Raw genomic sequence first — 288,358 nt, 5'->3', positions numbered from 1 at the left:
ATCTGGCATGGTTCAGAGGGAAACAAAGGGCAGAAAATAAGTTATTTTTTACCGTTAGAAAAAAATTATCTTCCTTCCTACCTATTTTTTTAATCTTTTTTTCTTTTCTCTTTTTTATCACCAATACATAGCCCTTATAAATTTTTCTACTTACTACCACTTTGAAGTAATAGTCTTGGAAATATTTTTCAACGTGATATCAATAATGCAAATGTTCTCTAATTCAAAAAGTCTTCCATAACTTTTTTCTTAAACAAAATAGCCAATAGAGCTTGAGTCACTTCTTTGTTATTTCCCCTTGTTCCAAAACTTAAATAACAAAACAAAGTAAAACATACCTTCCTAATAGAATATTCAACCCTTTGTAAATTCCAATGATGTTCCTATTGGTGGGCCCTTGCTGAGAATTTTGTTGCTAGAGTTGGAAAAGAACTCCCCAATATTTTGTTATGATTCTTACAGACGTGTCATTTTTTCAGCTCCTATATCCTATATTTTTACCACTGTCAGCAGGTTAATAATAGGCATCTGGTTTCTTCCTTGCTTCCCTATTTTCTGAAAAGCTTGAAACCAACAGACTACACATGTGAAAATTTAACAAAAGTTAGGGTTGTAGTCTATAGTCATGAAACACACAAAGAATAACTGGCCAACATACATACCAAACGTCTAATCTTGGCCTTCTTATCACACACTTTTTGACTGAGATAGCCTTGACAACAGAGCTTACACCTTAATGCATTTTTTAGTAGAAAAAACAGATACAACATACTGTTGTGTCTTAATGATTAAAAAGAACCACCAAAACACAGCCCAAGTACTTTATATATGGAAACCAGAAAAGGCAGCTAAAACTCCTGAAAGTAGTTGTGTGTGGGAATAAGGCTGGAGTGAAGAATAATGGGGCTAAGGAATAATACTGTATTTAGTCCTATAAGCCCTTCAGTTGATTTTTAAATCATGTGCATTTTACAAAGAGTTTTTTTAGGGGCTCCTGGGTGGCTCAGTTGTTAAGCCTCTGCCTTCGGCTCAGGTCATGATCCCAGGGTTCTGGAATCAAGCCCCGTGTTGGGCTGCCTGCTCCGCGGGAAGCCTGCTTCTCCCTCTCCCACTCTCCTGTTTGTTCTCCCACTCCCCCTGTTTGTGTTCCCTCTCTCGCTGTCTCTCTCTCTGTCAAATAAATAAATAAATCTTTAAAAAAATTCTTAATCTCAGGAAATAAACTGAGGGTTGCTGGAGCGGTGGGGGGTAGGAGGGATGTGGGAGCTGGGTGATAGACATTGGGGAGGGTATGTGCGATGGTGAGCGCTGTGAATTGTGTAAGACTGTTGAATCACAAACCTGTACCTCTGAAACAAATAATACATTATATGTTAAAAAAAAGAAGAAGAAGAAGATAGCAGGAAGGGAAAAATGAAGGGGGGAAAATCGGAGGGGGAGACGAACCATGAGAGACTACAGACTCTGAAAAACAAACTGAGGGTTCTAGAGAGGAAGGGGGGGCATGGGTTAGCCTGGTGATGGGTATTAAAGAGGGCATGTACTGAATGGAGCACTGGGTGTTATATGCAAACAATGAATCATGGAACACTACATCAAAAACTAATGATGTAATGTATGGTGATTAACATAACAGAATAAAATTTAAAAAATAAAAAAAGTTTTTTTAAATAATAAAATTGTTTTTTTATCTATGGAAATAATTTGTCCACCAGTTGAGGAACATAGGAATTTTATGTATTAGAATAAAATACAGCAATTAAATGAGTGAACACAGGGGCACCTGGGTGCTCAGTCAGTTAAGTATCTGACTGTTGATTTTGCCTCAGGTCATGATCTCAGGGACTTGAGATTGAGCCCTGCATCAGGCTCAACACACCAAGTTTGCTTGTCTATCTCCCTCTGCTCTTCCCCTCCAAGGGTGCACTCTATCTCTCTCTCTCAGTATCTCTCTCTCTCTCATATAAATTAATTAATTAATTAATAATAAATACATAAATAAATAATAAAATCTTTAAAAATAAATAAAATAAAATGAGTGAACACACACACAAATAAATGAGTGAACCATTGCAAAATATTTGGCTTTTGCCCTGTGTGTGTGTGTGTAACTGCCCTGGATTGTGCTATTCACAAAAACATCCTAGTTAATAGCTCTTCCCAATTTATTAAAAAGAATATACCACCTCATAAACTTTTAAAATATACAAAATATAACACTTTTATGGATATACACATGTTTAAAAAGCAAGAAAATATATGGAAATGATATAGACCAACTTTAGAATACTTGAAAATTGAAAAAACTGGAAAAGGCAAGAAGAGAAAGGAGTGAGGGAAAGGAAAGTCATAAGAGATGGACACTGGGTCTGTCTATACTGATTTACTTTATAATATCTGTCAAGGCTAGGTGGTAAATGTTAAATCTAGGTGGTGGGTGTTATTATTTTCTATACTTTTCAGTTGTTTGGAAATATTTCACTTAAAAAAAAATAAATTATGCTTCTTCACTGTTGAAAGTGTCCTCAGTTTAGAGGGGGGCGGAGCAAGATGGCAGAGGAGTAGGAGACCTGGATTTCGTCTGGTCTCAGGAATTCAGCTGAATAGGGATCAAACCATTCCGAACACCTACGAACTCAACAGGAGATCGAAGAGGAGAATAGCAACAACCCTCTGAACAGAGAAGCGACCACTTCCTGGAAGGTAGGACGTTTGGAGAAGTGAATCTGAGGCGATATTCGGGAGGATAGACGGCGGGGGAGGGGGCCTCCGTTGGCCGCTTCTGGCAAGTGATAGAGCCGCGGAGCACAAAATCAGAACTTTTAGAAGTCGGCTCTGCTGAGGGATGTCGCTCCAGTGGCTAAGCAGGGGGGTGGAACCCTTCATGGGACAGTGTGGTCTCAGGACCCTCGGGCTCACAGAAAGACCAGGGGTGCCTGAATGCGGCAGAGCTCCCAGCGATTGAAGCGGGGAAGCCGGCTGCAGAGACAGAGCCGAGGCGCAGGCTTTCAGCTCGGGGTTGCCATAAACTGTGATCCGCGGCCCAGTCAGGCCACTGCTCCTCCAGCAGGGACCCAACAAGCGGCAGAGCTGGGGAGACTCCCCTTCCTCCCCCAAGAGGAGCGGTGCAGGAGCGTACCACAGGGATCTGCTGGGTTTGGAGGCTGCACACGGGGTCAGGTGCAGAGATAGAAATGCTCGGTCACAGGCCAGATGAGCACGGGGTGTGGCTGGAGACCAGGGAGACAGGAGTGACTGCTTTTCTCTGGGGGCACACTGAGGAGCGGGGCCCCGAGTTCTCAGCTCCTCTGGGGGGGAGATTGGGAGGTCACCATTTTCACCCTGGTCATCCAAAGCTGTACCGAGAGCTTGCAGGGAAAAAAAGCTCCTGAGAGCAAACCCGAGCAGACTGTTTAGCCCCGACCGACAAGGGCGGGGCAATTCCGCCTCCGCAAAGACATTTGGGAACCACGGCAACAGGCCTCTCCCCCAGAAGATCAGCATGAACAGCCAGCAAGCCAAGACCAAGTTTACCGATCAAGGAGAATGGGAGAACTCCAGCGCTAGGGGAATACTGCACATAGAATTCATGGCTTTTTTAACATGATGCATTAGTTTTTCAAAGTTAATTTTTTTAACTGTTTTTTTTTTTTAATTTTTCTTTTTCCCTTTTTCAACCAACATCTTATCAATCCCTTTTTTAAAAAAACATTTTTTATTTTTCATTTTTAGAGTCATATTTTAACCCTTCATAGTATATTTGGCATATATATATAAGTTGTTCTCTCTTTAAAATTTTGAGATACAGTTTCTTCAAACAGATTAAAATATACCCTAAATCATTAGTGTATGGTTTTGTTCTAGCCTCCTGCCTGATCACATTCTCTCCCTTTATCTTATTTTCTTTTTTTTTTAAATCTTCTTTCTTTTTTCAAACAACTTCTTATCTTATCAATTCCTTTTATAAAATCTTTTATAATTTTCATCTTTACAATCATCTTCCATTCCTTCATTGTATCAACCCTTATTTTGTACATATATAAGTCTTTCTTCCTTTAAAATTTTAGGAGGCACTTTCTTCTAACAGACCAAAATACGCCCAAAATCTAGCGTGTGGCACTGATTTATGCACTAGTCTGATCATATTTGATCATATTCTGGTTTTTTTGTTTTGTTCTGTTTTTGTTTTTATCTTTTTCTTTTTCTTTTTTTTTTTTTTCCTCTTTCTTTTTTCTTTCTTTCCCTTTCTTTTCCCCTGGTTTCAGGTCTTTTCTGATATGTATAGAGTATATTTCCTGGGGAGGTTGTTAACCTGTTAGTATTTTGTTCTCTCATTCATCTATTCTCCTCTGGACAAAATGACAAGACGAAAAAAAATCACCACAGCAAAAAGAACAAGTGGTAGTACCGTCTGCCAGGGACCTACTCAATACTGACATTAGTACAATGTCGGACCTACAGTTCAGAATCATGACTTTAAAGATACTAGCTGGGCTTCAAAAAAGCATGGAAGTTATTAAAGAAACCCTTTCCGGAGAAATAAAAGAACTAAAATCTAACCAAGTTGAAATCAAAAAGGCTATTAATGAGGTGCAATCAAAAATGGGGGCACTAAATGCTAGGATAAATGAGGCAGAAGAGAGAATCAGCAATATAGAAGACCAAATGATGGAAAATAAAGAGGCTGAGAACAAGAGAGATAAAAAACTACAGGATCACGAGGGCGGAATTCAAGAGATAAGCGATACGATAAGATGAAACAATATTAGAATAATTGGGATGCCAGAAGAAGAAGAAAGAGAGAGAGGGGCAGAAGGTATATTGGAGCAAATAATAGCAGAGAACTTCCCTAATGTGGGGAATGAAACAGGCATCAAAATCCAGGAGGCACAGAGAACCCCTCTCAAAATCAATAAAAATAGGTCGACACCCCGACATCTAATAGTAAAACTTACGAGTCTCAGAGACAAAGAGAAAATCCTGAAAGCAGCTTGGGAGAAGAGATATGTAACCTGCAATGGTAGAAACATTAGACTGGCCACAGACCTATCCACAGAGACCTGGCAGGCCAGAAAGGACTGGCATGATATCTTCAGAGCACTAAATGAGAAAAATGCGCAGCCAAGAATACTATATCCAGCTAGGCTGTCATTGAAAATAGAAGGAGAGATAAAAAGCTTCCAGGACAAACAAAAACTAAAGGAATTTGCAAACACGAAACCAGCCCTAGAAGAAATATTGAAAGGGGTCCTCTAGGCAAAGAGACAGCCAAAAAGCAGCATAGATCAGAAAGGAACACAGACAATATACAGTAACAGTCACCTTACAGGCAATACAATGCCACAAAATTCATACCTTTCAATAGTTACCCTGAATGTAAATGGGCTAAATGCCCCAATCAAAACACACAGGCTATCAGATTGGATTAAAAAACAAGACCCATCAATATGATGTCTACAAGAGACTCATTTTAGACCCAAAGACACCCCCAGATTGAAAGTGAGGGAGTAGAAGCCAGGGAAATTCTATGAAACATTTAAAGAAGAATTAATACCTATTCTCCTGAAACTGTTCCAAAAAATAGAAATGGAAGGAAAACTTCCAAACTCATTTTATGAGGCCACCATTACCTTGATCCCAAAACCAGACAAAGACCCCATCAAAAAGGAGAATTACAGACCAATATCCTTGAGGAACATGGATGCAAAAATACTCACCAAAATACTAGCCAATAGGATCCAACAGTACATTAAAAGGATTATTCACCGTGACCAAGTGGGATTTATCCCTGGGCTGCAAGGTTGGTTCAACATCTGCAAATCAATCAACGTGATACAATACATTAACAAAAGAAAGAACAAGAACCATATGATCTTCTCAATAGATGCAGAAAAAGCATTTGACAAAGTACAGCATCCTTTTTTGATCAAAACTCTTCAGAGTGTAGGGATAAAGGGTACATACCTCAATATCATAAAAGCCATCTATGAAAAACCCACAGCGAATATCATTCTCAATGGGAAAAAGCTGAGAGCTTTTCCCCTAAGGTCAGGAACGCGGCAGGGATGTCCACTATCACCACTGCTATTCAACATAATATTAGAAGTCCTAGCCACAGCAATCAGACAACAAAAAGAAATCAAAGGCATTCAAATCGGCAAGGAGGAAGTCAAACTCTCACTCTTTGCAGATGATATGATACTGTATGTGGAAAACCCAAAAGACTCCACCCCAAAACTGCTAGAACTCATACAGGAATTCAGTAAAGTAGCAGGATATAAAATCAATGCACAGAAATCAGTGGCATTCCTATACACCAACAACAAGACAGAAGAGAGACAAATCAAGGAGTCAATCCCATTTACAATTGCACCCAAAACAATAAGATACCTAGGAATAAATGTAACCAAAGAGGCAAAGGATCTGTACTCAGAAAACTATAAAATACTCATGAAAGAAATTGAAGAAGAAGACACAAAGAAATGGGAAAAACGTTCCATGCTCATGGATTGGGAGAACCAACATTGTGAAGATGTCAATGTTACCTAGAGCCATCTACATATTCAGTGCAATCCCCATCAAAATACCATCCACTTTTTTCAAAGAAATGGAACAAATAATCCTAAAATTTGTATGGAACCAGAAGAGACCCTGAATAGCCAGAGGAATATTGAAAAAGAAAAGCAAAGCTGGTGGCACCACAATTCCGGACTTCCAGCTCTATTACAAAGCTGTCATCATCAAGACAGTATGGTACTGGCACAAAAACAGACACATAGATCAATGGAACAGAATAGAGAGCCCAAAAATGGACCCTCAACTCTATGGTCAACTAATCTTTGACAAAGCAGGAAACAATGTCCAATGGAAAAAAGACCGTCTCTTCAACAAATGGTGTTGGAGAAATTGGACAGCCACATGCAGAAGAATGAAACTGGACCATTTCCTTACACCACACACAAAAATAGACTCCAAATGGTTGAAAGACCTAAACGTGAGACAGGAGTCCATCAAAATCCTAAAGAAGAACACAGGTAGCAACCTCTTCGACCTCAGCCACAGCAACTTCTTCCTAGAAACATTGCCAAAGGCAAGGGAAGCAAGGGCAAAAATGAACTATTGGGATTTCATCAAGATAAAAAGCTTTTGCACAGCAAAAGAAACAGTCCACAAAACCAAAAGACAACCGACAGAATGGGAGAAAATATTTGCAAATGACATATCAGATAAAGGGCTAGTATCCAAAATCTATAAAGAACTTATCAAACTCAACACCCAAAGAACAAATGATCCAATCAAGAAATCGGCAGAAGACATGAACAGACATTTTTCCAAAGAAGACATCCAAATGGCCAAGAGACACATGAAAAAGTGCTCAACATCGCTTGGCATCAGGGAAATCCAAATCAAAACCTCAATGAGATACCACCGCACATCATTCAGAATGGCTAAAATTAACAAGTCAGGAAACAACAGATGTTGGCGGGGATGCGGAGAAAGGGGAACTCTCCTACACTGTTGGTGGGAATGCAAGCTGGTGCCAGCCACTCTGGAAAACAGTATGGAGGTTCCTCAAACAGTTGAAAATAGAGCTACCATAGGATCCAGCAATTGCACTACTGGGTATTTACCACAAAGACACAAATGTAGGGATCCAAAGGGGTACATGCACCCCAGTGTTTATAGCAGCAATGTCCACAATAGCCAAACTGTGGAAAGAGCCAAGATGTCCATCAACAGATGAATTGATAAAGAAGAAGTGGTATATATACACAATGGAATATTATGCAGCCATCAAAAGGAATGAAATCTTGCCATTTGCAATAACATGGATGAAACTGGAGGGTGTTATGCTGAGTGAAATAAGTCAGTCAGAGAAAGACATGTATCATATGACCTCACTGATATGAGGAATTCTTAATCTCAGGAAACAAACTGAGGGTTGCTGGAGTGGTGGGGGGTGGGACGCATGGGGTGGCTGGGTGATAGACATTGGGGAGGGTATGTGCTATGGTGAGTGCTGTGAATTGTGTAAGACTGTCGAATCACAGATCCGTACTTCTGAAACAAATAATGCAATATATGTTAAGAAAAAAAAAAGAAGATAGCAGGAGGGGAAGAATGAAGGGGAGTAAGTCGGAGGGGGAGATGAACCAGGAGAGACGATGGACTCTGAAAAACAAACTGAGGGTTCTAGAGGGGAGGGGGTGGGGGCATGGGTTAGCCTGGTGGTGGGTATTAAAGAGGGCACATTCTGCATGGAGCACTGGGTGTTATGCAGAAACAATGAATCATGGAACACTACATCAAAAACTAATGATGGAATGTATGGTGATTAACATAACAATAAAAAAATTAAGAACAAAAAAAAAGTGTCCTCATTTTATATAAGATTTTCCAACTAAATACACATTATTCTCTGCTGTTCCTTTTAGGGAGCTGAGTAGAAATTCTATCTCCAGAAGAGCAGTTATTATTATTAAATCCAATGTGCAAGGGCACATATACAATAACAAGCCTTATTAATGACCTACCCATAAACCAACAAAAACAGTGACTCATTAAAAAAAAAATAACCTCAGGCATATCAGCCTTACTCAAGCCCTTGAACTTTTTTATTTTGCTCCTTTTCCCATAACTTCAGAGAACGAAATAAAGGTTAAACACCAAGTATATCAATATTTAAATTTCTAAAAACACTTAAACTTGCCTTCAAAAAGTTATTTTAAAACAAAGGTTGATTTGATTGAGTAAAAATTTGTAGTACTCACTGCAAATGCATCACTGCTGGAAAGCACTAGGACTAGGTGCTGTCCACGCCTAAGTGCACAAAAAGAGAATCATAATGATAAAGTTGAAATTAGGCCGGTAATTAAGGCATTTTCAAATCAAAATGGCATCCAATTTTCATTTTTCTCTAATCTTATTCACGATTTTTCCAGTAGCTCATTCTCAGAAAACTGTAGGCTACTTAACTGATTGAAGCTATGAATAATTGGTGGTGGGACACAGAGTACTTGCATTGACATAGTTAAAAGGAAGAGGACTTTTTTCCACTTGTGTAGATTACATAAATTTCTTCAACTTGTAAAAAACCTACTAATAAAAAGCTAAGCATTGCCCATAAATCCAAAGTTCATCTAAGTTTTCAGCTCTATTTCTATTAACAGGGGAAGTTAATTGTCAAATAAAAGAATATCAATTTCAGGACCAGCTGTTTGGATTCATGTTAATAATGTTCAACACACTGTACATGATATGCTCAAGTATTCCACTCATAAAATAGTCAGAGATGGCAATGTACCAGCATCTGTGCAACTCAGTCAATTTACTGCCATTCACACAAGAGATGTGTGCATTTCAACCAAAATCTGCATTAAGTACATACTTGCCCAATGTCATATTTACAAGGTCAGAAATTAAACTTGCCTCATCAAAAATCTTAAGGAATGAACAACTTGGAAGTATTTCTTAAGAATTCAGATTAGTCAATTAATCTTCGACAAAGCAGGAAAGAATGTCCAATGGAAAAAAGACAGGCTCTTCAACAAATGGTGTTGGGAAAATTGGACAGCCACATGCAGAAGAATGAAACTGGACCGTTTCCTTACACTACACACAAAAATAGACTCAAAATGGTTGAAAGACCTAAATGTGAGACAGGAGGCAGAGAGTTTTTATTAAGAAAGGATGCTGTACTTTGTCAAATGCTTTTTCTGCATCTATCCTAGTTCTTTCTCCTATTAATGTGGTGTATCCTACTGATTGATTTTCAGACATTGAACCACCCTTGCAGCCCAGGAATAAATCCCACTTGGTTGTGGTGAATAATCCTTTTAATGTACTGTTCGATCCTATTAGCTAGTATCTTCATGAGAATTTTTGGATCCATCTTCATCAGGGATATTGGTCTGTCATTCTCCTTTTTGGTGGGGTCTTTGGTTTTGGGATTAAGTAATGCTGGCCTCATAGAAAGAGTTTGGAAGTTTTCCTTCCATTTCTATTTTTTGAAACAGCTTCAGAAGAATAGGTATTAATTCTTCTTTAAATGTTTGGTAGAATTCCCCTGGAAAGCCACCTGGTCCTGGATTCTTGTTTGCTGGGAGATTTTTGATTACTGATTCAATTTCTTTGCTGGTTATGGGTCTGTTCAGATTTTCTATTTCTTCCTGTTTCAGTTTTGGTAGTTTATATGCTTCAAAGAATGTTATCCATTTCTTCCAGATTGCCTAATTTGTTGGCATATAGTTGCTCATAATATTCTCTTATAATTCTTTGCATTTCTTTGGTGTTGGTTGTGATCTCTCCTCTTTCATTCATTATTTTATTTATTTGGGTCCTTTCTCTTTTCTTTTTGATAAGTCTGGCTAGGGGTTTATCAATGTTGTTAGTTCTTTCAGAGAACCACCTCCTCGTTTCCTTGATCTGTTCTACTGTTCATTTGATTTCTATGATTTCTGCTCTAATCTTTATTATTTCTCTTCTCCTGCTGGATTTAGGCTTTATTTGCTGTTCTTTTTACAGCTCCTTTAGGTAAGGTTAGGTTGTGTATTTGAGACTTTTCCTGTTTCTTGAGAAAGTCCTGTTTTGCTATGTACTTCCCTCTTAGGACCACCTTTGCTGCATCCCAAATTTTTTTTTAATTTTATTTCTTTAAATTTAATTATTAACATCCTTAGTTCATTTGTAATCATGAGCAAAAAATGTCACTTTATTTAACACTGTTTGACCTCAAATTTTAAATTTCTTACAGTTATATATACTACTTACATATTTTGTTTTCTATATATTATGACCTTTTAACATCTTAAAAAAACATTTCTGTTTGGAGAGAGATTGCCCCTCCCTGGTCTAGCCAATTCTTAGATATAGTAAAGGGCCCACCTGGGAGCATGTCCTTTGTATGTACACTAACCAATCCAAAGCCATTCCTCCTCTATCTGGCTATACAACTCAGGAGGAAATATTCCTCTGCCTTAATCATCCCAGAGTCAGGTACCAGGCAACGAGGGAACTCTCTTAGAGCTTAGAGCTCACCAAAAGTATTCAGACTAACCAATCCTAAACTGTTTTCCTTGTCCTGCCTTGCCTTTCTCTCAGAAATCCCAAAAAGGCAGTGGCCTAGGTTCTCCCCTATCTCTTGTCCCTTCTGCCTCCTGACCCATGCTAGTGTTTTCCCATGTGGTCCTTTGTGGCATGTCATGCCTCCTGTTTCTAGGACCTATGCATATAATAAACTTTGTTTTCCCGAGCTTCTTCTGTGTCTCCTCTTGTGGCCACACCTGACTGACCATCACATAAAAGAACACAGAGAATGATTTTGTTTTACTTGTTTTCCTGTTTTCTACATTCAGTATTACTGATGATTGTCCATCTATTCTCCCCTGCTACCTTTTCATAATAGAAACCATTAGGTTTACCTGACCTGTGACTTGCCTGACTAGAGAGAACATTTCCTAGCTTCCCCTGCAGCTAAATATGGCCCTGTAGTTAGGTTTTGGCCAAACTTATCATATAGATGAAAAATGGCAAAACTAGGAATAAAACCTAGAAAATATATAGAAGTGTGTTTCAATTAAATATAGAAATTCACTTTCTAATAATGGTAGTCTTTAGAAGTTACTGCACTTCCAACACTAGATCTGCTTTTCTTTTTTTTTAAGATTTTATTTATTTATTTATTTGTTTATTTGAGAGAGAGAAAGAGAGTGTGTGAACAGGGGAAGGAGCAGAGGAGGAGGGAGAAAGAATCTCAAGCAGACTCTGTGCTAAGCACAGAGCCTGATGCAGGGCCCAATCCCAGGATCCTGAGACCACGACCTGAGCCAAAACCAAGAGTCAGATGTTTAATGACTGAGCCACCCTGGTGCCCCTAGATCTGTTTTTCAAAGGTTGGATAATGTCCTCTACCAACAAAAGGGAAGGAGGGATTTCTGAACGGAATAAAAGTTTTGAATAGATGGGCCTTAAAGTTTTTTCCAGCCTAACACTCTGCAATTCTACATCAGGTAGGAAAAGGAAAGTTGGGAGGAGGAGGAGGAAATGGGAAGCAGGATAGGATGAGGCAAAGAAGAGGAAGGAATAAAGAAAAGACTGTTTTAATTTATAACCAAGAAATAGATTACTGGGAAATATATCTGAGTATCTAGAAGAAAAAAAAGACAACTGCTCTACAATACCATACCAAGTTTCACATGTTCTTCCCTTTCTAAAAAAGCAAAAAATAACCACATCTTTCAAACAAATATGTTTGAAAATCTAGAGGGAAATCTCCAAATTCAGAGTATTGATATAAAATTATATCTCATGGTTTTGAGATTAATTTGACTAGAATTAAAAATGCCTTTCATTCATCATTTATGGTAGCAGTTTTAGACTGCTTGATTGATTCATGTTACAATCACAGAGTAACTTACTATCCTAATTTATAACATGATGTCTGTTGACTTTTGCCATACTTATATTTTTATCTCTCCTAGATTCTGTCAGTTTACAAACATCTTAGTTAACGGTTCCCTCCAATTTATTAATAAGTTTAATTAAAGTAAATAACTTCTCTGTCTCTACTGCCTATTGTCTCTACTGCCTAACACAATACCATTGTTATAAGTGGGCCTCAGAAATACTTTTATTCAATTATCATTTATTGAGGCCCTACTCTATACCTGCCAATGCTCTGGGCACTGCAAATGATACAGGCCTGTGGTTAAGAGTGCAGGCTTCTAGGTTGAATGAGTCTGGGTTTGAATCCTTGCTCTGCCACTTAGTATACCTCAGTTTCTTATACTGCAGTTTCCTCACCTATTAAATGGGCAAAATAACAATGCTTTCTTCCCAGGTTAAAATCAAATGAGATAATATATACAATGTGATTATCATTGCCTGGCATATGATAAATCCTTAATAAATGTTATTTATAAGTCAATCACATAGTATCTATAAAATAATGTCAATAATACAACCATTCATATTATAATCTATGTACTATAATTCATTGGATAAAAGTTCCATGAAGGAAGGACTTTTGGCTATTTTTTTTTTCATTACTGTATCTCCACTGCCTAAAAGAGTGCCTGGAACATAGTAAGCACTCAAAAAAAAGTGTTTTAAATAATTGAATTAGTAATAAACATATATTTAAAATGATTTAATTTTCTTTATTAAAGACATTAATTTCAAGAATTAGAAACTACCTGGAAAAATGCTCTATTAAGATTAAATAAAGGGCTGCCTGTGTGGCTCAGTCAGTTGAGCATCCAACTCTTGGTTTCAGCTCAGGTCTTGATCTCAGGGTTGTGAGATAAAGCCCTGTGTTGGGGTCCATGCTCAGTGGGGAATTGGCTTGATGTCCTCTCCCTTTCCTTCTCCCTCTGCCCCCCCACACACTCTCTCTTTCTAAAATAAATATATAAATCTAAAAAAATTAAATAAAACATGACTTCTAACATATCAAGATAATCTAATTCCTTCCAGGATGCTCTTTTAGGAAGATAATGACTGTTATACAGGCAATAACTACTTGAATTAAAAATCAACAACACAAGAAACAAAGGTGTTGCTGAGGATGTGGAGAAAAAGGAAGCCTCTTGTGCGGTTGGTGGGAATGCAAACTGGTGCTGTCATTGTGGAAAACAGTATAGAAGTTCCTCCAATAGTTCAAAATAGAACTACCCCACATGATCCAGCAATTGCACTACTGGGTATTTACCCAAAGAATACAAAAACACTAATTCAAAGGGATACAGAGCTCCTATATTTATAACAGCATTATTTACAATAGCCAAATTATAGAAGCAGCCCAAGTGCCCACTGATTGATGAATGAATAAAGAAGAAGTGGTATGTACACACACACACACACACACACACACACACACACACACACACACACACAGGAATATTATTCAGCCCTAAAAAAGAATGAAATCTTGTCATTTGCAACAATATGGTTGGAGCTAGACAGGATAATGCTAAGTGAAATAAGTCAGTCACATAAAGACAAATACCCTATGATTTCACTGATAGGTGGAATCTAAAGATTTTATTTATTTATTTATTTATTTAAGAAAGAGGAGGGAGAAAGTGTGAGCAGGGGGAGGGGCAGAGGGACAGGGAGAGACAGAACCTCAAGTAGATTTTGAGCTGAGTGCAAGCCTGATGCAGGACTCGATCTCACGACCCTGAGATTGTGATCTGAACTGAAATCAAGAGTTGGACGCTCAACCGACTGATCCACCAGCACCCCTTATATGTGGAATTTAAGAAACAAAACAAATGAGCAAAGGGAAAAAAGAGAGAGAGTGACAAATCAAGAAACAGACTCTTAATTATACAGAAAAAACTGATGGTCACTAAAGAGGAAGTGGGTGGAGGGATGGGTTAAATAGGTCGGAATTAAGGAGTGTACTTGCTGTGATGAGCACTGGGTGTTGTATGGAAGTGTTGAATCACTGTATGTACACTTAAAACTAATATAACACTGTATGTTAACTAATTAAAATACTTTTTAAAAACTACTTACAAACTAATGATATGTTGGCTAAGTGAACATAATAATTAAAAATTTTTTTGAAATCAATAAAAATACATAATAAAAAAACGCAGTAAAATGCCTACTTCTCTATATAATCTAAATATAATCTTTAAATTGGCAATAAATGTGGTGAGTTAATTAAACATTCTTGTTAGATATTCAAAAAAGTCTTAATACTTACAAACTTGAAAAACCCAAAATGATGAACTCTTGATTTTCTTATTAATCTCAGGGCAACACAAGATAAATGCTTTTAACAGAAGAAATTAAAATAATAATTCCAATCTTATATCCCAATAACAAATTTTAGTAGTTCTTGGTATATGGCAAAATGGCTTATGCACATTTGTTTTTCCATTCAGTATTCCAGAAAATCTGCCAAACACCAGGGTTGCAGATGGAAAAGAAGAAAGAAAATATAAAGAACTTAAATAACCCACCAGGATTTACATTTAAGAATAATGTAATGACTGTACTGCAGATGTGGAGATATAATGGACACCAGTCACTTCTCTCTATCACATTTTCCTTCTCCCTTTTTTTTCAAAAGCCTTTTAGCCTTTGAAGAACTGCTCCTTACCCTTCTGACTGTGATTTAGGCAGGGTTGCCAATTACAGTATCACAGCCTCTTTACATACTGAAGTGGGAAGAAGAACTGTTTGCTTTATAGTGGCTAACTTAAGATTACTGCAAATTTTCAACTGCCTGAGTCATCTCCCTCACCACCACCTCATAAAAGAAGCCCCTCTCTACAGGAGGAAAGAATTAAGACAGATACACAGAGATATGGAAGAGATGTAGAGATGAATGGAGTGGGGGGGGAGTCAGACATGGGGATGTGAGAAGAGAAAAGAGGAAGAGAAAAATGCCAGTTGCCATCACTCTAATCTTTGGATTGAGGCAAACTGAGGCGGGCCAGCTAGTCCTCATCTTTTTAAGTTCCTGAACCAACAATTCTCTTTCTGCTCACATTTCCTTGAGTTTTACTTCTTCCATTTACAAATAAAAGAATTTTGATGAATACAGGAGACTTTCAATTTTACTTAGTTACAAAACATATAGAGATACAGTGTAAGTTTTTAAGTCACAATATTTCGAGTCTCGTGAATATTCAAGATTTTCAGCTTTGGGAACTATTTTATTCTTTCACATTTTTAATGTTTTATCCATTTATAGGATTAAAACTGGAAAACATTTGGGTTTTACTCATTGAAATTATTCTCTTTGAGATGTGAATGCCCACACTATAAAAGTGAAGAACTGATTCATTTTGAAGAAATTATACTAGCAATTCCAGTTAATATATTATTAAGTTATTAACAAAGGGAGTATAGCACAGGGATTAAAGAGCATGGACTCTGAAGCCAGACTGCCTGGATTCAAATTTAGACTCTTCCACATTTGAGGTGTAAGACCTTGGTCAAGTTATCCAAAAGAGGTATGTTTCCTCACCTGTAAAATGGATTATGGTGTGGTTAAAGGATTTGAAATGTGAAAAGTGCTTAGAATGACATCTGACACAACGTAAGCATTACATTAGTGTTAGTCATTATTGTTGCTCTTGCTATCTAAAACAATACAGTGCTTTAAAATGCTTCATTGAAAAAAAAATGCCTCATTAGGTTGGCTCATTTTATCATCTCACAGTTTGCTTCAGTGAAAGAAATGAGGATCAGAACTGCTTGATAGATGCACAAAAGTTTAGGTGTACACATCAAAACTGATGAAGCATTTTAGCAATGTTAGTAGTATCAATTCCAAGAATAGTGTGGTAGTTCCCTCTGCCACTTACCCTTTTTCCTCTAAGGGTAGAAGTAGGAATGCGGTAGAAATCAAATTACCTGACTGGGACTTGAGACTGAAAGAATCTAATACTGATTGCTTCTGCCTATTTTCTACAACAATATGATAATTTTTTTTTAATGCTGTACTGTGATTCTAGAGATTGCATTCTCAAAAATGCAGAGGACCATGCATGCACTATAACCATGAGAAGCATTCTGAGTCTTGCAAATTGTAAAAACATACTGTGAGCTCAAAAAAAATCTGCTGGCCATTTTCAGCCACTGGGATGCCTGGCTATACATCCAAAGGTGAAGAGTGACTTTATCTGGGTAGTAATATTACAGATAACTTTTATTTATGAATGTATCTTTTATTTTATCCTAAGTATTTTACAATGTATAGAATGTTTTATCATCAAAGGGGAAGTGATCTTTTTTTAATTAACATATAATGTATTATTTATTCCAGGGGTACAGGTCTGTGATTAGTCAGTCTTACACAATTCACAGTACTCACCATAGCACATACCCTCCCCAATGTCCATCACCCAGCCACCCCATCCCTCCCACCCACCACCACTCCAGCAACCCTCAGTTTGTTTCCTGAGATTAAGAGTCTCTGGTTTGTCTCCCTCTCTGGTTTCATCTTGTTTCATTTTTTCCTCCCTTCCCCTATGATTCTCTGTCTTGTTTCTCAATTTCCTCATATCAGTGAGATCATATGATACTCGTCTTTCTCTGATTGACTTAAAATATGTGATCTTTTTTGAAAATTATAGGTTCATGACTCAGCTACATCGAACTGAATTTGCTAATTTGTTGCATCTAAGAAATCATGAAATAAGCCTTGGAAGAAGAGCACAGCATAAATAAGCACTTTAAGGAAAAACTTTACCGAAAGATAAAGGAATCTGTGGATGAGGTTAATTTGAGGAGGTGAAGAACATCCTTAGATGACTGGCTATCATATAGAAAAGTCCAGTGTAGCATTTTCAACAGGCAGAATGTGAAGTAATTCAAATAGACTGAATGTGGTAAGTTCTTTTTCAGCATGGTAAAATTGTATTTAACTATCCAAAATGACTAAATAAAGAACTATTTTTAAGACTACAGCCATGCAATGCATCTCTAAACCATACTCTTTGACTGAGCATCTTTACAGATATCAATATTGTTTGTCCAGCAAAATTAGGGCCAGAAGAATCCATATACCCTTGTACAGACTTTGTGTAGAAATGAGTGATGCCCTGGACACAACTGAATTGATTGCTTTAAATTTTACAATTTTAAAGCTTAAAACAAAAGCTTTGGAGCTCAGAATTCATCTCATTAGGAAATTATCTTCTAAACTTTGTTTGCTTGTTGATTTAAAGTCCATAAAGCATGGGGGAAGTATAGAACTTATTTAGTGAAGTTGAATTAATAATCTAATAATAATAATATCCTAAAAGACACTGGGTATCATGACTACCTAGAAGCTCTCTACAGTGTTCAGATCTTTGAGACTAGTTTCATGAAATCACCAGCCTTGATGAACTTAAATCAGGAAGTGGGTCAGCCTTAGGAAATACCATAATCTCTGTCACCTGTGTGATTTTACATTTCAGAGGAATTGCATAGTTTCTTTAATGCTTCTAACTTTGTACAATGCCTACAGTAATAAATATGGATGAGACTCATCCATATTTTACAAACCAAACAGAATGTTTGAGAGTTTAATGATTTTTAAAAACTATGTGGAAAGGTACCCTAAAGGAGCAAGCACTTTAGTATGCATTAAAAGAGAATTTACCAGCAGAGTTCCACCTCGAGGTACTTTTCCCTCTTGCTTTACAAAAATAAAACAAAACAACGTTTCAAGGCAGTGCACCTAGCAGTCCCATGGACCTGTCTCTTGCTTCAACAGTGTTTAAACCAAACAGACCCAAGGATGCCCCTTCTTTCAGCCTCAGACCATTCTCCAACTTCTTTTCCAGTAGCAACCTTTGGAACCATCTTCTCAGCCATCCTCTGCCTCTGGTAATAGGCCAACACCATATTTTGAGCATAGCTCCTTATTGCCAATCAACCATGAGCTCCTACATTCATAAGAATTATTCCACCAGTGTGGAGGCTGCCCTCAACTGCTTGATCAACATACATCTTCAAGCCTCCTGCACCAACTTCTCTCTAGGCTTCTATTTTGACCATGACAATGTGGCTCTGGAGGGTGTGGGTGGCTTCTCAGAGATATAACAGATATAACATTTAATATTCATGAGGTCATGAGAATGTTACACTGAATTTTTTTTTTTTAAAGATGTTATTTATTTACTTGAGAGAGAGCGCATGAGAGTAGGGGGAGGGTCAGAGGGAGAAGCAGACTCCCCGCAGAGCAGGGAGCCCAGTGTAGGACTCGATCCTGGGACTCCAGGATCATGACCTGAGCTGAAGGCAGTCGCTTAACCAACTGAGCCACCCAGGCGCCCTACACTGAATTTTCTAAAGATAGTTTGCCATAGTATTAAATATAGAACTTTTGTTTTTAAAGGTTCTAGATTTCCCTTTAGAATGTGGCTTCTTACAAATGTTTACTTTCTTGACTCTTTCTGGATTAAATTTCTCAATACGATGATTGTTTTTTATTTGCAGTTGTTGAATCATATTTGTTTGTTTTCTGCAAAACATTTTATTGTTTCCATTTGGTCCCCAGCCTGGGAGAAGGCCTCAGAGTGGTTAAAAAGCTACCTTGTGGCTGCAGGGAGAGGCTCAGGCAGAAGCCCTGACAAGAGGGGGATGTCAGAGAGGCCCCTCAAGGGCCACTGGGCTCTGGAGGCTTCTAGCCTGCTTGAGGGTGAGCTTTTCCAGGAGATACTGGCCCGGCCCAGCCTGGAGACCCAGCCAGCCCTGGGAGGTCAGTCAGGTGGTCGCCATCTTGATGAGTTTCACCTCCTCATCTAGGAAGTAGTTCTCCAGGAAGTCACAGAGATGCAGGTCTGGAATGTTGGGCATGCAGATACAAAATGGCCTGGTTCAGGGTCTTCTCTAGATCATGGCAGCTTCAATGGCATCCAGGGTTTTACCTCACTTATCTTGGGACAGTTTCTGCATATCTTAGAAGAGGGCACAGCTGCTGAGCTGGTTTTGCATCAAGAGACATTGGTGCCCTTGAGCTTCTCAGCCAAGTCCAGCCAAATCTCTGAGAAGCCACCCACACCCTCCAGAGCCACATTGTCATGGTCAAAATAGAAGCCTAGAGAGAAATTGGTGCAGGAGGCTTGAAGATGTATGTTGATCAAGCAGTTGAGGGCAGCCTCCACACTGGTGGAATAATCCTTATGAATGTGGGAGCTCATGGTTGATTGGCAATAAGGAGCTATGCTCAAAATATGGTGTTGGCCTATTACCAGAGGCAGAGGATGGCTGAGAAGATGGTTCCAAAGGTTGCTACTGGAAAAGAAGTTGGAGAATGGTCTGAGGCTGAAAGAAGGGGCATCCTTGGGTCTGTTTGGTTTAAACACTGTTGAAGCAAGAGACAGGTCCATGGGACTGCTAGGTGCACTGCCTTGAAACGTTGTTTTGTTTTATTTTTGTAAAGCAAGAGGGAAAAGTACCTCGAGGTGGAACTCTGCTGGTAAATTCTCTTTTAAATCTGTTGTCCATACAAAATATTTTATTCCAAGTTCATATATATATATATATCCTGTTCCCATTGTTTCCCAGAGTGATTTCACTGAAACATTAATACCACTGAATATTTATAAATAGTAAGTATTAAATGTGGGAGACAGCTTAGAGTAATAATTGAGTTCAAATTATGCCTACTCCACTTATGTGAACTTGGACAAGTTTTTTTTTCCTCTTTTTTTAAAGATTTATTTATTTATTTGAGAGAGCAAGAATGAGAGAGAGTACATGAGAGGGGGGAGGGTCAGAGGGAGAAGCAGGCTCCCCGCTGAGCAGGGAGCCCGATGCGGGACTCGATCCCGGGACTCCAGGATCATGACCTGAGCTGAAGGCAGTCGCTTAACCAACTGAGCCACACAGGCGCCCTTGGACAAGTTTCTTAACTGCTGTATGCCTCAGTTTCCTAATCTATGAAATAAAGATAAAAATGGTATCTGGATCATAGGCCTAATGCATGAAGTGTTTAGAATAGTATCTGGCACATAGTAAATACTCAATAAGTGGCACTTGCCATTGTTACTGATACAGCTGTTATGAAAAAGTTCAATGGACAAATATGTTTGCGATATTTGGGGTTAATAGTATAAAACATATTTTTCTTTTGAAGGATTTTGGAGTTACTAATATGCTAATATTCATAGTGACTCTCTAAGGGACAAATAGAGTTTGCAATGCTTTCTATTTTTTTTTTTAAGATTTTATTTATTTATTTGAGAGAGAGAGCATGAGGGGGGGAGGGTCAGAGGGAGAAGCAGACTCCCTGCTGAGCAGGGAGCCCGATGTGGGCCTCGATCCCGGGACTCCGGGATCATGACCTGAGCTGAAGGCAGTCGCTTAACCAACTGAGCCACCCAGGCGCCCTAGAGTTTGCATTGCTTTCTAAACATCTCTCATTGGAATCTTTTTTTCTCCTCCCTCAACATATTTTTCAAAACTAATATCAATGAACAGATCTGAAGGATATAAGTAAATGAAAAGAGGATTTCAAAAAGAATTTTTTAAAAAAGATAATACAAGCAAATCTATCTACTACAATCACTTTAGTAAGAAATTGTTAAAATTCTAGTTCTAAAATCAGACTTGCTCAGTCATTAAGCATCTGCCTTAGGCTCAGGTCATGATCCCAGGGTCCTGGGATGGAGCCCCACATTGGGCTCCCTGCTCAGGTAGTAGCCTGCTTCTCCCTCTACCACTCCCCCTGCTTATGTTCCCTCTCTCACTGTCTCTCTCCCTCTCTCTGTCAAATAAATAAATAAAATCTTAAAAATAAATAAAATAAAATAGGACCTGGCTTTGAGTACCAGCTCCATTACTTATGTATTATGTGATCTTAGGCAAGATAATGAACTTCTCTAAGCCTCTGTTTCCTCATTTGTAAAATGATGATAGTAACCATATCTATTTCACAGGATTGCTGTGAGGATTAAATGGAAACAATATTTGTAAAGTACTTGCCAGAATGCTGTCAAACTGGGGACAAATATTCTGCTTGGAGCATCCTGTTTACTGAGGTGTCTCCATTCACCTACCCCATCCAACTGAGTCTATGACCCTCTGATGCTGAGAATGACTTGAGAACCAGGAGAATTCAGATATCTCCAAGTATTTCTGGTTAAGGATACATTATTGCTAGTATAAGATCTTTTTGAATGGTAACATTAATCCCAACCATAAAAGAACTATGGCATAACAAATTATTCAGCATTATGACTGAGCCCTGCTGGGACTATGTCTCTACTAGGACTTAGGAGAGCCAAAGGAAGCTGTTCAGAGAGATCTTATATTTTCTCCTGGTTTTTGTGTTCTTGCTTCTGCTAGATTTCTGTATTTGTTATTATTATAAATTGGAAAATTAATGTAATTAATTATATTGTGGTTTGGGTGGGATGGAAGACAGGAGTTCTTTCTATCTTAGCTAAACACTATGGCAAAACTGTGACAACATAAGCATACAATGAATATGAACTGTTAACAACTATCATTCCCATTCAGGGTTGGATCCAAGGTTTGTGGGGCAGAAGCTCATACAATTTGGGAGGACTCTGTCTGAAAAAAGGAAATATAAAATTAGACATAGGACCTTAGAAGGAACCCATGCAAGGGGCCCTGAAGCATAAGCTTTATTAGCTTTATAGTAAATCCACTCAGAGGACAGAAAATATATATTCCTGCCTTCAAGGAGTTTTAAATATAATAAGGGAAATAAGACAGGACCTAAGAGTTTAGACAGCAGTGTAAATTATAAGACAAAATTCAATATAGTGATACATAAAGGTCACAAAGCAGTACATAATACATTTCTAAATGAAAGTAGAGTTAATACATATTACAGGAGTTCAAAAGACAGAGTGATCACCATGAACTGGATTATACTAGAAGGCTTCACAGAGGAGGTTATATTTTAGTCAGGTTGAAAGGGGAGAATTAGGGTAGGCAGAAAGAAAGGAAAATTCTATGTGTTCAAAGCTTCAAACCATTTAAGTTAAAATGACAGATCTGCTTCATTGAGGCAGAGGTTTCTGGAAGACAGCAACTGAATATGGTTTGAGAGCAGCCAATTAGAGACTTTGAATAGCAGTCTAACAATTTGGGCCTTAAACTTGCAAGCAAAATGGAGCTACTAATCTTGAAAATAAAAAGTGGTGTTTTAGGACCACCAGCCACGTCATTGTGTGGGATAAGCAGGATCAGCGAGACACTTGCAGCAGGAACACTATCTGAAAGCATATTATAATAGTTTAGATGGTCCTTGAGAAGTAATGTTGAGGATGGAAATGAAGGGACATATTCAAGGGACATCCCCAAAGAAGAATCAATGGGATTTGATAACTACTGGGCCAGGGAGGTTGAAAAGGTCAATGATGACACTGGGAACTCAAGGGTGATAACTTAGAGAATAACTTAACAGAAACTGGAAAGTCAGAAATAAAAGTGATTTTGTATGACAAGTTGTTCAGATTTAGATATGAAAATCTGGGGTAGAGAAAAAACATATTGAGGTTTTCACGTCTATAACAAAGTTGTAAATACGGTTTCAAGAGAGATTTAAGAGAAAGAATTTTTACCATCAAATTCTAGTAGCTTAAGAAATGGGGGAGGAGGAGCAAGATGGCAGAGGAGGAGGAGACCTAAATTTCATCTGGTCCCAGGAATTCAGCTAGATAGGGATCACACCACTCTGAACATCCATGAACTCAACAGGAGATGGAAGAAAAGAATAGCAGCAACTCTCTGAACAGAAAAACACCACTTTCTGGAAGGTAGGATGTGCAGAGAAGTGAATCCGAGGGGATATTAGGGAAGATAGATGGGGGGGAGGGGGCCTCCGTCAGCCGCTACCAGCAAGTGATAGAGCAGCGAAGTACAAAATCAGAACTTTTAGAAGTTGGCTCCGCTGAGGGACGTCCCTCAAGTGGCTAAGCGGGGGGTGGAACCCTTGCAGGACAGTGTGATCTCAGGACCCTCAGGGTCACAGAATGACCGGGGGTGCTTGAGTGTGGCAGAGCTCCCAGGTATCGGAGCAGGGAAGCCGGCTGCAGAGACGGAGCCGAGGAGCAAGCTCTCAGCTCGGGGTCGCCATAAACCGTGATCCATGGTACAGTCGGGCCACTGCTCCTCCAGCAGGGACCTAACAAGCGGCAGATCTGGGGAAACTCCCTTTCCTCCCCTGGGAGGAGCGGCAAGGGAGCTCACCACAAGAATCTGCTGGGTTTGGAGACTCCAGATGGGGTGGTGTGCCAGAGATAGAAATGCTCTTCACAGGCCAGGTGAGCACGGAGTGCGGCCAGAGCCCAGGGAGACAGGAGTGATTGACTGCTTTTCTCTGGGGGCTCACTGAGGAGTGGGGCCCTGAGTTCTCCGCTCCTCCAGGCAGAGATTGGGAGGCTGCCATTTTCACTCTTGTCCTCCAAAGCTGTAGGGAAAGCTTGCAGGGAACAAAAGCTCCCAAGAGCAAACCCGAGCAGATTACTTAGCATGGCCCCTGGCAACGGCGGGGCAATTCTGCCTCCAGCAAATACATTTGAGAATCTCTGCAACAGACCCCTCCCCCAGAAGATCAGCAAGAAGAGCCAGCCAAGACCAAGTTTACCGATCAATGAGAACGGCAGAACTCCAGCACTAGGGGAATACAGCACATAGAATTCATGGCTTTTATCCCCCTGATTCTTTAGTCTTCCAAAGTTAATGTTTTTAATTTTCTTTTCTTTTCTTTTTCTATTTTTTTAATTTTTCTTTTTCCCTTTTTCAGCTAACATCTTCTTAGTCCCTTTTTTAAAAATCTTTTTTATTTTTCATTTTTAGAGTCATATTCTATCCCTTCATAGTAGTTAACCTTATTTTTGGTATACATACAAGTTGTTCTCTATTTAAAATTTTGGGATACAGTTTCTTCTCACCGACCAAAATATGCCCTAAATCGCTAGGGTATGGCTTTGTTCTAGTCTCCTGCCTGAACACATTCTCTCCCTTTTTTTTTTAATTTCTCTTCTTTCTTTCTTGAACCAACTTCTTATTAATTCCTTTTAAAAAATCTTTTATAATTTTCATCTTTACAGTCATATTCCTTCTGTTCATCATATTTACCCTTATTTTTGTACATATATAAGTTTTTCTTTCCTTAAAATTTTGGGAGGCAGTTTCTTCTAACAGACCAAAATACACCCCAAATCTAGTGTGTAGCACTGATCTATTCACCAGCCTGATCATATTTGATCATTTTTTTTATCTTTTTCTTTTGTTTTTCTTTTTTCTTTCCTTCCCTTTCTTTTCCCCCGGTTTCAGATCTCTTCTGATTTGTTTAGTGTATATTTTTCTGGGGTTGTTGTTACCCTGTTAGCATTTTGTTCTCTCATTCATTTATTATCCTCTGGACAAAATGACAAGATGGAAAAACTCACCTCAAAAAAAAGAACAAGAGGCAGTACTGCCTGCCAGGGACCTAATCAATATGGACATTAGTAAGATGTTGGAACTAGAGTTCAGAATGATGATTTTAAAGATACTAGCTGGGCTTGAAAAAAGCATGGAAAATATTAGAAGAATGCTTTCTGGAGAAATAAAAGAACAAAAATCTAACCAAGTCGAAATCAAAAAGGCTATTAATGAGGTGCAATCAAAAATGGAGGCTCTAATTGCTAGGATAAATATGGCAGAAGAGAGAATTAGTGATATAGAAGGCCAAGTGATAGAGAATAAAGAAGTGAGAAAAAGAGAGATAAACAACTGCTGGGTCACAAGAGCAGAATTTGACAGATAAGTGATACCATAAAACAAAACAATATTAGAATAATTGGGATCCCAGAAGAAGAAGAAAGAGAGGAGGGTAGAAGGTATATTGGAGCAAATAATAGCAGAGAACTTCCCTAATTTGGGAAGGAAACAGGCATCAAAATCCAGGAGGCACAGAGAAACCCCCTCAAAATCAATAAAAATAGGTCAACACTCTGACATCTAATAGTAAAATTTACGAGTCTCAGAGACAAACAGAAAATCCTGAAAGCAGCTTGGGAGAAGAGATATGTAACCTACAATGGTAGAAACATTAGATTGGCCACAGACCTATCCACAGAGACCTGGCAGGCCAGAAAGGACTGGCATGATATATTCAGAGCACTAAATGGGAAAAACACGCAGTCAAGAATACTATATCCAGCTAGGCTGTCATTGAAAATAGGAGAGATAAAAAGCTTCCAGGACAAACAAAAACTAAAGGAACTTGCAAACACGAAACGAGCCCTACAAGAAATATTGGAAGGGGTCGTCTAAGCAAAGAGAGAGCCTAAAAGTAACATACACCAGAAAGGAACAGAGACAATATACAGTAACAGTCACCTTACAGGCAATACAATGCCACTAAATTCATATCTTTCAATAGTTACCCTGAATATAAATGGGCTAAATGCCCCATTCAAAAGACACAGGGTATCAGATTGGATAAAAAAAAAAAAAAAAAAACAAGACCAATTGATATGCTGTCTACAAGATACTCGTTTTAGACCCAAAGTCACCCCCACATTGAAAGTGAGGGGGTGAAAAACAATTTACCATGTTAATGGACACCAAAAGAAAGCTGGGGTGGCAATCCTTATATCAGACAAGTTAGATTGTAAACCAAAGACTATAATAAGAGATGAGGAAGGACACTATATCCTACTTAAAGGGTCTATCCAACAAGAAGATCTAACAACTGTAAATATCTATAGCCCTAACATGGGAGAAGCCAATTATATAAGCCAATTAATAACAAGATCAAAGAAACAGATCGACAACAATACAATAATAGTAGGGGACTTTAACACCCCCTCACTGAAATGGACAGATCATCTAAGCAAAAGATCAACAAGGAAATAAAGGCTTTAAATGACAAACTGGACCAAACAGACTTCATTCAGAACATTCCATCACCCAGCAACAGAATACACATTCTTCTCTAGTGCCCATGGAACATTCTCCAGAAGAGATCACATCCTAGGTCACAAATCAGGTCTCAATAGGTGCCAAAAGATTGGGATCATTCCCTCCATATTTTTGGACCACAATGCTTTGAAACTAGAACTCAATCACAAGAGGAAAGTCAGAAAGAACTCAAATACATGGAGGCTAAAGAGCATCCTACTAAATAATGAATGGGTTAACCAGGAAATTAAAGAAGAATTAAAAAAAATTCATGGAAACAAATGAAAATGAAAACACAACAGTTCAAAATCTTTGGGATGAGCAAAGGCAGTCCTATGAGGAAAGTATATAGCAATACAAGCCTTTCTCAAGAAACAAGAAAGGTCTCAAATACACAACTAACCCTACACCTAAAGGAGCTGGAGAAAGAACAGCAAATAAAGCCTAAACCCAGCAGGAGAAGAGAAATCATAAAGATCAGAGAAGAAATCAATGAAATAGAAACCAAAAGCACAGTAGAACAGATCAATGAAACTAGGAGTTGGTTCTTTGAAAGAATTAATAAGATTGATAAACCCCTGGCCAGACTTATCAAAAAGAAAAGAGAAATGATCCAAATAAATAAAATCATGAATGAAAGGAGATCACAACCAACACCAAAGAAATACAAACAATTATAAGAACATATTATGAGCAACTCTATGCCAGCAAATTAGATAACCTGGAAGAAATGGATGCATTCCTAGAGATGTATAAACGACCAAAACTAAAACAGGAAGAAATAGAAAACCTGAACAGACTTATAACACAAAGGAAATTGAAGCAGTCATCAAAAATCTCCTAACAAGAGCCCAGGGCCAGATGACTTCCCAGGGGAATTCTACCAAACATTTAAAGAAGAATTAATACCTATTCTTCTGAAACTGTTCCAAAAAATAGAAATGGAAGGAAAACTTCCAAACTCATTTTATGAGGCCACCATTACCTTGATCCCAAAATCAGAGAAAGACTCCATCAAAAAGGAGAATTACAGACCAATATCCCTGATGAACATGGATGCAAAAATTCTGACCAAAATACTAGCCAATAGGAACCAAAGGTACATTAAAAGGATTATTCACCACGACCAAGTGAGATTTATTCCTGGGCTGCAAGGTTGGTTCAACATCTGCAAATCAATCAATGTGATACACTATATTAATAAAAGAAAGAACAAGAACCATATGATCCTCTCAATAGATGCAGAAAAAGCATTTGACAAAGTACAGCATCCTTTCTTGATTAAAACTCTTCATAGTGTAGTGAAATCAATATCATAAAATCTATCTGTGAAAAACCCACAGTGAATATCATTCTCAACGGGGAAAGACTGAGAGCTTTCCCCCTAAGCTCAGGAACACAGCAGGGATGTCCACTATCACCACTGCTATTCAACATAGTACTAGAAGTCTTAGCCAGAACAATCAGACAACAAAAAGAAATAAAATGCATCCGAATTGACAAAGAAGTCAAACTCTCACTCTTTGCAGATGATATGATACTTTATGTGGAAAATCCAAAAGACTCCACCCCAAACCGCTAGAACTCCTACAGGAATTCAGTAAAGTGGCAAGATATAAAATCAATGCACAGAAATCAGTGACATTCCTATACACCAACAACAAGACAGAAGAAAGAGAAATTAAGGATTTGATCCCATTTACAATTGCACCCAAAACCATAAGATACCTAGGAATAAATCTAACCAAAGAGGCAAAGAATCTGGACTCCGAAAGCTATAAAATACTCATGAAAGAAATTGAGGAAGACAGAAAGAAATGGAAAAACGTTCCATGCTCATGGATTGAAAGAACAAATATTGTGAAGATGTCAATGCTACCTAGAGCAATCTACACATTCAATGCAATCCCCATCAAAATACCATCCACTTTTTTCAAAGAAATGGAACAAATAATCCTAAAATTTGTATGGAATCAGAAAAGACTCCGAATAGCCAGAGGAATGTTGAAAAAGAAAAGCAACCCTGTGGCATCACAATTCCTGACTTCAAGCTCTATTAAAAAGCTGTAATCATCAAGACAGAATGGTACTGGCACAAAAACAGACACATAGATCAATGGAACAGAATCAAGAGCCCAAAAATGGACCCTCAACTCTATGGTCAACTAATCTTCGACAAAGCAGGAAAGAATGTCCAATGGAAAAAAGACAGTCTCTTCAACAAATGGTGTTGGGAAAATTGGACAGCCACATGCAGAAGAATGAAACTGGACCTTTTCCTTACACCACACACAAAAATAGACTCCAAATGGTTGAAAGACCTAAATGTGAGACAGGAGTCCATCAAAATCCTAAAGGAGAACACAGGCAGCAACCTCTTCGACCTCAGCCGCAGCAACTTCTTCCTAGAAACATTGCCAAAGGCAAGGGAAGCAAGGGCAAAAATGAACTATTGGGACTTCATCAAGATAAAAAGCTTTCGCACAGCAAAAGAAACAGTCAACAAGAGCAAAAGACAACCGACAGAATGGGAGAAGATATTTGCAAATGACATAACAGATAAAGGGCTAGTATCCAAAATCTATAAAGAACTTATCAAACTCAACACCCAAAAACAAATGATCCAATCAAGAAATGGCAGAAGACATGAACAGAGATTTTTCCAAAGAAGACATCCAAATGGCCAACAGACTCATGAAAAAGTGCTCAACATTGCTCAGTATCAGGGAAATCCAAATCAAAACCTCAATGAGATACCACCTCACACCAGTCAGAATGGCTAAAATTAACAAGTTAGGAAACGATAGATGTTGGCGAGGATGTGGAAAAAGGGGAACCCTCCTACACTGTTGGTGGGAATGCAAGCTGGTACAGCCACTCTGGAAAACAGTATGGAGGTTCCTCAAAAAGTTGAAAATAGAGCTACCCTATGACCCAGCAATTACACTACTGGATATTTACCCCAAATATACAAATGTAGTGATCTGAAAGGGTACGTGCACCCCAATGTTTATAGCAGCAATGTCCACAATAGCCAAACTATGGAAAGAGTCAAGCTGTCCATCAACAGATGAATGGATAAAGAAGTGATATATATATACAATGGGATATTATGCAGCCATCAAAAGGAATGAGATCTTGCTATTTGCAACAACGTGGATGGAACTGGAGGGTATTATCCTGAGCAAAATAAGTCAGTCAGAGAAAGACACATATCATATGATCTCACTGATATGAGGAATTCTTAATCTCAAGAAACAAACTGAGGGTTGCTGGAGTGGTGGGGTTTGGGAGGGATGGGGTCACTGGGTGGTAGACATTGGGGAGGGTATGTTCTATGGTGAGCGCTGTGAATTGTGTAAGACTATTGAATCACAGACCTGTACCTCTGAAACAAATAATACATTATATGTTTAAAAAAAAAGAAAGAAGAAGAAGATAGTAGGAAGGGAAAAATGAAGGGGGGTAAATCGGAGGGGGCAACGAACCATGAGAGACTATGGACTCTGAGAAACAAACTGAGGGTTCTAGAGTAGAGGGGTATGGGGGGATGGGTTAGCCTGGTGATGGGTATTAAAGAGGGCACATTTTGAATGGAGCACTGGGTGTTATACGCAAACAATGAATCATGGAACACTACATCAAAAACTAATGATGTAATATATGGTGATTAACATAACATAATAAAATAAAATTTTTAAAAAATGGATTTTTCTTTAGCAGATCTACAGCATATATTGGAAGGTACTGGATTTGGAGTCAAGAGGCTCTATATGTAGACACAGGTATGTTTAAAGTAGCTATAGACTACTGGACCCTTCACAGACAGAGTTCCAATATACTATGATTCCATGACAAAGTCACCTTATTTTTTCTAAACTATTCAATTAAATCTATAAATTACAACAACATAAAATATATGGGTGAAAAATCTTTCTCAAAATATATAGCTAAATTTTTTAGAAGTATCACAATACTACTGTGAATTAAAAAGGGGGTACAGCTTTAATTTATAGTTCCTAGAACCTAGAGAATACTGTCAATTTAAATTCAATGATGCATGCTTGGCAAATACCACTCAACACCTGAAATAAAATAATTATCTATATTTATTACTTGGACTAACATGTTCACAAGCTTTGCTATTTATTATTGTTTCATAGATAATTTTAAGTGCCTATGAGATATAGACTGTTCAGTCCAAAATCTTAATTCCAAGTCACATAATTTTTGACCCCAGCTTAACCATGTCAGCGAATTTTCAGATACTCAGGTTAAATAGCATGAGGTATTTAGAAACTCTGAGATGAGTAATAAATATTGTAAGAGAGCATTGCCATATATAATAATATGTGACCTCTATTTCTCTCAGCTTTGGTACTCAAAATAGAAAATTTTTCACATTCAAATTCCCAGAATCCATCAAGAGACTGATCTGCTTACCTTGGTGGTGATGGCGGATCATCAAAGAAAGCATTCACTTCTGTCAGTAAGCCTTGACTCTTAAGTTTAAACTCGAGAGTCATGGGCCTGTGAAACATTAGTAAGTTGTTCCATGTAGTAACCCTATATTCCAACCGTCAAAAAGAGACAGAAGAGCAAATACGATGATATAAGTAAAGAAAGCAATGTATTTCTTGCTCCCCAGTCTTGATCAAATTAAACTTAAATAACATTTTTTTTACTAATATCCTCAAGGCAATCAACATCCCATTATATTTTAAAGAATTCTATTAATTGCAGTAAAACGTTTTGTATGGTATTCACTCATAGTAAAATTTGCACCAAAAATACTTTGAGGAATTGCTTTTTGTGACTTAATACACAGGTACATTTATTTATGTAGTATTTACAATGTTTAACAATGTGAATTTGCTTTTATTCATTCCACAAATAATTTTTGAGGACAAATTATGTGTGCAGTTTCTCACTAGGTTGTACAGAGAAAATTCAAAGAAATTGAAGATATAATCCCTGCCCTAAAAGAATATCTAATCTTTATAATCAGAAAGGAAGACAAAATGTATATCTACAAAATAAATAATAAATTCAAGGAAACATAGATTTAGAACCAGACTGGATTGCACAGAATAGTAACAGAAACATGGAGATAAATGTGAAGTTATAGTAGTCAGAAAATGCCCCCTGGAACTTGAGCTTCACAAGAAAGGAAAATACACATGCTGAATATAACTATCTTGGATAGCTTATTTGGAGTGTTTATTTAGCCTACCTAAATTTCAAGTTTTTCAAAAGCTGAAGATACCGACATCAGTTGGTCAGCATTTACTGTTCGCATTCCATGCTAGGTGCTGACTCCTATGTGTTCCTCCCCACCAATCTATTTGAACATTGTTCTTACCTAGGTATACATTAAATGTTTATTAAGTGTTAATCAGTTAATGAAACAAACATTTTTTGTGCAGCCACCATCTGCTTTTTCTGTGCTACATGTTAAAACTACAAAAACAAGACATTTCCCTGGCCCTCGGGTGACTCACAATCTAGTGGAAAAGAGAACTATAAACAATATCTGAGAAAACTGTGAAAAGTGCTTTAATAGAAGCTTGGGAACACAGAGCGGGAGCCCCTAGTTCTGATGGTGGGAACTGGAAGAGTGGGAAGTATCTCAAAGATTTGACAGAAGTCACAGTTAAAGATGTGTAGGAACAGAAGAGGAAAGGAAACCAGTGTATTATAAATGGGGAAAAAATAGCATGAACAAAAGCACAGAGCATGTTGAAAACTGGTAATGCTGGTAGAAAGGGGTGCAGATCCCAGGAGCTAACATCAGAGTTTATGCTGAAGCCACGTGGAACCACTAGAGGGTTTTAAGCAGAGAATTTACTGACAAGGTTTACGTTTTAGAAGAATCACTTTGGAGGATGTATAGAAGAACAAGAACTTGCAAATTTCAGTAAAACTATCACCTTTAGTAAAAAATCAAAATGTCAAATTATCTTAATTTTATAGGAAATTTTAGTTGTTTTGTTATATAGTTTAAAAATATCAAATGCCAACAAAAAACTTATAGAACAAAATAAAATTAATATGCATGGACAGAAAGCACATATTTTTTATTCTAGTATTCAAATGTTCTCTGGTATGAAACTTCTTAAATGAGGTATTTATTTTATTAAACATACTTAGTATATAAAGAAAAGCTTAAATGTAAAAACAAAACAAAAACCTCACAACACCATACATAACAGTTTTGGGGTATCCTAATGTTCAATTGCTGATGCAATTATGATGTCAATCCCATTCTGAAATACCTGATGTTTTACTAAATTCTCAACTGCTTAAAGAAACTTTCTATTAAACTTATGAATTTCCCATTTGATGCCAGCACTACATAGAACAGAATTTGGCCTGATGAAGCTTTAGTTTTAGTTTTAGTTTCTTTTTTTTTTTTTAAAGATTTTATTTATTTATTTGAGAGAGAGAATGAGAGAGAGAGCATATGAGAGGGGAGAGGGTCAGAGGGAGAAGCAGACTCCCTGCCGAGCAGGGAGTCCAATGCGGGACTCAATCCTTGGACTCCAGGATCCTGACCTGAGCCGAAGGCAGTCGCTTAACCAACTGAGCCACCCAGGCGCCCTAGTTTTAGTTTCTTAAATCAAACTTCCACAAAGGAATAACACATCACCTATAGTAACAGGGACATGTTATTTGGCCAAGAATGTTATGATTCCTGAAAGGCAACACTGAATTTTTCTAAACTAGAGTAAGTAAACTTCTAAAAGTCAATAAAAGAGCAGATAACACTCTTAACAGACATGTGTTATTTAGCTATATAACCTTTTACTGATTTCCTTTTTTCATTTTTTTAAATTTAAGTAAAATTGACATATAATATTATATTAGTTTCAGATGTACAACAGAATCATTCAATCATTGTATTCATGTGAAGTGATCATCACAATCAGGCTGGTTACCATCCTTCACCATACAAAGAAAAAAAATTCTTTTTTCTATCTTTGTGATGAGAACTCTTAAGAGTTGGCAACTTTCACATATGCGGTGCAATATTATTGACTATAATAACCATGCTGCATATTACATCCCCATGATGACTCATTTATTTTACATCTGGAAGTGTGTACCTCTTGATCCCATTTACCCATTTCTCCCATCCCCAATTCCTTTCCCCTCTCACAACCACTAATCTGTTCTCTGTATCTATAAGGTTTGCTTTCTTTATTCATTTGTTTTGGGTTTTTTTTACATTCCACATATAAGTAAAATCATACATTATTTGCCTTTCTCTGTCTGACTTATTTCCCTTAGCATAATGCCCTCAAGTTCCACTCACGTTGTTGCAGTTGGAATAATTTCATTCTTTTTTATGGATCAGTAGTATTGCATTGTATATATACACCACAGTTTCTATATCCATTCATCCACCCAGGGACATTTAGGTTGCTTACGTATCTTGGCTATTGAAAAGAAGGCTGCAATAAACATAGGGGAGCACATATCTTTGAATTGTTTTTTTTTTTCATTTTCTTCAAATATCCAAAAGTGGAATTGCTGGATTATATGGTAGTTCTATTTTTAATTTTTTGGGGGGAACCGCATAGTTTTGCATAATGGCTATACCAATTTACATTCCCACCAACAGTACACAAGGGCTCCCTTTTCTCCACATCCTCATCAACACTTGTTATTTCTTGCCTTTTTGATACTAGCCATTCTAACATATGTGAGGTAATATCTCATTGTGGTTTTGATCTCCATTTCCCTGGTTATTTGTGAAGTTAAGCATTTTTTCATGTGTCTTTATATCTTCTTTAGGAAAATGTCTACTTAGTCCCTCTGCTCAAGTTTTAATTGGACTATCTGACTTTTTGCTATTGAGTTGTAGGAGTTCTTCATATATTTTGGATATTAATCTCCATTAATCATAATCAAATATATGATTTGCAAATGTTTTCTCCCATTTAGTAGACTGTCTGTCCATTTTGTTGGTTTCCTTGGCTGTGCAGAACCTTTTTAGTTTGATGTAATCCCACTTAAGTATTTTGCTTTTGTTGCCTTTCTTTCAGAGTCAGAGCCAAATTAAATTTAGTGCTCCTGGTTTCATTGATCTGTTCTATTGTTTTTTTAGTTTTTATTTCACTTATTTCTGCTCTAATCTTTATTATTTCCTTCCTTCTACTGGCTTTGGGCTTTGTTTGTTCTTCTTTTTCTAGTTCCTTAGGTGTAAGATTAGGTTGTTTCTTGAAGATTTTTCTTGCTTCTTGAGGTAGGCCTTTATTACTATCATCTCTTTTAGAACAGCTTTTGCTGCATCCCAAAGATCTGAACCATTGTGTTTTCATTTTCATTTGGCTCCATGTATTTTTTTATTTCTTCTTTGACTTCTTGCCTGACCCATTCATTTTTTAGTAGCATGTCATTTAACCTCCATGTATTTGTGGGTTTTTTCCAGAGTTTTTCTTGTGATTGATTTCTAGTTTCATACCATTGTAATCAGAAAAGACACATGATATGATTTCAATCTTTTTCAATTTGTTGAGACTCATTTTGTGACCTAACATGTGACCTATTCTGGAGAATGTCCCATGTGTACCTAAAAAGAATGTGTATTCTGCTGCTTTAAGAAGAAGTGTTCTGACCATATCCATTAAGTCTATCTGATCCCATATGTAGTTTAAAGCCACTATTTCTTTGTTGATTTTCTGTTTGGATGATCTATCCATTGGTATAAGTGGGGTGTCCCCTACTATCATTGCATTTTTATTGATTTCTTCCTTTATTTCTAAAACTAGTTGCTTTATGTTAGGTACATAATATTTACAATTATATTTTCTTGTTGATTTGTTCCCTTTATGATTATATAGTGCCCTTCTTTGTCTCTTGATACAGTTTTTGTTTTACAGTCTATTTTGTCCAATATAAGTATTGCTATCCCAGCTTTCTTCCTTCTTCCATTTGCATGATAAATGTTTTTCCATCCTTTCACTTCCTATCTGCATGGGTCTTTACTTACTAAATGAGTCCCTTGTAGGCAGCATATAGATGGGTCTTGCTTTTCTATCCATTCAGTCACCCTAAGTCTTTTAATTAGAGCATTTAGTCAATTTATATTCAAAATAATTAATGATAGGTATATGCTTATTGCCATCTTGTTGCTTATCTTATGGTTGTTTTTGTAGCTCTTTTCTGTTCCTTTCCTCTCTTCCCTTGTGATTTGATGGCTTTCTTTAGTGGTATGCTTGGATTCTTTTCTATTTTTTGCATATCTTTTATAGGTTTTTGATTTGTTATTACCATGAGATTTATATATAACATCTGGTGCATATAGCAGTCTGTATTAAGTTGATGGTCACTTTTAACATTTGAACGCACACTCTAAAGGCACTAAATTTTTACACTCTCCTCCCCACCCACCTCACCCCCATTTTATGTAAATGATGTGATATTTACTTCCTTGTATTCTGTGATAAAACAGTGCCCATCAGCTCTTTTGTTCCTGGAGAAGTCTCCTAAAGATCTGCCCCTCCAGAGCACATTCTGAGATTAGTAAATAAATCTGCTTCCCATAAACTCCAGGCACTTTTCAAACTGCTGCTTCTATGCTGTATCTTGGTGGAGTTGTTTGTTATGCTGTCTCTTTAAGGGCAGGGACTCAGTGTCCTGTTTCCCTCCAGCTCTCCCAGAGCTGAGCCTGCTGACTTTTGAAGTACCCAGAGTTAAGTCCCACAGATTGTAAAAACTGAAGCTCCACTGGTTTTCGAAGGCAAATGTTATAAGGACTTGTCTTCCCAGTGCATGTCCCCCGTATCATGTGTAGGGTCTGTTCCTCTCTCTTCTCTGTTCCTCTCATTTGTGGTTAGTCTTGCCAGGAATTTGGTACCTGACTGGGTCTCTGACCCTCCAACCTTCTTCCATGTGGCCTCCTCCCTACGATTAACTGTGTAGAATCTGTTTTGTCAGTCTCCAGGTTGTTTTTTGAGTTGGTTGCACTGATGTGGCTGTTATCTAGGTATACCTGTGAGATGAGGTGAGCTTAGGATCTTCCTACTCCAACGATCAGGCTCCCAGTGTTAAATCCTCATGTTGGATTGATCCCTTTATCATTATGCAATGCCTTTCTTTGCCGTTTATTATATAGTCTTTGTTTAAAGTCTATTTTGTCTAAGTATATCTACACCAGTTTTCTTTTCATTTCCAATTTCACAGAATATCTTTTTCCATCCCTGCACTTTCAGTCTTGTATGTCCTCAGATCTGAAGTGAGTGTCTTATAGGCAGCCTATAGATGGGTCTTGTTTTTTTTTTTAATCCATTCAGTGACTCTGTATTTTAATTGGAGAATTTAGTCCATTTACATTTAAAGTAACTTTTAATAACTATGAAATTTTTTCCATTTTGTTAATTGCTCTGTGGCTGTTTTTGTAGTTGTCTCTGTTCTTTTTTTTTTTTTTAATCTCTCTTCCCTTGTAGTTTGATGACTTTCATTAGTGTTATGTTTAGATTTTTTTCCCATTATCTTTTGTGTATGTACTACAGGTTTTTGCATTGTGATTGCCATGAGGGTCACATTCACATATTACAGTCTATTTTAAGTTGATAACAACTTAAGTTTAACTATTCTAAAACCCTATATTTCCATCAACACTTTGTGTTATATGTATTTTAAATTTTTATTCTTTTAAGTGTAAATGTTTTATGTTTTTGATGTCACATTTTACATCTTTTTACTTTGTGTATCTCTTAACTAGTTATTATTTGTAGTTAATTTTACTACTTTTGCCTTTTAACCTTCATACTAACTTTATGAGTAATTAATCTACTACCTTTACTGTATATTTACCTTTCCAGTAAGATTTTTACTTCCCCCAACATTCTTCTTACTAATTAATCCATTTTCTTTTCAGCTTAAAGAAGTGCCTTTAACATTTCATGTCAAGCCAAGTTTGTAGCAATGAATTCCTTAGCTTTTGCTTGTCTGGAAAAATTCTTTATCTTTCCTTCATTTCTGAATGATAATCTTGCCAGGTACAGAATTTTTGGTTGGAATTTTTTTTCTCTTCAACACTTTGAATATATCATGCCACTCCCTTTTGGCTTGAAGAGTTTTTGCTAAAAAATCTCATGGGGGAGCTTTTGAATGTAACAAGTTGTTTTTTTTCTTGCTGCTTTTCAGAGTCTCTCTCTAATTTTTCACATTTTAGATATAAAGTGTCTTGGTATAGATCTGTTTGGGTCCATCTTATTTAGAACCCTCTGTGATTCCTGAACCTGGATGTCTGTTTCCTTCTCCAGATTAGGGAAGTTTCAGCCATTATTTCTTCAAATAAGTTTTCTGTCCCTTTCTCTCTCTCTCTTCGTATTCTCAGATCCCATAATGCAAATGTTATTCTGCTTGATGTTTTCCTATCAGTCTTTTAAGTTATCTTCACTTTTTAAAATTCTTTTTTTCTTATTGCCTCTCTTTTTGGATGAGTTCCACTACCTGTCTTCTAGATTGCTGATCTGTTCTTTTCCTTCATGCAGTCTGCTATTGAACCACTCTAGTGTATTTTTCACTTCAGTTATTGATTTTTCAGCTCTGTGACTTCTGTTTGGAACTTTCTTATATTTTCTGTCTCTTTGCTGAAGTTCTCACTGTGTTCACCTATTCTTCTCCTGAGTTCAGTGAACATCTTTTGACCATAATTTTGAACTCTGTATTGGGTAGATTACTTATCTCTATTCCATTAAAGTCTTTCTGAAGTTTTATCTTTTTCTTTCATTTGGAACATATTCCTCTGTTTCTTCATTTTACTTGACTATATGTATTTCTATGTATTAGGTATAACAGCTACCTCTCCCAGTCTTGAAGGAGTGGTTTTTCATAGGAGATGAACTTATTCATTCAACCTTGCCCTAGTCTTTGGTTGTCTCTCCAACTTTTGTGATTACCCAAGTAGCCTAATTTATTCTTGATAAATCCCAATTGTTGAGGGTGTGCCAAGATATGTCAGTGTTCCAAAGGGTGGCATCTCAGCACCTACTTTCAGACTGATTGGAAGCCAGATCTTCAAGCAACAGCTTTTAAGGTATGCAGATACATACCTTATGTATCTCATTTTTAAATAGATTGCAATTTTAAATCTTGCTGGCCTCTAGACTAGGAGATCTGGAGGTGTCCCCTGGCCAATTGTTGCAAAAATCTGGGCTTCAGACAAGTGTATAAGCTCCTTTCTAGGAGGCACCTGTGAGCTGTAGGGAGGGCAAAGGAGAATACAAAGATGATGTGTCCCTGTCTACATTCCCTGAAAGCTTCTCTATACCCTCTAGATATATGGCAAACCTAAAGCTTTTATCTCAGACTGAAGGTCTAGACCAATAGACCTTTGTCACAGGAAGACTGGGGGTGTGTTTCACTCTGCTGTCTGTGTACTGCCCTGGGGGGTGGTAACCTGCTGAGAACTGTCTTTTTGATTGCCCAGGCGCAAGTCCTCCTGACCATCAGGGTCAGATGACCAAGGGGCATCCCCTGTGTGGACTGCATGCAACCACAGGCTTTAGTAAGGCAGTGGGAGAGTGCTGAGGCTGGGGCACACCCTCTGGCTTCAGCTAGGCAGTGAAAGAGCACTGGGAGTGGTGGGGCACACCTGTTAGCTTTAGCAAGGCAATAGTAGAGTGCTTTGACTGTGTGCATCTGCTAACCTTAGCAAGGCAGCAGGAGGGTGCTGTGACTGTGACCACCTGTGTTAGCAAAGGAGCCAGAGAGAGCAAAAATGGCACCAACTAGTGCCTCCATCATTGGAGAATCCCAGCTGTCCCCTGCCTCTCTGGTAGATGCTTTAATATTAGCAAATGAATCTCCCTCACATATAGTCTATGTACTTTTCAAACTGCTTCTTTCATCCTGGGTCCTGGGACAAGTAAATCCACATGTGAGCCTTTTAAAAAAGAGTATCTCAGTTCCCTACAGCTTTCTGGGTCCCTTGGACATTAGCCTCATTGGTTTTCAAAGCCAGACATTTTAGGAGCTTGTCTCTCCAGGGCAGGTCCCAAGGGTTGGGGTGCCTGATGTGAGGCACACACCACTCACTTCTCAGAAAGGAGCTCTGGACTTGTGAGATCCCTCCCAATGGTGGGTCACAGCACTAGCAGTGGGGATTTTGGCAAGACCACATCTCTGCCTCTCCTAACTGTCTCAGAGAAGTCCCTTTATCTTTGGTTGTGGAAGAGCTGTTGAGCTAGTTTCAGGTCTTTTTCAGGGGGAATTGTCCCATATGTAGTTGTAGATTTGGCATGTCTCTGAAAGGAGGTGAATTCAGGTTCTTCCTGTGCTGCCATTTTGTTGATAGTTTTCTTTTTTAAAAGTTTTTATAGGAAAACCACCAATGATTTTCAAGTGATAATAATTGGGAACCAAGCTGCATTAAAGTTAGGGCTGAACTATATCAAATTTTATTTCTAGATTTTCTACTTGCATCTACAAGGGCAAAGAGTTACAGTTATGCAATTATGTTGAGTTGAGAGAGTCAATGTAAATACACAGTCTGGGTAACTAGGCTAAAAACTCCTAGCTATATCATTTCTTCAATTATAGAGCATATAATTTATGTCCAGCTTTTTTCAAATATGTATTCCTATTCTATACCTTGCCTATGTATACACTACCCTTTGAAAAAAACCAATAATTTATGTAAGGTTCTACAGCCATTTTTTATCCTTCTGATAAATACATTTGAAATTATATTTTTTCACATCTAATATTAGTACTGAGTTACAATTACTTTTTTAAGATTTTAATTATAGGTGAGCAAATTATAAAATCAAACTGTCACTCTTGCTTTAGAAAGATCAGCTTATTTTACACAGTGTATGAAGTGTCAGCAAAATAAAATTATTAGCTTTGTCTAATGAGATCTAACCATGGCTAATAATTTATTTGTATTAAAATCACTGGGATTACTATCTTGAATTCAGGAAAATAAGCATATATGTGCTATTGATACAAAGTTGCTTTATAGAATAAAATGGTGAGGCAGTTATAATCTGAATTTATTCATTTGCAATTATAAATACATAAATACATATATATGTGTGTGTGTATTCTAGGTAATCTTGTATTACCTAGATATATGTATTATCATACATATATCAAATTAAAGTAGGATTTAACAAGTACCATTTTTATTCCCATTAAAATCTAAAACAATATTTAATTTTAAGTTTTAATTAAGCCTTATCTGTAAGCAATACATAGAACAAAATAGGGAAATAGGCTTAAAATTATATAAGGGTCTCCTACATACATTTCTATCAACTAAAATAGTGATGAATTAGATACAAATAATATTATACGAGTAATATAGAATATGAATTCAGGGGAAAAAAAGTTACAAGACCCACATTGAACTATACATATTATAATACCATAAAGGTTGTCCCACTGTAGAACAAGGTGATCTCTGAAATTACAAGGCAGTGAATTCAGAACTATAAAAAGGAAATATTACTTCATAACCTTTAGTTAACCTATAGCTACAGTTCCATAGGAGGTCATAAAATCAAATTCTGTGGTTGGATTTAAAAGCTGGATAATTTTATAGCCACTCATAATATCAAGGTTCAAGCTCATTGCCTTCAGGGGCTAGAATAGAATTCTTTGATCATTCATATCAGTAGACTACTAGGTACGAATGTGTGTGGTACTATATTTTGTGTTAAAAGTTAAATACTGAAATAACTTCTTGGGAGTCAAATGACACTGTTTACTACATTAGTCTCCTTTCTAGCATATGTTAGAGTGGTGAAGAATGGAAGCCACAGGAAGCTGTCTTCAGAAGTCAGCTTCTATTCTATTATCATTCTATTATGATGAGGTCTTCCCATCAGTTTACAAATCCACATGCACAGTTAGCTCATGTTTGATAAAACACAGGCATCAGATGGATGCTAGTATCCTTATTTCTAGGTTATTTCATCTTGAGTGATCTTCTGTTTCTTTCCAGTTTTTCATGAAGTGATCCCTGATCTCTTCAGATTAAAGTGATACTCCAAACCTACCCTCTCTATCCAGCTTGTATGTCCAAAACATGGCATCTATATTTCTAATATTTATCCATTTCTGCCTTATTCAAAATGTATGCATAAATGAAAAATGGCTTACCTCTTGATTAGCTCTCTTGTAGAATGTAAAAATCTTATAAACCGTTGCTATGCCTAAGTCATCCCTCGTGTGTTTCTAAGCACCTAGTCCAGTGTCTTCAATGTGCCAATTGCTCAGTAAGCATCTGTGGCACCAAAGAATAATTAAGTGAATGAGGTTTGATGTTTATGTGGGTGTGTGCCTCCTTGGACAATCATGCATATGAAGAATTATTTTGTGGCATACCTGTTACCAATATCTTTATATAATTCTTACCTCTCCTCTTCCAGCTGGCGATTATTTTCTTTTTTGGTTACTTTTGAAAATCCCAATACTTTAAAATAATAAAAAGAAAACTAACCAATACAAAAAATTAAAAAATTCTTAAACCCAGTATTCATATGAAAAGAAATACTGTAGTAAAAATATATAAATGAAAGAATGCTGAGACTGCATTATTTTAAACACAGTCTTGTGGTTGTTTCTGGGTAGAATTGAATGAAGCACCAAAAATATCATTTTGTTAACCTACTTCTTCCATCTAGTGGCAATAAGCAGTAAGAAACCAATGTCCCAGAAAAACACCATGATCAAATGGTTCTAAATGCCATTTCAGGAACTACTGAGAGTACAACATCCAAGGTTTAAGTTATAAGTATATTTTAAAAAGTGTATAAGTATATAAAAAGTGTATTAAAATATTATAAAAATAATTCTAGCAAATTGGTAGAGTTCAGCTAGGGTAACTGTCAAAGTCACTTAAATTCATATGCGTATTTGCACATTTTAACAAGGACTTTTTTTTTTAAAGATTTTTATTTATTTATTTGACAGAGAGACAGACAGAGACAGAGAGAGAGGGAACACAAGCAGGGGGAGTAGGAGGAGAAGCAGGCTTCCCACCAAGCAGGGAGCCCAATGCGGGGCTCTATTCCAGGACCCTGAGATCATGACCTGAGCTGAAGGCAGACTCTTAACAACTGAGCATATATAAATGTATATATCACCTTGTACTAAATTGGGATGAATTTGTTTGAGTATATAGTTATATTCCTGGACCAAATTTTGGATAACTATTTAGAATTCATTATTCCTCAACTATAGGCACAGGGCTCCTGTGCTGTTATAAGCCTCAAGAAATATAATTGAGAGCCACTGAAATTGACCTATCCCATTGGAATTACCAGTCAAAATACTTTTGCAATAATAGTCAGTGAAATACTTTATGACCTGAGGCATAGGGTCAAGTGCAGGGTGGGGAAAGTGACAAAGTTTAAAGGAGGCACAATCAGCTATTCTGCATTGTTAGAGCTCCTTCAAGGCATTAATGGAAAATAATATGTAATGCACAGCAAATTTGTACATTCTGTGCACTCTCAAAGGCCACCAGCTTATCCCTAATACATGAGGTCTAACTGCCCTTCTAAGACTCCGTTTGCCTCACTGCAAATGTAATTAATGTTTTAGAAGTTAAATGTGGGTTATACAGAAATGGCAAAAATGTTCTCCAACACAGCAAGCTTTTCCCTTTCCCCTATTTAACTGAGCCACGTAACATGTTCACAGTTTAGAATGGTAATGTAAACTAAGAGTTTATTGGGGTGCCTGGCTGGCTCTGTAGGTGGAGTGTACAACTCTTGATCTTGGGGTTGTGGGTTTAGTCCCACTTTGGGTGTGGAGATTACTTAAAAATAAAATCTTAAAAATAAATAAATTAAGAGTTTGTCAACATTTAAAAATATATTAAGACTACATATGGGAAATGTAAGTATTAGTGAATATCATAATTATTTCAAATTCAATTATGTTTTATTAAAAGACTTTTTGTTTGTTTCCTAATTTTCAAGAACAAAGAAACCCTGCCTTACCACCCTCAACCCCAAAAGCAAATATGAGTATAGTAGGATTGGCTGCAATGCAAAAAAGCCCTAAGATCAGAGAATGGAAAAAAGCCATTCCAAAGAACCCAATCAATTTTTCTGTCCCTGTGTAATCTGAGTTGGAGTAAGGCTACAATATGGTAAAAAAAATTTTGTAAAAATGTATTCAGAGAACAGAGACATATTTTCATACCTGGACAGAATACATTCAATACTAAATGCCTATTCAAGATTTGAAACTCTATTCTTTATAATTAAGGAGGAAGAAAGGACTATTATAATTTGCACACAAATGTATCCACTCACTCTTGTTTTTCTGAAGCCAACTTGTAATTGTTAATTGATCATCTTTAACATGCAAAATATTTCTGAGGGACTCCCAAGATTACAAAAAAAATACAAGATAACCTTAAAATATTTTTGGCTTCTAAGTGAAAGGTTTTTTTTGCATGTCACATACTTGCTTCTTTCTGAATCTACACATCATTTTAAATAAACTCAGAAGATAGAGATGTGCCCCAGTTTTGACTCAGTCTGTTGGACTTTAATGTAGAATTTTCTCTGATTTACCTATGCCAATCTGTACGTCCCACGAAACATGAGATTTGATGCTGAACATTCTTTAACAGTTCTAAATTGTTCTGTTAACTATTCACTAGCAAAAGGGCCTCTCGCATGCAGCTTTCTTTCTCATCTTTTGAAGTGAAATTCTTTTAGATGTTTCTACAAGTGCTCCTGAAAAAGTTTACCCCAATTCAACAATGATTTAAATGTAATCCTTCCTCAATAAAAACTTATTTGTCTGAAACTTGAATAATTAGAAATATTTACCAGTATAACCAATATCTCATTTCTCTATAATATCTAATAGAAATTTTACTGCACCATTTTTATTTTAAGCACACGGTGAAAAAGAAAAAAAATACTCAAGCAAAATTCTTCATAAGACAGGAAGAACTATGACCTTTCCTAACAAATAGTAACTTCCCTGCAGGATTGAAAAATGATAAAAATGAGTCAAATACTTCTTTGGTAAAGAGCAGCATGCAGGACCTCCATAGCATGCTGCAATAAGAGTTAGGATCAGGATTGCCTTCACTTTTAAAAACTAAAACATAAAGGGGTGCTTAAGCATCCAACTCTTGATTTCAGCTCAGGTCATGATCTCAGGGTTGTAAGACTGAGCCCTCGGTTGGGTTCCACACTGGGAGTGGATCCTGCTTAAGATTCTCTCTCTCCCTTTTCCTTTGTCCCTACCTCCGCTCTCTCTCTCTCTCTCTTAAACTTAAAACAAAAATGCATTTTGGATATTGTTTTTATCTTAATATAACTTATCAAGCTTACGGCATTAGATTTCATATTTACTAGAAAGTTTATGACCAGCAATATTTACTGTCCTTGGTTGTATTTATTTACTGATAATGGTGACAGATCAATGTGGCAAATATATGGTCAGAACAAGGTGGCAAGACCAATATAACATAGACTAACTCTGATAGGGACACTTACAGTCATTACAAGCAATGCTTACTTTTTTTAAAAGTTGTTTGTTCTTTTAAAATATCACAATAGTATTATTAATGGAGAGAAACTGTTTATAGACTCATTGCATAAGTGTAGAGGAAAGATTTTTAGCAACTCTTAATTAGTAATCAGCCTTTAGCCTTTAATATGACATTTGTTACATCTTCTAGTTTAGAACAACTAGAATTGGGAATAGATCTTCTTTAACTAAATTATTTTCATTTATTCAAAATTATTTCTAGGACTTACTGGATACAAAACATTCAGCTTATACTGTAGTGAGGAAAAGGCAAATTAGGCACAAGTCATGTCCCCAAGAAACTCTACTGTTTAGCTGGGGAGATAACCGAATAGGTAAGGCAAATGCAAAAATAATAAAGCACAATAAGAAAAGCATGCAGAGAAAAGTTTTATGAAATTTTTTAAAAGCTATTTTACTAAACACAACATTGAAAGTTGGGATAAGATATATGTATGTTCTAAGGGAAAGATCTGCATTCATTCACTTATTCATTCTTTCTTTCATTCATGTGTGAGCCAATTACTCTACCAGGACACAGATTTAGATTTGTCCACTCTGTGAGAGGAATTTGTAATTTCCTTCCCCACTAACCAGAATATAGCCATGCAATGTGGTATAGTTTTGAAATTCTTCACTCTTGCATTGTAGGGCCTAGAAGTTCCCAGAAATCTGAAATTCAACCAACACCTCCAATTATATGTGTGTGTATGTGTGTGTATGCATGCATATGTGTGTGTGAGTGTGTGTGTGTGTGTGTGTGTGGAAAAGAGATAAGAATAGGTTCAGAAGCATCTAAATGGTCAACTTGTAGGAGGAGGGAGGGTTTGGAATATTTTCTGAATGAAAACTACAGACAGAGGTTTAGGGAGTTAGAGGATTTTGTATGGAGGTAGAGATCCATTTCCTACTCCTATACAGAGCCCTTGGGACAGAACCTTTGCCTGGGTGGGATGGAAATTCAAAGAGGCTGACCACAAAGAAAATAAAAGACTTCTATGACCAAGCTTGAATAGCAAGCAGCAGAGTTATGAGTTCAAGGAAGCATATTGGTTTGTACTATCATAATATTAATAGTAACCAATGTAGATAGAAGAACATAAAACCCGGGCGCTTGAGTGGCTCAGTCGTTAAGTGTCTGCCTTCAGCTCAGGTCATGATCCCAGGGTCCTGGCATTGAGCCCTGAGTCGGGCTCCCTGCTCCGCAGGAAGCCTGCTTCTCCCTCTCCCACTCCCCCTGCTCGTATTCCCTCTCTCGCTGTGTGTCTCTCTGTCAAATAAATAAATAAAATCTTTAAAAAAAAAAAAAGAACATAGGACGCTTCCATAAATATTCTGCAGTAAGTAAAACTCTTAGAGTTCTTAAAACATCCTAGAAAGGGTGAAAAGACCCTTGAACCATGATTAGTACTGAGTTTCCTGCTAGATGCAAGCACAGTCTGGGAATAGATTATCTGTTCTAGGTAAATTTTAAAAACTATAATATTTCTTTACCCACGTTATAAAAGCAAAATTCATATCTGCTACGTATTCAATTATTCAATAAATATGTGTCCAGTTCATACTGTGTGTCAAGAATGGTTCTGGGGAAAATCTCACTTGGAGCTTGTAGTCTAGTGAGGGGAATATACATACAATAAACAAATAAGTATTTAATATGCCAGGTGGTAATAAGTGCTATTAATAATAATAAATCAGAGTATATAAAATAAAGAATGAATAAGAAGGAAATTGCTATTTATATGACATAATCAGAGAAAGCCAATGTGATAAGTAACATTTAACTAGAGATTTAAAGTCAACTGAGAAAATTAGTCCCAGTGCTATCTGGGGAATATGTGTTCTAGACAGAGTTAACAAGAGCAAAGACCTTGCAGCAGGACTCTCCTAGGTATATCTGGGGAGCAATGGAGTTGATGAAGTAGGAATGGAGAGTATGAGAGGAAAACTAGTTACACACGAGATCTGAGAGATAAATGATTGAGGCCAATGATTGAGATGACAGGCCATCGGCATTGTTGAGCAGAGGTGTGGCATGATCTAACGTTATAAAAATAGTCTCTGAACTTCTTTTTTTTTAACATCCATCACGTCCCATAGTTATGATTTTCTCTTTTTTTATTTTATTATGTTATGTTAATCACCATACATCATTTAGTTTTTGATGTAGTGTTCCATGATTCATTGTTTGCCTATAACACCCAGTGCTCCATTCAGTACATGCCCTCTTTAATTCCCAAAACCTCAATGAGGTTTAGGTATTAAACCTCACACCAGTCAGAATGGCTAAAATTAACAAGTCAGGAAATGACAGATATCGGCGGGGATGCAGAGAAAGGGGAACCCTCCTACACTGTTGGTGGGAATGCAAGCTGGTGCAACCATTCTGGAAAACAGTATGGAGTTCTTCAAAAAGTTGAAAATAGAGCTGCCCTACTACCCAGCAATTGCACTACTGGGTATTTACCACAAAGATACAAATGTAGTGATCCGAAGGGGTACATGCACCCCAATGTTTATAGCAGCAATGTCCACAATAGCCAAACTGTGGAAAGAGCCAAGATGTCCATCGACAGATGAATGGATAAAGAAGAAGTGGTATATATATAGGTATATACATGTACAATGGAATATTATGCAGCCATCAAAAAGGAATGAAATCTTGCCATTTGCAATGATGTGGATGGAACTGGAGTCTCTGAACTTCTGCTTCTACCTATGAAAAGGTAATTGCTATGAGACTTGTATATGGGACTTGCTATAGGACCAGCCATAAACAACTAGAAAAACTGGATAAAATATATGGAGCCACTATTGTCAGTTATTAGACAACATGCAGCACAAGAAAGGGAAAAAAGTGAGCCCATAACTACTCTTGCTTTTGGCCTGGAAGCAATTTCCAGAACTAAAAACACAGAGAGCTTTAAATAGTCTCAAAAGGATCAATCTGGCAGAGTAATGGGATATCATTTCTGATAGTAGGTTATAAAAGACTGCAACTTCTGTCTTGGGTGCACACACTTGCTCTCCTACACTCTTAGATTGCTTGTTCTGGGGGGAAGTCAGCTGCCATGTCAGGAAGCACCCTGTGGAGAGGTCCAGAGTATATAGAACTGAGTGTCAACAGCCAGTTGAATGAGCTTGAAAGCAGATCCTTCTCCAGTCAAGCCTTCTGATGAAACTGCAGACCCAGTCAGTAGCTTGACCATAATCTCATGAGAGACCTTGAGAACCACCCAGTTAAGCCATTTCCAAATTCCTAACCCACAGGAATTGTGAGATAATAAATACTGTCTTAAGATGCTAATTTTGGGAGTCATTTTATATGCATCAATAGGTAACTATTACAATACCTGGAATGAAAATTTAACCTGATAGGATTGATAGCAGATTTGACACTGCAAATGATAGGTTTGGTGAATGTGAAAACACAATGATAGTAACTCTCCAAAAATAAAACATAGAGCAAAAAGACGGGGAGGTGGGCAGAGGGGGAATGAATAGACTCTCAATGAGCCATGTGACTAAATCAAGCAGTCTTGATTGAGAAGAGGAAGGCACAGGAAAAGTATTTTAAAAATTAATGGCTAAAAGCTTTCCACATTTTATTAAAACTATAAACTCAGAGATCCAAGAAGTTCAATAAAACCCCAATTAAGATAAATACCAAGAAATCCACACCATGGCAAATCGTAAACAAATTCCAAAAACCCAATGATAGAAGGAAAAATCACAAAATTGAGTGAATGAATTAAAAAAGACACATTACAAACAAAATTAAAAAGATAAAAAGATAGCACACTTTATCAGAAACAACATAAACAAGAAGGCAATGGAATTACATTTTTATCATACTGAAAGAAAAAGCCAACATAGAATTCCATGCCCAGTGAGACTATCTTTCAAAAATTAAAATAAAGACGTTTTAGATAATAAAATTCTGAGTGAATTCCTCACAGCAGACCTATACTCTAGTAAATGCTAAAGGAAGTTCTTTAGGCAAAAGAAAACGATGCCAGATGAAAAAGAAACTTGGATTTCAAAGGAATGAAAAGCACTAGAAATAATAAATATGTAGGCGGACGTACAAAAAAAAACCTTACTTTTCCCATTTTTAAATTTTTATAAAATATAATTGACTAATTCAAGCAAAAATAAAAATATTGTATTGTGGATAGAAGAGTAAAAGAAAGTATTCTAGCAGTAGATTGTATTGTGAATTCAGAGTAGACATTTTAAAACATCTACTCTTTGAATGACATATTTTAAGAAAATTAAAAGGCAAGGCAAGCCATAGACTTGGAGAAAATATTTGCAATCTGTAAATTTGTCTAGGGACTTATATTCAGAATACATTTTTTTAAAACAGCTCAATTATAAAAAGACAGAAATGGGCAAAATATTTGGACAGACACTTGACAAAAGATAATATATGAATGGCCAAGAGGCACATGAAAAGATACTCAAAATTACTGGTCAGTCAAGAAATACAAACTAAAACAATTTTGAGAAACCAGCACACCCACACTTGAAGGTCTAAAATTTAATGATTGACAATATCAAGGTTGGTGGGAATGTAGAATAAGAATCCTCATGCATGTTGGTACTATAAAATGGTAAAACCACTTTGCAAATATTATCATCTTTTTAGAAGCTAAATGTACTGTTATCATATAATCCAGGTCTCTTAGACATTTACTGAAGAGAAAGAAAAACTTATGTTTGCAAAAATACTTGTATCTAAATGTTTGTAGCAGCATTACACAAAATAGCCAGAAATTGGAAGCAACCTGAATGTCCATCAACAGGTGAAGTCAATCAATAAATTGTAGTCTATCCATATGATGGAATAGCACTGAGCAATAAAAGAAACAAACTACTGATACATGCAACAACATGGAAAAAATTCCAAAAACATCATGCCAGTGACATCCCAGATACAAAGAACTGGGATCACAGTGTACAATTATAAATATATAAAATGTCTAGGAAAGGAAAAACTGGGGACAAAAAAATAGATTAGCTGTTGCTTGGGTTTGAGGATGGGAGTAGGGATTGACTATACACAGGCATGGGGATATTTTCCTGTGACCAAACTGTACATTTAAATGAGTACATTTTAGGGGTGCCTGGGTGGCTCAGTCTATCAAGCATCTGCCTTCAGCTCAGGTAATGATCCCAGGGCCCTGGGATTGAGTCCTACATCATTGGGGCTCCCTACAGTTTTTCCTGTCCTTAAATTAATAAATAAATAAAATAAAATCTTTTAAAAAAAAGAAAAAGAATGATCGAGTCAAATCTCCTTATAAATAAAATCATGACAAATCTGGCAAAATATGTGCTAGCAAGAGATTCCCAACCTATGGAATGCTTTTAGCAGGATGTATTTGGTTGGCTTGAGACTGCTTATGATAAACAAATAAACAAACAAACCTAGACTTGGATTTATGGGGTATGGATCCTTGGAAAATATCATAGAAGAAGTGTAATAATTTGAATATAAAATGAAGATTGTTATTGACTGAAATATAGCCCCCTTTGGTGTTAAGTCCTATAGCTGAAAACATGGGTCATATGGCCTTTGCTCTTTTTATAGGGGATTTTGACTAAGTCCACCCTTCACCTAACTTTAATTGGCCATGCTGAGCAACTCTGGAATTGGCTGAATACTCCTCAGTGGTAACCATTAAGCAATACAAGATTCTAGGAGGGCAACAATAGATCACACTTCTAATTAAGGACATGGTTGAGGAAGCAGTTGCGATTCCCATTAATTCCCTTTTTAGCAGTCCTAGCTACCATATAAAACAGAAAGTTCCAAGGGATGCTTGGCTGGCTCAGTTGGTAGAGCATGTGACTCTTGATCTTGGGATCATGAGTTTAAGCCCCAGGTTGGGCCTAGAGCTTACTTAAAAAACAACAATAACAACAACAACAACAACAAAAAACACACAAAGAAAACATAGAAGTTTCCAGAACATTCCTAAAGATAAACAATAGACTGTCAAAGATCAAACAAAGTAGTCGAATACTGTTAGCCACTATCTCAAAGTCATTAAAAATAAATCTTATTTCAAGTGGGGTCCTGAGAAGAAACAAGTATTAAAGGATTTACAGAGGATGATGGCACAGGGAACACCACTGAGACCTCATGATCCTATTGGTTATGTAAGACTATCCACCGCCAGGATATTTGTAGTTGTGAAGACTTTGGAAGAAATCAAATAGTGCTACTCCACAAAGACCTCTTGGATTTGGATTTAAAAACTAACTGTGGCAGTTGCTCATTAAAGTCCATTTGAAAGATATTTGCTAGCTTGTTACTGGGTATTTAGTCGGTAGCCGCAGACCACAGAAGGGCATTAGATAATTCTGAGGCCAAATAATAATCATGTCTTGGATGATGTCAATGACCCAGAGTAAATGCTAATATGGTAGAGTGCCCTAAGGTGGGAAGTTCAGGGGGAGTGCCCTGAATACATAAGCAACATGCTCATCCATCCAATGAGAGAGCCCTCCAAGAATTTCCCTTCCCCACATTACTCTGACAAAGCAGCTGACTGGTTCAGTGATAGGAGTTCCTGGCTGGAAGGCCGTGTTACTGTTTGGAAATTGCCAACTATGTGCCTTACTGATAGAAAAAAAAAAAAAAACTTGAGAGAAGGAACAGGCAAGTCTGAAAATTTGGCAGAGTTGAGAACTGCTAATTTAGCAGTATGAGAAGATTTAGTCTCCTGGTCTCAGAGGAGCATTTGGATATTTACAGACTCTGGGTTGTAGTCAACAGCAAATGGGTCCTAGATCACTAGACAATAGAGAATACCCTTATGTGGCACTCAATTAAGTAAATCTCTGTGAGAATTAAGGAGAATTAAAGGGGTCATGTGGATGTTCACAAAACAAAACAGTTTTGTTCCAAAACAGTTCCTAAACTACCTATCTAATGGGTAGGCATGTTCAGATACAGTAGCAACCTGTGTCTTCCCTAGCAGGACATCTATAAAAACTTGTACTATAAAATCTGGAACAAGCCAAATGGGATCCAGAATTTACTGAACAATGGACTCTAGGGACCAACTTTATAATGGGGAATGTAGCATATGAGAAATCACTTCTTTGGGAAGAAATAGAATAATCCTGCAATATTAACCGATCTGTGGTATGACAAACATTTTTAACCACACTTCTACATCTGTATGGTGTAACAAAGGATTTGTAACTTTATTTATATAATTAAATAAAAAGCAAGATATATGTAAACAATGATTTGCCAACATGAGAAAATATTCTGGGAAGCTGAATTAAATATCCCAAAAGAAGTAATACTTATGAAAACTGATTAGTTAGAGAAGGCAGTGAAATTGGCCTTAGAAGAAATATACACTGAAGTTAAATGCTTCCATCTACACATTTAAAAAGGTTCAAATAATTGTGGATAAAAGGAGGAAAAAATAGTAACTGAGTTGGTAAGAGAAATTAAAAGGTCTATGGAGCTGTATGGTCATCATTAAGGTATTTTGTAGAGAGAATTCTCTACACAGCAGCTGCTGGCCTGTGATGTGCTTCTCTCTGATTACCAAGGGAACATTTTCTGGGAAAGAAAAAAAGATAGGTGTCCCCATCTAATCTTCTTGTAAACATGCTGATAACTGACTTCCTTAGGCTAAAGATATTTGTTAGCAGAAGTGTTCTTAACTGTGGAATTCTCTTAGCAAGACTGTTCCTAGAATCTGTGGATTTATAAGGCATGGCTGCTGGGAAAATATCACATAAACCCTTTACCAATCTAAATACAAAATGGATGTTTCATAACTTAAACAACCCCTCTCTTATTATGTGAGGTCATTCATAAACCTTATTTAATTTCCTCATCTATTACTGGCCAGAGAAGGTGTCCAATGCAGAAAGGAAGGGCCAAAGTAGCCACAAAGGATAGACTAGATTTTTCTCTGATTTGCCTGAGTGTTTTGACTGTTTATATCCTTGAACATATTAGTAAATCTGGGTAAGACTGCTTATTTATGTAAGTCTACTTTGACAGTGCAGTCTTTTCTATTAGATATAAATGGTAACATTTATATCTAAGTTGGAAGAAGAGAACATAATTATTTACACATATTTGCTTATATTAAAAAATGGAAGCATAAACTATAAATTTTGTTAATGGTAATCTATAGAGAAAGGGGGGTTATGGGGTAGAGGGAACTAGAATAGAAGCCGAACTTTGGGTATATCTTAATTTGTACACTTGAATTTGGAAACTCACAAATATTTTAAATTATTTTAAAAATTCCCCAAAAGTGAAAGGGGAATGAAACCAATGAACCTAACTGTGTATTGAGTTCAGTGGCATAATACAATGACAGAAACTACTTTCAACCGACTTTCAACACAGAAATTTGCTATCTTTCCTTGGTGGGATAAACTCTAAGGTCAAAAGCAATAGCAAAAATAAAAATAATACACTCTTTAAACTCTTTTTGGTAATCATATTGTTGCTGACAGTATTATTTTATTCAGAGTCTATGGTGCATATTGTGGGAAAAAGCAAATGAGAAATTGTTGAAATCACTGAAAACTTATTTGGTTTAGAAGGGAAACAAATATTAAGTAGGAAGTATCGAAACAAAGTCATGATGTATTTGCTCTTTAAAAGGCCTAGAGGGAGTGGGCGCCTGGGTGGCTCAGTCAGTTGAGCATCTGCCTTCAGCTCAGGTCATGATCCCAGGATCCTGGGATTGAGCCCCGCATCAGGCTCCCTGCTGGCGGGAAGCCTGCTTCTCCCTCTCCCTGCTGCTCCCCCTGCTTGTACTGTCTCTCTCCATCAAATAAGTAAACGCTTTAAGAAAAAAAAAAAAAGGCCTAGGGGACCCTGGTGGCTCAGTCAGTTAAGCGTCTGCCCTCGGCTCAGTCATGATCCCAGGGTCCTGGGATCGAGCCCTGCATCGGGCTCCCTGCTCCGCGGGAAGCCGGCTTCTCCCTCTCCCACTCCCCCTGCTTGTGTTCCCTCTCTCGTGCTCGCTCTCTCTGTCAAATAAATAAATTTAAAAATCTTTTAAAAAAATAAATGAATAAAAAATTTTAAAAAGACCTAGAGGGATGCTTGGGTGGCTCAGTCAGGTAAGCATCTGCCTTCAGCTCAGATCATTATCCCAGGGTCCTGGGACTGAGCCCCAAGTTGGGCTCCCTGCTCAGTGGGGAGTCTGCTTGAGATTCCCTCTCCCTCTGCCCCTCCCCACTGTTGGTGCTCTCTCTCTCTCTCAAATAAATAAATAGCCTAGAAAAAGGGCACCTGGGTGGTTCAGTTATCTAAGCCTCTGCCTTTGGCTCTGGTCATGATCCTGGAGTCCTGGGATCAAGCCCCACATTGGGCTTCCCTGCTGAGCCATCCTGTGCTCCTCCTTTTCCCTCTGACACCCCCAGAACACTCCCCCATGCTCTCTCTCTCTCTCTTTCAAATAAATAAATAAAATATTTTTAAAATAAAATAAAATAAAAGGCCTAGAAAAAAAAAACACGCTACCATTAGCAATGGGCACTCCTAATGTCCAAATAAGTGGTCTGTAAAAATCATTTGCCACTAAGAGAAACCAAGACTTATTGGAGAAATAGCTAGCTCTATGTCTATAGCAGGCAATGTGCAAGATGAACCTAGAGCATCTTGCCATACCAGAAAGCAAATAAGCTATTAAAGACTACTAATTAAAGTCATGTTAAAAGATTTAGAAGCCAACATAAAGAGATTCCCATTGGCCAAAGATGGAAAACACTGACCATTAACGAGAAATCTGCAATGGATAGATATACTAAACTATTCTTAAATCCATGAGTTCAGAGAGATTTTTAAAAATTCCATTATAATTAACATACAGTATTATATTAGTTTCAGGTGTACAATACCGTGTTTCAACAATTCTATGCATTATTCAGTGCTCCTCATGATAAGCATACTCTTAATCCCTTTCACCTAATTCACCCCCGCCACCACCTCCCATCTGGTAACCATGTTTGTTCTCTATAGTTAAGAGTCTGTTTTTCAGTTTGTCTCTTTTTTTCTTTGCTCATTTGCTTTGTTTCTTAAATTTCACATATAAAAAAATTTCCACATGAGTGAAATCATATCGTATTTATCTTTCTCCAACTGACTTATTTCACTTAGCATAGTACTCTCTAGATCCATTCATGGTGTTCAAAATGGCAAGACTTCATTCTTTTTCATGGGCTGAGTAATATATATATATACATCATATATATATATCTCACATCTTCTTTATCCATTCATCTATGATGGACACTTGGGCTGCGTCCATAAATTGGCTATTATAAATAATGCTACAATAAACATAGGGATGAATATATCTTTTTGAATTAGTGTTTTAATATTCTTTGGGTAAATACCCAATAGTGGAATTACTGGATCATAATGATAATTCTATTTTTAATTTTTTGAGGCAGTTTCCATTCCCACCAGCAGTGCACAGGGTTCATTTTGCTCCACGTCCTCAACAACACTTGTTTTTTTTAGTCATTCTGACAGATGTAAGGTGATATATCTCATTGTTGTTTTGATTTGCATTTTCCTGATGATGAGTAATGCTGATCATCTTTTCAGGTATCTTTTAGCCATCTGTATGTCTTCTTTGGAGAAATGTCTGTTCATATCATCTGCTCATTTTTAACTGGATTATTTGGGTTTCTTGGTGTTGAGTTCTTTACATATTTTGGAGACTATCAGATATGTCATTTGCAAATATCTCATTCCACGGGTTATCTTTTAGTTTTCTTATTTCCTCTACTATGCAGAAGCTTTTTTATTTTAATATAGTCCCAAATGCTTATTTTTGCTTTTGTTTCCCTTGTCTCAGTGGGCATATCTACAAAAAATGTTATGGCCAATGTCAGAGAAATTACTGCCCATGCTCTCTTCTGAGATTTTTATGGTTGCAGGTCTCATGTTTAGGTCCTTGATCCATTTTGAATTTATTTTTGTGTGTGGTGTAAGAAAGTGGATCCAGTTTCATTCTTTGGCAAGTAGCTGTCCAGTTTTCCCAACACTATTTGTTGAAGAGACTTTTACCCATTGCATATTCTTGCCTCCTTGGTTGTAGATTCATTGACTATATAAGTGGGGATTTATTTCTGGGCTCTCTTCTGCTCTATCGATCTCTGTGTCTGTTTTATTCTGCCAGAACTATACTGTTTTGATTCTTGTAGCTTTGTAGTATGGTTTAAAATCTAGGATTACGGGACTAGGAAAGATGGCAGAGGAGTAGGGGACACTATTTCTTTTTTCTTTAATATTTAATTTATTTATTTGACAGAGAGAGACACAGTGAGAGAGGGAAGACAAGCAGGGGGAGTGGGAGAGGGAGAAGCAGGCCTCCCGCCGAGCAGGGAGCCTGATGCGGGGCTCAATCCCAGGACCCTGGGATCATGACCTGAGCCGAAGGCAGACGCTTAACGACTGAGCCACCCAGGTGCCCCAGGGACCCTATTTCAACTGGTCCCCAGAATTGAGCTGGATATCTACCAGACCACTCTGAGCACACACGAAACCAGCCTGAGATGTAAGAAGATTTGGATCTCTACAAACAGAATATCGCAGGTGGTTGGTTTTGAGGTATGAAGTGGGGAGCCATGATTCTGTGGGCAGATATCAGAGGATAAAGGGCAGCAGGAGGGTGCCTGGCCATGGGGATCCTACACCGCTGGTAAGTGACAGCCTCGTGCACTGGGGATGGGGCACAGACTCGCAGACTGGTAGCTGTGGGGAAAGGACTTTAGGGCAGCCCCTGGGGGGAAACCTGGAGCAGCAGGGTTGCGCATGCGATCTGGAGGCGGCTGGCAGTTTTAGAAGCACAAAGGGCAAAGACATGCTAGGACCTGGAGGCAGGACTGGGAGCGCTGCGGAGGGGCACACAACCCAGGATGCTGCAGTTTATAGCAGCATGGACAGAAACGGAGACAGTGTGGCCTGGAGAGCTCACTGAAAAACAGACTGCGTCTCTCTGCTCTGAGGCAGAGGGTTGGAAACGGTCTCTTCTGCTCTGACTCGTGGAAAAGATGCACAGAAAGCTGTCAGGGAAAGCCGCCAGAGAACAAAAGGCCCCAAAACTGATTCCCACTGAGCTTATCCCCTGCCATAGCGGGGAGGGCAACTTCACGCAAACAGGGTTGCCTGAGTAACAGCGCGGCAGGCCCCTCCCCCAGAAGACAGGCTGGGAAAACAAGAGGCCAGCAACCATAAGGTCCCAAGAAAACAGGTGCATCTTGCTTGGGTTCTGGTCAATAATCTGGACTCTATACATTCCCTCAAACACTCATCAACAGAATGACTAGGAGGAGGAGCCTCCAAAATAGAAAAGACTCAGAGATTATGACTTATGCTGCAGATTTACAAATGAATGCAGATATAACCAAGATGTAGGAGATGGAATTCAGGCTAGCAATTGTGAAGACAATGGCTAGAATGCAGAAATCAATTAATGGCAACATAGAGTCTCTAAGGGCAGAAATGAAAACTGAATTGGCAGAACTTAAAAATGCTATCAATGAGATCCAATCCACTCTAGATAATCTAACAACTAGGGTAAGTGAGGCAGAAGAACGAATAAGTGACCTGGAAGACAATATAATAGATAGAAAGGGAAAAGAGGAGGCCAGGGAAAAACAATTCAGAATCCATGAAAATAGAATCAGAGAAATAAGTGACACCATGAAGCATTCCAATGTCAGAATAATTGGAATCCCGGAGGGAGTGGAGAGAGAGAGAGGACTAGAAGATGTATTTGAGCAAATCGTAGCTGAGAACTTCCCTAATTTGGGGAATGAAACAAGCATTCATGAGGCAGAGAGGACCCCTCCCAAGATCAAGGAAAACAGGCCAACACCCCGGCATGTAATAGTAAAACTTGCAAATCTTAGAACCAAGGAAACCATCTTAAGGGCAGTTAGGGGGAAGAGATTCCTTATGTACAGAGGGAGGAACATCAGAATAACAACAGACCTATCCACAGAGACCTGGCAAGCCAGAAAGCCCTGACAAGACATATCCAGGGTACGAAATGAAAAGAACATGCAGCCAAGAATACTTTATCTGGCAAGGCTTTCATTTAGAATGTATGGAGAGATGCAAAGCTTCCATGACTGGCAGAACCTGAAAGAATATGTGACCACTAAGCCGGCCCTGCAAGAAATACTAAGGGGGGTTCTATAAAAGGAGGAAGACCTCAAGAGTGATATACAACAGAAATTTACAGGGACAATCTATAAAAACAACGTCTTCACAGGCAACATGATGACAAGTAATTCATATCTTTCAATAATCACTCTCAACGTGAATGGCCTAAATGCTCCCATAAAATGGCATAGGGTTGCAGATTGGATAAAAAGACAGGACCCATCCATATGCTGTCCACAAGAGACTCATTTTGAACCTAAAGATACATCCAGACTGAAAGTGAAGGGATGGAGATCCATTTTCAATGCCAGCGGACCTCAAAAGAAAGCTGGGGTAGCAATTCTTATATCAGACAAATTAGATTTTAAACTAAAGTCTGTAATTAGAGACACAGAAGGACACTATATCATTCTTAAAGGGTCTATCCAACAAGAAGATCTAACAATTGTAAATATCTATGCCCCTAACATGGGAGCAGCCATCTACATAAGCCAACTGTTAATCAAAATAAAGAGTCATATTGATAACAATATGTTAATTGTAGGAGACCTCAATGCTCCACTCTCAGCAATGGACAGATCATCTAAGCAGAATATCAACAAGGAAACAAGAGCTTTGAATGATACACTGGATCAGATGGACCTCATAGATATTTACAGAACATTCCACCCTAAAACAACAGAATACTCATTCTTCTCGAGTGCACATGGAACGTTCTCCAGAATAGACCACATACTGGGTCACAAATCAAGTCTCAACCGATACCGAAAGATTGAGATTATTCCCTGTATATTCTCAGACCACAATGCTTTAAAACTGGAACTCAATCACAAGAAAAAATTTGGAAGAAATTCAAACACTTGGAAGTTGAAGACCACTCTGCTCAAGAATGTTTGGGTCAACCAGGAAATCAAAGAAGAACTTAAACAATTCATGGAAACCAATGAGAATGAAAACACATTGGTCCAAAACCTATGGGATACTGCAAAGGCGGTCCTAAGGGGGAAATACATAGCCAACCAAGCCTCACTCAAAAAAATAGAAAAATCCCGAATTCACCAACTAACTCTACCCCTTAAAGAACTAGAGAAAAAGCAACAAACGATGCCTAAGCCATGCATTAGAAGAGAAATAATTAAAATTAAAGCAGAGATCAATGAATTAGAAACCAGAACGCAGTAGATCAGATCAACAAAACTAGAAGTTGGTTTTTTAAAAGAATTAATAAGATCAGTAAACCACTGGCCAGACTTATCCAAAAGAAAAAAGAAAGGACCCAAATTAATAAAATTATGACTGAAAGGGGAGAGATCATGACTAATACCAAGGAAATAGAAACAATTATTAGAAATTATTATCAACAACTATATGCCAATAAACTGAGCAATCTGGATGAAATGGAGGCCTTCCTGGAAACCTATAAGCTGCCAAGACTGAAACAGGAAGAAATTGACAACCTGAATAGGCCAATAACCAGTAACGAGATTGAAGCAGTGATCAAAAACCTCCCAAAAAACAAGAGTCCAGGGCCTGATGGATTCCCTGGGGAATTCTACCAAACATTCAAAGAAGAAATAATACCTATTCTACTGAAGCTGTTTCAAAAAATAGAAACAGAAGGAAAACCTCCAAACTCATTCTATGAGGCCAACAGTACCTTAATCCCCCAACCAGGCAAAGACCCCATCAAAAAGGAGAATTTCAGACCAATATCCCTGATGAATATGGATTCCAAAATCCTCAACAAAATCCTAGCTAATAGGATCCAACAATACATTAAAAGGATCATCCCCCGGGATGTAAGGATGGTTCAGCATTAGCAAATCAATCAGTGTGATAGAACACATTAATAAGTGGAGGGAGAAGAACCATATGGTCCTCTCAATTGATGCAGAAAAATTATTTGACAAAATACAACATCCTTTCCTGATTAAAACTCTTCAGAGTATAGGGATAGAGGGAACATTCCTCAAGTTCATAAAATCCATGTATGAAAAACCCACAGCGAATATCACCCTCAATGGGGAAAAGATGAGAGCCTTTCCCTTAGGATCAGGAACATGTCAAGGATGCCTACTCTCACCACTATTGTTCAACATAGTACTAGAAGTCCTAGCAACAACAATCAGACAACAAAAAGAAATAAAAGGTATTCAAATTGGCAAAGAAGAAGTCAAATTCTCTTTTTGCAGACGACATGATACTTTATGTGGAAAACCCAAAAGACTCCACACCCAAATTACTAGAACTCATACAGCAATTCAGTAATGTGGCAGGATACAAAATCAATGCACCAAAATCAGTTGCTTTCTTATACACTAACAATGCAACTGTAGAAAGAGAAATTAGAGAAACGATTCCATTTACAATAGCACCAAAAACCATAAGATACCTTGGAATAAATCTAACAAAAGAGGTAAAGGATCTATACTCTAGGAACTACAGAACACTCATGAAAGAAATTGAAGAAGACACAAAAAGATGGAAAAATATTCCATGCTTATGGATTGGAAGAATAAACATCATTAAAATGTCTATGCTACCCAGAGCAATCTATACCTTCAATGCCATCCTGATCAAAATCTCAATGACATTTTTCAAAGTGCTGGAACAAACAATCCTAAAATTTGTATGGAATCAGAAAAGACCCCGAATCACCAAGGAAATATTGAAAAAGAAAAACAAAGCTGGGGGCATCACGTTGCCTGATTTCAAGCTATAGTACAAAGCAGTGATCACCAAGACAGCATGATACTGGCGCAAAATCAGACATATAGACCAATGGAACAGAATAGAGAAACCCAGATATGGACCCTCAACTCTATGGTCAAATAATCTTTGACAAAGTAGGAAAAAACATGCAATGGAAAAAAGACAGTCTCTTCAATAAATGGTGCTGGGAAAATTGGACAGCCACATGCAGAAGAATGAAACTCGACCATTCTCTAACACCATTCACAAAGATAAACTCAAAGTGGATGAAAGACCTCAATGTGAGAGAGGAATCCATCAAAATCCTAGAGGAGAACATAGGCAATAACCTCTTTGACATCGGCAACAGCAACTTCTTTCAAGATACATCTCCAAAAGCTAGTGAAACAAAAGCAAAAATGAACTTTTGGGACTTCATCAAGATAAAAATCTTCTGTACAGCAAAGGAAACAGTCAACAAAACAAAGAGGCAACCCACAGAATGGGAGAAGATATTTGCAAATGACACTACAGACAAAGGGCTGGTATCCAAGATCTATAAAGAACTTCTCAAACTCAACACCCAAAAAATAAATAATCAAGTCAAAAAGTGGGCAGAAGATATGAAAAGACACTTCTCTGAAGAAGACATACAAATGGCTAACAGACACATGAAAAAATGTTCATCATCATTAGCCATCAGGGAAATTCAAATCAAAACCACATTGAGATACCACCTTACACCAGTTAGAATGGCAAAAATGGACAGGGCAAGAAACAACAAATGTTGGAGAGGTTGTGGAGAAAGGGGAACCCTCTTACCTGTTGGTGGGAATGCAAGTTGGTATAGCCACTTTGGAAAACAGTGTGGAGGTGCCTCAAAAATTTAAAAATAGAGCTACCCCCTATGACCCAGCAATTGCACTCCTGGGTATTTACCCCAAAGACACAGATGCAGTGAAAAGAAGGGCCATATGCACCTCAATGTTCATAGCAGCAATGTCCGCAATAGCCAAACTGTGGAAAGAGCCGAGATGCCCTTCAACAGATGAATGGATAAAGAAGATGTGGTCCATATATACAATGGAATACTACTCAGCCATCAGAAAGGATGAATACCCAACTTTTACATCAACATGGATGGGACTGGAGGAGATTATGCTAAGTGAAATAAGTCAAGCAGAGAAAGTCAATTATCATATGGTTTCACTTATTTGTGGAACATAAGGAATAGCATGGAGGACATTAGGAGAAGGAAAGGAAAAATGAGGGGGGGGGAATTGGAGGGAGAGATGAACCATGAGAGACTATGGACTCTGAGAAACAAACAGGGTTCTAGAGGGGAGGGGGTGGGGGGATGGGTTAGCCTGGTGATGGGTATTAAGGAGGGCACGTACTGCATGGAGCACTGGGTCTTATACGAAAACAATGGATCGTGGATCACCACATCAAAAACTAATGATGTACTGTGTATGGTGACTAACATAACATAATAAAATTTTAAAAACTATATAAAAAGTAAAATAAAATCTAGCATTGTGATACCTTAAACTTCGTTTTTCTTAAGATTGCTTTGGCTAATCTTCTATGGTTACACTCAAATTTAAGGATTATTCTAGTTTTCTGCAAAATGTTGTTGGTACTTTGATAAGAATTTCATTAAATCTGTAGATTGCTTTGGGTGGTATGGATATTTTAACATTTGTTCTCCCCATCCATGAACATGGAATATCTTTCCATTTGTTTGTGCTATCTTCAATTTTTTCCATGAATGTTTTAATTTACAGAGCACAGGTCTTTCACCTCCTTGGTTAACTTTATTCCTAGGTATTTTATTATTTTTGGTACAATTGTAAATGGCTCTGTTTTCTTAATTTCTCTTTCTGCTACTTCATTATTCATTATTAGTATATAGAAATGCAACAGATGTATGCTATGGTTTTGATCTTTTTAAAATTTGTTGAAACTTGTTTTTGACCTGATATATGATCTCTCCTGGAGAATGTTCCATGTATACTTGAAAAGAATGTGTATTCTGTTGTTTTGGATCAAGTGTTCTGACTATATCTTTTAGATCCATCTAGCTTGAGTTGAGTCAGACCAGGTATTTTCCAGGACTGCAGTAGCACCAAACTGCAGGGCACCCTCCCTGTGTTGTCCTCTCAGAAGCTTTCATGGGTTGGCGGGGCCTGCAGTCAAACCACATGTCTGCCTCCAACCCACTGCTGAAGCTACAGTCAGACTGGTATGTGTGGTTATCTTCACCTTTTCCTGGGGCAGGAGTTGCTTTGGGGTGGTGCTGGCCCCTGCTGGGGCTGCTTGCACACTGCCAGGCTCGTGGCACCACTTTGGCATGTTGAAGGGTGTGTCTGCAGGAGAACGAGGGGTTGGGGCACAGGTCTGCATAGGTCTGCTGTGGAAGGGGACCTGCGGGTACCTGGGAAAACTCGTGCTGAGGCTGGTTGGTTTGGAGGGAGCAGATCTGAAGAAACATGTAGAACAGGATGTGCTGCTAGCAAGCTAGGTAGAGGGTGTTTTCAGCGCACCGATTCCTGCAGGTGTTCATGTGGGGTCTGGGGTCAGGGGAGGGAAATGGCACACGCCATCTCCTTTGCTCTTGGAGAAGTCTCCCAAAGTTCCCTGCCCCTCTAACATATATTATGAGATTATTAAATAAAACTTCCCATTATATCCCAGGTATTTTTGAAACTTTTTTTTTTTTTTTTTGGTGTATCTCAGCAGGGTTGTTTGTTGTATTGTCTCCTTTAAGGGTGGGGACTCAGCTTCTCCCTCTCCCTTTGCCTCCCCACCATCCTTACTGGAGCTCTCTCTCTCTCAAATAAATAAAATCTTTTTAATAAAAAGAAAAAAAAAAAAGGATGGGGACTCTTTCCTATTGCCCTCCAGCTTTCCCAGAGTGGAGCCTGCTGATTTTTAAAGTTCCAAGTGTTAAGCCCCATTGATTGCAAAAACTCATGCAGCCAGGCCTCTCCCTGGAAGTCTAAGAGATAATTTCAAAAATCTCATTAGTCATCTTTGGAGATTGCTATAGAACCAATTATTCATAAAACTGCTAAATAAAAGAATCAAGCATTTATCCTGTAAAAACAGTGTTTCTTGGTATCCAAATAGTTGAATTGGGATTATTTTATTTTTTTTAAGATTTTATTTATTTATTTGAGAGAGAGAGAATGGGTGAGACAGAGAGAGAGCATGAGGAGGGGAGAGCCAGTGGGAGAAGCAGACTCCCTGCTGGGCAGGGACCCCGATGCGGGACTAGATCCTGGGACTCCAGGATCATGACCTGAGCCCAAGGCAGTCGCTTAACCAACTCAGGTGCCCCAAGGATCATTTTTTTAATAGAAATATTCAAGCTAAGAAATATGTAATAATGACAAAATTGGATTATCAACATTTTACAAGCCCTAATGAATTTATGAATTCAGGCAATGGTCATCAATGGCTCCTAATATCACAAAATGGAGACAACCAGTCATTATGCATCTCCTGACAGAAGAATACAAACCATCTATGAGATACTCCTACCAAATATTGAACCTGAATGTAATCAAGCTTCTAGATATAATTCACAGAAAATGGAGGAGGTAGATGAGAGCACGGGAACACAATTATCAAAATCCAGACTGAAGAATTTTATTTTTTTAAGATTTTATTTATTTAGGGGCACCTGGGTGGCTCAGTTATTAAGTGTCTGCCTTCAGCTTAGGTTATGGTCCCAGGGTCCTGGGATCGAGCCCCACATCGGGCTTTCTGCTGGCGGGAAGCCTGCTTCTCTCTCTCCCACTCCCCCTGCTTATGTTCCCTCTCTTGCTATATCTCTGTCAAATAAATAAATAAATAAATCTTTAAAAAAAGATTTTATTTGAGAGAGAGAGTGAGAGAGAGAGAGAGCACAAGCGGGAGGGAGAAGCAGGCTCCCCACTGAGCAGGGAGCCCAATGTGGGGCTCAATCCCAGGACCCTGGGATCATGACCTGAGCTGAAGGCAGATGCTTAACCAATTGAGCCACCCAGGTGCCCCAAGGCTGCAGAATTTTCTAAAATATGAGGAAAATATTTAGAATAGTGGCAAAAATCAGAGTATTTTCTCTTGCACTGGACTTTGTGGTTTGTCATTTTGAGACCTGTAACACCCACAGTCATTTCATCTGCAAAGAGAAGCTGTCTTTAGATGAAGATGACCTAGAAGACGACAGAGCAAGAAAACCCCAATATAAATGGAGCTAGAAACCTGATGACACAGTGTGATTATCAATTTCTACATCAAACTGCAAACAGTCTGTCATACCTCCTTTTACTGTTTAAGCTGGTTTGAGCTAAACTTACTTTTACTTGTAAACCAAAGTTTCTTAATTTATAGATTAGAAAGAGAGCTATATACTATGAAAATGAACCACTTCCAATGAATACATTTACAATTTGAGGCTCCATATATGCAAGTTCTATCCATCCATCCATCCATCCATCCATCCATCCATAATCTGTTTTCTTTCAAGTTATAAATAAAATCAAATTGAAGAGTATAGTAGCAGGCTGTCTTTCTTTCCTTAGTTTTTAAGCTGCACTGGAGGCATGTTTAAGCGTAAGGTTCCCCTCCAAATCTTCTCCAGTCATTAATCATTGAAAATATTTTGGATATTGACTAGTTACCCAAAAGATAATACTGTGAAAAACCAAAGTGCAAAGTGTTTAAAACTGGTTTCTGTAAACACTCTAAATTGATGGATCTTGAACATTTGTGACTGGGTCCAAAATAAGAACAAAACTCTTGAAACAAATGTATACACAGAATAAATGTGAGGCAGTCTGATATTTTCAATTCTATTTAATTATTTGTGTGTTACAACTCACTAAATAGATTCCACAATCCACTCCCTAACAGGTTTGCAAACTGCAGTTTGAAAAGTCATTGATATAAATTACTTCATTATTTTTGAAAGAAGATGGTCCTCTCAAAAAGGAGAAAAAGATATATTGCCACTATTGCAAACAGTAAAATATTAAGGACAGGAAAACAGACATTCATTATCTTTAGGTTTTCTACACAAGTAGTCTACAAGATTATTTAGAATAAATTATTGCTAAATTACTTCAGTTTCTGATATGTACAGATAAAAGGCTATTATAGTTATTGCAGGTTACTCAAGGGTGTGATTTGGTTGCCAAAGTTTTCAGATCTTCTGAAGCTTGTCTTTTGATCTTTGACAAAAACCAAGGTAGTAAAAGCATTTAGTATAGATGCAGTCTCGTTTTCCTGCCTCTCTAATGTTCTGCTACACTATGATTCATTCCTTAATCATGACAAATCCTAAGAGATCTGCATTCACTTAGCCACTAGTCCACCACCGAAATAACACCTGTTGCAATGACAAATTTTCAGGTGTGACACTGCTGCAATAAATAATACCCTAGAGGGGCCTGTGGAAAAAATGTGTTTATCTTGGCAAGTAGCTTTTAATAAGAAGTGGCTTGAACATTCATCTTCTCTGTGAGTGTACCACATAAGGTGAGATTTGTACAGACACCCCTCACTTTTCATAGATTAATAATTTCTGGTTTCCTATATTCCTCACACATGTGTAATCTTACCTCTAGCGATAACTCTTTTTACTATTCCTTAGATGAAAAATGATAGTTGGTGATAAATGCTTCTGATGTCAATTTATAAATTTGCTCTACAAGAGCAAAATTAGGGTAAGAAATGATCAGATAGCACCAGGAATGATGATTTAACAAAAAAATATGCTGCCCATATAAATCTTCAATTAGAAGATTCATTGTGCAAAAATACTCATCTTAAGATGCATATGCTACCTCTTGCACTTAAGTCCAAAAATCCATTAAGTATAAATTAACCTAATGAAGTCATTGAGTCAATACCTAGTAAAATCAGCACTTAATGGAGTAAAATTTTTTACTGTGACGAGGAATAAAGGACAAGTTGGGGGTGGGTAAAGAGGACTGGGAAAGACAGAAACTTGGGACAGACCGAAGGAAGTGAGAGGTCCCTCATGTTTAGAGGCCAGAAGCAGCAGCAGAAGTGGCTATGGAAATTCTGAAAGAAATTCTATTTAGAAATCAATGCCTATTGGCTATGTACTATACAAATAATATTTTAGTGTAGGCACGGCTGAAACTAGAATAAATTAGTAAGACATGGTTCCTTTCTTTTTTTGTCTACCATCTATGACATGTAGGACACGGAAGGTCGCTTATATGCCAGGAAAAAAAATCTTTGTTGCAAGCTGCTGAAGTCTGAGTTATAATCTGGGGAAAAATAAGAACTCTTTGATTTCCTAAATATGGGCCCATTTTCCCAGTCAAAACTAACCATCCCTGTGTCTCCCGTCTACGTTCCAATGAAAATAAGAAGGTAAAAGACAAAGATGAAGAGCTAACAGGAGAAAAAGGGTCATGTATGGATGTATTTCCATCTCTCCTTCCCTCATTAAAACCAGTATCATTGGGATTTCCAGAGACTCTATCCCGTAGCCTTTTATCTGTACATATCAGAAACTGAAGTAATTTAGCAATAATTTATTCTAAATAATCTTGTAGACTACTTGTGTAGTGAATGTCTGCTTTCCTGTCTTTAATATTTTACTGTTTGCAATAGTGGCAATATATCTTTTTCTCCTTTTTGAGAAGACCATCTTCTTTCAAAAATAAATCATTGGTTCAGGGTGAATACTATATCCTGTGGAAGAGCAGCCCAGCCTTACGGAAAGCTGAGCTTGCACTTAGTTAACACTTTAATAAGCTATTTCTTCTTTTCATTCTTTTAAGTTGGCTGCTCTCGGGTAATGCAGTATATGGTAGCTTCTACAGGAATGTACCTATTTTCATTTCTCCTCTGTCATAAAATGGATCACTTGTTCTTGGGTGATAAGATACAGGATCTAATGTCAGGAAATCAGGCATCCTGTAAACTTTTTGGATGGTGGTTCTGGAAGATGTGTTAGGCATGGAAAGCAGATCCAAATTTAGAGTAGATGCTGATCACAGCATGGATGAATTATTTTTTCTCAAATAGGAGTTCGATATAATCAACTTGCTATCAAGTAGCTGGCAAGTCTCCTCAAGAAATGGTATCATGTTAAGGTCTTGGTATTGGCCTCGATTGCTGCGATTTGGGGCATTAAAGAGTAAGTCACTAGTTCAACATGGTAAGAAGGAATACATGCTATTGGGCCCATATGTAGCCCCTATCCCTGTCAACATGGTCCTTCTGCTCATGAATGCATTATGTAAACTCTAGAATGTCTGAGGACAGAAGCTGGCTAATATCCACTGGATGAATCACTGTGTCCACCTGGTTGTTCAGGGCTTCCTCCACAGTGTCTCTGCTCTGATAGAAATTAACATGAAACATAAAGATCCTCATGCCTTGTGCCCCTTACTGTAAATCCATCCACATACCTCTTTCCCAAACTTCCTTGCCTCCCAACTTCAAATCTTATCCTGATCAATTAGCCAAACCATTTGCCAGGGGTCCTTAAATATGTGTACTTAAGGACATTTCTCCACAGGTAAATGGCAAAGTAGATTGCTCACATGACTGCTCACTAGAAGGCTTTCCCTTCATCACTGTCATCTGGGGCCTTTCCTGAATGGATCTATCGTATGGGAACAGTTCACTTTAAGCTAGTACCAACATTTCAAGGTAACCCATTAGACTTGTCTTTTTCCCTCTGTTATTTACTTGTGGAAATCTTCCCATGAAGCCATGCGTGTAAGTGGAGGGAAAGTCATCCATGCAATAGAAGTAGGTGACATAGGGTTCTGGGACATCTATTCATGCAACTTACTTTGTGCCCTCTGGACCTTGTCAGACTGGATCCTGAAAGTAGTACTTCCATCATATGATGGACTGTTGTTGTGCCCTCTTGGCCTTATGACTTGGTAGATTTGATAATACCTATTTCATGATAGAAAGCTCTGGTCATAGTCACTTGTATGTTCAATGGTCAGGTACTCATCCTTTACTAGAAGCCAGGGACATGGCAGGAACTGCTTTTCAAATATTCTTAGCTAAGAAGGCATGGCCTTGCTCCAGAAACCTAAAGAGTCTATACTATATCTCTCCTATTGGGGCTTTCCAGAGACTCTATCCCGTATCTTTATTCACCACAGAAACCTTTAGCATAATCAGATCTACTGGGTGACAGGGCCAATTGCACCATGGCCAAAACTGCTACGATATCCTCTCTTGCTCCTAGGAATGACCACAGGGTGAGGGGTGGACCTATTGGACTTACTATGAGATATTCTTAGCCAAGATTCCTTTGATCACCTGGTCCCCATGTGTCCCATTCTAATAGAGGGCCATAATGGCAATTCAGGTCTCTTACTATCAATGTCAACTCAGTCACTAAATTTACGGTATTCAGCAATCCCAAGCATCTGAGTAGTCACCTTTCTTCAGACTAGAGTTATTCTGGTTAAATGTCCACGTATCTCCCTGGGGAAAAATTAGGAGAATATTTATCATATATTCTTGGGGTAACATTTCTGGTTATTTTATTAAGGGGACCCAGCTTCTCTTTCAGTCAATAGGCTCTGGGTTTTAAAACTGGAGTAAGGGCGCCTGGGTGGCTCAGTCGGTTAAGCAACTGCCTTCGGCTCAGGTCATGATCCTGGAGTCCCGGGATTGAGTCCCACATCCGGCTCCCTGCTCAGCAGGGAGTCTGCTTCTCCCTCTGACCCTCTTCCCTCTCATGCTCTCTGGCTCTCATTCTCTCTCTCTCAAATAAATAAATAAAATCTTTAAAAAAATAAAAATAAAAAAAATAAAACTGGAGTAAATCTGCAAAAAGGGTGACAAACCAAAATGATCTATTCCAAGAGCTGAAAATAGCCTATGCTCACCAGCTCTCAATTTTTTTTTTTTCTGGCTTATAAGTCAAGGTGGCTAGCTACCCATATCACTCTTAGGTACACCTTGGACTATTAGCTAAAGTCATGGATATCTGATGTTAATGCACTCTTGACTGCCACGCCAGTCTTGCTGCTCATTACAGTAATTACACTCACATGGCTTCTGTTAATTAGCGTCTCCATAGGAATCTGATATTCTGGAAATTTATCAAACCCATCAACACTAGACATTCCAGTTCTATGGCAGCACTGCCTACTCAGTCCTGGGCCACAGAGGCTACCTATAGTTACCCAGATCGTAACTGAGTTTCTCAAGAATGATAGTGCTCCCCTCTACCAGTCTCCTCTATTCTATTCTCCTTGAGGTAAACACAGTCAGATGGTGGGTTCTCTGGTCTCATATAACATTATACATTTATAGTCTAACATCATAACATTATTATCTCTCCAAACCTTTGACCTTTCCTCGATACTCCACCAAGGCAGTTTTAGCATTTCTGCTTCACATACTATAAGCCACCATTTTATCCAATTTCAAGAATTAGCTCAGCAGCGTATTAGGTTCCAGGTGTCCTCGTGAAGATGTTAAGCCCCAAGTGCAACATCCCATGTCAATAAGCTTTTTCCCTTTCCAGCCACAGATGCTGACTTCTCTAGATACACATGTGCTCCCCTTGTTCCAGGTCCTGTATCCTTTCAGTGTGTACACAATACTTCTCACAGCATGTTCTTATTATTTCCACCACCCCTTGGGAAGTGCTGTAATCTGACCCTCATTTTAAGTCTGGTGAGGAGATGGTATATTATCTATGAGGCACCTGCTTCATGTTAGGTTTTTGGGGGAAGTGTCAAGGCAAGCTGAGGATGACTGCCTCCAACTAGGGTAAGGGAGCTGCTTCTGCCAGCCCAGTGAGTTAAAGAAAATCTGGGGTTCAAGATATGCCAGAATAGGCTCATCTACACAAATGTCCCAACCCCAGGTCTCAGGGTCCCACTCTTTTCATAAGGGACCCCTCATTTCAAAATAGGAGACCTGTCAAGGTTTAGTATTTAGTAGCATAGCCATCCTTACCATTAAACCCTGAGTTTGAATTTCCATATTGTTTGTGCTCCAGCTGCTGTAAATAGGGTTTTTCAAATACTGAGGTGCATTTTTCTGATGCTCACTGTATACCTTGAGTTTGTAGTTACCTATTTTTTTCTCAAATCTCCTAAAGACTTTAACAAAAAGCAGTCAACTCCATCTTCAACAGACTTCAGAATTAAAAGAAAAAAAAGGTTGTATCAGACATTCCACCAGTGCAATTGTTGTCTAGGTGGAAACAGAGATTCCTGGTGCTTCCTATTCGACCATCCTCCCAGAATCCTCTCCAAATTCCCAAATTGTCATTTTTTATCAGTGGAGAAATACCAAATAAAATTATTTCAATGTCAGAATTATTCAAGAAAAGAAGACTTCAATTTCATAGTCCTTGTTATTACCACTCTCTCCGTGTCAAGTGTTACCTATCACTTATACTGATGTTTGACCTACATCTGCTCCTCAAGCCAAACTACCACTGGAGAAAGTCTTAGTAATTGTGATGTTATACCAGGTTCATCACCAGAGGGGTCCCTATCACTAACTGCCCCAAGAGTGATACAATACCTGACTCCCATTCTGACAGGCTACTTTCTAGAGCTACTTCAGGTAACAGTTGACTTAGCCTGGGTTCCCCACAAAACAGATCTGGGACAAGAGCCTGCATGTAGGTTGATTTTTGTAAAGTAATTACAAACAGGAGTAGGGAAGTAAGAAGAGCAAAACAGGAAATGAGAAAACGGCAATATGAAATGTGTTATTAGTTGGCTATTGCAGCTGTTATCAGTTGGCAGCTGAAGCACGATTCCTTTAGTGACCTTCTGAGGAACTGTGTGGAAGGGACCTCAGAATTGCTAACCTGAAGAACGAGAGAGGAGCATTTAACCACTGCCTCCCATCCTCCTTGTTCAAGAGTTGCCCCATGGGTTATTAGCTCCTTCACACATCCAGGGTAGTCTATGGTGAGAATGGGTAAGGGGGTTCCTGCATGTGTTCCACACAGCTAAGGCAGCAGCAAAGCTCTGGTGCAGGAAGCAAGGGGTACACAGTGCAGCTAAGGCAAGGTGCTGTGAGTTCACAGAGTACAACTGGTTGCTGTAGTAAAAATATTAGGCTTAAAGGATGAGAAGAGCTTTCCAATACACAGTAGGATAAGTGCTCTAATAAAGCAATGTTAAAATACTATGGAACCTTAAGTGGGAAGGAGAAGATGATCCTTGGGCTTTGAAGCACGACTGGAAGAGTTGAGGGCTTCCCATCATTGCTTCCCCATTTGTATCCTTTTTCTTTTTAAATATCGAATTAATTATATTCATTATCTTCTTCCCCCAAAGCCTAATGTTTTAAAAAGGAGGAAAAGGAGGAGAAAAACTTATATTTTCTGTGGCAATTTTTTTTATGTGAAGAAAAAGTAGTTGCTGGCTAAAAATACAAAGTATATAATAGCCGTCCCCACCACCTTATCTTCAGGGGATATGTGCCAGACCCCCAGTGAATGCCTAAAACCATGATTAGTACCCAACCCTATATATACTATGCTTTTTTACTCTACATACATGCCTACAATAAAGTTTAATTTATAAATTAGGAACAGTGAGAGATCAATAACAATAAAACCAGCACGAATTTCTTCTTCCCTTCTTCACAATTTCACAGATAGATTTGTTCTTACTATAGATCTCAGCAACCTCGGCACATAATTTTTTTTCTTTCCCTATTTAGTTGAGACTTTTCAATTCTTCACTTCAAGGAAGTACTTTCCAGCTTTTCTTTGGCACCTCTGAATTGCCAGTATCATCATCCTTGAGTTTTGGGACCTTTATTAAGTAAAATAAGGGTTATTTTAACACAAGCATACTGTGACAGCAGATCTGATGACCCAGATGGCTAAGTGACTAACGGGCGGGTAGCACATATACAACATGGATGCACTGCACGAAGAGATGATTCATGTCCCAGGCAGGACAGTGCAAGATTTCATCAGGATACTCAAAACGGCATGCAATTTAAAAATTACGAATTTTTTCTTCCTGGAATTTTCCATTTAATATTTTTGGACCACAGTTGACTACAGATAACTGAAACCAATGAAAGCAAAACTGCAGATAGGGGTCGGGGGGACTACTGCATTTACCCCTGGACTGTGACTTACACTTTACTGGAGCTGTGAAGAAGCATGAGAAAATACTTGAATAAATGCATGTACTGTGTAATCTATTTAGGGGGTGAGAAGAGAGAATCTGCACGATACTATAGTGAACAATTCAGAACACAGCAAGGAAATGCATTTATACATATATTAAACAAAGGAATGATTATTCTTTCATGGTCCTGAAGTTGAAAAGCAAATTTGAAACAGTGATTACAAACCCCATTCTCAAATACTTTCTATAGGGTGCACTGTTTGTATGTTACTAATGGACAAATTTTCCAAAATTCTGTGGTTGAATTGCATGCTCCTTTCAAAAGAAAATGGTTATATAAGGTGCTTTTGCTTGCTTGGTATTGGAAGAAGGAAAATATTTCTTACCTAGATGAGAAAAAGTTAGGAGATGTTCTAAAGACACCTAAACAGATAAAAAGAGGATCCCTACTGGGTTTTAAAAAGTTCACAAATCACAGCATTCAAATTCAATATTTTTATGGTTATATCTAAAATATTTGTGCTTTACTTTTCCCCATATTATAAACACTTATGCTTTATATCTGAACCTGTGATTCAGAATGACTGATTCACTTTTCAAATCAGGACACACTAAATATATATCTCTTTTTTTTTTGGATTGTTTTATACGCATTTTTAAAATTGCTTCAGGTATTTTATAAGTAAGTCACCATAGACTATTTTAAATATGGCTTTCCTATCCAAAACTGACATATTGTTGCCATATTAGTCAATTTTTAAATTATTTCCTGTATTTATCTAGGATGCCTAACACTGCCACCATTATATGTAGTTATGAAGACACTTATGGCCTTTTGTAAAAGTCTATTTATCTTACACCAGCTCTCTTTTCAGATAGAAAACATACTTAATAAATGAAAAAAATAGTTAATAAGCCACATTTAGCTAGCACCAGTGACTGTTCTATGGAACAATATAGAGTAGAAGTTAACTCCATTTAATTTACAGCTATTTTATAACAATATTTTATTAAGGTATAATTTACATATAGTAAAATCACAAATCTTAAATATACAGCTTGGGGAATGCTGATAAATGTATGCAGTAACTGTCAGCCAGATCAAGATACAAAACATTTCAACTACCCCCCCCAAATTCCCTCATGTCCCTTTTCCAACTAATTTTAATCCCCTGCTCTCACCCAGAGCAATCACTGTTCTGAGATGCATCACTACAGCCTAGTTTGGCCTATAATTGGCCTTCATATAGACGGTTATGCAGAATGTTGTACCTGGTTTATTTTGCTCAATGTGATGCTTTTGAGATTTATGTAGGTTATGGCACGTACCAGTAGTCCATTCGTTTTCATGTTACTCCACTATCTGACTATATTGCAGTTTGTCTATCCATTCTCCTGTGGATAGAAACTTGATTGTTTATAGTTTTGTGTTATGAATAAAGCTGCCATAAACATTCATTTCTCTTGAGTAGATACCTAAGAATGAAACTGCTGAAACACAGAGTAGGTATGTATTTAGCTTTAGAAATTTCCAGTTTTCCAAAGTGGTTGTACCATATATTACATTCCTATCCATAGTGTATAAAAGTTCTAGGTACTCTACATTCCCATTATTGCTTGATATTGTCAGTCTTTTTCAGTTTTAACCATTTAACCAGTGTGTATATTTTGTAATTTTAGTCATTTAGTGGTATCTTGTGGTTTTAATTTGCATTTCCTTGATGATAAGTGATGTTGACTTTCTACATACTTATTGGCCTTTTGTATATTTTTTTTTCTGTGAAGTGTCCTTAACTGGCTTCCCCTTTTATTACTGGTTTATAGGAGTTCTTCATATATTCTGGGTAAGAGGTTCTTTGTCACATACGGATATTTTGAATATTTTATTCCAATATGTGGCTTGCTTCTTCACTTTTTTAATGGAAGCTTTTGATGAACAGAAAGTTTTGATTTTGGTGAAGTCTAATGTCTCTTTCTCTCTTTCCCCAAAAAAGCCTTCTGGGATTTTTAACTGGGATTGTGTTGAATCAATTTGGAAAAGGAAACTAGGCAGCTTATTTTCTCCTATATAAAGAAATCTATAGGTAGGCAGTCCAGATATGATACATTACTCTATTGCACTGTTCAGAACCCAGGCTCCTTTGTCTTACTGCTCAGCTGACCCTGGATTGTCTCCTCATTGGTACAATATAGCTAGTGTGTTACCTCAGGTTTCAATTATGCAATTCAGGAAAAAGGAAGGGGGAGGGCAAAGGACAAAAGATAAAATGTGTATGGCAACTGAATCTTTCAAAAACATCTTTTCTTGAAGTTCCACCTAACACTGTATACTTACATCTCATTAAACTGAACTGTTTTATCATGTCATTTCAATCTGTAGAGGAATCTGGAAAAATGTTTTTGAGCAGTGACCCTAAAAATTCAAGTTCTGTTAGTAAAAAATAAGAGGATAAAGTATATCATTGGGTAGACAACTAGGTGGTCTGTACAAGTAATAAAAGTTCTTTGAAAAAAAAAAAAGTTCTGCAAGACTGCTCTTCTCTGAGTTAAGAATGCTAGTGAAGGACCAGGTTTGGTGGAGAAGTTCATAGATGATCTACTAGACGGCTTTAAACTCTGAACTATATCACATCACAAAACTTGAAAAATCCTAGACCAGGAGTGTTTGATGTTTACAAAATAAAGTGAAGATATTTTGGCATTTGGTTTAACAGCATTAAGAAAATGTCATTTGTTTGTAAATGAAAGCAGAAGCTGTTGCCCAACTTCAAGACTACTTCATTCCATTTCCTTCTACAGACTAAAAATAGTCACAAGACAGGAAAAACAGCTGGTTAAATACATATGTATCTTAATGATGCCTTAACAGATGTGGATCTCCTGCTCAACTGAAATAGGTCATTGTTTTCAACCCACTTCAAGAATGCATAGAAGATTCTGAGTAAAGAATTACTGTACATTACATGGAACTTAAAAAAATGCACAAATAAGATGTTCCAGTCTCAGGCTGGCTGAGGTTTAGGGAAGTGGGAGGAGAAATAATGGTGTTGGTTGACAGAGTCAGGGATATCTGGGGTGATGGTAATGCAAGGCAGATAGAACTGATTGATGTGACAGCTCCTAGACTGAATGACTCTGAGAAACATTTGAACTTCCTAAAGTCATCTACAAACTTTCCATTTTCTTGTTAACTCATATACAACTTGCCACAAAGATACTATATTTTCACTGACCTCTATGAAAGTAGTTGTTCTTGAAGTGTGCTGGTGATATCATGATTAAAAGAGATTATACATATTATTGATTTACCTTAAAAGATACAGAGAAGAAATGACTGATATGATCATCTACTATACTCGTAGACATCAGGTTTCTCTATTAACCACAGCTCTGATTCTGGTTGTTTCCATTCTTCTCCAAGCAGTGTATTAAAACTGAAAGGCTTGAAGTATTCCAGACGATGACTAAACACAAAGGAAAAGAAGGTGAGAATGGAAATGAATTACGCATTTAGTAATTAAGTAAATTACTATTTACTTTGTCACATTTGTGATAGAACATTCTATTTTAAAAATACCAAAGGTAAGATGTATTCTACGTATACAACTTTCTCACTCTTGCTATCAAACATTCAGCTCTGAAATTCACTGACATCTCAAAACACTCTCCTCTTAATTCTAGAAAAGCTCCCTCACAGCTGAGGGAAGAAATAAAAATCAACCCTCAAAACCTGACTCATCCTATCTAGCCTTAAACAAATATTATACTCTTAGAGATGTTTTTACATTCAAATTTTGATATATTTTATATGCCATATAGATAATCATTTTAAAGTTTCAGCTCTGTAACTTAGAGGATAGACTACTTTGCCAAAGCAAGAGAGGTGAATGTAAAAGAGATTTGATCCTACTTCTTTTCTAAGAAAACCATTTAAGTATTGTGGCTTAATGAGGAGACAATGACTTAACTAACATGTTACAGTGGATCTCAGCTGTGCAGGAAATCGTTCCGCCCTGACTCTACCTTGACCAATGGTATACTCATACTTTTATCTAGGGTCAGTCTCCAGTAACTTGTAAATGAGGAGCCTGAATACAGGAAGGCATTAGCTGGTGAAGAGCCAGAGAAAAAAGCCATCTTGATATGAGGGCCCTGAGTGAGTTCCGTCTGGATTCCTGTCCCATTCTGCCTCGCACTGAGCAGGCTGAACCAGGCTGAACCTGGTTTAGAGTCACACTGTGAATCCAGAGTTAAGAAGTTTAGGAAACTTCCAGTTATGAAATGACTAAGTCACAGGGATAAAAAGTACAGCCTAGGGAATATAGTCAGTGGTATTGTAATAGCATTCATTATACGGAGACTGATGGTAGCTACAGTTGTGAACATAGGATAACATACAGATTTATTGAATCATTACGTTGTATACCTGAAACCAATGTTAACATTGTGTAGCAACTATACTTCAATTTTTAAAAAATTAAAATAACAAAAGAGGTTAGGGAAACAACAGAGACGGATAAGAGGTAGCAAGAAGAGAAAGGCAACAGGGAAGGGTAAGAAAAAGAGTCAGGACTGGGGACAAAAGCAAAGGGAAATGTGTGTCAGGCAGAATAAAGGAATAGGCTAGAAAAGATAAGGCAAAGTGCGTGAAGTAAGGGCACGACAGGAAGGAAAAAGCTAACAGGGAGAAGGACAGGGTAGCACTTCCTAAGAGGAAAAAGGCAGGAAAGTCAGTCTACCATGGTTCAAAGTCCATCAGGATATCTCTTTAGGCTCTTCTAAACATGAAATCTCAGACTGGGCCACACCAAGTACACCCAGAGAGATCCAGAGCAGGAATCTCAGCTTGCCCCAGGACACCATCTGCTTCTACTGTGTTTATAGCAGTCCATGGAGCACTTATAAGGCTGGCCAGGAGCTATATTCTCCTCAAGTGACAGCTTCGGGTGCAAAGAGCTAAGACTCAAACTGAAAAAGTGTAGGAGATACCTTAGCTTACATGCCTGCTGCCCCACAGGAGCCATCTCTTGTAATAATAACTTCATTATTATAGTTTCCAGCATCCCCATGGGAAACAAGACTGCTAAAGGGAAATCCCAAAGCCATGTGGCCCCTATCAGGTATTCAGAGTTTATTCATAATTCCTCTCAGATCAGAATCAGTTTACCAATTAAGGCTCATTATTATGACAGGCAAAGTTGCTTAGAAATATAGTTGACATTTTTATCCGTATGAGCTTACTAGGGGAAGAGAGCTAGAGAGTTAACTGAAGATCACATTCTCAAACTGCAAGAAAGGATTTATTAACCCTTTACCCACACCAGGAAACACAGATGTCTCTGGCCATTTAGCTCTGAAAGGGATCATAAATGAATCTGTAACCATACTTTGATACTTGCTGTTGCAATACTCACTAAGCAAGATTTTTCTCATAGCACTATGGAAATATAAGTGCTCTACTGACAGCAGTGAGAGAGACTATGTCTGTCCAAAGTCAGTCTGTCAAGTATTTACTGAGGACAATCAGGGAACACATGGCTCTGCTAGGCATCTGTACACATACGTCTTCTTGGAGTGAAAAATGTTACTACTGTTCTACCCAAAATTAGTTTCCAAAAAACTCAGAGTTGGAACCTATCTTCATTTATTTTCTACTTACAAATCAGGTTTTTGTCCTTGTTGCAGTTCATGTTGAGGTACCGGGTAGAGAGCTTCGTAGTTTCTTTTATCTTTTGATCCATGAATTGCAAATGAATTGAATTTTGTCACACTTGGTGGAAAATAACTCCAAGGAAGATAAGCTCTGCCTTCCCATTTTGTCACTCCTCTAGACACTTTGTATGACAGAGCAAGTTCTTGCTACAGAAACAACATGTGAAACACAAAAGGTAAATTCAGATTTATACTTTAAACATTTTATATAAGATATATATATCTTTTACATATGACATATATATCTTTAAGATTACATTTAAGGATTTTGTCTAATATTTTTATTTACTTACTTGCCATACATTTCTTCTTCCAGAGAGTAAGAGCACCAAATGTTGTCCATGACTGTCAAAATTAAAACTCGTCATGAGTGTTTGAAAGAACAAATGTTATTTTCTTTACTTTCCTTCATATCTGCAATATGTGCTTATAACTAAATTTCCAAATAATTAAAAGATGCAATATGAACTGGGGCGCCTGGGTGGCTCAGTTGTTGGCATCTGCCTTTGGCTAAGGTCATGATCCCAGGGTCCTGGGATGGAGCCCTGCATCTGGCTCCCTGCTCAGCGGGAAGCCTGCTTCTCCCTCTCCCATTCCCTCTGCTTGTGTTCCTGCTCTTGCTGGTCTCTCTCTCTGTCAAACAAATAAATAAAATCTTTAAAAAAAAAGATGCAATATGAATATTGGATAATTATAGGGAGAACCAGTGTGTTCAGTTACTCAGAAATACCAATCTTTGAGTTTATCATTTTTCAGACAACTGCAGTCAAATGCATAAAGCTACACATGTCCGGACTGCTTTTTATATTCTGTAAATAAGAAATTATATAAAATACTTCAACTGGTTAGATGGTGCAAAGTATGAAAAAGGGGTGGAGGATACCATAGTATCTGGTGCTCATAATTAAACCCATTTCAGAAACTAAAGTACCCTAAGGGAAGCTGGCACCAATTTCTAAGTCCAAATCTAACAACTTTACTAAAGGTTATTTCGGTAAAAAACTATCTTGAAGCTCATTAGGAAGACAGAAAGTAAAAACATAGATTGTCTAATACAAGTCAACAGGCTGAAGATTTTAATTTGGATCTATTCTCTCCCACAACTGTCCTCGACCGGCCTGCCTCTTGTATTTTCCTGCTTTCTACCATTAGTTTCAGACACTGATGACATATTTTCAAAGAAACAAAACATATCCTCAGATGGAATTCTATTAAGAAAGCATAATTGGGATTAGCCAGGTCAGTAAGAATCAAAGGATTTCAAGTAGTTACATGAAGCAAATTTACTGTCATTGGAAAAGACTAAACATTTCTCCTCAGATGGTCTGTTGTGAGCTTTTCAGGGAGGATTTCCCTGCAGTAAACTATTCTAACAGAAGACAGGTATTATTTTTCATTAAAAGTTCTCTGCTTATTTTTATTATTATTATGCAACTTTAAGAATATCCTAAGAGGGATAAAAGTCCTTGCAAATTAAAACAACAATATTCCCAGAGGTTAATTAACTGTCACAGAAGTTGACTGCCTGAAGCAAAACCATGATTCTTGATTATTAACTGTCCCGTAATATATGAAACCAAACTACTCTATGGATTTTTTAACTTATTAATAATTTAACTTAAAAACCTATTTTTTAAATTATTAATTTTATACATAATGGTTATCATATAATTTTAATAAGAGAATCTAATTATCCTATTCATCTATTACTAAGTCATCACCTTGTGAAAATAAATTGATATCATCTAATAAAATTAAAACTAAGGATAAAACTAGAATTCTAGCATATCCAAGTTCTTAACTGCTTTCTAGACAAGTTATAAATCTATTTGCCTTAGCTTTCTCACCTTTATGATGAAAATAATCACAAAAGAGTTGAAGTTTTCTTACCTCACATGACAGTTAAATCATATTTTTCAATAAAAGATTCTGGCATGTTAGTTAAAAGGTAACACACAAAGATACATGATTATTCTCAAAAAATATAACTGTGAACAGCTATGTTTTCTACCTTAGAATTAGCAAGAAATCAAACTAAGGAAAATGAAAATGGTATCTAAAATCTCACTTAAATCAACTGTTTGGGATGCTGCCCACCCTAAAAGGGACAGAGGCTACTGGGTATTAGATACTGAGAGGTATTTAAAGGTCAATTAAAATGAATAATGGCAATACAAAGAAATATTTCATTACTAAATATTTTACTAATTTAAAATGTTATATAGATGACAGGCATAAATTTACTTTTTCACATATATAGGAAAAAACTGCCAACAAGGTAAAGAGGGTTCCCAAAGGACTGGTTAAATTTGAACAAAAGAGTCCAAGGTTAATATTTTTAATAAGTCTAAAAAAAACTATGTGTGATTTAATTTTTATCCCTGGCACTGAACACGAAGTGACATAGTATATACTCAATAAATGAATGATGAATAAAGGAGAGAATACATAAATATATAATTACATAATACATAAAATTCAAGTTTAATATAGTTGTTTAAAAAATTCTCTAAAAGAAACTAGTTCAATTCATTGTATCTATATCTCCCTTTATTTCTGAATAGCTAATACATAATGATGCAAATTTCAGAATAAAGAGTGAGAGACAGTTTCTGTTATTTATAATGATTTTTCATTTTACAAAAAAACTTTCCATTTATTAGAAACCCAGCCACATTAGTGAATTGAAAATAATATCAACGTAATATTTTCAAACATTTATAAAATATGTTATATGTTTACTCGAAAATAAAGAATTATATATAATTCAGATTAGCATTCCTCCTTTTGGTTGAGCTTTTACCATGGACCATATAATTTATAACTAGAAATTAACTTATTCAAATTATGTAGTAATTAGAAAAATTTTATACTTACGGACAAAGTTCAACTTCTAAATACTGTTCAGTTATGTCATTCAAGAAAAATGTTTCCACAACTTTTGAAAACAGAGATAAGACATACCGAGAAATTTAATTTTACTTCAGTAATAAATAATTTGTTTATTTTTTAGAATATAAAATGAATTAACTCATTATTTTTAACTATAATTCTATCCCCATAGGAAAAGGGGAAAAGCAAATAAATACACATTGCCTGGAAGAAATACACAGAAAATAAATCATCAATTTTTTCCCATATCAGATTGTCCTAAGTTAAAAATACTAATAAAGCCTAGTGTTGGGTGAGGTTCTAAAAAAAATGAATGTTATTACGCAGACTTTGAGCCAGTTACCTTCTTCTAGGAATTTATCTTAAGGAAATAATCAGACAACTGGGAAAAGTAAGTATAGTGCTGTTCATCAAAGTATTGCTCAAAAATAGGGAATGATCTACATGGTTATCTCCTATGATATAAATAAAACTCCTATTATATAGGAGAGCTGTTAAATAAATTACGGAATTTATATATTCCACGCAATAGAATGTAATGCCAGTCATTACAATCAAATATAAAGTTACATATTTTTTGATATTGGAAGACAGCCATGATATTTCATAAGCAGGCTGCAGAAAAATAACCAAATATACATGGAATAAGAATGTGCATGTGTGCCTGTGTGTCTAGATGTCTGCAAAGTATGCATACACACACAAAAAATGACTTGTTATCTCTGATAGAGGGAATACAGGTAGGTGATTTTTCTGCTCTTTACAAATTCCTGGAGTTTTCTGAGCATGTCATCCTTTAAAAATTATTTAATTATGAAAGTAATATATATTTCTTATAAATGATTAAAACAATATAAACACATATGAAGTAAAAAGTCAAAGTCCTTTTCTTCACACTTTGCTCTAAAACCTGTCAGACTTTTTCTGTCCTTCTACAGCCTATTTTACGTGCATGGATTTTAAAAAATAAATATGGAATCATACTTGCCTACAACTATCCTTTTTCACAAAAAACTTTCCAGCATATAAAATCCTAATGCTTTTAAATTACTACATAGTACTCTTCTATAGAATGTTATAATTCATTCACATAATCCTTTATGATAGACATTTAGATCGTTTCCAGTTTTCCATGTGTTATTTTTATAATGAAATATCTAAGATACAGAGTTCCATCAACAGTTCAGAGTCTTGTCCCTTTCTAAATGAATTAGAATGCTTCCATGATGCTTAATTTTATGTGTCAACTTTAATCACAGTACCCAGGTATCTAGTCAAACATTATTCTAGATGTTTCTGTGAAGGTATTTTTTTGGATGAGATTTAACATTCAAATCAGTAGACTTTTAGTAAAGCAGACTACGCTCCATAATGTGGCTGAGTCTTACCCAATCAATCAGTCTCATCCAATCGTCTAAGCAGAAAAAGACAGACCTCCCCTGACCATGAAGGAATTCTGCCAGTAGACCAGCAGACTCAAACTGCAACATCAGCTCTTCCTTAGGTTTCCAGTCTACTGTTCTACCCTGCAGATTTTGTACTTGCCAGCCTCCAAAACTGCATAAGCCAATTCCTTAAAATAAATCTTTCTCTACACACACACACACACACACACACACACACACACACACACACTTTCTCTCTTTGTCTTTCCCTCTCTCTCTCTCTCCCTCTCAGTCCTGTTTCTCTGGAGAACTCTAATACATCTTCTAATTACTATTTTGCATATCATCTTAAAATCATTTTTGCATCTTCTCTATATTAAATACTGTATCAAATTCTGGGAGTACCTTAATTAGTTTACAATCTAATCAGACATGAAAGTGGATACTCTTCTTTTTTAAGATTTTATTTATTTATTTGAGAGAGAGAGAGAGAGCTAGGAAGAGAGAGCAGGAGTGGGGGGTGGGGGTGGGGAGAGGGAGAAGCCAGAGCAGGGAGCCGGATGCAGGACTCAATCCCAGGACCCTGGGATCATGACCTGAGCTGAAAGCAGATGTTTAACCTACTGAGCCACCCAGAGGCCCCGCAAGTTGATACTCTTTTAATAAAATTACCACAAGGGAAGGAGACACAGGTTGCTGCTACACACAAAAAAAGAAAACACTTAGCTCCAAAAAGTGGTTTAGGGAAGGATTCCTGGAGAGAGTGTTATCTAAGCTCCACCTTGAAAGATGAGTTGGAATTGGGGGAAGAATGATGGAAATCGGGCATCCCAGGGTGAGAGAGAAGTATAATCAAATGTACATGATTAGGACATATCATCCCTTAAAGAACTACAAGCAGTTCAGTCTTCCTAGGTAAACATTTCAATGCACAAAGAAGTAATGCTGCAAAGAGAATAAGGGGCTAGATCATGGAAAATCTTATATAGAGATCATAACAAGAAGGGTGAAACTATCCTGAGAGGACAGGAAGCCTGAGAATGTTTGTAAGGACCTGAATTATGAGTTTGAATTTTCATTTTCGATAGATCACTCTGGCTTCTAAGTGAAGGATAGACCTAAGAGTAAAAAGACTATTAAGGACCCTTTGACTAGCCCAGGTAAAAGATCATAAAGGCCTAACCTATGGTAGGGATGGTGTGAATGAAGAGGAGGTACTAAATTAGAGAAACATCGGGCGCCTGGGTGGCTCAGATGGTTAAGCGTCTACCTTCAGCTCAGGTCATGATCCCAGGGTCCTGGGATCAAGTCCCACATCGGGTTCCCTGCTCCTCGGGAGCCTGCTTCTCCATCTGCCTCTCTCTCTCTCTCTCTCTCTGTCTCTCATGAAAAAATAAATAAAATCTTAAAAAAATAAATAAATTAGAGAAACATTTAGGAGGTGAAGCTGATAGGACTCATAAATCTAAATATGGAGAATGAGAGAAAGGGACATCTTGGAAAGATCTCATATTTCTATATTTAGTGAATTGATGTATTATAGTGATTGGGCACATGGGGAAAGAAGCAGATTTATGAGAGAAGTGGATGAGTTGAGTTTAGGCTTCTTCAGTTTGGTGTCTATAGTACCTCTAGTAGATAAGTCACATTAATGTCTATACCAGTAAGTAGCTGGTATGTAAAAGTTCTGTATCAGTAAAAGATAACATATGTTTTACATATGATAAATTAACACTGAAAAATGCATGCTATACAGATGTTAGTATGGACTACAGGAATCATCAAAGGTTTCTTTAAAGAAATGAAACCTATATTAGACCTTGAACTAAGTACATTAGAGGCGGAGGGGTGGAGGTGGGAAATAGAATGAGAAAAGGTACATGGGTTAGAATATGCATGGATAGTAAGACCACTAGCCTTTCAGAAGTCAAGAGTTTTTGGCTGACATATGATTCCACTTACATATTGAATCTAGAAAACAAAACAAATTAGTAAACAAAAGGTGGAAACAGACCCATAAATACAGAGAACAAACTGATTGTTGCCAGGGGCTGGGGGTGGGTGCAGAGGGTAGGGAGATGGGCAACATGGATAAAGGAGAGTGGGAAATACAGTCTTCCAGTCATGGAATGAATAAGTCACAGGGATAAAAGTCACAGCATAGGGAATATAGTCAATGCTACTGTAACAGTGCTGTATGGAGACTGATGGTAGCTATACTTGCAATGTGCATAGCATAATGTACAAACTTGTCAAATCACTATTTTGTGAACCTGAAACTAATGTAACATTGCTATATTAAAAAAGAGCTTTTGATTGAATAGAAGAGCCCAATTTATGAGTACTCCAAAAGCTTATAAGAGGGTTTGAACTTTATTTCAGGGATCGTTACGGTTTGTGATCTGAGGAATGGAATCATAAAGAGTATTGCAGAAAGATAAGTTTGGTAGCTTAATTACAATATATTAGAAGGGGATCATACAGCAAACCTGGCACAGTGTAATTTTATGGCATGTCCTTTAGCCTTCATTTGACATTTGAGATTAATTGCCAGTATAAAATGAAAACTACATTTCATATTAAAGTTGATAGTATTTCTATAATAAGTGAAACATCCCCAAACTTCCACAAAGAAGGTTTATAAGGTTAAAGCAGCAATTTGAAGATACTTAAAGACAAAACAGAAATGGTGAACTCTTTTTAAAATAGGTATCAGAAGTAAAGGAAAGAAATACGGCTGCAATTTAAAAATCTGGATTTGTACTTGTCATTTTTCACTGTTCTAGTTATATAGCTGAAGTCACATAGGTGATGGTGAAAAAGAATAAGAGACTGGTAGAGAATGGAAGAAACTCACATGTCAGTGGCTCAGAAGAGCACTCACTTCCATACAGCAAGATAAAATAATAATTCAAGGAGAGGTTATTATAAAGAGATTTATATTTGCAATAAAATACAGTACTTCCACTTACCTTCATAATCCCAGAGTTCATTGTAAGGTTTTCCTGGTTCTCCGAGTGGGGCTGGAGGATCATTGAAAAATGGAGCACTAACTTCCATCATCACCCCTCCATCACCTGGATTCAGCCTGACAAACACTGGCTCATGCTTCACTGGAAAACCATCCCACGTGTGTTCAATTTTAAAATCCATCTGAAGATTCTAAAGGAAAAAAAATTAAAACAAACTCTTTAACAATAAACAAATGTTTCCTTTAGTTGGAAATGAAATGAAAATTCCAATGTCAAAAAGCAGACAGGAAGGCAGCAGAGTGACAAGAACACAGTTCTGAGAGTCAAAAGGCCGTTTGTATTATGGCAAACCATGGACAGTTCTATCGTAAAATAGGTAATTGGATCCTAAAAGTTTTAGAACTAGAAAAGTTTAAGAACTAAGTCTAGATCCAGCTCAAGTCACCTTGTAAAGAGTATATCAAAATCATTTTTAAAAACTATAATTAAGTCCACAGAAGAAACTGTTCATATATACTTATGAACTTATATACTTAACAACTATAAACACTATGAGTTTCTGTGCCATTCTTTGTCTTTTATTCTAAAGTGTGCAGGTGTCTGAATTATTGGATCCCTTAGGAATCAAGATCTTTATAAAATTCAGTCTGATAAAAAAAATAACTATAAATCAGCAGAAGCACTGCTGCTAACACTTGTTTCTTTGACTAAAACCCTTTCTTTGTAGGGTGGGAGTTGCAGGGAGGGGAGTATTCCAACCATTTCAAGGTTAATAGAGTTTAATATTGTCTTCCTTGGTCTCAGGGTATAGATTTTCTTAGCTGCTTCAATTGTTGAAATTTCACTTGTTAAATGACCACATGTTTGGTTAATCCCCTCTCTCCAACTGAAAAATGGGAACAGATTTTATCATTCAAACTTTGAAATAGACTAAATACATTTGCTACAAGCAGTCTTTGCATTTTAGATTTTTTCTCTAAGGATTAAATGGACATAAATAGCATTATATTAATAAAATTACATTTTCTATTAAACACTATGTATCAGGCATTTTACAAACATTATCTCATTTAATTTCACAACAAACTTGCAAAGGAACTATTTTTATCCTCATTACAAATGAAGAAATCGATTTGTCCAAGGTCACACGGCTGGCAAATCATGAAACTGAATCAATGTAAGCCATGTTTTCCCAGATGAAGATATTTCAGGAATCTGCAAGGAGATGCAAAATTTATTTTAAGAGTGGTAGATTCCCCAAATCATATTAGGTCCTTATATCTTGTTCTTGATTAGTAATGATGCTATTTCCAGACTTCAATTTCCCTTATCTGAAGTCTTTGAATACATGTCCTTGCTTCATATGTTATTTTTACCACAAATAATAAAGTTAAGTTTTGGATAAATTTATTTCAATTAATAGGTATTGAGTACCTATGAGGTACCAATCATTCGGAGATCCGAATATATAAGCTCTGTGGCACACAGGAATCCAAGATCTCTGAAAACCTTTTTCTAAAGTATGCGGCTCTTTCTAATTTTCACTCCAGGCTAACAAATTTTAATTGATAACCTCAAAAATTTTAAAAAATAATTCTGGTATTATATAACCCACTTGCAACTAATAGTATTTGAGAAGAGGATATATTCAACAATTTATATTCCTTATTATTAAAATAAGCTCAATGAGTGATAAGATGGTATAAACTGATTCTGATTTTTGTAGAATTTAGTACTGATTTATAAGGAATAAAATACCTCAATAATATACTGATTTTCTTTAGTTGAAATATCAGGTACATTCTTCATATATAAATGGATAAATCTCTATCCCAAATTTTGGTACTAGTAAGTATCATCTTGAAGCATATAGGAAGAAATAAGAATAAATCAAGATGTTAGAAATGCTGACTAAATCTGATTTTTATACCAATATGCTGAGAGAATATGCTATTCTCCTAACTTGGAGCTTGACAATCCTGGCAAAATATAACTTAGCGACTAAGAAGTTTTGGCAGATTCACTCATTCTCCACAGAACCACCATATCTACAAAAATACTGCACACATTAAAAGGATCCCTATCCTAATCAGTAGGGTTTCCACTAGGAATTTCCAACTCCCAGCTCTTACAGGCAATCATCTTTACATCTAAATGGAATTAAAGCATATCCAGGGATTTGATCCTAAAAATGGCTGGTCAGTTCCATGCACACATGGTGGGTCTTGTGGTCAGAGTGAGGTGTACTTTATAGTTTCAAATTAATTCAAAATGTAATCTTTACCTGAAAGTTAAGAAGAAATTAAATATAAAAGCAGAGCTAATTTGCTGAGAGTATAAAGTAGTGGTACCTCAAGACTTTGTACTGGCCCTTTTCCCTGATGTTTTTGAGCAGTGTTTGAAATTACTGCAAGAAATACTGACTAGACTTCCATCAGCAGGGAGGAGTGCCATGGCTGACATGCCCAAGGGTAGAATGTAATTTTGGCTTTAATTGCATAAAATGGCATAGTTTCCCATTAGAATGACAAATTTGTTAATTTGCTTAAAGAATACTCATGTTAATCCAAGTTAATCCAAGTGTGCATAATATTTATAACAAAAGTAAACTAAAAAGTATAGTCCTGCCCACTAGTTTACAATGTAATCTAAAGATAACATGGACCCAGACAGAAACAACTGATTCTCCTTTCAACTTCCTGGGGATACTTAGAACTGTCTCCTGAAGCTTAATTCTCACTACCTCTCAATTTTTTTTGTTCACGCATGTGCTCATATGAAGTAAAGACAGTTCAACTATCGATGTCCTTTGTGACCTGCACTAGTGTGCATCCTCTGCTCTACTTCCTGTCATTCTCTACTGCCCGTACACTGCTCTGGTCTCCCCATTCCCAACTAGAATGCCTGTAAGTAATAGGAACTCATTATTTGTCAAGTGAATAATCACCCTAGTCTCTGGATCCAAAATTTCATGATTCTAAGGTTTTGTGCAAAAGAAATCAGATACCACAAATTGTTTGTGGTATCATTCTCTTTCAACCAAAACAAAGGTAAGTAACTAAAGTAATATATCCAGAAACTTCCTTTCAGTTTAGTTTATCAAAGGTTTATTAACTAATCACTTGTTTCGAGTACCATACTAGGTGCTAGGGAAATTAAGCATAAGCCTATGGGGAGTTAGAGATGATTCTCATGTAGCTAATCAACCAGGTCTCATGTAGCTAAACCAGCTAGGTCTATTATCAATCGGTTCATTTTGTAGTCCAATTTAATAAGGTCAAATCCCTACACAAAACTAAGTTTTAAATGAATCAAAGATTTACAAATAAAAACCATATTAAAAAAGAAAAAAATGAATTTTTAAAGATGACCTTATAGTAGAAAAAGCCTTTTAAAATATAACCCCAAACCCAAAAGACATCAAAGAAAAGAGTGATATATTTGGCTGCATAAAAATAACAAAACTGAAAGCAGGGGGTGCCTGGGTGGCTCAGTCATTAAGCGTGTGCCTTTGGCTCAGGTCATGATCCCGGGGTTCTGGGATCGAGCCCTGCGTGGAGACCCGCATCGGGCTCCCTGCTCAGCGGAAAGCCTGCTTCTCCCTCTCCCACTCCCCCTGCTTGTGTTCCTTCTCTCGCTTTGTCTCTCTCTTCAAATAAATAAAATCTTAAAAAAAAAAAAAAAACTGAAAGCAGAATTCTGCCTACACCCACCAAAAAAAGCCCACCATTACAAAATCAAAAGATAGTTTTGGGAAAAAAATATCTGCAACTTGTATTTCAGACAAATAACTAACTTCTTTAATGTTTAAAGGGCTCCTAAAAATCAATAAGGAAAAAGATTCAATACCCCAATGGAAAAATGGGAAAAAACAGTTGACAGAAAGTAAATACAAAATGTTCAACCTCACTTATGATAGAAATGCAAATTAAAACAACAATAAATTACTATTTTCACCAATTGGAAAGTTTGATAACATGCTGTGATAATGAGGACACTGAGAAATAATCACATTACTGTTGGGACATAACTGGTACAGCCTCTGTGAAGAGCAATCCCTCAAAATCTATCAAAACAAACAAACAAAAAAGCAAATATCCTTTGACTCAGTAATTCTAGTTCTAGGAGTCATTACACCTGCACATATTCAAAATGACATAAGTATAAAGATATTCACTGCAACACTGTCTACAATAACAAAATACCATAAGCAATTTCAATACCCATCAGTAGAGGACCGGTAAGGAATTTACGCTGTATCATGCAATGAAATACTATGTAGCTGCTAAAACAGAGTGAAGCAGCTCTCTCTATATATCTAAAATATATTAAGTGAAAAAAGGCAAGGTGCAAGAAGTATGAATTTATTTTATTAAAAAGGAAGACTATTTGCATCTATTGTTGTGAATGCATACACTATCTCAGGAAGCATATATAAGAAACCAGTGGTGGCAGTGGTTACCTCTTTTGAGGGAATTATCTGCTTGTGACAAGAGAGCAAGGGAGGCTTACTTTCAACTGTTATTACTTAAAAAAAAAACTACCTGAATTTTATACTATGATAGATATACATTACTATTAAAAAATTAAAGAATAATTTAAAAATATTTTTTAAAGTCCATTTTATGGCTGGATCTCTCAGAGCACGTGATATACCTCTTCTCTATATTATATATGCTGAACATTTCTTAAATGTCAGATATTTAGAACATATTCTTAAATGTCAGAATATTAGAATATATTCATTCAAAGTGATCACCAGCCTAATAGGCAATTTTGATTTTGACTGTTTAGACTTTCTTAAAAGAATGTTTATTGTTAATTTGTGTTTTTCCACATTTTAACCTCTATTCTTCAAGTTACTCTTTCATCAAAAAAATCAATTTTTAAATTATTTTCATGCTTGTCTGTACTATGGAAATGAAGGAAGAGAAAGGAGACAGAACCGCAGAGCACTAAGTGCCTAGGAGACGAAAAATGTTCCACAAAGGTTAAAAGAAGGAAGTTATGGAAAAGATGTTTTCTCAACACAACGTTTTACAAGGAAAATTTCCAAATTCCTCTATTTACGAAATGTTCTTTAGTTTCCTACAACAATTATTTTTCAGTTTTGATTCTGCTTCCACCGGCACCCCTGCCCATTTATAAGAAAAACGGAGAAATGAGGAAGTCAGCCGGAAAGGGGAAGTAAACTGTGCCAGCAGAAGCAGCAGCTGAAAAATAAGTTACCAGAGAAAAAGCTAAGACTGGGCGAAGGTGCAAGTAACGACCGAGGAAACAACGCATAACAAGAGAACACAAGAAGAAAACACAGACCAGTAAGCTCTTTTCCGTGCTACACTCATCAGCTCGCAGCTTTCTGGGCAGGTGACTGGAGAGGGCTCCGCCTTAGGCTCCACCCAGCTGCCTACACATCCTGGGGGCGGGGCTTGGAGGACTGAAGCCGACTCTCCAGGTTTTTGCAGGGAAGAAAAATGTGGAAGGACCAGCAGAGAACATCTGAACTTTTAATTATTCCACTCAAGTTTGAATGGTTTTCTAGAAGGAGAAGTAACCCGTGTAACAATCTGAAAATGAACTGTAAATCATTAAGATTACAATAGAACACATACAGCAATAATTCACTTAATGTAAGTAAACTGGCGATATAAGCAAAAACTGTACATTAATTATATTACACTGGCTGTAAATAATATTACCCTAAATGTAAATGATATTACACTACTGGGAGGCATATACAGAGTGGTCAAAGATTGTGACATTGGAGTGCCTAGATTCAAATTCCAATTCAGATACTTTCCAACTATGATCATCAGCAAGTTACTGTAAAAAGGATTTTCTAAGTGGAGATATATAATACATTATATACACTATATATATATATATATATATATATATATATGTATTTAGCACAGTGCCTAGAATGCATGTAGCAAATCCTCAGAAAAGATTAGCTCTTATTATTAAAGTATATACAGGTTTGCTTAAAGAAAATATTTCTCAGGTGCCTGGGTGGCTCAGTCAGTTAAGCGTCTGTCTTTGGGCCCAGGTCATAATCTCAGGGTCCTGGGATCGAGTCCCACATCCGGCTCCCTGCTCCGCGGAGTCTGCTTCTCCCTCTGCCCTTTACGAGGCTCATGCTCTCTCTCTCTCAAATAAATAAAATTTTTTAAAAAATTAAAAAAGGGAAATACCTCCATTTCAAATCATTAAATTACATGTTTCTTAAGTGTTTTTTCTATAAAAAACTAGATTGTGAGGCAGGATAGTCTAACTGACCCTTGAGATAATAATATATGGTTAAGTGCCCTAGAGATGTACAACATGGTTCTGGTTGGTTCAGTTTTATTTATCCTAGCAGCTTCAGCATTTATCAACCTATTTTCCTTCATTTAGTGTCTCTTTCACATAAGACAGTGTGAACTTACTGTTTCTACACCGGATTAAATGTAAATTCATAACATAATCATACATAAACTTCTAAACTTCTCAAGAAAAGGTAATTTACAGAACTACAATATTTCCAAATAATAGAATCACTCTGTATTTTGGTTGCTGTTACCAAAATGTCTATAGGATCTGTGGGTTTAATTCAGAAGGAGTCACCGCACCTGAACTTCACAGCTACTCTGAGAATACTGTGCATATTCTACATGTTAAAGTACAGACACCGCCATTTTCTCCTGATCGGCAAGAGCAGAGATTACATTAGTGGGTAGCCATTATTCAAATATTTTCAGGTAAAGTATTAAACTATACCATACGAAACAGCAGAAAATCACAATTTCACATGGTTCAGCCCAAATATATTTTGCTTATAACATACTTTTTAAAACCTCTTTGAGGGAAAATAGCTTTTGTATTTGTTTTACCGAAACTATTATTTTTGTTTTCTAATAATCACTTTTGGTGGGAGAGGGAAATAAAGGAGTTATTGTTCAGTAGATACAGAGTTTCAGTCAGGCAAGATGGAAGAGTTCTTGAGATCTTCTGTACAACAATGTGCATATGGTTAAGACTACTACACTATACTTAAAAATCTGAGAGTAGATTTCACATCATTTTTTCATTACAAAAATTATAATAATAAAAAAAGACAAGCTTAAAAAGAGAGCTCCCAATTTCTAGGCCATGCTTCTCTTCGCTGGTTAAAATAAACATTTTTTTTTAAGATTTCACTTATTTGTTTAAATAATTTATTTATTTGCGAGAGAGAGAGAGAGCACAAACAGGGGAAAAAGCAGAGGGGAAGGGACAAGCAGACCACACTGAGCGCAGAGCCCCTTGTGGGGCTCAATCCCAGGACCCAGAGCTGAGATCATGATCTGAGCTGAAATCAGGAGTTGGACACAACTGACTGAGCCACCCATGCACCCCTAAAATAAACATAATTATTAAGAAAATTTTAAAAATATCTTTTTTAATGGCATTTAATTATATCAGAGAATGTTTCATATTGACAATGACATGATATTCACTTGACCCTAGCTTAAATTTCCAACTTTAAATTCTTCATGATGCTTTCGACATAGTACTGGGTGCTCAATGTCAATTTATTATACAAATTAATATTAGTAAAAGCTATCAATTTTCAAGGGTTTTCTTTATTGAAGAAATATGTCTAACATAAAAACATGAAATTGGGGCTAGAGAATGGTTAAAAACATACTAAGTAATTTTTCTCCCACTTCTCATTCCTTGTACTCAATTCCACTAATAGATACTTTCCAAGCACATCCACTGAATTCTTTAAATTAATTCCTTCATCAGATATTTACTGAAACATTATTGAGTTCCAGGCATTCTGATGGAGCCTGGAGACAAACTGCAAAACAATATGATAGAGACTAGAGGAAGAAGCATGAAGTATTAAAGAAGCACCTTCCTTGGGGAAAGTGGGTAGAGGACACAAAGGAACCTTTAAAAGCAAGCAACACTAGAGGTAATACTTTAAGGATAAGTGGAAGCATAACAATTATGTTTCATAAGGATGAAAAATATTTTGAAAAAACTCCATTGAAATTCAAAAAATCAGCAGAATCTTGTAAACCAGCTCCCCAACCAAACCCCAAACCCCTAAAATGTAGTTTGTGTTGAACTTGACCATATAAGCCAAATAGTTCAAGTACAGAGATAAAAATTCCAACTTCGGATATTTATTTTACACAATGCAAAGACCGCTCATCATTTATATCAAGAAGGTACTCTTTGCTTTCACCAACACTAATATATCTTATCGACTTCTAGTGTAAATTTAGAATTAAGTTTATAACTGTTTGGTGCCAAATTAAACTACAATATGACAATATACAGATTCAAATGTAGGAGAACTTAAACACAAGCCCTTGGGGAGTCAGTGAGGAGTTCATGAAGAAAGTCATACACTGACCTTCAAAAAAGTTGAAGTTTGCCCACTCAATTTCTCCTTCCAATAAGTTTTTTGTATTAACTTCATGGCCACCAAAAACCAGATCAAGTTCAATCTTCACTGATACAAAGCTGAACTTTTTAAATGGTTATTAGATATACCTTCATATTTAACAGCCAGTCTTTAGAGGAAGGGACCACCGCATTCTCTTAGTAGTGAGTATGGAGAAAGCTTCAGGACTTCAAATACCTAGCAGGACATTGTTGGACACATTTTTAAAATTTCTTAATACATTCTGCTAACATTACTTCGTTTATATAACATTAAGAGTACAGGAAAATAAAACTTAAATTGTTAGAGAAAGCCAAATGGAGCTACCTCTTGACATGTCTGTTTAGTGAAACTACTTCAATAAAAACACACAATCTATTAAAAAGCACTAAAACTAGTGGCTAGCTTCAAGTTAACATTTCTATTGCTAAGTGTTGAAATTTCCTGCAATATTAAGATAAGGCTTAAACCCAGACAAAATCAGTTTTTAATGCTGGAAATTGTCATTTACCCCAAATATGAAGTTTTGTCTAATTTTTTCTGGCAAAAAAATGTAACTTTTTTCTTCTTTTTGAGGAAGGAAAGTTATCTCTAAAGAAATAACTGCTGAATTTGCAGGATCTTTGGAGTACCTCTAACTATATGCCTTATTGACACACAGTTAAATATTTAAACAGCTGTTTCCTTCCTCTAAAGACCCAAAGAGGCAGGATCGTACTTAGCTTCTAGAGATCAAGTCCATACTCAAAAATCCTCCAGAGGGTCAGCCTTGGCGGTGGGCTCTGAAGCCGCGAGTCCGGGTTCCGCCTCCAGCCACAGAAATGGACTTATTGTCCACCCACTCCTTTTGGCCAGCAGGTTCTCCCAGTACAGCAGTGTTAAGTATCAAAGATCCCGGGGGCATTTAACATATGTACTTGATGCCCTACCTACGTTTACATCTTGGGGGTTTTCTTTAAAAAAACACACACAAACACTGAGCTCCACCACAGCAAGACTCAAGCCAGCCAGCTCGACCACAGCCTCGCTAGCGGCTCAACCCACTGTAATCCAGATTCTCACAGCTCCGCCCATAGCTTGACAGATAGCCAATGGCGTGTAAGGACTCTAGGAAGCGCGATGACGTAAGCGTTGACGGCCACGTGATGACGCAGACGGCGTTACCGTCTCCAAGGAGCGGTCCGGGGCACCGGTTTCAAAGTCGCAGGGCGGGCCGAGTGGACTTCCGCTGCTGGCCCCGGGTTTCCCCGCTGTCCTGGAGTCAACCGCTCCACCCCAAACGCTCTTCCGGGGACGCCGTCACCCGGCTTCTTGCCAGCTCCTTCGGCTATCTCCTAAGTGGCCCGATACGACCCCGAGTGACCTGCGGGACGCCTATAGCCACCTGCGTCCCCGTTTTACCCGGCCGGGATTCGGGTGAACGTGGAACAAAATTCACTTGGCGGGTCCCCAGCAGACCTGAAATCTGAAGTCTGTTGCTTGAGCGAGGGGCTACGCTGGGACTCGGGAGAAGGCGCGGCGGGGCTGTTGACGCCGCGTGAGTAGGATGCTGATTACACCGCTCCAGTGCTTGACAACCTCCGGAGCGTTGCTTTAGTTTTGTTTTCCCGCACAGCGAGCTGTGGGGTTTTTCTTTTTCGGTGGTGGTGGTGGTCGGGGCGGGGGATTGTTTTGTTTTTGTTGTTTTTGAAGAAAGTGAAGGTGGTGAAAGCTCCAAACTAAAATTCTGTCGAAATGGCCACAGAAATCGACTTTCTGAGAGATCAAAGTAAGCTCCATATTCCTTTATTGAGAATTCTTACATCTAAGGTTTAATGTCGTCATTGCTGACCAACTAATGTTTTTCTAATGCCTGTTTGGTGCATGGAAATTTGTAAAAATTTAAGTTAGCTTTGCAAAAAGCTTGGTAGTATGTATGAGAATGTGTATATATTTAAGCAGAACTGTTTGGTAAATCCTCGTAAGGCTCCTTTAGCTTACATGGGACTCTACTAGACACTAAACATGGTTGTTATGCTCCTCGCAAGCTCTGGAGAAATTAGAGGGCTAATGGCCAGGAAGAGTTTCCAAGTCTGCCATTAGAACCTGGAGGCACAGTTCTGGCCATTTGTAAAGAGATGTTTATTGAACTCCTCCTGTTTCAGTTATGTACCAGGCTCTATACAGGCAGAGCTGCTGCAAAGATGAGGAGGACAGTTCTACCCTCCAAGAATTTAATTTGAGTTAGGAAATACATAAATTCCATACCCTGAAGTGGCAGCAAGTGCTAACTCTTTTGCCTCAGTTTCCTCATAGGGTTGTTGGGATGATTAAATGAGTATTAAAATACGTAAAGGATTTATAATAGTATCTGACACTAAACAAATGTGCTAAACAAATATTAACTGTTACATGATTATTAGCTGTGGTCAAAGGAGGTGACATTTGGGCTGAAATTTGAAGTACTAATATGAATTTACTAGATAAAGAACTGTGTAGGTATCCCAAATAGAATAGTGTATGCAGCGCTGAGGGAATTAGGAAGATGTTTTGTTAAAGATTTGCAAGAAGGTTGGCTTGTATGGAATGTGGTTTATATAGGCAAATAGCAAGTGGAGCTGAAAGGGAAGAATGGGGCTGGATAGTGAAGGGCCTTGTCTGCTGTGTGTTGAGTTTGGACCATCGCACAGGTTATAGGAACCACTGAAAGGAATTCACTTGAGAGCAGCATGATCAAATTGTGATTTGGAAAACCTGGTATGGATGTTATGAGGAATATGCATTATAGCAGAGTGCAGTTAGGTGACTATTACATAGGAAGTGAACTAAGGTAGTACAGTGAGATTGGAGATTAGGAAATCAGAGAGAATGAGGTAGAGGGCAACTGAGGTTTTTGCATTAAGCAACAGGGAAGGTAGGAAAAAAGTGCTAAGTTCCATTTTGGAAGTTTTATAAACCAGTGGTTAAGAACTCAACCTCTCGATTCAGTCTGTCTAGGTTCATATCCTGGCTTTATCTCTTTTCAGGTCTTTGACCTTTGGCAAGTTACTTAGCTCCTCTGTGCCTTAGTTTTCTCATTTGTAAAATGGGAAGAATAGCACAATAACCCTCATGGGGTTGTAAGGATTAAACGAGATGATGTAAATAAAGCATGGTTTCTAGTACATATTAAGTGCACTATATATATATCATCTAAAATTATTGATGCACTATAATGATACTATAACATTAGCATTATTTCTCAGGTTTGAAGTGGGAGTATCTGCCACCCCATAAGGAAGACTGGCTGGCCACCATCTTGAGTGGTGGGAGACAGTAGTTGGGTGATGAATTTGGTCGGGGTGGGGAGGATACCCAAGTCACCCCAAAACTATGAGTTTAAGAGGAATGAGCCAGCCATTTTTTCCTTTTAACTGGACGTAGTGTGCCAGTTACAGCTGAGTGGGTTACCCCAGTAGGCAAAACGCCTAGACACCTAGCTGAGGTAAATATAGATGGCTTGACCTTCTCCCACCTATTCTAATCTTGTCTACACTGACTTCTTGATCTTGATTGCCTCTTTTTATTTGTTCCATTTGGATTTGGTGTTTCTCAACTTGGCAACCCCTGTGATAAAGCATTAGCTTTACAAATGACTACAGGCAATTCCAAACCAACCATGCTTCTAGTAAACTCCTAGCATATTTCCCACCTCCATCTGAGAAGGGAAATCTGATAGTCCTTAGGGACTTGTTCAAAGAGATACTTGTTTATCAAGCTAAGGAATGAAAAATCATTCTTGTAGTGGGGACTTGGGAAGTGGAGATGCACTTATTTTTTCTTTTCATTCTCTGTGAAGTGTGCTTCATAGAGCAAAAGTTTTTAATTTTGATGAAGTTCTCAATTTGTTCTTTCATGGATGTCATATCTAAGAAATCTTTGCTTAATCAAAGGCTGCAAAGATTTTCTTCTGTTTTATTCTAGAAATTTTGCAATTTTTGGTTTTACATTTAGATTTATGATCCATTATGATCCATATTTGATCCATTTTACATTTAGATTTATGATCCATTTTGTATAAGGTGCAAGATAAGGGTCAAAGTTCACTTTTTTGCATATGAATGCAATTGAAAAGGCTATCCTTTCTCCATTGGATTACCATTGCACCTTTGCTAAAAATCATTTGTCCTTGGGAAGCCTGGGTGGCTCAGTTGGTTAAGCATCTGCCTTCAGTTCAGGTCATGATCCCAGGGTCCTGGCATCAAGCCCTGCATCAGGCTCCCTGCTCAGCGGGGAACCTGATTCTTCTCTCTCTGCCACTCCCCAGCTTGTGCTTTCACGCTTGCTCTCTCTCTCTCTCTGTCCAATAAATAAATAAAATCTTAAAAAAAAAAAATCATTTGTCCTTATTTGTGTCCCATTTCTGGACTCTATTCTGTTCCATTGATTTGTTTATCTCTTTGAGCACCAGTATTCCAGTGTTTTGATTATTGCAGCTTTATAAGAAGTCATAGAATCAGATGATGTTAGCCTTTCATATTTGTTCTTTTTCAATTATTTTGGCTATCCTAGGTGCTTTGCATTTCCATATGAATTTTGGTATCAGCTTGTCAATTTCTTCAAAAAGATACTGAGATTTTGAGAGGCATTGCATTGAATCTGTTGATCAGTATGTGTAGGATTCATATCTAATGATATTGAGTCCTCTTATGAATCAAAAGATATATTCTCTCCATTGATGTATGTATTCTTTTATTTCTCTCGGCAGCATTTTGTAGTTTTTAATATATAGGTTTTGCACATCTTTATCAGATTGATCCCTATGTATTCTGTTTTTGATACTATTGTAAATGGTATTATTCTTTTACTTTTGATTTCTAATTTATCATTGCTAATATATAGAAATACATCCTTTTTTTGGAATATTGTACCCTGAAACCTTTTTAAACTCACTTATTCTCATAGGTTGTTTTTAGAATTCATCAGATTTTCTGCATAGATAATATTTTCATCTGTTAATACAGTTTTACTTACTCCTTTCCAATTTGGATGCCTTTCATTTCCTTTTCTTGCTTTATTGTACTGGCTAGAACTTCCAGTACAGTGTTTGAACACAAGTGGTTGGACTGGTCATCCTTGTCTTTTTCCTGCTCTTAGGGTACAAACATCTGTCTTTCAAAAATTAAGTAGGATACTATAGATTTTTTGTAGATGTTTTTAAAAGGTTGAAAATACTTCTTTCTATTCCTAGTTTTCTGAGACTTTATCAGAATGGATGTTGAATTTTTTTTTCAAATGCTTTTTCTGCATTTATTGAGAGGATCAGATTTGTTTTCACTTTTAGTTTGTTAATAGGGTGACTTACATTGATTAATTTTCATATTTTAAGCCTGTCTTACCTCTCTTTTTGGGATAAACTACTCTTACTCATGTATTATCCTTTTTATATATTATAGATTTGATTTTTTGAAAGTTTATTTAAAATTTTAATTTTCTATGTTCATAAAGCCTTTTTTCCCCCTTCTAATTTCTTTGCCTGGTTTTAGTATGAGGCAATGCTTGCCTCATAGAATTTGTTGGAAAATATTTTGTTTTCTTCAATTTTCTGGAAAAGTTTACATAGGATTAACATTATTTCTTCCTTAAATGTTTGGTAGAACTTACCAGTAAAGTCAACTGGATCTAGAGTTTTCTTTGTGGAAAGATTTTAAACTAAAATTTAATTTCTTTAATAGATAAAAAGCTACTCAGTAGTTTGTTGTGTACTGTTGTTTTGTTTTTGTTTTGGGTTTTTTGTTGTTGTTTTTGTTGTTGTGTACTGTTGTATACAGAGACCCTCCACAGATTTCATATATCCAGAGTTCTCTCTCTGTGTAGCTTTCTCTCTCATGCTTTGCCTTGCCAATTCTAGTTCACTTTGTCTCCACTTCCTTAACTCAGTCGGCCTATCTCTGAGGCCTGCATTTTCCCTCTTTGTGCCACGGACTAGAAAGACTCTCAGGTCATTAAGTTGGAGCAGTCATAGGGTTTACCTCATTTGTTTTGCATCTGTCATCATTACTGTCTGTTGTCTAGCGTCTTGCAAACCATTATTTCATTCATTTATTTGCTTTTGGTTGTATTGAGTGGGAAGGTGGTCCTTGTTACTTCATCTTAGACATAAGCAGAAGTCTATTCAAATTACCCTGCTTTTGAAATCTCAAACACAAGTTTCTTACTCCCACTGTAACTGTTCTTTGGCTTCATCAAGACTTCTGTTCTTTGAACTCTTCATTTTCCTCTATTTCCTTAACTCTTTCCCAGCTTGTTTTTACTACTTTCTCTTTTTAAAAAGGTTTGTTCATTTGGGGGGGAGGGAAGAGCATGTGCACAAGTTAGGTGTGCAGAGGGAGAGACTCTCAAGCAGATTTCCCACTGAGCATGGTGCCTGACATGGGGCTCTATCCAACAACCCTGAGGTCATGACCTGAGCCGAAACCAGCTAAACCGACTGAGCCACCCAGGCGCCCCTGTTTTTACTACTTTCTTTACTGTAACCATTGCCTATAACCATTGCCCATTAGTTCATCTGCTCTTTTGTCAGTAATCTTTTTTAAAGATTTTATTTATTTATTTGAGAGAGAGTGAAAGCAAAAGAGATCATAGAGGGAGAGGGAGAAGCCGACTTGCTATTGAGCAGAGAGCCCGGTGTGGGGCTCCATCCCAGGACCCTGGTATCATGACCTGAGCTGAAGGCAGTCGCTTAACTGACTGAGCCACCCAGGCACCCCTTTTTTGTCAGTAATCTTAATATGATTATACTGCTTTTTTGAGTAGCACAGTTGTTTAGTTTGCTTTAATAGTTTTCACACCCAACTGTTCGATAACCATGGATAAAAAACTCAACACTCTGGATAAGTACCACTACATGCTCAAGGTTAACTCATAACTAAAAAGTGACTGAGCTAGGATTTGAACTCAGGCTGTCTAGTTCCAGTGTCTATATTCTTAACTTCTACCCAACAAAGAGACTTGCAAGAAAAAAAAATTATAGGCCTATGCACACAGAAACTGAAGTCCTACATAAAAGGGGCACCTGGGTGGCTCAGTGAGTTAAGTGTCCAACTCTTGATTTCGGCTCAAGTGATGATCTCGGGAGCGCTGGGGCAGTCTCCACACTGGGTATGGAGCCTGCTTAAGATTCTTCCTTCCCCCCCTCCCCCTGCCATCCTGTCTCTCCCTCTCTTAAAAAAAAAAAAAATCCTACATAAAATATAAATAAATCCAGCAGTGAATGTGTGTATATATATGTACATATATGTGTCCATACAATTGTCTTCATACTGGGTTCATCCCAGTGATAGAAAGATAGTTAGCATTAAAAAATTACTGAATACAATAAAGAAGACCTAGGTTAATGGAGAAACCATTAACATCCCAAATTTGTGGATTAGAACACTCAATATATTAAATATGTCAGTTCTTCCACAGATTAATGATTAGACTCAATGCATTCTCAAACTTAGTTTTGACAGCATGATTCTACAATCTAGGGGAAGACGGGTACCTGGGTGGTTCAGTTGGTTAGGCATCCAGCTCTTGATTTCAGTTCAGGTCATGATCTCAGGGTTGGGAGATCGAGCCTCACATCGGGCTCTGTGCTGGGTGTGGAGCCTGCTTAAGATTCTCTCTCTCCCTCTGCCCCTTCCTCCTACCCCCACTAGCTTGCTCTCTCTCGCTCTCTCATGAAAAAAAAAAAATCTAGTGGAAGAGCTAAGAACAGCCAAGAGAGTTTTAAAGAATATCAAGGTGGGAAAATTTATTTGCCAGTTATTAAGACTTAAAAATATCTAATTATTAAATCAATATTAGATTGTCAGATTGATACATACATAGATCAGTGGAATAAATTAGCACAGGAAAGACACATACATGAAACTTGTTATCTGAAAGAAGAGCAATACAAATCAGTGGGAAAAGGATATTTAGCAAATGGTGCTAGGATAATTGGCTATCCAAATAGGAAGGAAAAAATAATAAAGAAACCTTTCCCACATATATAGAAAAATAATCCGCAGGTTGATTGAAGACGTGAATTCTCTTTAAACTTTCAGAAAAAAAATTTAAGAGGGTGTCTTTATGATCTCAGGATAGGGAAATATTTCTTCAATAGATATTTGACTAGAAGAAAAAATATGTGAATAGAGTACATTCGAGATAAAAACTTGGGTATTACAAAAGACATCATCAATAAAAGACTACCCCAGCTACAGAAAGGGAGAATATATTTACAATAAATATAACTGAGAATTGATTAGCATCCAGAATTTAGAAAGTTTGTTCACAAAAATCATACTAATAGAAAAATGGTTAAAGAATATGATCAGGCCATTTACAAAAAAATAAAATTTGAAGAACTACTAAAAAAATGAAAAATGTCAGTCTCATCAGCAACCCAGAAAATGCAAATTAAACAACAATATAATAAGTACTTGTTGAATGAATGAAGGAAATAAGAGATTTAAGTTATAGTAAAATTTTCTCCAGATTAAAGTCAATCTCTGAGGATTGAATGTGTTTCCCTCAGTAATCCACAATTGACTTCTTTTTTTTTTAAGGTTTTATTAATTTTTCTGAGAGCATGAACAGGGGAGGAATAGAGGGAGAGGGAGAAGCAGACTCCCCGCTGAGCAGGGAGCCTGATGTGGGCCTTGATCCCAGGACTCTGGGATCGTGACCTGAGCTGAAGGCAGACGTTTAACCAACTGAGCCACCCAGGCACCCCCACAATTGACTTTTGAACTTATTTTAATCACTAAGAACTCAGATTTAGTGTTTTTTTCTTATTTGAAAACCTTATTAGGTGGGGGGGGGGGGGAGGTGGTTTGCATTGAAATTATTGTATCCAGGACCATATCTCCAACCTCCTCCTGAGACTCATAGGGAATAAGAGTAATAGGCAGGAACCAGATCCTATATGATGGTAAAATTTTAGTGGGGTGTGTCAAGTAACTATCTTAAAAGTTCTGTGAGTAACAATAAAAACATGGATAATTTCTTTTAAACTCAATAAAAAGTTTAAAACCATTTATGTTATCAGTACTCCATGATTATTTATCAGCATTACATATATTTGTCATATTTCACCACTAAATTATGTGTACTGTCAAGGAAGAAACTAACATAGAATGTATACCCTGTGTGTGCATATTATATATGCATTTTTTAAATTTTTATAATTATAATTAGTATGTATTCCATATATATGTGCTATGTATAACATACACAGAAAAGTAAAGAAAACAAATATAAAGCTAAGTGAATGATTACAAGGTTCAAAACTCATATAACCAAAACTCAGATAAAAAAATAGAACATGGGCGCCTGGGTGGCTCAGTTGGTTAAGCGACTGCCTTCGGCTCAGGTCATGATCTCGGAGTCCTGGGATCGAGTCCCACATCAGGCTCCCGGCTCAGCAGGGAGCCTGCTTCTCCCTCTAACCTTCTCCCCTCTCATACTGCTTCTCTTTCTCTCTCAAATAAATAAATAAAATCTTTAAAAAAAAAAAAAAATAGAACATTTCCAGGACCTCAGAAGCCCCCTTGTAATCATAATCTCTCCCTTATCCTCAAAGGTAATTGAAGATAACCAAAGTCTTTAATTTTACCCTATGAGCTTTATGTCGATGGAATCAAAACCATGTATTCTTCTGTTTTGGCTTAACATGATGTCTTTGAAATTTATCCATATTCTTGTATGTAGATGTAGTTTGTTCATTTTTGTCTCTGTAAAATATTCCAGTTTTAAATTTATCATGTTTATCTGTTCTTCTTTTGATGGATAGTTGCAGTTTCCAGTTTGGAGGCCATTGAGAATAATGCTGTTATCAGTATTTTTTGTCATGGCCCTTGGTGCTCAAGTGCACACATTTTGGTTATGTATATTCTTAGGAATTATATATATGTTTAATTTTAAAGTTGTACTAATTTACATTCCCACCAGCAGTGTAGGAGAGTTTTCATTATTTTACATTGTCACCAACATGTTCTCTAATTTTAGCTCTTTATTGTAATTTTAATTTGTATTTTCCTGATGCCTAATGAGGTTGAGCAGCTTTTCTCCATTTATTAGCTCCCTGGGTAACCTTTATGTGAAGTGCCCATTCATGGCTTAACACTTTTCTATAGGATTGTGGTTTGTGTCTTATATTTTTACTCTCTTAAAAGTCTCTTTGTTGAACAAAAGTTCTTAATTTTAATGTGGTTCAGTTTATCAGGTTTTTTTTTCCACTTATCTTTAGTGCTTTTTGTGTTCTGATTAAAAAATCTTTCCCTATCCTGAGATTTATAAAGATAGTCTATTCTTGTCTAGAATTTGTTTTGGCATTCACAGTTAGATCTTCGTTTCACCTAGAATTGATTTTTATGGATAATGTTTTATTTTTTATGAGGATATCCAATTGACCCAGAACCAATTTTAAAAAGATTATTCTTTTTTTTCATTTTTTAATTAACATGTAATGTATTATTTGTTTCAGTGGTACACGTCTGTGATTCATCAGTCTTACACAATTCACAGCACTCACCATAGCACATACCCTCCCCAATGTCCATCACCCAGCCACCCCATCCCTCCCACCCCCCTCTACTCCAACAACCCTCAGTTTGTTTCCTGAGATTGAGTCTCTTATGGTTTGTCTCCCTCTCTGGTTTCATCTTGTTTCATTTTTTCCTCCCTTCCCCTATGATCCTCCGCCTTGTTTCTCAAATTCCACAAATCAGTCAACCAGAGAAAGACAATTATATGATCTCACTGATAGGTGGAATTTGAAAAGATTTCTCTTTACCCGTCACTGCTCTGGAGTGCTCCTTCAATCATAATTCACGTGTTCTAAATGAACATGAATTTATCTTTGTATTCTTTATTCTCTTCCATTGGTCAATTTTGTTTATTTTTATACAACTATCACACTAAATGACTGTAACTTTGTAATAAATCTTGATAACTGGTAAAGCAAGTCCTCCCCCATTCTACTTTTGCAAGAATGCCTTAGCTATTCTTGTTATGTTTCCACCTATATCTTAGAATCAACTTTTAAATTTCTGCAATATCATCTTTTGGAATGTTAACTGAGATTGCATTGAGTCTATCTATAGATCAACTTGAGGAGAACTGCTGTCTTTACAATACTGACTCCTGTAAACCATGAGTATCTCTCTCTACTTAGTCTTTAATTTCTCTGCTGAATGTTTCGTAGTTTTCTGTACACAGTCTTACACATCTTTTGTTTAAATCTTTTAGATTTATTCCTAGACATTGGGTTTTTGTATGGTATTGTAAATGATATCTTTTATTCTAATTTTGTTGGCAGTATATAGAAATATAATTAATTTTTGTATATTGACCTTGTATCCAACAACCATGCTGAGGGTCATTATTCTAAAACTTTATCTGTGTGTTCTCTGGGATTTACCTATACCTATACATGATTAACTATGGATAATGGATAATGGGTTTTTTTTTTCCTTTTCAGTCTTTATACCTTTTATTTCTTACTTGACTTATTGCATAAACTTAGACCTCCAGTAGAGTGTGAATAAATGTCAAGACAATTTGTCCTTGTGTCATTCCCAATTTCCAAGAGAAAGTTTTCAACATTCTCATCCTTAAGTATGATGTTTGCTGTGCATTTATGTAGGAATCTATTGTTTTATTAAGGAAATTAACTTCTTAAATTCCTGAGGCTTTATCATGAATGTATCTTAAGTTTCATCAGATGCTTTTACTGTAACTTTTGAGACGATTGTGTTTGTTGATCTTTTTTGCATGTTTATTTTCCGTTTCTTTGGGGGTAGGCTTATCTTTATTATTTCCTTCACTTGATGCTCTTTGGGTTTAATTTGCTTTTCTTCGAACTTTTTGGGATAGACCAAGAGTTCATTGACCATAAGCCTTTTTTCCTAGTATATATAATTAAAGCTATAGATTTTTTTTTTTGAGCAAGTTTGAGGTATTACATTTTCACTGTCGATCAATTCACAATACATCCAAATTTGTTTTGTAATTTCTCCTGTGACCCATGGTTATTAAAAAGTAATTTTTGAACTTCAAAATGTATTAAAATTTTCCCTTTTTGGTTTTTGATTAAACTTCATTGCGCTCTTGTCAGGTAACATGCTCTCATTGGCTTTCAGTCTTTTTGAGAGTTGAGATTTACTCCATTGCTAGCAAATTATCAGTTTTAAGTGATCCATGTGATCTTGAAATAGTAAGTTTTGTACATTTACTGTGTTCTATTATATGTTTTCTTATGATGTGAATAAAAATATCAATCATCTTATGCTTACTGAGAGCACTTGGCTTTATTCCAGTCCTTCATTTCTAGTATCTCTTACTCCTGTATAATGTGGAATCTTTGTCCTTCCGTTTCTCTTCTGTGTGGAGATTTGTCCTGGAACACAATTTTAGCCAGTTTTCACTATTGGAAAAAATATGGCTATAGTTTATCTTTTCAGTTCACTTCTAGTAGCAGGAATAAAAAAAAAAGTGGAGAGTATTTTTTTACTTCTGCTAACCTGAAGAGTAAACCAGGAAAAACTGAGAATTAAAATGTAAGAAATTAGGAATATTAGTTCTTTGCAGCTATTCTTTTTCCCACTAGCAGTAGGTGGTTGGCTTACGTGTATAGAAGGGCCTTTTCTTAAATTCCAAAAACGTGTTGAAGTTGATGATTCATTTTGAGAAGCAGTGAAGACTAGCAGTTTTGCATTGGATATATCGGATAATAACTACCTTGTTTGTAGTTTTTAAATATTGAGCATTAGCCAGTGAAATACAGATTTTTTTTTACTTTGTTTCAGATCAACGACTAAATGAAGTACTTAGACGATATCAAATGGAGAACTTTTCCAAATATTCGTCGGTGCAGGTATGTAAATTAGTTAAGGTCTAACAAACTAGGTTCAAATTTGTATATATATATATATACATATATATATAAATTCTATTTAGGATTATTCTCATGTGAAGTTGCCTATAGCACTTTGAAATTTGCTTACAATTGGGATTTTTATAAGGGAACGCTTGTTTTTGCTTAATAAAAGTTCTTTGACCATAGAAATTGACTTTTTTTTCTGATTTGGAGCTTAGGTATTATGTATGATGTTAAAATGTCTGAGTTCTAAAATGAGAATTCATTGACGTTTTGAAACCTCCTAAAATCTCTTAAGATACATTTCGTAATAAGCTTTAACTTGGAATTCTCATAAATTATGGCAAGCAAAAACTAAAAACAGTAAATATACGGCATTGTTTTAATATTTCTTTCCTTGGGTACATGTTCTTATTAAATATTCTGTTAAAAATTTTTTTGAGCAATAAGGTATATTTATTGGTCGACTCTTGAGTTACACAATATTAAAAGAACAGTAGTTTCTGTTAGTGATAGCACCCTACTGAATTAATAAGGACATGTTTTGCTTTTGACATCAATGAATCTTGTAACCAAAACATATTGTTTTGGGGCACCCGGGTGGCTCAGTTGGTTAAGTGTCCAACTTTTGATTTTGGCTCAGGTCATGATTTCAGGGTTGTGAGATCAAGCCCTGCATTGTTCTGTGCTGGACATGGAGCCTGCCTGGGATTCTTTCTCTTCCTCTCCCTCTACCCTCACCCCTCCCTCCCAGTCATGTGCCCTCTCTCTTAAAAAAAAAAAAAAATTGTTTTTAAGGTATTAAAAAGGAAGTTGTTTTTAAGAAATTAAAAAGTAATAGTTTATCTTGTTGACTTGATTATACTTATCCTTAAAGTTATTAAAGATTCTTTAGTGTAGTCTCAACATTTAGCCTGCTGCTCTATTTTTATTTACAAAGACCAGACTGAGTCCAAAGGGTCTTAAAACTATCCATCTACTATGTTAATCATGATATTGTTTTTCTTACGTTATTTTGTTACTCATACTTAACTAAGAACTGTTATCATTTAGGTGATAGAGAATCTTTCATAATACAGCAGCCTCTAAATTTTATTCAGGTTCTTAGGTTCTTTTTCTTCTGCTTATTGTCTTATAGAGTATGCCTAAAAGGAGGATTCAAACAAAAGAGTGATTTTAAAGCCCAAGAAGATCTCTGGGCATGGTATTATATCTACTGTCACTATGGCTGACTTGGTTATGAAAGATGGTTTTACCAGATAAAACAATGACTGTATGTAACCCTTTAGATGCACCTGCCTTGTACGTTGTGATTAATTAATTAAAGCCTCATGGTAACATACCAAGTAAGGTCAAGTCTCTTATTTAATAGTGCACTCTCCTGTGAAATTATAGCTCCTTTAATTCTCTAAAGGTACATGCTCTTCTTTTACAGGTACTATTCTTTTTTTTTTTTTTAAGATTATTTATTTATTTATTTGACAGAGAGAGACATAGCGAGAGAGGGAACACAAGTAGGGGGAGTGGCAGAGGGAGAAGCAGGCTTCCTGCCTAGCAGGGAGCCCGATGTGGGGCTCAATCCCAGCACCCTGGGATCATGACCTGAGCCAAAGGCAGATGCTTAATGACTGAGCCACCCAGGTGCCCCACAGGTACTATTCTTATAGTCATACAGTCAAATCTTGATTCCTATCTCTTATTTTTGATAGTACTGTATTGTTACTGCCTAAGAGTCTTCTGCAGTTCACTGTCTCTTCAGAATATGTTGCTGTCTCAAAATATCAATTCCCATGGGTCTTGCCTTTCACTGCATAGTTTGTGGTAATGAGAAAGGAGGTGATATGAGAGTATGAGAGGGAAAGAGAGAGATTAATCTGCTTTCTAGCAATAAGGTCCATATCCTTGGCCATATGTAGTGCATTCTTTGGTTCTTCACCCCAGAAACATTATTCTGGTTTCTGAAAAAATGAAAATGTCCAAGAGGAATTTTTTAATTTGTACTTTTTTCAGTTCGTAGTATTTTTACTTTTTTCTGTTTGTAGACATAGACATAGGAGGAAACCATTATCAAAGGTTATGTGAAACCCAGGAGCACTGGCTGAGATCTCTTGTCACTAACTTTAGTGATTGCCACTAGCAACAGAAATCCTTCATAAATTTATGTTTGCCCTTTTTGTTCAGCTATGTTTCCCAGGTGCCTAAAACAATTCTTGTTAGTAGAAGCTCAATAAATACTTGTTGAATGAATGAAACAATTATATCCCCCCTTTACTTTTCTCCTACCTATCTTCCAACATCATTTGAGCTCTATATGCCACTTACAGTAAAAGTGGAGATGAAAAAGTCATGATCAGTTTGTGAAATACAAACAGTTCATCCTTTTTAGTTCTATTTTTCAAGATAAAATCCCAATGAAAATGCCTCCCTCCTTCCTCACACTAGGCAAATTGCCAGGACTTGTGTTAAATGAACATACTTTATGAAACTTTTCTATAGAAAAATAAAGCTGCCAGAATTTGATACTTATTTCTTGTATTTTAAGTTGGAATTTCAAACTTGATTTTCTATAGAAACTGTTATAAGTGATAGTTAAAATTCTTTTGTGCTATCACTATATAATGATCATTTAGGCTTCCCATGAATCAAAGAAACTTTTGTGAATTAAGATTTTTTGGTATAGTATTGTTTCTTAGGGAAATACATGATATGTTTATAATAACTAATGATACATAAATTGTATGGATTTAAACTGAAAGTTGGACTTCTCCAATGTGTAGAATAGCTTGTATATTTAGTATATTTGGTTCATTATACTTTAATAATTCATCTTTTATTTATTTTAAAGATTTATTCATTTAATTTGAGAGAGAGAGCATGCGCACACATGCACCAGGGTGAGGGGCAGAGGGAGAGGGAGAGAGTCTTAAGCAGACTCTGTGCTGAGTATGGAACCCAAATGCAGGGCTTGACCTCACAACCTGAGATCATGACCTGAGCCAAAATCAAAAGCTGGAATAGACTTAATCGACTACACCATCCAGGCACCCCCATTCATCTTTTAAAAAAACTTCTTAAAATTGTATGTAACCTTCTAAAGATATTTAAACAACTAGTTTCTTGAATGATCCTTTCTGGGTTGTTGTAAAATTTAGTTGTCTTTCTTTGATTACTTTGTTTTCTATATAAATAAAAAGTATCTCAAGTGGCATTGTTCTTTGAGAGTGTAGTAGTGGGCACTGCATGACAAATATTGAAAGATTTTAGTCAAGACTATGGAAAATTTCCCTCTTTTCCGAATTCATTGTTCCTACCTTTTTTTTTTTCTTAAATACTTTTCTCACTTGTAGGCTGGTTAATTCCTCTTTAAAATCTATGCCATACCAGTACATCTGTGTACTGATTAGTGTTTTGGTTCTCTTCAAACTTGCTGGAGGGACAGGGTAGAATATTAAAAATAAGTTTATTTTCTCTGAAAACTCTCCTAAAAATATCTTCCTCTTCTAGCTTGGGACTGTTTCTACTCATTCTACTTGAACCCAAATTTAAAGTTAAATTGAGATCTAGTCTGCTGGGAAAGAAATGGAACACATAAACTGGAAAGAGGGAAGGAATAAACATAAAAGCATAGTGCCAAGAAGGTATGAGCTGGTTCTGGAAGGGAAAGACAGTCATAGTGCAAATGTATTGATTGATTGAAAAAACATTATTAATTCAGCAAATCTTGAGTGCATGCCTGAGCTGGGTAAGCTTTGGGGACAGAGCTATGATTAAGATAGACAAAGGAGGGGCGCTTGCATGGCTCAGTCAGTTAAGTATCTGCCTTCAGCTCAGGTCATGATCCCAGGGTCCTGGGATCAAGTCCTGCATCAGGCTGCTTGCTCAGCGGGGAGCCTGCTTCTCCCTCTGCCACTCCCCTTGCTTGTGCTCTCTCTGTGTCTCTGTCTCTGACGAATAAAATCTTAAAAAAAAAGATAGACAAAGGATCCGACCTAAGTGGAAGAGATAGGAGTGAATAATTAAGTAATTAAAATTGGTCTATCATATGAAGAAAACAGTGTCCTGAAATAGAGATTAACGTGTATGTAGTGTAATAGTGGTGGTTGAGGCTGAGACATATATTTGGTAGAAAGGTCAGAGTAGGCCTCTCTACCACAGTAGTATTCAAGTTGGCACTGAAAGTTGGAAGAATGAGCTAGACAAGTGGACCAAAAAAGAGGCCCTGAGTCAGGAAAGAATTTGACTTCTTGTATAATGTATAGGAGCTGATCCCAACTATAATCAAATAATAGTTATTTGAAAATACATTGATAGGAACAGGAGGGCCACTCCTGTTGATCATGAGTTAAAAAATATAAGACTCAATAGATAAAATATAGCAGACTACCTGTAGTATTTGAATTGACTCAAATTACTGGCTTTATAGGCCAGCACTGTCAAATAGAACTTACTATGGTGATGGAAATGTTGTATAATTTTGTGCTATCCAATATGGTAGCCATTAAACAAATGGGACTTTTGAGCACTTGAAATTAAGCTAGTATAATTGATAGATGTTTTATTTAATTTTCATTTTAAATACATGAAATTTAAATTTAAGTAGATGCATGTGGCTTGTGGCTCTTGCATTGGGCAGTGCAGTTCTAGACTGTCCATCTGATGAATTACTCAGGTTTAAAACCTTGAAGGGTTGATTTTACATCATCCCATGATGATATTAGAAAATCAGTGATTTAAGGCAGAGCAAGATGGTGGAGGAGTAGGAGACCTGGATTTCCTCTGGTCTCAGGAATTCAGCTGGATAGGGATCAAACCAATCTGAACACCTACGAACTCAACAGGAGATCAAAGAAAAGAATAGCAACAGCTCTCTGAACAGAAAAGCCACCACTTTCTGGAAGGTAGGACGTGCGGAGAAGTGTATCTGAGGCAATATTCGGGAGGATAGACGGCAGGGGAGGGGGCCTCCATCAGCCGCCTCTGGCAAGTGATAGAACAGTGAAGCACAAAATTGGAACTTTTACATGTCGGCTCCGCTGAGGGACGTCGTTCCAGTGGCTAAGCGGGGAGTGGAACCCTCACGGGACAGTGTGGTCTCAGGACTCTTGGGGTCACAGAAAGACTGGGGGTGCCTGAGTGTGGCAGAGCTCCCAGGTATCAGAGCAGGGAAGCCGGCTGCAGAGATGGAGCCGAGGCACGGGCGCTCAACTCGGGGTTGCCATAAACTGTGACCGGCGACACAGTCGGGCCACTGCTTCTCCAGCAGGGACCCAAAAAGCAGCAGATCCGGAGAGACTCGCCTTCCTCCCCTGGGAGGAGCGGCGCTGGAGTGCACCGTAGGGATCTGCTGGGTTTGGAGACTCCACACGGAGTTGGGTGCCAGAGATAGAAACGCTGCTCTGTCACAGGCCAGGTGAGCACGGAGTGCGGCCGGAGACCGGGGAGACAGGAGTGATTGAATGCTTTTCTCTGGGGGCTCACTGAGGAGCGGGCCCCGAGTTCTCGACTCCTCCAGGGCGGAGATTGGGAGGCCGCCATTTTCACTCTCGTCCTCCAAAGCTGTACCGAGAGCTTGCAGGGAACAAAAGCTCCTGAGAGCAAACCCGAGCAGATTACTTAGCCGGAACTGACAAGGGCGGGGCAATTCCGCCTCCGGCAAAGACATTTGGGAACCACGGCAACAGGCCCCACCCCCAGTAGATCAGCAAGAACAGCCAGCCAAAACCAAGTTTACCGATCAATGAGAACGGCAGAACTCCAGCGCTAGGGGAATACTGCACATAGAATTCGTGGCTTTTTACCATGATTCTTTAGTCTTTCAAAGTTAATTTTTCTGTCTTTTTTTTTTAATTTTTCTTTTTCCCTTTTTCAACCAACATCTTATCAATCCCTACTTTGAAAAAACATTTTTATCTTTCATTTTTAGAGTCATATTCTATCCCTTCATAGTAGTTACCCTTATTTTTGGCATATATATATAAGTTCCTCTCTCTTTAAAATTTTGAGATACAGTTTCTTCTAACAGATCAAAATATACCCTAAATCTCTAGTGTATGGCTTTGTTCTAGTCCCTTGCCTGATCACATTCTCTCCCCCTTTTTTTCTTTCTTTCTTTCTTTTCTTTTTTCTTTTCTTTCTTTCTTTCTTTCTTTCTTTCTTTCTTTTTCTTTCTTTCTTTCTTTCCTTTCCTTCTTTCTTTCTTTCTTTCCTTCTTTCTTTCTTTTCTTTCTTTCTTTCTTTCTTTCTTTCTTTCTTTCTTTCTTTCTTTCTTTCTTTTTCTTTCTTTTTAAATCCTCTTTTTTCAAACAACTTCTTATCAATTCCTTTTATAAAATTTTTTTATAATTTTCATCTTTACAGTCACATTCCATCCATTCATTGTATCAACCCTTATTTTGTACATATATAAGTCTTTCTTTCTTTAAAATTTTGGGAGGCACTTTCTTCTAACAGAACAAAATATACCCAAACTCTAGTGTGTGGCACTAATCTATGCACCAGCCTGATCATATTTGCTCATATTCTGGTTTTTTTTGTTTTGTTCTGTTTTTGTTTTTATCTTTTTCTCTTTTTTCTCTCTTTCTTTTTTCTTTCTTTTTCTCTTTTCCCCTGGTTTCAGGTCTTTTCTGACTTGTTTAGAGTATATTTTCTGGGGACGTTGTTACCCTGTTAGCATTTTCTTCTTTCATTCATCTGTTGTCCTCTGGACAAAATGACAAGACGGAAAAAATTACCTCAACAAAAAGAACAAGAGGTAGTACCGTCTGCCAGGGACCTACTCAATATGGACATTAGTACGATGTTGGACCTAGAATTCAGAATCATGATTTTAAAGATAATAACTGGGCTTGAAAAAAGCATGGAAGTTATTAGAGAAACCCTTTTGGGAGAAATAAAAGAACTAAAATCTAACCAAGTTGAAATCAAAAAGGGTATTAATGAGGTGCAATCAAAAATGGGAGCACTAACTGCTAGGATAAATGAGGCAGAAGAGAGAATCAGCAATATAGAAGACCAAATGATGGAAAATAAAGAAGCTGAAAAAAAGAGAGATAAACAACTACTGGATCATGAGGGCAGAATTCGAGAGATAAGCGATACCATAAGATGAAACAAGACCAGAATAATTGGGATCCCAGAAGAAGAAGAAAGAGAGAGAGGGGCAGAAGGTATATTGGAGCAAATTATAAGAGAGAACTTCCCTAATGTGGGGAATGAAACAGGCATCAAAATCCAGGAGGCACAGAGAACCCCCCTCAAAATCAATAAAAATAGATCAACACCCTGACATCTAATAGTAAAACTTACGAGTCTCAGAGACAAACAGAAAATCCTGAAAGCACTATGGGAGAAGAGATATGTAACCTATAATGGTAGAAATTGGCAACAGACCTATCCACAGAGACCTGGCAGGCCAGAAAGGACTGGCATGTTATATTCAGAGCACTAAACGAGAAAAATATGCAGCCAAGAATACTATATCCAGCTAGGCTGTCATTGAAAATAGAAGGAGAGATAAAAAGCTTCCAGGACAAACAAAAACTAAAGGAATTTGCAAACACGAAAACAGCCCTACAAGAAATATTGAAAGGGATCCTCTAAGGAAAGAGAGAGACTAAAAGCAGCATAGACCAGAAAGGAACACAGACAATATACAGTAACAGTCACCTTACAGGCAATACAATGCCACTAAATTCATATCTTTCAATAGTTACCCTGAATGTAAACGGGCTAAATGCCCCAATCAAAAGACACAGGCTACAGATTGGATAAAAAAACAAGAGCCATCAATATGCTGTCTGCAAGAGACTCATTCTAGACCCAAAGACACCCCCAGATTGCAAGTGAGGAGGTGGAAAACAATTTACCATGCTAATGGAAACCAAAAGAAAGCGGGGGTGGCAATCCTTATATCAGACAAATTAGATTTTATACCAAAGACTGTAATAAGAGATGAGGAAGGACACTATATCCTACTTAAAGGGTCTATCCAACAAGAAGATCCAACAATTTTAAATATCTATTCCCCTAACATGGGAGCAGCCAATTATATAAGGCGATTAATAACAAAAGCAAAGAAACACATTGACAACAATACAATAATAGTAGGGAACTTTAACACCCCCTCACTGAAATAGACAGATCATCTAAGCAAAAGATCAACAAGGAAATAAAGACTTTAAATGACACATTGGACCAAATGGACTTCACAGACATATTCAGAACATTCCATCCCAAAGCAACGGAATACACAATCTTCTCTAGTGCCCATGGACCATTCTCCAGAATAGATCACATTCTAGGTCACAAACCAGGTCTCAACTGGTACCAAAAGATTGGGATTATTCCCTCCATATTTTTGGACCACAGTGCATTGAAACTAGAACTCAATCACAAGAGGAAAGTCGGAAAGAACTCAAATACATGGAGGCTAAAGAGCGTCCTACTAAAGAATGAGTGGGTCAACCAGGAAATTAAAGAAGAATTAAAGAAATCCATGGAAACAAATGAAAATGAAACACAACTCTTCAAAATCTTTGGGATGCAGCAAAGGCAGTCCTAAGAGGAAAGTATATAGCAATACAAGCCTTTCTCAAGAAACAAGAAAGGTCTCAAATACACAACTTAACCCTACACCTAAAGGAGCTAGAGAAAAAAACAGCAAATAAAGCCTAAACCCAGCAGGAGAAGAGAAATCATAAAAATCAGAGCAGAAATCAATGAAATAGAAACCAAAAGAACAGTAGAACAGATCAACAAAACTAGGAGCTGGTTCTTTGAAGGAATTAACAAGATTGATAAAACCCTGGCCAGACTTATCAAAAAGAAAAGAAATGACCCAAATCAACAAATCATGAATGAGAGAGGAGAGATCACAACCAACACCAAAGAAATACAAACAATTATAAGAACATATTATGAGCGACTATATGCCAGCAAATTAGATAACCTGGAGGAAATGGATGCATTCCTAGAGATGTATCAACTACCAAAACTGAACCAGGAAGAAATAGAAAACCTGAACAGACCTATAACCACTAAGGAAATTGAAGCAGTCATCAAAAATCTCCCAAGAAACAAAAGCCCAGGGCCAGATGGCTTCCCAGGGGAATTCTACCAAACATTTAAAGAAGAATTAATACCTATTCTCCTGAAACTGTTCCAAAAAATAGAAATGGAAGGAAAACTTCCAAACTCATTTTATGAGGCCACCATTACCTTGACCCCAAATCAGACAAAGACCCCATCAAAAAGGAGAATTACAGACCAATATCCCTGATGAACATGGATGCAAAAATTCTCACCAAAATACTAGTCAGTAGGATCCAACAGTACATTAAAAGGATTATTCACCATGACCAAGTGGGATTTATCCCTGGGCTGCAAGGTTGGTTCAACATCCGCAAATCAATCAACGTGACACAATACATTAACAAAAGAAAGAACAAGTATCATATGATTCTCTCAATAGATGCAGAAAAAGCGTTTGGCAAAGTACAGCATCCTTTCTTGATTAAAAACTCTTCAGAGTATAGGGATAAAAGGTACGTACCTCAGTATCATAAAAGCCATCTATGAAAAACCTACAGCGAATATCATTCTCAATGGGGAAAAACTGAGAGCTTTCCCCCTCAGGTCAGGAACGTGGCAGGGATGTCCACTATCACCACTGCTCTTCAACATAGTATTAGAAGTCCTAGCCACAGCAATCAGACAACAAAAAGAAATCAAAGGCATCCAAATTGGCAAAGAAGAAGTCAAACTCTCACTCTTTGCAGATGATATGATACTTTATGTGGAAAACCCAAAAGACTCCACCCCAGAACTGCTAGAAATTATACAGGAATTCCAGTAAAGTGGCAGGATATAAAATCAATGCACAGAAATCAGTGGCATTCCTATACACCAACAACAAGACAGAAGAAAGAGAAATTAAGGATTTGATCCCATTTACAATTGCACCCAAAACCATAAGATACCTAGGAATAAATCTAACCAAAGAGACAAAGGATCTGTAGTCAGAAAACTACAAAATACTCATGAAAGAAATTGAGGAAGACAGAAAGAAATGGAAAAACGTTCCATGCTCATGGATTGGAAGAACAAATATTGTGAAGATGTCAATGCTACCTAGAGCAATCTACACATTCAATGCAATCCCCATCAAAATACCATCCACTTTTTTCAAAGAAATGGAACAAATAATCCTAAAATTTGTATGGAACCAGAAAAGACCCCGAATAGCCAGAGGAATGTTGAAAAAGCAAAGCAAGGCAAAACAAAGAAAAAGCAAAGCAAAGCAAAAGCAAAAGCAATGCAAAATGTTGTGGCATCACAATTCCGGACTTCCAGCTCTATTACAAAGCTGTCATCATCAAGACAGTATGGTACTGGCAGGAAAACAGACACATAGATCAGTGGAACAGAATAGGGAGCCCAGAAATAGACCCTCAACTCTATGGTCAACTAATCTTTGACAAAGCAGGAAAGAATGTCCAATGGAAAAAAGACAGTCTCTTTAACAAATCGTATTGGGAAAATTGGAGAGCCACATGGAGAAGAATGAAACTGGACCTTTTCCTTACACCACACACAAAAATAGACTCAAAATGGTTGAAAAACCTAAACGTGAGACAGGAATCCATCAAAATCCTAAAGGAGAACACACGCAGCAACCTCTTCAACCTCAGCCGCAGCAACTTCTTCCAAGAGACATCGCCAAAGGCAAGGGAAGCAAGGACAAAAATGAACTATTGGGATTTCATCAAGATGAAAAGCTTTTGCACAGCAAAAGAAACAGTCCACAAAACCAAAAGACAACCGACAGAATGGGAGAAGATATTTGCAAATGATATATCAGATAAAGGGCTAGTATCCAAAATCTATAAAGAACTTATCAAAGTCGACACCCAAAAACAAATAATCCAATCAATAGGCAGAAGACATGAACAGACATTTTTCCAAAGAAGACATCCAAATGGCCAACAGACACATGAAAAAGTGCTCAACATCACTCGGCATCAGGGAAATCCAAATCAAAACCTTAATGAGATACCACCTTACACCAGTCAGAATGGCTAAAATTAAAAAGTCAGGAAACAACAGATGTTGACGGGGATGCGGAGTAAGGGGCCTCCTACACTTGTGGTGGGAATGCAAGCTGGTGCGACCACTCTGGAAAACAGCATGGAGGTTCCTGAAAAAGTTGAAAAGAGAGCTACCCTACGATCCAGCAATTGCACTACTGGGTATTTACCCCAAAGATACAAATGTAGGGATCCGAAGGGGTATGTGCACCCCAATGTTTAGCAACATAGCAGCAATGTCCACAATAGCCAAACTGTGGAAAGAGCCAAGATGTCCATCAACAGACGAATGGGTAAAGAAGAAGTGGTATATATATACAATGGAATATTATGCAGCCATCGAAAAGAATGAGATCTTGCCATTTGCAATGACGTGGATGCAACTGGAGTGTTTTATGCTGAGTGAAATAAGTCAATCAGAGAAAAACATGTATCATATGACCTCAGTGATATGAGGAATTCTTCATCTCAGGAAACAAATTAAGGGTTGCTGGAGTGGGCGTGGGGTGGGAGGGATGGGGTGGTTGGGTGATAGACATTGGGGAGGGTATGTGCTATGGTGAGCGCTGTGAATTGTGGAAGACTGTTGAATCACAGATCTGCACCTCTGAAACAAAGAATGCAATATATGTTAAGAAAAAATAAAAAAGAAGAAGATAGCAGGAGGGGAAGAATGAAGGGGGTGAAATCGGAGGGGGAGACGAACCAAGAGAGACGATGGACTCTGAAAAACAAACTGAGGATTCTGGAGTGGAGGGAGTGGGGGGATGGGTTAGCCTGGTGATGGGTATTAAAGAGGGCATGTTCTGCGTGGAGCACTGGGTGTTATGCACAAACAATGAATCATGGAACACTACATCAAAAACTAATGATGTATGGTGATTAAGATAAGAATAAAAAAATTTAAAGAAAAAAAAGAAAATCAGTGATTTAGGGGTGCCCGGGTGGCTCATTCGGTTAAGCATCTGACTCTTGATGTCAACTCACGTCATGATCTCAGGGTCATGAGATCCAGGCCCATGTCAGGCTCTGTGCTAAGCATGGAGCCTAAGATTCTTTCTCCCTCTCCTTTTGCCCCTCCCCTGTCACATGTATGCACAAGCGTGTTCTCTCTCTCTCAAAAAAAAAAAAAAAGAAAAGGATTTGACACTTTAAAGAGAGTCTAATTGTAAGAGTTTAGCAATTTCTTACACTGTACATCGACCTTCATTGATAAATGATGAGAATCCATCTCCTCATGATATGATTTGCTGCAACAACACTTTCACAAAATGCTAGTCAGCCTATATTTTCTTTCAAAGGATGTCAGTTAGGATGCCATTAACATATTTCATAGCCAGTGATATAAAGTAAGGGGCACAAAATTAAACAGAACTATGTTTAGAATATGTAGAGAGTGTGTATTTTCATTAGAGGAAGAGAAGTATCCAGAAAATTTGTCTACCCAACTAAAATCCAATTATATTGACATTCTTTTTGTAATACATTCTCGCCATCATCTCAGGAAGTCATTTTTGCATCAAAATAAATAGAAATTAATTATAGATTATCTGTTCAAGATATATAAAATGCTCCGTATGTTTCTTTTATTTAGTATAGTTTGTTTAAATTTTGATTTAGAGAATATAAAAAGGATATTTATAAATGCTTTTTTTTTTTTTGGTGAGCATAGCTTAATGGATAGGATTGTTAGTCTTGTACACCTGAAGCTAATATGACATATGTCAATTATATTTCAATTAAAATATATAAACATAAATAGATGTAAATGTATAAATACATATATATAAATGCTTTTTAAAAAAGATTTTAGTTTTTTAAGTATCTCTTCACCCAACATAGGTCTTGAACCCACAACCCCGAGGTCAACAGTCACACTACTGAGTGAGCCAGTGAGGTGCTCCTATATAAATGCCTTTTTAGTCGATTTCAATCTTATCCTCCCAACTTGATTTTTTCCACTGGGTCTAGAATTATTAAGTCATACGGTCTTTTATTCTAAAAGTTTGCTAGCAAGTGGGAAAGGATTGTTGAATCTAAATTTTTATTCTTTTGAATATTTTTCTTATATTTTGGTTTATTATGTTTATCTTTATAATCGTGTAATTTTTATAATTTGGATTTTTGGTTATTTATTCTTACATCAGTATTTCCTTAGCAACTATCATTAGAAAATGTTTCAGAACAGTGTCTTTATAGAATTCAGTTTAACTAATATATCTTGTGTACCTCCTTTATGTAAAACACTATACCAAGAGCTTTAGTGATATGAAAATGTATATAATAAAATTACCATTTCACAGGAACCTAAAGACTAATAAAAATATGGGTTGAGACAAATATTAAATAACTAGGTATAAGGCATATTATTCATGTCTTAACCTTAAAGCCAAGTGCAGGTATCAGGGAAAAAGGAGATAATATATAGTTGGAGAGATCAGGGAAAGTTTCCTGAAGGATGTATCATGTCTGATGGGTACTGAAAAGTAGGAAGATTTCTAAAGAACTTCAGTGGGAGCTAAAAGAAGGGGTAGTGGAGAGCATTGCAGATGGACCCACTGGCATGATGAGAAGCAAAAGGAGGTGAGAAAGTGGGAGTTGTATTTAGGGAGTAAAACATACTTCATTTGTTATACTGTGTTTGACATATATGAAAGAAGTAACGGAAAATAACATTAGGGAGGGTAGGTTGTATGTACATTGTAGAGTGCCTTAAATGGTTAAGTTGTGGAGTTTGGATTTAATTTAGTAAACACTGGGCGATTCCTAAATATTGTTTAGAAGAACGATAGAGTGAAACATAATAAGAGTAACAATTAGGAAACTTATAATTGATGGGTGGGAGGTTAATGAGGGCTTGAATTATTATTTTGTAGACTGCTATCCATCTCCCAACTATTAGTCATAACACTGGTAGTTGATTTGATTTTTATAAAAATTCCTAAGAAATTTGAGAAATAATATTTTTAAAGTTTGAACTACTTAGTTATCCCAGGAAGATTTTTAACTAACTTTTGAACATTTGCAAGTTAAAATACCACTTGTCCATTAATTAATTATTTAAATAATACAATAACTATTTTTAATAGTCTAGGATTAAGTAAATCCTTCCCCGAAATTACATAGACTACTGAATGCATTTATTCTTTAATCTATCAGGGTTCTCTCTGGAAGGTTACCCTTTTTTGTCTGATTCATCTTATAGTCCTGGATCCATGTCAACATGTCTGTGAGGCTGTATATTTTCAGAACTAATGCTTTCTATGTTGGTTGAATGCTCATAATATATACCTTGGTTAGCCAGTAGATTTTCCTCCATATTAAGAAAAAATTTTAAAAAATAAGGAGTAAAGATTTATTAAGAGATTTCTATATGTCAGGAATTATGCTCAACACTTTGCACATATTGTTCCTGTATTTAAATTTATTTCAAACATACATCAAAGTGCAGAAGATTAAAACTAATATCTGTGTAGCTGCCCCCCAATTGTGTCCATTCTTAACTTTTTGCCGTGATTATTTACAGCCTTTTTTTTTAAGAAATAAAACATCGCAGAAAAAATTATCTCTGTACCTCTTGTCCATTTCCTTCCATCCCTTCCCAGTGGTAATCACCACCCTAAATTTAGTGTTTTTCAATAGTATACATGCTCCAATACTTTTAGTATATAATGTTCATATTTGAAATCATTTTATTGTATCGTTTGGCAAGTTTAAAATCCTTGTAAACATCCTTCTGAGCCATCGGTGGCATTATCAGACATTTTGTTTTGGTCATTGTGATTGGTGTAAAATGATATCTCACTGTTGCTTTATTTGTATTTCCCTAATTATTAATGAAGTTGTGCTTGCTTTTGTCTGATCTCAGATTTTCTCTTTATTTTGCTGGTAAATACTCTGTTCACTACACATGTGGAAAGTTTTCAATTTGTGGGTTTTTATTTATCTTGTTTATATGCTTTATAGTGGAAAAGTTTTAACTTTTAATATAGTCAGATGTGTCAATGCTTTACTGTTGTGTCTTAAGTCCTTCACTTGCATAAATGTGCTTCTCATATTTAAGTCTTTAATCAATCTGGAATTTCTTATTGTGTATTATGTAGGAAGGATGTCTGGTCTTTCTCTATATGAATAGCTTCTTGAAGTAACCTGTTTGCTTTTGTGATATGTCCGTAGTGATACATATAAATCTTGTTAATTCCTTGAACTACTTATGGGATCCTGTTGTATTACTTTCCTATAGCCTATCGATGGACATTTTATCTATTATTATAGTAAAAGCTGCACTAAACATCCTGTACATCTCCTTGTGTTTGAATATTCATACTTTATACTAGATAGTAGGTTTTTGGTCATGTTACGAATGTTGCTGGCCTTTTAACTTTGCTTATGGTACTTCAGCTGCATAGAAGCTTTAAATTTGGATGTTGTAAGATATCTCAGTCTTTCTGTTCATAGATTTTACTCCTGGTGTCTTCCAGCTAGAAAATGTATTTTGAATGGAAGTATTAGGCACTGCTTGGTATATTGGTGAACACAACAAACAAAAGTCTCTTCATTTTTTGGAACTTAAGAAAGCTTTCTCTATCCCACGGTCAAAAATGCATTTTTCTTTCAATAATTGTTAAATATTTTTTAAAACATTTGGATCTTTATCTGTAATTTATTTTTCCATTTAGTACATGCTGGAATCTAATTTTATTTTGTTACCTAACACTGTTACTTAAAAGCAATATTTTGTCTATTCAGTTATAATTCCACTTCTTTCATACATCATGTTTCTGTAAATTTTTTAATCTATTTCTGGATTTCCTATACTCTTCTGTTTGTTACTGTGTCTGTACCATAATGTTTTAATTACTCTAGCATTAACAGTGTTTTGATATGTAGGAGGGCAAGTCCTTTCCTCTTTTTTCTTTTCCCATTTACCTTTTTTCTATTGGAACTTTTTTTTGGAATTGCAGTGCAGTTACAGTGAATTTTAAAGAATTAATATATTTACAGTATTGACCCTTCACATATCCATGAATGGTATAGTACCATTTATTTATATCTTCTATGTCCTTCAGTATAGTTGATTTTTCAGTAGTTATTGCAACTTTTTTTTGTTTTGCTTTTGTTTTTTATTCTCAAGTACTACCTTTTGTTACAGTAGTGAATAGGGTATTATTTCCTTTTACATTTTCAAATTATTACTAGCATTTGGGAAAGCTATTCTGTTGATTTTCTGATAACTTAGTATTTTCTCTTATTAGACCTAATAATTGGTAGATTATACATAGGTTTCTAGGTAAATGGTCAAATTGTCTGTAAATGATAATAGTATTGTATCTTCTTTTTCAGCCTTTAAATTTTGAACTCTCTACCCTGGTTCTACTGACTATAACCTCTAGTACAGTGTTGAAGTTAGCAGTAATAGTGAGCAGCCTTGCATTAAACTGCATTTAATGCAGTGTTTTTGATGTTTTACCACGGAAGATAGTAATTGATGTAGGTTTCTGGTAGAGAGTCTTATTCTTCCTATTTCAAGGTTGCCAAGAGTTTTTATTATGCATGGATGTTAAAATTTACCAAATAAACTTTCAACATCAGCTTAGATGATTACTTGTTTCTCTTCATCTTTTTTAATTGCATTAGATTTTCTAAGGTAAAATTTTTAATTGTATTTAATTTTAAACTACTGCCAATTTTGGGCTTGGATGATGTGAGAAAACATTTTAAGATGCAATATTCTCTGTTATAGAAAACTGTCTTCAAAGGAGATGGAGATGACACATTAGAAAACACAATAGTTGATCAAAGGTAAGGTTGAGTTACCAGAAAAATATTATTTTCTTAAGTATATTTATTGTTGAAATAATTCCTTTAGTATTAGGATTGTTTATTTCATAGTCTGCTATAATTAGATATTGAATATACAAGGGGGCAAAAAGGCAGCATTATAATCTATAAGAGTAGCTCTCAACTGGGGTGATTTTATCTCCCTCCTATTCGTAAGCTCCTCTGGAGTTTCTAGAAACTGGCCCTCAGATGTGGAGGGCTAAGAGAGACTGAAGTAAGAGGCAGACCACTCCAGACTGGTAAGTGGCAAATTTATTAAGCAATGGAATCTATTTATGAGGCTTGTCTTGGGAGGATGCAAGATAACTAGATTTCCTCACCTGCCTGCCATAATCTTAAAAGTTGATATAGAAGCTTTAACTTGGTTCAGTCACACATTACAGGAGGCCTTAACTGGGTTCACTTACATACCTAGTATGGGTAGTCTCAGCATCACATTACTATCTTAAGGCTGTATCTTTGGAGCAGCTTCTAGAACTGGGGAAGACAAGCAGAACACATATTTCAAGGATAGGGGAGGGGGTGAGTAGCCTCCAATTGCCCAGGTTCAGCTCAAGGGTCGACTGGCAGTTGTTTTCTTGATGAACTCCTTCATTACCTCCCCTCCCTTGATATTTGACAATATCTGGAAATATTAATTGAGCTAAGATTGAGAACAGGAAAAAGGCAAAATATTGATTGCTATGGATACATTTAACATGAAAATGTTGATGTTCAATTTAATTTACATATTATACATTAACCTATATTAAACAATATGCCATTTTTAAATTATGTATTTTTTCTTTAGCTTTTTAACTCCTCTTATTATTGAGTATGATAAGCATCTGGAAGAGCTAAATAGGCAGCTGAAATATTATCAGGTATGAAATCATAGTTATCAAGCTTTTTATAATATTCTATTAAAAAAGTAAAATATACTCTTTTCAAAAACATTGATGAGGAATAAAATATTTAGCTATAACTAATCAATTCTTCGCTGTCTGTAAGAAAGAGGTGTGTGTGTGTGTGTGTGTGTGTGAGTGTGTGTTTAAAAATTATTTTCAGTTTTGTTTTTTGATCCAGTGTTTCCTTGCTCCTGGTATCTCCCAAGATCTCTTAGATGCTTGAAGCTCTTAAACTCATTATTATATGCTTATCTCTTTATTTTTCCCCCAGGGAGACCCAAAGCCATCTCATACTTTGAGACCTTTCTCTTTACCCTCATTCTACCTGTATATCCCATTATTTGGAGAATGGATTTTTCACCCAATTTCAAATATTATGTCCATCAAATTTTAGATGCATTTGATCAGTTTCTAATACAGGCTTAAGCTATGGCAGCTTTCCGTCTGAAATCCTTTCAGTAATGAGGGTTTATTTTAGGAGTGAACAGAGTGAAGAAACCAAGGACACTTCTATCCTAGAATTTCTAAGATTAGGATATATAGCAGGCTCATGGAGAACTAGAATAATAGCATAACATTGTTCAGGATACAATCTGATTTCAGTGATCGACATTTTTAGAATATTGTTAAGATTTATAATTTGTTTCTTTGATTTTAAAAGTTTTTTACATTTTCCTCCCAAACTTTGACCTTTCTTTTTTTTTTTAGAAAGAAACTTTTTTTTTTAAGATTTTATTTATTTAATTGACAGAGAGAGAGACACAGCGAGAGAGGGAACACAAGCAGGAGGAGTGGGAGAGGGAGAAGCAGGCTTCCCGCAGAGCAGGGAGCCTGATGCGGGGCTTGATCCCAGGACCCTGGGATCATGACCTGAGCCGAAGGCAAGAAGGCAAACGCTTAACCAGCTGAGCCACCCAGGCGCCCCAACTTTGACCTTTCTGACTGTTGGATAACCATACAAAGGAAGCATTTGTTAAAGAGATGCTATATGTCTCAAGCTAAGCTCACCAGAAGGTGATAAACTTCTTAGAGTTTGAATATACTCATTATTGTGTTTGGCTTAGATACCAATCCCTGGATCAGTTCAGTTGGGTAGCAAGGTTGACTTAATTTAATGCAAATGAAAGAAAGAATAGCAACTTTATATAAAAACACCACCTTAAGACTGATTTCCTCAGAATGGGGCTGTAAGTGTGGCAAACACTAAACTTTATTTATATCTCTTCTCTTCATGCAGGGACAGCAAGAGATCCTACCATATGCTTTGAAGTCTAGTGTATAATAAGCCCTCAATTTTTGATAAATGAATAAAAAACCAGGGCCTATTAGAACAAGATGATTAGAGCTAGCTTAACAATCTCCTATTTATAAGTTAATGAATTGACTAAAAGTGTTTTACTAAAAGAACACATAATGTTTTCATCTTCTAAAAATAAGTTAGGTTTTCCATTGCATTTGAAATTATTTATACTCTCTTTTCCAGGATTAATCCTCTAATATACATTTACAAAGTGATCCTGTAAACCCAAATTTCAAAAACAAGCATTTCTTTAAATTGCAGTTCCTGTTTTATTGTAAGTTAATTAGGTGTTTTCCTAGTCTTAACTATGTGCTTTTTTTTTTTATTTAAACCTGTGGTCATTTAAGTTTGAACCGACCGTAGTAATGTCTTTTAATCTTTCTAATTGACAATTAAAGAGCAACAGAAAGCTCTCTTCTGCACACATGGTATTTTGCTTTTATTTTTAGGGCTAGTGAGTTAAAGTTTCTGCTGAATTCACCGAGGATTGCTATAATGACATCTTATGTGGTTTGATTGTTATAAAATGGGGTAACTAGTTATTTTGAATTAAACTTTTAAATTTTTAATTTTTTATAATCTAGCTGATTCATATATCTCTTTAATCAGCTATTTTACTAAGGTGTTTAACTTCATTTTCCTATTTAGCATTCTCAATCTAAGAGTGATTATTGAATTAATTACAAGAGAGAGAAAACTGTAGCAGAAAGCCTAAGGGTCTGTAACAAGAGTAGTTGCTACTTTTAGAGAGGAAAAGAAAATGCTGACAGATAAATCTAAGAACAGTTGCTCACATGGATATTACTGATTAGAACTAGTTCTTAGGATTTATTGACCAGTAAAAAAATGGTTTATCTTGAAAGCAAGAGAAGTATCGCTATAGTTCTCTACATGAAAAATTTTCTTCCAAAAATATAAATAAGGGAAAATTTGATAATATGAGAGGGACTGCTGAGATTTTGTTTCCTTCCAACTATTAAATATTTTGAAATATTTTACAGTAAAGAATCTTTAGTGTGACTATAATGATTCACCTGTAATCCTAGCTATATATATATATATATATATATATAAAAACTATTTGAGTAATTTGAGTAAATATTTTTTAAGATATGCCAACATTTTTGCAACTTTTAAAGATCTTGCAAGATTTTGCAACTTTTAAGATCAGTTTTTTGGTTTGTTTTTTTTTTTAATGACAAGAATCAGGATAATTGCTATAATAAAATCCAAACCTCTTAGTTACCATGGCATTCAAGACCTGCTGCCTGCCTTTCCAATTTTCTTTCACTTCATCATCACTCAATGTATGGTCACTTCTCAGTTATCTGATAGTGAATTCATTCATTTTGGTTTAATTGTGCTTCATTCACAGCAAGGACCTGGGAAAGGTTCAACTTTAGAGTTAGCTGTTAACTGATTTCCTAGACCAAGCTGCCACTAGCTTCTCTGGTTGAAAGGGAGGCAGAAGGGCTTGGAGCATTGCCTGTTTCACCCTTCCCTTGCCAGGTTCACTCCAGGCTTGGCTCTTCTCCTTTAGCCTAGGATACCCAATCAAGACTAATGGACATATCATGAGTTGATTGCAGTTTTGTTTTAAGTGCGATTTTACATGGCCTCCTTCCTGCTCTCCCCTTGCCTATTTACTCTCATTGAGAGCTGATAACTATGCATGTGTTATAATATTTTTTGCCTCTTTGCTTTTACACGTATTTCTCTCTACTTGAAATGCCTTTCCTTTCCTGTTGAAATTTTACAATGCCTTTATCTCCTCAGAGAGAATTAATCATACCAAACTCATTCTCTTTATGGTATATTTTATTCTTATTTGTATTTTAATTAGTGATTCCTTTTTTCTCCATTTTTCCTATTAAAGTATATGTTGGTGATGATATAGGTTTACCATAGCAACCTTATATGGTGTGGAGAGTTTAGACAGTTAATAAAGGTGGCGAATAGGAGACTAAGTGAATTACTGCTAAAGAAGATCTGTATTTTCTTTTTCACCATTAACGTTTTACTTTTTCAAATACAAGCTCTTATATGGGCTTCAACTAAACTAAAGTGAATTAAGAATACATTCAGGGTATGGGGATCATCTGGTATTTGTTATAGTGACATACTGAGGAATATCTCATCTTTTTTTTATAAACATCTATAAATCATAGGAATGCATTTGTAAATATTTCTCAGTGTGTCATATAAATATTTTTATATTTGTTTCAAAATGAATGCTTTATTATGTTCTATGTATCATTAAAATATCCATATTTACTAGTGCTTATTAGGAGTAAAGAATAGTTGTTTCTTATCAGTAGCCTAGTGCCATAGAATCTGACTGCTTGCATGGGAATGGATTACTTAATAGAGACCTGTCTGCAAAATGCATTCCATATTTTAATCTTTCAGAAACATATGGGCGAGATGAAACTACATCTTGAAAATGTCATCAAGGAAAACGAAAGGTAGATCAATTAACAGTTGATTCTTTTATTGTTATTCTAGGTAATTTTTATTGTTGTTATTTGATATTTCATTCATATAGTATACTGGTTATGAGTACAGATCTGGAGCCTGATTTTCTGTTTGACTCCTAGGTCCATTACTTACTAGCTGTGCAACCTTAGACAGTTACTTAACCTCTTTGTGCTTTAGTTTTCTCATCTCTGAATTGTAAATAATAATTTATTTCATAGGGCTGACTGTAGAGGAAGATAGGGTACATAATAAACACTTTATAAATATTAGCAATCATTAATAAGATAGTTATTTTAATCACATATGTTATGAAACATACTGATAAAACAAAAACTGACAATCCACCATCCAGGTAAGAGCTAAAAAAAGTTACCAATACTGGTGCATCTACCCATGTTTTCCTTCCCTATCCCATTCCTCTCCTGTCTTCTGCTAGATATTAACACTTTCTTGAATTTTGTGTTTATCATTCCCTTGCTTTTTAAATTTTTTAATAGGTGTGTGTATCCCTAACAATATATTATTCGGTTTTGTATTTTTTTTTAACTATAAAAAAATCATATCATTTAGTCTCCTGGGACTTTTTCTTCTACTCAGTATCATGCACAAACAAGCACAAGAGTTTCAAGGGATAATCTTGCTGGGTCATAGATTATATTAATACTCAGTTTTACAATATAACACCAACTTAATTTCCAAAGTGGCTGTACCGATTTACATTCCCACCTGTGATATTTATGAGTTCTTATTGATCTATATGTTTTTATCAGCACTTAGTCTTACCAGGTTTCTTAATTTTTGTTATTTTGAGTCTTAAATGGTTTTTCATTGTGGTTATAACTTAACATTTCCCTGAATACTAATATGGTTAACCATTTTTCATATGTTTATTTATCCATGTGATTTTCTCTTCTCATTAAATACTTGTTCATTTCTTTTTCCCAGTTTCTATATACCTTTTCCTTATTAAATTGTCAAAATAGTTTATATACTCTGTATTCTGAATATTTGTTGGGGTGCCAATCTGTGTCAATGCAGTAATAATACTGTAAACGATAACCATTGTAGAAATTTCAGAGAGGAAGGAATTTAGTCACTTACATGTAAGTACTACTAGATCCCGGGTTTTAGGATCATAACTTAGGGGCTGTGATCTGGAGGTCAGAAATTTATGGTGCTGCCACCATCTCTGTTGCTACTCCTACAGCATCATTTCCCTAAAGCCTAGAGTCTTGCCATTGGAAAGCGAGGCACAGGGTATTGACTATAAGAATACCCTCATGTCTGTCCAGTTTTGCTTGCTATCTGTCATACCAATAGAAAAATATTCTCAGCTCACTTCTGTTTTCCATATCCCCCTCAAGTGCTTCTCACTGGTGAGACTTTAATCCCACCCACAACTCCAGCTACAAGAACCACTGAGAAATATAGTTTTAGACTTTCACCCACTGTGCTAGAGGCTGGAAGATGAAAAGGGATGGGAATGAATAATGTTGCTACAGTACCATAAAACATGCTAGCCAGTAGGTGTTTCATATATCTGTTCCCAGGTTATGGTATGTTTCATGAAAAGAATTTTCTATTTTGTTTTTAATCTTAAGATAGGTGAATCCATCTTTTTTCTTATGGTTGTTATTCTTTGTGTCTCTAACAAATCCTCTCTCAGCCTGTGATCATAAAGATCCCTATTTTTGGCTAAAAATGTTTAAAGTTTTATTCTATCCGAAGTTTCTCAACTTTAACTTTTAAAGATCATGCAGCTGGGCTGAAATCTGATACATCTTTTGTTGTTGACTTGTATAACTAGACCAAACTGGGAGAAATAATTTTGTTTAGTTCTAAATTCATTTAAAACATGGGCTCTTTTATTTTTTTTTAACGATTTTATTTATTTGTTTGACAGAGAGAGAGCACAAGTAGGCAGAGAGGCAGGCAGAGGGAGAGGGAGAAGCAGGCTCTCCACTGAGCAGGGAGCCTGACGTGGGGCTCGATCCCAGGACTCTAGGATCATGACCTGAGCCGAAGGCAGCCACTTAACCGACTGAGCCACCCAGGTGCCCATAAGCATGGGCTCTTTTAAAGCTAGCATTCTTTTGTATGTATTTTGTTATATATAATATGCAGTTTCCTTTTTTATTGTTAATTTATTTTAGTGTAATACATGTTGTTCTTTAGGACAGAATCATCTAGAACTCCCATGGAATTCGTATGTCTTGCTTTTGACTATTTTGTCATTTTCTCACTTCCATTTTAAAAAATATGTTTCATTATTTCTCCTCTTCTCTAATTTCTGAAAGTTTCGTATGTTTAAGCTAGTTGGCTGAAGTGTAAAATAAATCTTTTAATTGGGTTTTCAATTTTTCTTATTTGCTTTTCCCCGTGGAAGTTTTTCTAACTTTAACTTTTTATGATTTACTATTCTATCTCAAAAGAGTTATTAAATAAGCCATGCTGTTCCTAACAAAGAACATTGCTAAGATTTTTGAATCACCAATGTATGTAGATTAAGCTTGTATTTTAATGTAATGGGGATAGAAGAGGTATTATATGGTTGAGATAATCATTTTGTTTCCTATATTTGGTTCCACATACTTACTTCCTTTCATGTCCAGGTCTTTTTAAGCCAGTCTTTTAAAAATCTGCCTTTACCTATTTAACAGTAATGTGGTCATGTCTCTTGAATGTATTTATTCCTAGTACAATAGGAAAGTGGGAAAAAATGGATTCTGAGCTTATTAAAAAGACACTTCTAGTAACTTGAAAATGTTCTCAGGTTTTAAAGTGAATTCTGCTTATTATATTTTTAGGGCAACATCCTATTTTTAATTATGTATTGCAGTTAAGGACTGCAAAATCAAGAGAGTTTATCATTTTTAGGGAGAGTATCTTAAATGTGTATACATGGTCAGTTCTGAATAATGGAAGCTAGCAGTGACATGGATTATATAGTAGTATGTAATTCTACACTGTTGGGTTTTGGAAACATTTTAGTATTTACATTTTTATATAGGTGGATATAATGTGGGAATTGACCACGGATAGGAAATAATGAAGTCATTTTAAATCAGGCTAAGGAGGAGGTGAAAAAATACTTTCCTTCCTCCCATTTTTAAGTCTGTTCCTTGAAATCTAGTTCATATTGAGAATATAGTGTCTTGTACTAAATTTTTCCTGTAATACCATCTTTTCTCCTCAAAACTTATCAGAGGAAGTAAATTGCATAAGATAATGAAATGCAGGATTATATGTACAACACTTTCTGGCACTAAATACTAATCTTTATTGTTTGTTATATGATTATTCAGGCTATGGAAGACATCATTTTTTGCCTCCATAAGAGCCATTTTTAATTCTTTCATTCAGCTCTGATTTTGTTCCAGTGTCACTGTGCTCGGGGGAGATCAGGTGCTTTCACAGTTTTAAGTGATAAGTCTTTTATTCAAACTAGTTTGAATTTCTTTTTGCCAGGGATTGGTCTAGGAATGAACACGGGACCCTACTTTTAGCCAGTGAAGTATAAGAGAAAGTCTGTTGTAGAGCTTCTGGTAGAGTTTTCTCCCTGATTTAAAAAAAAAAAAAAAAAAAGAGGCTGGCAAGAAGAAAGCTTTACCTCTTTCCAGCTTCTTGTTATTTTAGAAAGTGATATGTGAAGTTGGTATAGCCATTTAGCATCCGTGGGGGTAGATATCAAGATTGAAAGAAGGGAAAGATGAGAAAACCTTTGGTCCTTATTATATTATTGAACTGCTGAAACAAATCTGGAACCACTTACCCTCCCAATTTAATATTAGATGAAGTAATAAAATATTCAGTCATTCATTTATAAGTATTCATTGAGTGCTTATAAGTACCAGGCACTATTCAAGTGAATACATCAGTGATAAAACAGACAAAAATGACCAAACGTCCTTGCAGTGCCTGGGTGGCTCGGTTAAGTGTCTGTCTCTTGATTTTGGCCCAGGTAATGATATCAGAATCCTGATATCAAGCCACTTGTTGGACTCCCTGCTCAGTGGGGAGTCTCCTTGTCCCTCTTTCCCTCTGCCCCTTCTTCCAGTAGTGTGTGTACTCTCTCTGGCTCGCTCTCAAATAAATAAATCTTTTTAAAAAAATGACCGTCCTTATTTTTTGTTAGGCATTTTGTTACTTACAGCCAAAAGTACTAACTGATAGAGAGACTTAATTGCATCTGTCAGAGATTCATAAACTACAGCCTGTGGACCAAATTTGGCCTGCTACCTTTTGTAAATAAAAGTTTATTGACTCACAGCCACATTCATTCATTGATATATTGTCTATGGTAAACACTGCTGTTCTTGTGCTACTTGAGGTGCTGTGAGGAAGACTGTCCCCAAAAGTCTGCCAAAATCCTAAGTTTTATAAAGTTTTAAGTTTCCATTTCAAATCTCGTATAAAGCCAGAGCTACCCTGATTTCTGTATGTCTCTGTTTATAATTGAGTTTATTTTTCTTTATGTGTATATACGTACACTCTAATTGTTTGTTATATTATTATGCAATCTATGGAAGACATCATTTGTTGCCTCCGTAAGAGCCATTTTGTATTTTCCCTTTGATTACTAGTCTCTAGTCATGCCAGCCTTCTTATTTGGCTTCCCTAAACCTGGCAAACCAGTGTCCCCCTGAAGGCCTTACCTAACTCTTCTGCCTAGAATACTCTTCTCCAGACCCACACAGGACTGTCTTCCCTTTGTTCAGATCTTTCATCAGGAAAGCATTCCCTGACCACATTACCTAGCTGTTTCCACCGTCTTCCCCTTTCTTTTTTTTTTCTATAATACAGTTTTATTTTATTTATGGCACCTGTTACTACTTGAAATTATTTGCCTATTTGCTTATTTTTTTTGTCTTATCTACTAGAATGTATTCTTCTTGCGAGCAAGGCCCTTGTCTATTCTTACTTACCACTCTATCCCTAACATCATTGAATAGTGCTTTATCTTTTATGCAAAAACCATATAATTCACTCTTTATGATTTCCAGTTTCAATTTCTTTGAAGAGTAAAAACTTAGAGATGCTTTTGATCTCCTTTTGATCTTCTGTGATTTTATAATTTTTCTGACTTTTTGTAATTTTTTTACTTACCTCTAATTCAACGGTAGTTATTTAATGACTCTTTATTGAGCCTTTCATTTTCAGTGTAGGTTTCATGGAAAAAAAACTCTTTTATACTTTAATTGTACCACCTTGGGTCATATTTAATTAAATCGTGCAATCATAATAACAGGTTCATGCGGCTGTGATGTAGATTGACTGTTCCAACTTCTTTTTAGTAGGCCTTCCTGTATTACAGACACTGGAAAACTAGCTCCAGATATGGATTAGTTTCTGCTAATGATACGTACTTGTAAGAGACCTAAATTAGGAGATTAGTAGGAGGAGAAGCAGTATCTGAGGGTCTATTTTCGTGGCTGAGGATCTAACAAGTGTAGTGTAGCTCTAGAGCTGATAATTCTGGGCAGCCACTTCTCTTGAAGCTAAGGCAGGGTGTCCTGCAGGCAGTAGCTCTCTGACAGTAATATCCTAATCCCAGGGTCTCGGATGAAAAGGTGTGATCTTGGAACCAGCAGTTAGTATAGTTGCTTCCTCCTGATTATCTAGCTTCCTAACTGTGGCCTGTATATCAGTTCTCTTAGCAGATCAGTTTTGCAGTTAGCTAAACCAAGACTGACTTTTTCTAGAAACTGCACTAGAAAATAGAGATCAACTAATCAATGGTGACAGCAGAAAAAAATGAAATCTAGTTATTAATAATAAGGATAGGGGCGCCTGGGTGGCTCAATTGGTTAAACGTCTGCCTTCAGCTCAGGTCAGTCATGATCCCAGGGTCCTGGGATTGAGTCCCCCATCAGGCTCCTTGCTCGGCGGGGAGACTGCTTCTCCCTCTGCCTGCCGCTCCCCCTGCTTGTGCTCTTTCTCTCTCTCTGACAAATAAATAAATAAATAAAAATCTTATAAAAAATAATAATGATAACACTGTCTATCTCCCCAAAGCTTTATATGATTTCTCTTATCAAGCCATCCAAAATGATGGAACTTTCTTCTTTTTATTTTCCCAAGGCTCGTAGATTTTTTTGAAAAGATTTTATTTATTTGACAGAGAGACGGGGGGAGCAGCAGAGAGGGAGCAGAAGAGGCAGAGGGAGAAGCAGGCTCTCTGCCGAGCAGGGAGCCCAGTGCGGGGCTCCATCCCAGGACCCTGGGATTATGACCTGAGCCGAAGGCAGACGCTTAACCAACTAAGCCACCCAAGCGGCCCTAAGGCTCTTACATTTTGACTTAATTATTATATATTTCAATAAGTACGACTAGAACCAGAAGTCTTACTATCTTGTGTGTAATACTGCTTCAGATATTTGTTGAACATGATTAAATTATTGATGTCTAATCTTCAAGATTTATTAACAATACATAAAAAACAGTGCTTTGAAAAAGATTAATTCCTTAAATCTTTGCAGTAATTAAATGGCTTTATTTTCTCAATTATACTGTCAATATCTTTGGAGAACTAGATAAAATTCATTTAATCAGTATTTATAAATATATTATTATGTTATATATTATAAATATATTATGTTTCAAAGAAAGGGGCAAAAATAAATATATAAGATAAAAATAAGCATAAGGATATAGAGGATAGGAAGAACAATTAACAAGTTTGAGTGTGTATTTTTCTGTTCATATGCACTCATATCAACCAACAAGAATACACTGTTGTTTTTAGAGGCCTGTGAAACATTTATAAACATAGACATGGACTGCAAACCTTGCCCACCATATACGCACATATGAATTTAAAACAATATAAGTCATGCCTACAGTAAAATGAGAAATAACAAAAAACAGCGGTGCCTGGGCTGCTCAGTCAGTTAAGTGTCTGCCTTAGGCTCAGGCAATGGTTTTGGGTCCTGGGATTGAGCCCTGCTGCAGGCTCCCTGCTCAGTGAGGAGTTTGCTTCTTCTCCCTCTCCCTCTCCTCCTCAGCCTCCCCCCACCCATGCATGCTTATGCGGTCTCTCAAGTAAATAAAATCTTAAAAAAAAATAACAAAAAACAGGCACAAATAATTTTTTAACTACATTCTCAACTAACTCCTGAGATGAAAATGAATTGAAAACTAAAATTAAAAACTTAGAATAAGCAACATATCAAACTAGTGAGATGTAGCCAAACTAGTACTTAGAACATTTTTAATCAATTGAAAATCAGTGAAATAGGGTGTTTTGTTTACAATGATATCAAGACTAGGTAATCAGACTCCTTCTGAGAAAAACTAGAAATTCTAGACAAAAACTAGAAAATTGGAACAAAAATTTGACAACAATCAGATCTATTTAAGTGAATTGGACTCAGTGGAGAATTATAGGGTAAGACCAGGAAAATAATGAAATCCAGGGATATGAGCCTGCCTTTGAGCTGCCCTCCCCTAGGTGCATCTCCCTACCCTGGAGGAGGTGAAGAGAGGTTGAAAAACTGAGCTTGAAACAAATTCACAGGGCCAGAGAGATTAAATTTGAAAGTCAGGGCCCATCAGATTTGAGGGTGAGTGGCTTAGGAACTTCCCAGGCATTGGGTTGGGATACCCTAGAAGTAAGAGTGACCTCCAAAATATACTAGTCCGAAAAAGATCTAAAACAGAGCTTGGAATTATCTGAATCTCCAATGTTGATATAAGGTAATCAGAGATTGATAATGCACCTAGCCACCTGGAAAAAAAAAAGGAAGATCATTTTAGAGGAAGATAACATTATTGCTAGGCCTCAGAATATCTCCAAATATTTTTACATGTAATACCTGGCTCATATTTTTAAGACAGAGTTTTTTTAAAATGATAAATAATAGGCAATAGAAGAAAATCCACAGGATTGGTCTTTAAAATAACTCTGCTTAATATGTTCAATGAAAAAAGACAATTTTAAGAATGTTGATAAGAGAATAAGAAACACTAAAAAAAGACCAAACCGAAATTCTGAAACTGAAAAAAAATACAGGGATGAAATAAGATATAACTGAAGAAAGAATTAATGGAATGCAATCTAAGTCTGAAGAAAATATTCAGAAGGAAGATCAGAGAGACAAGAAGTTTAAAAAAAATGCAGGAAATAATGTAAGAGACATAAGGGAAATAGTGAAAGGAGCTAAAATTCATATAATTTACATCCCAGAAAGAGAGGGCAGAGAGACAGTTGATCCACAAATTAAAGGAACACCATGTATCATAAGCAGGATAGTACAAAAACTATACATACATTATTATAAGATCAGATACAAAATCAAAGACAATTTTTAAAAATGTTCAAAGCAGAAAAATTATCTTCAAAGAAACAGCAGTAAGACATAAATGAACTTCTCAACAGAAATGATGGAAATCAGGAGACAGTGGACTATCTTCAAAGCTGAAAGAAAAACTATTAACTTAAAATTATGTATCTAGTGAAACTTTTTTCTAGAAGTCACATAAGTACATTTTCAGATGAAAAGAAATTGAGAAAATTACCATTAGCAAAATTAAAATCTTAGAAGGATATTCTACAAAAAGAAAGGAAAGGGTAACTATGGGAGAAAGTCTAATGAAGCTCAACTATTCTGAAACAATAATCATGTTTCTAAAATATCTGTAGAGAGTTAAAATACAATACAATGCATTAGGAAACAAACAGGGTTGCTGGAGTGGTGGGTGGGAGGGATGGGGTGGCTGGGTGATAGACATTGGGGAGGGTGTGTACTATGGTGAGCGCTGTGAATTGTGCAAGACTGTTGAAACACAGATCTGTACTTCTGAAAGAAATAATGCAATATATGTTAAGAAAAAAAAAAGAAGGTAGCAGGAGGGGAAGAATGAAGGGGAGTAAGTCGGAGGGGGAGACGAACCATGAGAGATGATGGACTCTGAAAAACAAACTGAGGGTTCTAGAGGCGAGGGGGGTGGGGGGATGGGTTAGCCTGGTGATGGGTATTAAAGAGGGCACATTCTGCATGGAGCATTGGGTGTTATGCACAAACAATGAATCATGGAACACTATATCAAAAACTAATGATGTAATGTATGGTGATTAACATAACAATAAAAAATTTAAAAAAATACAATACAATACAAAATCATAAATTTGGGGAAACGGTAAATAGAGTTAAATAGAGTTAAAACATTCTCAGCTTCCAGCATTACCCAAAAGAAATAGAATACTAATATAATTTAGAGTTTTGCTAATTCTGTATGCATGTTATAACTAGGGTAGACACTAAAAGTAAAGAATCGTATAACTGCCAAACTAATAGAGTAGAAAAACAGAATAATAAAAACCTATGGAACAACAGGAACTCTCACTCATTGCTTGTGGGAAAGCAAAATGTACAGTCACCCAGGAAGACAGTTTGGTGGTTTCTTAAAAAATGAAGCTTATTCTTACCATAACAATCCAGCAATCATACTCCTTGATATTTACCTAAAGGTAAATTAGGTATGTCTTATGTCTACATAAGACTTATGTCTACACAAAAACCTACACATGAATGTTTATGGCAGCTTTATTCACAATTGCCAAAACTTGGAAATAACCAAGATTTCCTTCAATAGGTGAATGGTTAAATAAACTGTGGTACATCCAAACTATGGAATATTATTCAGCAATAAGAAGAAATGAACTATCAAGCCAGGAGAAGATATGGAGGAGCCCTAAATAGATATTACTAAGTGAAAGAAGCCAATCTGAAAAGGTTACAGATTGTATGATTCCAAACTATGTGACATCTGGAAAAGGCAAAACTATGGAGACAAGGGGCACCTGGGTGGTGCAGTTGGTTGGGCGTCCAGCTCTTGATTTCGGCTCAGGTCATGATCTCGGGGTCATGAGATCAAGCCCCACAGTCTGCTTAAGACTGTCTCTCCCTCTCATTCTGCCCCTCTCCTGACCATGCTTGCAGACACACGCACTCCCTCTCTCAAATAAAGAATCTTTAAAAAAACAAAACAAAACAAAACTATGGAGACAGTAAAATGATCAGTGGTTGCCAGGGGCTGGGGGGAGGGTGCGGGAGTAGAGAAGATGAAAAGGCAGAGCACACATAGGATTTTTAGGACAGTGAAACTATTCTGTAAGACACTAGTAGTGGATACATGTCATCGTAGGATGTAGGATGTATAACACAAGAGTGAATCCTAATGTAAACTATAAACTTTGGGTAATTGTGTCAATGTAGGTTTATCAGTTGTGACAGAATGTACCACTCTGGTGGGGGAGGTCATGCTGAGGGGGGCCAAGGGGTATACTGGGGAATTTCTCTACTTTCTGCACTCTTTGCTGTGGACCTAAAACTACTCAAAAATTAAGTCTTATTTTTTAAAAAGAGTCACCTAAAATGAACACATTAAAAAAAAATAAAAGAAAGCATGAAAGTAAAGAAAATCATAATAGGCAGGGCATATAGAAACAAATACTAAGTAGTAGATATAAACCCAAATATATCAGTAATTATATTAAATTTCAGTGTATTACATGCTACAATTAAAAGTGATGTATCAGAGGAGAGTAAAAAAAGAAACCAGTTATGGTATATACTTATCAGAGAAATTCCTAAAATGTAATATAGAATGGATGCAGATAAAAGGATGGAAAATAGATAACACCATGCAAGTGCTAACCGAAAGAAAGCTGGTAATATCAGACACAGTAGACTTTAACGCAGAACAGATTATTAGAGATAAAAAGGGATATTTCATAATGATAAAAGATTCAATTTTCCCAAAAGATGTGACAGTTTTAAATTTGTGAGCACTCAATAACAAAGGCTCAGAATGGAAAATTTTCAATTTTTCTGTTCTTCTTGAATCAAAAAATTCAATTATAGCAGAGTGGCAAGACAGACTAATTAAATTTTTTAAAAGTACTTAAAAGTATCAATAACAAAAGGTTATTTTTAAATATGTTATACTATTTTTTAAATATTTACTTTTCCTGACAGAAAATGTTTAATAAGAGAAATATGACTAATACATAAATATAACAGGAATTTTTTAAAAAGATTTTATTTATTTGTCAGACAGAGAGCTCGAGCACAAGCAGAGGGAGAAGCAGGCAGAAGGAGAAGCAGAGTTCCTGACAAACAAGGAGCCCAGTGCGGGAATCGATCCCAGGACCCTGGGATCATGACCTGAGCCAAAGGCAGACGCTTAACTGAGACTGAGCCACCCAGGTGTCCCTATAACAAGAATTTTTTTTTTTTTAAGATTTTATTTATTTCTTAGAGAGACAGAGACAGTGACAGAGATAGTGAGAGAGAGCACAGGTGGGGAGGGAGAGGGAGAAGGAGGCTTCCCGCCAAGCAGGGAGCCCGATGCGGGGCTCGATCCCAGGACCCCGGGATCATGATCTGAGCCAAAGGCAGACGCCCGACCGACTGAGCCACGCAGGCACCCCCCTATAACAAGAATTTTTAAAAAGGCACCCCAAAGCCCAGAGAAAAACTGTGATAGTAGGAATATAAACAGATTGCTCTCAGTAATTTGAAAAAAAAAAAAAAAGTAAGAGTATGTAATATTTGAACAATGCAGTTAACAAATCTGTAAGGGACACATATTAAATGCTACTACCTTCAGAGTACATAGTCATCCTAAGTACACATACAATATTTCCACAATTAACCAGTTCAAAAAAGTAACTCAGGGATTTTTAAGGTCTCAGAATTACTCTGCTTATGTTCTTTGATGACAGTGAAAATTATACTAGAAATCAATTTTTTTAAAGGTAACTAGAAAATCCCCAACTGTTCTTTAGTTAAGCAACTTACTTACAGGTCAAAGGATTAACAGTGAAAAATTAGAGCATACTTTAACTGGTTGATAATGAACATAAATCAGTAAAGCTTATAGGTTGCCACTAAGGCCATTCTTAGAGGGAAATCCAAAGTCTTAACTGCATATATTAGAAAAGAAAGTCTAAAAATCAGTGATCTCTAAGAATTTGCAAAAGAGGTTAGAAAAAGGACAGTAAACTAACCCAAAATTATAAAACACCTGGGGAATCTGGGCACATTGGGCAAGAGTCAGCAGGCATTGCAAACTGCAAGATTGGACACCCGGTCCCTAAGTACTTAAGATACTAAAACAAAAATAAGCTATACATAGGCAGTCCTTGCTATGTATGATAGTGCAGGACTTTAAAAATGACCATGCAAGCTGAAACTGTGGAAAGTGATCTTAATAATCAATGGATGAAAATTATGATTTTTCTGTGACCTTAAAAATTTTTGCAAAAATACTAGTAACTGTCTTGTTTCTAACTGTACTGTTGATTATAAGGGATGAGTTTTTTTTACAAAGAAATAAAACATTTTAATTCTCAATGTTTCTAATGTTTTTAGTATACTAAGTGAATATTAATTTTACTATTTTTTTCATTTTATTTAAAATGACTCTAGGGGTTTACCTGAGTTGACTTATGATGAAAATACTGTATAATGGAAATGACGGAATATTATGTCATCATTAAAGTATTTATAGGAAAATATTTTATAATCTGGAAGAATGCGTATGTTTCAGTAATACAGTTTAAAAGGCAGGTTATAAAATATTAACAGTATGGTATATCTGTCTGTTTTCAATGGAGAGCAAAAATTCTGCTAGAAAATATATCACACCATTAATAATGGTTTTTCTCTGGGATTTGGCATGTTTTTTTAAAACTCTTATTATATTTTATGTTATAAAGTAAATATTTTTTCAAATACCAGAAATACTTAAACCCATTATTATATGGTCAGTTAATCTTCGACAAAAAAAGGTAAGAATATGCAATAGGAGGGGCGCCTAGGTGGCTCAGTCGTTAAGCGTCCGCCTTCGGCTCAGGTCATGATCCCAGGGTCCTGGGATCGAGCCCCACATCGGGCTCCCTGCTCCGCGGGAAGCCTGCTTCTCCCTCCCATTCCCCCTGCTTGTGTTCCCTTTCTCACTGTGTCTCTTTCTGTCAAATAAATAAAATCTTTAAAAAAAATATATGCAATGGGAAAAAGTCTCTTCAACAAATGATATGGGGAAACTGGACAGCTACATGCCAGAGAATGAAACTGGACCATTTTCTTACACCAGGCACAAAAATAAATCCAAAATGGATGAAAGACCTAACTGAGACCTTAAACCATAAAAATCCTAGAAGAGAGCACAGGCAGAAATGTCTCTCACGTCAGCTATAGCAACATTTTTTTTTTTTAGATAGGTCTCCTGAGGCAAGGGAAACAAAAGCAAAAAATAAAACACTGGGACTACATCAAAATAAATAGCTTGTGCATAGCAAAGGAAACAATCAACAAAACTAAAAGGCAACTTACAGAATGGAAGAAGATATTTGCAAATGACATACCTGCTAAACAGTATTCAAAATATATAAAGAATTTATATAACTCAACACCAAAAAAACAATCTAATTTAAAATGGGCAGAAGACATGAACAGATATTTCTCCAAAGAAGACACAGATGCCCAACATCTGAAAAGAGGCTCAACATCACTCCTCATCGGGGAAATCAAATCAAAACCACAAAACTACAGTGGCTACAGTGGTGTAGCCACTGTAGAAAACAGTATGGAAGTTCCTCAAAAAAGTAAAAATAAAACTACCCTACAATCCAGTAATCAGACTACTGGGTATTTACCCATAGAATACAGAAACACTAATTTGAAAAGATATATGCAACCCTGTCTTTATTGTAGCATTATTTACAATAGCCAAATTATGGAAGGAGCCCAAGCATCCATCAATAGATGAATGGATAAAGAAGTTTGTGTGTGTGTGTGTGTATACATACATTCAATGGAATATTATTCAGCCATAAAAAAGAATGAACTCTTGCCATTTGCAATGACTTGGATGGAGTTAGAGTATAATGCTAAGTGAAATAAGTCAGAGAAAGACAGATACCATACGATTTCACTCATGTGTGGGATTTAAGAAACAAAACAAATGAACAAAGTGGGGGAAGAAAAGAGAGACAAACCAAGAAACAGACCCTTAGCTAGAGAACAAACTGATGGTTACCAGAGGGGAGGTGGTTGGGGGGGATGGGTGAAATAGGTGATGGGGATTAAGGAGTGCATTTGTGATGAGAACTGGGTGAAGTATAGAATTGTTGAATTGCTGTATTATATGCCTGAAACTAATATGACACTGTATGTTAACTATATTGGAATTAAAATTAAAAACTTAATAAAAACAAAAAAATAAAAATACTAGAAATGTTTTAAAGTATGAACATCTGTGTTATTGATAAAAATTTTTAACTAGGGAATAATTAGCAACCTCTGTCCTTTCCTTAGGGAGTAATTAATTTTTTTGTTGTTTCTAAGGTTAATTACCTGTGAATTTCAGTGTTAGATGAACTTTGTTTTCAATAAATATATTCTAAAAATTAAAATTGAATTTTTCTAGTTTCAAAGGAGATTTTAAATACAGTAGGTAATTCTCTTTATTTTAAATATATAGATGCAGGTTCTTGAACTTCAACTACCTTCAACTATCTTCAACTACCTTGAGATGTGTTTATTATAAATAACATTTTCTGCTAATAATTTATACATTAAAGGTTTTCAGGTCTTTCTGATACTATATTTTTTTCCTTTTAGGTTTGTATCATTTTAAAGTAAAATACTTAATCAGTCTTTTCAGATGTACTTTCTAAAGCTTTCTTTTGGTAGCTGTTTTAAAATACAAAATATCTGTAATTTAATGTTAAGATTAATTTTGAATTTAAGGCTTTCAGAGTTATGGTCAAGCTTATGTAAAATGTGCTGAAAACTAAAGCCTCTAATCATCTTGCTTTCATAACCAGCAATTTTATTCAACTCTGTTTATTAACTGGATTAAGTAAGATGTTACCTGAGTTTAAGGGCGCCTGGGTGGCTCAGTTGGTTGAGCGACTGCCTTCGGCTCAGGTCATGATCCTGGAGTCCCGGGATCGAGTCCCACATCGGGCTCCCTGCTCAGCGGGGAGTCTGCTTCTCCCTCTGACCCTCTTCCCTCTCGTGCTCTCTGTCTCTCATTCTCTCTCTCAAATAAATAAAATCTTAAAAAAAAAAAGATGTTACCTGAATTTTGTGAAACACAATGAAGAAAATAATTCTATAATATTTTATATCCCATTTCCTTTTAATTGCCTAGATGAAACCACTGTTATATTTTTTTCCTGAATGGTCTGTTTCATAAATTAATAGGGTATAATATCTGAATTTTACCTTGTTGAATAACTAAAATCTCCTTAGGACAAACTGATTTATGGTTGAATTAATTATGACAAATTTAATGCATTTGAAATTGTTAGATTTTTATTTTCATAGCACAGTATTTAATGGTGATTAACAATTTAATTTTTGAAGTCTACTTAAAAATTAGTTTTATGTAAGGAATTTTTTTTAAAGAATGTTTTTGGTGCTCCAATATTTATTTAGTTTACCTTGAAACAGTGATTATTGTTGGTAAAATGAATTTATATTATTACTGTGTTAACTCTTTTTTCTGAAGGTTGCACAGCGAATTAAAAGATGCTGTTGAAAAGCAACTGGAGTCCTTTCCCTTTGGCACAGACGTGGGAAATGATATATATACAGATGATGAAACAGTTAGGAATCTACGAGAACAATTACAACTAGCCAATCAAGTGAGTGATGTAAATTTTTTTAAACTATATTCTGAATAAACAGAATTTTAAAAATCTGTGTTAATCATTATTTATGAATGATAACAGAATAGCAAAATTAGTACTTACTGATTTCTACAATTTATAAGAACAGTTAACAGGTAACAAAACTTACAATATATACCGTCCCTGGTTGTTAAAAATATAGCTACCAAATGTATATTTTAATTGAATCATAAATCTTTTGACATTTTTATGTCATAAAAATATCTTAATGCCAGGAGTGCCTGTGTGGCTCGGTGGGTTGGGCATCTGACTCGATTTTGGCTCAGGTCATGATCGTGAGATTGAGCCCTGCATCTGGCTCCGTGCTCAGTGAAGTCTGCTTGAGAGTCTCTCTCTCCCTCTCCTGCCCCTCTCCCAGCTGGCTACATGCATGCATGCATGCACTCTCTTTCTCCAAAATAAATAAATAAATCTTTTAAAAAATATATTTTAATGCCCAAGAAAATTTTTAAAGAAAAAAATAATCATCCACTCACTTAAATTTACATTTTTCATTTTTCTGTGTTTTCTTCTGATTCGGTGTTTTCCTCAATTTTCAAAGATTATAGAATTATATTTTTCAAAAATTACACTTCTCTTCTCTGTACTGCTTTTTCTCCTTTTTTCCTCCCTCATAGTAACTGAAATATTTGGGAAGCTATATTATATATATATATTATATATATATATCTCCATCCTGTTTTCAACACTGAAATTTGTGATTGTACATAAGGGAATTTTATTTTAATTTACAGTTTTATATCCTAGGCATCTCATATCTTACATGTATTTGAATCTCTGTTCTGCTTTCTAGCTTTGTGCCTCAGTTTCTTCATTTATAAATGGAGATTACAAATTCCTTATTATGATTTTGATTTTATAGTTATCTATGAAAAATCATTTTTTATACCCTAGAAATTTAGTTTTGGAATTCTTATATTTATGAAAGTGATAATTACCTGATTAAATTAAACTGGATTTAAACAGGTTATATTTACCATGATAAAGGAGCGTGTATTTAACACTGATTTTATTTTTTCATGTGTAAAGGGAAGGAATTTGAAAAAGTAATAGAGGAAAAAAAACGAGAAAGCATGCTCTTTCAAACTTTTCCAACTTTCAGACTCTAGTTTTAGCTCTGTTCAAAATATTATCAAAAAGGATTGATAAATGTTTATACAGAAATAAATGGAAATTAATTAAGACTTATGAAGGCTTTCTAACAGGCTATCAAAAGCTAGTGCACAATATGCAATTCTTGGTACTCTGGAAAAAGATTGTGATAGACCATATGTAAAAGAACCCTCTGTTATATACCTTAAATATATGCAATGATTATTTGTCAATTCTACCTCAATAAAACTGAAAAAAAACTTTTTTTTAAAAGGAAGTGGAATGAAAACTAGATAAGATTTGTAGTTTCAAAAAACAAAACAAAGAACCCTGTCTCTAAAAAGCATCTCTCTGCAGTACTTGTATTGCTATAATTTCCAATGTTAATTTTATTAAAACTTCAAAATTACTTATTAAACCAAATTTGTTCTCTCATTCCTTATCTTTTTCTCCTCCTGCCTTACCCTCTCTTTGCCTTTCTCCTACATCTTGCTCCACCTCATATTATTTCTCTGAAGATTGTCCTATTTTTTTTGCTACATTTTGGATCAGTCACTTCGTAGAAGAAATTGATGAGGTCCAACTCTGAGCAGTCAAAAGGAAAAAGCTGATTGGTTATAAACACAATTTCCCCCAAAATCTATAATTTACTTTGTAAATAAATATAAAATTTTAACTGAATGGGAGTTTAGGCTTCTTATGAAGTGTAAATAATAGAAAATGTTAATAACTCAATAGTATCAAAACAGTAATGTCAAATATTCTACTTATTATTCATATATGTTTACGTATTTTGTTTTTAAGGTGTGATAAAACACATAAAATTATTTTGGTATCCATCACTAAATTGAAAGACCTTTGTCTTATTCATGAAGACTAGTTGAATCCAAACCGAAGAGACAAAAATTAGGTTAAATACAATTTATAGTAAAAAATAAAATAATTATTATGCTTTATCAAAGTAATAAGCATAAAGAAATTGACTATTCAGATATCTTCATTTATTTCATAAGTATTAGATGTCTATTAGATATCAGGCACTGTGCTAATTGTTGAGGATACAATAGAGAGTGTTGGTTCCTGCTTTCGTGGAAAACAAGCTTTTGTTAAAAAAAAAAACTCTCGTCAAACTTCTTGAGTTTGTTCTCTATTTGCTAGCTTTGTGATCTTGGGAAATGTCTTTTTACCTTACCTTCATTTATATATGGAGATTATAATAATTCTTATCTCATGGAGTTCTTATGGTAATTCAGAAATTCCCATAAAGCACATAATGCCTAACACACATGTAAATTAATAAATTTACGTATTATTTTTATCATCATCATTACTGAACAGCAAGATAAAGAATTAAAATTGAGTGCAAAAGGTGCTGGGTAAAGCAAATGTAATGGCCTTGGAAGCTGATAACACTAGTACAATATTGAGTACCTAACTTAATATTTTTAGTTTGGAGTATTTTGTTCTGCTATGATAGTGTGATTTGTAAGAATCTTTCTGGGGGCAGGTTGGCAATAAGAGCCTTAGAAACATTTATATCCTTTGACCAATTAATTAGACTAGGATATCACATAGATTCTAGGAATCTATCCTAAGAAACTGTATGTAAAAATTGATGAATAAATGTTCATTATACTATTATATATGATAATGAAAATTGGAAATAGTTTAAAAATCTAACAATATGGAATCACTTAAATTGGTTTTTCAAATGATGGGTTATACCATTTAAAAATTTTATATTAGTACATTGGTTCTCAATTTTTTTGTGCATTATAATTTCCCAAGGGCTTTTTGAAATAGATTATTATTCTCCTTTCCCAAGGGGAATCTCAAATCTTGAATCTTCTGATTCAAGAAGTCTGGGCTCAATAATTTGTGTTTCTGACGCGTTCTGAGGTAATGCCTGATGGTTTAGTCCTATAAGAACCACTGCTTTAGAGATTCTTGGTTTTCTATTTGTCCAGATGATTCTTACTATCAGGCAGGTTTGTAAAACTACAACCTTTTGAGGTTATGACGTGTCTTTCTGACCATTCTACTGAAAAGAAAATGTTCTTATGGAATTGAAATGAATTGTCCAAGATCATTCAGCCAAAAATCAGCAATTGAATCCAAGTGTTATGGCTCCAGATTTGTTCGTCTACACGTTTTAAAACTATGTAAGTTTTAGGCAAACCTAATTGATGATGTAGAAACCAGGATCATAGTTATTTTGGGGGAATAGTAGTATCTTGAAGAGAGGGGTATCGGGCTTCTAGGTGCTAGTAATAACATGCTCTTTCTTGAACTGTGTGCTGGTTACATAGGTGCAATCGCTTTGTGAAAATTCATGATTTCTGTGTTTTCTGAATACATGGTATACTTCAGTAATAGTTTCCTTAAAACTTATGAACCTCTGTTAACTTTAAATGTATACTCATTATCTTCTTAAAATGCTTATCTTTTCACTACACCTTGTTACCTTCTTACTAAAACAGGGTGGCTTAGTTCTGACCTGGGGGGATTTAAAAGTTTGGGCTTTTGGGGCACCTGGGTGGCGCAGTCAGTTGAGCATCCAACTCTTGGTTTCAGCTTGGGTCATGGTTTCAGGGTGGTGGGATTGAGCCCAGTGTCAAGCCCTACATCGGGCTCTGCACTGAGTGGGGAGTCTGCTTAAGATTATCTCTCCCTCTCCTGCTGCCCCTCCCCACCCCTCTCTCTCTCTCTCTGTCTCTCTCAAATAAATAAATAAATAAATCTTTAAAAGTTTGGGATTTAGAAACAAAGAGGTAAATGTTTCCTCCTGACTCTGTCAACAACTTGCTGAGGAACCCTCAGCAAATGGCCAAAACCTGCTCCACTCTTCTTTTTAGACAATAAAAAGAGAATAATGCTCTTTACCTACTAGCTTAGCATTTCTTACCCTTTTTGGTTTCAGGACCCCTCTCCCGGATGCTTAAAAATTATTGCTGACCTCGAAGAATTCTCTTTTTGTGGATTATATATCTATCAGTATTTGTCATATTATAGATTAAAACTGAGAGTTTTTTAAGAACAAATGGAAGCATAAGAACACATTCCAATACCCATCAGAGAGATGACATCACATCATATAAACTTTGGAAAACTTCAGTGTACACTCATGAGAAGATGAGCGTGAAAAAGGCAAATAATGTCTTCATATTATAATGAACAAAATTTTGACTTCAGGAGTCTCTATATCACACTTTGAGACTTGCTGTGTTGAAAGAATAGTTAATGATGTGAGAAAACTCTGATTATAAAATGCCAAGTGAAAATAATACGGTACAAATAGTACACTGTATGATTCCCAGTTTTGTTAACAGAAATACAAACTTCTTTTCCAAAATCACATTTAAAAACATGAATACATCCAAAATGTATAAAGATGCTTATACCCAGACACTAGCAGTATTTACTGTCAGGTGGTAAAATTACAGGTAATTCTTGTTTTCTGTTTTGCTGTCTTTTCCCAACTTTCTATAACATTTATTACTTTTACAATCTGAAAAAAATCTTGTACTTTATCAGGGGCAATTATCTTTAGTAATTTCCAAGGCTTATATTTTCTTATAGAACAAAGATAGTGCTTTAAATCCATATCTCTGATTTAAGAGTTAAATTTTAGCTATGAAATCTGAATAAAAAGAAAATTTCAACATAAGGCATTTTCATCTTTAGGTTTATTCTCTGAAATGCTTTTTTTTGTTGCTTTATTTGATTTTGGTGTTTTTGTTGTTTGGGTTTTTTAGAGGGAAAGAGAGGGAGAGGAAGAGGGAGGGAGAGAGAATCTTGGGCAGGCATCATGCTCAGCACAGAGCCCAATGCGGGGCTCTGTCTTACATCCCTGAGATCATGGCCTGAGCCAAAATCAAAGGTCAGGTGCTTTATCAGCTGAGCTCCCCTTCTCTGAATTGTTATTAATACAAGTATATAGCATCAGAAATATTACAACTATACCATCTTTACACAAGTTCCATTTTTATTTTTGTGACTTTATATACAAGGATTCATTCTGTAAAAGAGTATGATTCATTTGTACTATGCAATAGCCTGCTAATAATTTAATGAATTCTTGATTCTTTTTGTTTTATAGGAAAAAACTCAGGCTGTGGAACTCTGGCAGACTGTTTCTCAGGAGCTGGACAGACTTCAGAGACTTTACCAGGAACATATGACTGAGGCCCAGATTCATGTAGTTGAAAGTCAAAAACAAAAGGTAATCTTGGATTTCATGGTTTTCTTGTATATCAGTTTTCATGTAAATCTTCATTCTGAGAAACTCTGTTTTGAAGAGGAATGCCTAAGTGTCTACTGTGTTATGTATGTATGTAGATCTTTGCTGGTTAGAAATTTCTTGGACAGTTAAAGCAATGCCTAGTATACATTAGGTTTTATAATGTGATTATCAATGAAAGCTATATTTAGTTCTAAGAAGCAGCTATATGATGATTCTGTATAAATGGACCCCCAAAGCTTCTATATTGGCCTATGACAGGAACTATTCATTAGATTATGGCCAGTGAAGAAACCTGCTCAAATATAATGACAACACCATGTGAAGAGAAAATGTTAACACTCTTAAAGTTACCTCTAAAATAGATGTCAAGCGGGGGCGCCTGGGTGGCTCAGCCATTAAGCGTCTGCCTTCAGCTCAGGTCATGGTCCCAGGATCCTGGGATTGAGCCCCACGTCGGTCTCCCTGCTCAGCGGGAAGCCTGCTTCTCCCTCTCCCACTTCCCATGCTTGTGTTCCCTCTCTCGCTCACCTTCTCTGTCAAATAAATAAATAAAATCTTAAAAATAAAATAAAATAGATGTCAAGTGTATTTAGCATAAATTAATCAGAATAGAATTTTACAATAGGAAGAGATCTTATTGGTTATTAAGGCATTCTTTCTATTCAGAGCTGGAATGATTTTTGTATTCTTTCAAAGTGGACATCTAAGCTTTTGCTGTAAACCTCTGTTGACAAGAACTTATTATCTCCGAAGACGATCCATTCCATTGAAAAACCTGCCTCCTTGATCCTTCCATTGGTTCTTTTTCTGCTGTGAACATTGAAAACTATGGAGTATTCCAAATTCTGATTCCTTTTCTATGGATTTTGAGAAGGCAGATGTTTAAATACATTGGTTATCACTCCTTACTTCAATTCTCATTTATGGACTTCTCAAATTCCAGTTTATGAATGTTCCTATTACTGTCATCATAATTGGGAATTTCTACCTAAAGGAGTCATAATAATACTTACATGACACTTTGCAGTTTACAAAATGATTTTTCTATATATGCTCTGGTTTGAAAATAACCTATATGTAGTCTGGGCAAGACCTTTACCTCTGAGGGAGGGGAAATGGGGAGAATGGACAAAATGGGTGAAGGGGAGTGAGTAGGAAATATAGGCTTCCAGATATTGAATGATATAAGTCATGGGAATAAGAGGCATAATAATATAGGGAATATAGTCAATGATATTGTAATAGCATTGTATGGTGACAGATGGTAGCTACACTAGCAGTGAGTCATAGCGTAATGTATAGAGAAGTTGAATCACTATGTTGTACACTTAAAGCTAATGTAACATTGTATGTCAACTATACTCAAATTTAAAAGTTTTTTTAAAAATACATACACGGCATTTTATCAAAAAGAAAAGGCTTTTACCTGTGAGATCTAAGAAACTATTTCTAAAAAAATGTAAGTTCTTTGAGGCTGTTTCCCCATTTAGATCAATCAACTAAGTCCTGTGGTATTTTTTTCACCTTTATTGTACTTTAACTATGCAGTTAGGTTTTTTTGTACAAGCCTTTACAAATAATACTTTGTCCTTATTTCTCCAGTTATGTCAGTCTTTAATTCTGTCATCCAACATATTAATAGCCCCTTCCAGCTTTGTGTCACCTGCACATACAGTGCTTAGTAAGATCATAACAGATAATCACACAGTCTGAAACTTGGGCTTTCAAGCTATGAGAATTTTAAGAAGGGGAGAGAGAAACAATAATTTCTGTGCCAGGGTTTATATTGTAGTTTTTGAGTCAGTTTGAATGTAGTTTTTCAATATTGTACAATGTCTCTCCAGCATGTCTATTTACTAATAGAGTGATTTCTAGAAATAATGGCCTTACATAAAACATAAATAGCCACATTTGTTTCTACATTGTCACCTTATTTAATTTTGTAGTCATTTAAAAAAAATTATCTTATTTCTTCAACTGTTAATTCACACAATAACAGAAGACAACTAAATTCATCTAGACTTAGGCATAATGATTTTAGACTTGATTTTAGGTTAATTTTACATATGGGTTGTAAACAGAATGCTATTTATACACACCTCTACCTTCCTACTGTAGGATCAATTGACCAATTTTCAACAATTGACCAGGCAACTTCATGTAACTAATGAGAACATAGAAATGGTAAGTGAAAATATCCATTTAGTGTACTTGTTGATATAAACAAGAAATTGTGACTTTAATATTTATTTATGCTAATAAAAATCAATAACAATAAAGCCCATGTATGTGAAATGAAAATAGGTAGGTGGTACTCTTTTCTCTTTATCTGTCTTTTCCTTTCACATTCGATAGCATGACAATGTTCACAATACTTACTAGAGATCTAAAGCTAACATTTTTCTGAAATATCACCTAATCTATTAGTAATCTTAGGGTGCTTGGTAGGATCTCGAGAGTAATCTAGACTGTGAGCTTCTCAAGAGTAGAACTCATGCTTTATTCTTAGTATTTCATTTAGTATGCTGGTAGGTATATAATAAGAATTGTGGAACTGTTAAATGAATAGCCCAGTTTCTTAAAAGTAATAGGACATTAAGAATCATTTGTTAGTTGACTGGACATCAGTATTAATTGGTACATCTAAATTTCCCTTTAATTTTTTTCTAAAAGAAATGTAATAATTAGCCTTCCTAGTTCTGCTCTTTACCTTTTTTCTCCTCTCACTTTTCTTTTTTTCTTTTCTCTCCTTTTCTTTTCCTTTCTTTTTGGCATTTTATTTTACCTCATTGTTGAGTAATACAATTATGACATCCCAGGTAATTCCTCTCTTTCCTTTCTTCATTTTGCTTAGTAACTCTGCTAATTCTTGTTCGTACCTAATGAAAATGTCTTTGTTTAAGAGTGGAGTTGTGCCATCAAAAGTACGTTATCCAATTTTTTTCTATTTTTCCAAAATTTTCTCCTTTAACCATGTAAAAAATTATTAAATTTCACTTGTTACTTCTAATCACTTAAAATTTTTGATAATATACTTCTTAGACATTTTAAATAGTATTAAAGTACTCCAAAACAAAATGACTGATATCCATAATTAAATCATATTTCTGCATGAAGTTAATAGCTTAACCTCATATCACAATTATTCGTTCTTTCAGTATATCTCTTAGAATTGCAGGGCTTATATAATCCTTTGGTATCTTATACCATAGAGCTCCTATTTGGATATAAGCCACCCCAAATCATTCTGATGAAAGTCAGGGGAAATGAATATTTGAGTATTCATAGGAAAAAAATTAAAAATTTCTAAGGGACAAGAATTCACAGATTTTAGCCAAAACTAAGAATAGGAAGTGATGGGTACAATAAGAGTGATAAAGAAGTGACAGGATGGATGAAAGAGTCGTGTTGTAAAGAAAAAGAGACTTTGCGGGTGGTTAAAATAAAGGAATATGGTAAGAGAAATTTTAAAACTTAAGCTTTTTTTTTTTTAAAAGATTTTATCCAGGGCGCCTGGGTGGCTCAGTTGGTTAAGCGACTGCCTTCGGCTCAGGTCATGATCCTGGAGTCCCGGGATCGAGTCCCGCATCGGGCTCCCTGCTCGGCTGGGAGTCCGCTTCTCCCTCTGACCCTCTTCCCTCTCGTGCTCTCTCTCTCATTCTCTCTCTCTCAAATAAATAAATAAAATCTTAAAAAAAAAAAAGATTTTATCCATTTATTTGACAGAGAGAGAGACAGTGAGAGAGGGAGGACAAGCAGGTGGGGTGGGAGAAGCAGGCTTCCCGTGGAGCAGGGAGCCCAATGTGGGGCTCGATCCCAGGACCCTGGGATCATGACCTGAGCCGAAGGCAGACGTTTAATGACTGAGCCACCCAGGCGCCCCAAAATTTAAGCATTTTTTCAAGTACTTACTGGGTATCAAACAAGACTGCTAAATGTGAAGGGACATAGTTAAGTGATTATAAAGATCTTGTGCATCTCAAAGAGCATTCAGAGAATAGTCGCAGGAGCAAGTTTGAGTCAAAATCAAACTTGAAGAAAAGTACTCATTAAAAAGTTTTCTGATTTCACGAATAAGCTGATTAAGTGAATAGGTCCCTATAGATGTACAATCATTTGATGAGTACACAGAAGTAAATATCCTTCATGACCATTGCACATTTGTAACCTACAGAAGGTAGAATCCCCTGATGTGAATGGTACATGAAAGTACAAGTTTATTTACTATGGCTATAGATACAATGGGATTTTACATTTCCTAGAGATTATCTTTACTGAAATCATATTCTTTTTTGAATATGATCTATAAAATTATTATATATTATATATATATAATATGAATTATAAAATTATAAAATTATCAATCTCTATAAAATTATTCAAAAATATTTTCTTTTCTTTTTTTAATTTATTTTTTTTGATGTAGTGTTCCATGATTCATTGTTTGCATATAACACCCAGTGCTCCATTCAATACGTGCCCTCTTTAATACCCATCACCAGGCTAACCCATCCTCCCACCCCCCTTCCCTCTAGAACCCTGTTTGTTTCTTAGAGTCCATAGTCTGTCATGGTTCATCTCCCCCTCTGATTTCTCCCCCTTCATTTTTCCCTGCCTACTATCTTCTTTTTTTTTTTTTTTTTTTTAACATATAAGGTATTATTTGTTTCAGAGGTACAGGTCTGTGATATACCAGTCTGAACATGCCCGATCTCATCTGATGTCAAAAATATTTTCTGGGCGCCTGGGTGGCTCAGTCGTTAAGCGTCTGCCCTCGGCTCAGGTCATGATCCCAGGGTCCTGGGATCGAGTCCCACATCGGGCTCCCTCCTCAGCAGGAAGCCTGCTTCTCCCTCTCCCACTCCCCCTGCTTGTGTTCCTGCTCTCGCTGTCTCTGTCAAATAAATAAATAAAATCTTTAAAAATATATATATTTTCTGATTGCATATTAAGTTCCTTTCACTGTTAAAGATTCTCTAGTTGCAAGAGAAATGTGCATCTATCCACAAACTCCTGTCCTACTTGGTAAGACAGGGATGATATATGAAGTAATCACGATCAGTGATTGAAAGGGATGCTTCCCTGGACCTTTCTGAATCTCCAAATTCTAGAATATTAATATAGCATATAATTTTCTTTGTAATGACAGAGAACACCATATTCAGATGCAGTTGTTGAGCTCTACTAGGCTTGCTAACAAGTTAGTTCCCAACACTAGCTTTTTTAAAATTCACAATTCCAATTTATACTTTCCCTAATCACCCTACGTCATTTACCTTTAAGGTGCTCCCAAATGGTAAAAGACACAAGCATTAATTATGTTAGAGCCAGGACAGTGTATATAATAAAACGTTAACAGTACATTACAGACATAAAAGAATTCAGAGTTGTGAATCGTTTTGGACTGAAGTCATTGATAGTTTCACAGGAGAATTTGAAACGATATTAAAGGTCATCTATTTCCTCAAATGATATAGGCATCCTTTTATTAAATGCTTTTCAGTTAGATGATCATTAGCCTCTGCTTTAACTATTACCTGTAAGAGATTTATCACTTCCTCAAAGAGTCTGTTCCTTTGAATTCTGATTATTAGAAAGCTAAAATCTGGGGCCCCTGGGTGGCTCAGTTGGTTAATTGTCTGCCTTCCACTCAGGTCATGATTTCAGGGTCCTGGGACATAGCCATGCATCAGGCTCTCTGCTCAGCAGGGAGTCTGCTTCTCCCTCTGCCCCTTACCCCCACTCATGCTCTCTCTCTCTCATAAATAAAATCTTAAAAAAAAAAAAAAGAAAGCTAAAATCTTGTTAAATTTCCTCCCATTGATACATGGTTTTATCTTTTGGAGTAACAGAACAAGCTCACGTCTTCAAATCAACCCTTTAGTTTATTTGCATGCAAGCATTATGTCTTTCCTGATTCATGCCCAGTGTTGCACCCAATTTTTTTTTAAACTATTCTGGTATGGTATAATTTACCTGCCTCTCATTATTCTGGCCTTCTTTCCCTGCATGTGGTAGTCGGTCTTTTAAATTGTGGTCTGTGAGGGGCACCTGGGTGGCTCAGTCGTTAAGCGTCTGTCTTCGGCTCAGGTCATGAGATCGAGCCCCTCATCGGGCTCCCTGCTCGGTGGGAAGCCTGCTTCTCCCTCTCCCACTGCCCCTGCTTGTGTTCCCTCTCTCGCTGTCTCTCTCTGTGTCAAATAAATAAATAAAATATTTTTAATTAATTAATTAATTAAATTGTGGTCTGTGAATTGAACACTAAATTCTGGTCTGCAATAGTCTGCTTCCCAAAATAAAGATAAAAATGCAGTCTTCAGGCTCTCTTTATGTTTCATTGGAGGCACTCATTCATTTATTCCTTAAAGGTGTAAGTACTTAGAATGCATTAAATCATGTGCCAGTCACTGGAAATTCTGGGAGAAGGTAGTCTTCAAAGTATTGTAGCTATGAACTTTAAATTTACTGTTTGAATATAATGCAACATGCATTGTAAAAGTGCATATAAAGTTTTATCAAAGTGCAGAAAGGAAACAATTATTTCTGTCTTAAAGTGAATGGATGATGGCAGAATCAAATTACAATTCCAGAGGGAAATAAAATAGTATATTAAAAATATGAAGCCCTGGGGTGCCTGGGTGGCTCAGTTGGTTAAGCGACTGCCTTCGGCTCAGGTCATGATCCTGGAGTCCCGGGATTGAGTCCCACATCGGGCTCCCTGCTCAGCAGGGAGTCTGCTTCTCCCTCTGACCCTCTTCCCTCTCGTGCTCTGTATCTCTCATTCTCTCTCTCTCTCAAATAAATAAATATTTAAAAAAAATATGAAGTCCATAAGATTGGATAGAGTATGAGAGAAGCACATTGAAAACTGCTTCCGGGAGAGGCAGCTGGAAAGATGTATGCATGATCTGTTGGGATAGGAAAAAACTGAAATCAAGGCTGTCGATTAGGAGGTAACTATAGTCTAAATAACATTGCCCATAGGCATATAGATAAAGATAAGGATAAGGAATTTGTGCCTTCATGGTAAAATCATCACTTAGAGAAGAAAATCAATTCCCTTAGAAAAATTTTTTCTACACTTTGAAGTCTGCTTCAGTATCTTCTGTTAGGTTCCTTCTCAGGTTAAGCCTGAGAAAAGCATTCTAATGCATGTCATTTATTTAGGAGATAATACCAAGGAGCAGCCAAAGGGTTTCTACAATCATGCAAATTAATACCTTGGGTAACTGAAACTTAATCCTACCAGTGGATTCTGGAAGCCAGTGTAGAACAGGCGCAGACTTATTCCACCGCAGGGCATGGGAGGACTTTGGGAAATTCACATACCAGTTCTCTTAAGTCATTGTTATCCAGCTCTTCCAGAGCAGGCTGGGGACATGAATTCTATAGCACCTGTCATCTTCTGTGCAGTTAGGTAAACAAATTCTGGCACTAACCATAGTTAGTGCAGACTCCACAAGTTACTAGCATAATCCCCAACAAGACTACCTGCTCTAAGACACTAAGTGGGACAGGCTTGAATGGCCAAGGAAAACCATAAGACATCAAAAAGCAGATGCAGGTGGTTTGAAGTGAAGCAGGCGTCCACTGGAGTAGTAAAGTGAAGGCAAGGAAGGATTGCCAAGGTTTTATTTTACTGTCAAAAACTCTGATCATTATCATGACTCTGTTTTTTTCTACTTATATGCCCTACCGTTAATCCTTAAAGATGTAGTTTTAAGTGTTCTAATACTGAATGTTTCTATTTTTTTCTTGTGGCAGACTAACCAACACTTTCTGAAAACAGTAACTGAACAAAATGTGGAAATTGAGCGACTCCGAAAACAACTTAGGTATTTTCAAAAATGAATTTTGTTATTTTATTAATAATTATTTTTCTTCAGAGTAAGTGATGATGCCATAATTTTTCCATGAGCATTTTTTTTCTTCCCTTTTAAGCCTCTGTCAATAGCTTTCTATATGTATGATCTGTTAGTACCAGAAAAGGCTGAAATCAAGATGGTTAGGAGGAGACAACTATATGTATGTGAAGGGATGTTCCATGAAGGTAAAACCAGTGCTTATGGAGGAAAATCAGTTGTCTTAGAAATATTTTTTCTGCACATATCTTTTATTCCCCAATAAGCAGACCCTGAGAAAACGGTGTCAAATCATGTAGTTTATTTAAATGTAATACCAGGGAGCACCAGTAGAGGAGTGGGGAAGTGAGACAGGGAAAAAGACAAAGCCAATAGAGGGTTTTTAAAAATCTGGCAGGTTAATACTGTACATATTTATTGTGGCCCAGTGGTTTAATAATCATTGCATTGACTTCACAGGAAAAACTTTTTTACTTTTTGTTCCCCTTATTCATAATACCTAAAATTCACAAGTATAGTCATAATAGGGTTTTGCTCTATGATGCAGTCATTTAGAAATATCTTTAAATTGTAATATAAATCAACATTTTATAAAAAATGTAAGTTTCTGTTTGTTAAATGAACCTTGCTATTTATTTTTTGTACCATCCTGTATTTTGCCCCACAAAATATTTTGCTTTTTTAAAAAAAGAATTTATTTAAATTAATTTAATTTAATTATCAACAATTAAATTTTAATTTAATTTAAATAAATTTACTTTCTTTTCCCCTAGACATTTCTACTTGTGGGCTCTTATTTGGTCATCCTTATTTCTTTAGATGTTACTGATTTTACAGCTTAAAGTAGAATGACTTACTTAATTGCAAGATTTTATTCTTTTTTTCAAGATGGAAGTTGGTCTTTTTAATTATAAAAGTAATATAAGTCCATTATAGAAAACTCTAGGGAGTATAAAAGTATAACAAGTTGCAGTGCAGTTCTGGCACTAACCATAGTTAGTCCAGACTCCACAAGTTACTAGCATAATCCCCAACAAGACTACCCTCACTAAGATACAAGTTTAGGGATCCCCAGGCCACCCACACCCCTCACCAATTGGCTGTAAATGCAAGTGTTCCCACTAACTACCCAGGCTCAGTAATTCTCTAAAATGGCTCAGGGAACTCAGAAAAGCACTGTACTTATGATTAGTTTTATTTTAAAGGTCACAGATCAGAACCAGCCAAAAGAAGAAACCCATTGAGTGAGATCTAGGAAGGTCTCAAAATTTGAACTTTCATGTCCTCTGGACATGGAACCAGGGAGCATCACCCTCCTGGCATATCACTATGTTCATCAACTAGGAAGCTCAGCTAAGACTTGGTGTCCAGAGATTTTATTGGATTTTTATTATGTGCATATGATTTATGTTAAATGTAAATAAATTTACTTTTTAATATTTTTGAAATGACTGCATCATAGAACAAAACTTTGACTATACTTCTGAAATTTAAGTACTTTAACTGATTGAATCATTGGCCACTTGATTGAACTCAATCTCCAGTCTCCCTCCCCTCCCTGGAGGTCAGGAAGTTGGGCCTGTATCATATGGCTCAAAGCTCCAACTTTCTAATTACATGGTTGCTCTTTCCAGCATGGCCCAGCTCCCATTCTGAAACTATCTAGGGTCCTACCTTGAGTCACTTCATTAGCATAAACTCAGATGTGTCCCAACGACCTACTGTAAATAAAAAAGATACTGCTACTATGGAGGGAGAGGGGGTAGTGAAGGGCTTGCAGTTTTAAATAGAGTATTCAGAATATCTCACTGAGCAGTTGAGATTTGAACAAAGACTTGAAGGATGTGAACAGATTATCCATACAATACAGGGAAAGTGTTCCAAGTGTAGAACTTGCCATTGCATAGTTGGAAACGTGCCTAAGGAACAGCAAAGAAGCTGGATGTCTCTGTGATCTATTGCTGAGTAGCAAACCATTCCAATACTTTGTGACTCAAAACAATAACCCATTTAGTTTATGATATGGGGGGGACAATAGAGCAGTTTTCCGGTCTGGGCTTACTGGGCTGTATCTACTGGACTTGCCTATGTGTCTCTAGTCAGATGGTTGGTCTGCTAACAGTTAGTGTAGTAGTTGGCAGTGGATGATAAACCTGTCTGGCAATTGGCAGTTTCTTCACCAGGACAACAAAGAAAATCTTACTTCTTCACTTGGTCATGCAGGGTTCCTAAAGATAGTAAGAGAGCAAATCCCAATGTACAAATACTTTTCAAGCCTCTCTTGAGTTATATTTGTTAATTACTCCTGGCAAAGCACCTCACCAGGTCAACCCAAATTCAAAGGATAGGGAAATAGATACCCCTCTTGATGGGAAGATTTTCAACATCATGTTACAAAGATGTGGATGTACAGTAGGAAGAATTTGGGGCCATTTTTTATACTCTCTCTCACTAGTATACAGAGTATACTGGAACAGAGTAAACAAGGAGGAGAACAGTAAGAGATAAAGTCAGAAATGTTTTGGAGAGTGGAAGACAAGGTCATATGGGGCCTTATAGGCTGTTGTGAGGACAATGGTTTTTTGTTCGTTTTTTAGGAATGGTTTTTAATAGGAGATTGATATGATCTGACTTATATTTTAATCGATTGATCATTCTGACTGCCATATTGAAAATAGACTGTAATGAGGCAAAAATGGAAGCAAGGAGACCAGTGAGGAAGCTATTACAGTAACCCAGGCAAAAAATCACGTTGAGTAGGACTGTGGTGGTAACGGTGGGAGATGGTTAAGACATGGTCAGGTTCTGGATATTAATGTTTTATATGGTAGGTTCAAGAGGATTTACTGATAAATTGGATGGAGGTAACAGGGAGATTGAGTCATAAGAGTGACTTGATGGGTTTTTTTTCCACAAGCAACTGAAGAATGTACTGAGAAGTCTATGTATAGGTGGCCAGATTTGGTGGGGGAGGAGGCAGTTTGGGCCATATTGAGTTTGCAGTAACTACTGGAAATCCTCATGCTGATAACCATTAGCAAGCAGTTCAATAGAGATCTGGACTCAAGATATGACATGTTTGATGATCAACATAATAGTGTTTAGGGGCACCTGGGTGGCTCAGTCGTTAAGCGTCTGCCTTCGGCTCAGATCATGATCCCAGGGTCCTGGGATCGAGCCCCGCATCAGGCTCCCTGCTCGGCAGGAAGCCTGCTTCTCCCTCTCCCACTCCCCCTGCCTGTGTTCCCTCTTTTGCTGTGTCTCTCTCTGTCAAATAAATAAAATCTTAAAAAAAAAAAAAAAGAATAGTGTTTAAAGCCATGAGACTGGAATAGATAAGTACAGTTGACTCATGAACAACACAGGTTTGAACTTCATGGGTCCATCTATATGCAGATTTTTATCAATAAATATATACAGTATTATAAATGTATTTTCTCTTAGGAATTTCTTAATTTTTTTTCTCTAACTTTATTATAAGAATACAGTATATAATATGTATAATTTAAAAAATATGGGTTAATCGGGCGCCTGGGTGGCTCAGTTGGTTAAGCAACTGCCTTCGGCTCAGGTCATGATCCTGGAGTCCCGGGATCGAGTCCCACATCGGGCTCCCTGCTCAGCAGGGAGTCTGCTTCTCCCTCTGACCCTCTTCCCTCTCATGCTCTCTATCTCTCATTCTCTCTCTCTCAAATAAATAAATAAATAAATCTTAAAAAATAAAAAATAAAAAATAAAAAAAATAAAATAAAAAATATGGGTTAATCAACTATAAATGTTATCAGTAAGGCTTCTGGTCAATAGTACACTATTAGTAGTTAAGTTTTGGTGGTGTCAAAAGTTATATGCGGATTTTTTACTACATGATGTGGGAGGTTGGTCCTCCTAACCCCCATGTTGTTCAATGGTCAACTTTTCTTGGATGGGAAGATTAAATTCCCTAAAGAGAATAAGTGTTGCCAGATCTTTAAAATTAATCTCAGTGTAATTTGTGTTAAAACTCCTGTAGTTTGTGTGTATATATGTGTCTGAGAGAGAGAAACTTGGTAATCTAATCCTAGTATCATTAAATAGGAAAGTGCCATTTCTGAAGACCATTCTTTAGAAGAATAAAATGCAATGTTATTTGTAAGAGCATGAGTTTGACAAAATAGAACAGAAAAAAGAGTAAATAGAAATTTAGTATATGACAGAGGTGGCATTATAAATCAATAGGGAAATAATCATATGAGGGATGGTTGCTATCCATGCAAAAAAATCTGTAAAGTTTTGCTTTTCATATTTAAGTGTTTATGTGGTTTTATGGATTAAGTATCTAAATATAAAAAGCAAAACTGTATAGATTTTTTTTTAAATATCGAACAATCTCTCTTGAACATTTTGCTAGGAAAGTGTTTCTTAATCAGAATTTAAATGCAGGCCAAAAAGGAAAAGATTGATATATTTGAATATGTTAAAATGTAAAACTTCTATTTCAAAAATCAATATGTCAAATGAAAAGACAACCCATCATTTAGAAACATGTATTTACATGTAAAGGTGTAGTTACAGCAACATAGATAGATCTAAAAAACAAGGTTTATATTAAAGTAAAAAGAGATACGGATCTATAGCATAAAAACACATGCATGCAGGGGCGGCTGGGTGGCTCAGTCGGTTAAGTGTCTGCCTTTGGCTCAGGTCAGGATCCCAGGGTCCTGGGATCGAGCCCTGCATCGGGCTCCCCTGCTAAGCAGGGAGCCCGCTTTTCCCTGTCCCTCTGCCACTCCCCCTGCTTGTGCTCTTTCTCTCTAAAACAAATAAATAAATAAAATTTATTTGTGTATGTCCAAGAATATATCACATTTTAATGTGAACCTACAAAATGAAGGGGAATGAGAGAGGGATTGGGAATGAACAGGAAAATAAAAGAAACAAACGAGAGCAGTCTTTCACAACTAATAGTGATAACGGGCCATGGAAAGAGTAGTGTGATTAACTCTACTCTGCACTCAAGGTTCAGAAAGAGTGGAAGATAAAAGAATATGACTTATGGTGTATGTAGGATAAATCAGGGTGTGGAGATTCTGGAAGGAAGATGAGTAAGGAAATTGACTGATAAAGACCTACAGTCATATGATAATAGAAATAGAAAAATTAAAATGCATATAAAAGATTCCATGTAGGAAAAATGGGCAGAACTTGGTGGTATCAGGCTAAAGGACAGGGGGAGAATTTCAGAATTTTATTGCTAAACATATCTCAGTGATCATCTTAGTTTAACTTCCCAATTTTATAGAAGAAACCAAACTGAACCAAAGGCTCAGAAATTATCTTGTCCAGGGTTGCACAACAAATTCATGGAATTAGAACTCATATCTTGTAATTGCTAATCTGGTGAGTTTCTAAACCTGGCTTTCTAACAGTATTCACAGCAGTAATAAAATTGAGAATGAGAATTAATTATTAAAGGATCATGAGTGGTTAAATGGACTTTTGACATCTGCATGGAAGTTTCATTTGGTTTTTGGACAGTTGGGCCTAAAAATTTTAAATTAAGGTTAGAGATCAGTAAAGCTAGTTGTGGTTTTCTAAAGCCTAAAAGGTTTTAAGTGTTTTATTGTCCCTGAGCAATTTTGCCATAATATTTACTGACAGTATTCCATAGCTTAACATTAAGCAGTTCATGGTTGTATACATAAAACTATGCTTGCTTTTCCTGCCACAGATTTGAAGAAACATAAGGATAAGCAGATGCTTCTTTTAGAGAAGAGGGTGTTGCTTTCAAGCTTGACAGATTCTGAATGATGGGGCATATTGACATTACCAAAATTTAGGTTTTGAGATGCCCCTATAACTATGCCAAGAATAACTAAATTGAAAACTCTTTAAATACTAGATTTGTTTAAGTTTGTACTTACACTGAAAACAATTAGTTTCGTTTGCTGTCTGGTTTTATAGTGCAAAAAGAAAATTGGAATCATGGGAACTTATGAAAGCTTTTATAATTTTCCTTTTCAGGAGTTTTTGGTGATACTCTGTCATAGCAGATAAAACTCTTCAGCCTAGTTTCTAAGAACCATCATTCAGCTGCCCCCCTCAACCTTCCAGTTATGTACAAACTGCTCAAAATAGTCATTTTACTGTTTTTCATGGAAAAACTTTGGGTTTCTTCCTTTTGCCTTTGATCATTATTCTGTTTCTCAGAAAACTTATAACTTTCAAAATCTGGTTAAAACCTCTCTTCTCCAAGAAGACTTCTCTCAATTCATTACACCAGATTTTTACTCTTTTCTTATGGATATACTCAGCATTTATTCACTTTAAGATGAGATTTTATGCTATTTCTCTTTCAGTGCTTTTTTGTCATATATATTTGTTTATAATGTATATTTAGCTGACTTATAGAAACGATTATTTTTCAAGTCGTGCTCAGATTGTACATCTGCCTTATAAATTTTTTTTTTTATTTTAGAGAGAGTGAGCATGAGCTGGGGGAGGAGCAGAGATAGGAGCAAGAGGGAGGTGGAAAGAATCTCACGAAGACTCTGCACTGGGGGCAGAGCCCACTATGGGGCTCTACCTCACAATCCTGAGATCATGACCTGAGCCAAAAATCAAGAGTTGGAGGCTCAACCAACTGAGCCACCCAGGTGCCCCTGCCTTGTAATGTCTTGGAAGGAAAGGATTGTCATTTGTGTATCTCAGGAATAACTTATTTTATTTTTGTTTCATTTTGTTTTTTGTTTTAAAGATTATTTATTTATTTGACAGAGAGCGGGGGCAGGGGGTAGGAGCAGAGGGAGCAGAGTGGGAGAAAGAGAGAAGCAGACTTCCCACTGAGTGTGGAGCCCGATGCCGGGCTCTATCCCAGGACCCTGAGATCATGACCTGAGCTGAAATCAAGAGCCAACCACTTAACCAACTGAGCCACCCAGACACCCCTCAGGAATAACTTGTAAAAGGACCTAACTGTAAAGATTGACTAAAGCACTTGCATAGGGATCCATATTAACCATTTATCAGATTAAAAAATTTTAGCCACTAAGGAATGATCTCATTAACAGATACAGATATTATCTTCATATAAAGAATCTATAACTTGTCAATCACCTTATTTTATATTTATTGAAAACTTGAACATATACATGTGTGCTCAGAGTGTAGAAACAGTCCTTAATAAGTTTCTGTATGATATAGCCTCAAAATTGTTGTAATTGGACCCATTTCACAAATCTTTTGTGGATTCAACAGTTTCTAAAGATGAGATCCCATTCAGTTTTTCTAGCTTGAGGTTCTTTTTGTTATTTCCAGTCACATAGGTCAGAGGTACTAAACTGAGCTTCTTACCATATCTCCTGAATCTTTTTATATTTGCGAATGACACCATCCAGTTCCTGCTTCAGAAAACCAGGAGGCATCCGAAATCTTTTGCTGTCCCAGCTCTACCCCCTAAATGTCTCTCAGATCCTCCCCTTTTGTATCACTATATTGTTACTGTTTTGCTCAGTCCATCAATGCTCCAGTAACCTCCAAATTAATTCTCCCTCCCCATCTTCTTTTTTCATAGTCATCAAATTATCTTTCTAAAATAAAATCTGATCATGTCTTTCTTCTTTGATGGCTACTATATGCCTATAGGATTTAATTCAAATTACTCAAAATGACATTAAAGCTTTCTGTGACTTGACTCCTGGCAACTTAACGCATATTTTGTCAGTCCTCACCTCAATTTCCTGAACTGTTTTCAGTTTCCCGAACAAGTCATGCTATTTCATAACTCCCTACTTTTGCTCACATTGTTCAGGCTGCCTGAAAGGCCCTTTGCTGATAAATGTCCTCTTAACTTTCAAGGTTCAGCTCCAGTGTCACATTTTCTAGAAATCTTTTGCGAAATCTTTATGGTTTCTTCCTCCTTGGGTAGGAACCAAGCATGCCTACCTTTTGCTTCAGCCATAGACTGCACATACATCTGTCACAGCATTTTTAACACAGTGTACATAATTCTTTACAAATTGATCTCTCTTTGCTAGTTTATAAGCTCCTAATTTAGCCATTTTTATCTTGCATCATCTAACACAGTGCTAGACACATGGCAAGTGCTCAAAAAATATTTTTTGAGTCATTAAGTCAGTTAATTAAGTAATTAAATTGTATCTCATTGGAGGGGCAAAACTAAATTTATGTGGGTTTTTTATTAATGTACTTTACCCTTGGTCTTTTGGGGGCACAACTGTTTTTCTTGAACTGTAACTATTTAGAAAATTATATGTTAAAGTCTTCAGTTGTGGAGTAATGTATGTCTACTTAGTAGTTTGATTTCTAAAGTACACCTGAAAAAAAAATTTTTTTAATAAAACTAACAGTAGCTTTGCAGACTAAATTAAGAGATTTTTCAGTGTTTCCCATTATGGATCCAGACTTTAAGCTATATTGACTTTTAAATCTGTTTATTACTAATCATCTCTAGGTTTAAATGCATGATAGACATATTATAAGTATTTTTTATGTTTAGTGTTCTATTTAAATGACATAAAATCCAAGAAATCTTTAAAATGTGATTTATAACTAAATGGTTTTATTGAAGAGCATAAGAGCTGATGTGATAGGAATGTAATTTTTGATACAATTTTGTTATGTTTCATGCAACAAAGTTTAAGTTACATAATCATTGTGTTCATCATTAATTTTTTTTATACACCAGCGCAAAGCATAAAACATAGTCTCCTCAAAGCATAAAACAAATCACATCACTCACCTTTTTTAACACTCAGTGGATTTTCATTGCAATTGTATTTAGTCTCTCTTCTGTGGGGTTCTTCCAAGACCTCCAGTATATAGATGTCACCTGATATTTCTTCAGATTACTATATTTTCTCCTTTCCGTTTTTGAAAATTGCTTGGAAGAAGAATCTGTATCTGCTGTAGTCACTCTGGAATTTCTTTCAACTTGAATTTAGTCCCACCTCCCTCTTCTTTTCCTCAACTTTACTGGTACCATTTTACCTTTTTTGCCCGAAAACAAAATCTTCTATTATCTGTGGTTGATGATTTTTCTGTCCTTCGTGAACATTTCTCTACTGTCTTTTGTGTTTGCACTTTCCCCCCCTCCTTACATGATCACATTTATCCTACCCAACTTAAACTTTAATCTCAATAATATTGTTTCCCAAATATGTACCTCTGGTCATGATCACTTTGTGGAGCTCTATACTTGAATTGCTAGAGCAAGGGTTTTCAAACTTTTTTTTTTTTTTTAGCAGCAGAACCCTTTAAAAAATCTAATACGTAGAACCCCAATATATAAAATTGATAAAAGTGGAACTGCTGTGGTTGCAGTGAGGAGTGCAGGTCTTCCCTATCTTGTAATTAATACCATCATCAAACCTAGGAATTTTGCTTGATACTTCTCTTTTGCTTCGCCCCTGCATTCAAATTTTGTTGGCTCTATATCCAGATTATCACAAATCCAATCATTACCACCCTCACCTCTATCCCAAGCCATCACTGTCTCTTGCTTGTATTAGTCTTCTATCTGGTTTCTCTGCTTTCACTCTTATCCCACTGTAAATCTTCCAAGACCTCCAGTATATAGATGTCACTTGATGTTTCTTCAGATTATTATATTTTCTCCTTTCCCTTTTTTGAAATTGCTGGCATATTATAAGCACTCAATAAATATTTGTTCAAAGAATGAATGGATAGAATCTCTTAGATTCTGCCTTGGTAAAATCTATGCCATCTTACCCAGTGGAACTGCTTACTTGTCACCATGACTCTAGTTTAGATCTTTTCTGCCTCTGGCTCATTTATTATGATCTATTGGTTAAAGAAAGAGGCAGAACCATCATTCTGGTTCATCCTTTTTCACAAATCCCAGATCTATTTTTTTATTTTATTTGTTTTTATTATATTCAGTTAGTATATAGTACATCATTAGTTTTTGATGTACAAATGCCAGATTTAAATTCCAAAAGTACAGCTCTGATCCCATTATTTGAGCAACTCCCCCATTACATTTAAATTAATACAGATCACTTAATTTGTTAATTGAGCCACATTGTGACCTCCCATCACCTTTCCAGTCTTGTTTCCCATCTTCTCTAAGCAAGTCCTACACTTTCCTACCTTCATGCTTGTACTTATTTTATTCCTTTCTGAAGCTGTCTCTTTGTCCGCGCTTGTGTGATTCACCATTTCTTGGCCAATTCTCATTTTAAATACCTCCTGCTTCAATATTCTCTGATTTAAATGCAAATAACTGCCTACTCTGAATTATAATACTTTCTTTTAATCTTTGGTGGTGCTTGAAGAAGTGTGCTTTGTGGCCCTTCTTTTTTTTTTTTTTATTTATTTATTCATGAGAGTCAGAGAGAGAGAGAGAGAGAGAGAGGCAGAGGCAGAGGGAGAAGCAGGCTCCCCGCCCAGCAGGGAGCCCAATGCGGGCCTCGATCCCAGAACCCCGGGATCATGACCTGAGCCGAAGGCAGATGCTTAACCATCTGAGCCACCCAGGCGCCCCTTTGTGGCCCTTCTAAAGATTCCTGTGTCTCACCTATGTTCGTGTGCTTTGTACCCCCTTGCATAACATCTTTTGTGTCTGATACATGACAGGTGTGTGGTAAAAATTTTTTAACATGTCCGTTGCATAAGCCTATATAATAACAGAAAAATTAATATATTCTCCAGATTATCAGTGATATTTAAACTTGTAAGACTCTAAAGCTATATTTGTAATCATTGTTTACAGTATTTTTGCAAAGATAAACATGTTGATTGCGTAGTTATTCTGTAAAATCTAAGACAGTGGCTGTATATCAGAATCAGCTATAGTGATTCTGAAAAAGAGAGATGCGAGGTACTACTCTCCCACCCCCCAACATTCTGAAGTAAGACTCAGATAGAGACTATGTACATATGGTTGCAGAAAGCTCACTTTCATACAAAGTATACAGAACTACTTGTATGATAGAAAATTATATTCTAACATAGAATTCAGCATTTTGAACTAAAGTATGTATAATTTTGAACTAAATTGTATAAAAAATTATACACAAATGAACTGTTTTTAGACTGTAGAAGCTCTTAAAATTTTGATAGCTCAGTACATGAATTATGATTCATGTACTGAATTATTAGTACAGTATCAGTTATGGTAAGAAGTGATCTTAAAAATTCAGAACTTTGTCTAAAATTATGTTTGGGGACTTTCTAAAGTTTTTAAGCACAAATGATTGGTTTATTTATACCAGATAATTATAGAAGTACTTATTAAAGTACCTAATGTGTGTATTTTTCTTTTACATTTAAAAATTTAGAATATTTGGGGTGCCTGGGTGGCTCAGTCAGTTAAGCATCTGCCTTCAGCTCAGGTCATGATCTCAGTGTCCTGGGATCGAGCCCCGCATCGTGCTCTCTGCTCAGTGGGGAGTCTGCTTCTCCCTCTCACTCTCCCTCTGTGCTCACTCTCTCTCTCTCAAATAAATAAATAAAAGCTTTAAAATAAAAAAAATTTAGAATATTTAACAGTAACCTAATTATGGAAAAAGCCCAAATGTCCATCAACTGATGAATGGATAAAGAAGTTGTGGTACACACACACACACACACACACACACTCGCACACACACTGGAGTATTATTCAGCCATGAAAAAGAATGAAAATCTTGTCATTTGCAATGACGTGAATGGAGCTAGAATGTATTATGATAAGTGAAATAAGTCAAAGACAAATGCCATATGATTTCACTCATGTGGAGTTTAAGAAACAAAACAATGAACATAGGGGAGGAAAAAAAAGAGCAAACCATAAAACAGACTCTTAATTATAGAGAACACACTGAGGATTGCTAGAGAGGAAGGAGCAGGGAGATGGGCTAAATGGGTGATGGGTATTAAGGAGGGCACTTGTGATGACCACTGGATGTGATATATAAGTGATGAATCACTAAATTCTACTACTGAAAGTAGTATTACACCATATGTTAACTGAATTTGAACAAAAACTTGAAACAAAAAAAATTTTAAAAATTTAGTATACATATCAAATCAGTAAAACCTGGGTTTTATTTCTTTCAGAACTTTACCATTTTTCATTGTATGAAAGAAATATAAACATTTCTAGAACTCTATTGATATGAGACTACAAAAGAAATGTATAAAAATTTATCTTAAAATAGACTCACTGTATTTGATGTTAAATCTCAAAAAATACATATTGATAATTAAGACATTTTAATTTCTGTCCAAGTTAATGCTATAATTTAAGTATAGTACTATATTGTATCTTTTATACTTGGTTATACTTGAATTAACAGAGCGAAGATTTTTTCTTTTACAGGTTTAATTCAAATCTCTGCTATTACAAGTAACAAAAATTACACTAATGAAAAATCCTAGAAATTTTATTTTTTTTGTGTTTGGTGTAAGAAACTTGTCCAATTTCATTATTTTGTATGTTGCTGTCCAGTTTTCCCAACACCATTTGTCTTTTCTCCATTCTTTCCTGCTTTGTTGAAGATTAATTGACCATATACTTGTGGGTTCGTTTCTGAGTTTTCTGTTCTATTGATCTATGTGTCTATTTTTGTGTCAGTATCATACTGTTTGGATTACTACAGCTTTGTAATGTAACTTGAAGTCCAGAATTGTGATGCCTCCAGCTTTGCTTTACTTTTCTGAGGTCTTTTGTGGTTCTATACAAATTTTAGGATTGTTTGTTCTAGCTCTGTGAAAAATGCTGGTGGTATTTTGATAGGGATTGTATCAAATGTGTAGATTGCTTCAGGTAATACAGACATTTTAACAATATTTATTTTTCCAGTCCAAGAGCATGGAATATTTTTCATTTTCTTCGTGTTCTTTTCACTTTCTTTCATCAATCAGTGTTTTATAGTTTTCAGAATACAGGTCTTTCACCTCTTTGGTTAGGTTTATTCCTAGGCATCTTATTGTTTTTGGTGGAATTGTGAATGAGAATGACTCCTTAATTTCTCTTTCTGTTTCTCCATTATTGGTGTACAGAAATGCAACAGATTTCTGTATGTTCATTTTGTATCCTGCAACTTTTCTGAATTCGTGTATCAGTTCTAGCAATTTTTTGGTGGAGTCTTCCACATTTTTTACATAGAATATCATGTTGTCTGCGAATAGTGAAAGTTTGACTTCTTCCTTGCCAATTTGAATGCCGTTCATTTCTTTGTGTTGTCTGATTGCTGTGGCTAGGATTTCCAGTACTATGTTAAATAACAGTGGTGAGAGTGGACATCCCTGTCTTGTTCCTAACCGTGGAGGAAAAGCTCTTAGTTTTTCCCCATTGAGGATGATAATAGCTTTGGGTTTTTCATAGATGGCCTTTATGTTGAGGTATGTTCCCTCTAAACCTATTTTGTTGAGAGTTTTTATCATGAATGGATGTTGTCCTTTGTAAAATGTTTTTTCTAAATCTGTTGAATCATATGGCTCTTATCCTTTCTCTTATTGATGTGATTTATCACATTGATTGATATTACAAATTGAACCATTCTTGCCACACAGGAGTAAATCCCAGTTGATCATGGTGAATGATTTTTTAAATGTATTGTCAGATTCAGTTTGCTAGTATTTTATTGAGAATTCTTACATCTATGTTCATCAGGGATATTGGCCTATAGTTCTTTTTTTTCAGTGGAGCCTTTATCTGGGTTTGGTACCAGGGTAATGCTGGCCTCATAGAATGAATTTGGAAGATTTCCTTCCTTTTCTATTTTTTGGAACAATTTCAGAAGTATAGGTATTAATTCTTCTTTAAATGTTTGGTAGAATTCCCCTGTGAAGCCATCTGGTCCTGGGCTTTTGTTTGTTGGGAGTTTTTGATTACTGATTGAATTTCTTTGCTGGTTATCAGTCTGTTCAAGTTTTCTATTTCTTTCTGTTTTAGTTTTGGTAGTTTGTATGTTTCTAGGAATTTATCCATTGTCCAATTTGTTGGCATATACTTTTTTTATAATACTCTCTTATAATTGTTTGGATTTCTGTGGTGTTTGGTAGTTAATTCTCCTCTATTGTTTGTGATTTTATTTATTTGGGTTCTCTTTTGGTACTCTGACTAGAGGTTTATCAATTTATTCATTTTTTTCAAAGAACCAGCTCCTGGGTTTATTGATGTGTTCTATTGTTTTTTCAGTTTCTATATCATGTATTTCTGCTTTAATCTTAATTACTTCCTTCTGCTGACTTTAGGCTTCATTTGTTGTTATTTTTCTAGCTCCTTTAGGTGTAAGGTTAAGTTGTTTATTTGAGATTTTTCTTGCTTCTTGAGGTAGGCCTGTAGTGCTGCATACTTCCCTCTTAGGACTACATTTTCTTCATCCCAAAGTTTTGGACCATTGTGTTTCCACTTTCATTTGTTTCCATGGATTTTTTTATTTCTCCTTTGATTTTCTAGTTGACCCATTCTTTGTTTAGTAGCATGTTGTTTAACCTTCATGTATGTGGTCTTTCCAGATTTTTTTCTTGTGTTTGATTTCTTGTTCCATAGTGTTGTGGTCAGAAAAGGTGCATGGTATTATTTCAGTCTTCAAATAATTTTCAAATATTTCTTTTAAAAAAAATTTTTTATTTATTTATTTGAGAGAGAGAATGAGAGACAGAGAGCACGAGAGGGAAGAGGGTCAGAGGGAGAAGTAGACCCCCCACTGAGCAGGGAGCCCGATGTGGGACTCGATCCCGGGACTCCAGGATCATGACCTGAGCCAAAGGCAGTCGCTTAACCAACTGAGCCACCCAGGCGCCCAATTTTCAAATATTTCAATCAAGTATTTGTTGGGCCTGTTTTGTGGCCAAATATGTGATCTATCCTGGAGATTGTTCCATGTGCACTTGAAAAGAATGTGTATTCTGCTGTTTTAGGATGGAATGTTCTGAATATATCTGTTAAGTCCATCTGGTCCAGTGTGTCATTCAAAGCCATTGTTTTTCTGTTTAGATGATCTGTCCATTAATGTAAGTGGGGTATTAAAGTCTCCTACTGTTATTGTGTTACTCTCAGTTAGTTCCTTTATGTTTGCTTTAAAGTCTAGTTTATCCAATATAAGTATTGCTATTCTGGCTTTCTTTTCACATCCATTTGCATGATAATTGGTTTTCCACCCCCTCGCTTTCAATCTGCAAGTATCTTTATGTCTAAGATGAGTCTCTTGTAGGCAACATGTAGATGGGTGCTGTTTGTTTGGGTTTTTTTAATCCATTTGACACCCTCTGTTTTTGATTGGAGCATTTAGTCCATTTACATTCAAAGCAATTATTGATAGGTATTTATTGCCATTTTATCACTTGTTTTTTCACTGTTCTGGTGATTTCCTCTGATCCTTTCTTGTCTTTGTCACTTTTGGTCTCTCCTTTGCACTCCAAGAATCCCCTTTGATATTTCTTGCAGGGCTGGTTTAGTGGTCATGAATTCCTTTGGTTTTTATTTGTCTGGGAAAATCTATCTCTCCTTCTATTCTGATTGATAGCCTTGCTGGATAGAGTATTCTTGGCTGTACATTTTTCCCATTCAGCCCTTTGACTTTATCATGCCATTCGCTTCTGGTTTGCCAAGTTTCTGTTGTGCAATCTCCAGCTAGCCTTATGGGTTTTCTCTTATAAGCTAAGGACTTCTTTTGTCTTTTTGCTTTTAAGATTTTTTTTCCTTTATCACTATATTTTGCAAATTTAAATACAGTATGTCTTGGTGTTGGCCTGCTTTTGTTGATTTTGATGAGAGTTCTTTCTGCCTCCTGTATCTGGATGTCTGTTTCCTTCCCTCAATTAGGGAAGTTTTCTGCTATTATTTCTTGAAATAAATTTTCTGCCACCTTTTCTCTCTCTTCTCGGACTCTTTAGAATACGAATGTTATTATATACATACATGTTCTCGTTTTGCAGAATTCTTCCTATCTTTTATTCAGGTTCATTATTTTCCATTATTTTGTCTTCTAGATCACCAGTTCCTTTCTCTGTGTCTTCCAACCTGATGTTCATTGCATCACACCTGTTTCCAATCTCATTTATTGTATTTTTCATCTCTTATGGATTCTTTTTTAACTCTTTTATCTCTGTGGTAAGTGTCTCACTGATGTCTTCTATTTTTCTCAAGCCTGCTAAGTATCCTATGATTGTTGCTTTAAATTCTTCATCAGACATGTTACTTATATCTGTTTTGCTTAGATATCTGGCCATGGTCTTATCCTTTTCTTTCATTTGGGATAAATTCCTCCATCTTAGTATTTTGTCTAATCTCTGCCTTCTTCTTTTTGTTAGAAAAGCCAGTTTTGTATCCTGCTTCTGAAAATACTGGCCTTATGAAGAAGAAATCATGTAGTACCCAGGGTCTGGCACTTCAGGGAGTGTCTCCACTGTGTACTGAGTATGCTCTGCTATTGTGTTTTGGCTGCTCTCTCCTTCAGGCCAGTCTTCTGCAGAGGTTCTCCTAGCCTCCTGTGGGCAGTATTTGGTCCCTGACTGAATGTAGTGAGTTTTAATGAGGTGTGCTCTGGTCTGCCTGTGAAATGAGACCTGATACCACCTCCACCAGAACTGGGGCCCTAAATCTAAATCTGCTCAGAACCCTCTGGTCTGGAGACATGGTGTGGGCAGGGGTCTGTGCTGGTCTTCTGGAGTAGGGGCCCACCATGCTGAGACAGAGACAAGTTTGACTAAGAAGGGCCATCCCACCAGAGCTCAGGGGTTTGCACCTTAGGCAGCCAATAGTCACGCTGTGCTGCTTCCCACAGGTGGCTCTGTATTTACGTTGAGGGGTGGGGGAGGGAAATGGCACCAGCCAGCTCCTGTGTTTTCAGAGAGGTGTCTTGGTGAATGCTGCCTCTCAGGGATTAATTGAATTAAGGAAGAGACCCACAGTGAGGACTTCAGTTTGGAAACTACTGGACTAGTACTGGAAGTAATGATGGGACCAAAGGTTGGGCCATGAAATGGAAATGGAATACACAATTGAAAGACAATTTAGAAGTAGAATCATTAGGAAAATTAGAAATCAGGAGACCATCTATTGTAGGGTTTTGGTCTTTGCAGACTCCTTGGGGCCAAATGATGATTAGCCTTATATGCCATGCAGAGAAGTGTTGATTGTGTGCCCAAAGAAGTAGGGAATCCAGAAAATGTTATTAAACAAGGATTTTTAACAGATTGTCTAATCCACCTCCCTGTTGTTGGACATAAGATAGCTGAGACGCTTGTGGTCAGGTGAATTACATTAGGCCACATTCCTAGTTAGTGACAGAACTAGGTTCCTGACTCTGGGGTTTTCCATATTGCATCCTATTTTGATTGTGTCTCTAACCGATCATTTTTTTCCTTAATCATGCCATGGCCTTACTTAAGTATCTTACTACTTAATTTTTTCCTTTTAAAATATACAGAATGTTATAAATGGTAGGTTCATTTATTGATTCATATGATAATTGCAGTCCTGAAATTATCTCTAACCTTGAGGAAGATTTAAAATACATTGGTATAAGGTGGTTTTTGGTTTTAGTTTTGTTGTTGGTGAACCATTTTGCAAGTAGAAAAAGTCTGTTTTATGTCTGATAAATTCAGATTTTTATAAATTAGATTTATTCAAAACAAAGCATTTTCCTAAAGTGCTTAATTTTATATTATTGGAACCATTTTTTTGTAGACAGTGTATCATAGAGAACTCTGTTTAAATACCAGTTTCATTACTTAATTTGTGAATCCTTGGGCAAGTTGGTAAATCTCTGTCAACCTCACTCTCAACTTTAGTTTGGTGGAATAGTCTTAATAGTACTTAATTTACAGAGAAAGTTAATTGTACTAAGTGAGATGATTGCAAAGCATTTAGGACCGTTTCTGTTACCTAATAATTATCTGATACATTTTAGCTACTGTTAGATTTTTATTTCCTATTGCCTTATGCTAATCAGTAATGTAATTTATAAATACTGTTAGCCAAAAGTAAATCAATTAACATATATTGTGAATTTCTCATCAAATAATATTTTAAGTCCAACAGCACTAAAATGGTTGATTTATAATACCTACATAAAATATAATTAAGAAATAAATATGGGCAGTTCCTGCACTAAAGTAGCTTTGTTCCTAAAAATGTTTATGTTTTTTACATAATCCAAGTGTTTTGTATTCATACTTAATGCTTAATTGGTAGGATATTAAAAATCTTTTTTTCTGTTTCAGAAAGTCTTACTATTCTAAAATCTTTTTCTATGGGGAGTCAAGAAGATATTGAAACTTATTTGATACTAATGGAACATTCAAAAAACTTGTTATTTTTGTCCTTTGCAACTATAATTTCTAAAAAAAATTATTACACTATCTTGAGACAAATGTTTGAATTCATTATATTAAGTGGTTATATAATACATACTCCTGGTGTTTAAGGAGTGATCAGACATTGAAGCTTTGGTTCATTTTCATAGAAAAACCAATCAGTGATATTTCTTTAACTCTATAAATTCAGGAAGTTATAAACGTAACTATATTCTGCTTAGCACTGCCATTCTTGTTAGGTAATTTACTAAGATGATAAAGTGCTTTTTCATGAAATATGAATCATTTGAGTATGAAATATAATTTATCCAAGTAAAGTATTAATGACTCCCACTTTACACCCCTGCCCTTCACCTATACTTTTCCTCTTTACTCTTCCACGTGCATTTTGTCAGTAATAAAGGAATCTTTCAGTATATACCCCTTAGATCCATTTTTAGGTACATAAGAGTTACTAGTGATTTTACCAAATTTAGATTTCTTTTCTAGCGTTTTTAATTCTTTATGGCCTATGAAAAGTGTTTATTAATTTACTTTCTACTTTAGGCAAGCCAAGTTAGATCTGAGAGTTGCAGCAGCAAAAGTGGAAGAGTTAAATAACACAACTGAAAATCTTCAAGGACAAATGCAAAAGAAGGTATTTTCCTATTTCTAAGACAACTGGAAGCCTATAGCTTAGTTTTCTGTGAATTTTATTATTAATATTTTTTGGATTAGGTGTTAAAGAGGGTTGCTGGAAAATAAATTAAAAATCATTTTATTGCTCTCTAAATATAAAATACAAAATTAGGAAGCTAAATTATAATTTTGGAAATTACTTCCATTCACTTTATCCTGAGTCAGTAAAACATTGTAATCATTCCTAGACACATCATTACTGAAAGACATATTAAGTCAAGATGAAGTTTGATTAATTGGTAATACATAGATGAAAAGAAGCATGTAATACTACATTTTGTGTTATTTATGGAAATACTTATTGGCATAAGAGACCCTGGTTTTTATGTGTAATAGTGACATTTCAGGAAAGTGTCAAGGAAAGGTCAGGCTTTAGATTTAGGTGGATATAATTATTAAAAATTCTAGCTGTGGTATTTACTAGCTGCGTAACTTTTCTAAGCCTTATTTCCTAATCTGTGAAAGTTGATTATAGATTTCTAATGTGATTTGTGAAAGGCTTATGTAAAACTTCCCATAGATAACAGTTATAAAACTTGGATACATTCTTTAAAACACTGGGACACACCCAAAAATAGAAAGACACTGAAAGAGGTACAAATTGTAAGTTTTTGAATTTCTGACCTGAGAGTTCTTGCGAACTGCCATAGCTTCAGAAAACAACAGCTTTATGTGGACTTAAATAGCCAAGATCAAAGTTAAGGGTAGGAAAAGCAGTTGAAAATTTAAAGAAGAAATATTGGCAACAAAAGAACAACAACAACGAAAAACAGAGAGAAAAACCTAAATCCTGATTATAAACTCTGACCAGATCCAGGGCTGACAGCCAAATTAGGCATATGGGGGTAGGAGAGGGAGTTGAGTGAAAAAGTAGGCACGGACCTGAAAGAAAACTACTCTTGAAAGATAGAGCTATATGGAACTATATGTCTGAGTTTACCGCTTCTTATAATTGATTGCATTCCTGAAATGTGTGCTGTTCAAGCAACAGAAAGCTGAAGCCTTAATGTTTGTATCAGAGGACAGAGCCCAAAGCAGGCAGAGCAGCTTGAAATTACAGGGGACTCTCCAAGACCAACAAAATCACAAAGAGGATGAGCCCTACCCCTGCCCAAACTTGACCAATCCTTAAAGTATGTAGGCACAAGAGAATTTCCAGGAAGCCTAGGTAAAAAAGCAACCATGGAAAGAAATAAGAACTGATCGAGCTTGAATCGAGGCAAGATAATTGCCTCCTTGAACAGAAAAACTAATAATCCTCAAGAACAAAACAGAATCCAAAGTAACTGCAATGCATTATCTATATTATACAGTTTTCAACCAAAACTCTCTAGACAGTAAAGTGTGACTGATGGGGCTGGGTTAGGGGAAGCAAAGCAGTCCATAGAAATTCATTCTCAGCAGACCTAGCTCTTGGATTTAGCAGGCAAAGACTTCAAATAAGTGGTTATAAATATGTTCAAGGAATTAAAGAAAATGTGTATTTAAGTTAGAGTAAAATAAGGCTTCAGTGATGGAGCAGATAGAGAATTTTAACTGAGAAATAGAAAATAATTTTAAAAATAGAAATTCTGGAGTTTAAAAGTACAGCAACCAAAATAAAAATTTAATTAGATGGGCTCAAGAATAGATTGGAAAAAGCAGAAGAAATAAGCCATGAACTTGAAGACAGATCAACAGAAATTTTCCTATCCAAAAAACAGAGTTTAAAAGATGGAAGAAAAATGGGTGGCTCAGTCGGTTAAGCGGGTGGCTCTTGATTTCAGCTCAGGTCATGTTCCCAGGGTCCTGGGATCATGTCCTGCATTGGGCTTCGTGCTCAGCAGGGAGCCTGCTTCTCCCTCTCCCTCTGCCTGCCACTCCCCCCTGCTTGTGCATGCTCTCTCTCTCTCTGTGTCAAATAACTAAATAAAAATCTTTAAAATAAAATAAAAGATGGAAGAAAAATGAACAAGACCTCAGAGATCTGTGGGAAAATACGAAGCAAGCCAACAGGAATGTAATTGGAATTGCAGAAGGGAGGGGGACAGAAAAGATGTTTAAAGTAATAATGGCTGGATACTTCCAAAATTTGGTGGAAAACAGGTAGGATAAACACAAAGAAAATTACTTCTACACATCATGACAATACTGACTGCCAGTTATAAAGTGAAAACTTGAATGCAGCAACAGGAAAATGGCATGAACTGGGCAACAGTGGTAAGAGTAATGGCTGACTTAGAAGAAACGTGTAAGCAAAAAACATTGGAATAATATATCTGAAGTGCTGAAGGGAAAAAAATGCTCACTAAGAATTCTATGTCCAGTGAAACTGTACTTCAAAAATGAAGGTAAAATAAAGGCATTTTCAGATAAATGACACGAGAGAATTTGTCACTAGCAGAGCTGTTGTTCAAAGAATGTTCCAAAAGAAATTCTTTAGGCTAGAAGGAAAGGACACCAGATGGTGACTCAGATATAGGAAGAAATTAAAAGCAACAACAATTGTAAATATGAAATATTTTTGTACATTTTTTTCTCTAATTAATACCTAAAAGCTATGACTGCTTTAAAGCAGAATTGAGCAGTGTATGTGATGGATTTATTTCTTTTTCTTTTTTTTAATTTAAATTCAATTAATTAACATACCATGTATTATCAGTTTCAGAGTTAGAGTTCAATGATCCCTACCTATGTGATGGATTTGTAAAGTACGCAGATGTAATAGAACAATGGCACTCAAGACTAGGATGGTACATGGAGATAAATACTTGTTGCAAGGTTCCGATGTTTTCTCTGAACTAGATATTAACTCTGAATAAATTGGGATGAGTTAAAGATACATACTATAATTTCTAGAGCAACTACTAAAAATTAATTCAAAGAGATATAGCTAAAAGTCAGTAGAATTAAAATGGTATGTAAAAAATAACACAACAGAAGGCAAGAAAGGATAAACAGGATTTTTTGTAAAGGTGGTAGAAATCAAACCTATTTATTTCAAAGCATTGCTAGGTCAGAGAAGAAATATCCTATGATTGTAATGGTATGCTATATAACCAAGTTTTAAAAGAGCATATTCTAAAGGCAGATTATTTGCATACAAATCCCTGCTTTGTTTTGTTAGATTTGCAGTATAGAAATATTTTGAAATATTGGTAGACATTTATATGCAATGACTTTTTATTATTGTTTTTCTAATACAAAATTGATAGTGAGATTTTCTTCCCCTTTTTTTACTATGTACATGATTTATTTCCAAACTGTTATTGCTTGTTTATTTTCAATTTTATTCCTTTTCTAGTTATAAAAGTAGTGCATGCTATTCCTAAAAATTCAAATAATATTGAAAAATATAAAGAAAAGCACAACATATATACAAAATATATAATAGAGGTAATGCAAGATTACCTTGCAGGTCTATCTCTAGGAAATAATCACTGTTAACAGATTGTTTATAGCTTAAAGACGTTTTTTCTGTGTGTGTATATATATATGCATATATGTTTAAATTTTTTTAATGTGAAAGGAGTCGTACCGTAAATACTATGCTACAGAATGTTTTTTAGTGAAACAGATTTCATGGACAGCTCTCAGACATCTAGATCAATTTTTAAGGAGTTGATTAGATAATGCTATATTGGTATCCCTTCTTTAAACTTACATATTGAATTCTAGAAGTGTAATAACTTTATAGAGTGAATTCTTTTCTTTATGTTGTATAATGATGTATTGTATTTTCACATACTCAAGCTTCCAGTTTCTTTATTTTCTAGGAGGAGGAAATGTTGTCTGCCCAAGGAAGAGAGGAAGCATCAGATAGGCGTTTACAGCAGTTACAATCTAGTATAAAACAATTAGAAACAAGGTAAATTGTTAAATACGTCTAGCTTTATAAGCTTCAAAATGTTTTCCACATTGGAGTTTCAGTTTATGATATTTTCTAGAATATGTATTTTATAACTGCTAAACAAACTATAATCCTAAGTTTTAAATCTGATTTACTGGACATTATTTTAAAAATCATGTTCAAAACATTGATATATTTTGAATGTATATTCAAAGATCATTTCTGTCTACCTTTTCCCCAAAGCAGTCATAGTCAAGTTTAGTCAATCCCCAAATCAGAAATGTTCTTTCCATCTTAAAGCAAAAAAACAAAGTTGGGTAAAAATTAAACAGAAAAACTATCCTACTAAGTAGGTACACAAGAGAAAAAGTACTCAAGAAATCATTATAGGTGTTTTCTCTGGAGTCTTCTGGAGCAGTAATTTTCAATTATCTTTGAAGGTCTGGACTACTCTTTAAATATATTCTGTAGGTTGTCTTTAATCGCTATCTTAATGTAAATGTGCACTATAAAATCTTTTGTTGTTTTTGTTATTTCCTAGTCCTCGTTGAATGTTCCCTTAAAAGATTTGAAAATTGTCATTTGTAATCTATTAAAGATAACAGTGATGACCATAGCCCATAAATTCACTTTATGAGTAATAGCCGAAAAATCTACTCTGTATGATTGGAATCTTTTACACTGAGAAATAGTCTGCTGATCTGAGCACATTAATTGAGATCTCAGTTCTAGTCATAGATCCAAAGTTAATTTATTGTTTGTTGAGAAAAAAAAATTAGTATGTTTGACCTTCTGTTTCCTCTTCTTCAGAGTATTAATAAAAATAATTTCTTTCCTCATGGCAGTTGAGAACTAATTGATTTTAACTACTAACTTGAGACTTTGATGAAAAAAGTTGTAATTTTTAAGTGCTAGGGTTTTGGGTTTTGCTTTTCACTTTTCTAAACTTTTCAGCAGTTTATTGATTGATTTGATTATACTACTGCTTTCCTGAACTTCTTTGTGTTAACCTTAGAAAAAAAGTCTGGTTGTAGATTTTCATTTCTATTATCTTAGTAGATATTCTATGCTATGAAAATAAATGCTAGAGACTTAAAACAGTAAACTCTTGAACAGTGAATTTTAATTCCTTTTGATTCTAATAATAATCATAAAGAATCAAGTTGTTTTTTTCGTTTAACAGTGCTTTGTCTTTTTAGTGTTGAGAGTTTGCAGATTTTTGTTATTGTTGTTTTAAATTTTTTTGCTTTTAGTATGAAGCTATAATACAACCTAACCAAATAGCTCTCTAAGAAGAGATCAGTGCATGTATAAGAAAATCTAAGGATATTTTTTAAAGTCCAGTATGCAGCTAGCCACCTCTGAAAAGGAAATTTTTACATTGACTGCCTTTTAGAGCTATTAAACTAATATTGTTACTGTTATGATAAAAAAAAAAGCTTATATACTTTAAAGCTTAAAAAAATCTCTTGTACTACTGTATAAGAGAAAGCAGAGTTACTAGTGTACTTGATGTGTGTTTCTAAGCACCATTCAGCCAATCTGTTTTAGGTGTAAATGTATCCTATTTAATGGAACTGCCAGTTAGAAAAGTTTTGTTTTTAATGGTCATCTCTGTTCCACAAAATCAGAGACATTTTGGCCTCAATAAATGCTTTTTTTGCCATTATTAAAATTATTATTTTTAAAATTATTATTCGTGATCCTTTCAAATGTCATAAACACCTAAGAAGCATAAGTTATTTCCTTCTGTCTTTAAAAGAAAGGGTCCCTCCTCTCCCCTTTTAGATGATTCATGGATCCTGGGAATTGCCTCCAGAGAATGACAGTTCTTTCTGGGAAAGATTTTGCTGGTTTGTATATGCTCAGCTAAATAAGGCAGAAGTTAAATGAGTGGAATTGGTTTAAACTACCTCTTCATACTTTTAAATTTGGTGTTTCTTTTAAAATAATATGCAAATAGGACTAAGAAATTTTCATTTAGGTGACTGGTAAATAGTGAATTTCATTCTAATCATTGTTCAGCTTTTTGTTTGCTGCCGTACTCCTAAGCATAATAAAATACGTAAATTCTTTCATTAAAGATGTTAAAATATGGTCTTTTGGAAGGCCATGCATTGGAAATTAGTGAATATGGTTGGATAAAATATGGAGGACCTTGGAAATAAAATTAGTCAAATTTGGATTTCATGTGATGTATTACAAATTCTTTATCCAAGACCGCATGATGAAATTAGTATTTTACAAAGATTAATTTGATGATATTCTCAAAGTAAGGCTATCTGGGGACGGGACTATAAATTGTTGGAGTAAAAAGATTTTGAGATTTAGAGGCAGAATTGCTTTGATTTCTGGTTCTGGTACATTCTGTCTTTATATCTTAGAGAAGTTAACCAACCTCACTTAGCTGCAGTTTCGTTAGGATTAAATGAGAGAAGAATATGTAGGGGACCCAGCACCAAGTTTATTATTTTAAAATGAGTCTACTTATAATAATAAATGATAATTATTCCCAATGGTAAAAAATGGTTTTGGATTTTAATTGTTTTAATGGCCTTAACGAAATAGAACAAGGTAGAAAAAAGGTCTGTGATCAACTGTCACAAAGAATAAAACAGTCTTCATTGTTACAAAGAATAAGCGTCTTAAATCTTTTCCACAGTTATAACTCCTTGATTTATTAGGAAATGTTTGCAAATTAATCTGAATATTTTTGAATATTGCTACTGACCAAATAAAATTATTTAATTATTGTATCAGTTCTGTAAGAAAAGTTTTGTATGTTATAAATTGGATAAATTGGCTTTATTCATTGTTACTTTTATTTTTATCAAAGGAAAAATATATAAGCATTGTTTCAAAATCATACAGTACCACAAGCATTATAATGAACAATGGTTTCTTGTTAATTATCTCATTTCTTCACATCGCAAGTTTTCTATGTACTTCATACTAATTCATAGCCAAGTACTCTGTCAAAGCTCTAAAATGCCTCTCAGTCTGGTCAACCACATGAGGTCATTGTAATTACATCCTTTTCTTGAAGAAATCCATTGGTGTTCTCCATCCCCTGCCTAAGACCGTTCACTAGGACTGATGCAAGCTCTCATTTTAAAACCTTAATTTGCTGTGGTCCTGGGATTTCCTTCTTGCCATTCTGTATTGGAGCCTGTGTCTTTTGCATTCCCATGGCTGCTTCTTTATTGACCCTCTCATTTTAATTCTCCATCAGCTTTCTAAAGATACATGGGACACATTTTTTTAATTTAATTTTATTTCATTATGTTATGTTAGTCACCATACAAATACATCATTAGTTTTTTTTTTCATCATTAGTTTTTGATGTAGTGTTCCATGATTCTTTGTTTGCGTGTAACACCCAGTGCTCCATGCAATACGTGCCCTCATCAGGCTATCACCCATCACCAGGCTAACCCATCCCCCCAGCCCCCTCCCCTCTAAAACCTTCAATTTGTTTCTTGGAATCCATAATCTCTCATGGTTCGTCTCCCACTCTGATTGCCCCCCTTCCTTTATTTTTCCCTTCCTTCTCCTAATGTCCTCCATGCATGGGACACATTTTTTAAGATTTGCTTATTTAGAAATATCTTTATCCTACTTTCAAAGGTGCTTGATAGTTTTGTTGAGTAATGAATCATAGGTTGGAAATCCAAGGTTTTAAATCCTTTTTCCTTAGAATGTTGATATTTTCCTTAAATTGTCTAGCCTCTAGCTATAGGAAAATATTCTTATGTCATTCAAAATTAGTTTTTTATATATGATTCCTCTTTTCCCTCTGGAGACTTTTAGGATCATCCACCCACCACCACCACAATCAGTGTTCTAAAATTGCACAGTGTGTACATGCTGTGAGAATCCTTTTTCATTCATCTTACTGGGAAATTTCAGTCTAGAAATTCATTTCCTTCAGTTCAAGAAATTTTTTTATAGATTTTTTCATTTGATAGTTTTCTTCATTTTTTCTCTGTTCATTTTGCTTGAACTTAATATTAGTTAAATATTGGACCTTACGGATCGATTCCCTAATTTTCCTTTCTTTTCTCTCTTGTTTTTCATTCCTTCATTTATTTTCTCCTTTCTTGGAGGTTTCCTTAAATTTTCTTCTAATTAACCATCTATTGAATATTTTATTTTAGCTATCTTAATTTTATTTTAAAGAGCCATTTCTTATTCTGTTTCTTTTTCTGTAGTAGCTTATTCTTATTTAACAGATGTTATATCTTAGTTCAGTATATTAAATATGTATATTATGAGGTTTTCTTCTGTTATTGTCTCTGCTCTCTCAATATTCCTTTTTTTCCTATATGCCCTTCTGTCTTTCTTGGTGCTTGGTGATCCCTTCTATCCATTGATATTTAAGAGTAAGATAACAAAGTACTTGCTTTAGCAGCACATAAAAATTGGAATACAGAGAAAATTAGCATGGCCCACAGACAAATTCATGAATCATTCCATATCTTTAAAAATCAAACTTGTAGGTAGAGAACAGACTGGTGGTTGGGTTGGGGGGGGGTGAGATGGGTGAAGGTGGTCAAAAGTTATGAATTTCCAGTTATAAAAGACATACATGATAGGATGTAATGTATAAAATGGTGACTATAGTTAATAATACTGTACTGTATATTTGAAAGTTGCTAAGAGAATAGATCTTAAACATTCTTATCATAAGAAAAAAATAGCTATATGTGGTTATGTATATTAACTAGATTTATTGTGGTGACCAGTTTACATTGTATACAAATACCAAATCATTATGTTGTACACTTGAAACTAATATAATGTTACATGTCAAATATATTTCAGTTAAAAAAAAAGAGAGACACCAAAAAGCAGATAAGAGGCTAAGTGTGCATAGGTGGGTTGTGATCTGGCGGACTTTACTGTATTATGTTGAGGCAGTAAGCTGGCTTTTTCCTCGAGCAGTTCCCGTATATCACAGTCTTTGCTGGGCCAGTTTCCCCAGGGTAGGATTTGTCAGTCTTCTGCTGTGGCCTGGGAATAAAAATGCACAAGCCTGAGTGTATTCCAAAGTTGAAGGAAGAGTCTGGGAGTAATGATGTTCAATATTCAGACTTTATTCAATACCCTAGGTTTTAGTATGCCTTCTTACCCCCAACTTTACTTGAAATGACAGCCCCTTGCTGTGTAGTTATAGGTACATAGATCTGTGGGCTGAATCTGTATCATTTAAGTGGAAGTTTGTGTTTGGCAGTATATTTATTAGGAACATGGACTCTGGACCCAGACTGAGTTCTAACTCTGACTTCACCAGTAACTAGATAAATAACCTTGGTCATGTTGCTTACCCTTTCTGTACTACTCTTTCTCCATCTATAAAATAAATGTAATGCTATAACCTGTCTTATGTCTCCTATAATAAAAGCTTATATCCTACCTCATAGGTTAATGATATAACCTATCTCACAGCACTGTTGAAGATATTGAGGATTATGTTTTCTTTCATATAATTATAGTACCTAGCAAAAGAATGTAATTATACGTTTTTGCTGTTATCCTTTTTGTTACCATTATTACAAGGAGGGAACTTGACCCAATTTTAGTAAGTTGACGGGATTCTTATAAGATTTGGCTTATAAGAGCATGTAGAAGTGCCTTTATGAGAATAAGAATAGTAGTAATATGTCTTTTATGTTATAAAATTGTGGAAACCTATAAATTATGAAGCTGATGGTTTGAATCTGCTTTACTGTAACTCCACTTCACTGCTAAAACCAGTCTGACTTTTCAGAGCCAAGTGGCTGCTGGGGCTGCTAGACTGTTGAATGCATGTGAAACTTTTAGTTGCAAGGCTTTTTCTGACATGACTGGGTGTGAAGCCTGGATGAGAATGTCAGGGAGCCTTGACTCAGGGTTGGAATTCACCCAGTCCTGAACAAAGCTTGTTCTTGAGAGATGAAGTAGGTGCATGCCCTTCATGAGTCACCTGCTCTGCCTGGCCCCGAAGAGGCCATGTTGAAACAAATGGTGAACTAATACTAGTAAAGTGCTATATGTCCTATGCCTCTTTGAGAGAGGTTGGGGCTGCTTCATTTTCTTCCACGAATGCTTTACAGTAAAATAGAATGAATAATGTCATATATTTTGGCTCAGGTCATGATCTCATGGGTGATGAGATTGAGTCCCAAGTCAGGCTCTGCATTCAGCGGGGAGTCTGCTTGAGATTCTCTCTCTCCTTCTACCCTTTCCCCCCTTGCTCTCTGTCTCTCTTTCTCTCTCTAAATATAAATGAATAAATCTAAAAAAAAAAAAAATAAGGCCCAGTAATATATTAGAAAACACCTAAAACAAAGAGTAAATGAACTAGAACATAGCTCTCAAGGAAGGGAAGATGAAGAGAATTAGTTTTAAATTTAAAATAAAGGTTTTAGTGGAGCACATTAGCAACTTAAACAAAAAGAAAGGAGGAGGGACAGTCTTAATATTACACAAGGTCTGGTTTCATGGTAAAAAGCAGTAAACAGAATAAAGAGGGACCTTATGTATTGAAAAATGACACCGTTTTGAAAAAGATACAACATTAATATACCTAAGTACAGCAAGTAATAGGATAGCTAAATATGTGACGCAAAAGCTAGGAAATTTGATGAAAGGGTGGTTTTGATAAAAATATAGTTATGGTCATTATTTTGGGCCATCTGAATCTGGAATTCCCCAGATTATAGCTCTTCATGAGAGAATCAGCTAATTCTGTGGTGAAGTTTTGAGCATGTCCCTTGCTGCAAAGATTCAAACTCGATTTTCCAGCTCTCGCAGTAAGTCTGTGAACTTACCAATATCCTTTTTAATAAACCCTTTTTCTGCTTAAATTAGAGTTGGCTTCTACTACTGGCAACTAAGAACCCTGACTAAAATGGTGGTAGACCTTAACTCCATTCAGAATGAAGCAGATATACCAAACAACAGCAACAACAAAAATGTTTAAAAATAGAGATCTAAAAGGTAGGCTGAGTTCTCTCATTTCCCAAAACTGGGAGAGTCTGAGGTGTGCTACAGCAGGGAAGTTTCCTCCCGGTTCTTCGGTGTGGGTAGCGGGAGTGGGAAGAGGCTAGAGAATGCTTCTCCTGCCATCACTTAGAAAAAAGAAATGCCTGAAAATAACAAAGAAAAATATGAAATGTAAGAGAAGTTATCTTACCAGAATGTATCAGAACCTATTATAAAGCCATATTGATCTGATTTGGGTATAGAATAGATCAATGAAACATGATAATCCATAAGTAAATCATTATATTTGCATATTTTAAGTATGTTAAGGGGATTATTTCAATTCATCAGTTACTAATGGTATTCCTACAACTGACCATCAGTCTGGAAGTTAAATTGGACTTCTCTCTTATAACACATTCAGAAGTAAACTCCAGGGGTGCCTGGGTGGTTCCGTCGGTCAAGTGTCTGACTTTGGCTCAGGTCATGATCCCAGAGTCCTGGGATCGAGTCCCACATTGGGCTCCCTGCTCAGTGGGAGTCTGCTTCTCCCTCTCCTCCCTGCTTATTCTCTCTCTCTCTCACTATGTCTCTCTCTCTCTCTCAAATAAATAAAAATCTTAAAAAAAAGTGAACTCCAGATGCATTTAAGATTTACTAGTAAAAATATTAAAGGCATAGCAATCTTTTGAGGAAATCTAGGAAATTACATTAACAATCTATGGAAGAAGGAAATAGTCTTTATAAAAAATGAAATCCTACAAGCTGGAAAAAAAAATCAAATTTAGCTGTATTAAAGTGAACATTTTAGTTTAGTAAAGAATTCCTAAATAGAGTCAGTAGGCAACAACAAAAAAAGTAGATTTGGGAAAAATATTTGTAGCATACAGAATAGCCCGAAGGTTTATATCTTAACATTCAAAGAGTTCATATAAAAGAACAAGAAAATAACCCATCAGAAAAAAAATTGGCAGAGGATATGAAGAGGAAATTCAAAACGGACAGTTCACATGGCTGACAAACTAAAAATATGCTTAAACCCTCCAGTAATCAGGGAAATACAAATTAACAGTGAGATGAAGTTCCATCCATCAGACTAGGAAAAGAAAGAGCTTTTGGATGTATTGCTTGAGGGGATTTCTCTAAGATACAGAATGAGAAAAGCAAGTGCAGAGAAGGGTGTATATTATAATTTTCATTTTTATAACAAATTATGTTTAAAAACCTATGGACCAATGTGTATATACTTTGTATGTTTATCTGTGTATGTACATATGTATATGATTTTATGAACATGGAGAAAAATATAAATCGATACACATTAGTAAATCAACATGGGTTACCTGGGTAGAGAGTGGGTAAAGGAAGCCAAGCAAAAAAGGAAAAATTTTAAAAGATCATATAAATAGAAAGAATAACTCATTCTTTAAGGAGTTGCTCTAAAACATTGTCATGTAACTATAATATGCTGTGATACTGTAGAAAGTGTAACATAATTAGAGTCAGAATATCTAGGCTCAGTCTCAGCCCCACAGCTCATTAGCCATATGGCCTTAATCAAATGCTTCACCTCTTTGGGTCTGTTGTTCTTTAAAATGGAAACAATGAAACCTACTTTATAAAACTTTGGTGCAGATCAAATGAGAAAATACACGTGAAAGTAACCGGAATAGTGTTTGTTCTATTATAGATGCTCAGTAAATCTATATTTTCCTTCTTCCCTTTAAAAATATTTGACTTTCGCAATGTAATTATTTACTTTTAGACTCTGTGTAGCAATCCAAGAAGCCACCCAATTAAGAGCACAAAAAACACATTTGGAAAAACAGACTAGAGAATTACAAGCAAAGTGCAATGAATTAGAAAACGAAAAATATGAAGCTATTGTAAGAGCCAGAAATAGCATGCAGCTCTTAGAAGAAGCTAACCTTCAAAAAAATCAGGTAAGAAAACTAGTAAACATGTTTACAAATAATATAATATGACCTAATAAGGGAGTCAATAATTACAGAATGAACACATGAAAATGAAACTACTTTGCTCTCCATTAGCAGACATATTCTTCGTGGTAAGACTTAATCATAAAACATGATAAAATGGGGGCACCTGGATGACTCAGTTGGAAGAGCATGCGACTCGATCTCTGGGTCATGAGTTTAAGCCCCACATTGGGTGTAGAGATAACTAAAAAAACAATAAAATAAAACAAAATATGATAAAATGTCAAACCTTTTCCCAAAGCTTTCATATCAGATCTTATGTCTCCAATCCTGATGTAAATAATACTCATCCCCTATAGTCTCATACTTTAAAAAATCTGCTATAGCACTTTAATGCAGTATACCCTCTATTTTATTCAGTTGAATCAGATTAATCTTACTCATCTTCATTGCCCCTTCATCACTTACATAATTACTCTAATAGAGCAGAAGCTTAATTGACAGGAATTAAATTTAGCTGTAAAGATTTATTAACTAGAACATTCATGTCACTGTTCTTTTTTTAACCCTCTAACAATTGTGATTCCTATGCTATCACATATTATAGTTTTTTTCTTTTATTACTTCCATATAAATGGTATATAGTTCATAGAGGTCACCAAGTGGATAGATTTGTTTTTAATGTTCTTGCCTCCTTTATTTAGAGATCATTAAATCATTACTTCGTTTAACCAACATTTATTGAATACCTAACATATGCATAATTGCTGGGAAATATGGGGAGTACAAAGGAAATGCTTTACTTATGTTTCCTTTTTTACATAGTAGAGGGTTTTTCAAGAGGGCTGTTAAAAATGAAACAAGCTATATAAGTCACATATTAAGAAGCTAATAAGTAAAAAGGAAATAATATTCAAATCTAAACCTTGAGAATGCAAAGGTGCTTGTCATGCCTTTCAGCTAATAATTTCATCTGTGATTTGAATACTGTCTCTTAGAATGGTTGAAAGGCACAACATAGATATAATATGCTTGGGAATTGCTCTAAACTCTAAGTTAGCTAAAACAGTTCAGAGCAAGACAAAATTGTTTATCTTTCCCCTCTGAAGCCTAGTCATATGAGCATTGTTAATATCAGGTCACTAAAGATGAACATTTTGTGTAAAGCACAATGGACAGAGAAGTAGCTATATTCATTGCCTATCCCTTAAATCTACTCACTCAGGTCCAAAGTCAACAGACCCTTAAAGAGCCCATTTATGGCTACAGTATTAAGCTCCCTCCTGACCCACTGTTTAATTGTTATAGAAGTCCCACCTTTAGTTGCTTGTTCCAGAAAGTCAAGGATTCTCTCCACTGATCATACAAACAGACATCAAACACAGCCTATTATTGTTCTTTTATGATGCTTCCCTATTTCTTCATTGTCCCATTCTCTCCCACAAAGTTGTTACATCAAAACAGCTGTTACTGTATAATTTACAATAGCCAGGACAATGGAAGCAACCCAGTTCCCATCCATATGTGAATGGATAAAGATGTGGTGTATATATACAATGGAACATTACTCAGTCATAAAAAGAATGAAATCTTGCCATTTGTAATGACATGGATGGACCTAGAGGGTCTAATACTAAGTGAAGTAAGTCAGAGAAAGACAAATACTGTATGATTTTACTTATGTGGAATTTAAGAAACAAATGAACAAAAAGAGACAGACTCTTAAATATGGAGAACAAACTGGTGGTTGAGGGAGGGCAGGTGGATGGGGAGATGGGTGAAATAGGGGAAGGGGATTAAGAGTACACTTACTGGGACGCCTGGGTGGTTCAGTTGGTTAAGAATCTGCATTCAGCTCAGGTAATGATCCCAGAGTCCTGGGATCGAGTCCTGCATCGGGCTCCTTGCTCTGCAGGAAGACTGCTTCTCCCTCTCCCACTCCCCCTGCCTGTGTTCCCTCTCTCGCTGTGTCTCTCTCTGTCTCTGTCAAATAAATAAATAAAAATCTTTAAAAAAAAAAAAAGTACACTTATTATGATGAGCACTGAGTAATGTATAGAACTATTGAATCATGGGTGCCTGGCTGGCTCAGTTGGTAGAGCATGCAACTCTTGAACGCAGGGTCATGACTTCAGCCCCCACATTGGGCATGGAGCCTACTTAAAAATAAAGAAATAAAAAATAATTTAAAAAAAACCCTGCTGAATCATTATATTGTACACCTGAAATTAATGTAACACCCTATTAATTCTATTTGAATAAAAAATAGCTGTTAATTCTCACTAGCTTACCTATTTAAGCAGGAAGAAATTTGTTAAACAATTTAAAAAAAGCAGGAATGTGTATGGTATCTTTGGAAGGTAGTGGGATCAGAACACAAGGCCATTTATTATGTAATGATAAAAAAAAAAGAGATTCAGTCAGGCCTAAAATTGGAGCAGTTTCAGGCTCAGATATTTTTGGGTTTTTTAATTTTTTATTTAAATTCAATTAGCCAACATATAGTATAGTACATCATTAGTTCCAGATGTAGTGTTCAGTAATTTATTAGTTGTGTATTAACACCCAGTTCAGAAAGATATTTGGCCTAGAGATAAATTTGGGAGTTGTCAGCATATAAATGATATTTAAAACCAAGATACTGGATTAGACCATCAAGGGACAGATGAAGATAAAGGACTAAGGACTTAAGTCTTTGGTAGTACTATTTCTATTTGTTTAATTCAGCTTTTATTTTAATTCCAGTATAGTTAACATACAGCATTATATTCGTTTCAGGTGTACAATATAGTGATTCAGCAATTCCATACATCACCAATGCTCATCACTTCACATGCACTTCTTAATCCTATCACCCGTTTCACCCACCCCCCCACCTATCTCCCCTCTGATGGGTAGTGCAATTTTTTTTTTTAAGATTTTATTTATTTATTTGAGACAGAGAGAGTGAGAGAACTGGAGCAGGGGGAGAGGGACAGCGGGAGAGGAAGAGTGAGAAGCGGACTCCCCACTGAGCAGGGAGCCCAACACAACACAGGGCTCGATCCTAAGGACCCTGGGATCAGGACCTGAGCTTAACCAGCTGAGCCACCCAGGTGCCCCTGGTAGTGCAATTTTTAAAGAGGTTCAGAAGAAGAAACAGGAGTGTAGACTAAAAAGGATTGATCAGTGAATTAGGAGGAAAACCAATACTGTGGTGTGCTGAAAGCCAAATAAAGAAAGTAAAACAAAAGAGAGTAATCAGTTATCTCAAGTGCTGCTGACAGATCAAATAAGATAGTTATTCAAATTTGACTCATGGGTTATTAATGGAGACTATGGATGGTGAAAGCCTGATTGGAGTTGGTGTAAGAGAGAAAAAGTATTGGAGATGAGCAAACAGACTATAAAGGAGTTTTGCTTCAGAGGGGAGCAGAGAAATGAGGTGTGCTGACAACAGAACTGGGATTATAAGAGTATTTTTTAGTTGGGAGAGGAAAATGATTGAATAAATAGAAACATCAAGGAGTTAGGTGACAAGGGACATAATTTGAATAATACCAAATAATGGAAAGAAAAGGAAGTCCAAGAGATTTTTTTCCAAGACTTTAATACCTAGACTTGATGGCATTTTGTATAGTGAGTAAAGGAAAATTGAAAAATAACTCTTTAAGATTTCTAGCTGTAGAGGTTAGAAGAGTGATGGCCCTGGCCGAAATAAATACCAGAGTAAAATAATAAATTTTTAGGACAAGGTCAGGTGAGAAGGTTAGGGAAAATAAGTCTCATTCATAACTTAGGCAAGATTCCAAGTGATGTCCCAGAAGTTTAGAATAAGATATTTGCTTTCAACAAGTGATTAGTGGAGAGGTTTTTATTCATTTACTGTGTTATCTTTATTAATAATGATGTGATTTATAATAACATGAAATGATTATGTGATTATTTTTCTGAAGGCTCTACTTGAAGAGAAGCAAAAAGAAGAAAATATAGAGAAAATGAAAGAAACAGTCTCTCGGCTTGTGCAAGATGCTGCCATAAGAACCAGGAAGGAAGTAAGGAGTCTTTAAACTTTAAACGTTTACAGAATTTCACAACCCAAGACTAAATACTACCTAAGCTTTTGCCTGATGGACCTAGCTGATTAACTATCAGCTAACCTAAACCAATTGTGCTAAATTTCAAATAAAAGTCATCTCAGGATACCCCTACCATTTGAGCTAGAGTGGGGCTAAAGTGGGGACAGAGGAAGGTGAAGAGGAGGAGAGGGGTTTAGGCTAAGAATATTGTGAAGATTAATACACCTGAAGTGTAAAATTAAAAAGAAGCCTCAAAAAGAAAATAGAAGGCGTAAGAAGTAAGAGAAGAAAACCTACTGTTGGCCTGCAGAATCTTAGAGCAGCATAGGACTGGAGAAATCTGGTTTGACCTCTTTTTTATTGGTAAAGAAACTGAAACCATGAGAGGTTGTTGACTCACTCAAAGTTATATACGAATTAAAGCCAGAATTTATTTTTTTTAAGATTTTATTTATTTATTTGAGAAAGAGTGAGGGAGACAGAGAGAGAGAGAGAAAGAGCAGGGGGAGGGGCAGAGGGAGAGGGAGAAGCAGACTCCCCACTGAGCAGGGAGCCCGATGCGGGGCTTGATCCCGGTACTCTGACCTGATCCGAAGGCAGACACATAACTGACTGAGCCACCCAGTTAAAGCCAGAATTTAGACTCATACCTTCTCCTGGCTGTACTGAGCCCAGCATTGTTTTGATCGTATCATGCTGGCACTTGTACAATATGTGAATGTGTTGTTATTTTCAATTCTGTTATCAAGACTAAATCTGATATTTTTGTGTTAAACTAATGAATTGTTTCTTGGTTTGAATTGTGAGGCTTATGCAAATTAAAACTGGGAAATGTAAGTTTACTTTCATATAAAGAGACAAGGAAGACATAACATCTATTTGCCTTTTCTTCTGGTATGGATATGAATCAATTCATAAGTGTTGTGGTAAAGTTTGAAAGTGTAAAGTGAATTATGGAGGAAAAAAGAGAAAAACCCATTTTAAAGATTAAAAAAACTCAAGTAACTTGCTTTAGGGTTCTCCCTCTAGGAAGTAGCAAAACTAGATGTAAATACAAGTCTGTTGATTCTAGAGCTCTCCTCTCACTCACTATGAGAAATTGTTTCCCATTAATTTTGTATTCTTTTGTTTTTAGAAATTTTCAAACCCATAAAAAGGTTAAAAGCTGTACAGTGAACACTTCTTTTCCCCTTACCCAGATAATTCTTAATGTCTTGCCACATCCATTCCATCTCTTTCTAAACATACACACACTCTTTTCCCAAACATTTGGACATTGACTGCAGGCATTATGACACTTCACTCCTAAATATTTTGGCATGTTTTTCCCCTGAGGACATTTTACTACACAACCACACCACTATTACCATACCTTAAAAAAAAAACATTATTTTAATCTACACTCAAATTTCCCCAAAATATCCTTGTTAGCTTTTTGGTTTTTTAAATCCAGGATCCAATCCAAATTTATGTATCATTGCATTTGACTGCTATGTCTGTGTAGTCTCCCTCAAACCCAGTCCTTAGCCTTCCTCTGTGTATGACAAAGAATCCTTTGTACAATCCAGAATATTCCACATCTGGATTCATGTGACCATTTCTTCTTGATTAGACTTAGGTCATTTCTGGCAGAGTGATATGTATATCTCCCACTTGATCACATCAGGAAGCTAAAATATAAGGTTGTGCATTGGTTGAAGCTAAGCTTGACCACATGGTTAAGGTGGTAAGATCAGAACTTTCCATTTGTATACTTTATAAATAATTGGAGGAAATACTCGAAGACAGTACGGGTATACTTTCTACCAAAAACTTCATCCAGTGGTCTTAGCATCCATTGATAATCCTTGCCTGAGATAAATATTATAAGGAGTGATTACAAATGATTATATTCTCTCATTTTTATACATTTGTTAGCTGTCATTTTTCAGTAAAGAAGAGTTTTCCCCTCTTTTTTAATATGATGGTTTCATTGGTCTTTATTTTTTTGTTATAATCCATTACCATAATTTTTTTTCTTCTCATATTGTCTCTGTAGCTTTTTTGCATAAACGATGTTCCTCTCTCATTTTGTACTTTCCCTGCCTCAGATATGGAATCAGCCACTTCTCCAAGAAACCTTGGTTATAATTTTGATATTTGTGCCAGAGACATGAATTTGCAAAACTACTGTTTTCATTTTTACTGTAATATTTACATTAAAATGCCTTTCTATATATTCATAAAGGCTATCTATGAAATGGTTAACATAAAGGATTGAAAACTAATAATCCTTTCCTTTAAAATGAGCTCCTATAAGATAGTTGGATACACTGTATATTCCATTACTGGATAAAATAAAGGTATTCTTTTCTTACCTGTATTTTTCTTTGGGCAGGATTACTTCTCTCCTAGACAGACTGAAGTAAACTTGTTTTAAACAGTTTCATCAGTTAAAAAAATAAAGCTAATGTGCTTGCTTTCCTCCCAAGCAACTAACTGGTAGAGTTTTCATTCCTATAAATTCTCTGTATGATATTTCTTGATGCAAAAATGTTCCTTAGAAATCTGTTACTTTGTCACAGGCTGAAATTACATGATTTCCTAAGATAAAATTTCTAATTCGAAGCAGAATCCAAACAAAAACCTGGGTTTTTTTAAAATCATCAATTCGTATACCATTTCTCTAGAAATCCTTGTCCTGTTCTTAGGGTTAAGAATACTGTTATCTTTGGTTGTAGTTTGAAATATTTTTGATGGGATATCTTTAAAATCTTTAACGAATTTTGTGACTTTTAGTGATAAAAATGTTTTATCAAAGTATTCATGATATGAGAACTCCTCTAATTGATTTCCTAATCCTAAAATAAATTCACGTTGGGGCACCTGGGTGGCTCAGTTGGTTAAACGTCAGACTCTTGATTTCAGCTCAAGTCATTATCTTAGGGTTGTGAGATCAACCCCCCTGACAGGCTCTGCCCTGGGAGTGAAGCTGCTTAAAATTCCTTCTCTCAAAGGAGGAGTAGGGGGACCCTCAGTTCATCTCCCCTTGAATTCAGCTAGGCAGTTATCAAATCATTCTGAATATCTAAGGAATCAATCGGAGATCTAAGAAGAGAAAAGCTGCAAGTCTACAAGTAGAAAAGCCACCACTGTTTGGAAGGTAGGAGTTGCAGAGACTTGAATCCAGGGTTATATAGCTGAGAATATGGAGGAGGGAGGGAACCTGCTTAAGAAGGATACTGCAAAGTATTATAAGCAGAGGAGTGCACAATCAGAACTTTTAGAAGTTTGCTGCAGTGGGGGATGTCCCTGACTTAAAGGTGGTCAGGTGGTAAAGCAGGGCAGAATTCCAGGTGTAACAGCATGCTCTCAAGATCCCTGAGATATATATCCATATACATGGATCTCCATATTATAGGGTTCCCAGAAGATGAGGAGTAGGAGAAAGGGGCAGAAGGCTTATATGAACAAATTACAGCTAAGAACCCTCTAATCTGGGGACGGAAACAGACATTCAAGTCCAGAAGGCGCAGAGAACTGCCCTCAAAATAAAAAAAAAAAGTCACCAGCTTGACATATTATAGTGAAGCTTGCAAATTTCAAAGATAAAGAGAAAATCCTGAAGGCATTTCAGGACAAGAGGTTCTTAACCTACAAGGGTAGACACATAAGGCTGGGAGCAAACATGTCCACAGAGACCTGGCAGGCCAGAAAGGGCTGGCATGATATATTCAGCGTGCTAAATGAGAAAATAATGCAGCTAAGAATACTTTATTGAGCAAGTCTGTCATTCAGAATAGAGGGAGAGATAGTTTCCAGGACAAACAAAAACTGAAGGAATTTATGAACACTAAACCAGCCCTGCAAGAAGTATTAAAAGAGATCCTTTGAGCAGAGAGAAAGCCCAAAAGTAACAAAGACCAGAAAGGAACAGAGACAATCTACAGGAATAGCAACTTTACAAGTAATACAATGGCACTAAATTCATATCTTTCAATAATTACTTTGAAAGTAAATGGACTAAGTGCTCTAATCAAAAGACATAGAGTATCAGAATGGATTAAAAAACAAGACCCATCGATATGCTGCTTACAAGAGACTCATTTTAGATCCAGACACTTCCAGATTGAAAGTGAAGGGGTAGAGAACCATTTATCATGCTAACGGACATCAAAGGAAAGCTGGAGTAGCCATCCTTATATCAGATAAACCAGATTTTAAACCAAAGACTGTAATAAGAGATGAAGGAGGACACCATATCATAATAAAAGGGTCTAGCCAACAAGAATATCTAACAGTTGTAAATATTTATGCCCCTAACTTGGGAGCAGCCAAATATATAAACCAATTAATAACCAAATTAAAGAAACTCATTTATAATAATACAATAATAATAGGGGACTTTAACACCCCACTTACAGCAATGGACAGATCATCTAAATATCAACAAGGAAAGGACTCTGAATGACACACTGGACCAGATGGACTTAACACATACCCTTCAGAGCATTGCACCCTAAAGCAGCAGAATACACATTCTTCTTGAGTACGCATGGAATATTGTCCAGAAAAGATCACATACTTGGCCGCAAATCAGGTCTCAACCAGTACAAAAAGACTGAGATCATACCATGCATATTTTCAGACCACAATGCTATAAAACTTGAAGACAACCACAAGAAAAAATTGGAAGGACACAAATATATGGAGGTTAAAGAACATCCTACTAAAGAATGAATGGGTCAACCAGGAAATTAAAGAACAATTAAATACATGGAAGCAAATGAAAATGAAAACACAACAGTCCAAAAGCTTTGGGATGCCGGTGCTCCTAAGGCATTCCTAAGAGGAAAGTATATACCAATACAGGCCTTCCTCAAGAAACAGGATAAGTCTCAAATATACAACCTAACCTTGTACCTAAAGGAGCTGGAAAGAACAGCAAATAAAGCCTAAACCAAGCAGGAGGAGAGAAAAATAATAAAGATTAGAGCAGAAATCAATGATATAGAAATTAAAAAAACAGTAGAACAGATCAACAAAACCAAGAGCTGTTCTTTGAAAGAATTAATAAGATTGATAACCCTCTAGCCAGACTCATCAAAAAGAGAAAAAGACCTAAATAAATAAAATCATGAATGAAAGAAGAGAGATCACAACCAACACCGAAGAAATACAAACAATTATAAGAGAATATTATGAGCAGTTATATGCCAACAAATTAGGCAATGTGGAAGAAATGGATACATTCTTAGAAACATGTAAACTACCAAAACTGAAACAGGAAGAAATAGAAAACCTGAACAGACCCATAACCAGCAAAGAAATTGAAGCAGTAATCAAAAAATCTCCCAACAAGCAAGAGTCCAGGGGCTTCCAAGGGGAATTCTACCAAACATTTAAAGAAGAATTAATACCTATCCTTCTGAAACTGTTCCAAAAAATATAAATGGAAGGAAAACTTCCAAACTCTTTCTATGAGGCCAACATTACCTTGATCCCAAAACCAGAGACCCCACCAAAAAAGAATTACATACCAGTATCCCTGATGAACATGGATGCAAAAATTCTCACCAAGATACTAGCTAATAGGATCCCACAGTACGTTGAAAAGATTATTCACCATGACCAAGTGGGATTTATTAATGGGCTGTAGGGGTGGTTCAACATCCACAAATCAATCAGTATGATACACCACGTTAATAAAGGAAAGAACAAGAACCATATGATCTCAGTAGATGTAGAAAAAGCATTTAACGAAATACAGCGTCCTTTCTTGATAAAAACTCTCTGCCATGTAGGGATAGAAGGAGCATACCTCAATATGATAAAAGCCATGTATGAAAAACACACAGCAAATACCGTCCTCAACAGGGAAAACCTGAGAGCTTTTCCCCTAAGGTCAGCAACATGACAGGGAAGTCTGTTCTCACCACTGTTGTTCAGCATAGTACTGGAAGTCCTAGCCTCAGCAGTCAGACAACAAAAAAGAAATAAAAGGCATCCGAATCAGCAAAGAAGTCAAACTCTCATTCATTGCAGATTACATGATTCTCTATGTAAAAAACCTAAAAGACTCTGCCAAAAAATTGCTAGAACTGATACAGGAATTCAGCAAAGTCATGAAATATAAAATCAATGCAAAGACATCAATTTCATTTCTGTACACTAACAATGAAGCAGAAGAAAGAAATCAAGGAATCGATCCCATTTACCATTGCACCAAAAACCATAAAATACCTAGGAATAAACCTAACCAAAGAGATAAAGGATCTGTACTCTGAAAACTGTGTAACACTTATGAAATAAATTGAGGAAGACACAAAGAAATGGAAAAACATTCCATGCTCATGGATTGGAAGAAAAAATATTATTAAAATGCGTATGCTACCCAAAGCATTCTACACATTGAATGCAGTCCCTATCAAAATACCATCAGCATTGGGATGCCTGGGTGCCTCAGTCAGTTAAGCGTCTGCCTTCGGCTCAGGTCATGATCTCAGGGTCCGGATCAAGTCCTGCATTGGGCTCCTTGCTCGGCAGGGAGCCTGCTTCTCCCTCTGCCTGCCGCTCGCCCTACTTGTGCTTCTCTGACAAATAAATAAAACCTTTTAAAAAAAAAACTACCATCAGCATTTTTCAGAGGTGGAACAAATAATCCTAAAATTTGTATGGAACTAGAAAAGATCCCAAATAGCCAAGATAATGTTGAAAAAGAAAACCAAAGCTGGAGATGTCACAGTTCCAGACTTCAAGCTGTATTACAAAGCTGTAATCATCAAGACAGTATGGTACTGGCACAAAACGACACATAGATCAGTGGAACAGAATAGAGACCCCAGAAATGGACCCTCAACTCTATGGTCAACTAATCTTTGACAAAGCAGGAAAGAATGTTCAATGGAAAAAAGACAGTCTCTTCAACAAATGATGTTGGGAAAACTGGACAGCCACGTGCAGAAGAATGAAACTGGACCACTTTCTTACACCATGCACAAAAAATAAACTCAAAATGGAATAAAGACCTAAATGTGAGACAGGAATCCATCAGAATCCTGGAGAACGCAGGCAGCAACCTCTTTGACCTCAGCTGCAGCAACTTCTTACTAGACATGTCTCCAAAAGCAAGGGAAAGAGAAGCAAAAATGAACTATTGGGACTTCACCAGGATAAAAAGCTTTTGCACAATCAAAAGGAAACAATCAACAAAACTAAAAGGCAACCTATGGAATGGGAGAAGATATTTGCAAATGACATATCAGATAAAGGGCTAGTATCCAAAACCTATAAAGAACATATCAAACTCAATACCCAAAAAACAAATAACTTACAAATCACTTACAATTCCACTACCTAGAGATAAACACTATTGTTAGCATTGTCCTCTGAATTTTCATTTAATTGCGAATTATTAATGATGTGGTGTAGCTATCTGTGAAACAAAACATTCTGGAGCTATATACATCAACCTTCAAATAGTGCTAAGCCTAGAAGATAGAATAATGAGGACCCTTTCTCTTTCTACATATTATAATTTTGCAGTGTGTGGAATTTCAAAGAGTAGGTATTATTTTCATTAACTATATATAAATAAACTATATATATAATATCTTATAGAGCATGTAGTATATCCTCCTTATATCCATTTATATTTTTAAAATATATTTTTTAATGTTTTTGTTTAAAAATTTTCACCTGTATTGGTGATAATTGCCCCACTTATCATAATTTGACATGTCCTCCAAATATGTAGAATTAATCTGTTGAATTGGGGATTACTTATGTCTAATGACTTTAGAAGTATCTTTTTATTAACAAAGTAAATATAATGAATTGTCACATATTTATGTTCTGGCTGTAAAACTGAACAAAATATGACCATAGCTTATTTCTTTAAAATACAGATGTAGCTTTTTCTCAGATCTCTTTCAAACAAGTAAAACTTAATTTGTGAAAATAACATTTTATTTTCATTTTGATTTTAAATCATGGCTTAAAATTTGTGATCAAAATTATATTCATCCAGTTAGGCAATATTTGCACCATTATTGGCCTTTTCTATGTCTGTCTCTTGGTAATTTACCTTACTATTTGGTTTATAAATACCCTTACTATCCATAAATTATCAAAGAAAATGTTTACATAAAGAAAGTGAGGGGCGCCTGGGTGGCTCAGTTGGTTAAGCGGCTGCCTTTGGCTCGGGTCATGATCCTGAAGTCCCTGGATCGAGTCCCGCATCAGGCTCCCTGCTCAGCAGGGAGTCTGCTTCTCCCTCTGACCCTCCCTTCTCTCATGTGCTCTCTCTCTCAAATAAATAAATAAAATCTTTAAAAAAAAAAAAGTGAGGTTAGGATAAGAGAGGTGACTTTGGTTCCTATACAGACTTCTGAACCCCAACTGCATTAAACTCCCTCTCAAATATGTGTATTTGCTCACGTAACAAAATTTACATTGTGTTTTATCAGCTACTAACCTCAAAATATTTTCTGTGACCTTTGCAGCATAGGATTTTACTGATGATATACCATCAGTTTCAGTAGTCCTATACAGTCTTTTTAGTAAATATGAATAGGTTAATTCACTGAATTTATCAGCGTTACTGTAAAAATATTTCAAAATATATTTACTACTATGGTATTAAACCCTCATACTAGCTGCATCATTTCTAGATACTAAAAAGAACATTTTTTGTGTGAGAGACAGACATGACTGCCCTCAAAGGAACTAAAATTTTTATATTCTGAAAACCATGACTTTATTTCTCTGTGCCTTAATCTTCCTCATCTATAATGTGGATAATAACTACTTGATCAGATTCTTGGTGAGAATTAATGAGATAATAACACTTAAATAAGCACTCTAAACAGTTCCTCACACATCAGACCTCAGTAAATGCTGTGATTATCACTGATCCATAAATAGGATGGATTGATCCTTCGTATAATTATTCATAGGCAGAGTTTGCACCAAATTAAATCTAAATAAAGCTCAAAGGGACCCACATATGTTTGTCATGTCTTCAGAAAGGTAACTCATATTAATTAACCAAATAAAATATATGTCAATGTAATAAAATATGTCAGTGTTATAAATGTTCTAAGGAAGGCTTACCTCATGTTTTGGAAATAATCTATTTTATAAGATCCTAGAAAATTTCCAAAACTCTTTGGATCATACATGTTTACTAATGACATAGCATCAGTATCAGTATTCCTCGTGGTCTTTTTAAAAAGCATGAGTAGTTATTAGAAAAATACATTGTCGGGGCGCCTGGGTGGCTCAGTTGGTTAAGCAACTGCCTTTGGCTCAGGTCATGATCCTGGAGTCCCGAGATCGAGTCCCGCATCGGGCTCCCTGCTCAGCAGGGAGTCTGCTTCTCCCTCTGGCCCTCTTCCCTCTCGTGCTCTCTATCTCTCATTCTCTCTCTCTCAAATAAATAAATAAAATCTTTAAAAAAAAGAAATACATTGTCATAGGAGCCATCCCAAAGAGAAGTAACTAATTCTTCAAAATATTCTGTATACATAAATCATAATGTTTTTAAAGTAATTTAAATGTTAATTCAAATAAAAGTTTTCCTCACAAAGTAATTTACTTAGTACTGAAATATGTGCAATATAAAAAAATATTCTTCTGTTTATAAAACAAAAGTGGCTTAAAAGTTATTAGTTACATTTTTAGTGTGTAATTCAGTTTTTCTCTTGACTTGCTCTATGGCAGGAGTTCTCAAAAAGTGTTGCTCAGAGCGTCTGCAAGGTCAAACCTAACTTTCATACTTAGAGTTTACCGTTTGCTTTTTTCATACTCATTCTCTCATGACTGTACAGTGTTGTTTTCCAGAGGCTGATGATATGCAACAACACAACAGATTGAACATAGAAGTAGATATGAGAATCTGGCTGTCTTCTTTTGAGCCAGACATTAAGGAAATTTGCAAAAATGTAAAATACCATTCTTCTAAAAAATTTTCAGTTTTGGAAAATCTACTTATTTTTCATAAAAAATGTTATTTATGTTAACCTGTAATGACTTTAGTTACTATCTTTAAAGAGATTAGTAATTATTTTGAAATATTCCCAGTTTTCACTTCTGATATGGTAAACTTTAATAGAAATTCACTCTCCCTCCACTATCATGGTAAAGTCTTGATTCTTTAATATACCATGTGCTTATTTTTTTTAATTTAATTTTATTATGTTATGTTAATCACCATACATTACATTGTTAGTTTTTGGTGTAGTGTTCCATGATTCATTGTTTGCATATGACACCCAGTGCTCCATTCAATACGTGCCCTCTTTAATACCCATCACAGGCTAACCCATCCCCCCACCCCCCCATTTGTTTCAGAGGTACAGGTCTGTGATTCATCAGTCTTACACAATTCACAGCGCTCACCATAGCACATACCCTCCCCAATGTCTATCTCCCAGCCACCTCATCCCTCCCATCCCCCACCACTCCAGCAACCCTCAGTTTGTTTCCTGAGATTAAGAATTCCTCATATCAGTGAGATCATATGATACATGTCTTTCTCTGATTGACTTATTTCGCTCAGCATAAAACCCTCCAGTTCCATCCACATCATTGCAAATGGCAAGATCTCATTCCTTTTGATGGCTGCATAATATTCCATTGTATATATACAACACATCTTCTTATCCATTCATCTGTCGATGGACATCTTGGCTCTTACCACAGTGTGGCTATTGTGGACATTGCTGCTGTAAACATCGGGGTGCACATACCCCTTTGGATCCCTACATTTGTATCTTTGGGGTAAATACCCAGTAGTGCAATTACTGGGTCGTAGGGTAGCTCTATTTTCAACTTTTTGAAGAACCTCCATACTGTTTTCCAGAGTGGCTGCCCCAGCTTGCATTTCCACCAACAGTGTAGGAGGGTTCCCCTTTCTCTGCATCCTCGCCAACATCTGTCGTTTCCTGACTTCTTAATTTTAGCCATTCTGACTGGTGTGAGGTGGTATCTCATTGAGGTTTTGATTTGGATTTCCCTATGCTGAGCGATGTTGAGCACTTTTTCATGTGTCTGTTGGCCATTTGGATGAGTCCATCAAAATCCTAGAGGAGAACACAGGCAGCCACCTCTTCAACCTCAGCCACAGCAACTTCTTCCTAGAAACATCGCTAAAGGCAAGGGAAGCAAGGGCAAAAATGAACTACTGGGACTTCATCAAGATAAAAAGCTTGTGCACAGCAAAGGGAACAATCAACAAAACCAAAAGACAACCGACAGAATGGGAAAAGATATTTGCAAATGAAATATCAGATAAAGGGCTAGTATCCAAAATCTATAAAGAACTTATCAAACTCAACACCCGAAGAACAAATAATCCAATCAAGAAATGGGCAGAAAACATGAACAGACATTTTTCCAAAGAAGACATCCAAATAGCCAACAAACACATGAAAAAGTGCTTGTTTTTTATGACCTAAGAGTTATAATTTTATTTTTTATCAAAATTATTATCCTAAATATTTTTATTGGGTATTAATCATTTTTTGAGAACCTAAACAATTTATAAATGTCTTAATTTTCAGATTGCAAGCACAAGAAAACAGTATAATGTACAGATTTCTCGACTAATAGAAGAACTGTCAGCCCTTCAAATGGTATGTTAGAAGACTATATTGATATTTTCTTCTGAATATTGATTATTTTAAAGTCCAGGATGCATGTTAATGTATCTTGTAATGGGCATTCTTGTTCATTCAGAAGATACTTAATAAGTAAGCATAAGAATTATGCTAGATGCTTGGAGAAGAGTAAAAATCAAAATAAACATGTTACCTGCAATCTTGGAACTTATGGTCTAGCAAGAAAGATGGATGGCATTTATCACATTTTACTACAATTACTTTTTTTGACAAAGAACACACAGGGTGCTATTGAAGCACCCATCTGCAACTGCTACCATATGCCAGGTTCATCTGGGAGATGAGGGAGAAAGAGAACATATATATGACAGTGGGAAAGAAGAAAGACAAGCTTCCCCCAAAAAATGAGTACTGAAGTATAAGTAAGCAAAGAGGAGAAAGGAAAAGAGTACTTGTGTGTCTAGAGGTGAAATTAAATATGTAAATTTAACAAGATTTGATGAAATGGAATTTAGTAGCCTTGCTTACAGGGGAATAAAAGTACAAGAATCTTCAGAGATTGGGAAGATATTTTCAACTTCACAAACTCTAATATTTTCTGAATCTCTATATCACTTTTAATCTTGACTACAAAACTTAACAATGAATAATGTCTTGTAATAAATATGTTACATTATGTTAGTTCTCTCTGTCTCCTGTCTCCCTCCTACCCTCTCCCTTCCTCTTCATGAAAATCTTATCTTTCCAATTAGATTGTAAATACCTCAAAACAGAAGAGTCTTAAGCCTCCTTTTATTTTCCCCATTGCCTAGCACAGTGTTTTCACAGTATGTTCTTTAATAAATATTTACTGACTGGTATTTAAACAACTCTGAAAAAGGAGCATATGTTCCACATTCTACAAACTCTGTAATGTACATGATGAGACTTTTGTCTTTGTGTATAGATCCTGAGAGTAATAGAACAAGAAATTGTTACTTTTTGTTTGTTTAATGTCATCTGTTTTAAGGGTGAAGGAACATTAAGTAAAATTAATGGGATGCCATGTGGCCAATTAGTCATGTCTAATTATTTGTTGTTTTTCAGTTTTGCTTCCTCTTCTATCACCTTGCTCTTGTGCTTGTTCTCTTACGTGGACTGATTTAGCTCTCAGCAGATTCGCAGCATAGAAGAAGGTCCTACCCCAGTCCAGCATCATTTAATGGCTTATAAACTCTGAAAGGACAAGAACACTATTTCTTTCTCTTTTCCCAAAGGAATGCGTGTTGGATAAGATCTGCAGAGATTTTTAAAATAGTGACGTTTAACAACCACAACCAGAGTTACATAAACTCACTTTAGAGCAAAAATTTTTATTTCAGTTTATTACAAAAAGGTATTTCTTATGATTTATAGTAAAACAATTGTAATCCATAGCTAAGTGGATTTTTCTAAAGATATTAAATATTGTCTGATGTCATATTGATTCCATGGGGAAAACTGTGCTGATTAATTGAAAAGTGTTTTAAATATTAGGCATTGAGAAATATGTCTGAAGGAAGACACATTTGATTACTTTAAAGAGCAGATTTTCTCAGGTAACTCAAAAACTCAGACTGTGGTTTGAGACATAATAACCTGACATTGGCTATTGATTTATATTCTTAAGTACCGAAGTCAAGGAGAGAAGTTAAGCATACTTTAGCTAACCCAAAACTAAGTTACGCTTGTAGGAAGGAGAAAAACTTGTTTTAGGTTAGTGTGCAGATTTTTTGATAGGTTTAAGAAAAGACCCGAGCCAGTCTAGCCACACATCTCCCTTTGGAAAGCAGCACAGCTTTTATTTTCTCCTACAGGGTACAGTTTCTTTTAAAAATAATCAAGGTTGGGGCGCCTGGGTGGCTCAGATGGTTAAGCATATGCCTTCGGCTCAGGTCATGATCCCAGGGTCCTGGGATCGAGCCCCATGTCTGTCTCCTGGCTCAGCGGGGAGCCTGCTTCTCCCTCTGCCTCTCCCCCTGCTTGTGCTCTCTCTCTCTCTCTCTCTCTCTCTCTCTCTCTGTATCTCTGTGTCTCGAATGAATAAATAAAATCTTTAAAAAAAATACTCAAAGTTTTTTGGGTGTTGAATTTAAGAAGTTCTTTATAGATCTTGGATATCAGCCCTTTGTCTGTAGTGTTATTTGCAAAAATCTTCTCTCATTCCATGGGTTGCCTCTTTGGTTTGTTGACTGTTTCCTTTGCTGTGCAGAAGCTTTTTATCTTAAGTCCCAAAAGTTCATTTTCGCTTTTGTTTCGCTTGCCTTTGGGGACGTGTCTTGAAAGAAGTTGCTGTGGCTGTTGTTGAAGAGGTTACTGGATTTTGATGGATTCCTGTCTCACATTGAGGTCTTTCATCCATTTTGAGTTTATCTTTGTGTATGGTGTAAGAGAATGGTCGAGTTTCATTCTTCTGTATATAGCTGTCCAATTTTCCCAGCACCGTTTATTGAAGAGACTGTCTTTTTTCCATTGCATTTTTTTCCTACTTTGTCAAAGATTATTTGACCATAGAGTTGAGGGTCCATATCTGGACTCTCTATTCTGTTCTATTGGTCTATGTGTCTGTTTTTGTGCCAGTACCATGCTGTCTTGGTGATCACAGCTTTGTAATACAGCTTGAAATCAGGCAACGTGATGCCCCCAGCTTTGTTTTTCTTTTCTAACATTTCCTTGGTGATTCAGGGTCTTTTCTGATTCCATACAAATTTTAGGATTGTTTGTTCCAGCACTTTGAAAAATGCCATTGGAATTTTGATCAGAATGGCATTGAAGGTATAGATTGCTCTGGGCAGCATAGACATTTTAACAACTTTTATTCTTCCAATCCTTGAGACGACGATTGGCTAAAGAAGATGTGGTCCATATATACAATAGAATATTACTCAGCCATCAGCAAGGATGAATACCCAACTTTCACATCAACATGGATGGGACTGGAGGAAATTATGCTAAGTGAAATAAGTCAAACAGGGAAAATCATTTATCATATGGTTTCACTTATTTGTGGAACATAAGGAATGGAGGACATTAGGAGAAGGAAGGGAGAAATGAAGGGGAGGAAGTCAGAAGGGGAGACAAGCCATGAGAGACTATGGAGTCTGAGAAACAAACTGAGGCTTAAAGGGGAGGGGGGTGGGGGGATGGGTTTGCCCGGTGATGGGTATTAAGGAGGGCACGTAGTGCATGGAGTACTGGGTGTTATATGCAAACAATGAATCATGGAACACTACATCAAAAACTAATGACATACTATATGGTGACTAACATAATAAAATAAAAAAAATTAAAAAGCAAAAAAAAAGAATACTCAAAGTTTTAATTATGCCAACTAGCAGAGATTGCTGTTAATCTACAGCAAATAAGTAAGAAGATTGGTTATTAATTTTATACAAGTTAAATGAAAAGTTCCTTATGATCTTTTTTGGATCAGTGAATTTAAAAAAAAAATTTTTTTTTTAATTTTGAATCTCCATGTCTGTATGTATTTAGATATCTTTTTATTATTGTTTTCTAATCCAGTTAAATAGATGCCACAGATTATAATCTATATTATATTGATTCTTAATATTTGTTATGATTTTCTTTATGGTAGACTATAGGATATGATTTTGAAAATACTCCATGAGTACTTGAAAAAATATTTAGTATCATTTGGTCATATCTTTCCCAAAAGGTAGGAGTATTGGTGGTGATTAATAGCAAATATCCATGAAAGCTTTTTAATAATAGTAATTTTAAATGTTTGCTTTAGCATTACAGTGAATTTTTAATAGAATTAATATATTTCTCTCTAAAGGTTTCAACTTTTCTGTCTTATTTTAACTTTGAGGTTAACCCAATACTCTTTCAGTCCTCATTTTATCAATGAAATGGTGGATTGGGTGGACAGAGATGCATAGGGTATTTATCATGTACCTTTCTTTTTATGTCATTCACCAGATTCAGAAGTGTGATCCAACATGGTTATTAATATCTACATTAAAAATCATATGGGAATCATATCAATAGCTGCAGAAAAAGCATTTGACAAAATCCAACCCCCATTCATGATAAAAACTCTGAGTAACTAGAAACAGAGGGGAACTTCCTCAACTTGATAAAGAACATCTACAAAAAGCCTACAGCTGTGAAACCAAAAAGATCAGGAACAAGGCAATCATGTGCCCTCTCACCACTGCTTTACAACATCAAACTGGAAGTACTAGCTAATGCAATTTGACTAAAAAAGGAAATAAAAGTTGTACAGATTGGGAAGGAAGAAATTTGTTTGCAGATGACATGATTGTCTATGTAGAAAACAAACCAAAAAAAGAACAAAAAAACTGTGGAACAAAAAAGCAATTACAGCATAACAAGGTTGCAGGATACAGGGGTAATATACAAAAGTCAAGTGTTTTCCCATATACCAGCAATGAGCAAATGGAATTTTAAATTAAGAACATTTTGCCATTTACCTTAGTACATAAAAAAATTACTAAGTTATATATCTAACAAAATCTATATGAGGAGAACTCTGATGGAAGATATCAAAGAAGAAGTAAATAAATGAAGAGATAACCCATGTTCATGGATAGGAAGACTCAAAGTCAAAATGTCAGTTCTTCCCAGCCTGATCTATAGATTGAGTACAATCCCAGTCAAAATCCCAGCAAGTTATTTTGTGGATATTGACAAACTGATTCTAAAGTTTATCTGGAGAAAAGGGTTAGTATCCAAAATCTGTAAAGAACTTACCAAACTCAAAACCCAAAAAACAAATAATCCAGTTAAGAAATGGGCAGAATACATGAATAGACACTTTTCCAAAGAAGACATCCAGATGGCCAACAGACATATGAAAAGATGCTCAGCATCACTCATTATCAGGGAAATACAAATCAAAACCACAATGAGATACCACCTCACACCTGTCAGAATGGCTAAAATTATAGCACAGGAAACAACAAGTGTTGGTGAGGATGCAGAGAAAGAACACTCTTGCATTGTTGGTGGGAATGCAAACTCGTGTAGCTGCTGTGGAAAACAGTGTGGAGGTTCCTCAGAACGTTAAAAATAGGACTGTACTATGATCCAGCAGTTACACTACTAGGTATTTACCCAAAGGATAGAAAAATACAGATTTGAAGGGGTACATACATCTCAATGTTTATAGCAGCATTATCAACAATAGCCAAACTATGGAGAGAGCTCAAATGTCCATTGACTGATGAATGGATAAAGAAGAGGTGGTTTATATATGGGAATATTACTCAGCCATCAAAAAGAATGAAATCTTGCCATTTGCAACAATGTGGATGAAGCTAGAGTGTATTATACTAAGCAAAATAAGTCAGTCAGAGAAAGACAAATACGTATGATCTCACTCCTATGTGGAATTTAGGAAACAAAACAAATGAACATATGACAAGGGGAGAAAGAGAGAGAGAGGAAAACAAACCATAAGAGACTCTTAACAATAGAGAACAGGGCACCTGGGTGGCTTAGTTGGTTAAGCGCCTGCCTTCGGCTCAGGTCATGATCCCAAGGTCCTGATATTGAGTCCCAGGTCGGGCTCCCTGCTTCAGCTCCCTACTCAGCAAGGGAGTCTGCTTCTCCCTCAGCCTCCCCCTCCCCTGCTCATGTGCACATGTGCACTCTCTCTCTTTCTCAAATAAAATCTTGGAAAAAAAAAACCAATAAAGAACAAACTGAGGGCCAATGGAGGGAAGTGGGTGAAGGATGGGCTAAATGGGTGTTGGATATTAAGGAAGGTGCTTGTTACAGCAAAGGAAACAGTCAACAAAACTAAGAGGCAAGCCACAGAATGGGAGAAGATATTTGCAAATGACAGTACAGATAAAGGGCTGGTATCCAAGATCTATAAAGAATTTCTCAAACTCAACACCCAAAACAAATAATCAAGTCAAAAAGTGGGCAGAAGATATGAAAAGACACTTCTCTGAAGAAGACATACAAATGGCTAACAGACACATGAAAAAATGTTTATCATCATTAGCCTTCAGGGAAATTCAAATCAAAACCACATTGAGATACCACCTTACACCAGTTAGAATGGCAAAAATGGACAGGGAAAGAAACAACAAATGTTAGAGAGGTTGTGGGGAAAGGGGAACCCTCTTACACTGTTGGTGGGAATGCAAGTTGGTACAGCCACTTTGAAAACCAGTGTGGAGGTTCCTCAAAAATTTAAAAATAGAGCTACCCTATGACCCAGCAATTGCACTCCTGGGTATTTACCCCAAAGACACAGATGTAATGAAAAGAAGGGCCATATGCACCCCAATGTTCATAGCAGCAATGTCTGCAATAGCCAAACTGTGGAAAGAGCCGAGATGCCCTTCAACAGATGAATGGGTAAAGAAGACGTGGTCCACATTTCCTTACACCACACACAAAAATAGACTCCAAATGGTTGAAAGACCTAAACGTGAGACAGGAGTCCATCAAAATCCTAAAGGAGAACACAGGTAGCAACCTTTTCGACCTTAGCCGCAGCAACTTCTTCCTAGAAACATCGCCAAAGGCACGGGAAGCCAGGGCAAAAATGAACTATTGGGATTTCATCAAGATAAAAAGCTTTTGCACAGCAAAAGAAACAGTCCACAAAACCAAAAGACAACCGACAGAATGGGAGAAAATATTTGCAAATGACATATCAGATAAAGGGCTAGTATCCAAAATCTATAAAGAACTTATCAAACTCAACACCCAAAGAACAAATAATCCAATCAAGAAATGGGCAGAAGGCATGAACAGACATTTCTCCAAAGAAGACATCCAAATGGCCAACAGGCACATGAAAAAGTGCTCAACATCGCTCGGCATCAGGGAAATCCAAATCAAAACCTCAATGAGATACCACCTCACACCCGTCAGAATGGCTAAAATTAACAAGTCAGGGAACGACAGATGTTGGCGGGGATGTGGAGAAAGGGGAACCCTCCTACACTGTTGGTGGGAATGCAAGCTGGTGCAACCCCTCTGGAAAACAGTATGGAGGTTCCTCAAACAGTTGAAATTAGAGCTACCGTTCGATCCAGCAATTGCACTACTGGGTATTTACCACAAAGATACAAATGTAGGGACCCGAAGGGGTACGTGTACCCCAATGTTTATAGCAGCAATGTCCACCATAGCCAAACTGTGGAAAGAGCCAAGATGCCCATCGACAGATGAATGGATAAAGAAGCTGTGGTATATATACACAATGGAATATTATGCAGCCATCAAAAGGAATGAGATCTTGCCATTTGCAACGACGTGGATGGAACTGGAGGGTGTTATGCTGAGTGAAATAAGTCAATCAGAGAAAGACATGTATCACATGACCTCACTGATATGAGGAATTCTTAATCTCAGGAAAGAAACTGAGTGTTACTGGAGTGGTTGGGGGTGGGAGGGATGGGGTGGCTGGGTGATAGACATTGGGGAGGGTATGTGCTATGGTGAGCGCTGTGAATTGTGCAAGACTGTTGAATCACAGTTCTGTACTTCTGAAACAACGCAACATATTTTAAGAAAAAAGAAAAAGAAGAAGATAACAGGAGAGGAAGAAAAGGAGTATGTCAGAGGGGGAGACGAACCATGAGAGATGATGGACTCTGAAAAACAAACTGAGGGTTCTAGAGGGGAGGGGGGTAGGGGGATGGGTTAGCCTGGTGATGGGTATTGAGGAGGGCACGTTCTGCATGGAGCACTGGGTGTTATGAACAAACAATGAATCATGGAACACTGCACCAAAAACTAATGATGTAATATATGGTGATTAACATAACAATAAAAAAATTAAAAAAAAAAGATGTGGTCCATATATACAATGGAATATTACTCAGCCATCAGAAAGGATGAATACCCAACTTTTACATCAATATGGATGTATATTTCACTTTGTTAAGTGAAATAAGCAGAGAAAGTCAATTATCACATGGTTTCACTTATTTGTGGAACATAAGGAATAGCCTGGAGGACACTAGGAGAAGGAAGGGAAAAAAATGAGGGGGGGAGTGGGAATTGGAGGGAGAGATGAACCATGAGAGACTATGGACTCTGAGAAACAAACAGGGTTTTAGAGGGGAGGGGGGAGGGGGTATTAGTTAGCCCAGTGATGGGTATTAAGGAGGGCACGTACTGCATGGAGCACTGGGTGTTATGCACAAACAATGAATCATGGAACACTACATCAAAAACTAATGATGTAATGTATGGTGATTAACATAACAATAAAAATTATTAAAAAAAAACTAATGATGTATGGTGACTAACATAACATAATAAAATTAAAAAAAAAAAAGGAAGGCGCTTGTTATGTTGAGCACTAGGTGTTGAATATAAGTGATGAATCACTGAATTCTCCTGAAACCAATATTGCACTCTCTGTTACTAATTATAATTTAAATAAAAATTCAAAAAATAATTTTTAAATAAATAAAACTTATCTGGAGAGACAAAAGACCCAAAAATAGCCAACACAGTATTGAAGGAGAAGAACAAAATCAGAGGACTGACACTACCAGATTTCAAGAATTACTGTAAAGCTATAATAAGCTAGTGTGATATTGGTGAAAAAATAGACAAATAGATCAATGGAATAAAATACAGAATCTAGAATGGAATAAAATATAGTCCCACTTAAATGCAGTCAGCTGATCATTGACAAAGATGCAAAGGCAATACAGTGGTTCAAAGACAGTCTTTTTAGCAAATGGTGCTAGGACAATTAGACATTCACATGTAAAAGAATGAATATAGACACAGACCTTACATCCTCCACAAAAATTAATTCAAAATGGTCACAGACCTAAATGTAAAACACAAAACTATAAAATTCCTAGAAGATAAATAGAAGAAAATCTGAATGATCTTGGGTTTGGCAGTGAATTTTTGGGTATAACATCAAAGGCATGACCCATGAAACAATTGATAAGTTGGACTGAATTAAAATGAAAATTTTCTCTGTGAAAGACACTGTCAAGAGGATGAAAATTCAAGCCACAGACAGGGAGAAAATATTTGCAAAAGGCATAGCAGATAAAGGACTGTTATCCAAAATACATGAAGAACTCTTAAAACTCAACAATAAGAAAACAACTCAATTAAAAAGTGGGCACATGGGGTACCTGGGTGGCTCAGTTGTTAAGCATCTGCCTTCAGCTCAGGTCATGGTCTGAGGGTCCTGGGATCGAGCCCTGCATCGGGCTCCCCACCAGCCCCCTTCTGTATTCCCTCTCTCCTTGTCTCTCTCTCTCTCTCTCTGTCAAATAAATAAAATCTTTAAAAAAAATAAAAAGTGGGCACATGTTGTGATGAGCACTGGGTGTTCTATGCAACTAATGAACCAGTGGCTACGCTGAACATAATAAAAAAAAAAAAAAAGTGGACCAAAGATCTTAACAGACACCCCACCAAAGAAGATATAGAGATGGCATATAAGATTATGAAAAGATGCTACACATCATATTTCACCAGGGAAGTGCAAACTAAAACAATGAGCTGCTACTCATTACACCAAATATGTACCAGATACACCTATTACAATGGCCAAAATTAAGAACGCTGACACCACCAAACTCTGGGAAAGATGTGGAGCAACAGGAAATCTCAATTCATTCATTGGTGGGAATGCAAAATGGTATAGCCACTTTTGAAGGCAGTGTGATGGTTTCTTACAAAACTAAAATATTCTTACCATATGGTCCAACAATTGCATTCTTCTGTATTTAGCCAAAGGAGTTGAAAACTTATATCCACACAAAAACCTGAACATGGATGTTTATAGCAGCTTTGTTCACAGTTGCCAAAACTTGGAAGCAACCAAGATGTCCTTTAGTTAGGCAAATGGACAAATAAACTGGTACATCCAGACAATGGAGTATTATTCAGCACTAAAAAGAAATGAGCTATCAAGCCATGAGAAGACATGGGGGAAACTAAAATGTGTATTATTAAGTGAAAGAAGCTAGTCTGAAAAGGCTACATCCTGTTTGACTCTTAACTGACAGTCTGGGAAAGGCAAAACTATGAAGACAGTAAAAAGACGTTATCAGGAGTTTAGGAGGAGAGAGGGATGAATAAGCATAGATGAAGCACAGAGGATTTTTAGAACAGTGAAACTACCTGTATGGTACTATAATGGTGGGTACATGTCATTGTAAGTTTGTCCACACCCATAAAATATACAGCACCAAGAGTGAACTCTAATGTAAACTATGGACTTTGAGTGATAATGTTGTGTCAGTGTAGGTTCATCAGTATTAATAAATATACCACTACAGTGAGGGATGTTGAAAATGGGGGAGGGCTCTGCACATATGGGGACAAGAAGTATAGTGGAAATCTCTAACTTGTCAATTTGCTGTTAACCTAAAACTGCTCTAAAAATAGTCTGTTAACAATCACATAAAATGAGTTATGAACATAGGAGAAACCCCAAATTTCACACCATAAAACCACCTTTTCATAGATTAGCAATTTACTGTATGAACATATTATGGCACATTAAAGTTTCATTTCTTGTACACTAACAGTTCTGCCTTAATGAAAGATAATAAATTTAGATCAATCATCTGATTAGTGACATAGGGTTAAGGGTCTTCAGTATAATTAGAATTCATTTGGGGTCACAATTTAGAAGCTCATTTTAAAATTTAAAAACATTGAGGGGCGCCTGGGTGGCTCAGTCATTAAGCGTCTGCCTTCGGCTCAGGTCATGATCCCAGGGTCCTGGGATCGAGCCCCGCATTGGGCTCCCTGCTTGGCAGGAAGCCTGCTTCTCCCTCTCCCACTCCCCCTGCTTATGTCCCCTCTCTTGCTCTCTCCCTTTCTCTGTCAAGTAAATAAAATATTTTTTAAAGAAAATAAAACAAAAAAATAAAATTTAAAAACATTGATATACAGTACTTCTGTAAAATAGAGTTATGCTAAAGATAATTGAATATCAGTAGTGTACTGCCAGTAAGGAGGTTCATCCAAAGCATAATATACAATTAATAGAAAATAATCACAGCCATTATCGAAAATAAATAGATAAAAACAAATAGCTATGAGGAACCAGTCATTATAAATGATTGTTTTCAGTTTTACTCTCATTTGCAAAATACTAAATTTTATCAACTGATTGATATGCTTGCTCAGTTTTACTGATTAAAGCCTTTGGAGCAGAAATGTTTTATAATCATGCTAATAAAATTTTTACTGTGTCCACTGGCTCTTTTTTCTTTTTTTTTGAGAGAACATGTGAACAGAGGGCAGGGCAGGAGAAGGGCAGAGGGAGAGGGAGAAGTAGAATCTTGAGCAGACTCCCCACTGAGCACAGAGCCCAGTGTGGGATTTGATCTCACAATGCTGAGATCATGACCTGAGCCGAAATCAAGAGTCAGATGCTTACCAACTGAGCCACCCAGGCACCCCTTGGCTCTTTATAAGTTTTGCAAAAAAAAAAAAAAAAGTTTTAGAATTTATTTATATACCTGTGTGCCTTTTAGGCCACAGGTTATCCGCAGGGTGTTGTGTCGCTGTCCTCTTCTGTGTTCCTTTTTAAAATACGTCATAAGAGTATATGAATAAAACTAATATGAGAAAAGGGTCTCATTTTTTTCTCTCTAGAATCCCTCAACCTCTGTCACTAATTTAGAATGTTTACTTAGAACTCCTGAGATAGGTAGCTCTTTGAAGATGGAAGTTTTTTGTTTTTGTTTTTGCTTAATAATCAATATGGTCCTGCTGTATTGATAGGGTAAGTGTGGTATTCTTGTTATGAACAAATTATTTTATGTATCCATTTTTTCTTAAGATTTTACAAATATATTTATTTCCAATATGAATTGAATTTATAGGAGTGTGCTGAAAAACAAGGCCAAATTGAACGAGCCATTAGGGAGAAAAAAGCAGTGGAAGGAGAACTAGAAAAGGTAAAAAAAAAAAAAAAAACCTACCTAAAACTCAGCTGCAAATGCTCACTATTACTCTCCACTTTCATCACACTGTCTATTAGCAACCCCTACAGTGTAAGTGAGTGTTTTTATTTGGAATATATTCACAATCAACACTTAAATATTAATATTGCCTGAATACATTTCTTTGTAAGAGTGGCCACAGTATATGTACTTTTTACTTAAAGGTATAAATTTTATGAAGTAGCTATATTCCTTGTTTAAACTTCATCCCAATAGTAAATTTTACTTGGTCTCCCTTCTGTTTTTAAATTTAATGCCAACCTTTATTGGGTGTAAGCCATCTATAAAAACAAGTATATATAACCAGAAAATTATAATATTACTCTGATTTTAACCTTTTAAATGTGTAGATTTTTATTTCTTAAGTAGGAAAGTATTACCCCAGTGATATTTGAGAAAAAATAATGTGAAAAGTCTATAGTTTAAAATTTTATTTCTTATTTAAATATTTTTTTATCATCAGTAAATATCCCACTCTTTTAAAATGCCTTGGGAAAAAAGGGAAATGAAACTTGATGCAGCATATACTGTGTTTTAAGTGCTGCATTAGGAACTCGTAGAGGTTAAGTAACTTACCCATGCTAACAAGTAGTAAATGGTAGAGCCAGATTTGATGTTCAAAGAAAACTACATAGTATAAAAAGCATGTGACATATCTGTATTAGTGACATAAAAAGATCATGACATCAGATAGTAAAAGAGTCACTTACAAAAGCAGCATATAGCAAAAGTATATATGTCATGTTCCAGGTAGGACATTTATGGTCACCAGTCTCCTGTGAGGTTGATTCCTTCTGAATTACTATTATGGAATAGGGATCGATCCCATTTAGATTGCTACCTACTGTACATCATGGCTGTGATAAATTCTTTAAATCACATGGCATAGATTAAGGAATAGGCTTAATTGAGGAAATGTAAAACAAGACTAAAGACAACAGGTAAAGAAAAGGCACAGGTCCCTAATTCTATCCCACTGTCCCAGACAAGTGTGCTAAAGTCAAAGTACTGATATATATATATATATATAGACATAGATATATCTATATATATACACACATGTCTGTATTTTAGTAGTGGGACATTAACTTGCTGATATTCAACCTTTTTATAGAGCAGGAGTGACAAAGCAGTCTTTTCAGTGGGAGAAGATACAGGTTGCTTGGCCAGGCAGTCTGGATTTAGAGGGTAGCTATGGGTAGAATTTGTCTGAAATGTGAGCTGCTTAGCACCTGGAAACTTTACGGTTCTCAGGATGTTACAGCCCCTGTGTTGTGGTAGGAAGCCTGTCTTATAAGAAGCTGAGCTTGGGTACACCCACTCCTGTTGGGAAAAGAGGCAGCCCCATTTCAGTTAGATTATGGTCTAGTTAATCCAGAGTAAGATTATAGAATCACTTTCAGATAGTTCTGTTTATTGCATCATAGCATATATCTGTATTCTTTAATATCAGAATACAGAATTGTCTTTTTTTTTTAAGATTTTATTTATTTATTTGAAAGAGGAAACATGCATGAGCATACTTGCCTCTGAGCAGAGAGCCCAAAGCAGGGCTCAATCCCAGGATCCCGAGATCATTACCTGAGCCAAAGGCAGACACTTAACCAGCTGAGCCACCAGGTGTGCCTGAATATAGAATTGTCTTGAAGGGTATTCAAAACAATTTAATCAAAACAGTTATCTCTAATTGGTGACATTTAGAATATTTCTTTTCTTTCAGCTATTTTACATTTCTTTTTAAAATATTAAAACTATCCCAAGGACCAAATGGCTTCACAAACATATTCTACCAAACAGTTAAAGAGTTAATACCTATTCTTCTCAAACTATTCCAAAAAACAGAAAAGGAAGGAAACCTTCCAAATTCATTCTATAAGGCCAGCATCACCCGGACCAGACAAAGACACTACTAAATAGAACTGCAGGCCATTATCCCTGATGAACATGGATATAAAAATTCTCAATAAAAATACTAGCAAACTGAATCCAGCAATACATTAAAAAAATCATTCACCATGATTAAGTGAGATTTATTCCTGGGTTGTTAGGGTGGTTCAGTATTTGCAAATCAATCAACATGACACATCACATTAATAAAAGAAAGGATAAAATAAATAATTTTAAAAATAACATATTGAAACTAGTTTGCAGTGAGCATGAATACTTTCAAAAAATAATTTTTATGTGTCAGTTTTCAACATTTTTCAAATATGAAATAACCAAAGTTACTGATATGTCTTACTGTGTAACAATGGGAACAGATGAACACATGATTATGGGTGTTTATTTATCATTGATAAACTGTGTAATTTCTTAAGACAGTTTTCTTCTGTAAGGTAATATACATATAATCTTCTTTTGCAGATTTACCATGAAGGTAGAGTAAATGAAAGTGATTACAGAAAACTAGAAGAAATGCACCAAAGATGTCTGGTTGCAGAGCGTTCAAAAGATGATCTTCAACTAAGACTTAAGACAGCAGAAAATAAAATAAAACAACTTGAAATAAAGTAAGTTATTCTTTTCGATTTTCTGTTAACATTTTCAGAATTCATACACTTTCTAACAGATTCTTTACTTTTTTTAAATAGGACTTACATATATGATGAAAAAAAAACTTTAGCACCAAATAGAATTTTTTAAGTGTCTTTCTTTTTTTTTTTTTTTAAGATTTTATTTATTTATTTCACAGAGAGAGAGAGCACAAGCAGGGGGAGCAGCAGGCAGAGGGAGAGGGATAAGCAGGCCCCCCGCTGAGCAAGGAGACTAACGTGAGGTTCGATCCCAGGACCCTGGGATCATGATCTGCGCTGAAGGCAGATGCTTAACGAACTGAGCCACCCGGTCACCCCTTTAAGCTTATTTCTGAAAACTAATTTCCTCAGGAAGAAAAGATTTAACAGTATTATACCATTTTATTTTAAATTTCTCCTTTTTGGCAGTTAAATAGAATGCTGATAAGACTGAGTTTCATACTAACTATGCAGCTTTTACAGTAGCTTCCTTATAATTATTGCTTTTATACTCAGTTTATAATCCATCATGTTTATTTATTACATTGTCTACTAAAATGGTAAATTTACAGTCTGGCATATCCCTTCTGAATATTTTTCTACCTTTCTCCCCCAGAGTGTTATTTAATACAGTAAAACTTAATTTGAATTGCATGAAGTCTCAGTCTGTTACAGAATATGTTTAATATTTTAAAAATAAAGAGGAATAATGTCAGCAACACAGTGGAATGAATTGGAGGTACCCAGCCCATGTCCCTCCACAGAAAAATATATGAAAGGCATCCCTGGACAAAAATGCTTTTGTGAGAGCTTTGGGATCCAGGTAGGAGGTTACAAAACACTGCTGGAGCCCAAAAACAGGGAGGGAAGCTTATGCACCAGTGGCAGTGCACCCTATGGTCCTATCTCCCTATGGTCTTGGCTCTAAGCCTACTTGTCCTCAGTCCTATACCTGGCCCCCTCCACCAAGGGACTCAGCAAAAGCCATCCCTGTGGGTACTTCTGATAACAGGTCTGCCAGCCTCAGAGCTGACTGTTGTTCCTGCATCCCAGCTCTAGTTCCACTCTCTTATGGTGTGGAGGCGATCCTGCTCTCCCAGAAACCAGCCCAGTAAACTTATGGGAGTACTAACTGTTGCCCAGCAGAAATCACACCTGACTACAGACTTAGCAAAAACCACAAGACATGGATCCCGCAGTGCTCTACCACAATTTGAGGTAGTCTTTCATGGGCAGGAATCCACCCAAAAGACCCAGCAGAAGCCACACTTGCAGATGCTTCCAGTTAAACACCCACTGACCTCAGACCTGAGTACAATCTCTGAGGTAGTCTTGTGACCCAACTTTAGTCCCACTCTACCACAGTCCAAAAGCAGTCCTACCCACCCATGAACCAGCCCAGTGACATGACAGGAGCACCCTTAAGAACCCATGGGACACAACACCTGCTTGTGCCCCGATGACATGCTTGCCAACCATGAACCTGGCAATAGCCACATGACACGGTTTCAGCCTTACTCAACCACAATCCCAGAAGCAGCCCTATCAGTTGTAGGACTTGGAGGGAGAAAGTCTACCTGCCAAAATCAGGCTGTAAAGACTGGAAGAGGAATCTGCTTTTTCAAATATACAGATACCAAGAAAGAATCAGGCAAACATGTCAACACCAAAGGAAGCTAATAAAGCTCTACTAACTGACCCAAAAGAAACGGAGACTTATGAACTGCTTGACAAAGATTTTAAATATTGTCTTAAAGAAACTCAGTAGACTATGAGAGAACACATTCAACTAAATGAAATCAGAAAAATGATACATGAACAAAATGAGAAGTTTAACAAAGAAATAGAAACCATTAAAAAGAAACAAATCCTGGAGCTGAAGAACTGAACTGAAAAATTCTATAGAGTTTCAGCAGCAGACTTGATCATGCAGAAGAAAATCAGCAAACTTGAAGATAGGTCGTTTGAAATCATTCAGTTAGAGAAACAAAGAGAAGAAAGAATGAAAGAGTGAAGAAAACCTACATGAGCTATGGAACATCTTAAAGTAAACCAATATACACATTATGAAAATCCCAGAAGGAGCACAGAATGAGAAAGGAACAGAAAGTTTATAAAGAAATAATAATAGAAAACTTCCCAAATCTGGAGAGGGAGTTGAACATCCAGATCCATGACACCCAAAGAATCACAAATTGGCTCAACATCAAGAGGTCTTCACTTAGACACATTATAATCAAATGGCCAAACATAAAAAAGAATTTTGAAAACAGGAAATGATTCATCATATACAAGGGACTCCCCCCAAACCCTATAAAACTGTCAGTGGATTTCTTAGAAGAAACCTTGCAGCAGAGAGAGAATGGTATGATATATTCAAAGTACTGAAAGAAAAAAACTGCAAACCAGGAATACTATACCCAGCAAAGTTATCCATCAGAAATGAAGGAGAGATTAAAAATTTTCTAAGACAAGCAAAAGCTCAAAAGGGGTTACATCACCATTAGAGTTGCTGTATAAGAAATGCTAAAGAGTTTTTCAAGTGGAAATGAAAGGATACTAATTAGCAACATCAAAATATATGAAAGTATAAAACTCACTGGTAAAAGTAAGTATATGGTCAAACTCAGAATACTCTGCATATAATAGTACATAAATCACTTTTAACACTAATATAGAAGTTAAAAGATAAGAGTATTAAAAATAATAGAGATACAGGGGCGCCTGGGTGGCTCAGTTGTTGGGTGTCTGCCTTCGGCTCAGGTCATGATCCCGGTGTCCCGGGATCAAGCCCTGCATCGGGCTCCCTGCTCAGTGGGAAGCCTGCTTCTCCCTCTCCCACCCCCCCTGCTTGTGTTCCCTCTCACTGTGTCTCTCTCTGTCAAATAAATAAATAAAATCTTTAAATAATAATATAATAGAGGTACAATAATGTGTTAATTGATATACAGTATAAAAACATGTATGACATCAGTAACAAAAATGTGAGGGAGCAGAGAAGTAAAAGTGTGGAGATTTTTATGTGATTGAAGTTAAATTTGTTACAAATTTCAAACTATAAGATGTTTTATGTAAGCCTCATGCTAATCAGAAAAAAATGTGTAGTAGACAAAAGATAAAGGAATGAAAGCAACCACTATAAAAATTCAACAAAAGACAGCTAAAATAGGAATATAGAAACAAAGGAACTGCAAAACAGAACACAGTTAACAAAATCACAATAGTTATTACCTGTTAATAATTACTTTTAATTTAAGTGGATTAAATTATCTAATCAAAAGACATAGACTAAATGGATTAGAAAATAAGATCCAGCCATATGGTGCTTACTAGAAAGTCACTTTACATTTGAGGAAGCACATAGGCCAAAAGTGAAGAGATGGCAAAAGATATTCCATGCAAATGGTACCCAAAGACAGCAGGGGTATCTTATATCAGACAAATAGACTTAGGTCAAAAATTATCATGAGACAAAAATGATTATTATATAATGATAAAAAGGAGTTAATTCACAAGAGAAAATAGCAATCATAAAACTATATGCATTCAGCCTCAGAGCACCTAAATATATAAAGCAAATATTAACAGAGCTGAAGGGAAAAATAGAGAGCAATACAGTAAAAGTAGGAAACTGATAGCTCACTTTGAACAATAGATAGATCATCCAGAACAGGAAATCAGTAAGAAAACAGTACCTCTGAACAATGCTAAAGACCAAATTGGCCTAACATTCTGTCCAACACACCAGAAGACACATTCTTCTCAAGTGTTGAATTCTCCAGGATAGATCAGATGATAGGCCACAAGTCTTAGCAAATTTAAGAAGATTAAAATTATATCAAGTATCTTTTCCAAGTGCAATGGTATGAAACTACAAATCAGTAACAGGAGGAAAATTGGAAAATTAACACACTCTTGAACAATCAGTGGATCAAAAGGGAAATCAAAAATATCCTGACACAAATGAAAATGGAAGCATAATATACCAAAACTTAGAGGATGCAGCAAAATCACTTCTCAGAGGGATGTTTATAACAATAAATATACATTAAGAAATCTCTCAAATAAACAACCTAACCATACACCTCAAGAACTAGAAAAAGAAGAAAAATATTAAGCCCAAAAGGAAGGAAATAACAGAGATAAGAGTAGAAATAGAGAATTTTTACAAAACAATAGAAAAGATCAATAAAACTGAGACTTGGTCTTTTGAAAAGATAAAATTGTTTTTAAAGATTTTATTTATTTATTTGACAGAGACACAGCAAGAGAGGGAACACAAGCAGGGGGAGTGGGAGAGAGAGAAGCAGGCTTCCCACCAAGCAGGGAGCCTGATGTGGGGCTTGATCCCAGGACCCTGGGACCATGACCCGAGCCTCAGGCCGACGCCTAATGACTGAGCCACCCGGGCACCCTTGAAAAGATAAAATTGACAGTCTTTTAGCTAGACTAAGAAAAAAAGACTCAAAATCAGAAATAAAAGAGGGGAGACATTATAGCTGATACCACGTGAATACAAGGGACCATAAGAGACTACTGTGAACAATTATATGCCAACAGATTAGATAAACTTGAAGAAATGGATAAATTCCTAGAAACATATGACCTTCCAAGACTGAATCTGAAAACTAGTAAGGAGATTGAATCAGTAATCAAAAACCTCCTTGGGTTTTGGAAAAGTCTAGAACCAGATGGCTTCACTGGTGAATTCTACTAAACATTTAGAGGAGACTTAAATTCCAGTCCTTCTCAAACTCTTCCAAAAAATTGAAGAGAGAACATTTCCAAACTCATTTTATGAGGCCAGCATTACTCTGATACCAAAACAAGACAAAGACACTATCAGAAAAGAAAATACCAGGCTTGGGTGGGGGGATGGGTTAGCCTAGTGATGGGTATTAAAGAGGGCATATAATGAATGGAGCACTGGGTGTTATACGCAAACATTGAATCATGGAACACTACATCAAAAACTAATGATGTAATGTACGGTGATTAACATCACATAATAAAATAAAAAAAAGCAAAAGAAAATAGAATACCAGGCTTAATATCCATGATGAACACAGATGCAAAAATACTCCAAAAAACGTACTAGCAAACCAAATTCAATAGCATATTAAAAGGATCATACATAATTGTCAAGTAGAATTAATACCTGGGAGACAAGGATGGTATGCAGATCAGTAAATGGGCTATACCACATTAAAGAATGAAGGATAAAACTCATGATCATTTCAATAGATACAGAAAAAGCATTTCACAAAATATAACATCTATTCATGATTAAAAAAATAACATATTAGAGAAGAAATGTACCTCAACCTACTAAAGGCCATATATGACAAGCCCACAACTAACATCATACTGAATGGTGAAAAAAAGCTAAAATCTTTTCCTTTAAGATCAGGAACAAGACCGTGGTGCCCACTCTTGCCACTTCTATTCAACATAGTAATGGAAGAGCAGTTACAAGAGAAAAAAAAAGAAAATCATCCAAATTAGAAGTAAAATTGACTCTGTTCACAGACAACATGATCCTATATATTGAAAAAACCCTGAAGATGCCACCAAAAAAGTCATTAGATCTAATATATAAATTCAGCAAAGCTGTAGGATGCAAAATCAACATACCAAAATCAGTTGCATTTCTATACACTAACAATAAACTATTTGAAAAAGAAATGAACAATCCCATTCATAAGAGCTTCAAAATGAATAAAATACTTAGACTAAATTTAACCAGGGAAGTGAAAAAACTTTACACTGAAAACTAAAAATCATTGGTGAAAGAAATTGAGAAAGTCGCATATAAATGTAAAGATACCATCTTCATGAATTGGATGAAATAATATTGTTAGAATGTCCATACTATCCAAAGCAGTCTTCAGATTTGATAAAACTCCTATCAAATTTCCAATGGCATTTTTCACAAAAATAGAAAAAACAATCCTAAAATTCATAATGGGGGCGCCTGGGTGGTTCAGTCAGTTAAGCATCGCCTTTGGCTGGGGTCATGATCCTGGGATCCTGGGATCGAGAAGCCCTGTGTCTGGTTCCCTGCTCAGCAGAGAGCCTGCTTCTCCCTCTCCTTCTTCCACTCCCCCTGCTTGTGCTCTCTCTCTCTCTGTCAAATAAATAAATTCTTAAAAAAAATTCATAATGAATCTCAAGACTTTGAGTAGACAAAGCAATCTTAAGAAGAACAAGCTGAATGCATCACAGTTCCTGATTTCAAAAAATATTATAAGTCTTCAGTAATCAAAACAGTATGGGGGATGCCTGGGTGGCTCAGTCGGTTAAGCATCTGCCTTCAGCTCAGGTCATGATCCCAGTGTCCTGGGATTGAGTCCAGCATCAGGCTCCTTGCTCAGCGGGGAGCCTGCTTCTCCCCCTGCCTGCCACTCCCCCTGCTTGTGCTGTTTCTCTCTCTGACAAATAAATAAAATCATAAATAAATAAATAAATAAATAAATAAATAAATAAATAAATAAATAAATGAAAGAAAAATTATTTTAAAAAATCAAAGCAGTATGGTACAGGCATAAAAAGTAGACATGTAGATCAATGGAAATAAATACATGCATTTATGGCCAGCTGATCTTTGACAAGAGTGCCAAGAACACACAATGGGGAAAGGATAGTCTTTTCAATAAGTGGTATTGGGAAAACTGGACGTCCATGTGCAGAAGAATGAAATTGAACCCTTATCTCACACCATATACAAAAATCAACTCAAAATGGATTCAAGACTGAAATGTAAATCCTGAAACTGTAAAACTACTAGAAGAAAACAGGGGGAAAGCTTCTTGACGTTGGTCCTCGCAGTGATTTTCAGATCTGACCCTATAAGTACAATTAACAAAAACAAAAATAAACAAGTGGAATTACATCAAACTAAAAAGTTCCTGCATAACAAAGAGAAAAATCAAGAGTGAAAAGACCACCTACAGCATAGGAGAAAATATTTGCAGGCAATATCTGATAAGGAGTTAATATCGAAAATATGTAAGGAAGTTGAACAATTCAATAGCAAAACAGATAAACTGCTTTAGAAATGGGAAAAGGACCTGAAGAGACTTTTCTCAGAAGACATACAAATGGCCAACAGGTATATCAAAAGGTGCTCTTCATCACTGATCATCAGGAAAATGCAAATCAAAATCACATTGACGTATCCCCTCACACCTGTTGGAATGGCTATCAAAAAGAAGATAGACTCCAGAGAAAGATGGCAGAGCACAGGTACAGCTTTTGGCTGACAGCATTCAGCAAATGTAAACTTATCCCGATTGAATATGCTTTCACTGCTGTAGCTGGAGAAGCCCCTCCAGTGGGAATTAAAGCTGCAAATAGTGTGGTATTAGCAACTGAGAAGAAACAAGTCCATTCTGTATGATGAGCAAAGTCTACACAAAGTGGAGTCAGTCAGGCTTGGTGTATAGTGGCATGGGCCCAGATTACAGAGTGCTTGTGTACAGAGCTCAAAAACTAGCTCAGTGATACCTCATTTACCAAGAACCCATTCTAGCAGCTCAGCTGGTATAGTGATGCAAGAATATACTCAATCAGGTGGTGTTCATGCATTTGGAGTTTCTTTACTAATTTGTGGTTGGAATGAGGGGCAACTGTATTTATTTCAGTCAGATCCATCTGGAGCTCACTTTGCCTGGAAAGCCTCAGCAATGGGAAAGAACTATGTGAATGAGAAGACTTTCCTCAAGAAAAATAACAAAGACCTGGAATTTGAAGATGCATTCATATGGCCATATTAACCCTAAAGGAAAGCTTTGAAGGGCAGATGACAGAAGATACCATAGAAGTTGGAACCTGCCATAAAGCCAGATTTAGGAGGCTTACTTCAACAGAAGTTAAGGATTACTAGGCTGCCATTAGCACAATGAAGTGATTGGAAAATCCACAATTTCAGATAATTCCTCTACTTAACCATGTTTAAAGCATGTTTTGTTTTGCAGGCTTTTTGCATACTTATTTCTACATGGCTTAATGGACTGATGTTTTTTAAATGACATTCATAAATCATAATAAACTGTTAAATCCAAAAAAAAAAAAGACAAAAGATAACCAGTGTTGGTGAGGATATGGAGAAAAGGAAACCCTTGTACATTGGTGGGAATGTAAATTGGTACAGCCACTATGAAAAACTGTACAGAGGTTCCTCAAAAAAGTTTAAAAACTGCAATATGATCCATTTCTGTGTATATATCAAAGGAAACAAAATCGCTGTCTCAAAAAAATATCTACACTCTACATTAATTGCAGTATTATTCACAGTAGCCAAGATATGGAAACAACCTAAGTGTCCATTAACAGATGAATGGATGGGGGGCTGAATAGATGGATATTTATTTCTAGTTATCCCCCCAGTTCTCTGTTTTTTTCTTACAATTTATTGAAAACCTAGGTTGTTTGTATTCTAGTTTCCTCTGCCTGCATGCATATATGTGATGCCATTTACCTTGTTTCTCTGTCCCATGTAATTCCTAAAAACTAGTAATCAAATCAAGAGGCTTGACCTGATCCAGTTCACATTTTTTTGTAAGAATTCCTTATAAATGGTAACATTTTGGACTTCAGTTTGTAGGCACATAATATGTGATTATTTCTGATGTTAACATCTTTCTATTTTTATCATTTGATGATCATTACCTAGATCTGTCATTTCCTTAGGAACTTTATCAGCCAAAGTTGAAATAGGAAAAAAGAGCCAAAGTATTATGGAAATAAAAGACCTTATATATTCCCTCTGACACGTATTGACCAGATAATGTTCGCAGTATTTGATTAGCAGGATTGAAAAAATGGAAATTTTTAAAGATAGGAATAAAAATTAGCAATATATTGAAGCAATATACATTTGAAGGTTTTGTCACCCCATAATCCATTATTGAGAAAGTTCAAGAAATATAACCTATTTAAACTGATAAAACAAGAGGTTTATAGAACTGGAAGTTTATTTTTAAAAAAATTTATAAGTCATATAAGAGGAAAATATGAAAAGGTCTTATTGTAATTTAGTAATATAGACAGCTAATGTGTCTTCCTATGGAGTTGATTGAAGTAATAAAGGAATTTTGATCATTACCTACATCACCTTCCTTACCATTAGCTTCAGTTTATCCCCTTGAAGTCTTTGTTACACAGTGATTCTCACTTTTAGCAAAATTTGAAAAAAAGTTTCACATAGATTTTCTAGGTGAGTGGTAACAGTTCAGTTTATTAGATGAGATTGCTAAATTGGTTGTTATTTGCCTGGGATAATACAACATTGTGAAACTACATAGTTTAAATCTACAGTGAAGAGTAATGGGTCGGAACAAAGAATACAAAAGTCTATACTATAAAACATAACTTCTTGACTTTCATTACAGATCATTAAGTTTAAAGGTTCCTTTTGTTTTTTTTAATCAGTTCCTCAGAAGAGATATCCCGTTGCCAAGAAATGATTCAGAAACTTCAAAACATATTGGAGTCTGAGAGAGAGAACTGTGGATTTGTCAGTGAACAAAGGCTGAAACTTCAGCAAGAAAATGAACAGTTACAGAAAGAGACTGAAGATTTAAGAAAGCTTGCTCTCGAGGCTCAAAAAAAAGCCAAATTAAAGGTATTTTGCAGACTAGTTAGAGTTAAATGTGTATTTGTGAAAGTCAAAATATAAAAAGCATTTAGAGAGACCCAGTAAAACATTTTTAAGGCCTTTTTTTTTTTTGCCTTTTCATCAGATAGCACTAAATCATAATGCAGAGCATTAACCAGTCTTTTTTATATTATAGAATTTGGCAAGCATACTTGAAAATGATTGCTTTCACTATCCACACACACACAAAATTCTTTGCAACCATGAAATACACTGATATTCCCGCCAAAGCAATTTAAGCAGTGCTAGCAAAACTATAGATTAGATAACTTTATAGACTACCATCCTCTCTTCTATAATAGCTTCTTAAAAATTAAACTCTAAAACCAACTTTATAGAGGATGCTACATCAGTATGCTCTGAGAACCTCTCATATGTAGTCTAAAATTTCCATGCTAGGAGGAAGGCAAGGGACAAAAGTCTCCTTTAGAAAAAAAATTCTCCTTTATTGTCACTCTCTTTTACTCCTTCCTCATGCTAATGTTTAACATGCTTTGACAATAGGAACAAGATAACCTGTTTGAGAGTTTCAAGAAGCACTGATATCATCTTCACCATGTTCCTTGCCTTACCCCATTCCATGCAACTTTTATAAAAGTTGTCATTAACTCTTTATGATAAAGACCTATATCTTCCAGTTTCATAGAAAGGATATGAGGTGGCAGTATTCATGTTTCACTTTGTTTTTTGTTGCTCTATACTCATAAGAAGTCACATTCCAGTCTAATTCATATCAGCACATTTATTGAATGCCTCCTACTGCAAGCATCAAACACTATTTATAAAAGCTTGAACTCTGAAAAGAGAGCCTTATATCATACAGAGAAGTTTCTACTTTATGCTTTAGTCTGTGGGGATTCAAGACTTTTTATAAAGCTATAGTAATTAAGACAGTGTGCTATCAGTATAATAATAATTAGCTTGATCAATAGAACAAAACAGAGTCCAGGAACAAACCCATTTTTCATAATCACTTCATTTATAACAAAAGCACCACTGTAGTTCAATATGGAAAGAATTATCTTTATAATAAATGATGCTAGATCAATTGGGTCCATATTTTAAAAATAAACCTTGACCCCTATATCATACCATACATTTAAATTAATTTGAGCTGCCTTGTAGACCTAAATGCAACATATAAAACAATGGAGCTTCATAGAGAAAATCTTCGTGATCTTGGGCAAAAAATGAGAACACAAATGCAATAATCATAACATAAAGATTAATTGGATTTCATTAAATTAATATTATTGAGTCATCAAAAGATACCACAGTACAATGCTGACTCTGGTTTGCCAGTTTTGCCTATTAAAAATCACAATCTAAATTGTCAAAAAAAAAAAAGATACCATTAAGAGAGTGAAAGTGAAAGAAGGTATTTATAATACAAGAAGTATTTGTAATACATAAAATATAGATAATACATGTGTAATATAATACATTTATAATACAATAATATAATATATAAATATGCATTTATATATATAATACAAACAAAAAAGGACTAAGATTTAGAATATAAAAACTGTTACCAATTAATAATGATAAAAACCACAATTAATAAGGAAAAAACAAGCACCCTATTTCCAAAAATGGGCAAAAAACTGAAATATGCACTTCACAAAAGAGAATATATGAAAAAATGTTCAACTGCATTATTTATCAACAAAATATAATTAAAATTACAATGAAGTACCACTGCATACTTACCAGAATGGCTAAAGTTCAAAAAAAACTAAGAGCATCAAGTGTTGACAAAGATAGATGTAAAGCAACTGGAACTTCCATATAATACTTTGCGAATGTAAGTTGATATAACTACCACTTAGCGGTGTCTTTTAAAGTTGGACATGCATATCTACAATGCCAAATAATGCTGGCTTCATACCCACAGATATGAGTGCTTATGTTCATGAAAACACACATATAAGAATATTCATAGAAGTTTTAATCTTGTCAAAAATTGAAAATAACGCAAATGTCCATCCACATGAGATTACATAAATAAATGGTGGTGTACTCAAATCATGAAATAGATAGCAGGAATAAAAAAGAATGAACTATGTCTATAAGTAATAATGGATGTCTCACAGACCTAATGTTGAACAAAGAAGCCAGACATAAAAAAGCTCATAGTCTATTAATTTCATTATATAAAAGTGAAGAATAGGCATAATTACCTATGACGGTGAGATCAGAATAGCAGTTACATTTTCGAAGGGTAAGTAATGATTAGAAGGGCATATGAGGGAGCCTCTGGGGGGGCATCTAAATCAGGGTGGTGACTCTGGTATGTCAGGATATTTGTAAAACTTGAGTTGTACCCCTAAGACATGTAGTGCATTGTAAGCAAAAGATAAATTTTGGCAAAGGAAGGTCAGTAGGATTGTAGATAAAACAATAGTTTTGAGTTTGATGCTTATGGAAGCTGGGTGATAGGCATATAGGGATTCGTTGTAATATTCTGTTTTGTGTATGCTTGAAAGTTCTCATACTAAAACATTTCCATAATAAAATAAGTCCGTGTACTTTGGTGAAAAAATGTTATATCTTCCTCATATTTTAAATTTCATATTATAAATTTCATATGGATTAATAATTAAAGCTACTAGTGAAACTATAAAACATTAGTAGGAAATGTAGGCAAATGTATAACTGATAGATGAAAAAGAACTTTCCTAACAAAACAAAACCAAAAAAAAAGGAAGAAATATATTTCTTATATATATATATAAATATATAAACATATATTTATATATATAAATATATATTTCTAAAATATTTCTGCAAATAAATATATTAATAGATTTAAATATATAAAGTTTTTAAATATTTAGAACCATTCTTTAAGTGTTTAGAAAAGAAATAACTGGGGGAAATAATTTTAGTAAATATAACAAAAGACAAAAACCATATAAGGAGCTTTGAAAAATATTAAAGAAGAATATTTGTAACCTATAAGAAAAACATGTATGAGACATGAGCAGAATTCACAAACTAAGGAAACAATTGCTAATGAACAATATTTAAAGTTTAAACTCACTGTTGATTAACTGCATGGTTACCAGTGTGAGTGAATGTGCACCTGAGCATTTAAAATGGTACAGAGTCTAAAATTTGTTCATAAGAAAATAATTAGAATATTTCATAATTTAAAAAATTCATTGCAGCCTTATTCATAATAACAAATTAGAGACAACCTCTAGAAATAAAGGAACAATGAAATGGTACAACTATACAATACTTTGAGTCATTATTAAAAATTTTTTCCAAATAATTTATAATGTTTTTATATTGCTGTATTCTAGGTTTAAAAATAATAAAAACATCTGAATATATATTTATATATATATTGCAATTCTATATACACTAAATTCTAAAATTCATAAATAAAAACAATTATGTAGAAGTAGACGTGGTTATCTCTGAGTTGTAGATTACAGAGACCTTATATTTTTAATTTTTTTATTTTCCATTATTTTACAATATACATCTGTTCTGGGGTTTTGGTTTTTATAATGGGGAAGAGACGAATCAATGACTTTCCCTTACCTGGTACTACATTTTATCTATCTTTAACAGTTCAGGATAGTAATTGATATTTTAGAGAACAAAAGAATGACTGAAAGCTTATCTATCCCACGTGTCCCACCAAAACTGCTCCCTTTTTGTCAAGTCTGCATCTAGCTTAAGAATTATTGGTAAATAAAGGGCAGAACCTCTTAACTAACTAGATAGCTATAAATTCTATTTTATAAAGGAGAATCACTGTCAGATAACTGCTGCTTTGTAGCTGATTCCTTCTTTGCCAACATAGGAACCTAGTGCTACACTTCGCTGCTTTTCTTCCCCTTGAAAAAGAGTGTGATCTTCCCTAGACAAACTGAAAGGAGCCAAAAAGATCAAGACAGTTGGATATTGAGAGGTCAGTTGGCTGAGAACCTTACAACTTATTATATGAAACTTTCGTTTGATCTTAAGGCCACTGCATTCCTTTCAGCCCTAGCTTTCCCCTTTTCTAACTTCTCTGTTCTTTCTGCCAGGGCTCTCCATTTCTTTGTTTCTAAATTCTCCTCATAAGTACATAAAATTAGGAAATGGATAGTTTTAGCATTCCACTCTATTTGTGTGAGTGGTTCTCTGCAGAGGAAGAACACAAAGGAAAAAGGGAGGGAGACCATAAATCCTTTCTTCCTACCAATATACTGAATTTAATCATCAGTTGGATTTTTGTTATAGGAGACCTGGTTGTAGCCCAGAGTCTTCCAACATCACTGCCGGCCTGTCCAGTTTAACAACTGGAATTTTATCAGCTAAAGGATCCCGGGGTGTGTTTAAAGACTAAATTTTGATACCAAAAAGCCATCATTCACTCTGTCTACACAGTGTTTTGATGACTTTACTATGTTTCGGGTGCTGACGATATAATGAAGACATGATCCCTCTGACCCAGCCCCCTCCTTAAAAACATAATGTTTGCATGGAAATGGGCAAACTTTAAACATACATTTACAAACTAATAAATGCACTTTAGGAAAAACTTAGGGCCCTGTAGGATCTTATAACAGAGGGAAGTGATTTTTTCTAGATAGAAGCAATAACTGAGCTAAGTTTTAAAAGTTGAATACAAATAACTAAGACAAGAGGGGTAAGATTATTCCAGGCACAGGGAACAACATGTGAAAATGAGCCAAGAATGAGACGGCATTGTGACAGAAACAAAGAAAGAGTAGGTAATAGTGATATAACACAAGCTTGTAGAAGTAGGCAGAGACCAGGTTACCATGAAGGACCTCAGAACAAGGCTTGTCAAAAGTACAAATAGATTTTCCAAGAGGAAATGGGGAGCTAACTAGGCAGGCTGACGTCTAAAACTATATAGATGCATATATCAGTTTTTAATATATATGTGAGCAAGACAAAGACAGAAGCACACAATTCCACCTAACATAACCATGGGTTCTCCAGACAAAGTTGAGATTGAGGCAGAGAAGGAGAAGGAATATATTCAAATCTAAATTTACAGAATCCAATAATACAAAAATTAGTAAAGTAGCAGGAGTCAGAGAGCGTCAGGAGGCTTTAGTACAGTACAGAATTAATAAATCCATGGTGGTTTTCCCAGTATTTAGGGCCAGCATTTAGAAAGTCTTAAATTTCTACTTGTGTACTATTTGAGAAAGAAAATTTAAGCAATTTAGGAAACACATTGCATTTAAGCAGAAGTAGTAAGAACAGTGTGTTTGCAGTTTACCCCACAAACCATGGATTTTGCTCTTGTTGGGTTTTCCTTGGTGTTGAGAAAGTTGAGTCCCTGATTCATTCTTTTTTGATTTTGAAAGTCGCCGTATTTAATGAATTATTAGAAGCTATACCAGCTGTGATGATTTTTAAAGCACACTACTTTAAAATACCACAAGATATTCTTTATAATATTTCTTTAGTAAGATAAAGATGGCCCTAGAGTACACCAAAGAACTTGTTCTAGTGACGATTTTCTCAATTGCCTCCAGGATAGTAATAGGTAGTTTCATTCTAGATGCATGCAAGAGAAGGCAATTCATTACATACATTGAATGCCAGAGAGCATTAGGGCTTCATTTTCTCCCTGATCCCCAGTCAAGAAAGCTTCTAGAGTATCCAAAGAGCACTTACTTGTATGTTTATTCTGCATTAGGGTAGTTTTACTATAATGACATAAATTACCTAGAAATAATGGAAGATATTTCCATATGAGATTCTGAAAATCATTAGTCTTTTTTTCCTGAAAAAAAAAAAGTATATCATAACTGAAGTGGTAAAGGACTTCTTGTATATGATTTTCTTTACAAAACCCTTTGAAAGACAATTTGAAATTTAGTATGAAGTGACTTGAGATTTTGAGTTGTTGAATACATCAAGGTGCCAAGAGGGTGGTGCACTTGGGGAGGTTGTAGAAGCTCTGTAATTTTTTTAATGGCTTGAGGAAAAAACTCTCAGTTACTGACAGCATGAATATTTTCCATGGATTCTGGCAACAGAAGTTAAAGTAGATAATAAGAGCAGTTTATATTAGATAGTTTACTTTTTTCCTACTGGCAGTTAAGGTGTTGAAGAAAGTGTTGCAAAAAAATCGTAGTCCATCATAATTCTTGTTTCACTAAATTTATATTGTACTGTAAATTTATATATATATAATTACATATAAATATATAATTAATCTAGGATAAGCCTTCATTTGTGATGAAGACATAAACTTAATTTTTATATAGATTTCTCATCCAAACATTTCTGTGCCTCAAACAACACAATGAATGATTTCTTTTGTGTATTATCATTGATCAGTATATCTCCTATAATAACAAAAGAAAAAGAAGATACTGTGTTCATTTTATTCCTTAGATCAGTACAATGGAACATGAATTTTCAATAAGGGAACATGGATTTGAAGTTCAACTGAGAGAGCTGGAAGATAGTAATCGAAATTCCACTGTTGAACTGAGGCATCTCTTAGTGACTCAACAGAAGGCAGCCAATAGGTGGAAAGAAGAAACAAAGAAACTTACTGAAAGTGCAGAAATTAGAATCAGTAATCTAAAGTAAGTCCACTATTAATTGTTTGATACATTTTACAGAATAAATTATTTAACATTTAATGGTCCTTGCCATAATCTTGTAAAAATCTTATGTTTTTATTAAGCAAATATTATTGAACTGCTGTGAAAAATATTAAGCATTATAAACCAAAACTCATACTGTGTATTTTTGTAAATTTTATGCATATTCCACAAAATATAATGACTTTTGTTGGACATAGCAGTTTAGAATCTTAATACTCTTTGCATATAGGCATAGCATAATAATGTTTTGTGGTTGGGCAGCAGAATCTGATTGATTTGCAAAGCCTAAAGTATTTGCTCTGTGGCCCTTGGAGAAAAGGTTTGCTGACCGCTGCCCAGAAAGTACTTGAGCTTTTAGGCTGAATGCAATGGGATGCTGTGGAAGGCTTTGAGCAAAGTGATATGATCAGGCTTAAATGTTCAACAAATCAGTTTGATTGCAGTTTGAAGAATAGACTGTAGAGGGGCAAGGGTAGAAGGGAGAAGGTAGGCAAGTATTGTATAATAGATATATAAAATGTAACTTGGATTAGATTTTAAAGGGTTGGAGATCATTAAAAAAAAGTTTGAGCCATGTTAAATATGAGCTGCCTAGAAAACATGTAAATTAGGGTATCAGCTAGTCAGCTGAGTCTGTAAGTTTGGAGTTCAGGGAAGAGATTGCAGCAGGAGCTATAAATGTGGGAGTCATTAACATACACGTGATTTTTTAAGTCATGGGATGAGAACATGTAGAAAGGAAGTCTAGATAAATTAAACCTAAGGACTGAGTTCCAAAAGTTAAAGTCTGGAGAGATGAAAATTCCACTGCAAGAGACTGAGAAGGAATATCCAGAGAAGTAAGAATCATGATAGAATGGTTAAAAAAAAATTTATTTTTCAGAAGGAGTATAAGCAATAATAATAGGTGATATTTACTTACTAGCACATGTTTGTTGTTCTAAACAACTTACATGCACTTAATTAATCTTGACAACAACACTACAAAGTGGATAGCACTATTCATTTACATTTTACAGATAAAGAAACTGAGGCTGAGGGAGGTTAAGGAACTTGTTCAGAATCACATAGCTAACAAAATGACCAGTAAAGACAGTATGCTCTTAACCATTGTTTTATAAAATGCTACTGAGTGGTTGAGTAGAGTGAAGACAGAGAATGGACCTTTTAGTTTGGCACCCTTTGATGGTCTTTTTTAACCATGATAAGAGCAGTTTTGGTAGAATGCTGCAATAAAAATGTATTTAGAATGAATTTAAGAGAAGAGAATTTCTGCTTCCAGTTTAATGGTGAGCTAGGTAATTGAAACCTCTACCACAACTAAAAAAATTAGATGAATTATAAAAAGCATCTACTAAGAGCATTAAAGAACTAACAAAAATAATTATTACCAATTTGGCCTTATCCCAGGAATGTAAAATTATTAAAACATTAGAAAATAAGTTAATATAATTTATCACATTAACTTTTTTAAAAGAGAAAAATGATAAGATCTCCTCAATAGATACAGAAAATTGGCATTTGATAAAATTTGATATCCACTTATATTTCAAAATAACTCTTAGCAAACGAGGAATAGAATTTCTTTAATTTTGTCAAGGTATCTATTCTAAAGCAAACATTATTTTTAATGGCAAAAAAAATGTTAGTAATTTTCCTTTGAAAATGGGGAAGATAACAAAGAAGTTCATTATTACCACTTCTATTAATATTTGTATCAGAAGTCTTTATCAGTGCACTGTGGCAAGAAAATGAAATAAAAGGTATACAAACTAGAAAGGAAGGAAGAAAACAATCATTCTTCACAGACAACATGACTATATATGTAGTAAGTCCAAAATAATTAATAGATAATAGGCAAATATACAAAAATCAATTGTATTTCCACATATCTGCAACAAATACTTCAAAACAAAACTTTAGTAAAATTTACAATGCATCAAAAAACATCAGATGCTCAGGAATAAATCTAACAATGTGTGAGACTTCTACATGAGAACTATGATAGCAGGAAGATTAAAGAAGGCCTAAGTAAATAGAGGTCAAGTTAATTGATCAGAATACTCAGTGTTATGAATTTGTTAACAACCCCCCCAGCCATCTGTAGATTCTATACAGTATGTATAGTATTCTGCCCTTTAAGAGGGGAAAGTGTTCGTGTGTGTGTGTGTGTATGTACACATATATATACAAGCATGCTATACATACACTACGTTCATATACATATGTACACATTCTCTTCTTAAAAATAAGAGAGGTGACCAAAACAATAATTAAAATGGTTCTCTATGAGGAGAGAGAAAGGAGTAAAGGATGAAGGCTAGACTTCTTTGAATGAACCTTGTCTTATAGATATATAGGCTTGAGTTTAAAACTATATAAATGTTCATATAATTATCTTTTAAATTAAATCAAAATTTTTAAAAAACCTAAAAATCAAAAGTAAAATTAAACAAATGAACTTAATTGTGTAGGAAGCTGATGGCTTAACTACACAAATAAATTATTTCAAGTGACATTAAACAGAGTAATTAGACTGTATATCCCTAGTGAGATAAATCCTAAGGATAAAAGAAAATGTAAAAAACCATAAACTGCTTTTAGTAGTTATATCATTAGAAATAATATTGGTGTTATTATTCTGAAACTTATAATTACAAGATAAAGGAATTGAGTAATTATAGAAATGCCTTTAAGAACCAAGATTTTTATAAGAGGGAAGAAACTCAAGGAAATTAAATAAAACTTGTATTTCTACACTGAAATTGGGAATATTATCATGGGAACTCATGATGTGTTTTACTCTTAAAAACATGTATTTCCTGGCTTTGTCCACTTAAGGGACCTAAGAGGCAGTGACCGGTATTCAGTTGCAATGAGGTATCCTAAAAGAAACCAGGACTCTAGAGAAATGATTGATTACAGATCTAGGATAGAAAAGTATAATATGAGCCTAGAAACTGTGGAAAGAGCCGAGATGCCCTTCAACAGACGAATGGATAAAGAAGATGTGGTCCAGATATACAATGGAATATTACTCAGCCATCAGAAAGGATGAATACCCAACTTTTACATCAACATGGATGGGACTGGAGGAGGTTATGCTAATTGAAATAAGTCAAGCAGAGGAAGTCAGTTATCATATGGTTTCACTTATTTGTGGAACATAAGGAATAGCGTGGAGGACATTAGGAGAAGGAAGGGAAAAATGAGGGGGGGGAATCGGAGGGGGAGATGAACCATGAGAGACTATGGACTCTGAGAAACAAACAGGGTTTTAGAGGGGAGGGGGTGGGGGGATGGGTTAACCTGGTGATGGGTATTAAGGAGGGCATGTACTGCATGGAGCAGTGGGGTGTTACATGGAAACAACGAATCATGGAACACTACATCAAAAACTAATGTACTGTATGGTGACTAACATTAAAAAAAGAGAGAGAAAAAAGAAAAGAAACACTTTGATGTAGCAAAAGGGGAGGAAGGTATCAAGATTATTTGGGTCATATCAGAAGGACCCAGGAGCCAACTTAAGTAGGCCCTTTCTGGCTGATGTGGGAACAATTTGAACATCAAAAAGAATATCTGCAGTAAATTGAAACATGTCAAATATACTAAAAATCCATGACTTCAGAATGATATTAAAGAAAAAAAGCCTTTGGTCACCTTCGGAAGATCCTATGGAACCAGCTCTTTCTGAAAAAAGATAAAGGGGAAAATCAGGCTTTTATTGTACCTTTCCTTTACTCACTATACTTCATGAAATGCTTCTTGGCCTTTCCTACTATAATAGACCTTACTTCACTGATTGGGGAACCAGCGTAGGGATTTTGCCAGTTAGTTGCTCGATGTGTCTGTTCCGATTATGCATCCCAGAACCAGGGAAATAAACACAGAATAGGAGTATAGACACACTGGTTGTGAGACTTAGGCCAAGACTTCACTGATGACCTGATCTGCATAAACCTCTCCTGGTTGGTGGACCACAGTGCTATTTGGGGTCTCTAGGAATTTTTTTCAGCAACAATGTCCAGTAATCCTGAAAATGTCTGGATTCCTCCTTCCCCACTGCATGGTCACCCTGCTAACTCTTCACAGATCCCTTAGGGGAAGGCCAGGAGGAAGTATATACGGGAACCTGCAGCCCCTTTCTTTATTCAAGAGGCTTTGAGTCTGTGAACTGACTCAAGTTTGAGAAATGGTTATAGGGCTGTGACACTTTCTTGTAGTGATTCAAGTGAGGTTTCATTTTCTACTTCTCCAAATCAAATAGTAGACCACCCATCTATTTCAGTTCTAGCGTCACAGTGATCAAACTAGCAAATCCCAAAGATCTCTGCAGATCAGACTTTCCTGATAACTACTTCAACTTTGCTGCCCATTCTAGTAATGATGCGCACATTTTCTTTGGAGATTTAAGGCTGCTACATCACCCTTGCCATTGAGAATCCTATCATCAACATTGAATTCAGGAAGCCCGGATCCATGATAGCAGTTGTCATTTCTGTTCCACAGTGAATAATCTACAGAGCTCTGCAGGGATACTGGAACAACTCTCATGACTATATTTCACACAGTCTTCATGAAGAAAATGTCCTCTGGACCCTACTGAGGGTCAGAGTTGAAGGATGGATGAGCTGCTTTCACATTAAAAAAAAAAAAAAAAAAAAAAAAAAAAAAAACCTCACTGTTGTCTTCCGGTCTCCCCCAGCCTTTAGTAACTTCCTCTACACTACTGATTCTCAGATGGGGATTACTTCATCCTTCTCCCCTCCCTGGAACATTTGTCTTAAAAATATCCAAAGACATGTAGGGATCATTCTGGATCTAGTGTACAGAGGCCAGGGGTGCTGCTAAACATCCTATAATGCACAGAACAGCCTCTCAAAACAAAGGATTTTCCAGCCAAAGATGTCAGAAGTGCCAAAGTTGACAAACCTTGCTTTACACCGTAACAAGGATTTTCTTATATTTCAATATCATTCAGTATAGGTCACCCTTGAACCCAGATTTTGTTCAACTAACCAAACAAATCAAGATACTTGAGCTAACACACTGAATCAAGAATATCTGCTTTGTGAGCCCACATTGAAAAATTTGGCCTAATTCTAATGTTATTTCTTCTGCTGTAATACACCCTTAGGATCCATTCCCGCACATACTCCCCAGGTTCTGTCTACATACAGTTGCCAGTATTGTGTAATGATTTTAAGGTATTCTACCTCCTCACAGGTCTTGTTTTGTAGGTTATTCCCTAGAGCCTATCAGACTTGACTCTGGCTGTAGGTATAGAAGTAGTGAATGAATGAATGAATGAGAGGTAAATCCTGAAGTGAATCACCTGTTCCTTATAAAACAACTCCCTCAGGGGAGACCGTTCAAACTCCTTAGGCAGAGGATACTTACCTTTCCAAATAGTGTGGAAGGACTGCTTCTTTTGGCAAGGGAGGCATGCTAGAATTTAGGGATTCAAGGCCCCAGCTTCATTGGAGTCTGTCTGAACACATGTTCCCATCTCAATTTTCAGGGGAGAGGCCCTGCAAGGTTGGGAATTCAGTTTGTGTTATAATTTAACCACATACAGGATTAGACTTTGCATTTGATGATCAGAAATCTAGGCTTTGCAACCAGAGGAACTGGGGTTTCTTTTAAGGTAGTCATAACAGCTTTCAGGTCCCTAACCTGGACTTTGAGCTCAGAATTTAAAACTCTTGAGTTCTTTATTGTCATCGTCAAAGTTCTCCAGTGTACCTAGAAGTCCCATTATGCTCCTCATTCACTAGTGTTTTATGTCCTTAACTACTTGGTCCCTCAAAAACTTATCCTTTATAGGCACTTGATTATATAGGCGATAATTTAAGTAACTATTTGCCATTGCATAGCATGGATTACTAGGGTACCCTTTACCAGTGGCCTTTAAAGCTAATGAAAGCAGAGAACCAATTCCAGATAATCCAGAACCAGTTAGAGTACTCATTAGCAAGGTTATATTCCTCTGGGACAGGACTACTTCTGGAATTGAAACCAATTCCTGTATGTATTAGGGTTTATTCAGGAAAACAGAGCTACTCTGAGTGATATAGAATATGGGATTTATTTTGGCAGTTAGGTCTGACACAGTTGTGGGAGCTGGTCGAGAAGTCAATGCAGTGCAGTTGTTTCTGCATCTGGTGTTAAGCCTGAAGTCACAATGGGCCAGCTAAGCTAGAAGTCATGAGGAAAAGCTGGATATGAATGAAAGCAACTCTAAGGACAAACTGGCACCCTGTTTTCATTTATCTCTCATCATCTTCAACCACTGTCATAGATGACCTGTAGGAAAAGCTGGTGCCATTTACCATGCATCTGCACATGACTCAAGAGGTTGAAAGAGGACATCTGCCAAGAAACAGAAGACGGAATTGCTGTGGATCCGAGTAGTGCTCCACACCAATATAGTGACCTAACATATCAGCAACAATGTGTATTAGTTGCTGCAATGCCAGCTGCCCTGCCAGCCTTCAGAGCCTGCTGCACAAATTTCTTTTATGGTCAACACCAACCCAGGACCAGGCAGGGAAGGGAATGCTGGGAAATGTAGTTCTAGCTTAGCTAAGTTGATGTAGTCCAAAGCTGCCACCATGTATTTGTCATAACTTAATTAGTGATGTTGAGCAGTTCACAATGTTTACATAAGGAAATAGGAAATCATATAATATAAAATAGACTTAAATGAACATCAGTCTAAAGATTATATTTATGATAGCTATAACTTGTTGAATACATACTATTTGCCACTTAAACTCATGTAATGGTCACAAAAACTTTATGAAGTAAATGCTATAATATTCCCTGTATTAGGGTTTTCCAGAGAAACAGAACTAATAGGATGTGTGTGTATGTGTGTAAGTGTAAAAAGGTTTATTTTAAGGAATTGGCTCATGTGCTTGTGGAGCTTAGCAAGTTTAAAATTTTTCTGAGGGAGAAAACTGACAAGCTAGAGACTCAGGAAGGAGTTGCAGTTTGAGTCCAAAGACATTCAGGCTGGAGACCTGAAGAGCCATTGTTACTGTTCAAGTTTCAGGCCATCTCTTGAAGAATTACCTCTTGCTTGGGAGAATTAAGCTTTTTGTTCTGTTAGGCCATCAACTAATTATATGAGGTCCATCCACATTATGGAAGGCATTCTGCTTTACTCGGAGTCCAGTGATTTAAATGTAAATCTCATCTAAAACATTCTCACGGAAACATCCAGAGTAATGCTTGATTAAACATCTGGGTACCATGGCCCAGACAAGTTGACACATAAGATTAACCATCACGCTCTCCATTTTACACAGGAGGAAACTCTAGACTTTAAAAAATTTACAAAATTCCATAATCTGTTATCTGCAATTTTAGATTTGAAAAAACTCTAACAATAGAATTTTCCTAAGTTAGCTGTCTACACTTTGGTGGCAAAACCTGACCTGAACTGACAGGAGGCTATTTATGGTATAGGTATATCTATGTGTGCACACATACCCATATACACATATATACACATCCACACAAACATTTCAGTTATTGTGCCTATTCGTATGTTTTACTGAGAAATATTTCTGACTATTGTAATCTCTATCCTACTCTAAACCTCTAAAATATTTTTTCTTGGATGTCTTAGGCTTTGCTATATTGTATATGTAATTTGCACACACCAGCTAAGTACTCCCAGTAGGTTACTGATAGTGAATGTGTTTTATTTTAGTTTGTATTCTCTGAAGTATCAACAAAGTACTTTGCCAAAAGGACACACATACAATGTAGAATGTAATTGCCTAGAGTCTGTCAAAATAGTTTTAACACAACCCTATCTATTGCTCTCATCTGGGCTAGAAAGCTTGTTAAGGCCTTTTACAACTTGTGACTTTAGGAATAGTACTTGATTTTTTGAAAAATAATTCACCCAAGTTATATACTCATTTTATTATAGAGGAACTTTTACATGAGTCCCTGGAGTGGTCCTATTATTACATAGAGTCTGTGAGTTGTAAGATCATCCATATTTTTTGGTAGGATATTTTATTAGTTCAGGAAAATCAAAGAACATCTTCAAAAATTATAGATATCTTAGACTTTAAGTTTTATAGATCTTAGATTCTGTACATTCATATTTTAGTATATAGGATTAAATATTTTTGACCAATAAACACCTCAGTTTATGCAACAAATGTCCTATAAATCGAATTCTTATATCTGAAATCATCTTAAATGCTCTGATTCATGCTTTTAAAATAACCTGTAAAGTAAGTGCTCTGGGAAGGAAAAGTTGTATAGTTATTTTTGATTATAGACAAATCAGTGATTCTCACAAATTATTTTTCCTCCAAAACATAAGCTGAGGCAGAGCACAAAATAGAGATGTCCCCACATGTAGTATACACAAAAGATTAAAACAGAGTAAAGATGAAAAAAAAGCAGGAAGGGAAAAATGAACGGGGGGGGGGGAAATCAGAGGGGGAGACGAACCATGAGAGACTATGGATTCTGAGAAACAAACTGAGGGTTCTAGAGGGGAGGGGTTTGGGGGGATGGGTATTAAAGAGGGCACATACTGAATGGAGCACTGGGTGTTATATGCAAACAATGAATCATGGAACCCTACATCAAAAACTAATGATGTAATGTGTGGTAATTAACATAATAAAAGAAAAAGAAACAAAAAACAAAACAAAAAGATGAAAAAAAAGAGTAGACTTGAATCACCTTAGAGGAAGATGGAGAACACACTGGTGACATTAAACCCAGATGGTCTATAATCATAAAAAGAAATTGAGTGAAATGCTTTTTTAGTGAAAATATGCAGAATAAATCCAAAAACATGAAACTTTGGTAGCTGTGGTATGGGGTTTTTTTTGCAGCTGTCAATTAGCATTTCATTTTTTTAAGTTTTTATTCTAATTCCTGTTCGTTAACATACAGCATTATATTAGTTTCAGGTGTACAATATAGTGATTTAGCAATTCCATACAGCATCTGGTGCTGATCACGACAAACGCACTCCTTAATCCCCATCACCTATTTAACCCAACGCCCCACTCCCCTCCCCTCTGGTAACTATTAGTTTGTTCTCTATAATTAGGAGTTCGTTTCTTGGTCTTTTTTCCCTTTGTTCATTTGTTTCTTAAATTCCACATATGAATGAAATCATATGGTATTTGTCTTTCTGTGACTGACTTATTTCACTTAGCATAATTCTCTCTCTCTCCATCCATGTCATTGCAAATGTCAAGATTTCATTCTTTTTTATGGCTAATATTTCATTGTATATGTATATGTACACATACACACCACATCTTTATCCATTCATCAGCTGACGGACACTTGGTTCATAACTGCACATTTTGTTTTCTATAATTTAAGAAATTAATGCATGTGTTGGATCTTGTTTATATGTAATTATATCACCTGTGAATATACCAGTTTTATTTCTTTCCAGTCATCATATACTCTCGTTCCCTTTCTCACCTGTTACACTGATGAGCCCTCCTGGATCGTGCAGAATCGGAGGACGAGGACTCCTGTCTTTTTTTCAATCTTCCTCTTTGTGTATGATGTTGTCCCTGTTGGGGGTAACTTCTGTTAGAGTCACGAAGTTTCCTTCTTAGTTTACTTAGTTTTTATCGTAAATATTGAATTTTGTAAAAGCTTTTCCTGTATTATTGGAGGTAATCATTTTATTTTTTCTTTTCAATCTGTTAGTGGGATAAACTTTATAGGTCAGTTTTGCTAGGGTACCAAGTTCGCATTCCTGTAATAAAACCAGCACAGCTGGAGTGCATTCTCCTTATGTATGGCTGGATTTGGCTTGCTAGTATCTTGTGTACTATTTTTTCATCTATGTTCATTAGAGAGACTGACCTGAAACTTTCCATTCTTGAACTTTCATTAAGTTGTAGTATCAAAGTTATGCCAGCCTCAAGAAATTGGAGACTGGTATTTTTTCTGTTTTCTCATGAACTTTGTATTTTAGAAATGTTTAGTCTTTGAATATTTGGTAGCCCTCTCCAATGAAATTCTCTTGGCCTGGAGTAGTGGTGGTGGTGGTGATGGTGGTGTTTTGGGATTTCTATGGTAATATCTTTGTTCATTCCACTGAATAGTTATAGAACTCTTCAAATTTTCTATTTCTTCTTTGAAACAGTTTTGGTAAATTATATTTTTCTATAAATGTATCCATGTCTTCTAAATTTTCAAGTATTTTGGATGCAATGTGTGCATGTTATATGATGTCTGAAGTAGCTGTAATGATAACCCTTTTTGCATTACTGATGCTGGTATTATTTGTACCTTGTCTGTTTTGTCTTTATCATTCCCACCAGAGGATTATCAATTTCATTACTCTATAAATAACTAACTTTGATTTTTTAATCTCTCTTATTTTATATTTGTTATATATTTTATGTCTGCTCTTTATTACCTCTCTCTTTCTACTTTCTCTGCTTTCATGTTGCTGTTCCTTTTCTATCTTCTTCAAATAGAAGCTTAGCTCACAAATTTTCACCTTTTCTTTTCTCTTAATTGAATGGATTCTTAAATGTTACAGATTTTCCCCAGATACTGACGTAGCTTTAGCATACAAGTTTTGATATATCCAGTATTTTCACTCTTATTTACTTCAGAGTGTTTTCTAATTTCATTATTTCTTCTTTCAATCCATGTATTATAAGTACATTTTTAAATTTCTAAACATATGGGGATATTTTAGTTATCTTTTTGTTAATTACTTCTGTTTTCCATAGATCTGTCTCTTAGAAACAGTATATGGTTCTGTTTTAGACCATTTAGTTCATTTATATTCAGTGTAATCCAAAGTATATTGAGATTTGTTATCTTTATTTTATTTTAGTACTTTCTATTTTTGTCAAATTTGCTTTCTTTTTCTTTCCTTTCTCATCTTTTTTATTGACTTGGTATTTTTTTTTAATCATTCCACTTCTCCCCCTAAGCTTTGGAAATTAAATAACTCTGTATTCTTTTGGTTGTTACCCTAGAAGTTATGCCATATATATTTACCATAGGAAAGTCTAAAGTTAAAGCCTTTATCCTCCTGCCAGACAATAAAAGAACTTTGGAACGTATTAACACCATTTATTTCCTTTGCCCAACTTATATATTATTGTTGCTAGATTTTAAAGTCTGCTTTGTAGTGTTTTTATTTCACCCTATTAATTGTTTTATTTAATTAGAGTTCATTTATATTAGCCATATATTTACCACCTTCTTTGTTCTTCACTTCTTCTTATATCTCAAACATTCCAGGTAGGACTACTTTTCTTTCTAAATTATATCTTTTGGAAGTTGCTTTAGTGAGGATTTGCTGGTGATGAATTCTCAACTTCTGTTTGTAAAATATATTTATTTTATATCCATATTTGAACAATATTTTGCTTTCTGACAGAACTCTAAATTGAAGCTATTTTCTTGCAGAAAATTAAAAACAACAATCTGTTAACCTCTAACTGCTGTTGTTTCTGTATAGAAATCATCTGTCCATCTCACTTGTCACCCCTTTGAAAGTAATCCCTTTTCCTGTGGCTATTAAAATGTTTTGTTTTTCTGTAATTTCCCTGTAATATATCTAAGTATGGGTTTCATTTCATTTGTTGTGTTTTGTGCCTTTTGATAGTGTAGATTAGTATTTTGGTTCAGAAAATTGCCAGATATCAACTCTTCAGATATGGCCCTGGGAATCCCTACTTCCTGCTATGATGGAGAAACTGGTGCCAGACTTAACTTCCCACCAGAAACAACTAGAAAATTGGACAAAATGTTCGAAACAATTGTTTTTCTGATCCATGAGAGACAAGAAACAAGGTAAAATGTAGAATCACCTTGGATTTCTGCCTAAGGGTCCTTTCAGGATCATGGTCCAGAGAAGGTAATCTCAGCCACTGCCAGATCTGATGCCTGAGTAGCTGAAATTTGCAAGGCAGAGAACCAGAGTAGATAGAACTACACAGAGAAAGAGCTTCAGAAATCTGCATAGTCCTTTTGAATGTTTTTCTCACTCATACATAGACTATAACTCGAAGAAGCCAGGCAAACAATGACAAGGGAGTTGTAAGCTGAAAAACATCAAGAACTCACATAGGGCTAGGAGATATTAGAGTTCTGTCCAGCCAGAGTAGAGAATCCTTGTTGAATACATAGTGCATGCAGTAAAGATTACAGAATCATTTCACCTTATTAATAGAATTAAACCAGCCAAGAACAAAAGGTATTCTAAATTCACCTTGACGAGACTTAAAACCAAGCCTCAAAATAATCTAGCGTGTTCTCAGGTAATTTAACTGCCTGCAAGAACAAATCCAGTACTTTTATTAGTAGATAAGTAAAAATGGTACCCATAGCCAGGAAGAAAAAGCAGTGCATAAAAACACATTCAGAAATGACAGAGGTGGCACAATTAAGAGACAAGAACTTTAGCCATTATAAATATGCTCAGTGATTTAAAGGAACACATGAAGATGATGAGAAAAGAGATGGGGTATACAAAAAGGAACCAAATGGAAATTTGGGCATGTAAATTATAATATTGGAAATTTTGTAATTTACTGGATGTGATTAACAACAATTTACACACTGCAGAAGAACAGACAGAGAACTTGAAGACAGAAAAAAAAAAAGCTATCCAAAAATGAAGCATAATGAGAAAAAAAGGCAGGGGAAAAAAAAAAAATAAGCAGAGAGCCTCAGTGACCAGAGAGACGATATCAAACAGTATAAAGAAGGGTGGGGGTGGGAGTTAGGAGTATTTTAAGAAATAATGGCCCAAAGTTTTCCATATTTGATGAAAAACCTTTATATTAGTTATTGATTACTGTATAACAAATTACTCCAAAATTTGGTGCTTTAGAACAAACATTTATTATTTCACAGTTTCTGTGGGTCCAGAATCCAGGCATATCTGAACCAGAAGGCCTCTGACTCAGGATCTGTCATGAAACTGCAATCATCTCAAGGCTTCACAAGGGGGGATTCACTCCCAAGTTCGTGCTAAAGTTATGGCAGGCCTCAGGTGTTAACTGGTGTTGGCAGATGTCCGTTCCTTGCCTCGTGAGCCTCTTTACATGTGTACTCACAGCATGGCAGCTTGCTTCCCTCAGAGTGAGAGCTGAGAGAGCAAGGGTGGGAAGAAGAGGGGAAAGCAAGACAAAGGTTGTGGTCTTTTTTTAACCTAATCTTAAAGTGACATTCCGTCACTTATACCTTTTTCCATTAATTAGAAACAAGTCATTGAGTATAGCCTCCTCTCTTCCACTTGAGTGTGGGGTTCTGAATACCAGGAGGTAGGGAAATTGGGGGCCATTTTAGAGGCTACCTACCACACTATTTTATCACACGATATACCAAGTAACTTGAAATGAATCATAGTCCTACTAGATATAAAAAGAAAAACAAAATTTCTAGAAAAAACATGAAGAAAATCTGTGGTAAGCAAAAATTTCTTACATAGGACACAAGAAGAACAAATCATTAAAAAAAATTGAGAGACTACATTGTATTAAAAATCCGTACTCTTCAAAAATCACCATTTAAGAAGATGAAAACAAGACTATGAGAAAAGAGTTGCAAATAGTGTAACTGACAACTTGTATTCAGATTATTAAAAACAAATCTTACCATTCAATAATGATAGTAACGGTTTGGTAGTTTACTACAAAGTTAAGTATGTACTTACTATATGACCATGCAGTTGTACTCATAGATATTTACCCAAGAGAAATGAAAACAGATTCATACACAAAAAAACTTGTGCACAAATATTTGCAGCTGCTTTATTTATAATAGCCAAAAATGGGAAACAACCCAAATGTCCATCAAGAGTTGTGTGGATAGGGATGCCTGGGTGGCTCAGTCAGTTAAGCATCTGCCTTCGGCTCAGGTCATGATCCCAGGGTCCTGGGATCGAGTCCCACATCCAGATCCTTGCTCAGCAGGGAGCCTGCTTCTCCCTCTGTCTGCAGCTCCCCCTGCTTGTGCGCTCTCTCTCCTTCTGTCTCTGACAAATAAATAAATAGAATCTTAAAAAAAAAAAAAAAGAAATGGAGCCTTCTTTAAAAAAAAAAGTGTGGATAAACACACAGCGATAAAAGGGACAAACCACTGATAAATGCAACACAAATGATTGTCAAAAATGAGATGAAACAAAAGCCAAAGAAGAATGCACACTGTATGATGACACTTATATGAAATTGTAAAAAAGACAATTCTAATCAAAAGACAACAATATGGCGGATGCCTAGGCCTGGGGGTGGGACAATGACTGCATGGGGTCATGGAATATTTTGGGGTGAGGGACATATTCTGTATATTAACTGTAATTGTAGTTATGTGGGTATATGCATTTGTCAAACCTTACCAAGCTCTATACACAAAATGGCTACATTTTATTTCCATAATTGGACCTCAATAAGGTTGATTTTAAAAACAAAACAAACACTGCCCCTGCGCAATTCCCTCTCTCCCATCCATCTGGGACTCTGCTTAAAGGTATGTTAGACTTTTATATTACATTCCTATGTTTCTCTTTATTTCCATATTTTTCTTTTCACTGTGCTGTATTCTGACAGTTTCTTCAAATCTAATATTTTATAAGTTCTCTTTTTGTGTTCAATCTGCTGTATGTGTCCATTGAGCTTTTATCTTAAGTTTTTTTTGTTACTAGAAGTTCTATTTAACTTTGTCATATCTGCCATTTTACATTCTTAGAGCCTCCTGTTTCTTGCTGACGTTTCCAAGTTTGCCTGCTTTTCTGTTAAAATAGTAAACATTATTTGAAAGTCTACATCTGATAAATTCAATATCAGACAGGTTTGTTTCTGCTGATTCTGTGCATGTTGTCTGGTTTCTCTATCTACTTGCTAGTAATTGCCCTGGAAAATTTTTGTTACGGGGTTTACATAGAGAGGCTTTGCCTTTGCTACTTCTGGGTGGCGTAGAGCACTTCTGGTTTTGAGCACATGACGGAAGGTAGGCTTTCTGGCCCTCCCTAGGTATTTGTTCTTTGAGGTAAACCCTGTAAGATGGCTGGTCTATGGCCACAACTTCACAGGAATGTTTCTTCTTATTCTTCTCCTGTTTTGCTTATGACCAAAGTAGCTTCCCGATAGTCCTATGACTTTGTGAGGAGGGATGTAGATTAAGATATGGTTCACCTTTATCCTGAAGGAGTAATCCCTTGGGGTCCCAGATAAATGTTGGGTGTGGTCCCACACCCCCTTCTCTGAGTGGTAACAGAACCAGATCCTAAATGTGGGGTATTGTAAGTGCCTTCCAGGGCATAAGAAGCTTTGGTGTTCCAGTATTCTGCTTATTTTTCTCATTACAAACTTCCATTCAATAATTGTCTTGGGACTTTTTGCTACATTTTCATTTCTTTAATGCCTTTAAAATGTTGTAGAGTTTTTCATGAATCGATTAATCAGCATGGCTTTGTGTGCTTTTACTGGATCCAAGCATAGACTCTTTAAAAATATCCATCTCATTTAGCACCTTGATTGATGTGTCTTGGTGAAAACCTGGTGAAAATCTTCAGATAATTTTTGTCTTATACAGAGTTTACATGTGTCTTTGGTCAATTACAGCATCCTGGAAGTTGAAATGGACTGTAGTTACAAAATAGATCAATTAGAACTATTACAGGGAATTAGCATCAGGGTCATTAGAACCAGTGTTGCATTTGTACAACATATTACTTCTAATTAATAAACATTGGCAATTGATATTAGTATTATTTCTTAACTAAAATATGTTGTGTACCTTTGTGTTTTAATTGTGTTACTTTGAGATATAGTGAGGCCAGACACAGATCAAGAGAGAGACACAGGAAAGAGTTCTATAATTTCTTATATTCACAGTTCCCTGGGGCAAACACAAGGCCACTCAGGGTTGGTCACAAGGCAGAGGAAGTAGGGGGAACAGTGAGCAAGTCCCTTTTTTGTAATTTCCGTGGAAGAAATGAGGCAGGGCAAGTAGTTTTAGAAATCTGAATGATTTCCGCGGGCTCTGGTTGTCTGATATCTGGCCCTGGGGTAGTTAAGGCAACTGTATAGTGGTCCCGATTATGAGAGCGCAATAAGCAAAGTGGTTGGGAGTGTGAATTTAATCGGCTGCACAAGAAGGGAAACCAATGGGCCTCTAGCTAGGCCCTCAAAACTGAGTCAAGACAACTTTTAAAAACAACTGTATTATACTTTGAAGCAACTAATAGTTTGGAGTCGTAAACCTAGGATATTAGGACACATTATTTTAATAGGACAGAAGTGCCTAACTCTGACTTATTTATATCACAGTGTTGAAATGAGAGATGAAAAAGTGCCTGTCATGTTAACTGAGATCTTAAAAACATCTTGAAAAATGTAGCACAATTTGTAACTCTACTTCTTGCTTAGTGAGAGATTTCCCATACTGAGGGTGTCCTGTAAAGATTTAACATCCCATTTTCTAACATAATAGCTTTTTATTCAGTCAGTATGCTTTGATGATTAGAAACTGTAAATCTACTCTGAGAAAGCTTTTGTCACTTGGCAGATATTTTGCATCAGGCTTAAGAAAAAGGCAGTGCCACTTCTCTATGGGTCTCATTACACTTCATTTTTCCATAGTTCTCGGGGGAAAAAAAGTAATGAATAAGTCAATTTGGTTTAATATTATCTTTGTATTAAAAATTATATGTAGATTATTAAAATGATATAAACTACAAGAATGTAAGCACATTAAAATTTTACATACTTTATTGTATTAGTAAACTTACCTGGAAATATCCAAATTTGCTCTGATTTGGGGTTTTAGTACACCTTCAAAAGTGTTCAGCAAGATTATTTGCATCTTGACTATCTCTTGACTCCATTAAGGTCAGAACGAAGTTCGGAATTGCAATTTAAAGTGTCTAATACTTCAGTTTGCGGATTTATACAGGTACTTCCAGAAACAAAAGCAGATACCTAAAAACTCACTTTAACTTGTATAAAAAACATCTGAGTGACCACTCTTTTCTAAGCATTCTGCTAGATGCTATAGAAACACAAAGATGAGTAAGACAAGGCCCTGCTCTTAAGAAATTAGCATATCCCATTACCCACTTTTGTTTCTCCTTATAGCATTCATCATTAACAGTAATTGCATTTTATATTTATTTCTTTACACTTTTTATCTTTTCTCCCTCACAATAATATCAGCTCTATAAAGTAACTTGTCTCTTGTGTTCCCCACTATATCCCTAGACCATAAAAGAGTGTCCAACCCTAATGGATACTTAGAACATATTTATTGAATGGATGAATGAAAGCTAGTTGATTTTTTTCAATTATTGTTTCTTTTCTAGGACAAATTCTCTTTCCAATTTTGATCCTTTATGAATAATTTTAGTTTTTGAAATGCATTTGAACTTTGTGAAACATGATAAAGTATAATGTGTCCCCACTATCCAAGAGACTAAGAAACATAAATTCCCATAATTATACCACTGCCTTATAGTGAAACTTTTTTCTCATCTCATAAATTTTTGAAAATGCTACCCATTCTAATAATTATTACAAAAACTATTGATAATAAAGGAATACATAGTCCAAGACATAGGCACCAGGATTGAGTGAAATAAGTTTTTTAAAACTAGTGCTGCTCATAATCAAGATCATACTTTCAGAGGATGAAATATTACACAAAACAGTGTGTCTAGGATTATTTATCCAGTCATGTTTAAACTCATGTTTGAACTCCTGTTCTAAATTTCAGGTACACATTGATCATATATTACAAATCTCTGTGAACTCTGCATGTATATCCACAGGCACCAATACAACAGTAGTTATTGTCACATAATATTTGTTGAATGAATATGTATATATGAGCATAACTACATATGTAAACATAAAATCCATAGCTTAGTGTTGGGCACTTGATAAGTATTCTGTAAAATGTCTATAGGTGATTCAGTTGAATTATTGAAATGTAATTTTTTAGAGGAGTTTTTGCTAGCCAATAGTACAAGACCAAAGAAGAATCCCTTCAGCCTGAATTCTGGGATGCAAGGCCAGTTTTATGAGCAAGCAGAGTAGGTAGCTCCATGTATGACTGATTCAAATGTGTTTCCTAGAATGCGTCTGGTGTCAAAAAAAAATCTCAGTCTACTGCCTGTCATCACACCACCCATAACAATTCTTTTGAACACTGGAAATTATTTGTTTTTTATAGAATTTTGGTGGTGTTTTTAGCTAAAATTCAGATACTGTGGGAAGTAGTCCTATGGTTTCCAATAGTCAGAATCTTGAAAACAACATGGATGTGGTCCATAGAATGGCAACAAGCGGAAATTGCACTGGCTCCTCTCCTTGTACCTCCTTTCCTGTACCTTCACAGTGAGTTGCTGAATCTGGCTGATCCTGCCTCCTTAATGTTTTTCAAAGACATTTGTATTTATCCTCACTACCTGTACCTTAGTTCAGGCCAACCCTCATCTCTTACCTGGATTCCTGCAACAGCTTTCTGATTGATTTCTGGAACCCTAAACTTGTCTTCCTTCTAATCCATTTTCCACACTCTATGCCAGAGATGCCTCTTATAAATGTTGTTAATTCATTTTACTCTCCCACCCCCAATTAGGAAGAAGGTGGCCACAGGGATTTTCTCATCTGGCCCTTACATGTATCCCAATAGCATTTCTTATCACTTTCTACTTTTTATTACTCTCTTCTACTTAAGAAAATTTTAGAGAGGGGCGCCTGGGTGGCTCAGTCCATTAAATGTCTGCCTTCGGCTCAGGTCATGATCCCAAGAGCCCTGCATCGAGCCCCGCTAAGCAGGGAGCCTGCTTCTCCCTCTGCCTGCCACTCCCTCTGCTTGTGCTCTCTCTCTCTCTCTCTCTCTCTCTCGTGAATTAAATCTAAAAAAAAAAAAAAAAAAATGAAAAGAAAGGCTTTAGAGAAACCACCATCACCTTAAGGTCCTTTTATTATAATAAGAAATTAATATTACCAGTTTTAAAGATCAAAATTATATCCAAAGTACCCAGTCCTTTAAAAATGGCTTGCTAGCTAATAAACCAGCCAGTCATTTCTCTTTGTTAAACCACAGGGCATCGGTAGGTAATGAAACTGCTATGGGGGGTGTGAAGCTGCTTTGCCATTATCCAGCAAGGAATCGTACCTTTTAAAAGACAGTAGCAGTGAACTAGACAGACAAAAATCCTTGCCGTCGTGGAGTTTTCATTCTAATAGAGACAGTAAACAAGAGAAATTAAATATAAAATGTGGTAGATAATAAGTGCTAAAGAAAAAGATAAAGTAGAAAAAGGGAATAGGCAGTATTTATATTTTTAGAAGGGAGTGTAGTTTTAGAAAGAGTCGGCAGGGATAATCATCATGAACTCTCCTAATGCTTTCTCTTCTTCCTTTTGTTGAATAAGCTCTGGTTACATCCAGTTTGTTGTCCTCCCTGTACCTTCACCCATTCAGCTTAAAGTGGCTGGACAAAAACACACAGCCATGCTCGTGGTCTCGCTCTAAATTCATGATCACAAAAAGGGTCTTTATGATGCCAGGCAGTCTGTCTGTAGATTCTATTCTCCTTGGCGACTATTTCATACCCTCTTGTCCTTCCTCAGATCTTTTACATCTCCTCCCCACCATCACTTTCATTTGGTAACTTCAGTTCCTCTTTCACCGAGAAAAGAGAAGCAATCAGAAGAGAACTTCTGCATTTATATTTCTATGTGCATCTTTTCCCGTATACCCTGCTATAATGAGATAAACTGTCCCTGCTCCAACAATATAAGGCCAAACTCTTCATTTGTCCCAAAGATTTCATCTCCATTTTGCTATACGGCCTCCTGTTGAATTCTCAATTAAAAACAAATCTTTTTTGAAAACAATTTTCCATAAAAAATAGGATGCTTAATATAGCAACATGAAGTGGCCAACTACCCTCAAGAGAGAAATAAATAGAAAATAATTCATGGAATAAGCAACTTAAAAGTAACCAACCAATCTTCTAAGGAACATTTCTACCTAAATGAAATCTTGGGTTGTAAATTTGTTTAGACTTTCCCCCTATGCTGGTGCACCATGGTCAGATATGCTCAGCAGACCACATTAGGTAACAGAGCCCTGCCTCGCCCAGTCAAGAAAGTTTGTATCTTGGTGCCTGTTGTACCTTGAATCCAATTGATATAACTAGGATTTTTTTCAGTTTCAGACCTTACCCTCTTCTCTGTCCAGCCTTAAAAACCAGGTTTTGGTAAACAACTTTCCAAACCCTAAATAAGTTAAAGCTACCAAATTTCCAGTAATTTAGTGATTTTTTCCTTACCTCTTAGATAAAAGGAAAGAAAGTAAATAGAATTATTTCCTTCAAAATCAAGAGAATAATACCATCACTTGACGCCGAAAATGGGTAAGATTATTTTTCTTATATTATGCAATATTTTTAAATACAGCTTTTAACATCAATAAAAAAAAAAAAGTGAGCAAATATTGCCCTGCCATCAGAGATACTACATTCTACTTGGGGAGTCAGACTATAAAGATCTATACTAATGGAAGTTTATTCTGCTACCACATTTTTAGCAATTTGATCTCTACTTTTAGTGAATTAATTCTTTATCTCTTTTACCACTCCTATGAATTTGAATTTATATCAAACTCAATTTGTATGTCATTGCTAAGAACTTAAATTGTTCTCAAAGCTTCTTAAGTAATGTTTCAGAATATGAACTTTTCAAATCTCCATTCAGCACATAACTGAAGGCATTATGTTCATTTTATTTCCAGTTTACATAGAATCTTAGAAGACTATGTATAGTTTCCCAGAGTGGTCTCCATCTTTTATGCATAACTTAATTTGACAGCCTTTTAGATATTGAAAAATATAAGCTTAGACTCATATATTCATCAGTGGCCTTAAACAATGAGCTACTGAAATACATTTTTAGAGACCTAAAAACTTTTCTCCTATACATAAGTGACTGACTTAAGATCTTAGTGTAAGAATCAGTTGGGGTATGTAAAAAGCTACCATACTAAATTCAAATCCAAGGTCTGCCCCACAAATGTGTGATTATGTATAAATCAGTTTTTCCAAGCTTCAATTTTATCATTTACAAGAATAAAAGCTACATTAGGTTGCTAGGGTTATTTATGAAAAAGTGTAAATATCAAAGTGTCTCATAAACTGTAAAGTGAAGTGTCAAGCAAATATATATTTTTATTCAAATTAGATATATACCCAGATTTTGTTCTTCAATTGCCTTACTGTCCCTGAATTGCTAGTTCTTGACTGTCCTTGATATATTTTCAACATCCTTTCAATTCTTATCATAGTCTTATCCTTTTAAGTTCAAATGGATCTTAGTTATTATCACTACTTTTCCTTCTGCCATTCTACTTCGGTGTAACTGTTTTTAATAAACTCACAATACATATGGAAAGAATCCTTTAAATGCTCTTATTAAAGACAGGAGCAAAAAAACAAAAAACAAACAAAAATCCACAGATTCTTCCAGCCATCACCTACCTCTCCTGCTTTTGCGACAGAGCAGTTTTTTAATAAATTTTAAAAGCCCCATGTTCTGTGGCATTTGGGGTAGGTTGAATAGATTGAAAAAGATTGCTCAAAAGTAAATCGATTATCAAAAATAAATAGGTTACATTTTTTACATGCTTTGAATTTTTAGAGTAGTCATATTTCTTTAGACATCTTTTTAAAAGAATAATTATGCTTAAGTTAACTATTTCTTGTTATAATTTTTATAAAATTGTAAAAATGTGAGAAAGCAGTATATTCTAACAAGGTTCATTGCATATATTTAAGATTTTGCATAGGAAAATCTAGCTTTCATAGGTTATAGTTAACCTTTGCTTGATATTCCTCTGTTGATTGTTTAAACCACACAGTTGGAAATAGAATTACATTGGATTATACTAAGAAAAACTTTCTCCATGTCTCTGTGTCACTAAAATTGTACTAGTATGCTCAGACATGTCAAAACTAAAATGTTAACTTTCAACATAGGAATATTTTCACAAGATTTTGCATTAAGATTATTTCCTTTCACAAAAGGATTATATATTTAATAATATTGAGAAAACAGTATGTTTTTAGCACATAAGGAGGCAGCACAGCATTAGAGATGAGAGCACTAACTCAAGTCAAACCTGAATTTGAATCCCACGCAACCCCAATCCTTTCCACTTATCTATAAACCCCATATGTTATTGTAAGGCTTTATTCATATGATAACAAATATAAGATGTTAACTCCATGCCTAGCATGTAAAATATTTAGGAAGCAAACAGTGAACACTGGGCTTAGGGAATAAGCCTTTATAAATGCTAAGAAATTGTTGTATTCAAAATAAACCATGATATAATGCAGGAGACTTATATGAGAAGTTCATGTGCTTATTCCATTTTTAATTTATGAAAACATTACTAGTTTTAGAAAGCGCTAGATTTTAGGCAAGATTTATATATATAAATTGTATCTCTCCTCTTTGGAGATATAAATAACACTGAAGAATATATACGAAATCAAGTCAAAAAATCTTTCTGTAATAGAAATGTAGCTACTAAAATATTTTCACTGAGATAGCTCACTTATTGGTCATAATAGAGAATTGTATGGACACCACAATAAATTTATAATTTTTGAAGTAGAAAATTAAAATTTATGCTTATTCCAATGAAAAAATATGAATGTGATCTATACTGAACATATTTACAGTAGCATCCATATTGGGCATTAGCAATTTGATGTATGCTCTGTTGTACCAGTAGTGCACAAGGCTAACTCCTAGATGGTATTTCTGTGTCTTTGGGGAAGGATTAATCTGCTACCCGTAGAAATGCTTTTGTTGAGGCGCCTGGGTGGCTCAGTCGTTGAGTGTCTGCCTTCAGCTCAGGTCATGATACCAGGGTCTTAGGATCGAGCCCTGCATCGACCTCCTTGCTCGGCGGGAAGCCTGCTTCTCCCTCTCCCACTCCCCCTGCTTGTGTTCCCTCTCTCACTGTGTCTCTCTCTGTCAAATAAATAAATAAAATCTTTTAAAAAAAGAAAAGAAATGATTTTGTTTTCAGAATGATTCAATGGTGCAATCCAAGTCTTCAACCTATTAGGTCTTCCACTAATAATAAATTACAAAATAAACTACAGAGCAGTACTTAAAAAGCAAATGGCTCATTTGATGTATTTGACTCTCCCTTTAAGAGTTTCTCTGTATATACCATGAATTTATACATTCTACATTCAAACAAAAAGTGTTTATTACTAGCTATCAAAAATGAGCTCTGAAGATTAGGTCCTAGCATCCTGCTTCCCAATGTGCCATTATTGTGCCATATTAAGCATCAAGGCTTTCTCCCTAAAAATGTGCCCCTTAAAAACTTAGTGCTAGTCTGTACTCAACAAATCTTGAAAATACTTGGCTGTTTACCTCTATCCTCTGCTTTATAACAGTTAAATTCTTACAACTTGGCTATTTTTCTTGCTTATTATGTGTCCACCTATTTACTGTGATTAGAAAAATCCTAGAGGCAAAACAAAATACCAGCATAGCCACAAAACCTTTAGGATGTTAGGGTCCTCTCTGGACTAATTGTGCTGCCTTCGGAAACCTTTGTTCCTTCTGATGACTGACAATTAAATATAGTTACCAGGTACCTATGATTTCTTAAGATCTTACCATAAGTAAGTATAGCCATAATTAAATGTAACACAAAATAATTAAATAATTTTCCCATAGAAGGAAGTTTTTCATCTTAGTTTCAAAAAAGCTAGTATAAAAGCTTTTTAAAAATCTGAGCTCCTCTGTGGTATCTTCTTTCAGTTTGAAGTTTGCTTTAATTTGTAAAATTTTATTAATTCATCTATAATTATTCCCAGTTTCTCTTTTATCTTGAAATATATGTAATATGGAATTTTGAGCTTCCAAAAGGAAATCATTTTAATCGTTATTATTAATGTATAACATTTGTAACTGTCCTATATCTGTAGTAATTTTACTTGAATGAGACCCTGTTATTTTTACAGATTAAATCAAAAACTTCTTTTTTTTAAGATTTTATTTATTTATTTATTTATTTATTTGACAGAGAGAAGGAGAACAAGCAGGGGGATCTACAGGTAGAGGGAGAGGGAGAAGCAGGCTCCCCACTGAGCAGGGAGCCTGATGCGGGGTTCCATCCCAGGACCCTGGGATCATGACCTGAGCTGAAGGCAGACGCTTAACTGACTGAGCCACCCAGGTGCACCTAAATCAAAAACTTCTATAGGAAAAAAGTGAGATGAAAGTTACCCTACCAGATATTAAAATATGTAAAGCTGTATGGTAGTGTTTACACAGGAATAGATAATTTGGACAGAATACTGTAAAACAAAAACCATGTAAAATTAGAAATTTTGTTCATGATAATATGCCATTTTAAATCGATGGTGAAAAAATGATGTTGGAAAATTTTTAAATCATTTAGAATATTCTGTATTCCATATATAAGGTAAATTCCAGGAGGATTAACAAGCTAAATAAAAAAGAAGGTATTAGAAGAAATAGGATTATTTTTATTACCTTGGAATGGAAAGGTCTTTCTAGTTAAAACACAAAACCCAGAATGCAAAAAAGGAAAATATTGATTAATTGATTTAACCATAAAAATTAAAATTCTAGGGGCACCTGGGTGGCTCAGTCATTAAGCGTCTGCCTTCGGCTCAGGTCATGATCCCAGGTTCCTGGGATCGAGCCCCGCATCGGGCTCCCTGCTCAGAAGGAAGCCCGCTTCTCCCTCACACACTGCCCCTGCTTGTGTTCCCTCTCTCTTTGTCTCTGTCAAATAAATAAATAAAATCTTTTAAAAAAATTAAAATTCTGTATAAAGAGAGGTACTAAACAAAGATGAAAGACAAATGACAAAAAATAAAGGACTAATATGCAGAATTCATGAAGAATTCCATAATTAAGAAAAAGATTAACAACCTAATAGAAAGATGGACAAAGTAGGTGAGCTGGCAGTTCACAAAAGCAAAAATACAAAGCTCCTTTAAACTTAGCAAGTCAGGCTCAGCAGCACTATTCACTGAAGAAATGCAAATTTAAACTTTTACCCAGCAAATTGACAAAATTGTAAAAGATGATTATTTAGTGTCTGCAAATACATGAAGAAACAGGAATAGGTATACAGTATTGGTGGGAGTGTAAATTGGCAAATCCTTTTTATAAGGTAATGTGGCAGTATCTAACAGATTTAAACTGTACATATCCTTTTGAAATCCGAGGTACAGAAACCTGTCCGAAGAAATACTTGCATATATGTAAACATGTGGTAACATATTTGTCCTTGCCACCTGTCAGATCCTTCACATCTTTAATCATGACTGTTAGATCAGCCTCCTTCTCTCTGGTTTCTCTGCCAACAGTTTTATTCTGCTCTATTCCATTTTTTAATACTGCTGTCAGAATTTTTTTCCTGAAAAGCAATTAGGATTCTGGCCCTGCCTACTTAAAGACTTCTGCTTTACTGCTGCCTGTATGTTTTTTATAGTCTTTTTCTCCACCTTTTTATCAGCAATCTGCCAGTCTACCACTGTCCTTCATGTTCCCTGTAGTTCCAGCTACACTGAACTCCCACTTCAATAAACCCAGTGTTCTCAGCCAGCCCTTTTACAGCTCCTAGTCTGCACTCCACTCACTCTTTGCTTATTTATTGAATGGCCTTGTTCTTTAAGTACTGATGATACAGCAAAGCCCAAGGTCCCCCTGTTTTGTTTTGTTTTATTTGAAGATGTTATTGATGGGAAAGTGGAATTATTATTGAGTGTGTTTGTGTATGTGGGGTGTGTGTGTGTATGTGTGTGTGTGTGTGTGCTTAAAATCAGTAAGTAGTATGTAGAAAATTAAAATAAGTCAATGTGATGATGAATGGGTGGGTACCTGAGAATGGTAGACAAGGAAGATCCTGTGAGAAAATAAATCTTAAGATAATCTAATGACAAAAAAGGATCCTGTCATTTAAACATCAGGAGAAAGAGCATTCCAAGCAGAGAGAACAGTTAGTGCAAAAACCCCAAGGCAGCAATACACTGGTATGTTTGAAGTAAAAGAAATAGTATGCAAAATAAAGGCAATAGTGACAGATTTGGGAAATGTATTATATTAAGGATTGCCAGCCACCACAGCAAACAAACTCTGACGTCTCATAGACTTAACACAACAAAGGTTTATTCCTTGCTCATACTATTCATATCAGGCAGTTTTGCAGAAAGGCTCTGCTGGTAGAGATTCCACCATCTTGAACATGTGGTTTCCTGAAGTCACTGAAACAGGGAAAGAGAGGGATGGAAGAAAACTGGCTCTTAACTAACTCAGCTCTGAAGTGGTACACATCATTTCCTTTTACCTTCATTGGCCAAACTAGTCATATGGACCCAATCTAACTGCATAAGAGTCTAGGCAACATATATGAAACAAACAGAATGTTTGGCGAACACTGTCTCTGCTGCAGACAGGGACCTGATCTGGTAGGTTTTTATTAGCCACCTTGAAGGGTTTTAAATGTGAATGAAGGCCAATGGTCAGTTTTGAGAAAAGTTACCTGATCTGATTTTTTTTTTTGAAAGATCACTCTGGCTATTATGTGGAAAATGAAAGTGAGTAATAAAGCTGGGGAAAAACTTAGAAGGCTACTGTAAGGTTCTTATTAAGAGATAATGGTGGCCCCACTCCCCCACTTGTGTTCCCTCTCTCACTGTCTCTCTGTCAAATAAATAAAATCTTAAAAAGGGGGTGGGGGGGCGCCTGGGTGGCTCAGTCGTTAAGCGTCTGCCTTCAGCTCAGGTCATGATCCCAGGGTCCTGAGATCGAGCCCCGCATCGGGCTTCTTGGTTGGCGGGAAGCCTGCTTCTCCATCTCCTACTTCCCCTGCTTGTGTTCCCTCTCTCAATGTCTCTCTCTCTCTGTCAAATAAATAAAATCGTTAAAAAGAGAGAGAGAGAGAGATAATGGTGGCTTAGACTAAGAAGAAAGAGAAAGGTGAATTTGTTGGGAGTTTTTTTTTTTTTTAGAGGTAATAGAAGGTGCTGATGGATTGGATGTGAACTATGAAGGAAAAGGTAAGAATCAAGGATGATTCTAGAGGTAGTCTGTACATGCTATTTCTTTGTAGGGCTGTCCTTTCCCAACTCCCACCTGGAAAAAATTTTCTTCCTTCCAGACCCAACTCAAGTATCATTTTTTTCTGTAAGATATTTTTAATTCCCCTGACAGATCAAGTCTTTCCTTTTTTTTCACTCCCATACCATTCTGCTCATTCTTCTTTATGACACTTACTGAACTTCCATCTCTTTCTTCTGTAAGACCATATAGTAGACCAATAAAATTATATTGAATGAATGAGTGACTTTACAATATGTAGTATTTTCTAAAGAAAATCTTTTTCTGATGAAAATATTACATATTGTATATTCATTCAGTACAGTTTTATTGATATATATATATATATATTTTATATGAATACACAGCATTTGAGCCTAAGGAATTTTCTTCAGTCTCTAAAACATTATTCTTGGCTATATATCTGTAATGTTTGGCTGCCATAACTGCTTTTTTTTTTTTTTTAATAGAATGAGAGGCAGCTGCAGGTACTGGCAGATTACAAAATGCATAATTACTAAAAGTGACTGAAGCACATTACAGTATAATTCAACAGAAGAAAAACATCTGGCACACGCTATGTTAATTTGTCATAAGGGAGTTTCAAAGAAAGCCCTTGCTGCAGCTGGCGGGGCCATCATTTCCCCGAAATGAATAGTACACCTTTTGTTTTGAATTCTCTCATATAATATAAAATAGGGCCTTATGTGATTTAATCTTTAGTCATCACTAAAGGATTACGGGCATTGAGGAAATTTCCCCTATGCTGTATCAACCAAAATATACATGGCTTATTCTTATCTTAAACTGTGCCTCAGTAATAACAGAATGATCTGTGCAATTACAGTAATTGATGATAATGCCTAGGATATTGGCCCAAATTTTAAGCTCCCGTTCCTTAAAGAACCATAACTTCTCTATTTTTATTTAAAATATTTGTGGTGTTTTCAAAGAAACACCACAAATGTAGGGAAGATTTTGTTCTTAGCCTCATAACTGTACTTTTCAGTTATTATCTATGCCAGTGATGCTAAGAATTAAGCACATTTCGAGTGGAAGTTCTTCCTTTCAGCATGGGTTAGGTATTATATCCATTTCTAAAAGGGTTAAGTATTACTATAAAAGAGCTTGTAGTGCTGACATTTTTGAAATAATGTATATTTCCAACTCTCTACTGAGCATATCCATAGGTACGTCAAAATCAGTATGTTCAAAACTAAACCCATTATTTCACACATAACCCAAGTTTTTATTTCATCCTGTATTTCCTATTCCATGAGTGGTGATAGCTACCCAGTTGTTCAAACAAAACTCCAGATGTCATCCTGAACTTCTCACACCCCTAAATCAATTACTACTAATTCTGCCTCCTAAATATCTCTTGAATCTGTCCATTTCCCTCCAGTAGTTCAGGCTATCAACATTGCTCACCTGGATTACTGCTATAACCCACTGATTTACCACAGTCATGTTTCCTTACTACTTTTCCTTGCTGTAATCAGCAAGATTTTCTGATACTCAGATCTAACCATGTCACTTCTCAAAATACTCAGTGCCTGGGCGCCGGGGTGGCTCAGTCAGTTAAGCATCTGACTCTTGATTTCGACAGAGGTATTGATCTCAGGGTCATGAGTTCAAGCCCTGCATCCGGCTCCACCCTGGGTGTGGAGCCTACTTAAAAAAAAAAAAAAAAAAAATCAGTGTTTCCCCAGTGTATTGAGGATAGAGTCTCAACTTTGTGTCAAAACATAGAAGATCCTTTGCAATATGCATTTCCTGTGTTTCCAGCTTCTCTCTTTTACTCCGTCTACCACCTCCTAGTAACACTCTGTGCCCTGTGCATACTCAACTCCTTTCAGTTCCTTAAATTTATTATTCTTTCTTACTGCCTGGACTCTGCACATGGATTTGATTGTAACACTCTTCTTTTCCTTACCCTGCTTACTCTTCTGCTTCTCTTTCATATATCAGCTTAAAAGCCTACTTCCTCTGGAGAGACAGCTCTAATCCCTAATCATCCCTGTACATTCCCATAGCACTTTTTATAGCATTTACTACCTAAAGTAGGAGCTTTTCAGTATTTAGTACTTTATAAGTTTCACTATAGCAGTAACTGGGTCTTGGTCCTCCCTGTCTCCCTAGCATTTAGCATAGTACGTCGAATGTGACAGGCATTCATTTCAGTGTTTGTTGAATGAATGAACTTTATATTCCCTCAATCTTATCCTAAGATCAGCACTTAAAATTAGATGTTGTGAAGAAAATTCACATATTACTTTGTAACTTTGAGTTTATTCTTCAAATAACTTCTTAATAAGCTTCCCATGAATGACTTTTGTACATAAAGCTCCTTCTGACATTCATTTTCCTAGTAGGAATCTCCCAAATTTATGATACCACTTGGTAGCTACTTTGAAAATGTAATCACTGAATCATCTAATTTGTTTTCTTGTGAGAGCAAATATGTGGTGAAAACTTTGAAAAGGCAAAATATAGCATATTAGAAATGTTTTATTAAAATGTGCTAGTTAACTGATTCTGTGGAGTTACCTAAAATTTGTCTCAGCTAAAAACCACTCTGTGTTCCAGGCACCTTTCTAAGCCTTGTGAATACAGTTCCTCCTCTTTCAGAGCTTTCATTCTAATGGGGAGATACAAATAGTAAAAAAGTAAAGCAACAAATAAGATAATTTTAGATGTTTTAAAAAACAAATGGGCGCCTGGGTGGCTCAGTTGGTTAAGCGACTGCCTTCGGCGCAGGTCATGATCCTGGAGTCCCGGGATCAAGTCCCACATCGGGCTCCTCGCTCGGTGGGGAGTCTGCTTCTCCCTCTGACCCTCTTCCCTCTCGTGCTATCTCTCATTCTCTCTCTCAAATAAGTAAATAAAATCTTTAAAAAAAAAAAACAAATGAGTTGATATGATAGGCAGTAACTGGGACAGGGGTGGGAGCTGAAAGGGCTGCACAATTTTTTAAAAAGTGGTCAGAAAAGCTGGCATTTAAACTGAGTCCTGAATGATAGAAATAAATCAACTCTACAAGAAAGCCAGGAAAATATTCCAGGCAGATGGAAGAATAGCAAGTACAAAGCTCCAGTATTAAGAAAGAGTAAACCCATGTACTTAAAGTGTAGTGAGTGAAGAGACAAAGTATAAGGTTGAGGAACTCGGCATAGATCAGATCATGAGACTCTTATAGGGAGTTTTAAGTAAAATATTTTTACTTACTATAAGTAAAATATTTAAGTAAGACAATTTTAAGTTAAAAGAAAGACCAATGTACAGTAGTGGGAAATCACTGAAGAATTTTAAACATCCTTAGATCTTTAAAAGATCACTTTAGCTATTGTGTATTGTGTATTATGGACTTAGAGAAGGGGCAAAAATGGAGTCAGGGAGACCAGATATTAGATTATTACCCAATATTCCAGGCAATAGATGATAGTAGCTTAGAGCTGAGTGTGGTCAGTGGAAATGGAGAGAAGTAGGCAGTTATGAAATCTATTAGGGAGGTAAAACAAAATTTATTTGTTGTCAAATACAGGGAATGAGTCAAGGGAGGAATCAAAGATGATGCCTTAGCTTAGACTTGAACATCTGGATAGATGGTGAGGCCTTGTACTGGGAAGGAGGAAACTTGGGGTGGTCTAGATAAGAAGTAGTTTCCATTTTGGACAGGTTACATTTGAGGTACTCATTAGAGTTCCTTGGCAGTCATGGAATAGATGAGATCACTTAGGGGGAATGTGCAGATAGGGAAGGAAAAAACCTGGGACTATGACCAAGAGCACTCTAATATATCTAAAGCTGGCCTGACTGCTTTAACCTGTGGTATTTTTAGTTAACTGAATGAGATTTGAAACCTTAGGATGAATTTCCTTTTTTAGTAGTCAGGTCTTTTGAAGCCATACAAAAAGTTGAGATCACAATCTGCAATTACTGACCATTTTGCCACATACTTAGGATTAAATTTTTTAAGAAAATCTTCATTTTGCCTTTTAGGTCTTGATATTATATGATGCCACAGATATGCTTTGCTAATATCTCTTGTAATTATGAGGCAGTGTGATTTAATTGAGAGAAGATTTTGATTAAAGACTGGGTATGAACCCCATTTTTTTTTCATTCAATCACTGCATGGCCTTAGGAACATTGAATAACTTCTCTGAGTCTTAATTCCTTTACTTAGAGGATGAGAATAATAACTACTTTGCAAGCTTGAAGTGACAATAAGGTACAGTAGTGAAGTTAAGGTACAGTAGAGAACTCTCTTGGCTGATGTCCACTTAATCATGTAACAACATTAACCAGTGAACTAAATTGCTGTGCGAAGAATGCTCACCAGTGTCCAAAGCGTGCTACATGTCCTTGCCTTAGTTGACTCCTCTAATGCTGTCGTCTGTCACTTGCTTTACAAGTGTCACTATGTTTGCTCCCAAACTAGGTTATAACAGTTGTACTTGTTTTAGAAATACATAAATAAATATACCAGTGATATATCAATACAGAAAGAGAAAATTATGATTTCTTTCAAAACTGAATTGGATACTTTGGAGAATTTGCTGTTGTGGTACATTTAGACAAACAACCCTGAAAGAATAGAGGGAATACTGTGAAAATCTAGAAAACTCTGTATTTGGATTGCTTGCCAAGTGCCCTTACATGCTTGAACCACATTAATGAAGCCAAAAGTGGAAATAATTGTAGATGATACGTTATGGATGTGGTTTGTATAAGAAAGACATTCAACATTGAAACACTCCAATCAGTGTGCTCATACTTTAAAACATAAAAACCAAAAAAAGCTTTGTAGGGGCGCCTGCTTGGCTCAGTCATTAAGCATCTGCCTTTGGCTCAGGTCATGATCCCAGGGTCTTGGGATCGAGCCCCGCATCGGGCTCCCTGCTCAGCAGGAAGCCTGCTTCTCCCTCTCCCACTCCCCCTGCTTGTGTTCCCTCTCTCGCTGTCTCTCTCTCTCTCTCTGTCAAATAAAAATCTTTTAAAAAATAATAATAAATAAAATAAAAATTAAAAAACTTTATATGTTCTAGACAAAAAGTCCAGACAAAATCCTTATCCTTCCTTAGGCCTCAGACCTCTTAAAAATCTCAGTAAATCTATGGACTGTCTTCCCAGAAAAGACAAACACACAAGATCTTACAGATAATTTCAGGGTACTTGGGAGCATACCTAAAGCCTATCTGTGGACCACAGATGAGGAACCCTTGCCTTAGGTTCTCACTTTTGACCTACTTTCATCTCAGATTGATGAATTTGATGACTTATCAGTGTTGATTGTAATATTTTGTTTACTAAAGCATTTAATGTTTTCTTAACAGATACAGCATATATTATTTTATAAAATTTTGCTTACAGAGAAGGCAGTAAATCAGTTGTATTTTACAACTGTCTTTCTAAATTACATTTTGTAGGCATGACTAGGATTTTATGTCCCATGCACATGAACTATATAAGCGAACTAAAAGTATTTAGGACACTGATGGGCTAAGCAATTCCCAAGGATATAAGGAATTCGTCGTTCTTATACACTTACATTAAAATTGATAGAAGATAATTTTACCTTAAACTTTATAACATATTGTATAACTGCTAAAAGTTATATAGAGAAATTGAGTACAGCTTCCTTTAAATTCTTTAATTAGAATAAAATATGCTTTTTAAGTGCCATAAAGTCGTACAGAAACAAAATGTCACCTGTCTCTTTACTGTCTGTCGGGCTGTGCTTAAATCATCCCTGATAGGTAAGGATGTTTCTGTTTTTAAAGATTTCCAGTGAAGAGATTATATAGCTTTAGTTGGCAGTTGTTTCAAGTGTAATACCACTGTGAAAATCTCTGCAAAGTCTTATTTTATGTTTATCCTAAATCACTAATGATTTAGGGACTCATACAGGGAACTCTCAGTAATGTTCTCTAATGAAGAGAAAATTTCTCATAGATAATACAGACCTGGGTCATCTTCCTGCATCTTTCCTTTATTTCTGCAGGGAAATACCCTGACAAAGAAATAAAAAGTTGCAGAGGACTGACAGGCAGGCTCTAGGAATGTCTCAGGGGATAGAGTTGGCAAAATCACTTTTCTCTCCACCCTTTAATACCTTCTAAAATTTCATTCAGAAGTGAGATTGAAGGAAATGCTTAACTGAAAAATATCCTTTTCTTAGCCATTTCAAATCCTTTGTAGGAAGAACTAGAACATAAATAAATCTAAATAAATAAAAATAACCTTTATCTACAATATGTTTTGTGGTAGATTCCTCAGTAAATGTTTGTTGAGCAAATAAGGAATAAAATTTTCTAACTGCCAGGTTTTCTGTAGAAATTTAGCCATAAATCAGCAAATGTTTATTGTAAGGCACTGTGGTAAATACTATGGAAATTAAAAACAATCCCCTTTTTAAAAGTTTCCATTATACTTGGGGAAGTGTGTGTGTGTGTGTACGTATATGTTATGTATGCCTACACACACATATAAATGATTAGCTTTATAATAGAGAAGTGCTTAAATTCTTAGAACTTAAAATAAGAATCAAAGCTTTGATTTGAGAAGAGAACTGTCTGGATTAAAATGAACTGGAAAGGAGGTATAGAAGGAAGAGGGTGCCTGGGTGGCTCAGTCAGTTGAGCATTTGACTCTTGATTCTGGCTCAGGTCATGATTTCAGGTCGTGAAGTCAAGCCCCATCAGGCTCCACACTGGGTCTGCTGGAGGTTCTCTCTCTCTCCCTCTCCCTCCGCTCCTTTCCCTGCTTGTGCGCACTAGCACGTGTACTCTCTCTCTCTCTCTCTCTGAAATGAATGAATGAATTAATAAAATTTAAAAAAAGGGGGGGAAGGGGGCAAAGGTGGAATCTTAAAGAATGGGAGGATTTTAAAAGGAAATCTAAAAAAGAGGGTACAGAAAATGACAAACATGAGCCTAAAAGTGTTACATATATGGTTAATGTGTGAGATTGTGAGAACCTAACCAAAGTGGAAGGCGGCTACTGGAGATAAGATTAAAAAGAGATATTACACAAAATTTTGGAGGATTTTGAATGCCAGCCTCAGGAATTTGGATTATTTTGTCCAATAGCAGAAAGCCACTGGAAGTTACTGCTTAAGAAAGCAAATTATTAATTTGCTCTCTCTCAACTTAATGAAAAAATAAAATCTTGAAAAGAACTTGAGTTGTGATGGTAGCACTGCTATAGAAATAAAAAGATGCAAGAGACATTGCAAAGGAAGAGTCTATTTAGGGGCAAACTACATGTTGCATTTAAAAGAAAATGAGAAATAGAGTTGAGGTGTTTAACTTATAAGGCAATGAGGGCAGAGATGTCAATATAAAAATTGAGTAGCAAGATGAGAAGGAGGTTTTCAAGGAAATGCAAAAAGTTTGATATTAGGCATGTTAAATTTGAATAAAAGACTGAACCTTTAGGGAAGAAGTCAGAAATAAAGATATAATTTGTTAGGTTTTTATGTGAATGTATAAATCTTTATATTCCTCGAATATCTAATACACAAACTCACACGTATATACTCTTCACTTCTTCATTCAACTAACATTTAGCAATTGCCTGCCATGTTGCAATGTAGGGGAGTGGTTAAGAGCACAGAGCTTGAAACAAAAGGGCCCAGTTTTTGCATTCTGACTCTACAACTGGACTAGCTACATGACCTACCTTTATTTTTAAATTTCTGTTTTTAAATTTTCTCATATGTAAAACTGGGGATCTCATAGGGTTATCATGAAAACTAAATAATTTAAATAAAACACTCAGAAGTGCCTGGCACATAGTGAGCACTATGAAAGTGTTTGCTGTTATTATCACCATCATCATCATCTTCGCTATTACTTGTCAAGCTCTACTGAGTACCAGATCCTAAGGATAAACGTGCTCACCATCCAGTAGGGGTTACAGAGCTTGATACACAACAGCATATTTACACAGATTAAAAATAACTGAAAGTTAATCATTTGAATCTTTGTGGTCTTAAATTTTGTGGAAAATTATTACTGTCTAATAGTACTTGTCAGAAATTATTACTTTCATGTAAAATGTCATGGGTAAGTGAATAGTTTAGGTATCAAATTATGCAGTAGGTGTTTTCTGAGAAGGTCTTATATAAACTGAATGTTGGCTAACTTTATACATGGGATCATTGTATCATCTTAATCTCAGTAGTACTCAAAGGTTATTTCTTAGTAGCACTAACGTGCATAAATTTACCTTTAATTACATTTGGCCTAGAAGACTAGCCACTTCAGTCATTTTGCCTTTCTTCGCTTTGTTATGTTAATGTTGAGGTGCAGCAATAATTTTAAGCTACACAAGGTACTTGAAAGTAAGCACAGTAATTTATTCTACGTTATTATTACCACCAGAAGAAAGTGAAGGTAAAACATTTGGGTTTGTCTGTCACAGAATCAATGATAGATACTCTGTGTCCTCATAAACTGTGCCATATATGGATGAAGCCATTTCCCTCTTCGTTCTGTTATGGCAATAATTATGTGTTTACTACCATATACCTTGGCACATAGTGTTCAGTAAATATTTGTGGAATTGATTTTGTGGATGACATTATTTTTTATTCTCTCCTATATATTTATAAAAATTGCTTGCTGATTTTTTTTTAAAGATTTTATTTATTCATTTGAGAGAGAGAGAGAATGAGAGATAGGAAGCATGAGAGGGAAGAGGGTCAGAGGGAGAAGCAGACTTCCTGCTGAGCAGGGAGCCCGACGTGGGACTCGATCCCGGGACTCCAGGATCATGACCTGAGCCGAAGGCAGTCGCTTAACCAACTGAGCCACCCAGGCGCCCTACTTGCTGATTTTAACTTGCTGATTTTAACAATTACTCATACACATAGGTCACTTAAGGGGCTTACCAAGTTTTTAGGCTGTGCAGCTCATTTGGAAAAAATTGAAAGCTGAAGTTATTTTAGAAGTGTTAATCTGTTGATTTATTTAAGAAGCAGAAGGTCAAAGGATAAAAAATCAATCCTGAATTAACTGGGTATTTTAATACTCAGAAATTTGATCTTTTTAAAAATTATTTTTAAGACTATATTGCTTCTGGGATGCCTGGGTGGCTCAGTCAGTTAAGCATCTGCCTTCGACTCAGGTCATGATCCCAGGGTCCGGGCATTGAGTCCCACATCAAGGCTCCTTGCTCAGTAGGGAGGCTGCTTCTCCCTCTGACTGCTACTCCCCCTGCTTGTGCTCTCTCTCTCGCTCTCTGACAAATAAATAAAATCTTTAAGGAAAAAAAAAGATTATATTGTTTCTGCATCTAACCTGAGACTCTTGAAATTATCTTTGGCCAAAAGCAAGATATGCTCATATGTTGGGGGAAAAAAAAAAAGAGAAAGAGGAAAAGGAAGACGGCCAGCTCTGTGTATAAGATAAATCCAGCTATTAAAGCATAAAGGATATGAATAAAATATAGCTCATATACAACCAAAACATAAATACCAATTCTGAATATACTACACTGAAATGATGTTGGAGTGATTAATATTACCTTAGATTTCTAAAAATTGAGTTCCTCTAAGAAGCACTCTATATGAATCTTAAAAATGTATACTATAGCTAAGAATCACAGTAGCTCTTATGAGATTTTATAATAAATACTTTATCTGTTTAATATGAGTATATGTTCATTTTAATGCCAAATCCTCAAGATAATAATACTGAAAACACTTAAGTACTTTTAGAATATATGTGTGTGTGTGTTTTGGGGGTTTTTTTGTGTGGTAAAATATATATAAAATTTAACAGTTTTTTAACATTTTTATAGTTGTGATAAAATACACATGAGATTTACCATCTTAATCATTTTTAAGTGTACAGTTCAGTAGTGTCCAGTGTTGTATTCACAGTGTACAGCTAATCTCCAGAATACATGTGCATTTTATAAAGAAATAAATGAGTCATTTAAAATATGGTCTATTGAAAAGAGACTTTGTTTTACACATAAGGTATTTTTGTTTAAAACATGAACAGAACATATATCTCACTAAAAAAGATTCTATTTTGCTAGATTTTTGAACAATGATATTAATGACTTGGGTGGGGGGGACTGTCTCTTGATTAATAGGAGTGAGCTGAGTCGACAGAAACTTCATACCCAAGAGCTGCTTTCTCAGCTGGAAATGGCAAATGAAAAGGTAGTTGAGGTAAGATAATGACTCTCCTGGGAAGTACTTTCTGCTGCAGCTTGATACACATGTTACAGAATTTTATCTGAGCCAACTCCAAATTAATTCTCTACTTGGAAATGACCATACAGGGGTGAGTACTCCTTGTAGAGAAATCATCCATAACCCTAAAAGTCCACATTTTATAATGTGAATAAAAGCTTTGAAAGTCAGTGACTCATCATATGTAAATGACAAAAGGTAGAGCTCCTATTTCAGTTTCCCCAATATAACTTGTGCTGTGTTGCAGAAAATGTGTTAAGATCCCCTTCATTTCTAAGCATGTTTAAGATTATATTTTTTAGCCCTTTCCTCGTATTTTGTTTTAATTCAACACATAAGAAATGTAGAAATTACCTTTGCCTACTGGAATGTATTAAAATACTCCTTCAGATTAATGCTTTAGAACTAAATGCAGCAAGAGCTCATCATTTTCCTCTTTGAATCTTTAAAAAAAAGTTAATGTCTAGATTATGATTAGAGCTTTCTAGAACTCTAGTTCTTCGTTTGATGTTCTACCTTCAAATGTATTTGTTGGAATTTCATTAATACGCTATATGGTCCACTATATTTTTGTGGCCATCTATAGAGAGGCCATAATGAAATCATTACTCTTAAGTTTCAAAGCACTATAAATTGATATGAGCCATTTAGAATACAAACAATAGCCATTAAAATACTTGTAGTTTTCAAAACTTCCAGGAATCTGTACTTAAGGAAATAATTTAAAATATGAAAAAATTTAAAGGCAGATATTCAACACAATAATGTTAATAATATTAGAAGATCAAAAGCAACCAAAATAATCAGTTGAAAAAGAACAGTTGCATATATTATGATTTACCTAACCTGGACTGTTTCTTAACCATTATGATGGTAGCACAGAAAAATGCATATTGTATGTAATCTGATGGTACCTATGAAAGTGATTATTATAGATGATGTGATTTCACCCCCAGGTTTTCTCTAGTGTTAATGATGTGCCTTTTAAATTTAAGACTACATATTTAAATATCTTAGTAAATTGAAACAGCCAGTATAGTTCTCTTCATAAAATTTAATTTTGCTTTTGGGCACAATAAAAAATATAACCTCATTTTAGCAGTATATTGTTATTTCAGTATTTTATATTACTAGGCATGACATTCACCGTTATCACATATGTTAGGGAACTATCTAGTTCTTCATAGAAAGTGTGTTTTTCTTACTATTCCTGATTAGACTGCTGTTACTCTCTCAATTCAGAAAAGTGCCAGAAAACCACATAATAATTCTAGTTGTACAGAAACTTTTTTTTTCAGGCTAGTAAGTATGGAAAGGACAAATACATTTTATAATTGATAGTTTCTTTGAACTTGTCTGCATGACAGCATGTTGTGATAGATTTATATTCATAATGTCCATATAGTTTCCTAAGGCTACTCTAACAAAGTATTATGAACTTGGTGATTTAAGCAACAGAAATTTACTGTCTCACAACTCTGGAGGCCAGAAGTCCAAATCAAGAAGTCAGCAAGATTGGTTCCCTCTGAGGGAGAACCTGTTCTATGCCTCTCTCCTAGTTTCTGGTGGCCTCATGTGTTCCTTGGTTTGTAGATGGTATTTTCCCTGTGTCTTCATGTGGTCTTCCCTTTGTCCATGTCAGTCTCTGTGTCCAAATTTCCCCTTTTTATGAAGGTACTAGGCATATTGGATTAGGATCCACCCTAAAACCTCATCTTACCTTAATTATCAGCAAAGACCCTATTTCCAAATAAGATCACATTCATAAGTACTGGGGTTTAAGACTTCAACATCCTTTTTTAGGGACATAATTCAATCCGTACCAATGCCATATTTGTTGATGATCCTAATATCCTCTAGAGTATACAAATGTATTAGGGAGCATGTAGAAACAGAGTTCTTCCCCCTTTTAAGTAACACCTTTAACATACAAATCGTTTAAGATGAGTCTATCTTTTTCAAAAATCAAGATTTCTAGAATGAATATTTTCTGTTCTCTGCACTTTAATAGTGGCAACGTCACAATTTCTCTAGAAGCTTGCTTTCACATGGTAGTTCTGAATCACTAGCAAACAACATCAACACCACCCAAGAACTTGGTAGGAGTGCCAATTCTCAAAATTCATCCCATCCTACTGAAGCTCTGGTTGTGTTTTCATATTCTAGGTGATTCTGAAGCAGTGATCTAGCATCCCAAGGTTAATATCAAATATTAAAAAAAAATGTATTGAAAATCTTGGTCTTCTGATTCACTTTGATTTTAGATTTAATTCACTTTCTTTGGTAACATGTAGAGGGGAAAAAAATAATGTAGTCAAAGTGTGAAACCAATTTTGAACTTTGAAATTCATAATTTGAAAAAATGTAAATTTGGAGCTATATTATCTTTGCGTTTTATAAGGAGTAAAGGAATACTCAAATTTTTCATTGATTATTCCACAAAACCTTTCTGTGTCACATATGGATTTCTAACTTGTTTGTTTTGTATTTCCCCATAACAGAATGAAAAACTAATTCTAGAGCATCAAGAAAAAGCCAACAGACTTCAAAGGCGTCTAAGTCAGGCAGAACAGAGAGCGGCTTCGGCTTCCCAGCAGGTAGGGAGCTTCCTCATTATCCCTGACAGTAAATAGTCTGAGTAGATCAAAAGATAAGAAAAGTTCCTCAAAAGTTCCCAGAGAACTAGTAGTTTTATTTTTACTTGATTAAACTATTTAAAAGTAGTCTCTTTAATATTTGAGGTTGAAAAAGTAAACTTTAAAAACAGAAATAAACACGAGTCTCCTAAATTGACACCTAAATCTAGAACTGTGCTGTCCAATATGATAGCCACTAGCCATAAGCAGCAGTTTAAATTTAAATTAATTATTAAAATTAAGTAAATTAAAATTTGAAATCCTCATTACACTGGCTGGGTTTCTTTCTTTTTTTTTTTTTTAGATTTATTTATTTGAGAGAGAGAGAGAGAGAGTGCACATGCAAGTGAGGGAAGGAGCAGAGGGAGAAGGAGAGAATCTCAAGCAGACTCCATGCTGAGTGCAGAGCCCAATGCAGGGCTCGATCCTACAACTCAGAGATCATGACCTGAGCCAAAACCAAGAGTCCAGATGCCTAACCGAATGAGCCACCCAGGTGCCCCGCACTGGCTGGCTTTCAAGTGCTCGGTAGCCATATGTAACTATGATCCTCATATTGGACAGCATAAATAGAACTCTATGATCACAGAAAGTTCTTTTGAACAGCACTGCTCTAGAATTTTATTCTGTCTAGGCATGATCACTGACAGATTTGAAAGTAGAAAACATTGCTTTGAATGTAATATTTCTAATTGCACTTTGTTTTTATTGTAGTTTTTTAAATGGAAAAAATGACTTAAAGGTTAAGTTCATTTAATGCACATTTGTATATAACCATATAAATCTAAAATACTGTATAAGTTGTCCAATGGGAAATAGAGTAGAAAATGCAGAACATCAATAAAATACTAAGGGGTAATCACTCATACACACATCATGTAAAGAAAATGGGCCAGTTACTTAAAGTGGGAGCAATAGTTCCTCCTACCTCCTATTAGGAACAATATGAGATCATCTAGTGATTATAAGGATAGGCTGGAAACAGTTTAGATGGATAGATCTAGATAGGCAGGCAAAGAAACCATGTTACTACCTTATTAAATATGTTTGGTTATAAATGTACTGTTTCAATCAAAATTAATATTATGCATAGATATAACAGTATTTCATACATACTACAGCAGCTCTAAATACTCATTGATTTCAGTTTATGTATGTGATATTTATAGATTTTTTTGAAATCTACTTCTGATATGAACAATGCATGGCACTTAAAGAAAATCCAGTAATTTGCCCTTCTGTTCCCCTCTCCCTTGAAAGTAATTATAGCTTTATCGAATAAATTTAATTTTTTATTAAATTATGAATTAATGGATTAAGTAGTTTGTCATTCAAGAAAGCATTCATTCATTTAGATTATAAGTTAACAGGAGCCAAGGTGTACTGGGCAGTATCTTAAGAGTGTGTGTTTTGATGTCAGGCACATAGCCTGGTGCCATTAAGTAGCCATGTGATTTGGGGCAATTTCAACTTTTCTAAGCCTCAGTGTCTTCGTGCTTGATGTAGAATAATAACACTTCCCTTATAGAGTTACTGAAAAATCAAAGGAATTAACACATATAAGCATTTAGTATAATCATTAAGTGGTTAGTAAATACTTGGTTATATAAGAAGTTAAATTCTACATCACAGTCCTAAGAGCTTTAAGTTTACCTTTTTTAAGGAATATGGTAAAGAAAATGCCTACTTAAAATCAACTACCTTGAGTTCTATAGGTACAGTTATAGAACGTTCGTTAGATAATCCAGTTGGCATCTCGTTTAGTCTCCGTCCAGGTAGAATTAAACCCAAGCATCCCAACACAGGTGTTTTTCTCCTGTTACTTAAACTCTCTAATGACAAAGATTTCACCCTTCTGTTTGTGAGCTTTTTTTTTTTTTTAATGCTGTGTCAGTAACCACTTCACAGTTTTTTCCTTAAGCTTTTCTCCTTCCATCCTGTTTTCATTGAAGAGGAAAAGTAATCATTCAGCATTGTCCTTACCCACAAAAAGGAATTATTCCCTAGAGTGGAGTTAATATTTTTTCTCTCTTAAATGAGTCCAAGTTATAAACTTTTTGTATTAGACATATGTTCAGTTTTTTAAAATCTTTATCTTTGCTTTCTCTGAATTCTTTCTAATTTTCCCATCTTCCTCTAAAAACTAGAAACTGTTATCAGAAAGACTATCCTGGTAAGGGCCTGATTACTCAACGAAACAAAGGATTGGAGTTAGAAGATTATTATTTCCTCTAACATGCAGCCCAGCATCATGTGCAAGCCCTGCATTGTACCGAGTCTTCCATGCTCTGAATGTGCTATTCTGATCAACTTTTTCTGTACATTCTTCATCCATCTTTGGACTATGGTTATATGTTGTAAGTGTATTAGTCTAAACTACTGAAAGCCATACTGCGTTCTTTTAACACTAAAATCAGTGTGGTGAAGCCTTTCTACGCAAGAACACAAAACCTAGGAACTATGAAAAGAAATTAATAAATGTGAACATGTAAAATTTCAGATATCTGCATTTTAAAGTCATAAAATCAATGACAAACTGAGAAAAATATCTGCAATCCTGTGACAAAAGTAATATCCTTAACATATATATAAAGAATGGCTAAATCAACAAAAAAAGTGCAACAGTACAATAGACAAAGAATAAAACTTATAGAAAAGGAAAGACAGATGGCTTTTAAATATTTGAAAAGATGCTCATCCTTACCCATAAGACAAATACAAGCTTAAACCATAATCACATATCATTTTTCACCGTTTCACAATCATGTCAGATCATGAAGTTTGTTAATACATTATGCTGGCGCTTCCACACATCACTAATGTAAATGTGTGTTGGTGCAATCTCTTTGGAGCCCAATTTGGCAGTATCTCTCAAAAAATTGTGATGTACATCACCTTTGACCCAGTCGTTCTAAGAATTTATTCTGCAGGTGGTGTCCTTGGACCTGGGCAAGTCTGTGCAGGAAAGCATGTCAAAATACTAATTGCAGCATTGCCTATAATTTTAAAAGATTAAAAGCCACCTAAATGCCCATCCATAGAAAACCAGGAAAGTTTGCTGCTGTTAAGGGGAATAAAGTAGGTCTCACATGGAGTCATTTGTAAAGTAGATCATTTAGAAGGAAAAAAACCAAGATGAAAGGTGTGTATTTTATCATTTTTTAAATAAAAAGAGGTGAGGAAATATATGCATCTATTCTCATTTAGAATTTATTTCTAGAAATATACTTAGAAAATGGAAATGATTGTATCTGGAAAGAGGGCTATAGAATGAAGGACAGCGGTGAGACGGATTCTTTATGATGTATACTCTATTGTACTGTTAGATTTTTTTTTTTTACTTTGTATGTATAATATCAACTCCAATTGATTACCAGTCTTGTGTTGTGCTGGCTCACACTTAGTTTGTATTTTACTCACTTTTCTAGTTAACTTTTTATCTAGATGTTTTTAATCCATCTGTGAAATATGTTTTAGAATTCTAAGTACTGTATATCACTCTGAGCTATGGAATGTCATATTTGCCCTGCATATCTCTAGTGTAATACAGGTATTTTAAAGTCTCAAGAGTAAAACATACATGAACACCAAAAATGACCTCTTACAGGACCCTCTCCAGTAAGATTATTTTCAATAATTGTAAGTTGTGATGCATTATACTTTGTATTAGTGTAAGATTTTCCATAGAAAAAGTAACTATTTACTGATTGTCTATTTTAATTGCAGCTCAGTGTGATTACAGTGCAGAGAAGAAAAGCAGCCTCCATGATGAATCTGGAAAATATTTAAAAATATTCATAGTTCACTCACAGAACTTTAGAATTGGGAAAGCTGTTGGACTAGAAGTGTATTGAAATGGTAAAAACCTGCAGAGAATGGTTAAGGCTTGTGTCATTTTGCATAAGCATTTTCCATTCTGTTTTGAGGGTTATTGGAAAACAGAACAGTGGCAGCTTCCTGTAAGTAAAGAAAATATAACCCTATATTGAGCTTCAGTGGAGAATAAAGCCAACTGAGAAGAATTCATTACCTTCATCAACGTGTCTGTTTTTCAATTCCCCCTTTCTTCCGTTGGAAGAGCATAATAATTTTCAAACTATACTAATCATGGGAAAGAGATTTTTAAGACAATGTTAGATTTTAATATTTCAGGTTCCATGATTTGAGAATTTTACATCTAATTGTTACTCCTAACTCATTTTTTTAAGTTCCCAAGTATCCAATTTATTATAAACTCATAAATGTAATAAATTATGCACTTTCTAAAATGATTCTGTCATGTATTTTAATGTATAATTGTAGTGATTCATTTTTAATTTACACGATTTCCAGTATTTATCATATATTGATATTTAAGAATATGGGAGGTTTTGTTTTTTGTTTTTGCTCTGTTACTCAAAGCAGTACTAATCAAGTGGAATCTTCCAAGTCTGAGAATGCGTGGGCATTGAACTATTGCAGTCTAGTTGATTTTCACAGATCCATGTAGTTAGCTGTTCTCTGCTCCTAGTTTGAACTTGGGACACCTGCTTTCTGCTGATGAGTGCAGATAAGTGCGCATCTGGTTAACAAGTTAGGAAACTATTGCAGTAGTCCAGATAAAAGATAATGAATTGAGTTTGAAGTGACATGAAAACATTCATGTGCCAATATTCAAGCAGCTGTCAGAAGCTTAGGACTGGTGCTAGCAAACCGGGATAGGAAGGGTGTCTTTGGCACGGGACTGAGAATCGAAGCCATGGAGTATAGGAGCTTGCCTGGAGGCTTCATTTGATGTGGCTGACTACCTCTTCCCCTCATTTCTTGTGCTACAGCTCTGATGGTGGCCTTCTGCTTCCGTCAGTACATCATCCCTCCTCGCAGGATCTCCATGCCTCCCTTGCCATCTGCACGTTCTTCAGATCACCACTGCTCAGACATCCCTGTCTCAGAGAACCTTCCAGCCCCCAGACTAGGTTAGGTCCCCTTGTATTTCTCATAACAGTGTGCTGGATTTTTGATTCATAGCACTTGGGAGAATTTGTAATTAACTCTTTTTGAATTTTTTCTTCAATGTCATCAGTCTGCAGACTCCTTGAGAACAAGACCCATGTCTGCTCTCCTTCCTTGTATTCTTAGCAACTCAACATAGTTTCTGGCACACAGAGGGTATTCAATAACTGTTTTATTCAGAAACTGAAAAAGAATTTTTAAGGACAGGACCTTAGAAAATGTCTTCATTTTGTTGAATGAGTTCGGGGAGAGGAATCCTTGAAGGAGACTGAACAGGAGCAGTAAGAAGGCTGTAGCCAAGAGAATCCAAGATGACAAAAACTAAAGGAGGCAGGGATTCTGATCTTATGTGTAGGAGGGGACAAATGGTTCCTAGTGTCCAATGCCGTGATGAGATGAAATAATACAAATATGATATTTATTTTTTTTTAAAGATTTTATTTATTTGACGGAGAGAGACACAGCGAGAGAGGGAACACAAGCAAGGGGGAGTGGGAGAGGGAGAAGCAGGCTTCCCGCTGAGCAAGGAGCCCGATGCGGGGCTCGATCCCAGGACCCTAGGATCATGACCCGAGCTGAAGGCAGACGCTTAATGACTGAGCCACCCAGGCGCCCCCAAATATGATATTTAAATGATAATTAGGCACTTAGCTTACTTTAATTTCCTAAGAATTTTTCATTTGATTGATTCTCTAATGTAAAGTTCTTCCCATGTCATTCGCAGACTAATTTCCATGTAATGAGTTATGTTCATATTCGTGTTTATAGAATATAAAATTTATTTTTAAAAACTTTTAATTAGAGAAGATGTTAGAATTATATCGTACCAAAAAAAAATGAGACTGGAGGAGGAAGCACTTTGGAAACTAACATCATAGACAAATGGAAAGTATGATTGTTGTCCTTTTTCAAGAAGAAAATCTAACTTCCCAGACTCATTTCTTCAAGGTAAATCTTTCAGCATAAGCACTTTCTCTGAACTTTGGCCATAAGCACCTACTCTTTACATTTGAATATTGATAACCTTCTCTCCAGTTGGATCTCCTTGAATACTTAGACAGTCTCCAAGTAAAGGATAGGCGGATAGGCTACTGACGGGCAGATGATAGGCCTTTCTTACCTCTGCTGAATTTGAACAGACTTAAGCTGTGTTTACCAACAGAACTGAACATACATGTTATTTTTCTTTCAGAGAAGTTTGTTAGCTGATGATTTCCAATATAAAAATGTAGTGGAGTTTTTGACTTTTCTCATATTGGTCAGTCTTGCCTTCATTTACAAAGAGTATAAGCATCATTTTTCTGTGAACTGTATTTTAGGAGACAGGGGAAATGAATAGGAAAAAGAAAAGAAATGATGTAAATCTGAAATTGAAGACAACACAGCCAGTTCATTTTATTTATTCATGTTTCTTTATTTGTGTCTCCAGAAGAAGAAAAGAGATATGATTACCTCTTCTTCCCTTTGTATACAAATATGCAAATTGGGGCAGCCAACAATCTTCTAATTTCTCCTCTGGTGTGATCACTGTAACTACCCCAAATATGGGAGAACATTAGCAACAATTCAGTCATTCGTTTATTCAGCAAATATGAATATTTCATAGCTGCACAGTCTGCCAAGCCAACTCTCAGACAAATCAAGGAAGAATGAAAAAATACTTTAAACATTTTGGTATAAATTCTGTTCTTTAACCATAATGTATTTTATCAATTTTTCCAAAATAGCAAATCTGTAATGGGCTTTTTTACAAACATTTTAATCAAAAATAGGTTTTTTTTTAGTTTATTTAAAAATGTATATATACAAAGAGATATGTGCACAGAGAAGAGACAGACACGGCAGTACCCCAGTGTTATGTATGAAATCTGTCCCTTACCAGCCCTTCAGACTTGTTCATATGTGTGCCTCTAGGGCAGTGTTAACTGTCTTATCTTAGTATTTATATAGAAACTAAATATGTATCTACTTAAATAAGAAAAATCATAGGATGGGTGGGAAGGCATCTTTAATTTTTTTCAACACTGGCGCTCACCCAGCTACCAAGGAAACAATCTACACTGAGGAAGTGGTCTTGTAGCCCAAGGGTTCAGCACAAAACATGCTCATGTGCCCCATTTTCTGTAGACACTCTCATGTACTAGCTCTAACACCACTCTTGTTTCTGCCACTGAAAAAGTAGACTGGAATTTTAAGCATATGAGAATAACATTATGGAACTGACTTTGAATCTTCTCTAGTTTATTTCTTTCTAAATACACATTCTTAAAGTTCACTATTTTTAGAAAACAAATTGCTGTTATTGGACACCGCTGTTGAAATTCACTGGGGTGGAGGGGATAGGGGTACTCTCCTGGAGCTGGCCCAGTCCCCACTTTACAACAGTTTTGACCATTAGAAAGTTCTTCCTTACATCAAACTGAGATGTGTCTTTCTGCCTTAGTTCTACCTTGTGCAACAGAGTCTAAGCCATCTTACATGTGGCAGGTCTTTGGTCTTTAGAAAATAATCATCACATTCTCCTTGCACTTAGCAGACATCTACATTTCCTCAGAGGACTTGGTTTTGAGTCCTTTTGCCAACCAGGCACTGGCTTCTGAAAGTCCTCCAATCTTCATATATCCTGCTTCATTCATTCAATAAATACTTATGAGCACCTGCTTTACACCAGGTATGCTTACGATGCATCAGTCTTATGACCAAAACCAAAAATTATATTCAGGGTGTAAAAAAACTATTCCCTTGTTCTAGATTATGACAGAGAGGTGGGGAGAGGGTAAGTGGTAGCTACCTGAGTGTGGGGAAGACAATGTATTAGAATCTCCAGGGCAAGGGTATGGTTCAAACTACATACCCTTCCCCTTTTCCCAACCCCAAGAACAGTCTGACACAGTCTCTTAGGGAAGCATGCTTTGGGAGTTTACTATAGTTAGTGATTCATGGAAATGTACACATAATTTCTCATTGGTATTTGGAATGAGAAAAAAGAAAATTACTATTCTAGAGTGTGCACTTCCATTAATGCAGCTTAAAATCATGTTCACTTTTTTAGAGAATTTGAATTTCACTGTTGGAGATATTGAGCATATTGTTGACTCAAATCTTAAAGCCTTTTCCAGAACTTTTGTTGCTAAGCCATATCTTCGCCCCAAAAGCCAGACTGGTCATCCATCCCTTTTAAATTTTATTATGTCATTACAGGGTGCTGCTGAGGTCCTTTTAGCTCCAATTCTGTCATCCAGTTTGTTACTTATAAGCATAGGGACCGTGTCTGCCTTATTTTGTTTTAGTGCTATGTATCTTGTATCACTGACAACTTTTTATTTATAGCAATGCCATCTATCAATTTGGTAAACATACCACCCATATTTTCATGATAAGCATGAGAAAGAGGAGACCTAGACAGATGTGAGTACAGTTGGTCTCTTAGAACACACCAACCACCAGATCCCATAATGGATAATTAATCAGGATCCATAGGGCCTGGTCATTTCAGCCCGTTTTTAATCTGGCCCATTTACTGCTGCTTCACCATCACAAAAGCATCAAGGAAGACCCAGCATTCTGTCCAGCAAAAGTTCCTTTATGCCACAACTGTCATACTTTCCAGATCTAATCTAGTAATCCTAAGAAGAAAACGTAGTCAGATTTCTTTTTTTAGGATTTATTTATTTATTTGAGAGGGAGAGAAGCAGACTCCATGCTGAGCACAGAGCCCCACTCGGGGCTGAGACTATGACCTGAGCCGAAATCAAGAGTCAGCCACTCAACCGACTGAGCCACCTGGGTGCCCCCAGATATTTCTTTTTAGTAGATCCATGTAGCAGCCTAGTAATCACTGGGGTTTTTTTATGTTTATTTAAAACCCTTGAAGCTTTTAATATAGCATCATGGAAATTTTCATTCAATATTTTCATCCTATTTTCAAAGAATTAAAAAAATCAGAGCAAAATGTGGTGCATAGAAAATCTGTTAGCACTAAGATTTGTGAAAATTAAAAATATGAGACTAGCATCTCCTTTCATATAAACTATAGGGGATAAAAGAGAATGGGAAAAGTTATAATCATGTTTCTACAAGTAACCAAAAGAATGCATTGGGGAATCTTTCCCTGGATCTACAGTGATCATGCTGATCTGTATGACTACTATCTATTTATTGAGCACCTGTCATATGTAAGATAGGTGCTGGCATTTTGCATTTATTACCTCTTAGAATTCAGCAGACCTGCTGGTTAGGTTTTATCCTTCCCTTTCCAAAGATACAAGGTATTATAAAAGTTAAGCAACTTGCCTCAACTAGTCCTAAGTACTCAAAGTAAAAAAATGCCTTTCAAACATCATGTTGAATACCATGCTTGTTTTAACACAGGAAATCATACAATAGGATATCAACCACTTTACAATTGTTAAACACAATTTAACATATTTATGATTTTTTGGTAAATATACTTTTTTGGGGTGAAATTGTTATCACCCCCTAAAGAAATCTAAAAACCTTCAAAAGAGGTTATTCTAACTTCCTTTGCTTAGATCTCTGTTTTCCACTAAAGTTACTTGACTTTTTGGTTATGGCCAATTTCTTTTCAAGGTTTGAAAAAATTACCAAATCCTACTAGGTAGGAAGATGCGTTTCCTAAGTTTTCTATGTAATGCAATCTTTTCTGAAGATTTCCAGATTTCTTGAATGAGTGGTAACAATTTCACCCAAAAGTATCATATGTATCCAAAAGTCATAAATAAGTTTAGCAATTATAAAGTAGTTCATAAAATATTGTATGATTTCTTATGTCAAAACAAGCATGGTATTTTAAAGCATGATGTTTGAGAAGTGTATTTACTCACTTTGAGTAAGTGCTTGGAACTAGTTGAGGCAAAGATATGATCACAGGGATTTAATCTGAAAAAGAGAAGCTCAAACAATTCAAACAGGAAAGCTGGAGCAGAGCCATAATTAGCGAGAGAAGAAGGAAAGTGCCCTTTGAGGCTGCTACATGGGGGAGGGAGACACCAAAGAAAAAGATTTGCTTCATAAACAAATTGTATCACACTGGTAATAATCCTGAAATTAGAACCATCAGCCAGATCAGTGGGTAAAATAACCATAATTAACCCATAATTATAAATGCACTATTTCAAACAGCCATATGTAAGCCAAGCAGTAGTGAGAATGTCAGGATACACTAGTGATACATTAGGAATGACACATGTTTTTCTTTTATCTTTGCTATTTAATTTGGCATTGCTTGATCTATTCATTTCTACACTTGATCCAAGCCAAAAGACTGAGAAGTGACGACTTATTTCTAAAAACTAACCAGACTTATTGTACTTTATATCACAAAAATACTAAAGATTTTGCATAGCATCAGTCTAAAGTCTGAAGACATTAGTCTTAATTCCGGATTCATTATCAAGAAACTATGTAATTTTAAATAATTCTCTTTAACTTTCCAAACCATGTGTTAGGGCATCAGGAGAATTAAGTTTTTGATGGCAGTGTTATTTTCCTGGATCCTATATGCATATATTTTATCTGTAAATATGTGTGTGTGTGTGTGTGTGTGTGTGTGTTACATAAATGTATATGAAATGAAACCAATTCCATTCTCCCTAGAAGGCAGGGACTGACCACATGCCGATCAGGCTGCTCATTATCCATTAGGTTATGTCCAGTCATTCAACTGGTACATGAACATAATGTTTTAAGCCAACATTATTAGCTTTACCTTGTAGAAATTCATTGAACTGAAGTTCACATGTATAATCCTCAGTATACTCAAGAACACACGAACTATTTGATGTGAACTATTTTTATATTCTGAGAGGCAGTAGAGCCCAGGGAATTCAGTTGCAGCCTGGCTGAGATTAACTCCCAGCTCTCCCACCAACTGACCTTGCGCAAATTACTTCATTTCTGTGCCTCAGTTTCCTCATCTGCAAATTAGTGGTGCCCACCTCACATTGTGAGGGTTAAGCAAATTAAGCAAAGATTAATGCATAAAATACAGACCAGTGTCTGCCATTCCATAAACCCTTGTAATTATCTTCAGAAGTCTGAAGGGTCCCCCGAAGGCTAAGCGGAATGACAGAATCCGTTTTTATTGCAGGTTTTCACTACCGAGATGGCATTGTCAAGGCTGTAGCTACTGGGGGCGGGGAGAGGGAGGTATAAATTTCAGCAAGACTTGAGTCGAGGAAACAGGGAAAAGGCTGCTGCTATAATCCAGGCAAGAAATGATGAGGCTTGAACTACGCGGCAGGTAGTAGTGGGATTGAGAATAGTGAAAAATACTGAAGTGGGATACAGAGACCTGGCTCACCGTGTGGCTGTGGGAGTTCAAGGACGGACTCCCAGGTGACCCCAGGTTTCAGGCATGGATGACCTTTTCTAGGCAGGACAGGGAAGTGGACGAGCCCCACGGTCTCCAGCGCCCGCCTACAACCAGGAGGAGATGCCCAGTAGGCAGCCCATGAGGACTCAGAAGAGCTGGACGGCACAGACCTCAGACTCTGCAGCAGACAGTAGCTGAAGTCAAGCAAGTTGATAAACAGATTTGCTTTAAAATTTTCAATGACCAGGCAATCTTCTCTTCAACCCCAGACTAGAACACACCATCTAATGCAGTTCTGAGCATTAAAGGGAAATCATACTGAAGATTTCAATCTTGAAGTTAATGGCAAAGTTTGCTGCAGATGGCTAATGTTTCAAAGGTAGAATCTGTTTTCTAAGTGATCTGGGTAAAAACATGAACACGAGTCCCTGGTGCCACATTTCCCATCACATATTGCAGAACTGCCAATGATAGGCCCTTCCTTGGGCTCCTGGGGACTTAATTTCCCCGGGGAACTATTGTGGTTATTCAACTTAAGACCTTGCAGGAAGAACCACAGTTATTTCTCTCTGGGGTCTTACTCAGAGCAAGCAACATGGAAATAAGTAGTCACAAAGGAGGAACAAGGAGAAATAAACAAGCTTTTAGCCAAATGTATGAACAATTCATATTTTAAAACAAAACTGGCCAAGATTTTACAAAAATTATAAATTAGGGACAGTAACACCACCCTGTTGTGGCTTATAATCTACAAGAGAATGCAGACTGTAAACCCATAGCAGCTTTGCTGTTCCCACTATAAAGGAAGGTGTGTTTCATTCTATGCTAATTTCTGCCTGTAGTGGTTAAATAAAGACTGTTTCGGGCCGGGAAAACAAAACCAGAAATTAGAACTAGGGTCTAGGCCCAGTTCTGCCAATGCTTACTGTTGTAATCTTGGACCTACCTCCTTTGTGAAACGCAGAGATCTCTTCTTTGTCCTAGTGTTGCAGAATTCTGTGATCAAAAGACAGCATTTAATGAAACTACCCTTTGAAAAATTATTTCTGAAGGAACTTAAAGTCTTCCTGTCATTCAGGAATAACATTTCTTGCCTCAGAAGGCTCACCGGTCAACATGTTGGAGAAATCAAGGCCTTGTTCCTACTCACAGTCTGTCATTTACTAAATGCCTACTGCATGCTTTAGATGTTTATGAACTTGCTTGAAATATCACAATAACCCCCGTAAAGGCAGTGGGATGTAATCTTTTTTTACAGAAGGGAAGATGGAGGCTTATGCTGGGTGAGTGACTTGGCAAAGGTCACATGGC

General features: G+C 36.0%; 2 protein-coding genes and 1 pseudogene across 6 annotated transcripts; 2 read left to right on the top strand and 1 right to left on the bottom strand.

Annotated features, from left to right (window-relative positions):
• Positions 1–72,145: 72,145 nt before the first annotated feature.
• Positions 72,146–95,318, bottom strand: C2H4orf33 (chromosome 2 C4orf33 homolog). 5 transcript variants are annotated; one of them, XM_027599003.2, is made up of 8 exons: positions 95,204–95,318; positions 94,385–94,472; positions 85,856–86,045; positions 81,484–81,544; positions 78,900–78,951; positions 78,554–78,753; positions 76,204–76,358; positions 72,146–72,567 (listed from the first exon to the last, which is right to left on the bottom strand). In XM_027599003.2, exons 2-7 carry the CDS (start codon positions 94,388–94,390, stop codon positions 76,238–76,240), a joined length of 630 nt encoding a protein of 209 aa, XP_027454804.1. In that variant the 5' UTR covers positions 94,391–94,472; positions 95,204–95,318; the 3' UTR covers positions 72,146–72,567; positions 76,204–76,237. The 5 variants fall into 5 exon arrangements, with proteins under 5 accessions (XP_027454804.1, XP_027454803.1, XP_027454805.1 ...); XM_027599002.1 differs by lacking the exon at positions 72,146–72,567 and having other exon boundaries at positions 73,889–76,358; XM_027599004.1 differs by lacking the exon at positions 72,146–72,567 and having other exon boundaries at positions 73,889–76,358; positions 94,993–95,249.
• Positions 95,319–95,365: 47 nt separating this feature from the next.
• On the top strand, positions 95,366–279,991 carry SCLT1 (sodium channel and clathrin linker 1). The gene is given in 22 exon segments (XM_027600311.2): positions 95,366–95,674; positions 95,676–95,811; positions 107,072–107,139; positions 123,970–124,028; positions 124,858–124,930; positions 128,664–128,719; positions 144,258–144,393; positions 149,630–149,752; positions 151,892–151,957; positions 157,538–157,608; positions 176,449–176,539; positions 180,336–180,427; positions 189,141–189,318; positions 193,251–193,349; positions 204,917–204,988; positions 216,826–216,900; positions 219,310–219,455; positions 228,891–229,083; positions 235,501–235,697; positions 272,983–273,061; positions 275,587–275,682; positions 279,448–279,991. Coding segments are annotated over 22 exon segments (2,478 nt in total). The 3' UTR covers positions 279,511–279,991.
• On the top strand, positions 226,690–227,367 carry LOC113924471 (annotated as a pseudogene).
• Positions 279,992–288,358: the final 8,367 nt, after the last annotated feature.

The sequence above is a fragment of the Zalophus californianus genome, chromosome 2 (assembly GCF_009762305.2).
Source record: "Zalophus californianus isolate mZalCal1 chromosome 2, mZalCal1.pri.v2, whole genome shotgun sequence".
In the NCBI taxonomy this organism is placed as follows: Eukaryota; Metazoa; Chordata; class Mammalia; order Carnivora; family Otariidae; genus Zalophus; species Zalophus californianus.
The sequence above is the reverse complement of the archived record's forward strand: the minus strand, read 5'-3'. Positions and strand labels throughout refer to the sequence as shown.

Bases quoted from the DNA above. Each gene is read 5' to 3' on its own strand.
- C2H4orf33 (XM_027599003.2), bottom strand. The intron at 78,754-78,899 runs GTAAGTAAATAA...TTGTTTCTGTAG, and splicing joins GAAGAAGAAATGTATGGCAA to CAAGAACTTGCTCTGTCATA. The intron at 76,359-78,553 runs GTAAGTAGAAAA...CTTTGTGTTTAG, and splicing joins CAAGGACAAAAACCTGATTT to TCATCGTCTGGAATACTTCA.